General features: G+C 43.4%; 6 protein-coding genes across 11 annotated transcripts in view; 3 read left to right on the top strand and 3 right to left on the bottom strand.

Annotated features, from left to right (window-relative positions):
* KLHL26 (kelch like family member 26) overlaps window positions 1–4,308 on the top strand; it is a 26,815-nt gene extending 22,507 nt beyond the window's left edge. For both annotated transcript variants that reach the window (XM_081338949.1, XM_081338950.1), the window contains exons 4-5: window positions 274–353; window positions 4,127–4,308. In XM_081338949.1, coding sequence (XP_081195075.1) covers window positions 274–353; window positions 4,127–4,221 — 175 coding nt within the window. In that variant the 3' untranslated portion in view covers window positions 4,222–4,308. The remainder of the gene's footprint in view (window positions 1–273; window positions 354–4,126) is intronic.
* Window positions 4,309–12,200: 7,892 nt separating this feature from the next.
* CRTC1 (CREB regulated transcription coactivator 1) lies at window positions 12,201–106,115 on the top strand (the record flags this gene model as incomplete). Of its 2 annotated transcripts, XM_081338974.1 has the most annotated exons (14): window positions 12,201–12,333; window positions 71,304–71,420; window positions 72,201–72,338; window positions 73,274–73,335; window positions 75,430–75,524; window positions 78,868–78,953; window positions 80,247–80,290; window positions 81,754–81,974; window positions 84,411–84,547; window positions 86,310–86,561; window positions 90,366–90,467; window positions 99,759–99,845; window positions 103,862–104,042; window positions 105,904–106,115. In XM_081338974.1, exons 1-14 carry the CDS (start codon window positions 12,202–12,204, stop codon window positions 106,113–106,115), a joined length of 1,866 nt encoding a protein of 621 aa, XP_081195100.1. In that variant the 5' UTR covers window position 12,201. The 2 variants fall into 2 exon arrangements, with proteins under 2 accessions (XP_081195100.1, XP_081195099.1); XM_081338973.1 differs by lacking the exon at window positions 90,366–90,467.
* A 14,868-nt stretch (window positions 106,116–120,983) lies between these two features.
* On the bottom strand, window positions 120,984–159,147 carry COMP (cartilage oligomeric matrix protein; the record flags this gene model as incomplete). The annotated part of the gene is made up of 19 exons (XM_081318769.1): window positions 120,984–121,118; window positions 121,420–121,559; window positions 123,076–123,248; window positions 123,955–124,151; window positions 129,071–129,119; window positions 130,083–130,261; window positions 132,280–132,473; window positions 133,399–133,451; window positions 135,430–135,548; window positions 136,809–136,968; window positions 137,462–137,569; window positions 141,544–141,648; window positions 142,415–142,573; window positions 145,019–145,096; window positions 146,614–146,751; window positions 147,871–148,043; window positions 149,787–149,838; window positions 153,181–153,266; window positions 159,072–159,147. The coding sequence occupies 19 exons, from the start codon at window positions 159,145–159,147 to the stop codon at window positions 121,069–121,071; spliced, it is 2,289 nt and encodes a 762-aa protein (XP_081174895.1). The 3' UTR covers window positions 120,984–121,068.
* A 23,884-nt stretch (window positions 159,148–183,031) lies between these two features.
* On the top strand, window positions 183,032–227,861 carry UPF1 (UPF1 RNA helicase and ATPase). 4 transcript variants are annotated; one of them, XR_014028685.1, is made up of 25 exons: window positions 183,032–183,675; window positions 193,033–193,175; window positions 194,095–194,184; window positions 197,760–197,927; window positions 198,081–198,261; window positions 198,956–199,117; window positions 201,370–201,454; window positions 201,583–201,681; window positions 202,072–202,180; window positions 202,278–202,437; window positions 202,540–202,658; window positions 203,715–203,879; window positions 204,233–204,347; window positions 204,631–204,774; window positions 205,208–205,421; window positions 206,489–206,606; window positions 207,373–207,529; window positions 208,308–208,450; window positions 211,474–211,648; window positions 220,761–220,842; window positions 221,222–221,434; window positions 222,898–223,115; window positions 223,899–224,018; window positions 225,355–225,803; window positions 225,929–227,861. XR_014028685.1 is itself a non-coding variant. In XM_081346117.1 (24 exons), the coding sequence occupies exons 1-23, from the start codon at window positions 183,406–183,408 to the stop codon at window positions 224,013–224,015; spliced, it is 3,447 nt and encodes a 1,148-aa protein (XP_081202243.1). In that variant the 5' UTR covers window positions 183,032–183,405; the 3' UTR covers window positions 224,016–224,018; window positions 225,355–227,861. The 4 variants fall into 4 exon arrangements, 3 of the variants coding, with proteins under 3 accessions (XP_081202243.1, XP_081202244.1, XP_081202245.1); XM_081346117.1 differs by having other exon boundaries at window positions 225,355–227,861; XM_081346118.1 differs by having other exon boundaries at window positions 183,033–183,675; window positions 221,222–221,398; window positions 225,355–227,861.
* A 1,272-nt stretch (window positions 227,862–229,133) lies between these two features.
* On the bottom strand, window positions 229,134–238,756 carry GDF1 (growth differentiation factor 1; the record flags this gene model as incomplete). Its single annotated transcript, XM_081318889.1, has 3 exons — window positions 229,134–230,148; window positions 233,169–233,423; window positions 238,621–238,756. The coding sequence occupies 3 exons, from the start codon at window positions 238,754–238,756 to the stop codon at window positions 229,340–229,342; spliced, it is 1,200 nt and encodes a 399-aa protein (XP_081175015.1). The 3' UTR covers window positions 229,134–229,339.
* Window positions 238,757–241,704: 2,948 nt separating this feature from the next.
* CERS1 (ceramide synthase 1) lies at window positions 241,705–287,709 on the bottom strand (the record flags this gene model as incomplete). The annotated part of the gene is made up of 7 exons (XM_081346145.1): window positions 241,705–242,517; window positions 247,924–248,057; window positions 251,890–252,037; window positions 253,993–254,154; window positions 258,020–258,200; window positions 259,992–260,151; window positions 287,488–287,709. The coding sequence occupies 7 exons, from the start codon at window positions 287,707–287,709 to the stop codon at window positions 242,475–242,477; spliced, it is 1,050 nt and encodes a 349-aa protein (XP_081202271.1). The 3' UTR covers window positions 241,705–242,474.
* Window positions 287,710–288,358: the final 649 nt, after the last annotated feature.

The following is a 288,358-nucleotide window of genomic DNA, read 5'->3' on the forward strand; positions in this document are numbered from 1 at the left end:
ATAACGGAGGGGTTCACTGTATCTCAGAGTGTCATCATCTGGAGGTGTAGAGCAACTGGACAGTTTGGAAAAAAAAGTCAAGAAAATTAAGATCATCCTGAACTTCCCAGAAGCAATAAGAAGAGCAATTGAGGGAAGAAGAAGAGGGCTCTAGGAACCAACAATCCGTGATCTTGTAACAGGAGTATTTGCCTGAAAAGCAGCTTTGAACAACTATAAAAAACATACCTGTTCTGTTGTTGAAAACTCGATAAGACATGTTTTCCTCTGCAGAGATTTAGGAAAGTGCCAAGAAGACTTCACAGAAGCTTGGAATCTCTGGAGAGGAGGCCAAACCAGGATTATTAGCACAGGTAAATACGACTTCCATAAACTGACAGTGTAGATATTCCTTGACTTACAACAATTCATTTAGCAACAGTTCAAAGTTACAAGGGCAGTGAAAAAAGTGACTTATGACCGTTTTTCACACTTATGACCGTTGCAGCATCCCTGTGATCACATGATCAAAATTCAGACGCTTGGCAACTGGTTCATATTTATGACGGTTGCAGTGTCCTGGGGTCATGTCATTAACTTGTCTAACCTGACCTGCAAAGTCAGTGGGGAAGCCAGATTCATTTAACAACTCTGTTAGTAACTTAACAACTGCAGTGATTCGCTTAACAACTGTGGCAGCAAAGGTCGTAAAATGGGACAAAAATCACTTAACAAATGTTTCACTTAGCGACAGAAATGTTGGGCTGAATTGTGGTCGTAGGTTGAGGACTACCTGTACCTGTTATTGTTTATCGTAATCATTTTTGGGGGAACATATGTGGAGAATCATACTTCAATAGGGATATGTTCCTGGCCAGCACACTGCCTTGACACTTGAACGCTTTGTTGAATCAAGAATGTTTATTGTTGGTCAGGATGGGCAAGTACAGTATGAACAATCACTTGATGGAATGGTTATATTTATCATTCCTCTTAATTGCTGGTTATGGAAAACCTCTTTTATATATCTGCAGCTGCTTGGAAAATGAGATGAGCAGAACAGATTGACATTCTGCAGGATGAACTCTGATGATAGGAGATGTTACGTGCTGAATGGGCATTTATATTAATCTGCCAATTCAGCACTCACATCTGCTGTGAGTCCTGAACTGGCAGATTACTTCGAGTACAGGTGGCGCTCGACTTACAACTATTTGTTTACCGACTGTTCGAAGTAACAACGGCACTGAAAAAGGTGACTTTCGACCGTTTTCCATGCATGACCGTTATAGCAGCCCCATGGTCATGTGATCAGAATTCAGATGCTTGACAACTGGCATCTATGTCAGTCGCAGTGTCCTGGGGGTCATGTGTTCACCTTTTGTGACCTTCTGAAAAGCAAAGTCAAGGGAGAAGTCAGATTCACTTAACAACCATGTTAGTAACTTAACAACTGCAGTGATTCACTTAGCAACCGCCTTGCTTAGCCACATAAATTCTGGTCACAATTGTTGCCGTAAATCGATGGTAATGTCTGCAAGAGAGAACCCTGAGGGAGGAGGGTTTAGCCCAGCTAAAACAATCAATAACAATATAAAAAATCCCCATTAAAACCCCAACATATCCCCCATCAGGCCAGGCCGGCTTGTTCAAATAGATGGGTCTTCAGACCGCGTCGGAAGGAGCGAAGGTCAGGTCAGAGGGTGTTTGATGGGGGATGTTTGGTCTAGAAGTAGCTGAGGTAAAATTTCCTGATGCAGTTCTCCATTTTCTGAGTATCTACGGAGATTCTCAGTTATCCAGGTCATGGTTGTCCCAAAGGTACTTTTTCAAGAAGTAACTGGGCTTCCTTTGTTTTTCCTTGGAAGACGTTTCGCTCCTCATCCAAGAAGCTTCTTGAGCTCTGACTGAGTGGTAAGGAATGGAAAGATTTATATTGCTTATCGGGCACAGATTAACCTCCAAATGGCCCCAACGACTCTCAGAAAGAGTGGTAATGACCAGTTTGTTTATTTATTTATTTATTTATTTATTTATTTATTTATTTATTTATTTATTTATTTATTTATTTATTTATTTATATTTGTATACCGCCCTTTTCCCGAAGGACTCAGGGTGGTGAACAGGGCACATATAAAAAATACAAAATACAAAAATTAAAAAAGAATTAAATAGTAGCCCCGCTAAAACAATCAATAACAATATAAAAAATCCCCATTAAAACCCCAACATATCCCCCATCAGGCCAGGCCGGCTTGTTCAAATAGATGGGTCTTCAGACCGCGTCGGAAGGAGCGAAGGTCGGGTGCCATCCGGAGCTCGACCGGCAGTTGATTCCATAAAGCCGGAGCGCCCACAGAGAAGGCCCTCCCCCTGGGGACCACCAGCCGACATTCTCTGACCGGAGGCACCCTGAGGAGGCCCTGTCTGTGGGAACGCACAGGGCGGAGGGAAGTTGACGCCAGCAGCAGGTGGTCCCCGAGGTACTCTGGACCCATGCCATGTAGGGCCTTAAAAACCATTACCAGTTGACTGCAAGGAATATAAATCCTTCCATTCCCCACCATTCAGTCAGAACTGAAGAAGCTTGGATGAGAAGCGAAACGTCTTCAAGGAAAAACGGAGACGGCATTGGTCGCGCTGGTGAATGATCTCTGGAGGGCTAGGGACAGGGGTTGCTCCTCTGTCCTGGTCCTATTAGATCTCTCAGCGGCTTTCGATACCATCGACCATGGTATCCTGCTGCGGCGTCTCAGGGGGTTGGGAGTGGGAGGCACCGTTCTACGGTGGTTCTCCTCCTACCTCCAGGGCCGCTCGCAGTCGGTGTTGACAGGAGGGCAGAGATCCGCCCCGAGGTCTCTCATTTGTGGAGTTCCTCAGGGGTCGGTTCTCTCGCCTCTCCTGTTCAACATCTACATGAAGCCGCTGGGCGAGATCATTCGTGGTTTTGGGGTGGGGTATCACCAGTACGCTGATGATACCCAACTTTTTCTTTCCACCCCGAACCAACCCAGTGATGCCCTCTCCGTGATGTCCCGGTGCCTGGAGGCGGTTCAGGTCTGGATGGGGAGAAACAGGCTTCGTCTCAATCCCGCCAAGACAGAGTGGCTGTGCATATCGGCGTCTCGGGTTAACCAAGTTATTCCACCTCTAACGATGGGGGGCTGAGGTGTTACCCCCCGTTGATAGGGCTCGCAACTTGGGCGTCCTCCTGGATTCACGGCTCAATTTTGAAGATCACATAGGAGCCGTGACCAGGGGGGCTTTTGCACAGGTTCGCCTGGTGCGCCAGTTGCGTCCCTATCTGGACCGAGACGCCCTACGCACAGTCACTCATGCGCTTGTGACCTCCCGTTTGGACTACTGTAACGCTCTCTACATGGGGCTGCCCTTGAAGACCACTCGGAGGCTTCAACTGGTGCAGAATGCGGCCGCGCGAGTTGTAATGGGGGTTTCCCGATACTCCCATGTAACACCTCTACTCCGCGAGCTGCATTGGCTTCCGGTTGCCCTCCGGGTGAAATTCAAGGTGCTGGTTATCACCTATAAAGCCCTACATGGCCTGGGTCCGGGTTATTTGAGGGAACACCTGCTGCCGGCATCAAACGCCCTTCGCCCAGTGCGCTCCCACAGGGAGGGTCTGCTCAGGGTTCCGCCGGTGAGAGATTGCCGGCGGGTGACACCCAGGGATAGGGCCTTCTCAGTGGGAGCGCCTGCCCTCTGGAACCAGCTGCCGGTGGAGCTGAGGACTGCCCCCGACCTCCGATCATTCCGCCAGGGCCTGAAGACCTGGCTCTTTGAGCTCCCGGGCCCAGGCTGAGGAGAAAATTTTAACTGGGGTTTTTAAGTGTACAGGGTGAATTTAATATTTTTAACTGGTTTTTAACTTTTGTATGTTTTGATTTTTAATTCCCTGTAAACCGCCCTGAGTCCTCAGGGAAAGGGCGGTATACAAATGTGATAAAAATAAATAAATAAATAAATAAATAAATAAATAAAAACAAAGGAAGTCCAGTTGCCTCTTGAAAAAGCACCTTTGGGACATCCCGTGAGTAATTGTAATGCCTGTGCTGGCCATTCTGGCAGAAGACTGCTGCTAACACAATTGAAACTCATTTCTTCCTTTGCTTTTTCTGTATTTAAATAGCCACGTATGCTTCAGCGGCAGCCTGGAACAACAAACGAGAACTTTGCATTAAATACATAAAACCAATGAATTGCAGCTTTTCAGAAGAAGCTTGAATGTGTATGCTTAGGAGTTTCACATCTTGCTGATCAGGTTTGTTTTTGTGTTATGGAACATGAACTTTGGAGCATTTTCCAAGTGTGGAATAAAAACATAACTTTCATATATAGACTTCTTGAATTATTTCAGTGCACAGTGTACAAGCTGTTTGCTTGATTCTGTTTTGCCCTGGGAAAAGAACCAGGAAAACACCGAGATACAGTCTTTATATGCAATAAAGTACATTTGCCTAGAAAAAAATTCTCTGTCTAAAATAGGGGTCTTCAAACTTGGCCCTTTTATGCCTGGCTGAGGAATTCTGGGAGTTGAAGTCCACAAGTCATAAAAGGGCCAAGGTTGAAGACCCGTGGTCTAAAACTTCAATCTTAATAGACACTTGAAGTGGAATAATGCAGATGGTCCTCAGTTTAACAACAGGTTGCTTAGTGACTGTTCAAAGTTACGGTGGACCTCCTGGGGCTACTTACGAACCAATTTGAACTTATGATGGCTGCCGCCTCCTCCGCCTTCCCTACAGTCACATGATTGCACTTTGGGCACTTAGCAACCAGCTCATGTTTAGAGTCATCCATAGTCACATGACCACAATTTATGTGGTCTTGTGTCCATGGTCACATGACTACATGGCCACAAGAGATTGGGCAACCATTTGAAATGGTACAGGGTTTCCTGCCTGAGTAGGGAGTTGGAGACTAGAAGATCTCCACGGTCTCTCCCAACTCTGTTATTATTATGTTATTACAACATATTTTGCTGGAAAATGGCATTTACTTCCTGTTTCCGGCCAAAAAAAAATTTCCATTGTGAACAATGGGATTCGCTACCAACTGTCACATTTGCTTGATGACAGTGGCTTTCACTTAATGACCATGGTCAGGAGTAGGCTGACCAGCCTGGCTGAAGAATTCTGGGAGTTGAAATCCACTAGTCATAAAAGAGTCAAGGTTGCCTACCCCTGACCATGGTGATTCACTTAACTACCACAGAAATGGTCATAAAATCAGGTACCCATTTAACAACTGGCATAACTTTTAAGTCTGGGTTCAGTTACAATTGTAAGTTGAGGAGTACCTGTTGTTTGCAAGTGTGAAAGACAACATGCGGCTGAGAAGGGAAATATTGTGATGCATCTGAAAGAGAATTTTAAAATCTCATTAACAAAAAAAGTCAGTATTTTCTAAGGAAGCAAAGATGGATGCTTCAGGATATCCCTTTACGCATGAACTGAGAAGCATGGCCAGATGTTAATTGTTCCCTTTTACTTGGTTTAGCAATACAATTTCTTTGAAATTTAGAATAAAGTTCTGGTGGTACATAATTATTTTTAAAAAAATCATCTGTGTAATATTTTTTTTTATATTTTTTTTATTGCATTTATATCCCGCCCTTCTCCGAAGACTCAGGGCGGCTTACAAGCTTAGCAGTAGCCTTCATTCTATGTATATGCCTGCTTATTAGGGTTTTCACACACACCCCAGCGGCATTATTACAAAGTCAGCTTAATTGCCCCCAACAATCTGGGTCCTCATTTTACCTACCTCTGAAGGATGGAAGGCTGAGTCAACCTTGAGCCTGGTGGGATGCGAACCTGCACTAATTGCAGGCAGCTGGTGTTACTTAAGGAGGCATTAATAATAGCATTCTTGATAGAATTTATTAATAGCATTAATAGCATTCTTGATAGAATTTATTGGTTGAATTTATACCATCAATAACTGAACCTGGTTACTGTATTAACCTATTTTCTGGGTTTTTGAATGACTAAATGGGCTAGCTGTATTATTATTATTATTATTATTATTATTATTTATTAAATTTTTATACCGCCCTTCTCCCAAAGGACTCAGGGCGGTGTACAGGGCAATAAATATCAAAATGTAAATACAAAAGTTAAAAAAGAGTTAAAAAGAATTAAATAATCATGCCCAATATAATACAATAATAAAAGTGTGTTAAAACTAAATCCAACTCACTAAGCCAGTAAGAAAACTAATCAAGGTTAAAACTAACCAAGCCTGGCATGTTTCCAGGTTACTGTAATCAATTGCGCTTTGATCTAGAATTTAAGCAATTTTTAAAAAAAGATCCATAAAAACAACCAACACAATTCACCAATCAAAATACAAACCTAGTCCCAACTCCCAACTCACAACATGATTAGCTCCCATAAAATAGAATCTGTTCACAGCCTTGGGGAAGGATTTAACTGGAAAACTGTTCCACCATGTGCAAATGCAATTGCAGTGATTATGGAACAAGGTTCAGCATTTTGGTAAGCTTGTAGACATTCTAGATCTAGAAGGAGAGCATGGGTACTCAACGGTAGCAAAAAGATCAAGAGGAACTTGGGAACATCTGATAAAATGAAGGGCACTTCACAAAAATGTAATCCAGGGGTATCCAACCTTGGCAACCTTAAGAATTGTAGACTTAAGCTTCCAGAATTCCCCAGCCAGCAGTGCTACCTGTAGCTAATTTAAGTGGCTTGTTTTTAGACCTAGCCAGCAACAACAAGAACAACAAAATCTACTGATTTGTTTCTGGCTGCGTTAGAGATACTAGATTTTTGACACAGTAAAGTTTCAGTCTTGATCTGCAATAGTGGTAGGCCTAGTTCGTCTTTTAAAATGTCAAGTGGACCATCACAGATTGGTGCCGTCAGAAGGGGCAAACCTGAAAATGGTGGGTTGAGTTTTAGTTCTTAAAAGAGAGGGGTGGAGTGTTTAACCTCCCAGAATCTTTGTGTTCGCATTCCAACCCTGATCATGTTTAGCACTCAAATCTCAGGATGCTTGATGGAGAGACAGATAGGGCCTGAGGTTGCCTGTTGCCTACACAGATTGCAGATAGACAGCTGAGTGGACCACGAAGGTAGCAATGTTTTTGTTCAGAAGGGTCACTCTTAAAGTTTGGGTGGAAATGAAAGATGGACAGAGTAAAAGTCAGGAAGGATCTGGTACAGTAGTATGTTTTGATTTGTTAGTCTGATAAGACAATACCAAATGGCCTTCTGATTTATGACTGACGATGGCTGTCCTCTTACAGATGGGCAGGGCAGCAATACAGGGAGCAGAGTGACCTCACCCAGATGAGTAGAACTTGGGCTGAGCAATCTTTGATATCTACTCCAGACTTTTCCCAGGTCTTAATGTCAAGACTGCTCTGTCCCTTGCACAATCTTTTTGAAGATAAGGAGAACATTTGCTCTCCTCCCATCATCTGGCATTTCACTAGCTCTTCAGGATTTTCCAGACAGTTTAGTCAGACCGTAAATTCTTCCAGCATCAATTCTTCGGTTGGTCGTTGTCCTAAATGCAGTTCAACTGCTCCTGGCGATTTAAGCACATTTGAAATAAAGAGGAATCTCGTTTTCAAGCTTACATCCTTCTCCTGTATTCTTCCCTTCACAATTTATGGGTGGAATGCATCCCCCACCCCCTGGAAAAGACTAGGCAAAGTAAGAATTGAATTGCTCAGCCTTTTCTTCTTAGCTCACAGCATTTTTCTTCACTGAACCGCTGATATACGGATTATTTTAATTTTGATTGCATCCAAAGAAACCCATTGTTCTTGGCATCCTTTGCTAATCAACTCCACAGCTTTCACTTTTTTATTGCCAACTACAAGCCTAGTCTATCTGCTTATATTCTTCTGTCTCTATAAACCAGGGGTCTTCAAACTTGGCCCTTTAATGTCTTGTGGACTTCAACTCCCAGAATTCCTCAGCCAGGAAGTCTACAAGTCATAAAAGGGCCAAGTTTGAAGACCAAGTTTGAAGACCAAGTTTGAAGGCCAAGTTTGAAGGCCAAGTTTGAAGACCCCTGCTATAAACCAACTCCTTTTGCTTTTCCTATATGCCTCCTTTCCCCTTTTGGGGTTTAAAAACCCTTTTCAGGTTTTAGTAAGCTTTTGGGGTAACTACCCTGGCTTCTTTGGTGTCTTCCATTTCCCCCCCCCCTCCTTATTACAGTTGTTTGTTCAGGTAGTCCTCGACTTACAACAGTTCATTTAATGACCATGAAGTCACAACGGCACTGATGGCCGTTTTTCACACTTAGGACTGTTGCAGCATGCCCACACATGATCAAAATTTTGGACACTTGGCAACTGGCTTATATTTATGATCTCATATTTATGACAGTTGCAGTATCTCGGGATCATGTGATCACTTTTTGCAAACTTCTGACCAGCAAAGTCACTGGAACTCATGGTCTCCAGATTTGTAGCCTGTTGCTTTAACCACTGCACCAAACTGGCTCTCATACTTTATTTAGCTCTCTTTAAAATAAGAATTTCATTTTCTTCCAGCCCTTTTCGTATTTCCTTTATTAAATGCTTTGTATTGGTTTCAAGTCAAGAATAGCTGATTCGCTTGGCCTCTTCCAATACCTGCTGAAAGAGAAAGCTGTCAACAAGACACGTCAGGAATTTCCTGGAATGACCATGCTCAAGGACATTTGTATCCTAACAGATGTTGGGCTAATTGATGTTTCCCATTTCGATGGCTTCATGCCTCTTGGGAAAGGCCTGCCATTTGTTTTGGGAAGGCATCATCCAAATTTTCTCTGTAATTGATTGGGTGATAGTAAGCCTCATGGACCATATTGTTTTCATTTAATCCTCCACTCATCCAGATGCTCTCTGCAACATTGCCAGGTTTATCCATTTGTCGTTCTCAGCAGGAAAGGATATTTTTAACCTACAGTACAGATCCTCCCCACTTTCTTTTGCTTCTGTCTTTAGAAGAAGTGGCATCCATAGTTTGCTGTATTCCGGTCATGGTGCCATCTCACCAGACCTCTCATTCCTGTTCAGTCATATTTCTCCTCTTAAGCTCATTGTGTTTACATTTCATGCTCCGAGCATTAGATAGTAAAGGCCATGAACTTTTTGAGCCAATGTTCTTTTTTATTTTAATTTGAGTGGTTTCAGAGGCCTCGTTTCAGCAACATTCCCATTTTCTACAGAGCACAAGTCTTTACCTGAGGTGTTACTGCAAAGATTTCAGCTTTATCCCTCTCTCTTTGAAGTCTTCCTTGGTAGATATCTCCTTTAGGCTATGTGCATAGGCCAGTGGTTCTCAACCTGTGGTCCATGGGCCCCTCGGGGGCTGCGATGTCGTCACCGGGGGTCCGCAAAGAAAACTTGAAGAAATATTATGATTTAAGTCTTGAGTTATGTTTTGGTGATTCACTTAATAACTGTGGCAAGAAAGGTCATAAAATGGGGCAAAATTCACTTAATGACAGCACCAAGAAGAGTGCCTAGCCAACAATTTCCCACATGCCTTTTCTAACTGTTGAAAAAGCTATGTTAGTAGAATTGCATTCCAAGGACAAAACTTGTTCCTCCAACACAAAATGCATTCCTTTCCCCATAGATGGTGTGTATGTGTGTGTACAAAGACACCAGTGCTAATCTCTGCAGGAAAATGGCAGTCTTCTCTGCCTCTTATATAACGAAGTGGCTGAGTCACTCTGGGTGTCATATCACAGATATGTGAGACCTTGTACACAACTTGTATATTGCTGTCTGGTTTTGATGACATTCTATCCCACTTTTAAGCCAAGATTGCTACTCAATAGGAGCTTAAAACCCAGCTTCACAACAAAAATGTGACGCATAACTGAGGAAGAACAAACTCAGTGCTGTGATAATAATGCTTCTGCCCTACAAACATAAAAGATGATTTTGAAGCCCTTCCTTTCATCACTCCTCCATAACAACCTCTTCTCAACTCTATTCTCACTTACAAGGTTAATTAAATCTATGTCATCAATTTAAATCAGCCCTGGATTAAAGTAAATCAGTGAGGATTTTGTTCTGTCTCCAATGCCTTCAATTTGGCCCAGGCTTGTGAGCAATCTTCGCCTAGAAAGGGTTGCCAAGAACACTATAATTTCTTCCCTTTGTCTTGTTTTAAACTTTCAGTGAATCCTAACTAAGAATTGTAGCTGGTCAGAAATAGGATGAGTCTAACAGAGTGGATGTCCTGAATCATAGTTAATCACCCCTTACTGTGCAGGAGAACTCAGTTTTCTATCATTTGTTTCCGTGGTTTTCTGGGCAAATATTTCCTCCATTGCTAGACACTAAAACTCAGAAGTATCCTTTTTCTAATCCAGAAGGATTGATAGACCTAGAACAGAGATCCCAACTTTTTGGGCATCAGGGACCAGTTCCGTGGAGAGAGGTTTTTCCGTGGACCGGAGGGTGCGTGGTTTTGTGTGCTGCCTGCATCTCGTGGATAGGGTTTTGCTTGTTTGTGCGGACCGGTTGCTGGTATGCTGTGGCCCGGTACTGATCCATGGACCGGGGGTTGGGGACACCTGACCTAGAACTAAGAAGAAATTTCCTGACAGAACAACCAGTGAAACAACCTGCCTCTAGAAGTTGAGAATGCTCCAACACTGGAAATTTTAAAGAAAAGATTGGACAACCATAGGGTTTCCCGCCTGAGCAGGGGGTTGGACTAGAAGGCCTCGAAGGTCCCTTTCTTCTATTCTATTCAGCATATAAATGCTGATCAGTGTTACAGTGTACAAGTACTATGTTATTAGCATCACATATGAACTAAACTCTGGATACTAATGCTTACAGTAGTCCTAATTACTATCATTGGCTATTTATTTCTGAATAATTTATTTACAATTTAAATTATTCAAGGTTTCCAAGAGATCAGAATGACTAAAATGGAGAGTTGAATGAACCAGATGTATATATGAATTTATTTTCACATTTTTGAACTGTCAATATCCCTCCCAGAATGCACTTCAGCTCCCAGAATTCCCTAGCTAGCATTGGATTCTGGGATCCCATCTTAATTCCCTGAATTCTGGGAGTTAAGTCCTCAGAACTTAATGTTCCCAAAATTGAGAAACACAGGGTTATTTGATAGCTTTGAAAAGAGAGTGAAATCCATGGAAACAGCCTCTATAACTGCTTAGCCAGGTGGCCACAGAGGCCTGGGCTGATATGAAAGGAGAGCCTTTGAAAAATCATGAAAGTATACACTATCCTGCTATAATTCTGAATCCATTCCTTAACTAGAGTTTAATATTGGTTAGTGGTTTGTCCTTAACTTGGTGCAAACTAAGGTTGTTGGGTGATCTAATGTTTCCCAACCTTAAGAACTTGAAGCTGTGTGGATTTCAACTCCCAGAATTCCCCAACCAGCATAGATAATGAATGACTTGGGAATTCTGGGAGTTGGAAGTCCACACATTTTCAGGCTGCCAAGGTTTAGAAACACTGAACTAAGGCTAAGCTGCAGAAGATGATGCAAATGGAGAAAGTATTCAGAAAAAAATCTAGGCACCAATTTAAAGCTATTGGATAAATGCAGCTACTGAGGAATGTGAAAGGGATTTTTTTTTTAAAAAAAGAATAAAGTTCCCTTAATAAGGAAGGACAGTAGAGAGAACAGACGTCTGCCTTTGCTCTTTAAACGAGCAATAGTGGACAGACGCTTTGAGCATGCGTGACACAGCCCGCTTACTTGCCCGCTAAGTGTGAAAGTGGGGGGGGGGCTGAGAAGAACCCCCGCGCAAGCGTAGAAAGAACTACTCGGCCCATAGAGATAGGGGGGAAAAAAGTCCATTGTGCGCCTGCTTCAAGGAGTTGCGCGTGCGCCAAAGTTCCTCGCCTCCAGGTTGGCTTCGCAAGTCGCGACTCTGAAACTCTTTCCACCTCCCTTTCCCTAGTCTGCCTGTTCTTACGGCTGCGCAGTTCGGGCCGTTCGGCTGGCTCTTGCTCGGACGGCGCATGCGCAGAAGCGCGCTCCTAGCCTTTCAGGCGCTCGCTTCGGCCTCGTCTCTCTCTCTCTCTCTCTCTCTCTCTCTCTCTCTCTCTCTCTCCTGGTGCGCCTGCGCAGTTGGCGCCGTCTGGTTGGCGGTGGTGTCTGGAGCCCGCTGGGAGAGGGGGGGGGGAGTCGGGGGGGGGAGAAAGAGGAGGAGGAGGGATGCGGACGGGGGAAGATGGCGGCGGCGTCGTCGAACAACCCGCGGAAATTCAGCGAGAAGATCGCGCTGCACAACCAGAAGCAGGCCGAGGAGACGGCGGCCTTCGAGGAGGTCATGAAAGACCTCAGCCTGACGCGTGCCCACCGGGTGAGGAGGAGACCCGACGGAGGAGGGGAAGGATGGAGAGCAGGAGGGACCGATGGACTGACGCGCTGTCCCGAGTCCCCTCAGAAATGGAGGGGGGGGGGGTTTGCCTCGAAATTCGCCCCTCTTCTCACTGCGCGGCTTAGGCAGGGGGCCGCTTTTAAAAAGTCCCATTTCGGAAGGGGAGTCGAGCGGCACGCTCTTTTTTTTCCCCCTTTTCCCCGAGAAAAGGGGAGGTCTTCGAAAACCGCCCCCTCAATTTGGGGTGAGGGAAGGGGATTAAAATTGGGGGATTAAAAACGCCGGATTGGCATCCTTTTCCCCCCCCCTCGCCTCACCGAGTGGGTGTGGGGGAGAGAGAACGGATGGGGCCAGCCCGTCATTTCAAGCTTGAGGAGTGGGGGCAGTTGAGGGGCTGGGGGAGCAGACGCCCCCCCCGATCAGGGACGGAGCTGGGAATCGAAAGCAAAAATCTGTTGAGGAAGAAGGGAGAAGTTAAGCCCCCCGGTTAAAAAAATAAAATAAAATCCCGTTAAACGTTGTGATCGTTCCCCTTTACGCTGTAATGGCTTTATGCTGTTTGCCAGGGGCCTTAGTATTTGGGATCAGAAAAGCAGGATGTAGAAATGCTGGATGCATTCTCTCCCCTGGAAAAAGAAATTGGAATGAAAGGCCCTTCCGTGCTTTGGGTGAGAGAGATGGAGTGCAAAGACGGATAAACTAAAGAAAGGAGGTCAAAGGGGGATTTATTTATTTATTTATTTAGTTATATTTATATACCGCCCTATTCCCTGAGGACTCAGGGCGGTTTACAGGGAATTAAAAATCCAAAATACAAAAATTAAGAACCAAATTAAAAAATATTAAATTAACACACACACCCCTCTTCTTTTGGTACAAGGAAGGGAATTATGCCTTCCCAACCTATCATGGAGTTATTGAAAGAGGGGGAAAGGATAGATAGATAGATAGATAGATAGATAGATAGATAGATAGATAGATAGATAGATAGATAGATAGATAGATAGATAGATGATAGATAGATAGATAGATAGATAGATAGATAACAAGCTTGGAAGAAGAGTGGGTCAGAAGAAGGGATTTTAATTCCTTTCTACTTCAGGTGAGGGGTATTGGGTTAATAAAATGTAAGAATAGGGGTGGGGGAGCATGGAAGTGGAGTTAACCTCTCCAAATCAGAAGGGAATCATAACACTTTTGTCTGTCTTTTATTAAATGTTAGGGGAATAAGAGGGAATGAGTGAATTTTGATAAAAAGATCATAATGACTACTCTTTCCTCAAAGGATGGGCAAATTTGTATTTTTAATATCTAACCACGTAGCAGGACTGTATTATTATTAACCTTTACATCGTTCCTATTACCTACTCCTATTGGTATTTTATGACTATCACTTTGTTGGTTGTATCTTACGATTTATGATTGCATCTCATGATTTATCACTTTGTTGCTTGTATGTATGCTGAGAGCTTATGCCCTGGAGACAAATTCCTTGTGTGTCCAATCACACTGGGCCAATAAAGAATATTCTATATAATGGCAAATATGGGCAAGAGGCTAGCAGCGCCTATATTTTTAGGCAGATATTCCCCTGCTCAATGTATAGCTAAAAATAATGATTTATAAATATTCCTTATAAGTATATAAGGAAGTTGTAGAGTAAATCCCCTCCATATGTATGGGAAGGAAATAATAACTCTCTTCCCAATTTATGGACAGGGAATTGAAGAGTCTTGCGTATATTGGGAGGAGTGTTTAATTAAAATATTCAAGATGTGTGGTAATTACACCTCATCTTGTTATGTTTATAATGAGTGAGGCTCCCATTCTTTTATTTGTATATAAGAAAGGACAGTATTGAGGGATGAGCAGTATTGTGTATTTGGAAAAGGGGAGAAAATTAATTAGCCTTTAATTTTTGCATAAGGGAATCAATTCATTCTCCCTGTGTGTGTTTAGGAGCAAATTAAGAAAAGGGGTTAACAATCTTTTCCTTCATAAAAGAGGAGTGTGAAAATGAGGGAAATGCAAAATTAGAAAATGCTTACATCTAATTTACATGGTTGTGTGTGAATTGTTGAAAGGGTGACTTCTACCCATCTTTGCTTTTAGGTGGTGTATATTTTCCTGTAGGATATTGTGAGGACATTGTATAAAAATGCTCTCTTTCTATTTGCTTAAGCAATTGCTTAATGTTAGATGAGCAGGGAGAATTACAAAGAATTAGGTACAATCTATAGTCTGGGATACAGTATTCATTCATTTAAGGAAACAGCTATCCAGTCTTTAAGAATCTGTTACCTGGTTTTGTAGAGTGGGTCAGTGTGATCAGGTATCACAATATACTTAATGAAGTATGGATTATCAAGATACTGCTATTTTATCAGGGAGAATCATTCTTTTCTATTTTAGAATGCAATTAATGCTCTCCTGCTTGGGTGGAGTATCTGGATTTGAACAAACAGGGAAAAATATCTTTCCTTTGTATTCTGTCTGTTTCTGGGTGGAAATATATGAGATCAAGGATATTTAATATCCACTTGCTCTTACTGAAAAAGAAAACATTGGAGAAAATAATTTTATTTCCCATCCTTGCAGTGTTGTGTAATTGTAAATATTAAAGAGTTCAACATCGTGCTTATATAATTTTAGTGCATAATAGCTATGTGAGAAAGAGCACTTTAAACAGTTGATTCCTAGGAATTGGTTTGGGTATTAGCTTGTGTAGATTGTTTTGTAACTAGGAGTTTGCAATGTGTGTTGTAGCTATGTTAGTAATAAAATGTTACTAGAACTTTGAATTGTAGTACGCAGCTCTTTTCTGAAGTCACTATTCTTTCAGTGAGAAAGATTGGCTTTGTATTGAAATTAAGTTATTAACTAAAGGGGAATATTACATTTTCTGAATGAAATATCAATAGAATGATCAGCTATCTTCTTCTAAGAAATGACTTTAAGAATGGGAGAATGGCTATTGCAATGCAATTAGACGATTACAAATGTCATAAATAGAAATATTAGAGTGGAGTAAAATGAACATCCCTCCTTAAAAATGCTGATTGTCATCTAAAAAATTCTATATGGCCTATTGACTTGGGAGACTGCCTCTTTCCCATAGGGATGTGCCCAACCATTTTGTTCTTGCATACTCCATAACCAGTTTTGTCTATTGGGACTCCAGAATCACACATTCTTTACAGTACCTTTGCATTCTCCCAGACATCTGAATGGCCTCCAGAAGAGAAGAACTGGTTCCTCACACAGCCAGGGAGAGTGAAGTACACCTTTTCACTCCATCTGGTCTGTCCTTTTATATTTTACTGATTTTTTTTGGTAATGTCTTTATTTCTTTGTTGTAAGCTGCCCAGAGTCATTGAGATTTGGGTGGCAGATAAGTTTAATTAATGCTTATTTTACAAATGCAACTTTATTTATTCAATTTCTGAGTGGCTTGCAATTCTAAAACTATAAAAGAGTTAAAACAATTAAAAACAATAAAAATGTCCAAATAATAAATACAGCAGCCAAGGTGGTTTAGCCAACTAACAGTAAAGGCAAGGAACGGGGCCCCTGGTTCAGGAACAAGTTTTTAAAACCTTATAAAAGAAAATCCCAAGGGACGCAGTGGCTCAGTGGGTTAGGACGCTGAGCTTGTCGATCAGAAGGTCTGCAGTTTGGCGGGTCGAATCCCGAGTGCTGCATAATAGAGTGAGCACCTGTTACTCGTCCCAGCTTCTGCCAACCTAGCAGTTCGAAAGCACGTAAAAATGCAAGTAGAAAAATAGGGACCAGTACGGTGAGAAGGTAACAGCGTTCCGTGCGCCTTTGGCGTCATGACCACAGAGACGTCCTCGGACAAGCGCTGGCTCTTCGGCTTTGAAATGGAGATGAGCACCAGCCCCTAGAGTTGGAAACGACTAGCACGCATGTGCGGGGGAACCTTTACCTTTACTAAAAGAAAATCCCACAGGGTTGGGGTCATTATAATCTTCAACGGAAGAATATTTCACAAAGCAGAGGCTACAGTGGAGAAGGCCAGTCTTGTTCTTTCCAGTTAACACCCTTTGAGTGATGGGATTTGCAGCATGTCTACAAAGAGTTAACAATGGAAATAATTTAACTGATGACTTTGTTTAAGAAAATGGATGGGATGAACATAACAGGATTTTTACTTTTGCTATTTATCGAGTGTAGCCTCCTATCCTATGAGAAGGTCACCAGCACTGCAGCAGTTTTTGAAATAATACAAAAAAAGGTGCTTCAAGGTATATAGGAGGTGTGAACATAACATCTGTCTGGAACACTTTAAAGTAGCAATATCTTTTCCTGGGCTTGTGCTGTTGTCTTCTGCAGCTGCCATGTGACCTCAGGAAAGACAGATCGGCTAAGAATTGTGAGTCCATGCTTCTAAACATCTTTTTGGAATTAAATTGAAGGCTCTGCATGGCTCCACTCATCAGTACGTCCTGTTTGGCATAGAAAAATCTATTGCCACCAGTGTTTCTTTTTAATGGTTATTGTGGTTATTTTTTTATTACATGTCAACTGAGGGGGAACATATATTGATAATAAATTAATACTTATGGTCTAGTTTTTGATGGAGCCACATTGTGTGTTTACACTGAAGATTCATGCTGGTAAGGGCCATTCTGCAAGTTCTTCCCACATATTAAAGATTACAGCCGGCATAAAAATTCTTTCACAGTTGAGGTAAAAATACTTAGTTTTTTTCTGTAGTAGAAGTGGGATGATCAGCTTGTAAATGCCAGGATATTTGGGTTCCTAGTTAGTATAAAGACATCTAATTTATTAGGGGCAACTCAGAAAAAGGCACTAAGAATGAGGTAATTTGGAATGTGGTATAAATTACATTACAAATTGGAACAGAAGAACAAACTGAGTTGAAACACACTTTTCTCTGTTGAAAATGTGTGTTTTCCTGTTTGTGGATCTGTTAATGTTGTAGTAACTTGGTGCAGCCTGAAGTCTTTATACAGAAGATAATAACTTCCTTTATATATAAAGTTCTTTTCACATTTTGGTTAAATTCTTGCTGGCCAGATGTGTTAATACCGATATTTCAGTACAAATGCTATCTTGTATTATTATGGAAATGTATCATGTCAGAATATAAGGGTTAGAAAAGCTCTGGGCTAGAAATAAGGCAACAGTGATTTAAAATATCCACCTGATTATGAAGCTCGCTGGGTGATTTTGGGCCAGGTCTAATTTACCTTACAGGATTGAAATAAGATTTTTTTAAAATTTGGGATAAAACTATTTATGTTACTTTAGATTTCTGAAGAAAGATCAGGATATTCATTTGAACAATCAAGTAAGACCCGTGATAGGGAATTCCAGTTATGTCCCATAGCATCTGATGACAGATGAATAAATATCTAGCTACACAGGGTGAGCTATATGAACCAGTCTGGACTCTTCATTTCTTGTTACCTTTACACTGGTGTTCATTGTTGCAGAAGAACAGATGTAGTTGATATGGAGAATTAAACAGGATGTGCTGTGGGGTGTGGAGACATTTATTGGGCTAAATTAATGGTAGTGGTTTACAGAGGGCTGATGAAAGTGATGTAGCTCTGTGCCTCTGCTGTTTAAACCGCCCTTTCCTATGAGTTCTTAATGTCATTGACAACATTGTTAAATCAGTGTGCTACTTAGTATTATTGCATTTGGCAAATCAGTAAGACTTGTGAGGGTTTCTCATGCCTCCACCCCAATTCTTAAGCAAACCTTTCTGATTGTTCAATTGTATATTGAACAAATTCAGATATGGAATTGTAGATCCATGGCAAATGCAGTGCAGATACTCTACTGTAATAGTCTTGTAATATCTTAATTGTCATCCAGTGTTTGAAAATACATTTTCCTCCAGCTTTTCCTAGTCCCTTGTGGTTATTGCAAAAAAAAAAAAAGTAGCTACGAATTACACAGTGATTATTAAAGCTGTGAGTCTGGCTTTATACTCATACAGGAATGGTTTTACGTGGTTTTCTGAAAACCAAATTTATTTCTTACATTTTATGGAGCCTTATTTTTTCACTATCATTCCTTTCTCTGCATTATCTTGTGCTTCATGTCCATTAGTGTGTTTGTGTGCTTTTTCTGAGGATCTAAGATAGCCAAGTAATAAACAAATGATTACATTTTATCATTTGTTTTCCAGTGGACATTATAAATGGATCTGCCAGGGTTCAGCTGCTTGCTAATATTATTAATGGTACTTTTTGGTAGCTCATTATTGGCAGTAGCTTAATTGATCTGCTAACTTGGTTTTTGTTCTGGAAGATCTTCAGAAGAATTTATCCCTTCCATGACCGATCAACTCCATGCTTCCTTCAATAAAATTCCTTATCCTCTGTCTTATGATTGAAGCATCCTAATATGCAATTATTTTTATTAGAATGGAAAAGGTGGTGGTGGGAGAAACAATACCTTTTCAAACTCTACTGTTGCTGCAGTGCTATGTTCCTTTTTATCGTATCCCTTGAGTGGCACCTAAGGGGATGCAAATCCGTCTCATTCTTTCAGAGGGTCTGAAATTTTGGTTGGGAATCATTTGGGCAACTGATTCATATGTTTTCACGACAGAAAAACAATGTACACTGCATAGAACTTTATTTGTCATTTTATGCAATATTTTAAAAATGTCTGCTCGAAGCAATTGGAACCAATTCTTTCTATTATTACCATATTTCTTTATTATTGCAAAAAAAATTATAGCTCAATTGTAGATCTCTGGTAAGTGTGCAACAATAAAAAATAATATATAGGAAATAATAAAACCATATACAATAAAACTATATTGTGGTTCATCAATACAGCTTATGCGCCAAAATCCTATTTAGAAAGAAAGGTTTAGCATCATCATAAATGCCAAAAGGAGAAGGAGCCAGGCATACTTTGGGGGTAGAAAATCCCTGTTTCAACACTTCTCATGAATTGAGATTTCTCCAGATTTTTTTTTAATTTAAAATTGGTCCTTCTTCCATCCATCTTTATAAAAATTAAACAGCATGTCCCAAATAGCCAACTAAGCACAAAGGAACAGTCCAGTATCCATTTGCATATTTTTCCATGCATTCCACCAGTTATGAATCTGAGCCAACAGAGAGTAGGCTATTCATGTTTATTTATTTATTTATTTATTAATGGGATTTAGATCCCGCCCTATCTCCCGAAGGACTCAGGGCGGCTAACAACAAAACATATAATAAGTACAGAAATTAAGATAAAAATAAAATTAAAATCATCTGTGCAATAAATTAAAATTAAAAATTAAAAATTGTAAATATAATTAAAATGCCTGTCAGTCCAGGTCACCAAGAGTCAAAACACAAGGAAGTTTTTACGGTTGATTTCAAACATTTAGCATTTTGCAATAAGGATGCACCAGCAATGGCATTCTGCATTTTATTTATTTATTTATTTATTGATGGGATTTATATCCCGCCCTATCTCCTGAAGGACTCAGGGCGGCTAACAACAAAACATATAATAAGTACAGAAATCAAGATAAAAATGAAATTGAGAACATCAGTGCAATAAATTAAAATTAGAGAATTTAAAAAATGAATTAAAAATACTAAATATAAATTAATTAAAATGCCTGTCAGTCTAGGTCAGCCTGGTGGAACAGGTGTGTTTTGAGGCCGCGGCGAAAGGATTGGAGGTTTTGGGCCATCCGAAGCTCAGGGGGGAGCCGATTCCCTAGGGTTGGCGCTCCCACAGAGAAGGCCCTCCCCCTGGGGGTCGCCAGCTGACGGTACCCTGAGGAGGCCTTCTCTGTGTGAGCGTACTGGACGATGGGAATTTTGTTGAATCCTGTCAAATAATCGATGAATTTAAAAAATATGACATATTTTTAAAATATCAGTAGTTCAAAAATTACATGAACAAATAACGGTTGTGTTCATGGGCACAGGTGTAGCAATTATATTGTACAAAATTAAAGAGTTGTTTTTTTTAAAAAAATGGTGAATGCTGCCTAAATAGGTGTGAAATACTGTGCTAACAAAAAAACCCCTCTTCAAATTGTGACATTAGGGAAAAAGTAGTTTTTTTCTTTCCCTTTTTCCTTAGTTCTGGTTAGGGTGGAATGCATAGTTTATCCAATTGTCAGAGACACTCTTTGAGGTAGTTTTTTAGACTAATAAGTGTCTCAAGCCTGCTTCATGTGCTTCTTAATTAAGGATTCAGTTTTGGTCCACATTGGATTAGCCTTACTCCTTATTGCTGACTGGATTTTGAATCTAGCCATTGAGTGATCATTTGGTGAATTTGATTGGGCTATGGTGCCATACAGTCAGTCAAATGGGTTACCTGCTGATGGGATTGATGGCAAACCTAGACAACTGTTGTGTCAGAAACAGGAGCTCTTATTCTCCTTGCACTGGGAGTTTTGTTGCTTGTCAGCTCTGCACAGTAAGGCTTTTGCCTGGCTTTAACTTCAAGCGTGTTTAAATAAAATATTGCTAGTTAGAACAGAAGGTGCTTTAGGACATTTATCCCCATTCATGTCCTGCCAACTAATTGTTTCTTCATGACTGAACAGAGAGCACAACCACTCACGTGGTTACTTTGCCAATTGTAGTGTATCCTCTCATCTTCCTGGTAGGAAAAAAAAATATATTGTAAACAGTCAGCAGAGCTTCACAAAGAGAGTGACAAAAAAAAGCCAGTGAAAGAAAGAAAACATGTTTTGCAGGGGGAAAAGTGTTCAGAATATACATCATATGCGCACTTGGTTCATCTTGGCATGGATCCAGAGGGTTTCATGGACACGATTTTGATTTTCTCTACTCAGTAATATTCAAGACAATCGGTCTGTGGAAGCGTCTCCAGCTTAGTGCTAAGTACAAGTTTGCATGCCTGAACCTCAGTCTCCAAATGATTAGGTGACAAATTATGAGAAAGACTTTTACTTTAACACTTGAATTGCTAATTCTAATGGGGTTTTGAACCTAAAATGAACTTGGCAAAAGAGGGATTCCTGCGTTATTTGTGTCTTTAGTGTGGGTGGCTTAAGAAGTTAAAAGTTGCTTGATACTGAGCACCCAGATAATATATGTCACTTTCTAGCTGCATTAGTGTCAAGCTTTTTAGCTCACAGCCCAATCTACTCACAGGGGTTGTCAGGGGAAGAAAATAGGCAGGAGCGTTATGTGTGCTGCTTTGAGTTGTACAAAGTAAGAGCGGGTTATTTATCACCTGTTCACAACAATGTGAAATCACAGCTGCCAGTTATTTACTGGTGCTGGCCTTCATATGCAGCAGGTTCTTCCCAGTAACCTAGGACCGTGGTGGCATGCAGAGCCCTCTCTGTGGGCACACGAGCCATTGCCCCAGTCCTAGGCTTTCAGCTGGGTTTTATAAAACCTTTTCGCTTTAGGCCTCCGCCGCCGTGTGCAAAAAAAAAAAAAGGTTAATTTCAACTCGCTGGAAAAAAAAAAGATCTCGCAAAGTTGGAATTGATTGATTGAACTTTTTAGTCCCACCCAGTCTGCCGTTACCACTGCAGCCACGCCCACCCAATTGGCCACACCCACCCGGCACCCGTTGATACATAAGTGGGTTTTGGGTTGCGGTTTGGGCACTTGGTCTCTAAAAGGTTCACCATCACTGACCTAGGAAAAGGGTCCTCAACCCCGGTCCGTGGCCTGGTACCGGGCCACGGCATGCTAGCAACCGGTCCACACAAACAAGCAAAACCCCATCCGTGGGATGCAGGCAGCACTCAAAACCACACATTCTCTGCTCTGTGGAAAAACCTTTCTCCATGGAACTGGTCCCTGGTGCCCAAAAGGTTGGTGACCTCTGACCTAGGATGTCCTAATGTATCGAAGTAGTGTATGTGCAGATTCAAGCAGTGTGTCACTAAGAGATGGAAATTATCTCAGTGTGCAGATTTTCTAAGTGCTAGTCAAGATTGTTTGGTATGGCACCCGGTGTGCCAATAACCACTGGGGCCACCGTGGCAGGTTCATGACCTATAAAGCCCTACATGGCATGGGTCCGGATTACCTACGGGAGCACCTGCTGCTGGCGTCGACTTCCCTTCGTCCAGTACGCTCCCAAAGAGATGGCCTGCTCAGGGTGCCACCGGTCAGAGAATGTCGACTGGCGACCCCCAGGGGGAGGGCGTTCTCTGTGGGCGCGCCGGATCTGTGGAACCGCTTACCGGTGGAGCTCCGGATGGCTCCCGACCTTCGCTCCTTCCGCCGTGATCTGAAAACTTATTTATTCGAACAAGCCGGCCTGGTCTGATGGGTTTAGGGGTTTTTAATATTGATTTTAATTATCTATTGCATCGGGCATAATTATTTAATTTTCTTTTAACTTTCGTACCTTGTATTTTATTTTATTTTATTTTATTTTATTTTAATTCCATTTATTTTAATTCCATTTTATTTTATTTTATTTTAATTCCATTTATATCCCGCCCTTCTCCGAAGACTCAGGGCGGCTTACAAGCTTAGCAGTAGATATTTATTGCCCTGTACACTGCGGAAATTCGGGAGAAGGGCGGTATATAAATCAAATAAATATAAATATGTCGTAATCTTTCGATTTTGATTTTCAGATCTTCCTACTTTGTGATCTTTTTCAACTCTTTGTTTTCTACTAAGCCCTGCTGTCTTCTGTTCAATCACAGTTAAACATGGTGTGTCATGAGTTAAGTCTGTATCAGTTTGTGTTCGGAAATACCACAACATTTTAACCTGCTCATTTTCAACTACTTTTTCACCTCTATAGTCCCATCAATGTTTTATTACCAGAACATGATACTTTTTACAGACGTTTCAGCGAATCATTTTGGCAACTATGTTATGTTGTTTATAATCAGCTTGTGCTACCTTCTTGCGTGATCTGATCATATACCGTAATCTAGTGTTTCTCCTGCCTTTTTCCATAATCTGCACTTTGGATCATTTCATGTTTTTTCAGTTCTGGCCTAGATTGCATCAGTTTAATTTGGTTGCTCTTGCACAACCAAAATCAAGCCTTCAGTTTCTTTTTTTTTAATGTTTAATGTTCCTGTTATAAGTCATTGCCAGGTTTTATTTTTATCTAGTTTCCCCTCAATTTTTTTTGTAGAAATTGACCATCTTTTCCTTGCCAGCATTCTGTTTGCATTTTTATTACATTATTTCGATATCCACTGTTTGTTGCCTGCACATTCAGTAAGTTCCAATTTTAACTTGCATCAATGCTTGTTCTTGGCTGTCTTTTGCATAATCAACTGATGCACGCTTTTCTTGACATTTTGACCTGAAGAAGACCTCCTCCTCCATTTCTGTTGGGCAGGTATAATCAATATCACCGCAGAGATATAATTTGTAGTTAATTTGATTACCTTCCTTTTTTTCAGTCCAGGCAGTCTAATTCAGCTTGTGTCCAGTTAATAATTCCAGCTGTGTGTTGTATCACAGGTATGGCACAGGTATTGATGGTTTTTTGTGGTGTTTCCACCATTCAGTGATTTTTTAACACCTTTCTCACTTGTATATATTATTTACTGATCGCATTTTTTACCTGTCCATGCGTGAGGTTATCCAACTGTAAAGTGTTCAGATACTTGTAGGCTTGATCCTGATGGCTCCTGATGGTTTGGCCATTCAGTATTTAAATTCCATTACTATTCGTAATGCTCCTAAATCCTGCTACTACTGTAGCACATTACTCTGGGCCAAATTCCATTGCTATATCTATGCTAAAAAATTCTAAGGTTTTTGTCAATGACTGGATTTGAGTTTCTGGTTTTCCATAAAGCTTCAGATCACCCATATAAAGCAGATGTGAGATTTAATGGTATTTTTTGCTGTTTGATAACCAAGGTTTGTTTTCGTCAGAATCATTGAAAGTGAGATCACAGCAAAGACAAATAATAAGGGTGGTCATGAGTCACCCTGGAAGATGCCTCTCCTAAGGTTCACAAAATCATATTTTTTTCATCTACAACCAACAAGTTTGTCTTCCACTGATTCATTATTTTTTTCTATTAACATTGTAAATTTTTGTTTTATTGACATTGCAAAGTTTGTCTTCCACTGATTCATTATGTTTTTCTATTAACATTGTAAAGTTTTTACTGACACTATTTTGTTTCCATACATTTTATGATCCAGTTGTGTGTAATGAATCAAATATCTTTTTATAATCAATCCGTACCTTATGTATGTTTTTCACCTTTTGCAATTGTTTTAAGACCATTTTATCAATTAATGGTTTATCTTTTGTACCTATGGTTTTCATTAATTTCCTTTCTGTTCTACTGGGAGAATGTTATTTTTTTCTAAATAATCTTGGATGTTATCTGTTATTATGCCAATAAGTAATTAAAATCGTGTAGGCAAGTATGTTATTGGCTGGTAGTTTCCTGGTGTTGTCCCTTTCCTTATCTTTTGGAATCAGATAATTTTTATCGGTTATTAGCCAGTCGCTGATATCTCCTTTATGCAATAGTTCATCGAGCTATAACTGTATGTAAGCTAATCAGATATTTGAGCCAAAAGCCATGTGATGGGTTATTTCCAGGCGATGTCCAGTTTTGAATCCTTTTCACTTGATTTTTAACCATTTTTGTTATTCTTCCATTTGACTTTTACTAAATTCATGTTGATTTTTTTTATCCATCCAGCATTTTTATTGCAGCTTTTTTTGAGTCTCCCATAAATCTTTCCCAAAGTGTACTGTTCCCTTTTTGTTTTGTTTTCCATTTTCAGAATTTTTATTGCCATTTATACTTTGGTAAAATCATCTCTAGTCTCATTGAAATAGCTGATTTTGCTTAGATTGGATGATTTGTGCTTCATAATGTTAAATTTTCCCTGCTATTGTCGTTATTTGCTGTTGTGTGATTTCCAAAGTTGCTTCAAATTTTCTGCTGCTAAGCCAATATTTTTTTATTAGGCTTGATCTTTGCATTCTTCAATTTTTTTTGCTTTTTCGTGTTCTTTAAATTACATCTGATCTTAATACCTTAATCTTGAGCCCCAATCTGATCTTCCACTTTGCAATTGAACGTGATTTTAATTTTGAATTTCTAATGTCATTATCCAGTTCTTCTGTAACCACCACCACCACTGCTGTACTAAGGCAAGCTGATTGTTCTGTTTGATAGACATTATTTTAACTACTGCATATGCCTTATTCACATCCTTCATAAGGTGGCAGGTCTTTTTTTAATCCTGTGTTCAAGATTGGCTCTCTTTGTCTTTCTATTGGTAATTCTGCATGTGTCATAGTTTTTTCTTTTACTTTTTCTTGTTGGGGAGTAGTTCATGCGTGGTTTCAAGTGCTGGCCTGTACTGCTCTGTCGTTATTGCTTCTTCTAACTAAGTTATCCGTTTTTTAGTTCATATCAGCTTTTCCCTTTATACTTGCAATTGTTATAATCTGAGTTTCTTCTACTTGTCTAGTATTATTTTGGGGTCTTCTATTTTTCACAATTTTTCTGAATCTCTTCCAGTTCTGCGTTCCTGAATATTTTGTTTCTGGTAATGAATCTCCTTTTGTCTGCTTAATAGTTGTTTAGTGATATTTGATTCTGGATGAATTCTTTTCCAATATTCAAACATTTGCTTTTAAGTATCTCCACGTGCTTTGTTGGTTCCAATTTATAATAGCAGGCAATAGTGGTGTAATTTTCAAACAGAGTACACTTTTGTCTTGTCTGTGCTTGTTGTTGTTGTTTCGGTAATCCTGCAAGGCAAGGCCTTGGTTGCCCAGCCATAGCTCTTGAGTCTTGTTGCACATTTGTCGACAGATGCTCGGGAACTTATCTGACACAGGTGATCCAGTATGGGATTCTCTTTCTTTTTTAAATGGATTGATGGATACGCTTAGTTTGGCTCTTCCGCTAAGACTTATCTGGCATGGGTGACTTTAATACACTGCTGCCAGGATGGCTCTCAGTCTCATCGGAGCATTAATTGTTATTGGTTTGGTTTGTTGCACAATCAGCCAAATGTTTGGACTAGATTGGCATTTTTATCCACCTATCGAATCCTTCCCCAGGATCTGGAGTAGGCAGGTGTTGTTTGATGGTGTTAAAGGTATTGTCGCAGAGTGCTAGCTGTTCCAAGTAAAGCTGCAAATTGACTGATGATAATTTTGTCAATGGCAATGATGGTGCTTAAGTTGCGCTCCAGACTTTTTGGGATTGCATCCAAGGCACCTTTTTACTTTGGGGACTATCTTTGCTTTCTTTTGCCAGAGTTGTTCTACTTCTATTTGCAGATCTTTGTGTTTTGTGGATTTTCTCCTGTTCTTTCTCTTCTCTTCTGCTATCTCCAGGGATTGCCCTGTCCACTATCCAGACTTCCTTGCCTTTCCTAGTGACAACTGTTAGGTCCAGAATGTTATGTGGCAGATGCTTGTCTGTTTCAATTCTAAAGTCCTACGCTAGCACTTTAGCTGCTTCATTTTCTATGACTTTGTCTATTTTGTGGTCCCACAAGCAAATGGTATTTTTTTTGCAGATATTCCAATGTACTATTGTTGCTTCGTTGTTGTTTTGTTGTAGTTTGTAATCATTCTTACTTACATTTTCCGTTTGCACCATTGTGTAGTCACAGCTACCAGTTCTTTAGCTGGGTTTTGTCCTTCATATGCATCAAGTTGTTCCCAAAATCCTACGCTATCATTGTGGATCCAAGCAGTACTGCCTTTTGTAATTGACAGATAGAATTTTTTTTGTCAATTTCTGTATTTTCTAAGTGCATTTTTGGTATGGCTCCCAGTGTACCAATAACCATTGGACCACCCTTGCTGGTTTATGCCATAATCCTTCAATTTTGATTTTCAGATCTTTTACTTTATGATCTTCTCCAAAACCTTTGTATTCTAGTGTATTGGACACTGATATTGCCACATCAGTTATCCTTAGTTTCTTCTTTTCAAACATAGTTAAAACTGGTGTGTTATGAGACAAGGCTTAAGCAGTTCATATTCAGAAATTCCACAATATTTCTAACCTGAGCAGTTTTGACTACTTTTTCAATTCTTATTTTCTGACCAATTTTTAATTACTGGCACATGATGACTTTTACAGATGTCCCTGTGAATCATTTTGTTAGCTGTGCTACAGTTGTTTGTTTATAATTAGTTTGTGCTATCTTCTTGCTCAAGCTGATTTACTGTTCTTCTGCCTCTTTTCACAATCTGCACTTTGAATCATTTGACGATTTCTCAGTTCTGGTCTTGATTGCATTAGTTCAAATAGCTTGCTCTTTCACAGCCAGAATCAAGTCTTCAGGTGTTTTTTTTTTAATGTTCTGGTTGTGAGAAATTGCCAGGTTTTATCTTTATCCATTTCCCCCCCCCCCTCAAACCTTTTGCAGAAATTGACCATGTAATGCTTTTCCTTGCCAGCACTCTCTGTTTGTGCTTTTATTACATTAGTTCAATATTCACTTTTTGATTCCTGCAACATTTCGTAGGTTCCAATTTTTAACTGGCATCAGTGCTTGTTCTTGTCTGTCTTTTTATATAATCAGATAATGCACGCTTTTCTTCTTCGATAGTTTGTTTGACCTGAAGTAAACTTCTGCTTCCATTTCTGCAGGGCAAAATTTTCAATATCATTAGAGGGATGTAAAGCATAGTGAATAGTAAAAGGTTTCCTTGTGTTTTTTTTTTATTCCAAACTATCCAGTCCAGCTTGTGGTCTTAAGTCGAGGATTACCTGTAATGGATGAATCTTGGCTTTTGGACCGATGGATGGGTATGCTGGTAGTTCCGCCCTTGGATGTCTTTAAGCTAATTTTCTTTTCATGCTTTTTAAAAAAAATAAAACTGATGTGAAGTTAGAATCTATTGACATCAGTTGTGGTTTCTCCATTTTTTTTTACCTCTCCCGCTTTTTTTTGGCAACCAGAGGCTTTGCCATTCCATTTCTGAGATGGTGCATCAGTTTGCTCTCGTATTGCCTGTGTATATTTGATCTTTTCTCCCTCCCTGCAGCATTTTTCTTCATTAAGCATTGTTTACCCTCATGCTTTTACTCTCCAGCACTCATTATTACAGCGCAAGGCTGTGGGGCTGCCGTTTCGCTACACCCTTCTTCATTTTCGATCTTGAATGCCTGTTTTCTTTCGTTGTCGTTGCTGCCCCCTCCCACGCTTGCTGCCAAGATTTTGGAGGCAATCTTGTGTCGGTGGGTGGTGATATCTTTTTATTTGGTCTTTTTATTATGATTTGATTAGAAATGCAGAGCTTTATTTCAGATCCTCTTTCCCTGAAAACAGTTTCACTGTGAAGAACAGATAAGCCCTTGAATGAGGGGGTGGAGAGGAGGTGGATGAGTGTTATGTTAGCAGGGAGTATTCTGACATTCTGCTGTATTACTCAGTGTGGGAGGCAGATGGCTGATGATCAGGACCGTGCAGTAGTAAGGATACTTTGAAAGAAGGGGGATTTGCTTTTGTGGTACACATCTCTAAGTAACGGGAATCCATCTTGTCACAGGGCGGGTATTAAGAGGGAAATACTGCTTTGAAGTGTACATAGGAGAATATTTTATCAGGAGGAAGAAGTGGCTACTCCTAAAAAAATTGGATTGTAGAATGAAGGTAATATATACTCTGCTCAGTTTTGGAGTGTCCCCCCCAATAATTTTATTAAAGATTATATTATAAAAGAAGGAATAGGGGTGACATGATAGCAGTGTTCCTATATTTAAGGGCCTGCCACAAAGAAGAAGGGGTCAACCTATTCTCCAGAGCACCTGAAGGCAGGACAAGAAGCAACAGATGGAAACTAATCAAGGAGAGAAGCAACCTAGAACTAAGGAGAAATTTCCTGACAGAACAATTAAGCAGTGGAACAACCTGCCTTCAGTTGTGGATGCTTCAGTAGTGGAGGTTTTTAAGAAGAGATTGGACAACCATTTGTCTGAAATGATATAAGATTTCCTGTTTGAGCAGGGGGTTGGGCTAGAAAACCTTTGAGGTGCCTTCCAGTTCTTATTCTGATATTATACAAATAAAACCAATATTATCTACACCAGGGCTTTTCAACCTTTTCACCCATTGTACCACTTTTAGGATATGGCAATATCCGTGTACCACCAGTCGCCTAGCAAGGTGTCAAAAACTTGATAACCAAAAAAGGGGAAAAAGTGACGAAGCACCGGTAGTCCTCGACTTACAACAGTTCGCTTAGTGACTGTTCGAAGTTACAATGGCACTGAAAAAAGTGGCTCCCCCAAACCACAGCCGAGCAAGACACCCCGCACCCCTAGAACGCTTCTGATATATTCTCGCACCCCTTACAAAAGTTTGAAATAACGGCAACAAATTAAGGCACATACACTATAATTTTGAAAAGCCAAGTTTTTGCACCCCCTGGAATATCATCTTGCACCCCTGTTTAGGAACCCCTGTAGTAGAGGAACATATTATAGGAAAAGGAAGTTAAATTTAAAAAGCACAGAAAAGAAAGGAAATCTCCCCCCTTCATCCTGGACAAGTGTAATCAGCATTAACAACTTACGACTCACTCTTAAAATAAAACCAAACACCTCTTCATCCCCTACTTCATCCCAGTCTTTTAAAGCTCATCTCTTCATATTAATCAGCAAAAGTCCATTCAGGATTATCAAAACTAACATAACTATACAGGCCGTTTCAATCCTTCTGTTTGATATTTATATTTACAGCTTCATTTCTTTATATCCCCCCTCCATTTCTTCTCTTCAAATGAATGTTTTTTTAAAACATCACCATCCAGAGCCAATTAAAAAAAACATTAAACATTTATCAAAAAAATAGTAACTCATTATTTTAACTTGGATCAAATTTAAAAAAAACATTAAACATTTATCAAAAAAATAGTAACTCATTATTTTAACTTGGATCAAATTTAAGTTCCTCAAAGAAAGTTCTAAAATTTGCTTTTTCATACTCTCTTTTCTCAAAGTTTTTAACATGTTTATCAATCCCTTGTAATTTAGCAATCCCAGTAAATCCCTTTATTAATGCAACTTAAAAAAAATCACTCTTCTGATTTATTATTTTTATGCCTTCTTTCATTACTAGATCATCATATAGTTTCATTTGCAAATCCATAACTTCCATCTCTTTCTTGTAAGCTACCGTTTTTTTTAATCCACCTGCAAGTCGATTTCAGTTTTATTCAATGGGGCTTGTTCCTTTTCACCTTCAGGTATAAAGGTAAACGATTTTAAAACTTCCTTTCGCTATTCATCAAAAATCTCTCTTTAAGATAGCCATCTGGTGTCCTATGATGTCCAGCCTTCAAAGTAATCAGTTATTTTGAAATATAAACAAAGGCATTTTTCCATGAGAAAGGTTTTTTCAGTTGGCTTCAGACTTTAATCCTAAAGGTCATTTGGGCCCATAATTTGTTTGAAACTTTCTAAAGCCAACATTAATCATCTTTTTGCTGCATATTGTGCAATAGTTGTTTTGTAACAAATCTTTAAGCTTGTAGTTGATTTTTTTAAAGGTTTGGACTCACCCAATGATTTTAATACAACTTGCCAATCTGAAGGTTCTTAGTCTTTTTATTAAAAAAACAGCAAAAAAGAAACAGAAGTCCAAAATCATTAAGCCTTGGTCAAACCTAAAGATCATGCAGGCGACATTAGTGGATATAAATATCATGAAATCCTACAATCCCAACCAATTACAAGCCAACTGTAAAAATGCAATTCCTACCACATGCTCACAGAAAAATAGCTATGAGGAGTACGAATGGGTAATTTTACAATGTCTCCTTACTCCAGAAAGATTTCGGCAGTCCGAATCCTGCACTTGAGTACCATTTTCAGCCAGAACGTGTATTTTAAAGCAGAATTCCCCAGCTTTTCCAACTTTGTGGACCGGTGGGTTGGGGGAGAAGGGACAGTTCCGCATGAGCGGTGAGCAAACATGCACATGTGTGTATTTATTTATTTATTTATTTATTTATTTATTTATTTATTTAATAATATTTCTATACCGCCCTTCTCCCGCAGGACTCAGGGCGGTGAACAGGGCAAGAATAAAAATACAAATTACAAAAGTTAAAACTAAATTAAATAAATGCCCACATACTAAAATAGATATTTAAAACCTAATAAATAGCAATAGCAAACCCACCCCCCGATCCCCTCATCAGGCCAGGCCAGCTTGTTCAAAAAAGTATGTTTTTAGCTCGCGGCGAAAGGAGCGAAGGTCGGGCGCCGTCCGGAGCTCAACCGGGAGCTGATTCCATAGCTCCGGGGCGCCCACAGAGAAGGATCTCCCCCTGGGGGCCACCAGTCGACATTCTCTGACCGGAGGCACCCTGAGGAGGCCCTCTCTGTGGGAACGCACAGGGCGGAGGGAAGTCGATGCCGGCAGCAGGTGTTCCCTCAGGTACTCCGGACCCCTGCCATGTAGGGCTTTGAATACCATTACTAGTACCTTGAATCTCACCCGGAAGGCAACTGGTAACCAATGCAGCTCACGGAGCAGAGGTGTAACGTGGGAGTATCGGGAGACTCCCAACACAACTCTCGCGGCTGCATTCTGTACCAGTTGGAGCTTCCGGGTGGTCCTCAAGGCAGCTCCATTTGTGCAAGCAGCAGACACCCGCACCCACCACTGGTGTAAATGGAGCATGCACACTTGCCTGCCGCTTGCTCAGTTGGAGATGCACCCATGTGTGCTTTCCTGCCACTCCCGCAGCCCGGTTGCGAATGGCTCAAGACACAGTAGTGGGCTGTGGCCCATGGGTTGAGAATCCCTTTTAGAGGAACATCAGTTCACCATCATGGCTGACTGTAAGCTGACCACTCTGCTGAGTTTTGGTTTGGTTGGGTTTTCAATAATTTTTATTAAGGATTACATTAAACAAGAATCAAATAAAAACCTAATGCAGAAAGAAATACATTAAAATAGACTTAGGCGTACATGCCTTTCTCTGCTCAATATTGAACACAAATACAGATGCAAATCTAGACAGCATACTAAAAAGCAGAGACATCACCCTGGCAACAAAAGTGCGTATAGTCAAGGCCATGGTCTTCCCAGTTGCAATGTATGGCTGTGAAAGTTGGACCATAAGAAAGGCCGAGCGCCAAAGAATTGAGGCCTTTGAACTATGGTGCTGGAGAAGACTCCTGCGAGTCCCTTGGACTGCAAGGCGATCAAACCGGTCAGTCCTAGAGGAGATCAACCCTAACTGCTCTTTAGAAGGCCAAATCCTGAAGTTGAAACTCAAATCCTTTGGCCACCTAATGAGAAGGAAGGACTCACTGGAGAAGAGCCTAATGCTGGGAAAGGTCGAGGGCAAGAGAAGAAGGGGACGACAGAGGACGAGGTGGCTGGATGGAGTCACTGAAGCAGTAGGCATGAGTCTAAATGGACTCCAGAAGATGGTAGAGGACAGGAAGGCCTGGAGAAACGTTGTCCATGGTGTCGCGAGGGGTCGGACACGACTTCGCAACTAACAACACGTAGATGCATCATTCTTTGCTGTCTGTTTGTTACAGCAAAATGGAAGGTTAATATTGCTACTATTATTAGTAAAGTCAGTTTTTAAGTTCTAAATATTTTGAAATACATTCTTACAATCCCAAATGGAGGACTACTGTGTAATAGGTAATACAAGGAAGAGACAGGTAATCCTTGACTTAGGATCATTTGTTTAACAATGGTTCAAAGTTATAATGACCTCAGAAAAAGTGACTTACAACCCATCCTCAAAATTATGACCATTGCTGCGCCATCCACAGGATCATGTGACCACAATTCAAGTACTTGCCAGCTGGCTCCCATTTATGATGGTTGGAAGTGTTTTGTGGTCAGGTGGTTGCAATTTGCAGCCTTCCCAGATGGCTTCCGACAAGCAAAGTAAATTGGGGAAACCTTATTTCCTTAACAACCCCATGATTTGTTTAATCACTGCAGTAAAACTGGCCATAAAATCGAGTCCAGTCATGTGATGATTTGCTTAAAGACCACATTGCTTAGCAACCGGTATTCTAATCCCACTAGTGGTCATGAATCAAGGACTATCTAGAAAATACTGGAGAAGTTGCTCCTTCTCTGGTTGGTCTCCGGCTTGTCATAAAGCTTTTACTGGGAAGCAAGAGAAGCTGCCTCCCTGGGAGCTTTATGACAGCAGACGTTTCTATCGGCTCTGTGAATCTGGAATGATTGATTATTGTCACGGATTCATCTTCCAGACAAAGGGAGAGGTAAAGTTAATCTGGTGATAATACTGTCCAACTCTCTGGAGATAAGACCGAGGGTTTTTACTAAGACAAGGCCTTCTCTCTCCCTCCATCCCAAAAACTTCTACACCTGTGTTTCAACCTTTTGTTTCTTGGCCAGAAAAGTCTGGTTAGATTCTTTTTTTAGGAATCTCAATAAATAAATAAATTTAAATTATTCAACACATTCCCTTTGTTTTTATCAAACCTGAGACCTAACGGACAACAAGTAACAAAACAAGCAAAATAATTTCTAGTAGGGAATATAGGTGGTCCTCGACTTACGATTGGTCGTGTAACAACTGTTTAAAGTTACAACATCCTTGTGTCTGTAAAGCATTTCCGACCTTCACAAAATGTCACATACCCTCACGGCCACCAGGTTGCGATCTGGGCACTTGACCATCCATTTCCACTTACAACCGCGTGATTTGCCATTTGCAGTCTTTCCTGCCGGCTTCCCCAGAAAGTCAGTGCTTTCCACTCAGATTTCGGCAGTCCATACTCCTTACTTACAGAGAAATTTGGGAAATTAATGGAAGAAAGGCTTATCAGTTTTAGACTGTGAATGCCACTGTCAGGATTACCCTGGTTATCCTTGCAAATTGATGAATATTCAAATAATTTAAACTGTGCCAGGTTTACTATTGGCACTGCCTTCTCTGCCTTATATTTCTCTTCATGTTTTCTTTTTTACTTGTTGAGGGAATTGCTTTAAGTTATTCTATATCAGGTCTTGGTTGAAAAGAGAAAACAAGGTTAAGTACATACAGGTAGGAACTTGTGAACTGGCTAGTTCTGTTTTCCTTCCTTGCTAGTTTTACTCCTTTCATCTTCCCGCTGATTGGCTTAGCACCTTTCCCCAAACAAAATCTAATTTCTATGACTAATAGAGCAAAGTAGGGTCTGATTATTAGCCAGATTAGATCAGATGAAAATAAAGTGCCTATGCTTGATAAATAGTATTTGAGTGTTAAAAATATTTGAAAAATGACCAAATAGATTTTAGCAAATTTCTGTTACTAAACGAGACAGTTGTTAAGTGAGTTGTGCTCTACTTTACGACCTTTTTGCCACAGTTGTTAAGCAAAACACTCCAGTTGTTAAGTGAATCATGCGGTTGTTAACAAATCTGGCTTCCCTCCATTGACTTTGCTTGCTGGAAGCCAGGTGAGAAGGTTACAAATTGTGATCACATGATCCCAGGATAGTGCAACTGTCAAAAATACATGCCAGTTGCCAAGTGCCTGAATTTTGATCACATGACTGTGGCGATGCTGCAATGGTCATAAATGTGAAAACTGGTCATAAGTCCTTTTTTTCAATGTTGTAACTTTGATGGTCACTAAATGAATGGTTGTAAGCCAAGGATTATCTGCAGTCAGTTGTTAAACAATCTGAGTCAAAATCAGAGCTTGGTAAATTACCTAAATGGCTGAATTAATAAATAAACAAATCAAAGTTTCTTTTCTAACTTGCTTAACAAACTCAGCTTTCCTTTACACTTAACAGCAAACCAGGAATTTGCAAAAAGGAAAGTTTCCGATTTATTCATCTAGTTAAATGGGAAAGGGGGATTGTTTCTATGTGGCAATTTGTGCAGGTTCATTCCTGCATATAATACTAAATAATGGTTTATTTTTGTGAATTGGGCCACAATGGTGTTTTTTTGAAAAATTGATTGATTAAATGATTAAATGAAGGATTAAATGCATTTATAGCAGGTGAACTCTACTGATGTTCCTATGCTGTATTAAATGTTCTGATGAAAAGATGGGGAACCTGTAATTTTCCTAATTCCTGTTTAGCTATCTGGGAACAAATTAAATAACCAGAAGACACATAATTCAAATGACCTAAGCAACTAAACTCTGGGCAGCAAGGTGAAGGGATAAGGTTATAAGTGATGTTTTCTTCCATCTTTCCCAATCTAGGAACAAGAAGGGAAAATACAATCCTGATAGTGAACAATTAACTAACAAGATGGTCTTGTAAAAACAACAGTTTTAATTCCTTAACTGTTACTAGTACTTATAAGAGAGAACTCATAAGAAAGGAAGGGCTGCATGCAACACAGGCAGAGAAAAAGGTATAGGCCACAGGTCTGCAACCCGCGGCTCTTTCAGTCCTCTGCCATGTGCAGTCCAAAAAAAAAGAAAAAAAGAAAGGTGGGACTAAAAAAGTTCAACCAATCAATTCAAATATGCAGGGTAGGTGCATATCTCGCCTTGGCTCCACTCTTCAGTCAAACCCTGTTCTGCGCATGTACGCGCATGTGCACACATTTTTTGCGGCTCCCAGTTTTTCCTTTTGGGAGGGAACCGGTTCCGAGTGGCTTTTTCACTGTTTCAGGTTGCTGACCCCTGGTATAGGCAGTCCTCAACTTATGAAAACCATTGAGCCCAAAATTTCTGTTGTTATGTGAGCATTGCCCCATTTTATGATCGTTCTTGTCACAGTTGTTGAGTGAGTCACTGCAATTGTTAAATCAGTAACGGTTGTTAAGTGAATCTGGCTTTTCCACTGACTTTGCTTGTCAGAAGATCACAAAACACTACACTGCCGTGGTCATAAACACATGCCAGTTCTCAAGCGCTCCTAATTTTGATCACATGACCATGCAGATGCCGCAAAAGTCGTAAGTGTGAAAAAACGGTCACGAGTCACTTTTTTCAGTCCGTTATAAACTTCAAACCGTTACTAAACAAACTGTTGTAGCAATAGCACTTAGACTTATATACCTCTTCATAGTCCTCTCAGTCCTCTCTCTAAGTCGTTTACAGAGTCAGCCTCTTGCCCCCCAACCATCTGGGTCCTCATTTTATCGACCTCGGAAGGATGGAAGGCGGACGGACTCAACCTTGAGCCGGTCAGGATCGAACTGCTGGCAGTCGGCAGAGTTAGCCTGCAATACTGCATTCTAACCACTGCATCACCACGGCCCTTGAGGACTGCCTGTATTATCCTGCAGTCCTTTTGAAGGGCGTTTTAAACTAAACTGGAAAGGGCAAGAAGATGGGCTGTGACAAAGCCTCTGGGCCTATCTAAATCCCTGGTGCGATTCAGAGAATCCGTTTCATCCACCCTCAGCTCATGGATCAAGGCAGAAGAGGTATCCTTCCCACCCTTTTAATTCCCTCAGCTTTGCCAAGCTTTTTTTTTCCCCCTACTCCATTATCTTTCTGCATCACAGTCCAAATTAGGTGTGTTTCTGCTTGCTGATCGTTGCTTTGAGGGAACAATCAATCTTTATTTGGTCCAGAATTGATTGGTTCTTCTGGCAGACCTTGGTGCTTGCAGTAACTGTCTCCCCATCCATAATTTGAAGGTTTCCGTTTCGCTCATTCGTTGTCCAGCTTTCTTAGCCACTCATTACCATTGTGAAAGATCAGGGCTTTAACTATTCTGATCTTTGTTGTCATAGAAATAGCCTTCTCGTTTGTGATGTTGCGTAAGGTTTTCGATGTTTTCTACCTCAGATTAATCTCTGCTTTGCTTAATGGCCCTCTTCATCTCTTTTGAGTCCAAGAAAATAGAACCACCCGCACCTTCACTTTTTTATCCACTTTTTAATATGCTGATATTCTTTCTAGCTGTCGTCTTAATGTTTAACCTTAACCCAGATTTTCTACTTTCCATTTTTTTTGTTTTTTATGAAATCGTCCGAGTTTTCTCTACGTTTTTCCCAATAAACAGGTATCATTTATTTATCTCAGCTTCTAAGTGTTTTCAGACTCCTGTTTGAGGTCATTTTTTCCCAATCCCGATATTCCTATGTTTGCCATGTGAGTTAAAAAGGTACGGGGGGGCCATATAGTTTAGTTTATTATATTTGTATACCGCCCTTCTCCCGAAGGACTCAGGGCGGTGAACAGGGCACATATAAAATACAAAGTACAAAAGTTAAAAGAGAATTAAATACAAAGCCCGAGCTAAAACAATAAATAATAGTATAAAAAACCGCAATAAAAACCCCAACACATCCCCCATCAGGCCAGGCCTAGAGGAGATCAACCCTGACTGCTCTTTAGAAGGCCAGATCCTGAAGTTGAAACTCAAATCCTTTGGCCACCTAATGAGAAGGAAGGACTCACTGGAGAAGAGCCTAATGCTGGGAAAGGTTGAGGGCAAGAGAAGAAGGGGACGACAGAGGATGAGGTGGCTGGATGGAGTCGCTGAAGCAGTAGGCGTGAGCTTAAATGGACTCCAGAAGATGGTAGAGGACAGGAAGGCCTGGAGGAACGTCGTCCATAGGGTCGCGATGGGTCGCTCACGACGTCGCAGCTAACAACAACACAGGTTTCTGACCATAGTTCCTGTTTGCCAAAATCCTCTGGAACTTTGATGCTGCTCCCTTCATCTATGGGTTTCATAAATAGCACAGCACTTAAAGTGGAAACCTACAGTATGTCGTTTGATGCTTCCACAGCTTGGTGAGGCATTGAATGACTTGTCTGGAATCATTGGCCTATGTTTTGCTAATCTTCTGTACTAGAATCTCATGGAAACTGTTAAGTTCTTTACTGAATGCAAGGTGCACTGCATTCTCACAGTCAGCCTCTTAGAAAGATCAGATTGATTTGACATGATTTATCTTTGACAAGGCTCCATTCTTTAGTTCTCAAAGTGGCCTGTTCCAATCTTATCTAGGTCCACTAGTTCCTGAACATTTCATTTGGTATGGCTTGTTTCTACTTCGACAGATTTTTTTTCCCCTGGTCCATATTTCTCACATTCAGTGTTCCAATTGTACGTGTCCTTATATAAAAGGCAACTTCTTTTCCAACAATGGCACTATGATTGATGATAATTACTTGTGGGTATGATCAAGATCTATTTGTGAAAGCTCAGTATCATCTGTCATCCTCTGTCAGTTAACCCACGACAACACCGCCAATGTAGTTGATTTCATTTATTTATTTATTTGCCACCCATCTCTCCAGATTTGATTTTGTAGAGTTCCTTCTCGTAGGTACTTTGGCTTCTCTCATGTCTACAGAGCTCAGCTGCCGCGTTTGTGAATTGCGTTAACTTCACCTTCTTTCCTTCTTAGTTATTTTACCAGCAAGCACACCATTCCAGGAGCTTTTCCTCCCATCAGTATTATTCTTGTTCATTTAGCCTTGGCTGGTTTATATACCGTATTTTCCGGCGTATAAGACGACCCCCCCCCAACTTTTGAGATGATTTTCATGGGTTAAAAAGTCGTCTTATACGCCGTAAAATACGGTAGTTTACGTTTGTCTTCATGCTGGTTTGGGTCAGAATGTTAACTTTAGCTTCTTCGTTGTCATTCACCAGCATTTTGTGCAATTGTTATAATTACAAGATTTAAAAAAAGACATTTTCTAAAATCAATAGAAGTAAGTAAAATAGTTCACTATAATACTGTAAATATGGAAAATAAATACCAAATAATCTATATATTATAATTAATAGGATTATAAAACTACTTTGTGAATAGAAACTAAAACGCCAACGTACTAAATACTAAACCACTACGTGAGCATATATTATATTATTATATACATATTACTATATCTGCATATAGTAATTGGATATAAATCTTATTAAGACAGAGATTGGTAAAATACAACAAAGGACTAGAACTTAAAGAAAGTTAAAAACCATTTTAAAAGGTGGAAAAATGGAATTATATTGTGGTAGAGTTCTAAAAGTGGTTTTCTGTGTAAAACAATAGATGCTGAAAAAAAATTGCAGTTCTCTTAGAGATGTTACAGTTCCTGTCCTACAGTAAGAAACAAATTAAATAGTTCCCAGAACTAGTGAGACAACAATTAGTAAGCAGAGTTATAAGGGTTGGGTGCAAGTTACTATACAAAGGACGTATAAGAAGTAAACGGGCTAGAATTTCCTCCAGTCACATAAGCAGGTTCACCGGGCAAAAGGGACATTGTGCCTACCATCCAAAATTTTGTAGCGCAAAACCTAAAAATTGGGATGAGAAGACAGCTCTGCAGGTCATACCGAATAGATAATTTGCTGGTGTGAAAAGGTTCCTATTTATATATTGGTGGTGTTAGTGACCTAATTTGCCCTGTCCTACCTGGAAAACTTTGAAAAATACATTGCCTGATTGTGGCTTTCACTCTTAGTAATCTCATTACCAGGAGAGCTGTGCTTGAGCAGCCAAACTGGCATCACTTAACTCTGGATTCTCACTTTCCAGGAAGGGCAGAACTTGTCAAGAAGAATTGTGGCAACCTTCATCCTTAGGACTTAACAGGGTCAAATCCTCCCGTGTATTTGAGAAAAACTGTTGTCTCAGTCCACTTCATAGGATCTGCATGGCTGGAGTGGAGTTCTGTGAATCCAAGCGAATTTATCCAGCAAGTGCCAAGCAGCTGTCCTAAACAATTCCTAATGATATTGATCCTACATGTAGGGTTTCACACTCACCTATCTGCCTGGCAGTGCCCTAATAGCCTCCCAGGTCTGCTAGACCAGGGGTCTTCAAACTTGGCAACTTGAAGACTTGTGGACTTCAACTCCCAGAATTCCTCAGCCGGCCCTGGCTGGCTGAGGAATTCTGGGAGTTGAAGTCCACAAGTCTTCAAGTTGCCAAGTTTGAAGACCTCTGTCCTAGACCACCATCATTACTGCCTTGCCCCTCTCCTGGAAGAGTCTGGGCCAGCTAGCTGCGGGACAAGAGTTACACTAATATCGAAGAAATAGTCAAATAGAATCATTAAAGAAAAAATGCCAAAGGAAGGGCAAAATCAAATGGGAATGACAAAAATTAAATAAAAAATTAAATTATTTTTTAAAAAGCGGTTGAATTGTCCCACAGCAAGCTGTCCCGTGGCGAGTTGGCCATGGTGAGTTGTCCCACGGCAAGTTAGCCATGACAAGTTAGTCGTGGCGAATTGGTTGTGGTGAGTTGTCCCATTCCACTCCTGTAATTGTATCTGGCACAATACTTGGAAGTCCAAATGGCCACTCCCTCTGTGCCCAGCTGGGTCTCAAGTAATGCATGCCAGCCCAGCCCTCTTCATCTTTTAAGTTATGGATATGGTGAGCCTTGTTTTGAGACTGATCAAAATGATCCATAATAACCTGTTTTAAAGTCCGTTTAAATAAGACCTTATTTGGACTACTGTCTCCAGTTTTAGTCACCACAATACAGAAGATGTTGAGACTCTAGAAAGAGCGCAGAGAAGAGCAACAAAGATGATTAGGGGACTGGAGGCTAAAACATATAAGGAACAGTTGCTGGAATTGGGTATGTCTAGTTCAGGGGTCAGCAACCTGAAACAGTGAAAGAGCCACTTGGAACCGGTTCCCTCACAAAAGGAAAAACTGGGAGCCACAAAAATTGTGTGCGCATGCGCGTACATGCACACATGCGCAGAAAAGGGTTTGACTGAAGAGTGGAGCCAAGGCGAGATATGCACCTACCCTGCATATTTGAATTGATTGGTTGAACTTTTTTAGTCCCATTTTTTTTTTGGACTGCACATGGCAGAGGACTGGGAGCCGCAGGAGACGGCTGAAAGAACCGCATGCGGCTCCAGAGCCGCGGGTTTCAGACCTGTGATCTAGTCTAACGAAGAGAAAGATTAAGGGATGGTAGAACAGTCTTCCAGTATTTGAGGGGCTGTCACAGAGAAGAGGGGTCAACCTATTTTCTGAAGCAGGACAAGAAGTAATGGATGGAAACTTGCCAAGGAGCGATTCAACCTAGAACTAAGGAGAAATTTCCTAACAATGAGAACAATTAATCAGTGAAATGGCTTGCCACCAGAGGTTGTGGGTGCTCTGTCACTGGAGGTTTTTAAAAAGAGATTGGATGGCCATTTGTCTTGAATGGTGTAATAGAGTCTCCTGCTTGAGCAAGGGGTTGGACTAGAAGACCTCCAGGGTCCCTTCCAACTCTGTTTTTCTGTATTCTTCCCAGTGTTGACATTAGCTAACTGGTTTACAGTTTCCCAAAGCCAGCTTTTCTTTTCTTGTTGAAAAAGGGGGAGGGAGCATATAATCATCCTCCAGCCTTGCACCCCAGAGATTATCCAACATGAAGTAAATGGAATAATATCAACAAACTCCTTTGGGCTGTTTCCAGGCAGACCTTTTATTGTGCAGCATTCATTACGGTAATTTCATAGGACTTCCAGATGACATTTTTATCCTGTTTTCTTAATTAGGACAATCTATTTAGGTTGAACGGCATAGAACAGAAGAACAGACCTCTGAGTGTGTAGACGATTGTTTGTGCTTTGTGTTCCTAAATTACAGAGCTATTGGCATAAGTGACGATAATTCCCCTCTCCTGTCTATCACTTATCTGAGTTTCTGTAGGTATGTCATACACTTGCACATATACCTTTGCATTTTTATTTTTTATCTTGATTCTTCAGAATTCTACAATTGCGCCACATTTTTCTTTATACTTTCACCTTTTTGTTAGGTGTAAATAATAATAGGTAATATACCTGCAAATTAGCAGAATTCCTTTTTAAAAAAATAATACGCTTATAAGATCACTTCAGTTCCATGGAGGTTAATGTGGAAATCAGTCGCCATTATTCTGACGGAAAATAATCTAAGCTATTGCTCCTTAAGGCAATTCATTAATCTACCTTAGCTAGCCTTGTGATTCTGTTATTAAAGCTTTCATTTCAAATGGCAGCTTCTTTTCAATCTTATAAACATACAGGATAACTGAACTATGATAAATGATCTCAGCAAAGGATGCTTAATATTTGAGTTCTTTTGAATTCTTGTGTATGGTTTTAAAAAGGGTCTGTTCATGCCTCAGAAGGTGGCAGTATTTGTTTGGCTGACTTATCTAGGTTCAGGAGCAAAGTAGAAATGGATCTAGTTAATATTTCCATGGGAGATTACCAAAAAATTCCAGGAATTTAGGCTAGATCTTCTGGAAAGTGAAGTGAATCGTGCCCTATTAAATAGCGCTAATAGCAGCGCTGCAGCAGAATCTTTTAAAATCTTACAGGATGACACAGTTAGCTACGGGGATGGAAAATAAAGCAGAAAATAAAACTGGAAAAGATCAAACTATATTTTGATACCCCAAAAAAGCACAATGAAAAGAACGTTCAGCTACCAAAGTACTGCACTTACCTTGCATGGCAGTAAGACAGTGCTCCAGATTCAGCATTCCAGACTTTTTCCATTTTACATGGAACGAGAACAAGACATACAAGCCGGATTCAGAAAGGCAGGAGTGCCTGAGATTACATTGCTAACATTGGTAGATCATAGAAAAGGCAGGGGAGCTAGTCTAAATCAGAGTTCCCCAACCTTTTTGGCTTTGCGGACTAGCGGAAGAGGGGATAGTTCCACACAAGCGACAGGCAAACGCACACAGCTCCATTTGCACAAATGGAGCGCACGCACACACTTGCCCGCTGCTTGCACGAGTGGGGATGCCCCTTATAACAACAACAACAACAACAACAACAACAATAATAATAATAATAATAATAAGTTGGAAGGGACCTTGGAGGTCATCTAGTCCAACCCCCTTCTCAGGCAGAAAACCCTATACCATTTCAGACAAACGGCTGTCCAGTCTCTTCTTAAAATCTTCCAGTGTTGGAGCATTCACCACTTCTGGAGGCAGGTTGTTCCACTGGTTAGTTGTTCTAACTGTCAGGAAGTTTCTCCTTAGTTCTAGGTTGCTTCTCTCCTTGACTAGTTTCCATCCATTGCTTCTTGTCCTGCTTTCAGGTGCTTTGGAGAATAGCTTGGCTCCCTCTTCTTTGGGGCAGCCCCTGAGATATTGGAACACTGCTATCATGTCACCCCTCACCCTTCTCTTCATTAAACTACACATACCCAATTCCAGCAACCCTTCCCTATATGTTTTATCCTCCAGTCCCCCAATCATCTTTGTTGCTCTTCTCTGTACCCTTTCTAGAGTCTCGACATCTTTTTTAAATCGTGGTGACCAAAACTGGATGCAGTATGTTAGGCATATGGTGTTAGCCTACAATGTTGGGTTGAAAATATATTAACCATAATGCTATGTCTTTAAGAAGTTAATTGGCCAATGGGTGTGTAAGTGTTCTCATGGCCATAAGAGGAAGCTAGGAACGTAGCTTCTCTCTCTCTCTGAATTCACTGATCTCTACTGTTACTGTTTTTGCTCTGCTGTTGGTTTACTACTGTTGTAACCTGAACTGTGTATTGACCTCTGGACCGGTAAGAAGACTTTGTAGTTTTGGATTACTCCTTGGACTGTTGCTATTGTGTATGACTTGGACTGTTTATTTTTGACTGTGCATTTTTGTTTTTACACCACCTCAAAGTAAAATACTTTTTGCTTTTAGAACTCAGTGTATTTCTGTGTGTGACTTTTACTGCTCTCAGTGCCCTTCCTTGTCTGTGCAACTCTTTGGTAGCACAAGGAGACCTCTGCACAACAAATTCCTTAACACAGTATTCCAGGTGTGGCCTTACCAAAGCATTGTAAAGTGGTATTAGTACTTCACTTGATCTTGATTCTATCCCTCTGTTAACGCAGCCTATCACTGTGTTGGCTTTTTTGGCAGCTGCAGCACACTGCTGGCTCATATTTAAGTGATTGTCCACTAGGACTCCGAGATCCCTCTCACAGTTACTGCAATCGAGCAAGGAACCACCTATACTATACCTGTGCATTTGATTTTTCCTGCCTAAATGTAGAACCTCTTTTCACCATTGAATTTCATTTTGTTAGATAGTGCCCAGTGTTCGAGTCTTGTTCTGTACCAGCCTGCTACCGGCCTTGCAGAAAGGCAACCCCTGTACAAACGGCAGAGGCTGGAAAACGTCTGAGGCTGGAAAACGTCTGCCAAGTTTAATACACAAACAAACAACAGAACATGAAACAAGATACCGGAACTTTGATCCTCAAACGGAGCGGTTGCTTTCAGCAACCAGCCCTTCCCCAAACACTCCCTTTATTAGAGTTCAGGGCGTGGCCTCCCTGTGCCTCCTTCCGAGAAGTCCCACAGCCTTTCTCTGCTTGCTCCTGCTTGACTGCCTCCTGCGTCGGGCGTCCTTGAACAGGGCCAGCTGTGGGTCATCATCATCCGCACTGTCGGGCTCGCGCAGCTGAGTCTCCACCAAGTAAGAGGGCCCTGGCTGGGGGCTCTGCGAAGCCTCCAAGCCATCATCAGCAAGTTCGTCTTCAACACCCTCCTCCTCCCCCTCGTCTGAGTCATCCGAGTCATCCGACCCGGCTGCCGGACCCACAGGCTGACCCTGAATCACAACAAGTCTGTCCAGATCCTTGAGCTCCGTTCCGAAAGGCTTAAGACCCAGTAGTGGGCTGCGACCTGGCGGTTGGGGACCCCTGCTCTAAATGAGTAGTTAAGGTGCTGGATAAGTTGCAGAGAGAGCCACGTTCAAGCCCACAGAGTGACTTTGAGCCAACTTTTCTCTTAGCTCGAGAGCTAATGTTAAGTTGTTAAACAAGAAATAGGAAATGCAGCTTCTAGTCCAGCCAGAACTATACAATCAGCAGAATGTTTCCAGAGTGATACAGGAGTCTGCCAAGATTATTATATATTGCCATCTTATTTACGCAAGCCATGAAAAAACGTTGGCCCTGGGCCTAGGAGAAATAGAAGTTGGAATTAAAATCTCTTGAGAGATTCAGCATAATCTGTCTCTCTGCTTGCTGGAAGCAAGAAAGATTTAGGGAATCACTTGTTGAAAGAAGAGGTTGCAAAAGCTGGTGGGCTGCTCAATTTTATTTTATTTTTTTTAAACAAATCTCTTAACATGTCAACAGCATGTGCATTCCTAGTACAAGTAGCTGGGCAGGAAGTTGAAATAATAACAAACCTTTGTATTCCCGGCTTTCCAAATTCGCAGTGAGTTTTGCCCTATTTTACGACCTTTCCTGCCACCATTGTTCCTTTTTTAAACATTTTATTAAGATGTAAAGTAAAATACAAAGCAAATAGTGGGACACAATGGGGAGGGGAAAAAAGGGAGAAGAAAGTGAGGGAAAGGGAGTTAAAAGGAAAAAAAAGAGATTGACTTCTGACTTTCGCTGTTGCAGTAGAATAGAGTATTAACGTCGAGCCTCGACTTTTTACTTTTTCACAATAGTAAAAACTAGCCATTTCTGTAACAACAAATCAATCTAATCAGGGAAACCCAAAATCAAAGTTTCATTTCTTTGCCACCACTGTTAAGTGAATCACTGCAGTTGTTAACTTAGCCACATGGTTGTTAAGTGAATCTGGCTTCCCCATTGACTTTGCTTGTCAGAAAGTTGCAAAAGGGGATCACGTGATCCCAGGACACTGCCACCGTCATAAATATGAGTCGGTTACCAAACGTCTGAATTTTGATCACTTGACCACAGGGATGCTCCAATGTTCATAAGTGTGAAAAACAGTTGTCAGTCACTTTTTTCAGTCCCGTTGTAACTTTGAAGCGTCACTAAATGAACTGTTCTAAGTCAAAGGACTACTTGTACTAGTGTCTCTCAGCCTTGACAACTTTTAAGACCTGTGGACTTCAACTCCCAGAATTTGAAGTCCACAGGTCTTAAAAGTTGACAAGCTTGAGAAACACTGCTATGTACAATGTTAACACACAAGACATCACACTGACAACAAAAGTACATCCTGCCACTGAGGGTTTTCCACCCACATTTTCATCCTCCATGCTTTAGGTAGCCTGCTTAGGTCTTTCCTTGACATTTTGATTTTTTGCACCCTGGACCCTATCTTCGTATTTCTGTTTTGTAAGGGATGGAAATGAAAGGCAAGGTGAATCTCTGCCAGGAGGAAGCTCCGTATAGCTACAATTTGTCTGTAATGTTGGGTGAAGATCAAAGGGTATTTAAACTGTAGGAAAGAAATTTAAGTAATGTGCAGTTACGATAGAGGTTGCAAAACCTTGTGTATGTTGGCTGGCGGAACCAAAGTTTGCTGGAGTCCACATTACGCTCTTTGCTAATTCACTTCTGGCGTAGAAAGTAGCTGATCAAGTGGGCACTCTGGCTGCTTCTTGATATAATTTGTTGGTGCAAATGTGTGACTTTGTATTTCTCACATGCGGTCCACCTCCCCTTGCCAGTAAATTCTTATAAATGATCTATAAGCCAAATGTGAACAAGAGACTTCATTTCTGCTATTTTTGTTACTGTGCAACCATTTGGGTTTTTTTTTAATGGGATAGTGGTGAAAAGGTCTATTTTAAAGAGCTAACATTCTCGCCATGATGGCTAGGAAGAGGCAATATATTTTGCTAGTAACTAAAAGAGTCACTGCTCCAGACCCCAATGCTGCTGTTAATTCTGGTGAAATGGCATTCCTTAATATGTTTTTTTTACACTGCTCAAAAGAGGACAGCTGGTTGAGGTCACTATACCAGCGTCATTAGAGGCCAAGGATTGCCACCATTTCTATATTGTAAATGAACTTCAGCAGAGAGGAAGACACAACTAGCTAGATCTTGGTTTCTTTCTTGGAATTCAGATCTAGAAATTATGTGGTGGTGGGAGGGAAGGTGGCGTTAGTAATGTGTCTCTGTCTTTTTATCAGCCCCACGTTCAGTCTTTCCAAATGTATACCAGTTGGGCCTCAACATACAGCCATGCAAAGTTACAACGGCATTAAAAAAAGTGAGTTACGGTTGGTCTGCTCACTTACAACTATTGCAGCATCCTTACAGTCACGTGATCGAAATTTGGGTGCTTGATAACTGGCATCTATTTACATTGGCTTCAACATCCTGGGGATGAGAGATCTCCATCTGCAACCTTCCCAGCCAGCTTCCAGCAATCAAAGTCAAAAGGGAAAACTGGATTTCCTTGACAAACGCGGGATTAACAACTGCAGTGGTTCACTTAACAACTGTGGCAAAAAGGTGGTAAAATTGGGCGTGTGAACTCATTAACAACCATCTTGCTTAGCAACGGAAATTCTGATCTCAATTGTGGTTATTATTTGAGCATTGGCTGTACTCAAGGCAGTTTGTTCCTTTACTCATTGCAAGCAGCAGTAACAGGTAACAGGCCATCAAGTTCGGGAATGCTAATTTGTTCCCAGCCAGTCAAGACAATTGAGAAAGTCATAACCTAAAGTTCTGATAGTGACTACAGGTAGTCCTCAACTTACAATCATTCATTTAGTGACTGTTCTACTGGTCCTTGCTTGCATTTACAACCAATGCAGCAGCTTCACAGTTCCATGATTTAAAATGGTTGCTTGTTAACTGGCATGTATTTATGATGGGTGCAGCATCCAGGATCGTGTGAATGCCATTTGTGAGCTTCCCAGCTGCAAGCAAAGAGGGGAGAAGTCAGATTCACTTAACCATGTGATTCACTTAACAACCTAACAGCTACAGTGATATAATCATAATAATAAAGTTGGAAGGGACCTTGGAGGTCATCTAGTCCAACCCCATGCTCAGGCAGGAAACCCTATATCATTTCAGACAAATGGCTGTCCAGTCTCTTCTTAAAGACTTCCAGTGTTGGAGCATTCACAGCTTCTGGAGGCAGGTAGTTCCACTGGTTAATTGTTCTGTCAGGAAGTTTCTCCTTAGTTCTAGGTTGCTTCTCTCCTTGATTAGTTTCCATCCGTTGCTTCTTGTCCTGCCTTCAGGCGCTTTGGAGAACAGCTTGACTCCCTCTTCTTTGGGGCAGCCCCTGAGATGTTGGAACACTGCTATCATGTCACCCCTCACCCTTCTCTTCATTAAACCAGACATACCCAATTCCAGCAGCCGTTCCTTATACTTAGCCATTCCTTATACTTAGCAGCCACGGCAAAAAAGGTTCTACAATTGGATGTGGCCTTGCTTAGCTTAGCAACAGAAATTCTGGTCCCAATTGTGGTCATAAATTGAGGACTATCTATATAGGTTTCAAATTGCTTCCAGATTTTTCCTTGGGATTCATTTGTTACGGTGCCCAATATGTGTCACGTAAACTAAAGTTGCAGGCAGGTTTCAAAAAGGAAGGATAAGTCCTACTGACCAAGTTCCTGTTTTGTCTGCAAAGATACCCAGACTTACCTTCTTTTATTGCAGCCTATTTGCAGCCAGTCTAAGCAGAGAAAGGACTACCTAGAAAGCAGTTAATAGCTTGACAGAACACATGGCTTTGCATGCAGAAGTTAGTTTCTGGCATCCTTGGTTAAGATTGCCTCTGCCCTTGAGGATTTAGAAAACTCTTTACCATTCAGACTAAAAATGCTACACAATTCATGAGGTGAATACGTACACTCAAGTTTGGTTTTTGGCATCTCTCATGTGACAAGTCTCGAATAGCAGTAGCACTTAGACTTACATACCGTTTCATAGTGCTTTACAGCCCTCTCTAAGAATTGAACTGCTGGCAGTCAGCAGAGTTAGCCTGCAGTACTGCATTCTAAAAACTGCCTCACCAAGGCTCTTTATAATAAGACTTTTGCGTCTGAGATGTGAAGAATAGCTGTCAGTCAAGAGAAGACAGGACTGGGCCAATGATGTCAGGGAGCGAATTTGATAGATAGACTCATAAAAAACAAACAGATATTGGGCTGTATGTGTGTGTGTGTGTGTGAGAGAGAGAGAGCTTTTGCCTTTTTCCTGTTCTACATGGTAAGAGCTAGGGTGGCGCAGTGGTTAGAATGTAGTATGGCAAGCTAATTCTGCCGACTGCCAGCAGTTCAATTCTCACTGGCTCAAGGTTGACTCAGCCTTCCATCCTTCCAAGGTTAATAAAATTGCCCCATATTGTTGGGGGAAATATGCTAACTCTGTAACCCGCTGAGAGAGGGCTGTAAAGCAGCATATAAGTAAAGCGGCATATCAGTCTTAAGTGCTACTGCTATAGGAATTCATGGGGAGTGGCCCAGTGTCAATAGCATCTTATTTTTTATGTGCTCTCTGCCACACAATAATGGAATGATAGTCTGTGCATTCCTTCACCCCAACATTATTTACAGGTGCTGCAGAACTACTATACTCTGAAGCAGTATGCTGGCTGGGGCATTCTGGGAGTTGAAGTCCACACACCTTACATCTGCCAAGGTGGAGAAACTCTGCTCTAAAAGAACATAAATATCCCTTGTTTGCTCATATCAGAACTATGCTCAGTTACATAAGTGCATATTCTGCCGCTAAAAATAAAAATGGGAGCAGAAAAGCTATTTTAATCTTGCTCAGCAGTGGGCATGTCTCCTTTTTTTGTGTTGGATTTTCATTTTGAGTAATTTTGTTTGCTGAATAGATAATTTAGTTAAAAGGGTAGGTGAGTTGACTCTGAGTAACAGAGCATAATGGTTGCAAATTGAGCTATGAATTATTAAATCTTCAGCTTGAACATCTCCTCTGCTAGATATTTCCTTGGTGACTTTACGCAAATCACAAACATTAGTTATTCCACTTGTAATAAGGGGATAATAATACAAGAAATTATGAAAATTACACCTTACATAGATGGAATGGCTTGAACACTCAGAAGTGTTATTTTCTATATAAAATTTACCCAATGAGACATATGGGGGGAAAAACTATATATCTCAGTTATTTCCATTCCTAGGTTTTTTAAAATAAGTTTTGAATCATAACTTGCTATTCAAAAACTAAAAAAAACCAAGCAGCTCCTACTTTAAACATTTGTAATTTAATAAAATATAAGCTTGTGCATCTACTGTATGTCATAAATTATCACTGAATAATATTTTGAAGCCAGATGGCTAACTTCTTGTCCTCCACACTACAACTAATAACAGTACCAATTGAGATGCTGGAAATTGAGCAAAAAGTGAAGCTTAGGTTCCAGACATTTTCTGCCCAGTGGAAATGATCTAGGATGTTATGCAAGGGAAATAGTGATCAGTAGAAATAGCAGATGATCAGATACTTTGTAACAAACAAGCTATTTTTTCCCCTAATCAGAGAAACAGAATGACCAACGATGGGCAAAAAAAAGCAGTGGGAGCAGAAGGAACTTCTGACTTCCTGTCAACTTCCTCGTGGGAATCTGGCAGGGAGCATTGGAAATCTCTTCCTTCTCCTCCTCCTTTCCTTTCCTTTGTAAGTGGCTGCCAATGGGTGGGGGAGGGAGCAAGGGATTGTGAGACTGACTGGGAAACTGTCACAGAAGTTTGACAGTGAATCACATGACTGCAGACTGCACACGAAGAAGAAGATGTTTCGCTTCTCATCCAAGAAGCTTCATCGGTTCTGGAAGGATGGTGGGGGCTATTGAAGGAATAATTCTGACAGGATTGGGGGGGGGGGTTGGAAGGATCATATTTCTTTGCAGTCCTCGGGTGGTTAGCATTCTCCCTGAGAGCTCTTGAGGCCACTTTGGGGGGGGGGTTATCTATGCCCTCAGGGTCCCCTGAATCAGAGTGCAAATGGGGGTGGCATCTTTCTTGGAACTGCTGGAAGGACTGCATTGTAGGCAGCAGATAGGTGGTATCTTATCCCTCCCCCTCTGTCAATATAAATGGCCTATTTTACCCCTCTTTCAAATCAGTGGCCCTCTCGATCTAGAACAGACATGTCAAACACAAGGCCCGGGGGCCAGATCCGGCCCGCGAAGTGGTTTCATACGGCCCGCAAAGCCATCCTGGAAACAGTGAGGGAACGGCCCCCACTGCCTTGGCCCTGGCCCAGAGACCCTCCTTCTGCCGGAGACCCTCAGATCTGTCCCACTCCTGCCCAGGCCCCCATAGGCACCCTTGATGCGAACGATGTAGAGCTGGCCACGCCCACCCAGTAGGCCATACGCACTCTAGCCACACCCACCCAGTAGGCCACGCCCACCCTGGCCATACCCACCCGGCCCCCTGAGGGCAACCACAGTGCTGATGCGGCCCTCAATGAAATTGAGTTTGACACCCCTGATCTAGAATGTAGCAACCATTCTTCCGTCGTCCCCGCCATCTTGCCAGAACCGATGAAACCTCTTGGATGAGAAGCGAAACATCCTCTTCTTCAAGGAAAAAAAAACCCCAATCCGCTTGCCTTTTGAAAAAAGCATCTTTGAGACATCTAATAAAGATATTTCCTAGAAACTGGGTGGGGGGGGGCAGGGGTGGGTGGGGGGGGCAGGCCATGCAATTTCCAGCTAGCCCTCCCCTCCCCCTCATTTCTCCAATTGGGCGTTTGAGTTCCCCCTCCCCCCGTTGTTCTAAACAAATGTTAAGCTATCCGGAGGCTCAATATGCCCATTTTTCTTTTCCAGAATAATAATAATAATAAAAATCGGGGGGGGGGGGGGATTGCGTAACTCTAGTTAAAGAAAAATATTACCGTAAGCCAGACTTCTTTCTCCAAATCAAGGAGCACCAGATGTCCAGCCCTAGCAAAAAGGGGCAGCCTTTTGCAGCTCTGCTTGCAAGCTTTCCAGAGGCATCTGTTCTGCTTTGGAAAGCAGAATGTTTGAGTGGGTGGACCTTGGTCTGATACAAGGCAATTTTTCTTGTCTGCCCACGAGGCCCTCTTTAATGCCTTATCCTCAGGAGATCAGACATGCAGGGCGGGTCGTCCATGCAAAGGGACAGAGCCTTCTGTTTGTTTTGGGATGGGAAGTGCACCACAACTCCCCCCCCCCCCCCGTTAGGTTTAGGAATTCATGCTGGCAGGATGGACTGTCGGCCGAGAATCTGCTCCTCCTGTATTGATCTCTCTTTATTTTTAAACCCGGCTGCATTAATAATAGAAAAGCAGTTTGAACATTTCTCAGTTTTTGCTTCAAATGGGGTAGGAGGAGATATTTCACGTGCGATTCTTGGTGAAGTAGCTTGCGTGCAGCGACTTCTGTAACTTTGTTTTTTTTAAAAAAATACTGTGTTTCATAATCAAAGGACCTCTGTGTAAAGTGAGACGTCTGCACGGCACAGGTAGTCCTCGACTTAACAACCCTAATGAGGAACAAGATTCTGTTGCTTAAGCAAGGAGGATGTTAAGTGAGCCGTGCCTGATTTTTATGAACTTCCCCCCCCCCCCCCCACAGTTATTAAGCAAACCACTGCAGCTCTTAAGTGAATCATTGTCATTAAGCAAATCCGGCTTCTCCCATTCATTTTTACTTTTCTGAAGCCAGCTGGGAAGGTCACAAATAGTTTAAGGGTCTCCAACTTGAGCAGGGGATTGGACTAGAACAGGGGTAGACAGCCTTGGCCCTTTTATGACTCGTGGACTTTAACTCCCAGAATTCCTCAGCCAGCTCTGCTGGGTCAGGAATTCTGGGAGTTGAAGTCCACGAGTCATAAAAGAGCCAAGGTGCCTACCCTTGGACTAGAAGATCTCTAAAGTCCCTTCCAGAGCTTATTCTGTATTCTTTAAATCCTGATCTGCGGACCGGCACCAGTCTGCGGCATGGCAGAAACCGGGCCATGCAAACAAATGAAGCCCCATCTGCGGGATGCAAGCAGCATTTGAAACCACGCCCCCTGTGGTCCACGGAAAAACCTCTCTCCATGGAACCGATCCCTGGTGCCCAGAAGGTTGGGGCCCGCTGCTCTACATGGCAATCACATCACCCCGGGATGCTGCAAGTATCATATATGCTTGTTGCCAAGCGCCCGAATTTTGATCAGGTGTAAGATCATCACAGTAGGATGCTGCAATGGTCGTAGGTGTGAGGACCGGTTGCGCTTTTTTCTCAGTGCCGTTTCACTCACTAAATGAATGGTTGTAAGTTGAGGACTACCCTATACCTAAATGAAATACATTTCCCACTCACCTGATGGGACAAAGCATTTGCCAACCTGGCAATCATCTGCTGGTCACAACAAGAGTCACCAAAGACACCCCCTAGGATGGATGTTTGTTGCAAGAAGAAAAATAGGAATTAATGTAAAGTCAAGTCCATCTAATTTTTTGTAAGCTCAGAGAAGAATTTGGCTTTCTATTTCCTACCCCAAAATGGTGCTTCCCGGTTTTCCCATTACATTTGGCTGATTATGGGATTGATTTGCTCAAATTCTGTCGATAGGTAGTTACTGGACAAGGCAGTGTTCTCAGAGTGATTAACAAAAACAAAACTCATAAACGGGTGGGAAAATTTGGAGTGGAAGAAAGAAAAATTGGGAAACAAAGAAAATAATGCATCCATCTGAGATAATGACTGCAGAAGAAAAAGATAGATTGGAGAAAGAATGTGACCTTTCGAAAACATTTATCCACGTAGATTTTCTCAGGAAAATGGGAAAGGAAGGAATAACTTAGTGGAATTGAAAGGTGGGAAGAGCAGCAGCTGTTACAGTGCTACATAATAGGGCTTTAACTAGATCTGGTATTTTCCACATGTGTCCATTTAGAACAGGGGTGTCAAACTCAATTTCATGGAGGGCCGCATCAGCATTGCGGTTGCCCTCAAGGGGCCGGGTGGGTATGGCCTGTGTGGGTGTGGTCTACTGGGTGGGTGGGCGTGGCTAGAGTGCATATGGCCTACTGGGTGGGTGTGGCCAGCTCTACATCATTCGCATCAAGGGTGCCTATGGGGGCCTGGGCAGGAGTGGGACAGATCTGGGGGTCTCTGGGCCAGGGCTAAGGCAGTGGGGGCCGTTCCCTTACTGTTTCCAGGATGGCTTCGTGGGCCGCATGAAACCACTTCGCGGGCCGGATCTGGCCCCCGGGCCTTGTGTTTGACATGTCTGATTTAGAAGCAGCATCTTTTGAGTTCAAGAGGACTGACTAATATGGCTTGCACATTAATGTCTGCATCATGAGCAGGGCTTTTTTTGTCATAGAACGCTCAGAACGGAGTTCCGGCACCTTTTTTGGATGGAACCTTGTAGGGTAGACAAGGCGGGTTGTATGACATGTGTGAGTTCCGGCACCTTTTTCTTTTACAAAAAAAGCACTGATCATGAGTAAGGTAACTAAATGAGAAGTATAGCTTAAAAACCAATGGAGATTTCTCTGGGTAAAATACTACACCTGAATCCATAAGCTGTAGAGAAGTTAGTTGTCTCCCCAAAGCTTTCGCTATACATGTGGTCCTCAACTTACTACCACAATTGAGCCCAAATTTTATCTTGCTATGTGAGACAGTGGTTAAGTGAGTTTTGCCCCATTTTGCAGCCTTTCTTGCCACAGTTGTTAACTGAACCGCTACAGTGGTTACGTTAGTCACCTGGTTGTTAAGTGAATCTGGCTTCCCCGTTGCCTTTCTTCTCAGAAAGTCGTCGCCGAGGGTGATCACATGACCCCGGCACAGTGCAGCCGTCACTGAGTCAGTTGCCAAGTGTCTGAATTTTGATCACATGGCTGTGGGGCGATGCTGCAACAGTTGTAAGTGCGAAAAACAGTCATAAGTCACCTTTTTCAGTACCGTTGTAACTTTGAACGATCGCTAAGTGAATTGTTGTAAATTGAGGACTACCTACAGTAGTGGCTAAAATTGTGGAAACCTTTTGGGAAAAGTGTATTTTTGAGGTTTGATGGCTAATAACACCACTTTTTTTATTGGAGTAGTACCATAAAATTATATAACAATGGAAAGAGAATTTAATCAAGAATGTAATGTAACATGGTTTGTTCAGTTATCTGTGCTGTATTCTATGAAAAGTGATAGCCAAATAACCAGAAAAAAGGAAGCACAACTTGCTTAGGTTGGTATCAGGTAGCTTTCCTTCATCTGATTGTAGCCAATCAGCATGAGTGTGTAGAGAGCCAATCAGGTGTCATCTTGTTTTGGCAATGAGCCAATCAGATCACAGTAGGATTCACTTATTGGTGTCATGTACTGAAGCTGAGAGGAGGACAATTTGTCGGTGTGTCGTGTGATCGTTATCAAGTCGCTTGGGGTTTTTTGTGTTCTTTCATTTAGCGAGCTTGCAAAAACATAATAAAATTAAAGTAATGGTGCAAAGAGTTGACCGGTCCCCCAGAAAGCGATGTAAAATAGCATTATTAAGTGAAGAAGTCTACAGTTATAAAGAAATTAGAAGAAAAAATGGTGGAAACTTAACCAAAGGTGGCCTTTCTACTGTACACTTTTTCCAAAAGGTCTCCACAATTTTGGCCACTACTGTATATTATACTAGTTTCAATTTTTGGTTCTCTGAAGATGTGCGGGGGGGGGGGGCATGAGATCTTTCCTATTATCTAATACTTAAGGGCTTGTTAATTGCAGGCGCCAAGAATGTAAGCTGAGGTCTTTGGTATGCAAATTGGATCCATCTTATCATCCTGCCACTTCAGTGAAGTTGCGTATTAAACATTATACCCTCACAGCTGGTGAACTGTGTTGACCAGAACTTTTTTTAAAAAAACATTTTTTAGTAATCTGGCAAACGCATTGAATTACGTATTTTCTTCTACTTCTGCTAAATTCTATACTCTGCAGTACCCTATGGATAATACATGTCTGCTCACAAGCTCTCTTCTTTGGGTGAAGTGTACCTGTCAGCAACCATTCCCATAAGCAAGGTTCTGTGTTTTTTTTTTAATTTTATTTATATACCGCCCTTCTCCCGAAGGACTCAGGGCGGTGAACAGGGCAAACATATAAAAATACAAAGATACAAAAGTTCAAAAGAATTAAACACAATGCCCAGCTAAAACAATAAATAGATATATTAAAAACCACAGTAAAATCCCAACCCATCCCCCATCAGGCCAGGCCGGCTTGTTCGAATAAGTGCGTCTTCAGATCGCGTCGGAAGGAGCGAAGGTCGGGCGCCATCCGGAGCTCGACCGGCAACTGATTCCACAAATCTGGCGCGCCCACAGAGAAGGACCTCCCCCTGGGGACCACCAGACGACATTCTCTGACCGGTGGCACCCTGAGGAGGCCCTCTCTGTGGGAGCGCACAGGGCGGAGGGAAGTTGATGCCGGCAGCAGGTGATCCCTGAGGTACTCCGGACCCATGCCATGTAGGGCAGGGGTGTCAAACTCAATTTCATGGAGGGCCGCATCAGCATTGCGGTTGCCCTCAAGGGGCCGGGTGGGTATGGCCTGTGTGGGCGTGGCCTACTGGGTGGGCGTGGCTAAAGTGCATATGGCCTACTGGGTGGGCATGGCCAGCTCTACATCGTTGGCATCAAGGGTGCCTATGGGGGCCTGGGCAGGAGTGGGACAGATCTGAGGGTCTCTGGCGGAAGGAGGGTCTCTGGGCCAGGGCCAAGGCAGTGGGGGCCGTTCCCTCACTGTTTCCAGGATGGTTTCGTGGGCCGCATGAAACCACTTCGCGGGCCGGATCTGGCCCCCGGGCCTTGTGTTTGACATGTCTGATGTAGGGCCTTGAACACCATTACCAGTACCAGTACCTTTACCCTTTTTTCAGAGCCCTTGTCGGTTTGATTGCTTCCCTGTCTACACACTTCCTCAAATGTGTCTAGAGGTGGATCTGCCCGGCCCTGAGAGGCCATGAGCATGCGAAGAGATTAATCTCCTCCCTTCGTTAGCCATTGCTGATTATCACATTTTCTCAGCTGTTATGTATTTTTAATTTCTATATTTCTTGCTGCAATTGTTTCTCCCCCCCCCTCTTAATGCTGTTTGTTCTTCAGAATCCCTTGTTGAGAAGGGTAAGCTATACATATTTATTTGGAGGAAGATTTATTTGGAAGAGGGATTGAAATGATCGATTGATTGATTGAATAAATAGCTAAATCTAGGTATGGTCTGATCAACACAGGAATACATTTCCTTTGACTCTGATGTTGTACTTGTTATACACTGGTAGTCCTCGACTTACAGCCATCTATTTAGTGACCGTTCGAAGTTACAGCGGCAGTGAAAAAGGTGAGTTATGGGCATCTTTCATATTTAATCACCACGGTCACATGATCAAAACTCAGGTGCCTGGCAACTTGTTCAAGTTTATGACAGTTGCAGTGTCCTGGGGTCATGGGGATGACCTTTTGCGACCTTCTGACAAACAAAGTCAATGAGGAAGCCAGATTCACTTGCCAACTTCCTAACTTAACAACTGCAGTGATTCAACTGTGGCAAGAAAGATTGCAACATGGGCCAAAACTCACTTTACATCTGTCTCGCTTAGCAACAAATTTTGAGCTCGTACGTTGAGGACTATCTGTATAGTGTAGGATGGCGTTTGGTTTGCTCTTAGCTGTTTCCCACTGTTGGCTTCTGTTCAACCTGCGATCCACAAGACACCCGTTATTGGAGTGGCATTTCTCTCTTTCGAAATGTACATTTGTTGGGAACAGTTTTTCAATTTTTCCATTTCCATTTACTATCATATTCAAGGTCTGCCTGTTTTTCCCCCTTCCTTTTACTACTGAAATAACTAAAAAAAAGGCATTTTCATTGCTCTTAGTTTTTCTTTTGAGCTCAAGTTGGATGTATTTATGTTTTTATTCTAGAATGTGGTGCACTGACAAATCAATTAAAAATCTAAGCTTTTAAAAAAATGTCCTTATGGCTTTTTTTCTGAAAATATTAAGTATTTGCAATTAGACATTCCTGGCGATTACATCCATCTACTGTATATGTTGTTTTTGACTATAAGCTAAGTAGCAGCAGTGAAAATACAGATAGATACTCCTTGATTTACAACCTTCATGGAGCTTGCCTATTATGGTAGTAAGTTGTGTAAGAGCTCATCGCTTGACAGAGCCGATTTTACAATACTGTATGTTTTGGAAGGTTTGCGAAGCAAATCACCGTGGTCATTAAACGAATATTCAGTTGTCTAAGCAAATGCTGCAGTTGTCCAGTATATCCATCGTTCGCTGTGGAGTGGTTTTGCCGAAAACCAAAAGTAAATGCTGGTTTTCGGCAAAAACATTATAAATTGCAACCATACAATTACAGGGCACTGCAAATGGCCATAAATGCAGGCCGTTGCCAGGGTACCCAAAATGTAGCCATGTGACACTGGCAGAGTACCTTTTGGGTGGGGGTCCATTGTAACTTGGAAGTTCGCTAAGTGACTGCAATAGAGACTGGCAACTGTGTGGCTAAGCAGCAGAGTCATTATGCGTGACATTCCCTGACATTACTTATGTCAGTTCCAACTGCAGTTGTTAAGTGCAGGTGAATAAACACATTGCCGTGTGACCATGACATGCGACTTCCACCGGCTTTCCAAGTTGACTTTGCTTGTCAGTAACTGGCTGCAAAAAAAAAAAAATGCAACTGGCGAATGATGGCAGGACACTGTGACGGCTGCAACTTCACCGTCATAACTTTGAGCAGAGCTCAGTGAGGAAAGACTTACCTGTGTTGTATAGCTCGGGGTGGAAACGTTGGGATCCTGCTGTTCACTGAGCTTGATTTTCTTCCTGCAAAACCATCTCAAAGGTGCTTTTTCAAGAGACAGCTTCGGTTTTCCTTGAAGACATTTCGCTTCTCCTCCAAGAAGCTTCTTCAGTTCTGACTGAACGGTGGAGAATGGAAGGATTTCCACTCAGCAGTGCCAAGAAGGTTCCACACCCATTTGCACTATTCAGGTGACCCCAGGGGCACAGATAAACCTCCAAGTGGCCTCAACGACTCCCAGAGAGAGTGCTAATGGCATGGGTCCGGGTTATTTACGGGAGCACCTTTTGCCGGCGTTAACTTCCCATCGCCCTGTGCGCTCCCACAGAGAGGGCCTCCTCAGGGTGCCGTCGGTCAGGGAATGTCGATTGGCGGCCCCCAGGGGGAGAGCATTCTCTGTGAGTGCGCCTGCCCTCTGGAATCAGCTTCCGGTTGAGCTCCGGATGGCTCCCGACCTTCGCTTGTTTCGCCGCGACCTGAAGACTTGGCTATTTGAACCTGCCGGCCTGGACTGAGGGACTGGGATTTTAGATTTTAAATTTTAAAAACTTTAAATTTTAGTATGTGTTTATTGTTTAGGGCTATTTGATTGAATCTCATTTTAATTTTTATACATTATGTGTTGTTTATAGTGTTTTAATTGCCCTGTACACCGGCCCGAGTCCTTTCGGAGAGGGGCGGTATATAAATCCAATTAAATAAATAAATAAATAAATAAATAAATAAATAATGCCCAGATGTCTGCAAAGGAATATAAACCTTTCCATTCTCCACCGTTCAGTCAGGACTGAAGAAGCTTCTTGAATAAGAAGCGAAACGTCTTCAAGGAAAAAGAAAGAAAATCCTGTTGCCTCTTGAAAAAGCACCTTTGGGACAACCGTGACCTGGATGACTTGAGCACCTCCGTAGACATTCCTGCAAAAAAAATAATTGCCAGACTAGGGAACATTGCCAATGCTTTGGCACAAGAAAGTGGAGATAGCTGGGTTTTTATGTGTGACAGACTGTCCCCACCTGTCTGGATGAGGGTTGTTTTAATTTTTGTGCCTATTTCCAGTTGGCCTACCTGGCTTGATAGGTTGCGTTGTTTCATCCTGGATGGTTCCTGCCTGTTGTGTTTGTTCTTGCTTATCTATTGCTGGGTGTGCAATAAGGAGGAAATCCTCTTGCTTTGCTTCTATTCTTAGTCTTTGTTTGCTTTTTGCAATAATTTATAGACCAGGTTTATGTTATTATTATATTATATATATTATTGGCTGATCTACCAAAATACCGGGCTTCTAGGAATTGGATTTGGGTTAATCAAAAATGGTTCCCATTTCTTGGTTGAATTTACCTGTGTTTGTGAAACTGAAGAATTTTCATTATTATAAGCCAACTGATATTCCTGGATATGTATTCTGTTAACCTTTTGAATGTTCAGATATAGTAGTGACTTTCTTGCATAAATTATAAACAGTTCTTCTTTTATCTTTGTGTTGAATCTTGGGGGAGGGGAGGGCAGTTTTTTCTCCCACCGTTTTATTAATTTCATTTATTGATTTCATTCTACAAGAGTCAATTTTTGAACAATATACATAAAACAAAAACGAACCCCTCGCCACTCCAAAAGGAAAAAAAACAACAACAGTACATAGAAACAACAGTACATACATAAAAACATAGAAAAAGACAAAAATCCTATAATTATAAATATATTCTATGTTTACTTGATTTTATACATCTTCAAAAAAAGTAAACTAAATTTTCAGTATTCACCAAGCTTTCCAATTTTTGTTTGTCCAGAGAGAAAAATATTGTGAAATTTTTCTGATTGACAGGATATATAATTTTGTTAAAAAATAGTTAGATAACACATTTTTAAAACCCAGTCTTTTATATCTGAAGTCAAAGTACTTTTTCACCTCCGGAGGATTATTCTTTTTGTTATTCCTGGAATACAAAAAAAATTGTTCACAGCATTTTAAGTTCCAAGTCATACAATAAGCATGCTCTTAAAAAGCAAAGTTGGATCTTTGAGTTTCTTGGCTTAAGATGCTTTAGAGGGATTTTCACGTTTTCTGGGCTGCTATTATTGTGGGCTGAGATTTGGTTGGCCTTGACCACGTTAGCCTGGCTATTCCCTCGGGTATTTTAGGCCAGGAGATTAGGTAAGCTCATTGTGTAATATAGGTTGGTGTGCCTTAATAGTGTGTCTTGTGGCTGTGATTTTGCCTTGTCTCTCTATTGTGTATTGTAATTCTGGTTTTATTCCTACGTATACACGCCTGAGGCCATCTCTCTTTGGAATTGGGCAGCGATATAAATCCATTAAGTAAGTAAATACGCCTAGTTATTTGATGGTTTCTGAGTTATTTTTCGTGTACGGGAGAATTATTCTTTTCGTATCCTTCAGACCTTGTATTCCACTCATCCATTTTATTTCACAAGGTTTCACCAATACCTACTCAAGTCATATTTGCCTTCTTTGCATTTAAACGTTTTAATTCATCCCGTTTTCCTGCAGACACTTTGCATTTGCCCAGGCATATTGGGATTTTGGGGATATATGAATTGACCCACTCCTTTCTTTATTGAAATAACCCTACATATCCTCTCGGTGAAATCCCAGTACTTGGCATGACACTATTTTCCGGCACGCTGTTCTGCCTTTCCTATAAGACTTGGTTTGGATCAGGTTAGCAAGATGCCTTCCAAACCCTTTCTTGCCAATTCTTATGAGGTGTAGCCCATCTCTTGTTAGGAATTCCTCATCTTGAAAACACATACCGCCAACTAAACCAGGGATGTGCAACTTTGGCAACTTTTAAGACCTGTGAACCTTTGCTGGCTGGGGAATTCTGAGAGTTGAAGTCCACAAGTCTTAAAGCTGCCAGGGTTGGACATCCCTGATCTAAACTGTTTTTTTATTGGCATACGTTGATTAGCCAGTTGTTCCCCTCTGGTAATTTGTTGTGGACCCTGGCTGGCAGGATCCAGAAGAGTCTCTTCTGCCTTGGCTCCCACTGTTTGCAACATCATGCCCCTGAGGTGAGATCTGTACCCATCCTTTGGACCTTCCGTTAGGTCAGGGGTCTTCAAACTTGGCCCCTTTAGGACTTGTGGACTTCAACTCCCAGAATTCATCAGCCAGGCACGCGTGCCTGGCTGAGGTTTTCTGGCAGCTGAAGTCCACAAGTCATAAAAGGGCCGAAGTTTGAAGACCCCTGCGCTAGGTCCTGAAGACCTGACTCTTATCAACTGGCCCGGGGCCCCAATGGAGGGGTGTCATTCTGGAGGTGACTAATGCATTAGATCAGGGATTTTCAACCAGTGGTACAGGTACCACCTGTGGTACATTGGCACCTGGCAGGTGGTACGCGGCCATCCTACAAAAGTGGTAGCAGGGGAGGGGAATGAGCTGAACTGGTGGCAGCACCGCATAAGCCTGAGCGAGAGACGGCTGGAGCTGCAGGGCTGTCAGGGCTCAGCAGAAGCGCCAGGATCAGCGTCAGGCTCCTGCTGGAGCTCGGCGCTGATCCCAGCACATCTGCTGAGCCCAGAAGAAGAGCCCATCAGCTGGAATGTTGCAGCATCTCCAGGGTCTCGTAATTTACATTCAGATGCTCGGCAACTGATTCATATTTATGACGGTCACAGTGTCCCAGGGTCATGTGAAGTCACCAAAACCTTCTGCAACCACCCAGCAGAGGGGGGGAATAAAAACCAAACACCCCCCCACCCCACCCCCGCTTCCAATTCTCAACAGAAATGCTCATAACAATTGAAACCTCGGACAGGAGGAAGAGCGCCGCTGGGCAGGCAGGTGTCTTGCTTGGCTGTGGCTTGAGGGGCACTTTTTTCAGTGCCATTGTAACTTTGAACAGTCACCAAGTGAACTGTTGTAAGTCGAGGACTACCTGTACTTCATCACTTTTTCCCTTTTTTTTTTTTGGTCATCAAGTTTTTGACACCTTGCTAGGCGACTGGTGGTACTCGGATGTTGCCATATCCTAAAAAGTGGTACAGTGGGTGAAAAGGTTGAAAAGCCCTGGACTAGATAAAACCTCACCTTCTCCCTGTGCGCATCTTGCTCCCTTTCTCCTCATCTCGGTCAATTTTAATTCAAATTTAATATCCCTGTTTATTGTTTAATGTTTCATTTTAGCATTTTGATTGATTGATTGTAGGCTGCCTGGAGTCTCCTTGGCAAGAAGGGCAGCATATAAGTTTAATAAATAATTTCTCTCTCCTCTCTCTCTCTCTCTCTCTCTCTCTCCCTCCCTCCCTCCCTCCCTCCCTCCTCCTGGGCCAAATCCCTCAAGAGGAAAGAATGAAAAATATACCCTCCATATTCCCTTCTCCCTTGCAAAATGTCTTCAGGTTATGTCCGACGGTATCATTTGTTCTAGCAGGGATCGGTAGAAAAGGATATTTGTCAGTGGGCTTCAGAGTGATGAGGGTTTTTTCCCCCCCTTCAGGTAATGAATGTTGCATTTTAGTTGATAGACGGTCCATCTGTAAATTGGTGCTTCATTTCCTTTCTTTCATTAGAGAGATTCCAATCATCACTATGACTCCATCATTTTCTCCCCTTTAGAACAAAGGCAAGAATCTTGTTAAATGGCTTCCTCGGTCCCAGAGGCCTTTGATAGCAGCTTTTCATCCAGGAATCTAGAAATGTGATCAACAATGAGTCCCTGGAATAGATTCTGAATCTCCAGAATATAAGAACTATTGTTGAGAGACTTGGGCCATTCCCTTCCTTCATCCTCTCTACTTGCTGTCTTCCATCTTCTGGAGGGCTTCTTGAAGCACTTCTTATGTATTATTCAAGAATTTCAGACTCTGAACAGCTTACATTCCCTACTCCACAAAGAAGGCTAATAATATGCATAACAACAACGTCAATTTACACTTAACCGCTAAGAAACAATACCAGAATACATTAAAATAAAACTCCAAATGTTAAGGAGGGACAAAATTCATCACACATCTAACTCTAGGGCCACTTGAAAAGTCAGGTTTTAATAGTCTTTCTAAAGCCCAGCAGAGTTGGAGCTGTACAGATCGCAGAGGGAATACTGTTGAGCCTCTTAAACTTTACTATAATCTAAAGTTTTTATGTGTGAGCTTCTCTTTCCACTCTTTATAGTTTCTTCGTTATCCCTGAGATTTTTCCTTACTTGCTGGAATTGTGACCTAAATCTAAAAATGGTGTTTGAACTTATCTTATCCATTTGCAAATGAAATAGGATGCATAACTCAAAAATGGTCTTCTTTAGGTCACAAAGGTGCTTTTTCCAAAAGGCAGCTGGATTTTCTTGTTTTTCCTTGAAGGCGATGACAAGGGAAACAGCTGCAAGGAAAACAAAAGTCCAGTTGCCTCCAGGTACATGGATCAAATTTGTCACACATCTTTGGGCATTTTCAAGCCTATTATGAGCTTGGGGGAGGGTTCCATCCATTGAGGGGTAATATATACATATACACATACACAGGGCTTTTTTCCTCATAGAACGCTCAGAACGGAGTTCCGGCACCTTTTTTGGATGGAACCTTGTAGCGTAGGCAAGGCGGGTTGTATGACATGTGTGAGTTCCGGCACCTTTTACACACACACACACACACACACACACACACACGCACGCATATATCTCAGAAGGGTATGGCTGACTGATGAAAACTAATAAGTTTGAAATGCATATTAGTCTCCCTTAATTCTTTGTTAGCAATTTAAAAAATTTTTTACACAAATATGAGCTGTCACCGGTGTGACTAATGCCTGTCGATGGCCTTCAGGATAGGCTGACACAGGAGATAAAAGATTTGTCCCATGTTTGGGGCCTAGCAAGGTAATCTAAGAGTTAACAAGCATTTGTCATATATATATATATATATATATAATTTAGATTACCTTGCTAGGCCCCAAACATGGGGCAAATCTTTATTTCCTGTTTTCAGCCTATCTTGAAGGCCATCGAACAGGCTGTAGTCACTGCTGGTTTCCAGCAAAAAAAAAACATTGCCAATTGCGGTCATGTGACTGCAAGATGCTGCAAATGGCCATAACTGCAGACTGATTGCCGAGTACCCAAAATGCAGTCCCGTGACCACGGGAGGAGTGGGTGGATGTTGGAAAATTGAATCCTGGTCATAAGAAGTTTTGGAGGGGAATCCGTTGTAACGTTGAACAGTTGCTAAGCAACTGGATGGAAGTCAAGGACTAACTGTGACCCAGAGTCTCTTAAGAAAGGAAATGTATGAAAATGCATTTCAAGAGGTGCCATGAGGAATATTCTACACATCTGGAAACAAAATTGCTCAGGTTCATTCCAAGTTGGACTCTGGATAGGCAGATCCGAGCTAAAGTTGGCTAAAGCAGCGGCCTTTATTGTACGGCGCTTGAGCCTGTGGACAAGGCAAGCAAGTGGACAAGGTTCTTGAGATTATTAGCCCTGTCACAGGCATATAACATCCATGTCCTTCCTGGTTGATGAAGACTGTCAGGAAGGTGCATCGTGAATGGGTTCTGCAGTGAAAAATTCACCCTTGTGTGAATTTCCATCCTTTTCACCTGTAATGAAAGGATAGAGGTGATATATTCTCTTCTCAAGAAGCCACCTCTGCTGAACACCTAAATCTCGCAGTTCTATCTATTATGTATGTCTATCGGTCCATAGAGTATGGCTGTAGTAGTATTATTTATTCCTTTTATTGTCTTCTTTGCTTTGCCCCTTTATTGGTATTATCCCCCAGTGAGGCACTACCTTGACGTGTTTATGGGACTTGTGTGTCCTGAGGAAGATGGGAGCTGTGCCAAACATAAATTACAGGTAGTCCTTGACTTATGACCCCAACTGAGCCCAAAATGGCTTTTGCTAAGCAAGCCCCATTTTACAACCTTTCTTGCCACGGTTCTTAATTAAATCACTGCAGTTGTTAAGTCAGTAAAACTGGTTGTTAAGTGGATCTCGCTTCCCCACTGACTTTACTTGTGAGAAGGTCGCAAAAGGTGATCACGTGACCCCGGGGACACTACAATTGTCATAAATATGAGTCAGTTGTCAAGTGGCTGAATTTTGATCACGTGACCATGGGGATGCTGCAACAGTCGTGTCAAAAATGACCATAGGTCACTTTTTTCAGTGCTGCTGTAACTTTGAATGGTCACTAAATGAACTGTTGTAAGTCAAGGACTGCCTGTACATACATTTATACCACCTCAGTTGTTAACAAGGACCAGGCTAGATGTTGTTAGTATTATTTTCTCTGTTGCCTTGCAAGTACAGTGAGTGCTTTTGTACCGGAGACAAATTCCTTGTGTGTCTAATCACACTTGGCCAAATAAATAAAATACTCCAAGTCGGTGTCATCTCTTGGGACTGGGTTAGCGTAGCGCTATTTGCCTTGGTCCTACTTGATGTATGGAAGGTCACCAATCATGGGATCCACCTGCAAGAGTTGGGAAGGAGGTTTACTGTGCCTCTGCTTGGATCTCTTTGCACTGTTGGACTTTCGGGACTCAACGGCTTTCCCCACTCCTGATCAAAAGCTGCACGGTGCCATTTTGTGAGAAGCTCCCTGGCTACATGAAGTGAGGTAGCCTCAGTGTGCAGATGATATGCGGTTATTGGATCTTAGCCCCTGATCAGCAGGTAACGATATTGTTCAGTTGCAGGTAGTCCTCAACTTACAACATTTTGTGACTGTTCAAAGTTATAACGTCACTGAAGAAAGTAACTGACCATTTTTCACAGTTCCAATCTTTGTAGCATCCCGGGGATCATGTGACCAAAAATTCAGGGGCTTGGCGACTGGTTCATTCTTTTGACCGTTGCTGTGTCACCGAGGGGGTCACGTGATCCCCTTTTGCGGCCTTCTGACAAGCGAAGTCAATGGGGAAGCCAGATTCAGTTAATAACGGAAGTTACTAATTTATCAGCTCCAGTGATTCGCTTAATAACTGCGGAAAGAAAGGTCGTAAAATGGGGCAAAACTCACTTAACCTGTCTCAGTTAGCAACAGAAAGTTTGGGCTCAATTGCAGTTGTAAGTTGAAGACTCCCTGTATTCCGGTGCACGAAGGCTGTTAAGAGTCTGTTGGTAGGCTGTGTAATCTTTGTGTTGTTTCATTAACATGGGTTCTTAATATTTTTGTGGTGATTATTTTCTCACTTTGTTGTTCTAAATTTATTTGTTATTTTCTGCTGTCTAAAAGTTGCTATGGCGATTGAGGTGGCTTATAAATCAAGTAAATAACTCAGTTCTTAGATGGTCTAATCGATAGAATCTACACTAGGTATTCAACTTGTGATTTTTGTTATCACTTTGTTTTTGTTTGTTTGTATGCTATCCAGAGTCTTTGGGGATTTGAGTGGATTACAGGGATTGCTAATAATTAAACAACCAAGCAAGCTTCCTTTACTTTGCTGGATCAAAGAGTCATCTAATCCAGGGCTCTTCAAACTTGGCCCTTTTATGACTTGTGGACTTCAACTCGCGTGCCTGGCTGAGGAATTCTGGGAGTTGAAGCCCACAAGTCATAAAAGGGCCTAGTTTGAAGAGCCCTGATCTAATCCCATCCTTGCATGAATTTTAAATGTTTTTTTTTAAAATAAGATTGCAATTATCTTAGGTTCACAGCAGTAACATCAGGCAAGGCTGGATTTTGGTAGGGCGAGACCTACTAAAACACCCAAATCTCTGCAGTCAAGGCTACTGCTAAGCTTGTAAGCCGCCCTGAGTCTTCGGAGAAGGGCGGGATATAAATGGAATTAAAATAAAATAAATAAAAATAAGGTTGGGTGAAGTTAGAGATTTCCATCGGGAGGCGAATGCTAAAACCAGGACCATGGATAGCTCCACGCCAGCCTCTGGCCTTGAAATTCTCTTTTCCTACATCAGTAGGAGAGAACATCTCCACTAAAACCAATGGAAGCTTTAATTAGACAGCCATACCAGTAGCATAATGAGCTCCGTTCTCTCTTGGGGGAGTTACGTGGATCGTTAAAAGACTTTCTCTTGACTCTGCATTCTCAGATTTCTGTTAAGACCAAAGAGATGGAGGTTCTGTTAGGGGTTGTTTCTCTAGGCAGAACTGCAAGGTTTAGTTTCCTGACCAGGAAGATGCAGAATAAGGGGTGGATTATATTCTCCTCTCAGCCACCACCTGCGTCCCGTGCATCGTGAATGGTCTGATGGTTCATGGGAAGAAAAATGCTGCCTTTCAAAGCAGGTGTTCTACCTGTCAGCAGCTTTTTTTTTTTTTAGAAAGGGAGATTTTATATATTTTCATGCACGATGAAGTGGTAATTAAAACGACGGCCTTAAAATGCAGATGATTTTGCTGCATCCCTTACACCAAGTTAGGGGATGCAAAGTTGAGGCGTATAGGTTTGAAATGCTTTTATTTTATTTTATTGACCCTGTGCGATAATAACGTTACTGGAATGAGGGCGCAGGCTAGGTCCCTGTCTACCTATAGGAGAAATGTATTTTCAGGTATTTGGTTTTTCTCTATAACTAGTGAGAACTGTGTGTGTCTGTGTGTGCGTAAAAGAAAGTGGTGTCAGTTGTATAACCGATAACTTGTTACAATAAAATAGTTGTTAAAAGCTTTGAGGAAGGGGGTCCTTCCTGCCTTATAATGCTGCCAAACCAGACAATACGTTATGACAGGCTGCTGTTGATCGTCCTCTGTAGAAAGTGGTAATGACAGGGCAAGGAAGATGTATTTTTCTCATGTGACGCAGAAAATCCAGGCACTGCTGTGCCTGCTTCATCAGAGTTTCACTGTTGAGTGACCAAGCTAGCCTACTCGTTAGCTGCACACCCAGAAACTTGATGCTGCTCACCACCTCCACAGGTGAATCATTAATACACAGAGCTGTGTGGTTGTGCCTGCCTTTTCCGAAATTGACAATGATCGCTTTTAGTTTTTCCTATGTTTAAAACGAGGCTGCTGTTACACAGTTCACCAAACCCTCTATTTCCTTGCGGTAAGCACCCTCACTGTCGTCTTCAACAAGACCCACTACCGCTGTATCATCTGGATACTTCACCATAGGGTTGCTGACAAACATAACATAAAACAGTCGTGGATCAGTCGGGTGAAAAACAGCCGACGTAGGAGAACGTGTGCTCAAGAAAATGGTGTTAGAAATATTAGTCCCAGCTCGCACATACTGGGGCCTGTCAATAAGAAAATCGAGAATCCAGTTGCACAAAGGAGTATTAAAGCCTAAAAGGCCGAATTTGTCTACTAGATGCTGAAGAATGATTGTAGTAAATACCGAACTGAAGTCGACAAACAAGCATTCGCACAAGTGTTTCTTAGCTCCAAGTGCGCCAAACTCAGATGAACAGAAGAGACGAACAGAACAGAAGAAATAGCATCCTCTGTAGAGAGATTTGGAGAGTAAGCAAACTGATAACGTCCTTTATCAGCTTCTCAAAGCTTTTTATAATGATGGATGTAAGTGCAACTGGATGGTAATCATAGAGACCCGTAATTGTAGACTTTTTTTTGGCACTGGCAAAATAATGGCCATCTAAAAACACAATGGGACCACTGCCAGCTGCAGTGAAAGATTGAAAATATCTGTAAGAACACAAGCCAACTTGTCTGCACGTTCCCTAAGAGCATGCCCAGGGCTGTTATCTGGGCCTGCTGCTTTCTGAATGTTAACCTTGCTTTGCTGAATGTCAACCTGCTGTTTTCTGAATATTAAAGAAAAGAAAGTCATGGAATTATTTGAAATCAAAGCTAGTGGAATTATTCGAAATCAAAGCAACGTTGTTTCCCCATCTTCCTCCTGCTCCTCCTGTTCTAAAGTCTCATTAAAAGCAAATTTATCTCGGCTTTTAAGAAGCACTGCAATAGATCTATGGGATCTTTAAATTCAGGTTGAATTTTGAGAAAAATCTTTGAAAGACCTTTCTCAATAGCATAATCCTAAACACCCCTTTAAGAAAAAAAAAACACCCCACATTGTTTGGGTGAAGAATTGCATAGTAAGAGTGAGATAAGAGGTTGTTTTTTTCCTACAAGACAAGAGAAGCTCAGCAAGCACAGCTGTGTGTATTACAAGAGGCAGTTTTTGCTTATTACCAGCTGGGTGCTGTGAAGGAGGAAAGTTTCTTTTCTCGAGGCTTCTGAGATACGATGCACTATGTCAGGGGTGTCAAACTCAATTTCACTGAGGGCCGCATCAGCATTGCGGTTGCCCTCAAGGGGCCGGGTGGGTGTGGCCTACTGGGTGGGCGTGGCTAGAGTGCGTATGGCCTACTGGGTGGGCATGGCCAGCTCTACATCGTTCGCATCAAGGGTGCCTATGGGGGCCTGGGCAGGAGTGGGACAGATCTGAGGGTCTCTGGCAGGAGGAGGCTCTCTGGGCCAGGGCCAAGGCAGTGGGGGCCGTTCCCTCACTGTTTCCAGGATGGCTTCGCGGGCCGCATGAAACCACTTTGTGGGCCGGATCCGGCCCCCAGGCCTTGTGTTTGACATGTCTGCACTATGTGCGTGTTTTCTAGCCTTAAAGAGATGTGTTGTTCTCCTATGAGGTTCTAGAGGTATGAATATGACTCTCCACGGATCTGTAGGATGACGGTACTTTCTCGACTTCTGAGCAGAGTGGGCAACTACGGTAACTTTACAATCTGTGGACTTCAACTCTCAGAATTCCCGAACCAGTCCTGCTTTGTCAGGAATTCTGGGAGTTGAAGTCCACAGTTGCCATAGTTGCCTACCCCAACTTTTGGGACTCACCCACTGCCTTCACCCCCCAAAATAATTATTAATTTTATTATTAATTTTATTTGTATACCGCCCTTCTCCCAAAGGACTCAGGGCGGTGAACAGGGCAATACATGTTAAAAAGACAGAATACAAAAATTAAAAAAGATTAAACAAGTGCCCAGAACTCTTAAATAGGTTAAAACACATTTAAAAGTAATAAAAACCCAACCCCATCCCATCAGGCAAATAATGTTGCAATCCCTCCACAGCCAGTCAGCAGGACTTCCAAAAAAAATATATTCAATTGGTTTATTCTGGGTTTAAAAGAAAATGCATTCTACATTTCTGGCACATGCCTAATGCAAAGCCTGTGTGTTGCAGTATATATTTGAATTACTGCAGACAACGTTGTTCAGCTCTGAGTCAGTGGTAAGATTGAGCTTTGTCACCCGCTTTCCAACTTTAAACATCTCTTTGGTTTGCTTGTTTGTATAAAGAATTTACACGACTGCCCGACTTGAACAGCATGAGTCTGGGCAGCTTAGCGGAAACAACCAGGGTAAAAATGGCAATCGGCAATAAACATTAATAAACCGCCTTATTCCAAGTCTGTTCATTAGTGCCTGTAGCCTTCACCTGTCCGTCTTAACAGCTGTATCTCTAGCAGCCTGGGACTGGACCTGATCCTTGTTCAATCTGCACATTCATTATGCTCAGCACTAAATTCGGACCGTCTCCATCTACTGAAAATTTCACGGGAAGCTTTCAGTTATCTCTTCCTAACCAGCACGAGAAACACTCCTTTTCTCACACTTAACCTCTCCATCTTTTGTTTTCTAGTTACAGCTACAGAAAACCCAGTATTTGCAGTTGGGGCAGAGCCGTGGCCAGTACTATGGAGGATCCTTGCCAAATGTCAATCAGATTGGCAGCAGTGCGATGGACATGTCCTTCCAGGTGAATTTTACCAGCTGTGCTCAGAAGAACGATGGGAACAGTAGAAACCAGTTAAACGTGTCCGTATAAATCACAGGTAGTCCTTGACTTATGACCACAATGAGCCCAAAATTTCTGTTGCCCCAATGAGACAGTCGCTAAGTCAGTTTTGCTTCATTTTAACCACCTTTTCTGCCACAGATGTTAACTGAATCACTCCAGTTGTTAAGTGAGTAACACTTAACAACTTCCCCATTGACTTTGCTCGTCAGAAAGTTGCAAAAAGCGATCACATGATCCTGGGACACTGCAACCGTTGTAAGCATGAGTCAGTTGCCAAGCATCTGAATTTTGATTACATGACCCCGGGGATGCTGCAATGGCGATACTTTACAAGTATGAACAACTGTTACAAGTCATTTTTTTCAGTGTCATTGTAACTTCAAACCATCATAAGTGAACTGTTGTAAGTTGGGGACTACCTGTATGTGTGCCTGAATATTAAATCTTTTAGAGCAGGGGTCTTCAAACATGGCTCTTTGATGACTTGTGGACTTCAACTCCCAGAATTCCTCAGCCAGGCACACGTGCCTGGCTGAGGCATTCTGGGAGTTGAAGTCCACAAGTCATCAAAGGGCCAAGTTTGAAGACCCCTGCTTTAGAAGTTTCACACTCTTTTTACCATGCCAATTTCCCTAGAGATGAGATAGTCACATGACTTATCTCCCTCCAGCAGACTGATCCTATGGTGGAACATCCAGTAGATTGCGTTTTCATCTCTTCCTCTTGTCTTTTCTTTAGACTCCCTTTCAGCCATCTGGGCTGGACACCAGTAGGACAAATCGACACCATGGATTGGTAGACAGGGTATATCGTGACAGGAATCGCCTTGGCTCACCACATCGGCGCCCTCTCTCTGTGGATAAGCATGGAAGACAGATATCCTTTGATTTGATAAATAGCATGAGTAGGATGGGGTAAGCGGGAATATTCTTAGATCTGTCGATGATTTTTTATTAGATGAGCAAGGGTGGAACCATAGCGATGGCAAAACACTTTTTCTTCTCCTCTTTAAAATAGAGTGATTAAATTAAGTTGGGGAGGACAGAGTACAGATTTCCGTTATTTCAAAACAATTCCTAGGCTAATCGGCATGAATTTCAAGGCACTTTGTTCTTTAATCAGTGTTTTGTGCTTTTTAGTGGACATATAAATAGAGTCTATTGGCTTTGCTCTAGCTCAGTGGTGGCGAACCTTTTGGAGACCAAGTGCCCAAACTGCAACCCAAAATCCACTTATGTATCGTCGGGTGCCGGGTGGGCGTGGCCCATTGGGTGGGTGTGGTCAGTTGGGTGGGCGTGGCCCATTGGGTGGGCGTGACTGTGGTGGTAATGGCAGAGTGGGTGGGACTAAAAAGTTCAATCAAACAATTCCAGCTTTGCGAGATCTTTTTTTTCCGCGAGAAGTTGAAATTGATTGAACCTTTTTTTTTTGCACACGGCAGCGAAGGCCTAAAGCAAAAAGGTTTTATAAAACCCAGCTGACGGTGCGCAAGCCCACAGAGTGGGCTCTGCGTGCCACCTGTGGCACGTGTGCCATAGGTTCGCCACCACGGCTCTAGCTGATTTCACAGTGTTGTCCCATGCTTACTTTGGTTTGGTTCTATATCATTGTTTTATGTGATCCTGAGTGGTTGGGAACACTAAAAGAATACAGCAGGCCTGGAAAAATAATGGCATCATACTAACAACAAGTCATTATTTCTTTCCAAAAGAAGAGAACAAATAGGGCAAAAAGTGTGGGGGGTTTTGAAAAAGATTTATTGAGGGAAAGAAACATCTAAAAAATATTTCTCCCTTAATTGTCTAATTTACGTGGATAGCTGTCCATATGGTACTGTCTATCTGTCTCCTCCTTCAGATACAAGCTGGAGAAGGTATGTATGCAATAATTTTGAAATACAGAAGTCTAATTTTTCAATTTACACATCAATCTCTAAAAGCATATTTTTGCCCGGTAAAGACTATATATCATAAAGACTATATATTGTATCATCCAAGAAATATTTATTTACCTATCTAATTTATTCAGCCAACCAGGGGTCACTCACTGAGATGGGCGACATGTAATTTGGATTAAAAAAAATAATTATTTGACAAAACAATTATAATTATTAGTTTAACTGATTAGGTATGTGTCTGCATGTTTAATTGTATGCTCTTTATAGTAAAAACATTAAAAGCTAGTGGACTGCCAATCCTGGACCATATCTTATTTGATTAAATTTACCAACAGTTTAAATAAGGCACTGCATTAAATAAGAACCCAGGTTAGGACTGGTAATGGTTTACGACCACAGTTGACTGACCACCATAATTAAATCCGGGGTTGGAATGTGGGCAGTCGTTGTTCCTGAAGTGTATCTGTAATGGTTCTATCTACTATTCTAAACTTAAGTGCCTTCATGAAAATTGGTATCTTTCTCCTCACTACTTCTACTCCAAGGCAGGCAACAATTAGTATAAATACCTCACATAGTCAAAACAACATTAACAAAACAAATTAGAAACCATAGCGGCAGAATGAAATAATTGTAAAAGCTTAGGAAATCAATCTCTCTCTGAACATTTTGTTTCCCTAATATATAATCTGGGAAAAATGTTCCAAAGCATTCCAGACGGTCCTTGGTGCTCACTGAGTTTGCTTGTTTTCTTGCAGATGTTTCATTGCTTAACTAGGTCACATGTTCAGTGCTAGAAGGGAGTGGGGTTTGCTGTCTGTGTATATACTAGTGGCCACATGTTTCATATACTAGCGGTCACATGTTGGCCACAGGTTGAATGATCCTGCAGGACATCTAATTCTGTCCAGTATTCCAAGCAAATTATACACGCCAGGATTCATCTTCCATGTCTTCAAAGTAGCCTCTGTTGAATTATCTCCAGCAGGAAAACACTCCAGCTTCAGCAGCACTTCCCTGATTTTTAAACATTTTTAAACATCTTTTTTAAAAAGATGCTTTTAAAAACTTTCTTCCCAGCAAGGTCCCTTACCTAATTCCACCCTCTGAAGCAATGGAGACAAGTCCGCTCTTATCTTTTTCATTGCAGTCCTTCCCATATTTAAAGACAGTCCTTAAACATTTCTAAGATAGACAAAAACAGAAACAGCTTCCAAGTTGCTTATCTGCCTTTTTTCTCGAAGGCAAGGAATGGAACTTCAGAAATAACTCTGAGGGTGATATCAGTGGAAGGGCAGCCTCATATGTGTGTCACTGTGGTCTTTCACATACTCCGATCTCAATGTACATAAATTCTAAAAGAAAGGAGCAACATTTTGAATGTTGAGTGTAAGGAACTGACGGTCTCACCAAACGTTAACTGAGCACTTAGTGGGCAACCATAAATAGAGCGTGCTGTGAGTATGTCAGTTTTAAAGTCTAGCTATTTTGGCTCTGATTTTCAGAGATTGAATTGGTTGTCAACGCTTATGTGCAACCCATAACATTAAATAAAAGTGGCAAGAACCACCACAGAAACATTAAACCAAAGAGTCAGTTATCCTAAGGAGCAAGGCCGCAACGAAGAGGGAGAAAGCTACCATGTTAAAAAAAAACATGATAAATTCACTTAGTGTTGTTCACACATATGCACAAAATAGGGACTTTCACAATAGAAAAGTTAGCAAGGTCGTGTTTTTTTTTAATCACCCGCTTTACATCAGCTGCGATGAGTTTGGAACAGACCTCTGCAGTCAGTTTGAATGGCTTGCTGTGCTCATGAAAGTAAAGGCAATAGTCCTTTTAGGTACTCTTATAGTTGTGCCATTAATGTCATTTGCATCGTGCTTGGTTATTAGTTCAATAAAAAAACTGGCTATAAACTATCCAGCAGAATATCTTATGGGATATGAGGAATACTTAGCAGCTGGGGAGCATAATTTTTGCTTCCCGTGAAAAAAAATGTGTACACTGCAAATGCTTTTTTCTACTTGGCTAGCATCGTAATGGTTTCTTCCCCTTTGTCACTAGGACCAATTCTGATTCTGCCCTGCACCAGAGCACAATGAACCCCACCCAGACAGAGCCTTTCTCAGCTGGGTCACAGGATATGCAGCAAAAAAGAGGTGACTTAAAAAAAAAGCAAGCACAAACCAGGAGTTGTGGGGGAAAAAAGCTGTAAGATTGCCTGTAAACTTCGCTAGAGGCGTGTGTGTGTGTGTGTGTGTGTGTGTGTGTGTGTAGGAATTGGAGAGATGTAGCAAAGATTGTGAACTTTCACATTTGAAAAATGCTGTCCAAACGCTGAAGTTATTTTGGCTGAATGTATATTTGATCCCGAAGAGGAAGAGTCAGAACAGAAATAAACTCGCCGAAAACACTGAAAAGTATGTTAACAGTTATGTTTATACAAACATAGATCAGGGGTCTTCAAACTTGGCCCTTTGATGACTTGTGGACTTCAACTCCCAGAATTCCTCAGCCAGCATGCCTGGCTGAGGAATTCTGGGAGTTGAAGTCCACAAGTCATCAAAGGGCCAAGTTTGAAGACCCCTGACATAGATAATGCATTGTAATGAATTATGGCAAATAATAGTTGGGTTCCTCTCTCAACCCCCCCCCCCCCCAAATTCTTGCATCCAAATAAATCAAATAAATACAATGAATAGAGAAATTCACATTACTGTGTTAGATGGACTAGTAATGTGATCAAGCCCAAAGCAGCTTCCTATACTCCTCTGCTTTTCAGGGATATGCTGAGAGAATCAGCATTCAATAGTACATCTCTGAACTTTCATCTCTTCTCAAGGTTCACATGCAGGTGAAACTCGAAAAATTAGAATATTGTGCAAAAGTTCATTTATTTCAGTAATGCAACTTAAAAGGGGAAACTAATATATGAGATAGACTCAATACATGCAAAGCAAGATAGTTTAAGCTGTGATTTGTCATAATTGTGATGATTATGGCTTACAGCTCATGAAAACCCCAAATCCACAACCTCAGTAAATTAGAATATTGTGAAAAGGTGCAATATTCTAGGCTCAAAGTGTCCCACTCTAATCAGCTAATTAAGCCATAACACCTGCAAAGGGTTCCTGAGCCTTTAAATGGTCTCTCAGTCTGGTTCAGTAGGAATCACAATCATGGGGAAGACTGCTGACCTGACAGTTGTGCAGAAAACCATCATTGACACCCTCCACAAGGAGGGAAAGCCTCAAAAGGTAATTGCAAAAGAAGTTGGATGTTCCCAAAGTGCTGTATCAAAGCACATTAATAGAAAGTTATGTGGAAGGGAAAAGTATGGAAGAAAAAGATGCACAAGCAGCAGGGATGGCCGCAGCCTGGGGAGGATTGTCAGGAAAAGGCCATTCAAAAGTGTTGGGGACTTTCACAAGGAGTGGACTGAGGCTGGAGTCAGTGCATCAAGAGCCACCACACACAGACGGATCCTGGACATGGGCTTCAAATGTCGTATTCCTCTTGTCAAGCCGCTCCTGAACAACAAACAACGTCAGAAGCGTCTTACCTGAGCTAAAGAAAAACAGACCTGGTCTGTTGCTCAGTGGTCCAAAGTCCTCTTTTCTGATGACAGCAACTTTTGCATCTCATTTGGAAACCAAGGACCCAGAGTCTGGAGGAAGAATGGAGAGGCACACACTGCCAGATGCTTGAAGTCCAGTGTGAAGTTTCCACAGTCTGTGTTGATTTGGGGAGCCATGTCATCTGCTGGTGTTGGTCCACTGTGCTTCATTAAGTCCAGGGTCAACGCAGCCGTCTACCAGGAGATTTTGGAGCACTTCATGCTTCCTTCCGCAGATGAGCTTTATGGGGATGCTGACTTCATTTTCCAGCAGGACTCGGCACCTGCCCACACTGCCAAAAGCACCAAAACCTGGTTCAATGACCGTGGGATTACTGTGCTTGATTGGCCAGTAAACTCGCCTGACCTGAACCCCATAGAGAATCTATGGGGCATTTCCAAGAGAAAGATGGGAGACATGACACCGAACAATGCAGAAGAGCTGAAGGCCGCTATTGAAGCATCCTGGTCTTCCATAACACCTCAGCAGTGCCACAGGCTGATAGCTTCCATGCCACGCCGCATTGAGGCAGTAATTGCTGCAAAAGGGGCCCAAACCAAGTACTGAGTACATATGCATGCTTATACTTTTCAGAGGTCCGATATTGTTCTATGTACACTCCTTGTTTTATTGATTGCATGTAATATTCTAATTTTCTGAGATTGTGGATTTGGGGTTTTCATGAGCTGTAGGCCATAATCATCACAATTATGACAAATCACGGCTTGAACTATCTTGCTTTGCATGTATTGAGTCTATCTCATATATTAGTTTCCCCTTTTAAGTTGCATTACTGAAATAAATGAACTTTTGCACGATATTCTAATTTTTCGAGTTTCACCTGTAATGATGTACGTAACCTAGTGTCCATCATATCTGAACTTCACACCAAGCTAGTATAAAGTTTTATTTGGTCTACTCCTTGTTTCTTGTTATCAGGTAGCAGCTCTCCTGGACTTCTTGATCTATGGATCGATCGATCGATCGATATATCTATATATCTATATCGATCGATCAATAGATAGATAGATAGAGATAGATAGAGATAAATATAGAGATAGAGATAGATAGATAGATAGATAGATAGATAGATAGATAGATAGATAGATAGATATAGATATATAGGTAGATATTTAGATATATCTATATCTATAGATAGATAGATATACATATACATATAGATATAGATATAGATACAGATATGTATTTTAAATTGAAGATGCCGGTAGTTTTGTCACTGAGATATGAACTTCCCTTAAGAAGCTTTGAAAAATGCTTTCTGCAGAATGTAACTCTACTTGAATAATAGCTCTTTTTACTTTCCTAATAAGAGTGAATTGATCTTCATCTTCTTTCCTTCCCACTGTAGCCCTGCACAGCTGTCCACTCGGTTCACATGAGCTTTAAAGAGTGGAGGGGTTGTAGACACGCACACCAGCCTTCTCCTAGTTTTGCCCTCACTGTCCTTCTAAAACGATTTCTACTTACATTTGCTTGAATGTAAGGAAAGCGTTTCCTAATAAAAGCAGAGGCCTCAACTACGTTGAAGCGTCTTTTTTGTTGTTGTTCAAATCATGGGGGAATCCCTTTCGTCCCCTCCCTTCAATATCTGGGGATCAGAAACTGAGGAGGGTGATGTGGGGGACCCAGACTGCCTTCACTTTTAGCACACACAAGAATTCTGATGTTTAGGTTTAGGTTTTAGGTTTTATTAAATTTTTATACCGCCCTTCTCCCGAAGGACTCAGGGCGGTGAACAGGGCATAGAGCTCCTTGAGAACAAAGGAGATGGGATATCCCTGTGAAGGATCCCCTCTACTCCTCTTTCCCAGGAAGGCAGATTTTCAGAGCACACTTGGCTGATATATTCTTTCTCACACTGTAGTCTTATTACTGACGGTTCCAGGCATGGAGGAAGATGCACCAGAGACCGAGAAGAATCTTTCAAAACAAGGATGGGATACTAAGAAGGTACTGGCACTAATTCTGTTCAAAGTAGAGGCTCTGGTGCATGAACTACTAATACCATTGCAACTGTCAGAGATAGCGGAGCTTTCTTCTAAGAATACAGCGGATATATAAAAGTGAAAGGGGCCGTTTCAGACTCCTAAAGTGAATGGTATGTTCGGTGTATAAACCAGGGCTGAAATACTCTGTGAACACTTTTTTTATTTTAATTTTCAAGCAATCAGAAATTGAATTTCGTGTTACTAATTGCAGCATATTCCAACTCTTTGGCTTTCTGTCATTTTTAGGGTTTTTTTAAAGGGAGATGAAATCCCCCACTTTCCCCCCACATATATATACGTTAAAGGTAAAGGTTCCCCCGCACATGCGTGCTAGTCGTTTCCAACTCTACAGGCCGGTGCTCATCTCCGTTTCAAAGCTGAAGAGCCAGCGCTTGTCCGAGGATGTCTCCGTGGTCAGACGCCAAAGGCGCACGGAACGCTGTTACCTTCCCACCGTAGTGGTCCCTATTTTTCTACTTGCATTTTTACGTGCTTTCGAACTGCTAGGTTGGCAGAAGCTGGGACGAGTAACAGGCGCTCACTCTGCTATGCGGCACTCGGGATTCGACCCGCCAAACTGCCGACCTTCTGATCGACAAGCTCAGCGTCCTAAGTGGGAGGGGTGGAGTTAAAAGACTGGATTAGCTTGGAATTCCTGCAGGGGAAGAAGTGACAGAGAGCTTACCCCACTCTCCACCCTTCCAAATCCTTGGAGTGCTTAATCTGGTTGTTCTCAAAATAGCGAAGTCAGTCTGGTGAGATTCTTGTAAAGAGGTGAGCAGCAATAAAGAAACTCCTCTGATCAGCTGATGGGGTTCCTTGCACCTGAAAGAGTTGGCTGTTAGTTGGAGAAGATGGACTAGGACAGGGGTTCCCAACTTTTTCTATACCCCGCACCCTTAGAACGCTTCTGATATGTTCTCACACCCCTTACAAAAGTTCAAAATAACGGCAACGAATTATGCACATACACTATAATTTTGAAAAGCCAAGTTTTCACACCCCCTGGAATATCGTCTCGCACCCCCAGTTGGGAACCCCTGGACTAGGAGAATCTCCCATTCTTCCATGGAGACATTTTTTCCCCCTCAGTAAATAAATACAGGTGTAGTACAGGTGTCTGGGTTGATCCAGGTGGGACAGAGCTTCAGGTAGCAAGCTTGACATCTCTTCTTTGATATAATGACCTTCTTGTTTGTTTGTTTTTTGCAGCTGAGTGTCTCATGCTGACCTACTGTGCTCTGTTCTTTTTCAGACAGGATCCTCAAGGCCTAAATCTTGTGAAGTTCCAGGAATCAAGTATGTTTAAAGGGAAAGGGCATTTTTGGTTTCTGGGCAAATATGAAGCTAGCATCATCATTTTGTGAAAACAAATCTACGTTCTTTTGTGTGTATGTGTTCTTAGTAGATGGAATAACTGAAAAGTCCCATGTAATGGTTTGCAATAATTTTAGTAGTTGCTGTTCAATAAGGAGCATCAAGAATACTCTTGATCATTCCTCTTGGATATTTGATCATCCCTCTTGGATATTTTGGCTTAGCACATTTTCTGAAATACCTGAATTAACAAACCATGTTTTTTGATGTTATGGCAAGTCATGGTCCCTGTTAAATATAGTTAAGGATTGTAATTGCATCAAGCAATTCACACTTAACATAATTCTCTATGATCCAAGTCACACATTTGTGGCTTGTTGTAATAGAGACATTAGAGGTGTGCGCAAAATAGGAATTTTGCTTTATTTCAAACCTGAAACAAATGATTGTGGCCCAGAAGTTCAGCTGAATAGAAACACAGAACATTTTACTAGATGTGAGTTTTGGCTAAAAAAAAAAAGGCCCCAAGAGACTTTTTATGGCGCAAATATGATCTGAGTTTTAAGGTGTACTCAGCAGATCTTATTCGTAGAAACCCTCCCATTTTCTGTAATAGGCACTTAGCTTGATTAGTTGTTTTTTTTTAGAAATCTTTAAAAATGATTAACATTTTCTAGAAAATTATTTTTAAATACCTATCTATTTTTAGACTCCCACTGTGCTAGATAGCTAACTTCTGTTAAGATGGTGGTTGTTTGTAAGCGCTGCCTTGAAGAGAAACCTTACTTTTTGCAAGAAAGGAGAATGCAGTAGATAAAATTGTCATGATGCAGATTCCAGGCAGGAAGCATCACCCTGCCTCAATCCCTCTTCCCAAGGAAGCAGAACTCCTTGGGAACAGCTTCATTCCAAAAGGAACTTTTATTAGGAGAAGTTGACAGCAGGCACAGAAGGCAGGATCTGAGGGTTTCCCGGGCGAATCAATAGGTTAAAGGAACAACTGGCAAACCCTACCCCAATAGTCCATCCGGTCAGTTCAAACGGGCCAATCTCCAGGTGTGAACCCGATGTGGGAACGGGGTTGATAAGACGCCATTCCCAAGGTTTGTTAGGCTGTTAGGTCTTCACGCCTGTTCTTCCGCAGCTAGATGGCCGGAGACACATTCTGTTCTTGCCCCCAGGCTGGCATTAAGGGAAATAGATCAAAGAGCAGGCAGATAGAGGAAAGCGACATTGTAGCAGCTATAGCAAGCAGAGAAGATACATTGTATATTGTAACACCCATCCTCCCCCCCTCCCGCCAGGAGTATGGCAGACCCCACAGGAAGACAATAAAGCACGCCCCACCCAATAACTGTTTACTTCTGTGAATTCCAATAAGTCAGAAGGTCTTGACCCGCAATTAACAAAATATTTTTTCCCCTCTGTCTCCGTCATAAATGCAGCATCTTTCCATCGGCTGACCAAGAAAACACTACTGCGCTTATCCCTGCGGCTCACAACACAGGGGGATCACTGCCGGACCTGACAAATATCCATTTCCCTTCTCCACTCCCAACCCCGCTAGACCCAGAAGAGTCCACTTTCCCATCCTTGAGCAGTTCCAACAGCACCGGGAACCTCTCTGCCAATCTGACGCACATGGGGATCAGCACAGCCAATCAGGGTAAGGCGTTTGCAGGCACAGTCAGATGCCTTCTGGAACGGCATCTTCTTGCAGTCTTGTCCAGGAGGTTTATTTTCAGCCAGGACTGTGTTCTTTGGTCTGGCGTTTGGAGGCCGATAGAAATAGTCCTCGACTTAACAGCCGTTCGTGTAGCGACGACTGTAGTGAAAAAAAAGTGGCTTAGGACTGGTCCTCCTACTTAACAGCCATCGCAGCAGCCTCGCAATCATGTGACCAAAATTTAGGCACACGGCAACCGGCACGTATTTACAATGGCTGCAGAATCCTGGGATCGTGCAGTCGCCATTTGCAACTTTTCCCAGCAGGTGTTTGACAAGCAAAGCGAAAGGGGGGGAGGGGAGAGCCAGATTTGCTCAACGATCATGTGATTCATTTAACTGCGGTGATTCGCTTAACAATGGTAACAAAAAGGTTGTAAAATCAGGCAGGACTCATTTAACGACCATTTGCATAGCAACAGATCCCAATTGTGATTGTAAGTTGAGGACTACCTGCATAGTGTTGGGGACAATTCACTTTAGAATTTATTTATATACATACCTGATGCTATATACCAGAGGTCCCCAACCTTTTAGACACCAAGGATCAGTTCTGTGGAAAGACGTTTGTCAGCTGACCGGAGGGGGCACAGTTTTGTGTGCTGCCAGCATCCTGCACATGAGGCTTTGCTTGTTTGTGCGGACCAATTGCTGGCATGCCGCGGCCCGGTACTGGTCCACAGACCAAGGGTTGGGGACCCCTGCTATATACTACATCCATTCCCAGCCTGAAATCCTCCAGATTTTAATTTAATTTAATTTATTATCATTTCTATACCGCCCTTCTCCCGAAGGACTCAGGGCGGTGTACAGGGCAAGAATAAAACACAGAAATTTACAAAAATTAAAAGATAATTAAATGCATGCCCGATTAAAATACAATTGGTACATAGTAAAAACCCCAATAAGAATGATAAAAAACCCCACCAATCCCCCCTCAGGCCAGGCCGGCTTGCTCGAACAAGTATGTTTTCAGATCGCGGCGAAAGGAGCGCAGATCGGGCGCCGTCCGGAGCTCAACCGGTAACTGGTTCCATAGCTCCGGGGCGCCCACAGAGAAGGATCTCCCCCTGGGGGCCACCAGACGGCATTCTCTGACCGGTGGCACCCTGAGGAGGCCCTCTCTGTGGGAACGCACAGGGCGCAGGGAGCTTGATGCCGGCAGCAGATGTTCCCTGAGGTACTCCGGCCCCATGCCATGGAGGGCTTTGAACACCATTACTAGCACCTTGAATCTCACCCGGAAGACAACTGGCAACCAATGCAGCTCACGGAGCAGAGGTGTCACGTGGGAGTATCGGGAAACTCCCAACACTACTCTCGCGGCTGCATTCTGTACCAGTTGGAGCCTCCGGGTGGTCCTCAAGGGAAGCCCCATGTAGAGGGCGTTGCAGTAGTCTAGACGAGAGGTCACGAGATTTGTTCAACTGGGGTTTCTTATTCAGCATGCTGCCTGATAATCACTGATATTTTGATGCATAGCTGCTCTGGAGGGTATCAGTTTGGGGAAGAGTGATTAGGTAGAGAGATTTTATTGATGCATTAAATATATATGCTGCCCATTTCACTAATCAAATGACTCTGAGATGGGAGAAGGAGCAAAACTCAGGTCCTCCTTCCTTTGAAACATTCGATTTGATTTGATCCCAATGATATTTTTGAAAGATATTTTTCAGCCTGTTTTGTGAGCTCCTGGAGAAACGATGCGATAGAAATATTAATAATATTCTGATTCAACCACGTAAGAATAGAGGTAGTCCTCATGGTCTGACCTCTTAAAAACAGCGTTATTTAAAAAAAATCAGGCCATTTTTTTTTCTAGAGCGGGGGGGGGGGCAAAATGGATGCCTGCAGTTGCTTACAAGGTTTCCATTTCACCCCATTAACACAATTCCCCAAAAAAGACTTTTAGAATACCACTACAGGTAGTTCCCGGCTTACGACCACAATTGAGTTCAAAATTTCTGTTGCTAAGCAAGGCAGCTGCTAAATGAATTTTGCTCCATTTATAACCTCTCTTGCCACCGTTGCTGAGAGAATCGCTGCGGTTATTAAGTCAGCAACACGGCGGTTAAGCGAATCTGGCTTCCCCATTGACTTGGCTTGTCAGAAGGTCGCAAAAAAGCGATCACATGACCCCGGGACACTGAGACCGTCATCCACATGAGCCAGTTGCCGAACGTCTAAATTTTGATCACAGAACCCTGGAGTGGTCGTAAGTTATGAAAAACGGTCATAAGTCACTTTTTTCAGTGCCGTCAAACGGTCCCTAAACGAAGTGTTGTAAGTCGAGAACTACCTGTAGTTTTGGAAATCTTGTCTGGAAAAATCCCTCTGGCATCTTACGGCTCCCGCTAATTTTGTCTGTTGGTGACAGGAATGACAACCACGTCAGCCTCTTCCCAGCAGCACCGGCAACCAACCGTCAGCCCCCTCTCACTGAACACAGACTCAAGGAGAAGCCAGTCCCAGCAAGTGTCTCCTACGCTTTCGCCTCTTTCGCCGATTACTCAGGTACAGGAGGGAATTCTCCGAAGGGGGTCTTGAAAGCCACGGCATAACAACATTATAGACCCATGGTGGCGAACCTATGGCACGGGTGCCACAAGTGGCATGCAGAGCCCTCTCTGTGGGCACACGTGCCGTCGCCCCAGTCCTAGGCCTTCAGCTGGGTTTTATAAAACCTTTTCGCTTTAGGCGTCTGTCGCCATGTACACCCCCCCCCCAAAAAAAAAAAAGGTTCAATTAATCAACTTCTCGTGGGGGGAAAAAAAAGTGCTCGCAAAGTTGGAATTGATTGAACTTTTTAGCCCCACCCAATCTGCTACCACTGCAGCCACACCCACCCAATTGGCCACACCCACCCAAAGGGCCACGCCCACCCGGCACCCGATGATACATAAGTGGGTTTTGGGTTGCAGTTTGGGCACTCGGTCTCTAAAAGGTTCGCCATCACTGTCATAGACCCAATCAGTGATGAATGATCCAAACTGGAAGCCTTTTCCAGTGTAGCAACTCTGGTAGCAAATGTTCTTTCCGTCACAATTTCCCCTTGAATTGTAGACTTAGTGGTTTATGGGAAGGATAAATTGGTGATAATTCCATGTTGGTCCCTGTTTGAAGTTGGATGGAATGCCAAACCACGATGGGCAACCTGTTGCCCTCCAGATTTTGGGTTTCATTAACTAACGTGAACGTTGCCTTCCAAAATGTCAGCATCTGGTTGTTAATGACCCATTTTAAGTGTACCTTCGGGGGGGGGGGGAATCAAATCTATTTCCAGGCAATCAGACAAATTAATGTGCCCAGTGCATTGATTTAGATAAGAGTTTGCTCTGGCCCAGTTCTCAATTCAGGCTAAGCCCCAGCAAGATTTATTTGGCTTAACATATCAACTGAACTCAGCTATATAGTCACTGAGGCAAGATGGGTGGCAAACAAATATAATAATACATTTGTAAGTCCTATTTAGAGCTTAGCGTGCCCTGTAAATCCCAGACTTGGCCTGTAAATCATGGCTTGCAGCTCACGTTGGGTTAGCTTAGGAAATTGTGGTTAATGCATAATTAGTAAACTATTGATAGAAGAGAATGTTTGTAGCTGAAGGTTGAACTATGGGGTCCTTGGTGCTCTTGGAGCTTGGTTGTTTTCTTGCAGGCATTTCATTAGCCAACTAGGTAAGACCAGCAATGCACTGATGCTGTTGCCTAGTTGGATAATGAAATGTCTGCAAGAAAGGAGCTAAGCTCAGAGAGCCCCAAGGCCCCCTCAATTAAACTATGGCTAAAAAAAGCATAAATAAAGGGACGTGGTGGCTCAGTGGGTTAGGACGCTGAGCTTGTCAATCAGAAGGTCGGCAGTTTGGCGGGTCGAATCCCGAGTGTCGCGTAACAGAGTGAGCGCCTGTTACTCGTCCCAGCTTCTGCCAACCTAGCAGTTCGAAAGCACGTAAAAATGCAAGTAGAAAAATAGGGACCACTCCGGTGGGAAGGTAACAGCGTTCCGTGCGCCTTTGGCGTCTAGTCATGCCGGCCACATGACCACGGAGACGTCCTCGGACAAGTGCTGGCTCTTCGGCTTTGAAACGGAGATGAGCACCGGCCCCTAGAGTTGGAAACGACTAGCACGCATGTGCGGGGGAACCTTTACCTTTACCTTAAATAAAGCATTGAACAGTGTTGTGTGCATAATAGAGTCAAGTGTCTCCTTCTGAAGCCTTCACGCCAAGAAATCTGATTCCACTGCAGTGATGTCCTTCTGTCCTTTTCTTCTTAAGGCTGTGGCGTTGGACGCGCTTTCCATGGAACAGCAGCTTCCCCCCTACCCGTTCTTCACCCAGACAAGTGCGCAGCAGCAGCAGCAGACCCAGGTGGCCAGTGCTTTACCATCCAATGCTTCTCTGATGCAGACCTCCGGCTTGCAGCGAGGCGTTCAGCTCCCCCCACTCTCAGTCTCTATCCCTTCCACAATCCCTCAGTCTCCTCCGGGCAGCCAAACCCAGACTTCCATGGGGATAGACATCAATTCGGTAAGCTTGATGGGAAAGAGTGGAGGCCTCCATCTTCCTAGACTTCTCAGACAATTAGCACAGGAAATAAGAAGAGGCTTGGTCAGGAAGCTGCCTGCCTCCCGAAAAGGGTCTGGTTTGGGTACGTTGAGGTTGCAGCTGGAAACCACAGAGAAATATGGTGGCTGGTTTGCCATTTCTCCCCCATAACCTCTGGAAAATGTAGTCCTCCAGATGTCATAGAGACTTCTGTGAAGGGACTGGATTAGAAATCGGAGAGAAACGCAGTTCTCAAAAGCCTTGGATGGGGACTGGATTTTGGAACAGGTTTGAGATATAGTTTCTACCTGGAGGGAAAATCAACAGCTCCCACAAGTTGAACTTGGTGACTTCGCAGATACATCCATATTAAGTTGTTCTTGGCAGCAGCATAGAAACAGGTTTGTCTGGGCCATTGTCCAGAATGGTTACCCCCCCCCCCAGTCATCCATTGTATAAACTCAGTTACAATGGCGGTGAGAGCACTGTTGGAAATGCTAAAGGATCAGGTCAGAGATAGATCATCCCGGAGGAAATCTACATGCATGGTTGCTAAGAGTTGACAGCAACTTGACTGCATGTAATGAAGATAATTATGAGCTAAAGCCTTGGTCTCCTGCCCAAGGAGGTCAACCAGGTCCTGCCATCTGTGAGTGAGGGAAGGGGTCTATTCCTTCAACCCAGTCTAACAACTATGGAGTGCTTTGACATTTTTCCTTTTTTTTAAAAAAAAAATGCTTCCCTGAGTAAAATAGAAAATGTATCCTGAAAAATGCCACCTCCCCTGCAATCTCACCCGCAACTCCCTCAGCTGGGCTTCATGGAGGCCTAATTAATAAAGAGCCACAATCTTATGAGATCATGGTCCTGTTTTATCATTAGTTTTTGATGCCATCCCCTAACCCCGTGGTGGCGAACCTATGGCACGCGTGCCACAGGTGGCACACAGAGCCCTCTCTGTGGGCATGTGCGCTGTCAGCCCAGTCCTAGGCCTTCAGCTGGGTTTTATAAAACCTTTTCGTTTTAGGCTGCCGCCGCCGTGTGCAAAAAAAAAGGGTTCAATCTATCAGTCAATTTCAACTTCTTACGGGGAAAAAAAGATCTTGCAAAGTTGGAATTGATTGATTGAACTTTTTAGTCCCACCCAGTCTACTGATACCACCGCAGCCATGCCCACCCAATTGGCCACACCCACCCAGCACCTGATGATACATAAGTGGGTTTTGGGTTGCAGTTTGGGCACTCGGTCTCTAAAAGGTTCGCCATCACTGCCCTAACCTGTGGCTGGTCATGGCAGTTCCCCTAAAAAAGCTCAAGCTCTAGAGTCCCCCCCCTCACCCATTAATCCTTTCCATACCTCTCCTTTTGCTAGCAGGCAGTCTGCCAGCCTAGGTTCAGAAAGCCTTAGAGCCAGGTGAGATCAGCGTCCAGCCATAATGAAGTTTTCTCTTGGGATTGAACCATCTAAATCCAGTGTTTCTCAATGTTAGTCACTTGAAGATGTATGGACTTCAAACTTCCAGAATTCCCGAACCAGCATGCTGGCTGTGGATTTCTGGGAGTTGAAGTCCAAGAATCTTCGAGCGTCCATGTTTGAGATACATTGATCTAGCTAGCTGGAAGCTTCAGTGTCTATTAAAACTCCAAGCTGAACACACAGAGTTGCTTAATGCATTTGCTCTTTGTTTCCAACCCCCAAAGAAGCTTTCTTTTGATTTTGGCACTCATAGGTAACCCATTTTTTGTAACCGGGATGGATGATTGCATCCTTCTTCCCCATTTTATGCCGACTTTCCCCCTCTTCTGTTTCCAAGGAGTTTGTAAATTTCCATTTTGGGTTAATTGTAGCTTCATAGCTAAACCTTGAACCACATTTAACGGTTTGAAATGACCCCTTGAGCCATGTCCTTTGGTGGAATTGTTTTTCCCCAGGAAAAAAACATGCCTCACATTAATCACATCTGTTCAGCTTGATTGTGTCCTAACCTGCAAAATCATTAAGATCAAAAATCATAGCTGGCTGGGGAATTCTGGGAGCTGATGTCCACAAGTCTTAAAAGTTGCCACAGCTGGACACCCCTGACTTAAAGTGTGGCTTTCCCCCCAGAATAAATTGCCCCTGCACTAAGCAATGGATTTCATGATATTTAGACACAACCACTAGCCAAGGTACCAATGACTTCAGGGTTCTCTGTGTGTGACAAAATGCTGCCTCCCTGTTTTTTCTGCCTTCCATATTTCTAGCATTAGGGATGTCTGGTGGCTTTTTTTTTTAGAAAGACTGTATTCCTGTGACACTGGCCGTTCTAAATACTTTGCCATTTTGAACTGCTGTGCCTGTTCTGCATCTCACACGCGGGGTGCGGAGAGGCTGGCTTTCTACACACTTTTATGAATCCTTCACAATTCTCCACTAGTGTCCCAAGCAATGACCTTTGCAGTGAGGCTTGCTTCCTTGTGTTAAAGCTGAATCTGTCCACCAAGCTAAAGCAAGCCATCCTTCAGATGAATTTTAATACACCTATGGTAGCACTGAAGTGTTTTGGTCCCCGTCCTTTGGAGAAGGAGTCTGTTCACCTAATAATCTTTGCAAATTCAAACAGAGGCGCGAGAACGCAGGTGAGTTCCATAACCGTTTCCACGGGCTCCTCTGAAAAACAAAAGAAATTGTGCAGGTCAATGTGTTCCGCCTTATTTGCTGCACAGATATGAAAGAAACACAAGAGCTGAAGGGGTTTCCCCCCCCCTCCAAGCTGGGATTTTGGAGTATTGTGGTGACTCAGTTCCCCTGTTTCTAGCGGAAGAGAAACGCTGCAAAATAGGCAACCTGGAATCATCCTGGGTTATAACAGAAACCCTTTTTTAGTCTGTGGAGATTCTCAGTCATCCGGGTCGCTGTTTGTCTCAAAGAGGCTTTTCCCAAAAGGCAACTGGGCTGTTTTTCCTCGAGGAGGAAGAAGCAGGCATTTTGCTTCTCATCCAAGAAGCTTCATCGGTTCTGGAAGGAGGGTGGAGGTGTTAGAAGGATTATTTCTGAGAGGAAGGGTGTGTGTGCGTGTGTGTTGGTGTTGGGAGCCTTCACTCAGCCTTCCATCCTTCCGAGGTAGGTAAAATGAGGACCCAGATTGTTGGGGGCAATAAGCTGACTTTGTAATAATGCCGCTTGGGGTGTGTGTGTGAAAGCCCTAAGAAGCAGGCATATACATAGAATGAAGGCTACTGCTAAGCTTGTAAGCTGCCCTGAGTCTTCGGAGAAGGGCGGGATATAAATGGAATTAAAATAAATAATAAATAAATATTTCTTTGCAGTCATCTGGTTGTTAAGCACTCTCTCCGAGACCTCTTGAGGCCACTTCAGGCTTTTTTTTTTTCTTGCGCCTGTATCAGCGTGCAAATGGGGGTGGAATCTTTCTCGGAACTGCCGGAAGGACTGCGCCGCAGACATTGGGCTGCGCGGTAGACACGGTAGCCTGCCTTGTAGATGCTTCTTGGATGAGAAGCGAAATGTCTTCCTTCTTCCTCAAGGAAAAAAATAGTCCGGTCGCCTTTTGAAAAAAGAAAAAAAAAAGCAAGCACCTTTGAGAGAAGCCGTTTTTAGGTTCATGACTTCTCCGAGCATTGTTGAACAGGACTGTGTGCTGCTGAATTCGTCCAGGAACTATTCTTGCCTCCTGTTCTTTTCTCATTTTCCTCCCTCCCCTCCCCACCTGTACATGAAAGAAACCTGTGTTTTCTCTCCCTCTCCTCCTCTTCCCCACAGTCTCTTAACATTGTGTCCTTCTGTAGGGCTCACTCCAGCAGTACCGCAGCAATGCTGGCTCCCCAGCCAACCAGTCTCCCACTTCTCCTGTCTCCAATCAAGCTTTCTCTCCTGGCAGCTCCCCTCAAGTAAGGGACTGTATGCTTCTAAGGCCTTTGGATTCCTTGCTTCTCATATATTTCCTCTCCTCTTCTTTAATTTTCTTTTTTATCCAGCTTTTTTGAATGCTTTCAACTCCGTCCGCTTGGGCGGGATGTGGTCAGCTGACGGGGCATCCTTTGGGGAATTCCTTCTTGTTAAAAATCTGATGCCACCTGACCTGACCTGTTCTTCCCATACTAATACCCGCCTCGTCGTGTTAATTATCTTTCAAATGTTGCCTTTCTCAAAAAAAAAAGGTTACGATGCCATTCTTGGGCTCCAAAAGCACGCTGAAACGTGTCACCGTGCAGAATTAAACCGTTTTTAATGCATTTTATTTATGTCTTTTTTTGGGGGGGGGACTGCCCAACTCTAGTGAACTCTGGGCGGCATACAAAATATGAAATGCATATTGGAGGAGGATAAATGGGAACGTATGGATTCATGTGGGGGGTTTGTTTTTGTGCTTTTCGAATCTTTAAAATGTTTACAGAGCAAACGCGTAAGAGAAGTGTGCCACTGTGTATAAGAAAAGTCTTCTTGTTGAATTTTGACTATTTTCTCTAGTACGTGTATGTGATGAATATTTGTTTCTTTTGTGAACAGCAAAGTACAAGAACATCTTTAATTTGGATAGCTTTTTTTTTAAAGGAGTACATTTGTAGAAGAAATTAGAATGGTGTTTCTCAACATAGACAGCTTTACGTTGTGTAGATTTCAAGTCCCAGGCAGCCACGCTGGCTAGGGAATTCTGGGAAATGAAACCCACACATCTTCAGTCAGCCAACCTTGATTAAAAAAAAGTAAGTTAGATTATCAGTAGCTATTAGCATAGTAGTCGGGACGAGAGAGGTGGTCTACTTTGGAATATACCAGGGAGCACGTAAATACCTGGAACAACAGAGATTTATGGAAAGCTAGAATAAAACAGGATCCACTGGATATCAGATTGTAGAGATCGGATTGGAAGAGATCTCTGGTCTTTATTCCTGGTTTATGAGCTTCTTGATCGATCCTGTTAGAAACATCAGTCCTGATGGTCTTCTGATTGAAAAAAGAAATCGACCGAAAGTAATACATTTAAGAAATAAAAGTACAAGATTCTTAACTTAGAAAACAAAAATGCACTGCTATGGGATGGAAATTATTAGGTAAGTCCTCGACTTACGAGCGCAATTGAGACCAGAATCTCCATTGTTAAGCAAGGTGGTTGTTAAAGGTTGTAAATAATGCTTACAGGACCCCAGGATGTTGCGCCTGTTGTGAATACATGTCAGACACCAAGCGACCCAATTTTAATCGTGTGATTATTTGGATGCTGTGTCAGTTGCAAATGTGAGGACTGTTTCTATGTTGCACTTTTCACTGCCGTCGTAACTTTGAACGGTCACCTAATTAATGGTTCACAGCTGAAGACTTACCTGTAGTATTTATGAGAATTATTTTGGAATAATAGTGGATCGCAAGCCGACTTATGAGTGAGCAATGGGATGGGGCTGCAAATAAGGCAAAAATTCCATGGGAGCATAATTTCCAAATCATTGGAAGTAATCATTCTTTTCATTCTGTTCTGACCCAGTTCAGAAAAGAGTAATTAGAATGACTGGGTAACTAGAAATTAAGGTTTAAATTAAATGCCGCACAGGAAAGGTTGCCTCTTCTCATTGCAGAGTGCAAGACTCGGAATAGTAAATTTTAAGTTACCAGGAGGAAGGTTCTTCTTTATTTATTATCCCTCCTTTAAAATATTTTTTTATAAGCCACTCAAGAGGGTGAACATATTTAATACCCCTTCTTCCTTTTCCTATTTTCCCCACAGCAACTGAATGTTACAGGGGAAAAAATCCTCATAATAAGAACAGTTTAATAATGGGACAAATTACACAAGAGACATAGTGGCTCGTTTTTTTATTGTCTATCTTCAGAAGGTTGGACTCAGTAACCTAATTAATCCCTTCCAAGTTTATGATTTTCTTTCTGCCCACTTGGGATTTCATCAATACCCATGGCAGTTTGTGTGGCAAAGTTAAAAGAAATTGGCAGAGAGAGAGAGAGAGAGGGAGGGAGGGAGGGAGGGAGGGAGGGAAGGAGGGAGGGAGGGAGAGAGAGAGAGAGAGAGAGAGAGAGAGAGAGACTGGATAGAGCCGTCTGTCTGTCTGTCTGTCTATCTATCTAATCTATAGCTATAGCTATATCATATTATAATAAATAAATAAATAAATAAATTTGGAAGGGACCTTGGAGGTCATCTAGTCCAACCCCCTGCTCAGGCAGGAAACCCTACACCATTTCAGGCAAATGGCTGTCCAGTCTCTTCTTAAAAGCTTCCAGTGTTGGAGCATTCACCACTTCTGGAGGCAGGTTGTTCCACTGGTTAATTGTTCTGTCAGGAAGTTTCTCCTTAGTTCTCGGTTGCTTCTCTCCTTGATTAGTTTCCATCCATATATATCAAGACACACACACACACACACACACACACACACACACACACACACACACACACACACACACACACACACACATACATATATATATATATATATATATATATATATATATATATATATATATATATATATATATATATTTTCTGAGGTTTTTGCGGGTGTTTGTATGTGGATCTTTGGTCATTCGGGTTTTTCCCCGAGTAGAACTAAAGGTGTAGGAGCAACGTTTCGACGGAATCCCAGCCTGATGATGAGATGGGATTCCGTCGAAACGTTGCTCCTACACCTTTAGTTCTACGCGGGGAAAAACCCGAATGACCAAAGATCCATATATATATATATATATATATATATATATATATATATATGTATGTATGTATGTATGTATGTATGTATGTGTGTATATTTGGGTCGACAGGGTGCATCAGAAAAAAAAATACTCAAGACATATCTCCTCCCCTAGTCTTTCCCCTCCCTGAGCCTGTGGCCTAGAGGTTAAAACAATTGCCTAACGTGCAAGCAGCCCAGGTTCGAATCTCAGAAGGGTGTGGCTGGCTGATGAAAGCAAAGCAGCTTGAAATAGCTATACCAGTCTCCCTTTAATTCTTTGTTAGCAATCCAAATTTATATCTATCTATCTATCAAGGGACGCGGTGGCTCAGTGGGTTAGGACGCTGAGCCTGCCGATCAGAAGGTCGGCAGTTTGGCGGGTCGAATCCCAAGTGCCGCGTAGCAGAGTGAGCGCCTGTTACTCGTCCCAGCTTCTGCCAACCTAGCAGTTTGAAAGCACGTAAGAAAATGCAAGTAGAAAAATAGGGACCACTCTGGTGGGAAGGTAACAGCGTTCCGTGCGCCTTTGGCGTCTAGTCATGCCGGCCACATGACCACGGAGACATCCTCGGACAAGCGCTGGCTCTTCGGCTTTGAAACGGAGATGAGCACCGGCCCCTAGAGTCGGAAATGACTAGCACGCATGTGCGGGGGAAACTTTACCTTTTATCTATCTATCTATCTATCTATCTATCTATCTATCTATCTATCTATCTATCTATCTATCTATCTATCTATCTATCTATCTATCTATCTATCTCACTAGCTAGGGTGTGTGTGTGTGTGTGTGTGTGTGTGTGTGTGTGTGTGTGTGTGTTTAGGAACCCTTTACAGTTGCATAGGCCTGCTGATGCTAGGTTCGGTTGAAGGATTGGGCTGCATTAAAAGTCAGTTTCATTCGCTTTTCTTGACAAAGCAGAGGTGAAAGGTGTTGTAGTGTGCACCTCTTGTTTTTTTTACAGCCGGGTTCAGCCAGTTTGTATTAAGGGGCAAGGGAGGAAACTGTTGACAGAGCAAAGCCTTCTCTGGTTTGCCCAGTACTCTCTTTGCAAAGGCAGCAAAGGGACTAATCTTGGATCCTGAAGTGCTGAACCAGTAAAAAAACTTCCCAGTTTTAATATCTTTGGAGCAGCTTTTGCTGCCAGTAGTTATTAAAACTGCATTTATGGTTCCATGGGGGAAAATTTCTATAAATTCTACATCCATTCTTGCTGATCTCCTGAGCTGCTGGAAAGCATTTATTACAGGGTTTTGCATCATTGCTCAGTCATAAAATGGCATATTTTCCAATAGCTGGGAGGGGAGCAAGACCCTAGCTGGTGAAATTATAACCGAGCAGATTCTCATAATATTCTATTTCCCGACAAGGCGGAGTAGCTAGACGTTTTTGCTGGGATAGCAGTCTAGGAATCTTCGTGCGTGATTTCCAGTGTGCTGTTAACTCAGCGTTTGCATTCCTAAGGTTATGCAGCTTCTATAAGGAAGTTCTGAGAGGCATAAGGTGCCTCTGAAGCATTTTTAGATTTGGATTCAAAACTGCACTTCCCTTTCGCTGAACAAATGGCCATTCCAGAGTATAGTACAGGGGTAGGCAACCTCGGCTCTTTTATGACTCATGGACTTCAACTCCCAGAATTCCTGAGCCAGCTTGGCTGGCTCAGGAATTCTGGGAGTTGAAGTCCATGAGTCATAAAAGAGCCGAGGTTGCCTACCCCTGGTATAGTATAACCCACAGTACGGGTAAATTAAATTTCATTTATCAGTTTCTCTGATTTTTAGCAGATCATGGGACTGCATTTTGTTCCTGCCCTTTTCTGCAGTATTTCATAGTCTACTCCCTATTTCATTTTCAGATACAGTGGTACCTCGGTGCTCATCTTTAATATGTTCCAGGAGGCCCGATGAGTACCGAAAATGATAACTACCAAACAGTTTTTCCCCCATAAGGAATACAGGTAGTCCTTGACTTACAACAGTTCATTTAATGACTGTTCAGAGTTACAACGGCAGTGAAAAAAGGGACTTATGATCAGTTTTCACACTTACGACCATTGTAGCATCCCCGTGGTCTTGTCATTTAAAATTCAGGCGCTTGGCAATTGACTCGTATTTATGACGGTTGCACACGTGATCCCGAGATCACGTGATCACCTTTTGCGACCTTCTGACAAGCAAAGTCGACGGGCAAACCAGATTTGCTTAACAACAGTTTGATTAATTTAACAGCTACAGAGATTCACTTCACAACTGTGGCAAGAAAGGTCATAAAATGGGGCAAACTCACTTAACAAATGTTTCACTTAGCAACAGAAATTTTGAGCTCAATTGTCATCGTAAGCTGAAGGCTACCTGTAATGTTGTGAGTCACAAGGCAGTTGACAACGACAAGTTCTAGCCTATGTGTTGAATACCAAACAAACCATGAATACCGTCAAACTACGTTGAGTACCAAATTTGATGAGTTTCAAAGCAGTTGAGTACCAAGGTACCACTCTACCAAAAGTTGACAGTTCATGTAGTACAGGAGTCCCCAACCCCCGGTCCGTGGACCAGTACCAGGCTGGGCATGCCAGTTGGTCCGCACAAACAAGGAAAGCCCCATCCGTGGGATGCAGGCAGCACACAAAACCACACACCCTCCTGTCCGTGGAAAAACCTCTCTCTACGGAACCAGTCCCTGGTACCCAAAAGGTTGGGGACCTCTAATGTAGTATATTAACGACAGCTCTTTTGATTAAATCTGGATTGGACATGCCATTTCTTTTTTATTGTATAGGGCTCTGGTAAGGTCAGTGGATGGTGTCAAAACCATTGTAGATTTTTTTTCCCTTTAGAAATCAATTGTCCTTTAACATAAATTTGTCCAAATAAATTAAGTCCCAGTAACTCCCAGTTTTTTAAGTGCTGGTATTGTTACGTTTTAACCTCCTTTTGTAAATTACTTTGTAAGTGGATTGTTGGTTTGATCCCCGAGCTTGGCAATTTGGCTGCAAACGTTTTGTCTCCGTTCGGGGTGGGGGGGGGACATCTTAAACGTGTTTTGAATTGTACAATTCAAATTCAATTGAATTGTGCAATTCAGTTCAGCACAATTCAAAGCGCACTGAAGTTGTCCCCCTGAATGGAGATGAAACGTTTGCAGCCAAATCGCCAAGCTCGAGGATCAAACCAACAGCCCAATTACCATCCTGAGCTACTAATATTCAAACACATTTCACTTTGTAACTGCTCTTGTTGTGATATTGTATTCTTATTCTAAGTTTCCTTACCAGACTTCATCCTTCCAATGCAAGAATAAAATAAAAATACAGATAGCCCTTAGGACCAATTGTTGAACAACCATTTGAAGTTACAGTGGCTCTGAAAATAGTGACTTACAGCCAGTTCTCACACTTAACAACCACTGCGGCATACCTCCTAGTCACGTGATCAAAATTTAGGGGCTTGTCATCCTGTAAGGTATTTATGGCAGTTGCAGCTTCCAGAGTCATGCCTTCACCATTTGCAACTTTCCCAGGGGCTTCCAATTCATTGGGAAGTCAGATTTGCTTAATGACCATGTGCTTCGCTTAATGGCTGCAGCAGAAAAAAGGTCATAAAATTGGGCAAGACTCACTTAATGACTGCTTAATGACAAGTGTTCTGGTCCCAATAGTAGTAAGCTGAGGAGTGCCTTCCTCAACTTACATTCCGTAAGTTCAGCGAACTATGCAAAGGTTTGTGGGATTGAAGGGGTGGTGGTGGAAAAACCTCGGGAAAGCCAGAAGTTTGCATTATCGCTGTTCTGACACCAGATCCAGTGTTGGGAATGCAGTTTCAAGCATCTGAAACTTGGGATATTGAAGGCTTGTCAGATTTTTGTACAATGGCAAGAGCAAATATACAGATTGTCCTCAACTTACAATCACAATTAAGGCCAGAGTTTCTGTAGCTAATAAGTAAGGCACATATTAAATGAGTTGTGCTCTTTTAATGACCTTTTTTTTGCCATGGTTGTTAAGCACATCGCTGTGGTTAACTGAATCAGTTAACCGTATTAACTTTTGCTTGTTAGAAGCCGGCCAGAGAGGTCACAAATAGCAGTCACGTGACACACACACACACCCCGGGTGCCGCAACCATCCTAAACGCAGGCAGGTTGGCAAATGCCCGGATTTCGATCAGGTGACCCTGAGGATGCTGCAGTGGTTGTAAACGTGAGAACTGGTTGTAAGTCACTTTTTCCAGTGCCGCTGTAACTTCAAACGGCTCTACGTCGAGGGCTACCTGTATTAGCATTGAAAAACAAGCAAATAGACGCAGCCCTCGACTTACGAACACGATTGAGCCCAAGCTTTCCGTGGCTAAGTGAAACATTTGTTAAGTGAATTTTGCCCCATTTTACGACCTTTCTGGCCCCCGTTGTTAAGTGAATCCATGGAGTCATTCAGAAGTGCATCTGGCTTCCTTCCCCGTTGGCCTTGCTTGTCAGAAGGTCGCAGAAGGGGATCACACGACCACCACCCCCACACACCCCCTGGACACAGCAACGGTCATAAATGTGAACCCGTTGTCAAGCGTCTGGATTTTGATCACGTGACCCTGGGGATGCTGCAACGTTCTTAAGTGTGAAAAATGTTCAGAAGTCACTTATTTTCAGTGCTCTCGCTATGGTCACTAAACGAATCGTTGCAGCTTGTGGACTACCTGTACATTGTATTGTGATCTCCAGAATTCATTATCCCCATAATGTCATTAAGGAATGGCAGGCGCCCTGTTGCAACCGCCACTCTCTCCTGGCAGGGCCTGCATTTGGCTCCAGAGGGCGCGTCATAATGTGCCTTGCTAGGCAATGCAGACACGGATAATTGCAGCTCTAGCAATTTTTACCTTTAAATTTTGGATATTGCGGTAGTATGAACTGGCTGAGGTCGTCTAGTGGACATTGGTGACACTCGTGCTTTTGAAACATCAGTTTGTTTTCTTTTAGCGTTCTGGCACATACAGGTGGTCCTCAACTTACAAAAGTACTTACCATCCAGTTTCAAAGTTACGGCTGATGCAGCACCCCGACAGCATTCATCCTTACAACCAAGCACAAGGATGCTGCAGTGCATGCCCCCCCCAAGCTGGTTCCCCACAGGCCTTGGACCTGCTTTTCTCCCAGATCCCACACCTTCCTCCCCATTCTCCATCGTGGATCACGCACTTACCTTTCAAAGATCTCCGCAGTGTTGTGATTCAGGGTCAGCCTGTGGGTTCGGCAGTTGGGTCGGACGACTCAGAGGAGGAGGAGGAGGGGGGTGTTGAAGAGCTTGCTGAGGGGATTGGACAGTTTGATGAGAGCCCCCAGCCAGGCCCCTCTCACCTGGTCACGACGCAGACCCAGCTGTGTGAGCCTGACAGCGTGGATGAAGATGACCCACAGCTGGCCCTGTTCAAGGACGCCCGACGCAGGAGGCAGTCAATCAGGAGTAAACAGAGGAAGGCAATGGGGCTCCTCGGAAGGAGGCAGAGAGAAGCCACGCCCTGAACTGTATTTAAGGGGGAATGCGTGGGAGGGCTGGTTTGCTGAAGGTAACCGCTTGAAAAGCTCCTGTTTCTTGGTTTGCGTCTTGTTCTATTTGTTTTTGTAGCAATAAATTTGGCAGGCGTAATTCCAGCCTCTTGCCTTCTTGTAAAAGGGGTTGTCCCTGCCTTTTCTGCAGGGCTGGTAGCAGGCTGGTACAGAACACGCAACTCCAAAGCTCATGTTAGGGGAGAAGAGCAGGTCGCTCTGTTTATAGGACTTGGCGAAGCCACAGTTCATTGCAGCCATTTTGAAAATGGTGCCTGCTTCCGGGACACAGCTATGTGGCCCAGAGAGACCAAGGGATGGAGCAGCCTGCTCCTCCACCTCTAACTTAGCTCCAGAGCTTTGCAGATTTTTCAGGAAGGGACCTTGAAGCTCCATTGCCAGAAAGGAAAGGTTGGGAAATGGCCAGGAATTGTCCAAGGTGGCTGGAGCTTTGAAAGGTGTAGGTCAACAATTTCTGGAGGGCCATCTATGATCTACCCATCAGAATGCCGTCAACGTGTAATTGTCCCCTTCAGCAACTGCTACTTTTGTAATGTCACAAGGTTACGTTTCTCTGTCCCAAGTGCTTAAAATCTGTGTGCAGAAATGTTTCTGAATGGTAGCGTTCTTTTCCTACTCTTACGTTTTTCTTCTGCAGTCATTATCTAGCATGGATAGAGCTGTAAATGTATTGGTTTTTTTCTTTATTTCCCATTTTTACCTCTCCCGCTCCAAATTATCACTGCCTTTTATACGTTTCTGGATAATCACTCTGAGACGCTGCCTTGCCAGTCATTTCCTATCTGTAGAATTTGAGCAAATCAATCCCATAATCCACAAAATGTAATGGTAAAACCTGGAAGCACCATTTTGGAGTGGCAAAGAGAAAGCCAAATTCCTCCCTGAACTTATAAAAAAATGAGATGAGCTTGACTTTACATTAATTCCTGTTTTTCTTCTTGCAGCAAACATCCATCCTGGGGAGTGTCTTTGGTGACTCTTGTTACGACCAGCAGATGACTGCCAGGCAAGCAAATGCTTTATCCCATCAGGTGAGTGGGAAATGGACTTCATTTATGTACAGGTAGTCCTCGACTTAACAACCATTCATTCAGCGACCATTCAAAATTACAAGAAGTCTTTGCACTTAACCACCCTTGCAGCATCCCCATGGTCATGTGATCAAAATTCAGACCCTTGGCAACTGGCTCATAGTTACGACTTTTGCAGTGTCCTGGGATCAAGCGATCTCCGTTTGTGACCTTCCCAGTTAGCTCCTGACAAGCAAAGTCAGTGTGGGAAGACTTGCTTAGCAACTTGAAATTCTGGTCCCGTTTGTAGTCATAAATTGAGGGCTATTTGGAATGGAATTAAGTGACCAGGGCCTAGTCTTGAGCAGAAATGTACCAACAACCTCAGCAGATAAATTTGGTCGACAGAGAGCTAATTTCACGGAGTGCCATTCTGACTTTGCCTCCTTCCAAGCAGCTTCATTCCTCTTCTTTCTTTGCTGCATTAAGTTCAATATTGAATTTTCCCAGCAACGAAATCCTGAAAGAGTTGTTTAATTGTGAATTCTGCAACATAATGGGGAAGTTGACTTCTCTTAAGGAGGGGAGATGGGTTACCATTTCACGTTCTCAAGCACACTTTTTTTTTTGAATAACTCTATTTTAATTGGGGAGTGGGATTAAGTGAATCCATTGGCAATTTTGGAAAATAAATGTCACATAAGTTATTTCAGAGATTCACTTATCTCCTAAACTAAAATGAATGGCCCTGTATTTGTTAAGTCGACCTTTTTTTTTTTAAAGATTTCTACAATTCTGAGGTTATCGGTGTCTTTTTGCAGCTGAGCAATAGAAGATACTGACCATTATCTTTTTAATTTAATTTGAAACATTATAGCATATATCACTGGCTAAAACGCATTCGTACCCCTATCTCCATCTTGAATGCCTTTGAAGTGCAAATCTCGTGTTCAAAAACGATTGCACTTTTCTCTTTGTTCTGACTCCCATGCTTTGTGTACCACAAGTGTAGGTAAGCAAAGTATAGATGCAAAAGATAAATAGGATTAAAAATTGACCTTGATTCCTGGGATTACACAGATCCACCCATGCAATTTTTGTGGCAACAATGTGGTGCGACTTTTTTTTTCTTTTCAGTTTCCTAATCTAGCCTACAGCTCTGGAAACCACTTGTGGTTTTTCCTCCGAGTATTGGTGAGGCTTGATCCTGCTTAATTTAAAAATCCAAACAACATCAACCAATGCTGAAAAATAAATAGGATAGAAGAATTTAATGGAATGGAAATTAGGGCAATAGTTCAAGGTCTCCTATCCAACTGTGGGGCATTGCTGCCCTCTAGTGGGAAGGAGCAGGAAGTAAGTTTAGCAGTTAAGCCTGCTAAACTTTTGGGGTGTGGTGCTTGCTTTGGAGTAAGTTCCATTAAGATTGTGGTAATATGTAGCAAAGTGGATATGTTAAGATTTTGACTGTGTTTTGCCAAGTGTCAGGTCAGTGATCAGTGGCCAGGCAATTGATTCTTTTGGATCCAGAGATAAGAGCACAACAAACATACATACATGCATGCATGCATACATACATACATACATATATACATATATACATATATACATACATATATATATGTATGTATATATGTATATATGTATATATGTTGGAATTGATTGATTGAACTTTTTAGTCCCACCCAGTCTGCCGTTACCACTGCAGCCACGCCCACCCAGTGGGCCACACCCACCCAATGGGCCACTCTCACCTGGCACCTGATGATACATAAGTGGGTTTTGGGTTGAAGGTTTATTCCCTTTGTGTGTATTGGAACACAACAAAAAAGGGAGGAAAAAAAGTAAATTGGACATAATGTCAAACAAAACTCCAAAAATGGGCTGGACAAAATTATTGGCACCCTTTCAAAATTGTGGATAAACAAGATTGTTTCAAGCATGTGATGCTCCTTTAAACTCACCTGGGGCAAGTAAGAGATGTGGACAATATAAAAATCACACCTGAAAGCAGATAAAAAGGAGAGAAGTTCACTTAGTCTTTGCAATGTGTGTCTGTGTGTGCCACACTAAGCATGGACAACAGAAAGAGGAGAAGAGAACTGTCTGAGGACTTGAGAACCAAAATTGTGGACAAATATCAACAATCTCAAGGTTACAAGTCCATCTCCAGAGATCTAGATTTGCCTTTGTCCACAGTGCGCAACATTATCAAGAAGTTTGCAACCCATGGCACTGTAGCGAATCTCCCTGGTCTTGGACAGAAGAGAAAAATTGATGAAAGCTTGCAACGCAGGATAGTCCGGATGGTGGATAAGCAGCCCTAAACAAGTTCCAAAGGAATGCAAGCTGTCCTGCAGGCTCAGGGAGCATCAGTGTCAGCGCGAACTATCCGTCGACATTTAAATGAAATGAAACGCTATGGCAGGAGGCCCAGGAGGACCCCACTGCTGACACAGAGACATAAAAAAGCAAGATTACAGTTTGCCAAAATGTACTTGAGTAAGCCAAAATCCTTCTGGGAAAACGTCTTGTGGACAGATGAGACCAAGATAGAGCTTTTTGGTAAAACACATCATTCTACTGTTTACCGAAAACGAAATGGGGCCTACAAAGAAAAGAACACAGTACCTACAGTGAAATGTGGTGGAGGTTCAATGATGTTTTGGGGTTGTTTTGCTGCCTCTGGCACTGGGTGCCTTGAATGTGTGCAAGGCATCATGAAATCTGAGGATTACCAAAGGATTTTGGGTCGCACTGTAGAGCCCAGTGTCAGAAAGCTGGGTTTGCGTCTGAGATCTTGGGTCTTCCAGCAGGACAATGACCCCAAACATATGTCAAAAAGCACCCAGAAATGGATGGCAAGAAAACGCTGGAGAGTTCTGAAGGGGCCAGCAATGAGTCCAGATCTGAATCCCATTGAACACCTGTGGAGAGATCTTAAAATTGCTGTTGGGAAAAGGCGCCCTTCCAATAAGAGAGACCTGGAGCAGTTTGCAAAGGAAGAGTGGTCCAAAATTCCGGGTGAGAGGTGTAAGAAGCTTATTGGTGGTTATAGGAAGCAACTGATTTCAGTTATTTTTTCCAAAGGGTATGCAACCAAATATTAAGGGTGCCAATAATTTTGTCCAGCCCATTTTTGGAGTTTTGTTTGACATTATGTCCAATTTGCTTTTTTTCCTCCCTTTTTTGTTGTGTTCCAATACACACAAAGGGAATAAACCTGTGTATAGCAAAACATGTGTTCCTGCAATACTTTTCTGTGAGAAATACTTGATTTTCTGGAAACATTTCTGGGGTGCCAACAATTTCGGCCATGACTCTCTCTGTGTGTGTGTGTATATAGAATTGAGAGCTCTGCTTTTTCTACTGACACAAATGGTTTTTCATGACTTTTAATTAATTAATTAATTGCTAAGTGATTTAGGTTTAATGGACAAGTGTGTCCCTTGTCCACACACAAAGTCATTTACATGGTTTTTAGGAGTAACGTTAAGCATCATTTACCCAGGAGAAAAGAACCATGGGAATGGTCATAGACTGACCGTGTGGGCGGGTGCTAGATACTCAGCCTGGCTCCTCTTAGCGTATGTTTGCTCCTAGCCTTCTTCAGAACCAAAAGCCAAATCAGGAGGGGAGCTGGCTGCCTTCAGCCCCTGCTTGTAAAAGATCTCCCGTTTCGAAGTGGTGTGGACTTCTACTCCGACTGGAGAATCCTGGGAAATGGAGCCCACAAATCTTAAAAGTTAGCCGAGGCTCTAGAGCCGAGGTGGAGAACCATGGCCGTTTTATGACTTGTGGACTTCAAATTCCCAGAATTCCTGAGCCAGCGCAAGTCATAAAGGGGCCATAGTTCCCCCACCCCTGCAGAGGGCGAATGATGGAGCCAAGTGGGACTTACGTCTGTAGGTGCAATGTATCTCAAAAGTGGGCCGGGGGGGGGGAGGACTAGGGAAGAAATGGTGGCCTTCACATCCTACCTCTGGTGGGCCTTAGAAATAGGCCTTTGATCTGATCTCCAGGATTCCTTCCTTCAGCTCGAGCAGTTCAACATGATTGAAAACGCCATCAGCTCCAATAGTTTGTACAGTCCGTGCTCTACCCTCAACTATTCCCAGGCAGCCATGATGGGGCTGACCGGGAGCCACGGAAGTCTCCAAGACCCACAGCAGCTCAGTTACACCAGCCACGGGAACATCCCCAACATCATCCTGACAGGTAACGAAACACTGTGGTTTTAGCTCTTTGGGAAATGCAGACAGCAGGTGGGCCGCTAAACCTATTAAGTTCAAGGCATAGGCAAACTTTCTTGCACCCGGGGGCGGTGCTTAAGTTATTTATTTATTTGACGAATAGCAATGCTGCAAGAGTCTTCCCCCCCCCCCAGGAATTGCGTTAATGGGTTGTTGATGGGTACTTCAAACCTTGTAGGAAACTTCCAAGCCTTTTGCCCCCTTCCCTAGGAAAACAAAAATGGCCTTTTTTTGTAATCTTTTTTTTTAAAGAGATCAAGTCACTAATTTCATTCCTTAAACTCCATAACAATTAAAAAAAACTGGAAGAGCATTCTGAACTGGAGGTTAAGGGGGCTGCAGAAGGGGTCCTGTTTAATTCTGCGTGTGATCTGTAGGTTATGAATTACCAGCCCTATTTGGAGAAGGAGGCATTTTGCAAGTGAGGGTTGTGGTGAATCTTTTTAAAGATAGATGAAGGGATAATGACCGGAGTGAGAAAAGATAAGACAGAACTGGGTGGGGACAGATAATTAACCTCCTGAAAGATTTATTATAAAGAAGAAGGAACACTTTTGCATTTTGTGTTGGAGGCCAAGGCTAGATCAGTTTTTTTGTGTGTGTTGTTGTTCCGTTTAACACAAGGACAAACTTCGTGATTGCCAGAATAATTTAAAAGTGGGTCCTGTTACCTGGAGCAAAGGCCAGAAAGGAAATTAAAAACTCCCTGAGATCAAAAAAAAAAATTAAGAGATTTGGTGAACTCTCTCTGCTTTTTATTTATTATTTATAAAATGGCTGGACCTTGAATTCAAGGAAAATTGAGCTGTTCAGGGTCAAGCAGAGCCTAGCCCCGTGGTGACGAACCTATGGCACACATGGCACAGGTGGCACGCAGAGCCCTCTCTGTGGGCACGCACGCCGCCGCCCAAGTCCCAGTCCTTCAGCTGGGTTTTATAAAACCTTTTCGCTTTAGGCCTCTGCCACCGTGTGCAAAAAAAACAAAAAAAGGTTCAATCAATCGATTTCAATTTCTCGTGGGGGAAAAAAAGGATCTCGCAAAGTTGGAATTGATTGATTGAACTTTTTAGTCCCACCCAGCCTGCCATTACTACCGCAGCCACGCCCCCCCATGGACCACGCCCAGCCAGCAGGCCACGCACACCTGGCACCCGACGGTACATAACTGGGTTTTGGGTTGCAGTTTGGGTACTCAGTCTCTAAAAGGTTCGCCATCACTGGCCTTTCCACTCCCCGCCCCCCTCCTGCCCCCAATTTAGCACCCATCCTGAATTGTTTGGACTGAACAGGAGATGGGTTGAGGTTGGGGGGGGTCTTCCTTGGTCATCCTGCAGCTCTGACACAAGAGACCCTGGCTCATGGTCATTGGTCATCCACTTGTGACTTGAAATAGGAACCATTGGTTTTTCCTTTTTTTTCTTTTTCTTTACTAGCTTCATTGGGTTAGAACGGGTAGGCAACCATGGCTGTTTTATGACTCGTGGACTTCAACTCCCAGAATTCCTGAGCCCGCCGTGCTGAGGGGAAAGGAAGAGGTTTCCAAGCTGAGCCACAATGGCTCAGGAATTCTGGGAGTTGAAGTCCACGAGTCATGAAGGGGCCATAGTTCCCCCATGCTGGCTGAGGAATTCTGGGAGTTGAAGTCCAAGAGTCATAAAAGAGCCAAGGTTGCCTACCCCTGGGTTAGAACAAATAGCTCAGATTGAAGGGAAAACTGAGCAAACCTGATCAAAATTCTCTCTCTCTCTCTCCTTCGCTCTCTCTTTCTCCCTCTTTTTCTCTCTCTCTCTCTCCCTCTCTCTCTTTCTCTCTCTCTCTCTCTGTAGTGACCGGGGAGTCGCCTCCCAGTCTGTCGAAAGACCTCACCAGCTCTTTGGCCGGGGTGGGGGATGTCGGCTTTGACTCAGATTCCCAGTTCCCTCTGGACGAACTAAAAATCGACCCCTTGACCTTGGATGGGCTTCACATGCTCAACGACCCCGACATGGTCCTTGCGGATCCCGCCACAGAGGACACTTTCCGGATGGACCGGCTGTAGTGGGGGGTGGGGGGGAGAGGGGGGAGGAGAGAGCGGGGAAGGGGGACGCCGCCGCGCAATCCGAAGGAGCGCACCCCAAAATCTCCACGTCCCGGAAGGTCCGTGCCGCTCTGGTGCTCGGAGGGAGAGCGGGCCAAGCCCGTCTCGCATCCCTTGCATCCCAAGTCAGGCTGCCTGGAGAGCCACCGCTCCACTCTTGCGTCCAGTTTAGCAAGCGCTTGTTCTACACTTGCCCGGCAGCTGTCCTGCTCGCCCCTCCTTCTGACTCCCCCCCCCTCAGCCCCCCCCCCGTCCCCCCAGCACCGACTTCAACCTTGGTTCATGCCTTGCTTTGGGAGAACTGTTCCTCTAGAGCAGCGTTTCCCAACCTTAGGAACTTGAAGATGCGTGGACTTCAACTCCCAGAATTCCCCAGCCAGCATAGCTGGCTGGGGAATTCTGGGAGTTGAAGTCCACGCATCTTCAAGTTCCTAAGGTTGGGAAACGCTGCTCTAGAGAGTTGTCTCTTCTACCCCAAGGCCCCCTTTTCTCCCCCTCTCCTCTCGTCACCAAAGTTCCTCTTTCCTTCCTTGGCCCTAAAAGCTTTGGGAAGTGGAGGGGCAGAGAAAAAGTGATATTCCTCCCCTTCCCTCCCTCTCCCACCCCCCCCCCAAAAAAAATCCTCTTTCCAAGGCAGAGGAGCTCTTCGGAAGATAAAGTTGGTGTATTGTTTTGTTTTCCTGTGTACGTAAACTATCCAACCTTTGGCTTCTGTTACAAGAACAGACATCCCGCATGGATCTGAGGGCTTTCCCCCCACACACACACACACCCCTCCTGGGGAGTTAGGGGACTGCTTGATGAATTGGGGGGGGTAGGGGGAGAAGAGAAGGACATGGCTTCTCAAGCTACTTCGTGGATACCACTGCCTTTCCCTGGAAAAGGGCTGGACGTGGGATTGCTGGAGAAGGCCAGCTGTGGCTCTCCGAATAAACTCTGTAAAGCAGCTGCTTGCGTTGGGATGGGGTGGGTGGGTGGGTGCGAGGGGGGGGGAAGAGTGGCTTGCAACTCTCTGCTTGAATCTCCCCGTTCCTTGAGTGTCTCCTGGAGTCCCATCATGGCCTGTTAGCTCATTTGCCTATGTGCATGCAGCAGCTTTCAGAAACTGGCTGTTTGACCGCCACCGCCCCCGTTTGGGAGATTTAGTTGCATGAGCCACATAATTCCTCTCAGCAAACCTGACCGTGTAAAACTGTTTCTTTTTCTTCTTCTTATTATTATTATTATTTTGTTTTGGTTGTCGTTGTTCCTTCAAAGAATTTTCAGGGAGAGGCAAGGCAAGGCAAGCCGAGGGAGGAAAAGAAGGCACAAACGTTTTTTGTTTTTTGTTTTTTCTAATTATACAGGGAAATTCTGCAATTTGTCTGAAGGGATGAGATCTGAGTCGTCTCCTGCAGGTTTTTTTTTGTAATCACTTTTTTTTAAGGCAGCAAACTCTCCCCTTTTCCCCCCCCACCCCCGACCCCCCCGGTTTGGGAAGAAGTCGTTCTTGTTCTGCATATATTTTTTTTTTAAAAAAAACACCCCACCTTTCTCTTCTGCGTGAAATAATCTGCCTCTGACCAAACCAGGGTCTGGTTATCTTTGTACTCCAAATTGATTAGGTGGGAATCCTTTAAAGTGGCTTCACCCATCCAAAGAGACCACGACGTGTTCAGGTTATGGCATTCATCAGACTAACCACCCTGGGATTTATCTGGCTAGCGCAGGGGTAGGCAACCTCGGCTCTTTTATGACTCATGGACTTCAACTCCCAGAATTCCTGAGTTGAAGTCCACGAGTCATAAAAGAGCCGAGGTTGCCTACCCCTGGGCTAGTGGGTGGATTCAGTAAACAGTGGCCCCTAAGCCAAGGGGTCTCCAACCTTAGCAACTTTACAGCTTGTGGACGTCAAGTCCCAGAATTCCTCAGCAAGCACGGCTAGCTGTGGAATTCTGGGATTTGAAGGCCAGAGAGTTGCCAAGGCTGGATACCCCTTGCCATAAACCATAAACCACATAAGCCCTAATTCTGGGCTCTGCCAAGTATCCTGGTGTTGCTGTCTTCGCAGAAGCGTTGTGTAGTAAAGGGAGTGTTTGTTTCAAATGCAGTTGGACAAAAGCGGAGTGAGATAGTCGGCGTACAAATTTAATAAATCATTTACGTGGATGCATTCAGACCAGAGGGGACCCTGCTTTGAAAATTTGTAGCCACATCACCTTGAAAATTTGGAAAAGTTTTCTTTTTTTAAAAAACTCTTGGGGGGGTGTGTCGATAAAATTTTTATTAAACAGCTTCTCCTGATTGAGGATCCGTTTGCTTTTAACATTCATCCCAGTTGGTTCTGGCATGGCCCTATGGCCGAATGCTCCTTCTAACACCGCATGGTTGATGAGATCCTTTAGGTCAGAGGTCCCCAACCCCCAGTCTGTGGACCAGTACCGGGCCGCGGCATGCCAGCAACCGGGCCGCACAAACAAGCAAAGCCCCATCCACGAGATGCAGGCAGCACACAAAACCACACACCCTCCTGTCTGCCGAAAAACCTCTCTCCACGTGCCCCCAAAATTTGGGGACCTCTGCTTTACGTCATTTTTACTCCCTGGGACAAGGTTGTTTGAATGTGCAGCCATTTGTCTGGAATGGTACAGGTAGTCCTCGACTTACAACAGTTTGTTTAGTGACCATTCGAAGTTACAACGGCACCAAAAAAAAAAAGCGACTCGCAACTGCTGCAGCATTCCCACGGTCGCACGATCAAAGTTTGGATGCTGGGCAACTGACTTGTGGTTGCAGTGTCCCAGGGTGATTTTCTTGACAAGCGAGGTCAACGGGGGAAGCCTAAAAGATTCCCTTAACAGCCCTGTTACTAACTTAACGATTGCGGTGATTCATTCAACAGCCCTGGCAAGGAAGTTGGGGGACAAACCTCAACTTAACAACTGTCTCGTTTAACGACAGAAATGTTGGGCTCCGTGGTGGTTGTAAGTCAAGGACTGCCTGCGTAGGGTCTCCTGCCTGAGCAAAGGGTTGGATTAGAAGACACACACAGAGGTTCCTTTCAACTTCTGCCAGTGTGTATTCTCTAGCTTTGAGGAACCCTCTTTTTGGCCAAAGCTGGACGGCTGGTCTGCAGACTGAACACCGCCGCCCCCTCAAATTTGCCCTGAATCTAAGATTTGAGCCTGGTCACCACCACCTCCTGCTTTTTCTCTCACCACCCCCACCCCCAGATAACTAACTCTTAACTGTTCTTTGCTCCCCCTATATTCAGACTCTTTTCCCCCCTCCCCCAGTGAGTTATAGCTGGATCTTTGTGTCTACACAATCACGTGCTGGTAGCAGGGATATCCATTCTGAATACGTGTTCGGTTACGTTTCGTTTTGTGCCATGGTCAGTTTATAATTTTTGCACTAAAAGGATGGATTTTTATTTTTTAGAGGGGAAAAAAAGCGTTGTAGGTTCTTCGTGTAACGTTTTTGCTGTGATGTGTTTTCTTCTCCCCCTCCCTCCGCCCCCCATCGTCTAAAAATTCTGAAAAATGCTCTCTTCATTTCATAACCCGTGTCAGTATTTTAGTTTGAACGCCTCTAATGCGCGTAGTGGTCTGCTTATTTCAAAATTTGTTGCGGCTGTTTCTCAGAGGAAACCCATCAGAAAAGGCGGCGTCCTGCTTTTAAGCACAGGGCCCTAGGTACTACTAACCTACTAACTAAGCAGGCAGTTTGCAATTCTCTAGTTTCCCGCAACACAGTGAACATTGTGTTCGGTCCGATCTCTTGTCTTATTCCATCAGCATGCCAAAATTTCCTCCGAACTTTGACCTGTAATTTTGGGGCAATGGGTAGGCGAAATGCAGAATCCAATTTAGGGAAAGATTCATTGATTCTTGAGCTGGATTTTTTTTTTACATGGAGATATAAATGGTTATTTTCTTTCTCTCATTTTTTAGACTTACACATGTACATAGGAAAACTTGTGTATTGATAAATTGTAAGTAGTTTTACAAAATGGCCTTAATTTACTATTTATGTATATACATAACTGCGTGTGATTGTGCATGTATATGTGTGCATGCACTCACACACATATACATCCACGCAAACAGACAAAACCCTATCTGAATGCAATTTAATTTGAAATCTGAGCTGCGGGGATCACTTGCTTTCCACAAATAGTACTTCAGTTTTCCCTTGTTATAAAAAAAAAGTCGTAGAACAAGGAAGAAATTGAAGACCTAAACAGCAACACAAGCTGTGTTGTGGATCTGATTTTGCTGGTTGAGGTAGTAATTATGGGCCCGATGGTTCTCTCTTTTACGCACCTTACTTTCTGTTGTTTTATAAAATGAAAAACTTCCCTCCCTCCCTTCAACTCTTGAGTAAAATATGTATTAAAGATTAAGGAGTGGGGGAAGAGAAAAGTAATAAATGCACTAGAGCTCCAAGTTACGGGATCTGCAACTTGCCAAAATTGTTGCAGGGTGGGAGGAAGGCAAAGGAATCTTGTCACGTGTAAGGCTTAGAAACCCCAAAGTTGCGTTCTATTTTTTTTTGGATTCCGCTTTGTGTTTTTGTTCTATGGGGGGAAAAAAAGGATTGTCTGGGGAAATAAGCCTTTTTATGGTTGTTGATGTCTGCATGAATGGTGAAGAAGAATCTGTCAAAAAGTGGTGCCTGTCGTCTAGGTAGAGAATTAAGACTTTTAATTTAAAAAACAAACAAACAGATACGTCTTAACTGTGAGCTTGATTCGGAGCCGGATTTGATCCCACATTGGTCATTGTTATGAAGTGGTCCTTCTTTATTTTCATTCCTTAAAATCTGATTTCATTCCCCCTACCCACCCCCACCCCCCAAAAAAGTTAGGAGCAGTATTGACAATTCTCTGCCCCGTTCCTTCATTTTAGCCCTCATAATCAGCACAATAGAAAACCTCAGTCGAGAAAAAATTACTGGGCCAAGATCGCTAAGTAAGTTTTGGGGCCTAAAGATGCTCCTGTTTCTAGTCGGATACTAAAATCCAGACGGAGGAAGCCTGGGGCTCTCTGGATATATTTTTTTTCCTGTCCATTTCCAATAGTCCTGCCAACGTGGTCAGTGGCGAGGGATTATTGTGCGTTTTGCCACCCAAAACATCTGAAAAACAGCAGTTTGTGGCGCCCGCTGAGCTTCGTTGTTTTCCTGCAGACATTTCATTACCCAACTAGTAGCATCATCAGTGCTTGTTCTCAGGCCAACAGGCTTGGCCTGTTGATTAGGCTGTTAGACCCCACTAGTCCACGGGTAGGCAACCTCGGCTCTTTTATGACTCATGGACTTCAACTCCCAGAATTCCTGAGTCAGCTATGCTGACTCAGGAATTCTGGGAGTTGAAGTCCATGAGTCATAAAAGAGCCGAGGTTGCCTACCCCTGCCCTAGTCCATAAACAGAGTGTCAACGCTGCTAACATCGAATGTGATTGCTTGACAAGAGATGAAGAAGTAGCTATTTCATACCTTAAACTTGTGTATTGCTTTAAGACTTGTGTATTGCTTTAGTTTAAAGTTGGGAGGAGGGAAGAGTAGGAATCCACTTTCAAGGCCATTTGTCTCTCTAAAGAAGACAAGGTTTTGGCGGAAGGGAAACGGATTCTTTAAATTAATTGGAGAATATGATTAATGATAACATTAGAAAGGTGGAGAATTGGGTTGTAATATATTGTGCAAGGGGGAGGGGGCGCGGAGATTTCAGATTCCAGCTTCCTTCGAGCAAGCATTTGCCGGTGTCTTAGGCTGAATAAAGGACTTTTAAGGTAAACCATGCCTCAGAGTCACTTGAAAAGCTCATACGTCGGAAACTGGACACAGAGAGCAAAGGCCACTCCTTTCCATCGCTGATGATGTTGCCTACCTGGGTAAGGGAAGGCCTGAAAGAAAGGAACTAAGCTCAGACAGCACTAAGGACCCCACAGTTCAGTTTTGTAGCCGACAATTTGAGCTACGGCTATTCTCTTCTGTGGAAACTGCCAGGTTGTCTGTTATTCAGAACTACGGCTGTGTTTCTTATCCAGCTTCCAGGCTGCCATTCATTAGGTAGACACCAATGCCTACGGACCGGGCTGACATGGATTAATTTGCCCTGCCAGCTGCCCTTTAAGTCCCCTCCTGTCCTAAAGCCACGTCCAGGAATATTATCTCAGAATGAAGGATAAAGACGTCCCTTCTAGGACGTTTTTGGGAGATTTATTTTCTTCATGCTGGAAAATGCATCCTTCAAATAACCTGTCCCCTCCCTGCCTGAGGCTTTTGCTCCTTTTTGATTTCCGTACCGTTTCAAAGGAACGCTTCATTTCTCTCTTAATAAGCTGGTTAGTGGAAGACTAGGTCAGGGGTAGGCAACCTTGGCTCTTTTACGGCCGTTGCTGGCTGGGGAAGTCTGGGAGTTGAAGTCCACACATCTTCAGGTTGCCACGGTTGAGAAAGATGCCCTATGGAGGCAGTCTTCCTCTGAATTCCAGATCAAGGGTAAATCCCAGTTTGCAAGTTGGCTTTCAGAAGACACCTGACGCTGACCCTTGTCTGATTCAGCAGCACGTTTTGGATGAGGGTGTGCAAAGGGGACAGCTTACCTTTTGCTCAAGGCCAAGCTATTGCATGTTCAAAGAAACTGCATCTTGTTATTGTTACTGCTGCATGTTAACAAAACTCTGGGCTTAGTCTCCTTGGAAACATAGTTCTCCACGAGCACAATGTCTCCAGGTATTCCTATTTTGTTTCTGTTTTTTAAGTAGTCCCCTAAGAGATTTATCTATAAATATATATATATATATAAATATATACATATGAAGATAACGTATTTCTGTTTTTCTTTCACGGATGGATGCTTTGCGACCTACCTACTTCATTTCCCTTCTCCATTGGCTGAACCGTTCAAAAATATTCAAAATGAGGCTGCATCTCCCTGACCTTATAAAGCTCTGTGCTTTTAAACAGTGAAGGCGCTTTAATTTTAGGGGGAGGGGGAAACCTCCTTTGTCACTGTGATGACATTGTGAAAGAGCAATTTAAATATTTACGTATGCACACTTTTTTAATGAAAAGGGGAAAAATATTTAAAAAAAAATTTCTGTGTTTTATAGGAATGGCAACGGTGGGTGTGATGCTACAGTTCACACCTACACAAGGGTATCATGATGACATTTAATAGCATATTATGAATCATTTTTATCTTTTTAAAAGCAGAACTTTTATCATTTTTGTGGTTCTTTGTGGCAAGATTTGAAAAGGCAGGAAGGATGATAAACACTAGATCGAGGCACTTATTAATCTGCTTTCATTATTTGCTTTCTTTTCTTTCTTTTTTTCGGTGTGATATGTTTGTATATAAAATAAATGTGAGATTGGCCAGTTTTCACTGTTGAAGAAATAATAAGGGATGGTTATATATTACTTCTTTGGAGATGCATGCACACTCCTAACACAGTCACTGTTTGACAGAGCATTATTCTTTTTTTATTTAAAGCAAAATTTAGCAAGGGTCAATATCCACAAGGGATGTTTGGCAGATGATCTATAAATACTCAAAAACATCTGTGTCCCATGAACACAGAACAGTTTATAACAGTGTTTTTCAGACTTGACAACTTTTAAGATATATGGACACTATTCCAATATCTAAAGGGCTGCTACAAAGAAGAGGGGGCCAGCCCCGTTCTCCAAAGCACCCGAAGGCAGGACAAGAAGCAACGGATGGAAACTAATCAAGGAGAGAAGCAACCTGGAACTAAGGAGAAATTTCCTGACAGTTAGAACAGTCAGTGGAACATCTTGCCTCCAGAAGACGTGGGTGCTCCATCACAGGAGATTTTCAAGAAGAGACTGGACAGCCATTTGTCTGAAATGGTATAGAGTCTCCTGCTTGATTAGGGAGTTGGACTAGAAGACCTCCAAGGTCCCTTCCAATTCTGTAACTCTGTTAACACTACACTCCATTTAAGTTATATGTAGCAAAGAAAGAAATTTGCTGAAAAGTCATTACTATTTTGCCTGAAAAAACATTGAAATCAACCACATCATAATTCTCTGAGGGGGAAAAAAAAGAAAAGAAAAATAATTAAAATGACAATAACCAGCTACGTACTAGAGGATTAACTCCCAGGATTCCTCGTAACTTAAATGACAATAACCAGCTACGTACTAGAGGATTAACTCCCAGGATTCCTCGTAACTTAAATTTGCCAAGTTTGAAAAACACTGGCCTATAATTACACTGGGGGAACAGAACCTTTTGGTCCAGTTCAACCACTGCTTTTTTTTTTTTTTTGTAAAAAAAAAAAAGGTGCCGGAACTCACACAGGTCATACAACCCGCCTTGCCTACCCTACAAGGTTCCATCCATAAAAGGTGCCGGAACTCCATTCTGGGTCTTCTATGACAAAAAGAAGCCTTGAGTTCAACTCGTCACTTTCTTTTGGAAGAGCTTTTGCAAGTCATCAAGGGCTGGAAATACTCTTTTGGTCTGCCTTCATCCTTATTCCCTTCCTGGTATGAGACCCTGTCTTGGGTATCTTTTTTTGAGAAGCCTTTCAGAGATTCCAAGCGCATCATTGTTGCATGAAAATGACGTATATCTATAAATCATAGCTGCCGCCCCCTCCCTCCCCCCCTCCCCCGCGCTTGTCCATAGAAATTTGACAGCAAATTGTTGGATTCACGTGGCATGGTTTTGGGGGGTTGTTTTTTTTTTTTGTATTTAAAAAAATAAATGGCAAAATAGGTGCATTAAGTAAAGTTTAGTGCACTATCCCTGTGTTTATACTAGATGCCTAGCCTGATTGTTATATGAACCTGTTTTCTGGGTGGGCTCAATATATTGAACCGTAAACTAGCCAGGTGGCCCCCAAAGAGAACTAGCCAAAACGCAGTACGTTGTGCGAAAGCATCTGCTAGGTGCATTATGTGCATTATGCAGGTTAAGAAACGACCGGTTTTGTTGAGAAACTAATCCCCCCCAAAAAACTGTCGAGAGCCTTGGCTGGCTGTAACATTCGGAGCAAATAAAATCCCGACTGCCTCCCCTCGGGACCTTTTTCAAAACGTTCTTCCCCTGGCCCAGAAACACGAGTGGGGCTGCTGGAAATGCGTTAACGTCCACATTGCCACCCCTCCCTCCCTCCCCTGCTGGAAGGCACATCTGGCGGAACATTCTTGGCTCTCCATTCCAAGAGGTCATTGGCAAAGTGCCCAGAGAGCCTCCCCAAAGAGTGAGATGGGCAGTATATAAATTTAATAAATAATAAAATAAAACCAAAGCACGGTCCTGAGGGAAGGGAGGCTCTAGGAATCTGGGCAGAGGAATCTGGGCAACCAGACCACTCAATTATAGCATTTAGACTGGAAAAGATTAAGGGAGGACCCCAGAATATTGAGTCCCCGGAACCGCAAGAAGATCAGATGGGCCAATCCTAAAGCAAAGCAAACCCTGGCTGTTCTTTGGACGGACAGAGAGCTGAAACTGAAGCTCAAGTAATTTGGCCCACAGACGAGGAGAGAGGGCTTCTTGGAATGGCGCTGGGAAAGTTTGAAGGCACAAGAAGAAGGCGACAATTGGGCAAGCTCCAGGAGATGGTGGAGGGGGGGGGGGTTGGCGTACTATGGTCCAAGAGGTCGTGAAGAGTCGTAAGCGACTTAGTGTCTGAACAACAACAACAGTAAAGGAATTTTTTAGGATTTTACATAGGGTGGATAGACTTTGTTTTCCGTTATTCCAGGAGACGCTAGAATAAGCAGCTGGAAGCCGAAGGGAGCTGAGCAAACATTCCCACCCATCAAGAGCCATGTGGCAGTGAATCTGGCTATTTCAGAAAAATATGGGCTCTCTGAAAGTATTTAAGCAGATCCTGGACAAGTATCTCTTTGCGGAAGCGGTACTCAAGTCTTGCCGAAATATTAATATTCAGAATAATATATTGGCTGTTGAAATAGATGATTTTTCACCATCACCTCCAGTTCTAGGCTGGCGTTGAAATTTGGCAGGCCGTAAATCAGCTTCCTGTAAATGCAAGGTGACTGGATCCCATCTGTGGGTTACAGGGGTAAAATGTATGATAACAGCAGTTCCGTTGCTGTGTTTGCAGGATCCAGTAGTTTATGCTTCAGCGTATTGTTAGAAACCCAACCACAATCTTAGCAGGTCATCGGCTTAGAAGGATTTGCTTTAGCATAGCGTGTTACAAAACACAATTCTTGTGTTTTGTAACACGCTATGCTAAAGCAAATCCTTCTAAGCCGATGACCTGCTAAGATTGTGGTGTTTTGTTCACCTGGGATTGATTAATTAATTAATTCTTGTGTTTTGTTCACCTGGGATTAGTAGAACCCAGCCTTAATGGAAGTGGGGGGGGGGAACCCCACAACTATTGTGAAGTTGACCACTTTCTGGTTTATCAAAGAAGGCCGGCATAATGACTGCCATAACATCAGGCCTGGTCCTGTGGGTGCTTCAACTTGCAACCATCATGATTTACGATGAAAATTCCAGACTCCATTATGACCATAACTCAAGGACTGTAATTCATGCTGAGGGCCACCTGTAAACAAAGAAAAATTGGCCGAGGGGATGCATTAAAAAAAAAAGCATTAATAAAAATTTCCACGTAGAGCAATAGAAGCAAAACAAACCAGGCATATTTTTATAACCCCGGCCTGCACAAACAGCCAGCCACAGAAAGGAGCCAGCAGAGAAGCAACGAAGTGTCCAGATCAGCATTGATGCCCACGAACAACACAATAGCAGCAAAATTACCTACCCTCTTGGCTTGAGAATTGCTAACAACATCTCCATTCTCTGGCTTTTCACTTTGCTAGCTACTTGGAAAAGAAAGCCCGAGAGAACTTAGGGTGACCATATTTCAGCCCAGTGAAACCTCTGTTTGCTGTTTTCCTGTCCTTTGAATATAAGTAGCTTGAAAGAATTACTTAAGTTAAAAAAAAAATCCAGCCAGTTTTGTGGCCTCCAAACAATGTGGAATAAAATTTCCTGTTTTGTGGAGCTCAGAACGTTTGGCCGCTGGGCTCACTTTGAAGTCAGACATTTTTATCATCTTTTCTTTCGTCGTCGTGCAGGCGCAGACTCTAAAGTAGACTCTAAATGTTGTGTGCATACACAAAGCTTCCACTAACGGAAGGCAGCTTGTCCCAAAGGTCCTTTTTCAAGAGACAACCGGACCTTCCTTTGTTTTTCCTTGGAAGATGTTTCGCTTCTCATCCAAGAAGCAGAACTGAAGAAGCTTCTTGGATGAGCAGCGAAACATCTTCAAGGAAAAACCAAGAAAGTCCGGTTGTCTCTTGAAAAAGGACCCTTGGGACAACTGTGATCTGGATGACTGAGAATCTCTATAGACAGAGGGGAAACTTGGTTTTTTGGAAAGGAGAAGGCAAATGTGATTTAAAAGGTTGGAGATCAAAGGTCAGAACTGCAAAGGGCCTGCCTGGGGCTGCTTTTCCAAGCCATGGCTCTGTCTGGGGGGAAAAAAACCCCAACCCTCATTAAAAAAAAAATGATCTTGTTCTAGTGGATTGTTGAAAAGCATGAGGACTAGTTGCACCACTAGTTGTGTGTCTTCTTATTTGTTCTGATACAGCTGTGTATCCCAGTGTCAATATAGTTTATGAGATTATATTGCAGTTGGGTTTCTGAAAGGTCATGACTAAATTTCTTCAGCTGCTGATAATTGTGGGCAAAAGAACTTGGCAATTCTGCTCATGTAATTCCTTTTCTTTGGGAAGTTTTTTTTTGCTGTGAAAGGAAGGTTATTCATTATTCTGTAGGACATTTGCAGTAAGAGACTGCACAAAAACAAGGGACTTTGGACTAAGGTGTGTGACTTTCAGATATTGTCTCTTGGGTATGATGGACCTGGGCATCGAAGAGAGTGAAAATGAAGACCATGCAGAGGGAACTGGGCCACTGCAGGCCTTCCCAGCACCTCCCGGACAAAAATTGGAGCTGTGAACCAGTGCTTGAAGTGGCCACCCAATCCAAAGGAATTTATTTTGAATTGGGGATGAACCGACAGGCCACGGCAGTTTAGATCAGCGTTTCCCAACCTTAGGAACTTGAAGATGCGTGGACTTCAACTCCCAGAATTCCCCAGCCAGCTATGCTGGCTGGGGAATTCTGGGAGTTGAAGTCCACGCATCTTCAAGTTCCTAAGGTTGGGAAACACTGGTTTAGATCATCAGTATTTATTCTACAGGCTTGGCATTTCTTTCTTGGGGAATGCCGTATTTTCCACCTTAAGTAGTTCCTAACTGCAGGCATAAGCAGTTGCACATTTAACATTATCTGTGTTTATAGTGCAACTTTTAACTGTATTACTGGAAACATCCGGAACATTTGACTAAAGTTAGCAAGTGCAAGTCTAATTAATTCTAGCTAGTAGCATGGTAGCTATTAAGACATGGCTTTCTTTGGGGGAAGAAATTCATGTCTTTTTTTATTCTTTTTCCAAATTTCTTACGGAGTGTCTGAAAGCACGAAAAAAGAAGTTTTATCTCAATTAATATAAATTCAGCTGCCCAGAGCAGCTTCTCTTATTGACAGGCAGCTAAAACAATGTACACACTTCATATTTGGGGGTGATCTGAAGGGGGAAGGGAACAGTCTATATATGTATTATTATTTTTTTGGTATTTGAACTGTGTGACATCCTGTTTACAGGGGTTTTATTTTTTATCCATGAGGACTAGCAGAATGACTTTATCGATATATGCAAATCCTACCATTGAGCTACAGGTTTTTTTGGGGGGGAGGGGGGAGGACATGGGCAGGAGTAAACGAACTCTGGAGCATTGAGGCATAATTTATTGTGGCTTTTTCTCTCTTGGCAAAAAAAAAAAGCCTTGAAGATGGCTTTCTAAGCGTGTGTGTGTATGTGTGTGTGTGTGCGTGTGTGTGTGTTCTTTTTGCAAACTTAAGAACATGACGATGTGAAAAAAAAACAAAATTCTGTGCACATTCTTTTAAAACCTTTTTTTGTTCGTTTGTTTCCCTTTTTTTCCTGTGAAGGCTTTTTTTTGTCTTTGTAACTTTGCATTATTTGTAAATGAAATGTAATAAAGTTCAGCTGTTTTTCTCTCTGGCTGTTCAGCTCTGCTTTTCTGAAGAATATTTATAATCGATGTGTTTTATGTCTCAAATTGAGGCTTTGGTCGTTTTAAAGTGCATTTCCTCCACTGAATGCCCAGCTAGCTTTTTTTTTTTTCCTTTTCCAAACCTCTTCTGAAAGGAGCGGCAGATAATAAATACTACTTAACCTTTGGTAGACAAATGTTATTTTATTAACTGAACAGTCTGTATTTGTACAAACAGCTCTCCGAGTTTCTCCTAAACTAGTGCAGTGTTTCTCAACCTTGGCCCCTTGAAGATGTGTGGACTTCAACTCCCAGAATCCCCCAGCCATGGCCAAGGTTGAGAAATATTGCTCAGGGGTAGGCAACCTTGGCTCTTTTATGATTCATGGACTTCAACTCCCAGAATTCCTGAGCCAGCCATGCTAAGGGGAAAGGGAAAGGTTTCCAAGCTGAGCCATGCTGGCTCAGGAATTCTGCGAGTTGAAGTCCACGAGTCATAAAAGAGCCAAGGTGGCCTAGCCTGCTCTAGTGGAACAAGCCAAGCATCTTGGATTATTGGGTTAAGTGTATCACTTTAGGAAACTGTCTTATCCAAGATCACCTCTAGCCCAGGAACCACTCAATCTAAGTAGCACTTGCTGTCCAGGACTTAAGTCAAGAGTGACTTGCTCATCCCTTGCTATCTGGTCCTCTTAACCAGAGGTGTGACCCAAGGCCTTCTCTGTGCAAACCTGGCATTCTACTACTAAGCTTTGCTCGCTGCCCAAAATGCTTGGACGTTTCGAAGGCCACTTGCGTGGTTTCCAAACCGAACAAGATTCCCATCAAATCCTGGAGTGGTGGCGATGCGGATTCCTGAATCAAACAGAAGCCTCAGCTTGTACAGGTAGTCCTCGACTTACAACCATTTGTTTACTGACCGTTCAGAGTTGCCAGGCACTGAGAAAAGTGACTTACGACCACTTTTCACACTTACAACTGTTCCCACGGTCATGTGATCAGAATTTGGATGCTTTGCAACCAGTTCATATTTATGAGAATTGCAGTGTTCCAGGGTGTGTGTGTGTGTGTATCATGTGATCACCTGCCATCTGACAAGCAGAGTCGATGGGGAAGCCAGATTCACTTCACAGCTGTGATCCTAAGTTAACAAGTGCAGTGACTCAGTTAACAACTGTGGCAAGAAATGTCGTAAAATGGGGCAAAAGTCACGTAACAAATGTCTCGCTTAGCAACAGAAATTTGGTTGTAAATCGAAGACTACCATATGTAATGTTATATATATATAATATATTATATATTTCCTTGGAAGGCTCCATTTGAGAACCGGAGTGAGACTCCCAAGGCACCTTCCCATCTCTTGCAGAGGGCATGGAGCAAAATCCAGGAAACCATGACAGGTCACTGTCCATGTCCCATCTCAGCGTCAGCAGAGGCTGACCCAAGAAGAGGCAAGACAAGGGCAGGAGGCAACCCAGTGGAGGATGCCCAAGAAAGCCCCTTCTCTGATGGTGATGCTTCAGCCTTCCAGGATGTTCCCCTGCTTATGTCCACCCTTGTGGACTTGTTAGCAGCTGCCACAGGGCGCGAACGGCTCTTCTGCACTGTGTCGAGCAATGAGGGCCCTCGGGGTGCATGTGGAAGAAGTTCTCGGGTGAGGTGGAGGCTGGTTCCAGGAAGGAAGGAGGGGTAGTGGGGATGCCATGGGGGCTGGCGGGCACGGTGCTTGCCACGTACTAGGAGACAGTTCACCATGTGCTATATCTTGAAGAGAGCAGAAGCAGTGGACAAGTCTCTTTTCAGCCAGCAGCAGTAGCATTTAGTAGTCGTGTCGGTTCCGGAAAGCCTCGTGGTCTTCAGGAATCGTGTCTGAGAAGAAGGGGAAGAGAGAGCATATGAACCAGAACAGAAGATCAGCAGCTGAATGCAGGTCCAGATGCTCTGATTGGGGGGGGCACTTTATGGGGGCTAGCAGGGGGAACCCCTCAGAGAGAGGGATGCTAAAGGCCTCTGCAGGAAATCCTGAGCAAGGCAGCTCTGGATCGTGGATACTCTCCAGATCCTCCAGCTGAGGACCATGCTTGTTCTAATGATGCTTCAAGACCTCCCTCCAATGGCATCAGAGCGGCCTTGGGGACCACAGGACAGGATTGGATCGAGCCTCACTCACCATTACAACGATACCGCAGGTTGGACCAGATGATGTTTTCCTGGGAGAAGCAGAAGACCCCCAGGCGGCCCCCCCTCATGGTTGTGTCGAGGACAACGCCAGTGTCGGCCACCACCTCAGATCCCTCATAGAACCGAGTCCTGAAGTACAAATCCAAAGAAGGACTTAGCTTATTTCTGGCAGTCACAATGTTTTATCTTGTGTCCCACGGCACCTTGCCTTGAACGCTGTTACGTTCTAGGGCAGAGGTGGGGAACGATGGCCTCTTTATGACTTGTGGACTTCAATTCCCAGAATTCCTGAGCCTGGGAGTTGGAATTCCACAAATCATAAAAAGGGCCATCATTCCCCACCCCTGTTCTAAGGCATCTAACATGGGTCTATTTTAAGAAGTCAAAAGATGGTAGATGCGATGTGCAATAAAGCTTCGCCTATTTTGTGTGCATTGTGAGGCACATAAAAATAAGTGGAACTTCAGTTATGCTATCATTGGCCACCATCCTGTTCTGTTGGACACTATCCTGTAAGACTTCTGGTGTCCAATCTCTAAAACATAACAGCTAAACCTTGGATCAGTTTGTAAGTTTGTCTTGAAACTGGAAAAGGGATAAACTAAGGCTGATTGTCCACTATTTCTGTAAATAATTCTTTTTTTAAAAAAATTCCATTTATACCTCGCCCTTCTCCGAAGACTCAGGGCAGCTTACAAGCTTAGCAGTAGCCTTCATTCTATGTATATGCCTGCTTATTAGGGCTTTTGGGGCCCCCCAAGCGGCATTATTACAAAGTCAGCTTATTGCCCCCAACAATCTGGGTCCTCATTTTACCTACCTGGGAAGGATGGAAGGCTGAGTCAACCTTGAGCCTGGTGGGATGCGAACCTGCACTAATTGCAGGCAGCTGGTGTTACTTAAGGAGGCATTAGCCCACTGCTCCACCAAGGCTCTTATTCAGACCCTTCTGATACAGATAAATATCTTTTAATGAGGGGAAATAGCCTTCTGATCCTCTGAGCACTACTTAAGGCGTTTCCCACCACTTCACCAATGAATTTAGGACATTACATTGCTTCAGCTGACAAAATGGAGTTATAAACACTGGTAGGAAATCTTGACAAGAGTTCAGGTAGTTTTTGAAGAATGGTATATATCTGCATCTTTCAAATGCCTCATACAAACTCTTAAATGTAAGTGCTCTCTTGAAAGTCAGCTTGGAAAGCTTAGAATGATATAAAATCCCCTTTAAAAAAGTAATTAAGGTTGTCCTGCACTTACAACCCACATCATAACAGTTAAAAAAGGGATCAGTACAGACCAAATTTTACGGCTTTTTTTTTTAAATTTTTTTTGCACCAGTTGTTAAAACACAGCAGTCATTAAACAAACCCATTGTTTGCTATGGTGCAGTTTTGCTGAAAACCGGAAGTGCTGGTTTTCAGCAAAACTGTCATAAAAACACAGTAGGTGGCCACAGGATGCTGCAAACAGCCCTCAATGCAGTCTATTTCCAAGTGCCCAAAGTGGAGCGAAGTGCACTGATGATGTTACCTAGTTGGGTCATGAAACGTCTGCAAGAAAACAACCCAGCTCAGAGAGCACCAAGGACCCCACAACTCACTCCTGGGCTACAGAGATTTTTTTGTCAGTATTTCTTTACCGGATGTAGCCCACCTGGGGCCGGTGCTGTAAGAACCAGCGGTAGGAAGTCTTATCTTTCCAGCCGACGTTCCGGGGGTCTTTCCACAACAACTTGACCTGGTCAACTGTGTCCCCCGTGTGCCACAATGAGTTACGTAGGTATTCTCCAGGCCCGGTCTTTGATTTCACTGCCTGCAAGGGAAAAGCAGGAGGAATATTGACCCTCTTTCCCATTCTTGCTACCTGTTGTGATTCAGGGTCAGCCTGTGGGTTCGGCAGTTGGGTCGGACGATTCAGAGGAGGAGGAGGAGGGGGGGTTTTGGAGAGCCTGCAGAGGACAGTTCTGAGGCATCGCAGAGCCCTCAGCCAGGCCCCTCCTATCTGGTTACTACTCAGACCCAGCTGTGTGAGCCTGACAGCGTGGATGAAGATGACCCACAGCTGGCCTTGTTCAAGGACGCCCGAAGCAGGAGGCAGTCGAGCAGGAGTAAACAGGAAGGCAATAGGGCACCTCGGAAGGAGGCAACGAGAAGCCATGCCTTGAAACTGTTTAAAAGGGGAATGTGTGGGAGGGCTGGTTGCTGAAGGCAACCATTTGAGCAGCTTCTGTATTAGTGGTTCGTATTTTGTTTTGCTCAGTTTGCTCTGTTTTGGATCTGTTTTGTGTAAATAAATTTGGCGGGCTTACTTCCAGCCTTTTGCCTTTTGAAAAGGGGTTGTCCCTGACATTTCTGCAGGTCCAGTAGTAGGCTGGAACAAAACACTACCGTGTCAGGTGGAGGAGATGGAACACCCCATCGTTGCTCCTTCAGCCGTGTCCTGACATGCTTTTTCTCCTGCTTCTCTACCCTGGCTGAGTCATGATGAGAAGGGAGCCCAACGGCAGCTCTGCCCCTACCTTGAGTTGGATGCCAGGCTCTGCCACAGCCCGGAAAGGATTGGCCTGCCAGTAGGTTTGTTCCATCTGCTTCCACATCACGACATAGAAGCTGGAGCTATCCTGGTAGCCAAAGATGAACCCCGCGTAGTCGTCATCCGTGACCGTGTTCACATGGAAGGTGCCTTCGAAGTCCACCCCATTGAACGCAGTGTACCCTGAGCCCGGGCGAGGAGAAGACAAAGGCCATCGCATCAATACATTGCATTTTTATGTCTTGCCGTTCACGTCAAAAGACTGAGAATAGCAATACAGGAGAATATCTGTAGCTCAGGGCTGAAATGTGGGGTCCTTGGCGCTCTCTGAGCTTGTTTTGTTTCCCTGCAGACGTTTCATTACCCAACTAGGTAGTACCATCAGCATGAGTAAGGAGTGAGGTTTGCTTGCGCTCTCTAAACTAAGAGGAAACCCCACTCCTTACCAGGACTGATGGTGTTACCTAGTGTGGGTAATGAAACGTCTGCAAGAAAATAACCAACCTCAGAGCACACCAAGGACCTGACGCCACGAGTTTGACATGCCTGGCCTAAAGCAAGAATGTAATTGGAGAAAGCGTCTCAGATTTGAGCGCCTCTGGGTTCTCTTGAAGGTAAAGGCAGGGAAGGGAAAGATACACATTCAGATGTCCACAATTTGTTACTGCAACCTTACAATAAAAGTACAGGTAGTCCTCGACTTATCAACGGTTTGTTTACTGATCAAATCAAAATGACAGTGGCATTGAAAAATGCGACGTGACCATTTTTCACAGTTACAACCTTTGCAGCATCCCCATAATCGTGTGATCAAAATTCAGATGCTTGGCAGGCTGGTTCATATGTATTTGCTGTGTCACAAGCTCATGTGATTCAACTTTTGCGACCTCACAAGCAAAGTCAATGGGAAAAACAGCTTCACTTAACAACCAGGCTACTAACTCATCAACTGCAGTGATTCACTTAACAACTGTGGGAAGAAAGGTCATAAAATGGGGCAAGACTCACTTAGCAAATGTTTCACTTAACAAGAGAAGTTAGATTGGGCTCGATTGTGGCCGTAAATCAAGGACTACCTGTACACGTAGTCTTCAATTTACAACCATTTCTTTAGCAACAATTCAAAGTTAACAGTGGCACTGAGAAAGGTGACTCACAACAGGTCCTCGCACTTAGAACCACTGAAGTGTTAATACCACTTTACAACACCTTGGTAAGGCCACACTTGGAATATGGCATCCAGTTTTGGTCGCCACGATACAAAAAAAGATGTTGAGACTCTAGAACAGGGGTAGACAACTTCGGCTCTTTTATGACTCATGGACTTCAACTTCTGGGAATTGAAGTCCATGAGTCATAAAAGCCGAGGTTGCCTACCCCTGCTCTAGAAAGAGTGCAGAGAAGAGCAACAAAGATGATCAGGGGACTGGAGGCTAAAACATAAAAGGAACAGTTGCTAGAACTGGGTATGTCTAGTTTAATGAAGAGAAGAACTAGGGGTGACATGATATTTGAGTGGGGACAACCTATTCTCCAAAGCACCTGAAGGCAGGACAAGAAGCAATGGATGGAAACTAACGAAGGAGAGAAGCAAGCTATAACTAAGGAGGAATTTCCTGACAGAACTATTAATCAGTGGAACGACTTGCCTCCAGATGTTGTGAATGTTACAACATTGCAGGTTTTTAAGAAGAGACTGGGCAGCCATTGGTCTGAAATGGTATAGGTTCGCCTGCTTGAGCAAGGGGTTGGACTAGATAGAAGACCTCCAAGGTCCCTTTCAAGTCTTTATTCTGATGTTACCTACTTTCTTGCCTTTGTTGAAGAAAACTAGGGAGTTTCGATCTTGAGACGTTTTCTCTCTAACTAAATGTTAAGAGACGACTCTCTTTGGCTAGAATAATCCCAGGTACTTTAATCTTTGCTTGCTTTCCCCATGGACAGGCATCAGCAGCAGCCTCTTTGTTCCCATCTGCCTTTTCCCATTCTGCAGTTCGTGTGTACATTTCTTACAAGATGTGCACATGCCTCATTTAAAGTAAACGGAGCTGAGAATAGCCTCCTCAAACACGGTTAATTCTGTTGACGCAGCCTTTTTTTTTATATTCCATTTATATCCCGCCCTTCTCCGAAGACTCAGGGCGGCTTACAAGCTTAGCAGTAGCCTTCATTCTATGTATATGCCTGCTTATTAGGGCTTTCACCCCCCCCCAGCGGCATTATTACAAAGTCAGCTTAATTGCCCCCAACAATCTGGGTCCTCATTTTACCTACCTCGGAAGGATGGAAGGCTGAGTCAACCTTGAGCCTGGTGGGACTCGAACCTGCACTAATTGCAGGCAGCTGGTGTTACTTAAGGAGGCATTAGTAGTCTAGCTCTCCTTGCACAAGCTCCAGAACAGAGTTCACGGTTTTGGGAGGCTATCTGAGGATGCAAAGCTCAGATTGTACGCCGCTTTCCCGCAAGCCACGCACACAATCCTCACCCAGTTGTCATTACGAGTAGTCCTCAGTGTATGACCGATCGCTTAGTGACTATTCAAAATTATGATGGACATCCTCAGGGGTATTTACAACCCAGTTCTGAAGTTCCAACTGCCGTTTGCAGCATCCTGCAGTCACCTCTCCGCGTTTTATGATGGTTTTACCAAAAGTTGGCATTTATTTCCAGTTTTCGGCAAAAACACCCCGTAGCAAATAATTGGTTCACTTAGCAACCACTGCAAAAATTGTCAAATTGGGTTGATCCCATGGGTTGACCCACTTCACAACTGTCACAATTGGTTTACAACCATCACAGGTCAACTGTAATGGGTCCGAAGAAGGAATTGTGTCAAATGGAAGTAAACTGTAATGACGTTTGCTTTGGTCTGAGTCAGGCCAGATGAACTTAAAATTTTGATCTGGCCCCCTTCTACTGGGAACCCGTGCACTGATCTACCACTCTTGGCCCCGAAGGGTTGCAATTCCTTCCTTAGGCCTTCCTTTTAAATGTGAACATTGCAGCCTGAGGACCTCAAGAAGGAGCATCTCTGCATCCGGTATGTTACCCTTGCGTTCTGCTTCCTGGGTTATGTATTTCCTCAGCCTACTTTCAGCCCTTCAAGGGCAGGGGTGGGTAACTATGGCAACTCTACGACCTGTGGACTTCAAATCCCAGAGTTCCTTAAGCATTCTTTTTGCTTAACCTTATACAAAGAATAAGTATTCCAGGGGTCTTCAGACTTGGCCCTTTTTATGATTTGTGGACTTCAATTTCCAGAATTTCTCAGCCAGGCATGCTGGCTGAGGAATTCTGGGAATTGAAGTCCACAAGTCGTAAAAGGGCCAAGTTTGAAGACCCCTGATGTATTCTACAAAGTAGACAAAAATGTTTCTACTAACCCGACCAACCTACAGTTACGCCTGATTTATTATTTATTTAAGTTAAAGACACTAAGGGCTGCAATAAAATTTAATTATTCCTGATGATGGATTTATGCGCAGGCGGTTCTCGATTTACAGCTTGTCATGTGTGGAACCACTGATTGGTTCAAAATTGGGAAAGGAGTCCGGCAAGGCTGTATACTGTCACCCTGCCTATTTAACTTATATGCAGAGCACATCATGAGAAAGGCAGGGCTAGATGAATCAAAAGTTGGAATTAAGATTGCCGGAAGAAATATCAACAACCTAAGATACGCAGATGATACCACTCTAATGGCAGAAAGTGAAGAAGAACTAAAGAGCCTCTTGTTGCGGGTGAAGAAGGAGAGTGCAAAACTTGGGTTGAAACTTAACATTAAGAAAACCAAGATCATGGCATCTGGCCCTCTCAATTCCTGGCAAATAGATGGGGAAGAAATGGAGGTAGTGACAGATTTTATTTTCCTGGGCTCCAAGATCACTGCAGATGGGGACTGTAGCCAAGAAATTAAAAGACGCTTGCTCCTGGGGAGGAAAGCCATGGCAAATCTAGACAGCACACTAAAAAGCAGAGACATCACCCTGTCAACAAAAGTGCGTATAGTCAAGGCTATGGTCTTCCCAGTTGCAATGTATGGCAGTGAAAGTTGGACCATAAGAAAGGCTGAGCGCCAAAGAATTGAGGCCTTTGAACTATGGTGCTGGAGAAGACTCCTGCGAGTCCCTTGGACTGCAAGGCGATCAAACCGGTCAGTCCTAGAGGAGATAAACCCTGACTGCTCTTTAGAAGGCCAGATCCTGAAGCTAAAACTCAAATACTTTGGCCACCTAATGAGAAGGAAGGACTCACTGGAGAAGAGCCTAATGCTGGGAAAGATCGAGGGCAATAGAAGAAGGGGACGACAGAGAATGAGGTGGCTGGATGGAGTCACTGAAGCTGTAGGCGTGAGCTTAAATGGACTCCAGAAGATGGTAGAGGACAGGAAGGCCTGGAGGAACATTGTCCATAGGGTCGCGATGGGTCGGACACGACTTCGCAGCTAACAACAACAACATGTGTGGAAAATCAGGACATCCAAGTAGTTTGAATGAATATAAGGGTTTATTTGCAAGCTTACACTCTACAAGAATCTGAACTACTAACGGTCAAAGCAAATTGGCAGAAGAGTCAATGAAATTCAAGGTAGGCTGGATTTAGCTTTCTTGTGGGCACAAAGGGACTTGAGACTAATGACATGCTTGACCCCTCCCTCTGGCTCAGCCTGGTCATCTCCGACACAACCATTTGTTTAATGAATATTTGAAGTTAAAACTGCCCTGAAAAGAATGGCTTATGACCATTTTTCACACTTGCGATCCTTGCAGCATCCCCGTGGTCATGTGATCAAAATTCCGACGCTTGGCAACTGGCTCATATTTACGACAGTTTCAGTGTCTCAGGGTCATGTGATCACCTTTTGCAACCTTCTGAGAAGCAAAATCAAGAAGGAAGCCAGATTCACTTAACAGCTGTGTTACTGATGTAAGTGATTCGCTTAACAGCTGTGGCAAGAAAGGTCATAAAATGGGGCAAAACTCAATTACTGTCTTGCTTAACCACAGAAACTTTGGGATCAATTGCAGTTGTAAGTCCAGGACTACCTGTATATTTGAGTGTGTGTTGCAAGTGTTTGCTTTCTTTCAGAGCTTAAACTTACCCACAGCCAAACCTGGGTCACTGTTCATGGTCTGCACAATTTCCATGCCCTGCAAAAATAAGAATTTTCTTTTTTTTAATGCTATGGATCAGGAGATTCCAACCACCCATCTGAAATTTTGAAAACAGGTGAGTATTTTCAGGAAATGACAAAAGAGCAAAATGGGATTTTTGCTGATCGACAAAGCGATCATTGGGGAGATGTTACAAAAATATTTTTATTCACCGAATGTTACCTGTAGTTTTTTTTGAACAAGACACACACTGTTAGCCCATCTACTTGTGGCCTTTTTCAAATGCTGGCTGGGGAATTCTGGGAGTTGAAATCCATATATCTTAAAAGTAGCCATGGTTGAGAAAAACAGTTTTAGCTGGATGAGGCTACATTTCTCTTCTGTTCCTCCCCAACTTGATTTACTTGGAGAAGAGTAGAAGAGTTGTAAAAGGAGGCAGTTGTCCCAAAATAGTTGGGAACAGAACTGCCCCGGACCAGACCCTGGCTTTCTCCTTTATGGTTAACTGGATGAAGAACAGACCAGTGTTCTTGCACCCAAGACTTCACCCCAGCAGCCTTGAATCATCTTCACCCAAGAAGGTATGTGATATCCCAGACCAGAGCAGGATATAAAGCTCCTCCAATCAATAGTATTTTCCATCGCAGAAATCTATCCTTTCCCAATCTGAAGCTGTTCCAGACAAATTAGACTTCAGTTCCCAGAATTCCCAGTCATATGGTTGGCAGTAATGCCTTGTCAACCTCTCGGTTGGCTGTGCTGGCTGGAAAGTACACCTGTCAACATCTTGGTACCACTTCTTGTGAGGTCTTCGTTGGAGGGAGATGCCTCCAATATGTGTAAGACTAGAAGAATTAGACTCGCCTTTTATGCAAACATTTGAGAGCAACGCAATCTTTCTTCAGGACCGGAAGAGTTTTCAATCATGCAAAGCATAATGGGGGCCCAAGAACAAGCACATCAAGAAATCACTAAGCAACCTCAAAGCTGATAGCTAACCTGGTTGAGGACAATCCAGTTGGGATCTATCTGGGCATCACCTTCAGGATCCAACACGACGGTTTGAAAGGCCCGGAAGTCAGTCAGCGTCACCTGAGCGTTTTCAGGGCAAACATCAATCTGGTCAATCACCTTGTCGCTATCAAAGTCATTTTGACAAGCATCTCCGACACCATCTCCTGCAGAAGAGGAAGTGGGGAATCAACTTCCTAAAATTGCCCTGGGTTCAAAGGCAGAATTAGGGTCATACGCACCACACACCAGCCTAAAACTGCATCTTTACAGTCATGCAGTGCATTAAGTCCAGATCAAAGTCTTTTTTGGGGGAGATTTGCAATGGCTTGCTTTCAGCTCTCATTACACAAATCTTAGAAATTTCCCTCCTTCCTCAAAATAGAACTGGTGCAAATATATATGCTCCATCTATGTTACATCTCATTTTTCTCTGTGTGTGTGTGAAGACTAGAAGAAATGAAAATTTTATTTTTTTATTTTATTTTAATTCCATTTATATCCCGCCCTTCTCCGAAGACTCAGGGCGGCTTACAAGCTTAGCAGTAGCCTTCATTCTATGTATATGCCTGCTTATTAGGGCTTTCACACACACCCCCAAGCGGCATTATTACAAAGTCAGCTTAATTGCCCCCAACAATCTGGGTCCTCATTTTACCTACCTCGGAAGGATGGAAGGCTGAGTCAACCTTGAGCCTGGTGGGACTCGAACCTGCACTAATTGCAGGCAGCTGGTGTTACTTAAGGAGGCATTAGCCCACTGCTCCACCAAGGCTCTTTCAAAATAGGGAGTTACATGTGCTACCTTGGGGTGCAACAGGAAATAAAGTCCAGTTTGTGGGAAAGTGGCTGTTTTGTGGCTTGGCTGGACCTCATTTGGAGAACAAGGTCCAGTTCTGGCACCGGAATTAAAAAAAAGGGCTGACAAATTTTTCAAAGGAGAGCTCCTAAGATGCTGAAGGAAATAAAGGCCTATGCAGAATGGTTAAAGATTGGTATTTAATCTACAGAAAGAGAGGTAGAATAAAGGTAAAAGGTAAAGGTTCCCCTGCACATGCGTGCTAGTTGTTTCCGACTCTAGGGGCCAGTGCTCATCTCCATTTCAAAGCCGAAGAGCCAGCGCTTGTCCGAGGACGTCTCCGTGGTCATGTGGCCGGCATGACTAGACGCCAAAGGCGCACGGAACGCTGTTACCTTCCCACCGTAGTGGTCCCTATTTTTCTACTTGCATTTTTACGTGCTTTCGAACTGCTAGGTTGGCAGAAGCTGGGACGATTAGCAGGCGCTCACTCTGTTACGCAGTACTCGGGATTCGACCCGCCAAACTGCCGACCTTCTGATCGACAAGCTCAGCGTCCTAACCCACTGAGCCACCGCGTCCCTCTTAGAATAGCAGGCTTCAAATATCTAAAAGGCTGTTGGGAAGAAGAGGGTGTAGACTTACATCTCTATGGCCCCAGAGGGTGGGGTTAAAAGCAGAAGATGACAAGTTTGGGTTAGATGTCAGGAGAAACTTCCTGTTTTTGACCTGACAGCCTGCTACATAAACTGGTGGATTCCTCCTCTCTCATTTCCGACAACTGGTTGACCATCTATCAAACATTTCTCGGGAAATGTTTCTCAACTTAAGCATCCTCTGTTCCTCCCTGCTTCCCTTTCTATTTAGTTTTACCTCTTTCTCTACCTGCTTCTACCTGACAAACATCTTCAGCTATACTTCTTAAGGAAGTCTGCTGACACAAGCTGTTGTTTTTTTAAAAAAAACCTATCCCAGTGTTCCGTGCTTGTGCTTTTACAAAGGTTTCGCAAAGGAACAAAGGTGCTTTTTCAAGAGGCAACTGGCCTTTCTTGATTTTCTTTGAAGACGTTTTGCTTCTCATCCAAGAAGCTTCTTCAGCACTGATTGGATGGTGGGGAGCGGAAGGATTTATATTCCTTGCAGACAGCTGGTAATTTGCATTCTTTCAGAGAGTCCTTGAGGCCACTTGGAGGATTGCTTGTGTCCATCTGAAGAAGCTTCTTGGACGAGAAGCGAAACGTCTTCAAAGAAAAACAAAGAAAGTCCAGTTGCCTCTTGAAAAAGCACCTTTGGGACAACCATGACTTGGATGACTGAGAATCTCCATAGACATTTATCTATCCCTCACAAAGGATGAAAATGAGAGAGAAAGCATGGTGTCCTCACGATTTGTGTCCTGTTGGCCAGGATTGGGGACCAAACGACAGTTGTCAGGCCCTGGGGGTTTGTGATCTGGGATGCCATCATTATCATCATCATCATCACACTCATCGCCAAGCCCATCCTGGTCAGTGTCCAGCTGGGAGCTGTTGGGCACCGAAGGACAATTGTCACGGGAATCCTGATGCCCATCTCCATCTCTGCCAATGAGAGAGAAAAAAAGAAAACTTAAAAGAGTTTGGGTGATGAGTGAAATAAGAAAATTATAGAAAAGGGAGATCTTTATCCAAGCTCACTATCCCTTAAATCAGGGGTGTCAAAGTGCCGGCCCGTGGGCCGGATGCCGTGGGCCGCGCTCACCCCATTGCCGGCAATTTTAAAAAAGTTGTGATAAGTCGCAACACATCACATGATGCAATTGACACGTCACCTGATGCGAGTTTGACCTCCCTGCCCTAAATTGCTCCCAACAACTACTGTTGGCGCACCTGTCTGAATTCATTTCAGACTCCCAAGACTTAAGCCACCTGCCCATCAATGAAGCTGCCAATTGCACCTCGGTATGAGTCACTCTTCTCCAATCAGCTTAGCTTACTGCTTTGCTAGATTTTGACATTAGGAGAACACTAAGTGGTCTCGTTGCCTATGACATAGCAGTGCAATTATTTGCACGGATCCTTTACTCCACCTCTTTGGAGAAAGAGAAGGTCATTATCCTAAAGGTGCTTTTTCAAAAGGCAGCTGGACTTTGTTTTTCCTTGAAGTTGTTTCGCTTCACATCTTGGATGGGAAGCGAAACATCTTCAAGGAAAAACAAAGTCCAGCTGCCTTTTGAAAAAGCACTTTGGGGACCACTACCATGACTGAGAATTTCCATAGACAAAAGGTCCTTATATCAGCTTTCTGTCCTATTTGGTGACCAAAGCTGTCAAGGTCTTCCCAACACAGTGGAACATGTGTTGCCAAAAGAGTCTGTTTGCAGCACCTCTGTGTGACTTAACTACTCTTAGATTTGTCTCCTTCCAGCTAGAAGGGATTTATAGAGCAATTGTTCTTGCAAGGACGCAGACGGAAACTCAAAACCTTGCTGCATGTGAAATGAAGGCAGCTATTCTTCAAACTCACGTGTCCTGGTTGGTGTCACAGGGATCCCCAACAAGATCGTGGTCAGTATCTTTCTAAGTAATGAAAAGTAGAAAACAGTTTTAATTGTTTTTCGATTTCTCTTTCTTTAGAAACCTCCCTAAGATGCTTTTATCAAATGCAGACTTGGAATTCTTGAATGTTTGGAGTAAAACATTTTCCACTTCTATCAACACCTCTGTCTCCAAAAATTTTCCCGTAAAGTCTCAAATTCATAAACCTACCCTCGCTTCTCAAGTTACATTTCTATTGAATTGCTTAAGCTATAGTTGTTTACAAAAAAAATTGAAGCAGGTGGCTTCCCACAATCAAAAGTTAAAGATTTTATCCTGTACTGGATTTTCCAGGCTTACTTACCCAGGAGAATGAAAAAGCCAGGGCACCATCCCAAATTATGACTAATGACATTCCAATTAAAACAGGGAAAGTTTGATTGGAAGGATTTGCAAGGACAAGACAGATCTTGGAATCAGTCTGTTAGCTGGACATTGTGTAATTCCAGAAACTACTACAAAATTCACCTTTCTGCAGCTTTTCTCACAAACTCCGATTTAATTTGGGATGGGCCTCAGCTTAGCAGTAAACCTTTTATCGTACATCAAATGTGTTACCTCTGTTCCAAAAATTTCTTAGGGGAAAAAAGCTGGGAAAAATTGCTGTCTGTTCAAGATCTTGGACAATGATTATTGTGTTCTGTACCAGCCTGCTATCGGCCCTGCAGAAAAGGCAGGGACAACCCCTTTTACAAGAAGGCAAGAGGCTGGAACTAAGCCTACCAAATTTATGGATACAAAAGCAAACAAGACACGAACCATGAAACAGGAGCTATTCATGCGGTTGCCTTCAGCAAACCAGCCCTCCCACGCATTCCCCTTTTATACAGTTCAGGGCGTGGCTTCTCTCTGCCTCCTTCCGAGGTGCCCCATTGCCTTCCTCTGTTTACTCCTGATTGACTGCCTCCTGCATCGGGCGTCCTTGAACAGGGCCAGCTGTGGGTCATCTTCATCCACGCTGTCAGGCTCACACAGCTGTGTCTGCGTCGTGACCAGGTGGGAGGGGCCTGGCTGAGGGCTCTCAGCAAGCTCTCCAACCCCCTCAGCAAGCTCTTCAACACCCCCCTCCTCCTCTGAGTCGTCCGACCCAACTGCCAAACCCACAGGCTGACCCTGAATCACAACATATTGCTCGGTGGTCTTCAAGTTACAACCATTTGTTTAGTGACCACTCAATGTTACAACAAATTTAAAATGTGACAAATGTATCCATGCCACGAGACATATAATTTGGCAAGTGTGATGTTGGGGTGTCCTCCCAAAATTTCCTAGCTTTTTCACAACTGAGATTTAAGAGCAGAGACCCCATTTCACCCTCTGGATCAAGTGGTCACTAAACAAATGGTTGTAAGTCAAAAATCATCTGTATTGGGTGTCCCGAGCAAGAAACAATGATCAAAAAAGTGACTTATGACATGTTGCAGCAACCTCATGGTCACATGATCAAAATTCGGACACTTGGCAACTGGCTCATATTTATGACGGTTGTGGTGTCCCAGGGTCATGTGATCCCCTTTTGTGACTTTCTGACAAGCAAAGTCAATGGGGAAACCAGATTCACTTAACCACCATGTCACTAACTTAACAGCTGCAGTGATTCAGTTAACAACTGTGGGAAGAACGGTCATAAAATGGGGCAAAACTCACTTAACAACTGTCTCACTTAGCAACAGAAATTTGGGGCTCAATTATAATCATTAGTTTAGGACTACCTATAATGGGCTAGATCAGGGGTCTTCAAACTTGGCCCTTTTATGACTTGTGGACTTTAACTCCCAGAATTCCTCAGCCAGGCATGCTGGCTGAGGAATTCTGGGAGTTGAAGTCCACAAGTCATAAAAGGGCCAAGTTTGAAGACCCCTGGTCTAAATGCTGTTGCTATTATCCTTAGCAATTGCAGTCTTTTGGGTCATTAAAAGACTAAATTAGCATACTGCATGAATCCAAGCCAATGTCTCACCTGATCTGGGTTACTGATGAAGGGGCAGCTGTCACAAACATCTCCAACTCCATCCCCATCGGTGTCCTTTTGGTCTGCGTTAGAGATCCTCACACAGTTGTCCATGATATTTTTAATTTCTGGAGAGAAAAGAGTGAAACAGCAACCATAAGAAGCAAAGAATGTGGGGAGTTGCTGGGCAAATGGGGTCTCTACTCCTAAGCCTCAGTTGTGACAAGGCTGGGAAATTTGTGTGTGTGGGGGGGTGTCACCCTAACATCACACTTGCCAGATTATGTGGATCATGGAATGGAGTTGTGATGGGAGCTTCCCGATACTCCCGTGTAACGCCTCTTCTCCGTGAGCTGCATTGGCTTCCGGTTGCCCTCCGGGTGAGATTCAAGGTGCTGGTAATGACCTATAAAGCCCTAAATGGCTTGGGTCCGGACTATCTAAGGGAACACCTGCTGCCGGCATCATCCTCCCATCGTCCTGTGTGCTCCCACAGGGAGGGCCTTCTCAGGGTACCGCTGGTTAATGAATGCCGATGGGTCATTCCCAGGGGAAGGGCGTTCTCTGTGGGTGCGCCTGCCCTGTGGAACCAACTACCTACGGAACGTAGGACTGCCCCCGTCCTTCGCTCATTTCGCTGGGACCTGAAAACTTGGCTCTTCGAGCTGTTTGGCCCAGAGTGAGGGGTTTTTAATTTTAATTGGGTTTTAGATTTACTTTTGGGGCTTGAGTTTAATTAATTGTTTTAATTGATTTTAATTTTTGTATTTTATGGTTTTTAACTGCCCTGTAAACCGCCCTGAGTCCTACGGGAATAGGGCAGTATACAAATTCAATAAATAAATAAATATATTTAAGAAGTTTATTTTAATAAAGAACAAACTAAAAAATATGATACATACTATTTTTAGTTTGCTCTTCATTAAAAGAAACCTCTAGTGATCATTCAAAGTGCTGATGGACCCCCAAAAGCTACTGATGACCTGGTTCTGAAATTCCAATGTTTGTTTTTCCCACCCCCACCCCCATAGTCATATGACCACATTGGGGTGTCCAGTAACCATTCTGCATTTACCAGTCACATGTCAATGATTTATGACATTTATGGGTTTTGGGGGGGAAACGCCCCATAATAAACAATGGGTTTTCTTAATGACTGCAGGGTTCACGTAACAGCTGCCACAAAAAAAAGAACCTAAAATTGGGTCCAGTCACGTGGTGACCCACTTTACAACCATAGTTGCCAGGTTCCATCGTGACCGTAAGTCGAGGACTACCTGCATCTTCAACAAAGCGTGAAATACTGGTTTCACAGACTAGTGATCTTGCTCTGGAGAAAATACATATATTTTAAATCGGCCTGCTTTCTGAGCCCAGCCCAAACTCACGGTCCCCATCCATGTCGTTGTCACACAGATCTCCCCATCCGTCGCCATCACTGTCCCATTGGTCGTTGTTCTTGATATTTCGGCAGTTGTCACAAGCATCCCCAAAGTTGTCTTGGTCTGTGTTTTGCTGGTTCACATTGGGCACAAATACACAGTTGTCCTGCAGGGGGAAGGATTCGTACGTCAAAGAAAGAAATGAGAAAAACAGCGCAGCTTTGCAAAAAAAAAATGGAGCGACCGACAAAGCCTGCTTGTTGAGATATTGGTTTTTCCCTGCAATAAACAGGGAGATGTTTCAAGGAAAGCTGGCAAGCAGGATAAGTTGGAGAAATCTCAAGCTGAAGTAGTGAACATCCTGTTCCCAAACTGCGGATGTTCTCTTTAGGCATCATATAAGCTACAGTGCAGGGGTGTCCAATCATGGCAACTTTAAGACGTGTGGACTTCCACTCCCAGAATTCCCCAGCCAGCATAGCTGGCTAGGGAATTCTTGGAGTGGAAGTCCACACGTCTTAAAGTCACCAAAATTGGATAGTCCTGATATAATGTTTGATTGGATCTCCTTGGAGTTAGAACAAGGATTCTTTGGTCTTAGGAAATACAGGAGGGAAACAGGCTGAAGATCATTGGTCCCTGCCAGGAGGAGTTCTAACCTCTGAGTTGTTTATCCCATCTCCATCAGCATCATTGTCACAGGCATCACCAATCCCATCCCTGTCAGCATCTTCTTGGCCGGAGTTGGGAACCGTCACACAGTTATCCTGAAGGACCAAAAAAGAGGAAACGTCACTTAAAAAAAACACCATTGTATCCCACCTTTATTTTGTTTATAATTAACTCAAGGCTGTGAAGAAACTCAATACTGCTTCTCCCTTTATTTTCCTCACAACAACCCTTTGAGGTGGGTTGGACTGAGAGAGTGAGTGGCTCAAAGTCACCCAGCCAGCTTTCATGCCTAAAGCGGGACTAGAACTCACCATCTCCTGGTGATTGGCCTGAAGTCACCCAGCCGGCTTTCATGCTTAGGGAGGGACTAGAACTCGCCATCTCCTGGTGATTGGCTGAAGTCACCCAACCTGCTTTCATGCTTAGGGAGGGACTAGAACTCACCATCTCCTGGTGATTGGCCCCAAATCACCCAGCCGGTTTTTATGCCTAAAGTGGGACTAGAACTCACAAGTCTCCTGACTTCTGTTGCCTTAACCACTAGGCCAATTTTTTTGGGAGAGATTTCCTCTTAGTCTGACAGTGCCAGCCGTCATGCAAGATACAATTTCCCTGATGCTGACTTTGAACTACTTGGCAAAATAGTTTCTCGGTTATTAGATTTGAACTATGTTGGTCTGTGTGTGCCAAGAAAATTAAGTTATTTATTTTTTGAATTAAAGTATTTATTTTTTTCCTGTGACTTCTGCACCACACCAGTCGGATCTCAGAGGTTTACTGAGTCCAATAATTTGATTTTTTTTTAAAAAAACACACCCCAATTCCCCAAAATACATCAAAGAAATGCAGTTCTATGAGTATCTTCAAGATGTGGTCAAAAGAGTCAAAATGGCAGGCACAACAGTGTAATCAAAGTCCTTTTTTGTGGGGGAGGGAATCGGCTTCCGGTTGAGCTCCGGATGGCTCCCAACCTTCGCTCGTTTCGCCACGACCTGAAGACCTGGCTATTTGAACTTGGACTGGACTGAGGGATTGGGGTTTTACTTTTAAATTTTAAAAAAAATAATTTTAAACTGTGTATTGTTTAGGGCTTTGATTTAATTCTGTTTTAATTTCTATACCTTATGTGTTATTTATAGTGTTTTAATTGCCCTGTACACCGCCCCGAGTCCCTTCGGAGAGGGGCGGTATATAAATCCAATAAATAATAATAATAATAATAATCACAGAGCCTCAATCTCACTGACATGGCCTCCATCCTGACTTTGCTGACAGGGGAATTCTGGGAGTTGAAGTCCACACATCTTAAAGTTGCCAAGTTTGAAAAACACTGATTTATAAAGGTGACTTACAATTCTCGGAGTATTTGGTTTAAGAGAAATGTAGTTAAGGTGAATTCAGCTCAATCGCTGTTATGGATTAATCTTTCCATCGTATTGATTTTAACAAATGTATAGGATATTGAGTGCATTTTTAATTGGCAAAGACATCCTGCAAAATTTTCATTTCCAATTACAAGTATGAATTGAGAAAGGTGGATTTAATTTTCCACACTTTCAGTAATCATGAAGTTTATCCCAGCTTTACTTGCTGGCTGAAATAACAAACTTCACAACTCAGCTCTGTTTTCAACTCAAGGCTTCTGACCCCACTTAAATGCTAATAAATATTGGGATGCCTCGATTGCATGGAAATTATTTGGTCATAGTTATAACTGTAACCTGTTTATTTGTGAACAGTTATATCCCAAGACAATTTCAGTTTTAAAATGGTGTTTACCTCTGTGGGAAAGTGGTAGCAGTAAACTGGGCCTCTTGGAGTTTTATTATTTTGAATTAACTCACTTCCAAAGAAAGGCCTGTGCAGAACTAAAAAAAGGTTGATTTACCTCAGAATATTTTCTTGGAAGTTTATTGAACATTTGTCATTTGGTCTATTTGCTCCAGATGTTATTGCTGCAGTTAGAGGTGTTGGCGGAATTAATTATAGCCAGTAAATTTTTCATATAAAAAGATTAAAGAAACTGAAGACAAGACTACGAGTTATTTACATGATCTCCAGAATGGGGATTTGGACGTTTATCTTGATAAAACAGGCAGAGTGTTGCTTAAGCCATGTGAAATTAATTTCCAGGGGGGGTTACATGAGTTTAGTCACAATAAATCATTCTGTTTTGTGCACACTGAATTCCTGTAAGAATGTTTAAGAAGAACTGAATAAAATTGCTTTGTTGTTGGAAATGGGTCATTAATGTATACAAGTAGTTCTTGACCTACAACCATTCATTTAGTGACCATCAGAATTACAACAGCACTGTAAAAAAGGGACTTACAACAGGTCCTCACACTTACAACCATTGCATCGTTCCCCCAATTCACATGATCAAAATCGGAAGTGCTCGGCAACCAGCCTGAATTTACAATGATTGCAGCATCCTGGGGTCATGTGATCAGCTATTTGCCACTTCCCAGCTGGCATCTAACAAGCAAATGTCAGTGGGGGAAGACCAGATTTGCTTAATTATTATGTGATTTGCTTAACAACTGCAGTGATTCACTTACCGACTATGGCAAAAGAGGTCGTAAAATTGAGCACGGCTAACTTAACAACCGGTTTGGTTGGTTGTGGGAAATTCTGATCACAGAAAAACTTTAGGCTGATGCTTCTATGTCTGTGTTTGTCTCCATAATGTCAGTGTTTCTGTGACTTTTCTCCCCCATCCCAAAATAGCAGAGATGACACTATTGAAATAGCACACGCACTCCTACACTTACTCCCCTGCCTTGGACGGGGCTTCACTGATAGAACATTGAATCCTAAGACTGGAAGAGGCCTTGGAAGTCTTCTAGTCCAGGGGTAGGCAACCCCGGCTCTTTTATGACTCATGGACTTCAACTCCCAGAATTCCTGAGTCAGCTATGCTGACTCAGGAATTCTGGGAGTTGAAGTCCATGAGTCATAAAAGAGCCGGGGTTGCCTACCCATTCTAGTCCAACCAGTGATGGGATTCAACTGTGTGAACAACCGGTTCTCTGTGTGAATGCCGCTTCCATACTGGGCCTGGGCAATAAAAAATTAGCTACTGGTTGTGCCGAACTGGTGCAAACCCTCTGAATCCCACGACTGAGTCCAACCCCGTGTTCAGGTAAGGAGACCTTATAACATCCTGGTCAAATTCAAATATTTTTGAAAACTTCCAGTGATGGAGCACCCACAGTTCTGGCGACAAGCTATTCCATTGATTAATTGCTCTGGCTGTCAGAAAATTTCTTTTTTACTTTTAGCTGGGTCTGTCCTTAACAAGCTTCCACCCACTGCTTCTCGTCCTGCCCTCTGGCTCTTTGGACAATAAATCAATCCTCTCTTCTCTGTGATAACCTCTCCAGTATTGGAAGATAGCTATCATGCCCTGCTGATTCTTCGCTTAGGTAGGTTAGGGCAGTGTTTCTCAACTGGGTCAGCTTGAAGACGGGTGGACTTCAACTCCCAGAATTCCCACAGCCAGTATCTTCAAGTTGCCAAGGTTGAGAGACACTGAGACATATTTGGTTTCCTCCACCATTCATCATATGATTTGGCCTCCAGATCCTTGTTGCACTTCTCTGCACTCTTTCTAGGGCAGACATGTCAAACACAAGTCCCGGGGCCCAGATCCGACCTGCGAAGTGGTTTCATGCGGCCTGCGAAGCCATCCTGGAAACAGTGAGGGAATGGCCCCCACTGCCTTGGCCCTGGCCCAGAGACCCTCCTTCTGCCAGAGACCCTCAGATCTGTCCCACTCCTGCCCAGGCCCCCATAGGCACCCTTGATGCAAACTATGTAGAGCTGGCCACGCCCACCCAGTAGGCCATACGCACTCTAGCCATGCTCACCCAGTAGGCCACACCCACCCGGCTCCCTGAGGGCAACCACAATGCTGATGCGGCCCTCAATGAAATTGAGTTTGACACCCCTGTTCTAGGGTCTTGGCATCTTTTTTTTTTACTCCCACCACAGCAGGAGAAGCAGATGAAACCAGAAGTGCTTCAGCCCATGGGCTGAGGTCCCAAACTCAAAGGAGGTCTCTTACCTTCTGACACTTTTCATCATTGCAACGAAGCTGCTCATCTGGAAACCCATCAATGTCTGTATCTCTTCCACAAATGTAGCCATTTCCAGCCCACCCGACAATGCACTAGAAGCAGAAGGAATCGTGAATGCCCATCCTTGCCACCATCTCCCAAGAGAAAAACAAAAGAAAAAAAAATTGGCTCCGAATTGAGACAGACCCAGATACGGGACATTCCTGCCAGGGAAGGAGAGCCGAATTCAAATCCTCATCACTCTCACCGTCACCTGGGAACAATAACCCGATCAAGTCCTGAATTATCAATAGAAGAGAATATTTGTAGTTCAGGGTTGAACTGTAGAGTCCTTGGTGCTCTCGGAGCTTGGTTGCTTTTGTCCAGAAAACATTGGATTTCATTGCTTAGTAGGTAACATGTAGCACCGGTCATGTTACCTGGTTGGGTAATGAAACATCTGCAAGAAAACGACCAAGCTCAGCAAGCACCAAGGGCTCCACTGTCCTGGATTAGCCTCTACTTCTAACAAGAGTCCAGGAACGTGTTTCACCTTAAATCTGCCTTGGTCAACAGCTTTGTTCTTCCTTTGCTAGCGGCTTCAACGTTCTTCTTTTCCCAAAATAAGTACTGTAACTACGCAGCCCTTTCCCGCTCTACAAATGGAATCTGTCTGGAATTTGACAGCTTCTCCACCCAAAGGCACTCCGTACCAGGCAGGCTGAGTGTTCCTCAGTGTTGAGCCAAAAACAGGTTCTGAGCAGTTCAGCAAACGCAGGGCCTTCCCACCGTTCTCGCAAACGAGAAGCTTCAACATCCGTTTTGCAAATCTTGGGACTGTTTGGGAAGGCGGTGAGCCATGGAAAGCTTCCAACTCACCTTGCAGAGGACAGCCCCATCCCGCTCGACCGTGCACTCTGCTTTCTCATGACAAGGGCTGGGTTGACCGTTGGGGCAACGGCGCTTGGTCTTGGCCCGGCAGCCAGAAATCTGATTCCCTTCAAAGCCACTCTTGCACGCCCCACATTTGTAGGAGCCCTGCAGGAGAAAATGTGGTAAACCTGCTGGGTCGGTATTCGTCTCCTCTTCCCAACAGATGGGTGAAATCAGCTCACTTACTCTTGTGAGACCTGCTCTCCACCTTTTCTATCCTTTACAGAAAGTCCCTTGCAGAAATAACAGAGTTGGAAGGGACCTTGGAGGTCTTCTAGCCTTCTCCCTACTCAAGCAGGAAACCCTATAACCCAGAGGTCTTCAAACTTGGCCCTTTTATGACTTGTGGACTTCAACTCCCAGAATTCCTCAGCCAGGCATGCTTTTATGACTTGTGGACTTCCAACTCCCTCAGCCAGGCATGCTGGCTGAGGCATTCTGGGAGTTGAAGTCCACAAGTCAGAAAAGGGCCAAGTTTGAAGACCCCTGCTATACCATTACAGACAAGTGATTGTCCAATCTCTTCTTAAAAACCTGCAGTGTTGGAGCAGCCACAACTTCTGGAGGCAAGTCGTTCCACTGGTTATTTGTTCTCACTGTCAGGAAATTTCTCCTTAGTTCTAGGTTGCTTCTCCCTCCTCGCATTCTTTCTTGTCTTGTCTTCTGGTGCTTCGGAAAATAGGTTGACACCACCACCACCCTTCCTTGGTGGCAGCCCCTCAAATATTGGAAGACGGCTATCATGTCACCCCTAGTCCTTTTCACTAGACTAGACAAACCCAATTCCTGCAACCGTTTTTTATACGTTTTAGTCTCCAGTCCCCTAATCATCTTTATTGCTCTTCTACGCGCTCTTTCCAGAGTCTTAACATCTTTTTTATAATATGGTGACCATAACTGGCTGCAGTATTCTAAGTGGAGTCTTATACTTAAGACTGCAGGTGTAAATCCTGTTCTCTCTGATGATGTAGTGCAGACATGTCAAACACAAGGCCCGGGGGCCGGATCCGGCCCGTGAAGTGGTTTCATGTGGCCCGCGAAGCCATCCTGGAAACAGTGAGGGAACGGCCCCCACTGCCTTGGCCCTGGCCCAGAGACCCTCCTTCTGCCAGAGACCCTCAGATCTGTCCCACTCCTGCCCAGGCCCCCATAGGCAACCTTGATGCAAACGATGTAGAGCTGGCCACGCCCACCCAGTAGGCCATACGCACTCTAGCCACGCCCACCCAGTAGGCCACGCCCACCCTGGCCATACCCACCTGGCCCCCTGAGGGCAACTGCAATGCTGATGCGGCCCTCAATGAAATTGAGTTTGACACCCCTGATGTAGTGCATGGGTCTTCCAACTTGGCCCTTTTATGACTTGTGGACTTCAACTCCCAGAATTCCTCAGCCAGCGGGCCTGGCTGAGGAATTCTGGGAGTTGAAGTCCACAAGTCATAAAAGGGCCAGGTTGGAAGACCCCTGATGTAGTGACTCCTGTTACGTCTGAAGAGCGCCCATTGCTTTCAAAGGGAGATGCTGCGCACCCAATTGAAAACTCTTTGGCCATTTTGACCAATCAGCACATACAACCACCTAGTAAAGCCCCACCCACTGACCATTTAAAAGACATAATAACCAAAAATCTAGAAAGGGGGGAAACGGCCCAGAGCATATCTTCCCTAGCAGCCAACAGCCAGAGATGCAGGAAACAGCACCAGATGAATAATCAGGAAAGAAATAATGCCCTAATTAAGGAACTACGAAGAAGAAAACTGACACGACAAGCTGCTCATGTATAAATAAGCAGCAAATCCCCTTGCACAGATGATGTTATCTAGCCTGGTAATGTAACGTATGCAAAAATAACAACCATGCTTTGAGAACACCAACAAACCTCTAAAATGCTTTTTTTTCTGCTTTTCTTTTAAATCAGGGGCGATCAACCTTGGCAACTTTAAGACTTTTTGACTTCAACTCCCAGAATTCCCTAGCCAGCCAAGCTGGGGAATTCTGGGAGTTGAAGTCCAAAAGTCTTAAAGTTGCCACGGTTGGTCGCCCCTGATTTAAAGCCTCCAAATGGGCGGTAATGCTCTGAGACTGACAGAATTCCACTGACTCCAGAGCAGCAGAGGCTCAAATGGAACTTCCAAACTCAGATTTCCCACCACCCCCCGCTGGTTTTCATTGAATGCATGTCCAGTTCTGGAAGCCATTCAACGGCTTACGATGGGACACGCATTCTGATGCTCATCCAAACCCAGACACAACAGGAAGTTTAGGCTAGTATGGCTGGCTGGAGGCCAATCCTTCCTCTTCTGAAACATCAGTGCGATGGAAGCAGTGAGCCAGAAGAGTGGCCGGCAGCTGGCGGCTCTTAGATGAGATTCACTAATCTTGGAAAGCTAAGCAACCCATGAAGATCAAATTGCAAGGAGACGGAAAGAGAGAAGAAGGGAGCACCAAGTCGGAGAAGGCTGGTCCAGTTTTTCCCCCCACCCACTCTGGAGGTAATAAAAGTCCAGTTCTGAGAAGGCAGTGAGACAAAGTGGTATAAAGAATAGTTACCAGGGTGTTAATGCAGATGGAGTTTGGGACACAGAGTCTGGCACTTCCTTCCTCGCATTCGTTGACATCGTTACAGACCTGTTTAGAATAGAATAACAGAGTTGGAAGGGGCCTTGGAGGTCATCTAGTCCATCCCCCTGCTCAGGCAGGAAACCCTATACCATTTCAGACAAATGCCTGTCCAGTCTCTTCTTAAAAACGTCCAGTGTTGGAGCATTCACAACTTCTGGAGGCAGGTTGTTCCACTGGTTAGTTGTTCTAACTGTCAGGACGTTTCTCCTTAGTTCCAGGTTGCTTCTCTCCTTGGTTAGTTTCCATCCGTTGCTTCTTGTCCTGCTTTCGGGCGCTTTAGAGAATAGCTTGACTCCCTCTTCTTTGGGGCAGCCCCTGAGATACTAGAACACTGCTATCCTGTCCCCCCTCGTCCTTCTCTTCAATAAACTAGACATACCCAATTCCAGCAACTGTTTGGTAAAGCAAACAGACAGGAATCAGGAGGAAGGATGGGATTCCAACGATGGGAACATTATATGATTTACAGCCATTCATTTACTGACTGTTCAAAGTAACAACAGCACTAAAAAAAGTGACATGACTATTTTTCATACTTATGATTGTTGCAGCATCCCCATGGTCATGGGATCAGAATGATGTCACTTGGCAACTGAATCCTATTTATGATGGTTGTAGTGTCCCGGGAATCATGTGATCCCCTTTTGTGACCTTCTGACAAGCAAAGTCAACGGGGAAGCCAGATTCACTTAACAACCGTGTTACTAATTTAACAACTGCAGTGATTCACTTAGCAACTGTGGCAAGAAAGGAGATAACACAGGGCAAAACCCACTTAACAACTGTCTCCCTTAGCGACATAAATGTTGAGCTCAGTTGCGGTTGTAACTCAAGGACTATTTCTACAGGTCATCCTTGATCTATGACTGGGCACTTAGCAATTGTTCAACGTTAAAATGGACCCCCCCCAAAAAAGTTCTTAGGATCCGAATTTTGAACTTTCGATAGCCAGGCCAACCCCCTCCCCGTGGTCACGTGACCACGTTTAGTGCGCTCGGTAACTAGCTGACCTTGCCTTCGGCAGCATCCCACTGTTACGTGATTGTGATTCATGACATTTTTGCTGGAAATCAGCATTTCTTCCCAATTTCTGGCAAGAAACACCCGTAGCAAACATGTTTAACGATTGCCAGAAAAGATTCTAAGATTACGTCTGTTCGTTTAATGACTCTCATGTTATGACAGACTCCCTAGGGCTCCTTCTGACCCAGATCTGAAGTTTGGACAGTTGGTCACCCCACCCCACCCCACCCCAAGGTCACATAATAGCATTTGGGGCACTCGGCCACTGGCCCACATTTGTGGCCATCTGTAGCATCACGCAGTCACGTGGCCACTTTTTTTGGGGGGGTAGAAACCCTGCAGTCAATGGATTCATTTAATGACCACTGCAAAAATGGTAATAAAATCAGCTGTGTACTGACCCATTTAATGACCAATGTGACTTATGGTCGTAAGTCGAGGATGTCCTGTATGCCCTGCCAATATTAAAAATTCGCCTCGGAGGAGGAAACGCTTGTTACCTGTTTCTTGGCCCTCGCAGAGGCCAAACCGACTCCTTGGAGGCCTGGCCCTCTGTAGCCAGGAGGACAGGACTCGCAGTGGAAACCAGGGGCCGTATTGACGCAGCGGACTCTGGGAAAGCAGGGATTGGTGGTGCACTGCAGAGAGAAGAGGCACCCATTGGGGACCGAGAGGAAAACCGTGGCTTTGCTGCCCACCCATCCAGATGCCCTGTTAGGAGTGGGCATTTCTGAGATGGGTAGAGGCTGCCCCCACCAGTGCCTTGGGCCCCACTGACCTGAAAGAATTATAAAGTAGCTTAAAGCCATCTTGAATCTCTTGGGTCCACAAATGGGGTGGGATGCTACGAAGATAACGTAACCTTTATTCTCTTTTTTTTTCTGTGAGCACACTGGCACACATTAAAAATGAAATTCTGTTGCTGGCTCTCTAAAGAAAGTCTGTGTCCACCCATACACATCCATAACACACATATACACATGCTAGATACATGCATACATACAAATACACACACACAGAGACACACACACATTAATCACTGATTCTCTGGAACAGTGCAGGTGGCTTTCATGCCTAAGGTGGGACTAGAACTCTCCGTCCCCTGGTGATTGGCCCAAAGTCATCCAGCTAGCTTTCATGCCTAAGGCAGGACTAGAACTCTCAGTCCCCTGATGATTGGCCCAAAGTCACCCAGCCAGTTTTCATGCCTAAGGCGGGACTAGAACTCTCCATCCCCTAGTGATTGGCCCAAAGTCACCCAGCCAGCTTTCATGCCTAAGGCTGGACTAGAACTCTCAGTCTCCTGGTGATTGGCCCAAAGTCATCCAGCTAGCTTTCATGCCTAAGGCAGGACTAGAACTCTCAGTCCCCTGATGATTGGCCCAAAGTCACCCAGCCAGTTTTCATGCCTAAGGCGGGACTAGAACTCTCCATCCCCTAGTGATTGGCCCAAAGTCACCCAGCCAGCTTTCATGCCTAAGGCTGGACTAGAACTCTCAGTCCCCTGATGATTGGCCCAAAGTCACCCAGCCAGCTTTCATGTCTAAGGAGGGACTAGAATTCACAATCTCCTGGTTTAAGGGACAGTCAGAAATTTCCTATTTTTCTTCCAGAGGAAAAATCTGGTCTGGATCCAAGAAAGGCTCTTGGAGTCTGACCCTGCAAAACAGCCAGGCCCTGCCCGATCCTCAGCCCTTTCTTCTGGAAGCGCCTAGTTGGCAACAAGGTCCCTGTTCAGAGCAGCAGCCGACCCTGACCTCATTAATGTCGGTGCAGTGAGTCCCGTTGCCTGTGTAACCCAGAGGGCAAGACCCACAACGGAAGCTGGTCAGGGTGGTGGTGCAGGTGACCCCTGGGAAGCATGGATTCGGTGAACAGTGGTTAAAAATGGTCATATTGATTGGAGGGCCCTTCGCTCTGGTGTCCAAGCCTGGGGAGAGAAAGAGAGATTTGACCACCTCCATTAATATCATTGTTGTGTCTGGTTGCACAGTCACCCAGACCTTTCTCTTTCTCTTTCTTCTCCTCCTTCTCCTTCTCCTCCTCCTTCCCTTCCTCCTCCTCCTCCTCTCCTCCCCCCTTTCTTCTTGCATGCCACTGATGTTCTCTTCTGCAATAATTTTTCCCCTTTAAATCAAGGAATTCCCCTTTAAATCAAGGAATTGGCAGTGTGCAGCCCACAGGCCCTTAACAGATGTTTAAAAAATTATAAACACTGTAATGCAGAAACAAAAGTCCCGTGTTCTAACTCTACCATCTAAGCGATCTTGCAAGTCTAAAAGCATTTCTTCCCTCCTTAATTTTTACTCTCCACAAAACTATGTAGGTTCTCCTCTGAGACGTTTCCCAGGTCCCCATTCCTTCCATGGGCTGAGATAACTCTTGTTCGATTGTCTCCTGGCTGTCTCTCTTCCTCTTGTCTCCCAAAGTTATCCTCGCGTCCCGTTGCACATTTATTACATATTTTTTAAAAAGGGGGTCAGGCTTACGTGATTGTGGCTGCCATCTTGGCTTTTCTGACACACACCCCTTCCAGAACCCCAGCAGACAGCCTTTAAAGGCACCCATTCTTAGCAGTAAGAAAGCCTGGAGCTTTTGGTGATTTCACACATTCTTTCATTTTTTCAATCATTTAATCTTACCAGTGAGTGCAAGGCACCTTCTGATACATTCAGTGGCAATTAGTGGGAGACAAACACTGTGATCCTAAGTGGAAATGCCTCAGCCTTTGGCAGGGAGGAAATTGCAAAGGAAGGGGGAAAATTCTCTGCTGCTTTTTAACTGGGTTGCTGTTTCTTCCTCGCTTTCTGCAGATTACAATGAACAGGATCCTCCCTCTGATTAGCAAATATCCTGCTCACTTAGACCCAGCCTGGCTCCAGATGCTGCTTTCGGATGAAATGCCATTTATAGCCTAGCCACAGCACATGTGTCTGTGTTTTTGCACAGCAGCGTGTAAGAACCACTAGTCCTCAATAAGCCAAGCTCCTGCTACACAGATGTGTTTTATATAATTTTGGATCTTTTAATATCATTTTAGATATCATTGGAATATATTTCTTACATGTTTAAGGACAGTACAGGTAGTCCTCATCTTATGAGCACAATTGGGACCAGAATTTCCATTGCTAAGCAAGTTTTTCATGTGTTTATTCATATTTTATTTTATCTATGTCGTGCCTTTATTATTTTTGTACATGACTCAAAGCAGTGAACATATCTAATACTCCTTCCTAACAGAATAACAGAGCTGGAAGGGACCTGGGAGGTCTTCTAGTCCAACCCCTGCTCAGGCAGGAAACCCTATAGTACTATTACAGACAAATAGCTGTCTGCTCTCTTTTTTAAAACTGGAGCATCCACAGTGCTCAATAACATTAATAACATTGATTGTGCTGCCAAACCAAAGTTTAAGAGAGATACCCAAGATCTCACTCAGGAGAAAAACAATTTAAAATGTTTCAATCTGAAACTGGCTTTGCCAGCTTTTAACCGTCTTTTAATATTTCTGGTTCTCAGCCATCTAATTCCTGCGGGAAACATCCAAGTGATGATGGTCAGGACCGAAGGCTTGGCTCAGAGAGCCTTTTTTTTCCTCCTTTCGTTTTTTTTTTTACAAAACTTGAAACGTGAGTGTTAAAACAAACACCAGCCCCTTTTCAACTGGACTCACCACAAGCATCACACTCCATCACCGTGTTCTTCAAAAAGGTGATCTCTTTGACCTGCGGAAAATCATAATCGGAAAAAGTTCATAATCTTTAGTAACAGCAAAACTTGCTAGCACTTAGAATAAGAAAGTTTGTCCAACTCTGTCACGTCACATAATTAGTGTTAATCCTGCTTGATTGTTGTCTAACCTTACTCCAAGACAACCAGAAAACATTTTATCAAGTTACCATCAGAAGAAAACCAACACCCCACCAATGCTGGAAGGGCAAGTTACTGTATATAAGCAGGAAAAAAAAACCTCACACTCCCTCACACTGATGATGTTACCCAGCTGGGTGATGAAATGTCCGTAAACAAACAACGGAGCTCAGAGAGCACCAAAGTCTCCACGGTTGAGCTCTGAACTATAGATATTCTGTTCTATTGCAACCTTGGAGGGTTTTGAACATTTAAGCAGGATTATACCTGGTCAGTTGTTGGACATTTCCCATTTCCCATTTCTAATCCTGCTTAAATATTCAAAAACCCTCCAAAGTTGCACCCAGAAGAAAGCTTGCTTAGACAAGCTAGCATTTCCCATTTCCTCTTGCAAGCTGTGAGGTAAGAAACCTCCAGCTCTAACCCCAACCTGATCATTATTGTTTGTTGTAGCAAACCATCATAAAGACATGCCAGTTGCCAAGCACTCAAATGTTGATCACATGACCATGGGGAATGCTACAACGGTCATAAGTCTGAAAACTGGTCATAAGTGACTTTTTTCAGTGCCCTTATAACTTTAAAAAGCTATTGTAAGTGGTCATAAGTCAAGGCTTGTGGATGGTCTCTTTGCTCAGTCCAGCTGAAAGATTGAGGGACACAGGGGAATGAAGGCAGCTTTGTGAGCATCCGTCTGGTGAAAATGCAGACCGTAAGCTCTCTAGCAAAATAAACCATTTCCATACAATTTGGGGTTTGTTTGTTTGTTTCAGTACCTTAATCAAATCCAGATCCTGTTGGAGAATGGGACAGAACTGAGTTAGCCTCCTTGCCCCGGTCCCGGCAGGGAGCCCGGAGATGACAGAAGTGTCCTTTCGCAGGGCAAAAAAAGGGCCCTTATCTCCCTCCATGCCAAATGCATTTGTTAAAAAAAGTTAATTTTTTTTTAAGACAGGAGATCACAGAACGAGTACGGTTAGAAGGGGAAGGTGGGAATTGCTTCCTTCTGTTGAAAAGGGATTGTGTAATGGAAAAAAGATCAGAAGATGTGGAGAGGCCTGACCCATAGAACCGCCAAGCATTGGACACGACTGAATGAATAACGTCATCATCATCATCATCATCAATGGAAAAAGCAGGATAGGATGGGATGGAACGGGGAACAAGGACTGCCTTGTTGGATCTTGATGAAGGTCCAGCCAGTTCAACATTCAGCTATCTACAGAAATCCTCCCAACCTCAGGTAGACTGTTTCTGCGCTTGGAGGTGCTACCATGCTAGACTTCCGTAAGATGACTCTAAACTCACAGCGTTTCTCAATCTGAACGTCAAGACGTATGGACTTCAATTTCCAGAATTCCTCAGCCAGCGTGCTAGCTGGAGAATTCTGGGAGTTGAAGTCCATGCGTCTTAAAGTTGAATTCCCTCATCTAGTGACGATTCCTATCTGGTGTACCCCACGAGGCTGATGGAAATGGCCTGGGTGCTGGGAATTGCAGTATGTGTGTGTGACTAGACACGCACATCTCCCCAGTAATCCTTTCTCCAGCGCTGCCTCTGGAGTTCTTCCCAACTGCTACCCAGGGCTGTTGCAGAGGCTGATTTTATTTAGGACAAAGCAGGAGTGGAAAGCCAAAAGGGCAGCCACCTCCCCACCTCCACCACCCCCATACCCCCGCCAGCCCTTGTGCTGCTGCCTGGAGTTTGTCCTGGCACGGGGGTCTGCCCGTCTGTTTTTCCAGTTAGCTGGCAGGAGGAGGCTGCAGTCAACAGCAGGAGGAAAAGAGAATGAGGAATGTGGTGTTGCATAAGAAGCAGGCAGACAGAGCAGGACCAGAAAAGGTCAGCGGCGGCCATCTGAGTCCTTCAGGCAAATCAGTGAGTAGGCCCCAAAGGCCGACAGTTGTCAGCCTCGGAATTTTCACAGTCAAAGATAAACTGCTCCTGCCTGTGGAGGTTCCATTTAGTACATACAATTAAGAGACTTTACTTTTTTGTTTTTTGTTTTTTTTTTGTTTAGTCAGCTTCTGGAAGCCCAAGGGAGAGATTGTCTCCACATACCCTCTTTTTCAGGAGCCTTTTGTATCTTCCCAGAGACTAAGCTTTTGATTTTTTTCAGCTTCTAGCTGTCCTGTATCGTAGTTGGGTACTCCATAGCCTTGAGAAAGGGATGCCTCTTTGCACCCTAAACATTTACAGGTAGTCCTTGATTTACGACCACAACTGAGCCCAAAATTTTTGTTGCTCAGCGAGACAGTTGTCAGCTGAATTATGCCCCATTTCTTGCCACGGTTGTTAAATGAATCACTGCAATTGTTAAGTTACTAACTACCTTTATTCTGTGGGAAAATTCAGTGGGGGAGGGGGCTTTTGTTTGCTTTGCATAAGGACGAACAAGTGAAATGGCCGCTCCACGTAAAATCCTTTGCTTGGTTGTTACTATCCCATTTTCTGGGCCTCAGCTATGCAGAGATGTCTGCAGGGTGGGGTCAAAAAAGTCAAGATGGCAGCTCAACCATGCAAGAACCACTACCCCCCTTTTTAATGTCTGCCACAATGCACATATAATAGGGTGGGGCTCCAGTCAAATGGTTGGGGCCACCATCTTGGTGTTTTTTTTTACCCTCTCTAGCTGCATACTTACCTTGAAGCATAAACCTCCCTAAAGGACTAGTATTTATGCAACCCTCTCGGTGCCGAAAGGGTATGAGCCAAAGTTAAACCTTTAGATGAAGATATTTGTGTTTGGGAAACATGCTACACTGGGGTTTAGGGCAGTGCTTCTCAACCTTGGCAACTTTAAGTGGTGTGGACTGCAACTCCCAGAATTCCCCAGCCAGGCTGGGGAATTCTGGAAGTTGCAGTCCACACCGCTTAAAGTTGCCAAGCTTGAGAAAGGTTGGAAATTGGGGCTGTTTTTTTCTTTTTCTTTTAGCAGCATAGTGAATCATGGGGATTCAGCTTATTTCAAGTGTTAAATCATTCCCTCTTTTATGTGATCTCTGCAAACGACTCATTTCAGGCCCCCGCCCCAACCCCACCCACCCCCGTTCAACATTTCCCCCAATTGAACTCCCAGCAAGCAAGTTAATTTCTTAGCTGCTCAGCTGATAAATGCACCAGATTTCTGTTTTGCTTCCGTTGCAAAGAAACATTAAGGTATTGGCAAAGAAAAGACTCGTCTACTTCCTTCTTACCTGTTGTTTTAACAGTTCTCTGATTTCTCTCAGCGCTTTGTTGGTTTCCTTCATCTCTGTTAGCATCTGAGGAGAAAGATCCCCACCTAGAACATATGAGAAACGCTGAGTGAGTTAAAAAAACACACAAAAAAACAGCTTCCCAAGACATCCCGCCTCATATTTTAATATGTGCCATATTTTCTGCACATTTTCATAGCCTGAAGGGTGAAATTATATCTATTGCAACCAATGTGGGCACCAGTTGGGGAAGGCTGAAATTTCTGCACGGGTTCTTTCTGAAAACTCTCAGGACTTGATTCACAGCTGTGACTTTGACTTATGACAATTGGGACCAGAATTTCTATGGCTAATGGTTGCTAAGTGAGTCACATTCAGTTTTGCAACCTTTTCGCCCTGGTTGTTAAGTGAATCACTGCTGTTATTAACTGAATCATACAATCATTAAGCGAATCCAATTTCCCCCAGTGACCTTTCCGAGAAGGTCACAAATGGTGAATCACATGACCCTGGGACACTACAACTGTTGTAAATACACACCAGTTGCCAAGTGCCCAAATTTTTATCACATGGCTATGAAGATGCTGTGACAGTCCTAAGTGCAAGGACTGCTTGTAAGTCACTTTTTTCAGTACTGTTGTAACTTCAAATGGTTGCTAAATGAATGGTTGTAAGTAAAGTAAAGTAAAGTAAAATGTAAAATGTTTAAAAACTCTGCTTCTCACATTTTTTTTCCTCTTTGAGGAGAGGAAAATATCTGAAAGGCCTTGGGTTGGGAAAATACCTCTATTTGCCAGTCATAATAATAATAATTTGCACTCCATCCCACCAACGTAACTTGGCTTCTGGTTTTATGTGATTGAATTATCTGTGATTGAATTTGTAGACCACCTTTCTCTGCAGAGCAAATACTCAATGCAGTTTACAAAATCAACTGAAATATGTAGTTATGGTTAATTAACCAAACTAGAAGTCAGAGATGAGACTGTATTGAACAACTCTATTTAACTGAGTTTATTTATTTAACTCAGATGAAAGCTATAACAATAATCACAACTGTGTTGTTTCCATAATTAATAAATCAGTAAATAATTTGTCTAGCATTTTAGTTCTTGCATCGGTCGAGCAGATAGAATGGGGTGTTAAACTAATAATATTCTTCTGCCATAACCTCTGATAAATTAGTAGACTGCTACTTAATATGGAAGTCCCATTATCTCTCTTGATAAGTGATTTCTAGACCTTTTCTTTCTTTCTTCTCTGTCTAGTTAATCTCTTTCCAAAGCCATTTCAAGCTCTTCCTTGGTCCAAAGTCACCCGGATGGCTTTAATGCCTAAGGCACGGCTAGAACTCACTGTCTCTTGGTTTATATCCTGGTGCCTTAACCACTGGACCAAATTGGTTGTCAACTCACCATTATTTCGGCTCTTCCCTTCTGCCTCTTTTTGGTGCCATGATAGCCTTTTTGAGATGCCCTGCACTCAGTGATCTTGTGTGGTTCCTAGTTGCAATTCAAGGGTTCAGGGTGTGTGAGGGTGGGGGAGGTCTGTATGGACACAACTACTTGCCCTATAAAAGCAATTTCAGCCCCAGTTAGGTTTGGCAGCTTTAATCCTGGTTTGCAAAGAAAATGGCTCAGGAATATCTTTCTCTTACATCTGTATAAACATATAAAGAATGGCTGCTGGAATTGGGTATGTCTAGTTTAATGAAGAGAAGGACGAGGGGGGGCATGATAGCAGTCTTCCAGTATCTCAGGGGCTGCCCCAAAGAAGAGGGAGTCAAGCTATTCTCCAAAGCACCTGAAAGCAGGACAAGAAGCAACGGATGGAAACTAATCAAGGGGAGAAGCAACCTAGAACTAAGAAATTTCCTGACAGTGAGAACAATTAATCAGTGGAACAACTTGCCTCCAGAAGTTGTGGGTGCTCCAACACTGGAGGTTTTTAAGAAGAGATTGGGCAACCATTTGTCTGAAATGGTATAGGGTTTCCTGCCTGACAAGGGGTTTGGACTAGAAGACTTCCCCTTCCAACTCTGTTATTCTAATATTCTAATGCAGGTTCCTTTTAAGAAGAACATCCCCCTGTAAAAGCTGTAAAATTCATCTTTGCCCTTCTGCTCCAAAGCTCCTGTAAAAAGCTGTAACTTTCAGCCTAGAAATGCCCAGTGCCTCTTCCAGGTTACAAGGAGGCTCCATTAAGGCAGGGTCCCCAACCCCTGGTCCGTGGACCAGTACCGGGCCACGGCATGCCAGCAACCGGGCCGTACAAACAAGCAAAGCCCCATCCGCAGGATACAGGCAACACACAAAACCAGGCCCCCTCCTGTCCGTGGAAAAATCTCTGTCCATGGAACCGGTCCCTGATGCCTAAAAGGTTGAGGACCTCTGCATGAAGGTATTTATATCCTGTCATTTCTCTGAAAGCAAAAGGCTGCTATGGACACCGGGCTGCTCATAATTTTATTCCCACAACAACCCTGTGAGGGAGGCTGGGCTGAGAGAGAAGGTGTAGACCCCCCCCCCAAAGCGGGTAATAAAGTGAAAAAACCAGTTGCTGCATTTACATACAGGGCTAAATGGGTTCAGGTTTCCCATTATTCTGTTCCTTTGGTTAAAATAGCAACTTGGAACCGTTTTCCATCCCGCAATGACACCTTTTAACGTCATCAAACAATAACATCTGCCTGTCCCAGGTCCTTGGGAAGGACTCAAAAAATGGATAAAAATGTCAAATCCAGTCCAAACATCTGGCTGACTGTGTGATGAACCACAGCAATAACAGTAAAGAAAAATTAGTGGGAACACAGAGTTGAAAAAGTACTCAGACATGATCAAGTTGAAATATTAAGGGATTTCCAAATACAAACCGATAAAGTCTAATGTCATAACGCACCAGATTTAACTGGGGTCGAAAGGCAGAAAGCGTGGATAATGAATGTGCCATTAGCAGGAAAGAGTAGAATAGAAGATAAAGAATTGGCGAAGATTGCAAAGTATTAAGCTCTGAAAATCGGAATTGAAAGATTATGACATAAACCAGCCATGTTGGTGCCAGTGGTTATCGGCACATTGGGTGCCAAGCCAAAATTTAGAAAATATTTAGAATATATGCACACTGACAAAATTGTCATTGGTAATTACCAAAGCCCACACGGTCTGGATCCTCACATACACTACGCCAATACACTACAACACACTAGTTGTATGGGAAGAAGTGAATGAGTATGAAGGCCAAAGCCGGCTAAAGGACTGGTTGTGGTTTGACACTGCTGTGAAAAGACAATAATACGGTTATTTTGCTTGCGACTGCAGAAAATGGATGAATTCAGGAACATGTGGCATACATGTTATCCAGAGAGACTGTCATCTGGAGAGACACTTGGGGAGTTTTCCTCAGGAATAAATTAGATCTGATGCTAAAAGCCATCCTTAGAAAGAGGATTTCTTTTATAGGATCTTTATTTACACAATATGTTTCATCTGGTTTTGAACTAACCCACTTTGTCTGGGTTTGGGCCTGCATAAGTACTAACGTCTGAAGAAACTCAAGTTAGCAGTAGGTAAAATGGACACTGTAATGGTGCCTCGCTTTTACTAGTCTGCTGTTTCTCAACTTGGGAACTTGAAGAGGTGCATATTTTAATTCCAGCCGCTTCGGGGAGCTGACGTCCACATCTCTTAAAAGTTGCTAAGGCTGAGGAAAACTGTAGATCAGGGGTCTTCAAACTTGGCAACTTTAAGACTTGTGGACTTCAACTCCCAGAATTCTATCTATCCGTCCATCCATCCGTCCGTCCATCCATCCACCTACCTACCTATGTATCTACCTACCTACCTACAACTATATCTGCTTGTCTTAGATCAGGGGTCCTCAACCTTGGCAACTTTAAGACTTGTGGACTTCAACTTTGCTGGCTGAGGAATTCTGGGAGTTGAAGTCCACAAGTCTTAAAGTTGCCGAGTTTGAAGAGCCCTGGTATAGATAGCCTTCACTTAAAACTTACAACAATTCTTATAGCAACTGTTCAAAGTCACAACGGCACTGAAAAAAGTGACTTATGACCAAGTCCTTGCACTTAGGTCCATAGGAGCATCCCCATGGACACATGATCAAAATCTGGGTGCTTGGCAACCAGCATACATTTACAACAGTTGATCGCCATTTGCGACCTTCCCAGCCGGCTTCCGACAAGCAAAGCCAATGGGGGAAGCTGGATTCTCTTAATGACTGCAGGATTCACTTAACAACTGCAGAGATTCGCTTCACAGCCGTGGCAAAAAAGGTCATAAAATGGGGTGTACCTCATATAATGACCATGTTGCTTAGCAATGGAAATTCTGATCCCAGTTATGGCTTTAAGTCAATGACAATTGTTCCAACATCAGTGGAACAACCTGCCTCCAGAAGTTGTGGGTGCTCCATCATTGGAGATTTTTAAGAAGAGACTGGACAGCCATTTGTCTGAAATGGTATAGGGTTTCTTGCCTGAGCAGGGGGTTGGACTAGATGACCTCCAAAGTCCCTTCCAACACAGTTATCATCATATCATCATCATTTCCAAGGTCCCTTCCAACATTATTATTATTGTTGTTGTTATTATTACTATTATTATTACTAATGGCTATTAGATCATTAGTTTGCCTGGTTGCATGAAGACAACAAGGAGCTGAGATTCATTGAGCATCCAACCTTTCCTCTTTTCTCAATTTGCAAGAAACATTACCACCAAATCTTGTAGCAAGGAGTTCCATGCTACATGGAATAAGATAAGGAAGTCAGGATCAATCTTTTTTTCTTTGCTTTCCACTTCTAAATTTCACTCAGTTCTTTTTTCTGCCCAAATCTGGATTAATTTCCTAAATTTTTGTGGGTGGGTGAGTTGTAAAGAGAGACAAAATCACTAGGATATGTAGTTGCATATAACTATTAATGATATTCCCATTGTAGCAAGTAAGTTGTTCATTAGGTATATACAATTAAATATTGTGTGACCATAAAGGGTAACAAAAGTACACGAATGAAACTAAACTTAACTTCAGAACACAACTCTCTGCATGAGGCTTCTGCCAGAGTTTGAAGAGCCAAATCATAAACTTAGATATCAGGGAGAGACGCCACAGCATAATCTTTTAAATATATTTGCTTGCCAGCTTCAAGCATGTCTGCAAAACTCAGTGTCAATAAGACGGCAATAGAATTTAATAAGAAAACAAGCAAATAGGTAGAGGAAAAAAAACACACCAGCGGCCAGAAAGGAAAGATCTATATTCTCAGCCTGGAAATTTGAAGTTGATTTCTAAAATTAAGCTCTGGAAGGGACCTCGGAGGTCTTCTAGTCCAGCTCCTTGCTCAAGGCAGGAGACCTTATGCCATCCTGATCAAATGGTGGTCCAGTCTATTTTTGAAAACCTCCGGTGATGGAGCAAATCACAACCCTCAGAAGCAAGCTATTCCATTGATTAATTATCCTCACTGTCAAAAAATTTCTTCTTAGCTCCAGGTTGGTTCTCTCCAGTGCTGGAACTCACACATGTCATACAACCCGCCTTGCCTATCCTACAAGGTTCCATCCCAAAAAGGTGCCGGAACTCCGTTCTGAGCGTTCTATGAGAAAAAAAGCCACGGTTCTCTCCCTAACAAACTTCTATCCATTATTTCTTCTCCCGTCCTCTGGTGATTTGCAGAATAATTCGATCACTGTTTCTCTGCAGTAGCCCCTAAATTACTGGAAATTATCATGTCCCTCAAACCCTGGACGATTATCATCTTAATCCTTCTTTTTGATACCTAGGAGCTAGGCATACTTAGCAGGGGACTGGACTAGAAGACCTCCAAGATCCCTTCCAGCACTATGATTCTATCTTCTATAATTGAATTCTACTTACCCCTCCCACCAGGCATTTGACCTGATGTACAAGAGACGAAGGCCAGCACGCAAAGAAAAACTCCGATGGTCCTCATTTTCAGAGCCTATGAATCTTAAGGGTGGCCCTGTACCTTTTTAAATCTTCTCTCCACCCCCACCTCCCTTGTGCTTTAAAAAAAAAGATTTGGAATTAGTTAACCTGAATAATTCACCTCTGCTGCCCCCGTCAAACATTTGTGGTTTGCTATTTATGAAGCCGCATTCCGCTCAACTGAAGTTTTCTCCCTTCTGATGCAGGAGACGTCATTCCTGGCTCTTGAGGTTTTTTTTTCTGGGGGTTGGGTGGGGGGAGAAAAAAGAGAGACAGAGAATTTGTTAGGAAAATAAACAGAATGAGAAAAGCATTAGGAAAACGGCCTGCATTGATTATACAGCGCATGTACAGGGAAGAGTGGGGAGAGAAAGATGCATGGCACTGCATTTCAATCCCAGACAGACATCAAGAAAAACTCTTTCTGAATTACTGCAGATACGTATACATATACATATACATATACATATACATATACATATACATATACATATACATATACATATACATATACATATACATATACATGTACATATACATATACATATACATATACATATACATATACATATACACACACACACACATATAAGTTTTTCCTCCATAGCAACTCTCAGGACAATCGTTAGCATTTTCCTTTCCCAAAGAACCTCACTCGCTCTCTGCTCTTCGTCTGCTGTTTTGGGATGGGCTGAACAGAACAGAATAGCAGAGTTGGAAGAGACCCTGGAGGTCTTCTAGTCCAACCCTCTGCTCAGGCTGTGGCTGTGTATCTGTGTTCCCATGTTCTGAGAAAGACAAAAATGTCCCCTTACCCAATTTCTCCAAATGGTGGATATCATATGTAATCAGAATAGAAAAGAATTAGAATTAGAATTAGAATTAGAATTAGAATTAGAATTAGAATTAATTAGAATTAGAATTAGAATTAGAATTAGAATTAGAATTAGAATTAGAATTAGAATTAGAATTAGAATTAGAATTAGAATTAGAATTAGAATTAGAATTAGAATTAGAATTAGAATTAGAATTAGAATTAGAATGGAATAGAATAGAATCTGGAAGAGACCTTGGAGGTCTTCTAGTCCAACCCCCTGCTCAGGCAGGAAACCCTATACCATTTCAGGCAAATGGCTGTCCAGTCTCAAAAACTTCCAGGGTTGGAGCATTCAGAACTTCTGGAGGCAGGTTGTTCCACTGGTTAATTGTTCTAACTGTCAGGAAGTTTCTCCTTAGTTCTAGGTTGCTTCTCTCCTTGATAGGTTTCCATCCGTTGCTGCTTCTCCTGCCTTCAGGCGCTTTGGAGAATAGCTTGACTCTCTCTTCCTTGTAGCAACCCCTGGGATATTGCAACAGTGCTATCATGTCATACTTAGTCTTTGTTTTCATTTCTACCAGTTCAGTGTCAAGAAGCATAGGATGGAGTGGGAAGGAACACCCAAGATCATTCTAGTCCATAGGTGTCAAACGCGCCATGTCACGTGACATATCACAATGTACCGCAACGTTTTTTGCATTGCCGGAGCTGGTCTCTGTATGATGTAACCGGCCTGCGGGCCGGCAGTTTGACACCCCTGATCTAGTCCAACCCTCTGCAAAGTGAAGGAGAACCAACTCAACCACCTAAGAGGTGGCTGCCCAGTCTCTTAAAGACTTCCAGAAATGGAGAACCCACCCTTTTTAAGGGTCTAGGACAGGGGTAGGCAACCCTGGCTCTTTTATGACTCATGGACTTCAACTCCCAGAATTCCTGAGCCAGCATGGCTCAGCTTGGAAACCTCTCCCTTTCCCCTCAGCATGGCTGGCTCAGGAATTCTGGGAGTTGAAGTCCACAAGTCATAAAAGAGCCAAGGTTGCCTGCCCCTGGTTTAGGACAACTCACCACAGCCAACTCGCCACGGGAAAATTCAGTGCAGGATTAGTTCCTTTTATTGTCTATGGAGATGTTCAGCCATCCAGGCATTACAATTACACAGGGAATGTCCCGATGGTGCTTCTTCATGAGACACCTGGACTTTCTTGTTTTCCCTTGAAGACGTTTCGCTTCTCATCCAGGAAGCTTCTTCAGGTCTGACTGAATGATGGGGAATGAAAGGTTTTATATTCCTTCCAGTCATCTGGTCATTAGCACTCTTTCTGAGAGTCGTTGAGGTCACTTAGAGGTTTGTCTGTGTCACCTGAGGGTCACCTGAGTAGTGCAAATGGGTGTGGAGCCTTCTTGGCTGCAGGACCTTTTCTGCCCTGTGTCCCTACTACACGGTTGAAGACAGGCAAAGGCTATTGGGGATGAGTCTGTGTTGTCTGCATCTCAAACTGAAGAACAAACGGTTCCTGTGGTCTACAGTGTTTTACAGAAATCCGTTCATATTCCCGCACCATTCGAAGGATGTTCGTTCCAAAGTGCATATTTAAATATCTGTGGAGATCTCAATGGTTGTCCCAAAGGTGCTTTTTTAGGAGGCGACTGAAACGTTTCCACTATTCAAGTGACCCTTGAGGACACAGAAAAAAACGACTCAACGACTCTCTGAAGCAGGGGTGTCAAACTCACAATGTCACATGATGTGTCGCGACGTATCGTGACTTTTTTGCCATTGCCGGCAATGGGGTGAACGTGGTTCCACTCTGATGCATCCGGCCCGCAGGCCAGCAGTTTGACACCCCTGCTCTAAAGGAATGCAAATGACCAGCAGTCTGCAAGGAGTATAAATCTTTCCATTCCCCACCATCCAAGCAGAGCTGAAGAAGCTTCTTGGATGAGAAGCGAAACCGGCTTCAAAGAAAAACAGGAAAATCCAGTTGCCTCCTGGAAAAAAAAAGCACCCTTGGGACAGTTCCTTTTATTATTCATCAAAGCATTATGAAAGCTGGTAGTCATGGGATTGATTTCCTTTGATAAAGGAGATAACCTAATTTTGACAAAAATGAGGTCGACAAAAATAAAAGGAACGAAATGAATCCTGCAGCGAGTTGTCCCATTCTGCTCCTTAGTGTGATATATGGATCCCACCACGATGAAGTTTTTCCTTAAGTTATATCTGGTTACAAATGATTATAGAGTCACTTGCTTTGTGATAAGAGCAGCAGTATCAATTTGAAAAAATACAAGAAAGAAAAATATTGTTGTGCTTTCCAGGTTCCTGACAATGCTCCTTATTAGTTTAAATTATTAGATCTTGACCTTCCTTCTGAGATCTGTTTAAAATCCTTATGCATGACTGCAAATGGAATTTCTGCCACAAAATCCAGTCAGCTCCCAGTCTTTCTCCAGAATTAGCAGGTGACCATCCTGGATCGCTTCTCTTTGGCGACCGTTTTGGCAAGACTTAACCCCGACATTTTTCTCAATGATTTTACTGTCCTTCAGCTTCCAAGACCTCATGAGATACAAAGTAAGCTGAACAGAATGCTCTGTTTTCACCCACGGATGTAAAAGAAATCAACCACTGATTCATTTTAGCTGAAATGCCTGGAATTTGCCGGTGCCTCTTCTTTAACCCTAAAATTTTAGGGTGCGCCAAAACACAATCATTGATGGATGTTCCATTTAATGGCAGTGCAGAGCTGATATACAGGTAGTCCTGGACTTACGACCACAGTTGAGCCCAAAATTTCTGTGGATAAGCAAGACACTGGTTATGTGAGTTTTGCACCATTTTATGACCTTCCTCACCACAGTTGTTAAGTGAATCACTGCAGCTGTTAAGTTAGTAACACGGTTGTAAACTGTATCCGGCTTCCCCATGGGCTTTGCTGGTCAGAAGGTCGCAAAAGGGGATCATGTGACCCCGGGACACTGCAACTGTCATAAATACAAGTCAGATGCCAAGCGTCTGAATTTTGATAACGTGAACCTGGGGAGGCTGCAACAGTCGCAAGTGTGAAAAAACAGTCATAAATAACTTTTTTCAGTGCCGTTGTAACTTTGAGTGGTCACTAAACAAACGGTTTTAACTCGAGGACTACCTGTAATGGTCTGGTTAAACTTTGGGGCTTGGTCTAGGCCAGGGGTAGGCAACCTTGGCTCTTTTATGACTCGTGGACTTCAACTCCCAGAATTCTTAAGCCAGCATGGCTCAGCTTGGAAACCTCTCCCTTTCCGCTCAGCATGGTTGGCTCAGGAATTCTGGGAGTTGAAGTCCACGAGTCATAAAAGAGCCAAGGTTGCCTATCCCTGCCCCAGCCAGCCAGGAATTCTGGGAGTTGAAGTCCACGAGTCATAAAAGAGCCAAGGTTGCCCACCCCTGGCCTAGAGAGACTTGGGTTCAAGTCTTCCCTTGATCGTGGAGTTCATGGGCTGATTCCAGACCAATCTCCTACCTTATATGGATGTTGTTTTGAGGAAGGAAATAATGAGGGCACCACTTTTGAGATTTCATGGATCCGTACTATAATATGTTATTAGTCTTGTAATAGAGAAGGCAGGCAAGGGATAACAAAATTGTGCTTCCCCCCCCACCTCCAGCCAAATGTCTTGTGGGAACAGTTCCAAAAGTCTGTTTCTCCATATTGTGTATTTTTTTAATTACACTGTTTAAAAACAAGTTTTTACATATTTTTATAAGCTCTTGAGAAGTTTATTATCCTGGAAGTTAGGAAATGAATAATGTGCAATAAATTGCAATAACTCAGTGAGATAATAGGGTATGCTACTGAGTTTTGGATGTGTTTCATTCACAACTGCTATCTAAAAGGGCATCTTCACGAAAACACGGAATCATCAAAGCGGAAGAACCAGAGAGGCCTTTTAACCCAACCCCAAGCCCAGGTGGGAACTTGCAGACCTTCCCAGGTAAATGGCTTTGTTTAATATCTCCAGTAATGGACCCACCCACCCCCACGATACCCCGAGGCAGGTTACACTGCTTCATAGTATTCATAGTCAGAAAGTTCCTCCTTATTTTGAGGTTAAATCCACATCTATGTGGCCCTGGGGCAACACTTTGAGGGTTATAATAATAATAATAATAAAATTGGGAGGGACCTTGGAGGTCATCTAGTCCAACCCCCTGCTCAGGCAAGAAACCCTATGCCATTTCAGACAAATGGCTGTCCAGTCTCTTCTTAAAAACTTCCAGTGTTGGGGCATTCGCAACTTCTGAAGGCAGGTTGTTCCACTGATTAATTGTTCTCACAAATTTCTCTGTCAGGAAATTTCTCCTTATTTCTAGGTTGCTTCTCTCCTTGATTAGTTTCCATCTGCTGTTTCTTGTCCTGCCTTCAGGCACTTTGGAGAATAGCTTGACTCCCTCTTCTTTGTGGCAGCCCCTGAGATATCGGAAGACTGCTATCATGTCCCCCCTAGTCCTTCTCTTTATTAAACGAGACATACCCAATTCCAGCAGCCATTCCAGTCCCCTAATCATCTTTGTTGCTCTTCTCTGCACTCTTTCTAGAGTCTCAACATCTTTTTTACATTGTGGTGATCAAAACTGGATGCCGTATTCCAGGTGTGGCCTTACAAAGGCATTGTAAGAAGAAGACTGTGATCCTATTTTGCCTGCACCTTCTCTTCTTTAGGCCAGAGAGACCCTATTTAAGAAAGTAGGAGATAGTTCTAGTCTTGCCTCAGGCATGAATATTGGCTGGGTGAATTTCAGCCAATCACCTGGAGATTGTGAGGTCTAGTTCCATCCTAGACATGAAAGCCAGCTGGGTGACTTTGGTCCAATCACCTGGAGACTGTGAGTTCTAGTCCTGCCTTAGGCGTGAAAGCTGTTCCAGTCCCCCTCTCTCAGCCCAACTCACCTCATAGGATTTTTGTTGTTGTGAGGAAAAATAGGAGGCGGAAGGAATATTAGGCATGTTCAACGTTAGGAATATTGAGGTATTTATAAAAATAATCAAAACTGGATAGCCCCTCACTATCTTCATTGCTCTTCTCGGCACTCTTAAAATTCCTCAGCACCCCTCTTGCATTGGGGGTGTCCCAAACTGGACACAGTATTCCACGGACAGACTGATCAGTGCAACCAAGAACAGGACCATCCCTTCCCATGACTCAAGCCTACGGTATTGGTGAAGCGTGGAATTGCATTGGCTGTTTTGGCAGCTGCAGCACACTCCTGGCTCACGCTTAATTTGTAGCCCACCGGGACATCTGATCTGAGGTAGAAAGAAGTTGCAAATTTGCGTCTCCATGCAAGAAACTGGAGAGCAAAGTAGCGGTGTTGACCCTGTTCAAGTTTTCCAGAAGCATCTGACTGGCTCCTGATGAAAGAGACACCCAGTTCAGGTCACTGAGGTTCCCCATGTGCCCTGTGTGTGGTCTCCTTTGAGGGATCTGACTTGGCCGCTGTTGAAAACAGGACTTTGCTTAAAGTGGACATTTGGTTGGCTCAGCTCAGCGAGGCATCTCCAAGCTTCTGAAATGGTTACGTTCGCATGCAAAAATAGATGGGAGAATGGGAAATAGTGGGAAAGGTTGAAGATGTGGGTTGTTCTGCAGAGAAGGAAGGAAAATAGGACGGTTGTATAGTCGCCTTGTCTTTTGTAGCATCAGCATGTCAGTTTGAAAAAGGTCTTCCTGGTGCTATAAAATGGTCCAGCTGCCAGCAGGCGCAACCGTTCAAAGAACCTCTGTGTAGCTCTTAAAGGGATGCTTGTTGTGTGTGTTTGGAGAAGGGAAGCCGTGACTATCAAGGTGACAAGAATAGTAGGAATGTAAGACAGGCTGTCTTTACGTGCACCTTTCCAGCTAGATGTCCTGGGAATGCAACTCCCAGAATCCCACTGGGCTGGAGGGCACCTGGTTGGAGAAAACGCTAAAACATTACAGAAAATAATAGAATAGCAGAGTTGGAAGGGACCTTGGAGGTCATCTAGTCCAACCCCCTGCTCAAACAGGAAACCCTATACCATTTCAGAAAAATGATTGTCTAATTTCTTCTTAAAAGCCTCCAGTGTTGGAGCATCCAACCTCTGAGGCATTAACCACCATTTATACAGGGCATCATGAAGAAACTTTAAAAATTGGAAACATGCGGTGCCATGCCAAAAAACAAACAAAAATGAGGCCTGGTGGAAAAAGTGGAATGTTATTTGTTTTTTCTCCAAGTATTAAAGGATTGCTGGAAAGCCCTGTCTCCTTAAATCTTGAAAGTCCGACTTTTTGTAAAAAGGGAGGAAATGTTGTGGCTGCATTCTGTTATAGCCCTTAGCCGGAGACAGGAAGATGCAATATTGCTGCTCGAGTTGCCAAATGCTGACTCCATCTTTGCTCCTGTTCTCTGAGACATATTTTGGAGAGAGAAAAACAAGACCACTCCAGATTAAAGTGTACTGTGCATAAGTTCCAAATTTAATTTGCTGAATATCTGTGGGCCAAGCTGAGGATAAAACTTTGTGGAAACGGTTAAACCTTATCCTCTAAGATGTTCCAAGCTCTTTTCCTTAGAAAATTACTTTGATGATTTAACTCCAGTGGACACCCACAATTTTGAGAATTTTTTTCCAATTCTGAGAATTGCCTTGTATCAGGTTGCTGAAAAATTGGTGACAAAGTTTCCTGTCACTTTGAGGCAGGAAATACATAGTTGTAATGTAAACCCTAAAATGGTTTGAGGTAATTAAAAACACACACAGACAGACATCATCCTCCTATCCAGAGAGTAAAATCTGGACCTGGTGTTATGCATAAAATGGCCCAGTCAATTTTATACCATGCCTACTACATGTCATGTTTACACACACACACACACACACACACACACACACACACAAATGTTAAGGATGGCTTCCAGCCACCAACTGTTCACCTGTGAATGATATGTCTATTTTATTTTTTATCTTACCTTTATTAGTTTTATAAAGAACTTAAGGTGGTGAATATACCTAGAACTCCTTCGTCTTCCTATTTTCCCTACAACAACCCTGTGAGGTCGGTTGTGTGACTGGCCCAAAGTCACCCAGATGGCTTTCGTGGCTAAGGCGGGACTAGAACTCACAATCTCCTGGTGACTGGCCCAAAGTTACCCAGCCAGTTTTCAGGCCTAAGGTAGGACTAGAACTCTCAGTCTTCTGGTGATTGGCCCAAAGTTACCCAGCCAGTTTTCAGGCCTAAGGTGGGACTAGAACTCTCAGTCTCCTGGTAATTGGCCCAAAGTTACCCAGCCACCTTTCAGGCCTAAGGCGGGACTAGAACTCACAGTCTCCTAGTTTCTAGTCTGGTGCCTTAACCACTAGATCGAACTAGCTGTCCATGTGATTTTTTTTTCCAGGCGAGGACCCTGGTTCTGGATTCAAGAAAATGATTATTTATTTATTTGTGTCTTGCTTTTATTGTTTTTATAAATAACTCAAGGTGGCCAAGATATCCAACATACCTTCCTCCTCTTATTTACTCACAACAGCAACCCTCCAGGTGTCCTGCTTGATGCCTTAACCACTAGACAAATTTGGGTCTCTAGTTCATGGCACTACATATACAAAGGAGCTATGATTTAATCATACAGTCAGGGCATTTTTTTATTAATTTGTTTTACCTCCCCAGATACCTTTTCCCAAATTCTGCGTGATATCGAATTTATGCAATGCAGCATAATAGAAGAAGCTTTTGCTACTTGCAACGACACTCTTACCTGCATGCCTACAATTTATTTAACCACAGTTTGCCGAATGTTTCTTGAGAATTCAGATATAACCGTAAGCCATGGCTTGTTTAAAATCAGTTAGCTAAATAGTTTCAGATATTAGACCAGGCTATAAATAACAGTTTATAAATCACAGTTGGCCAGGCACACCCAACACACAAAACTGAAACCAAAGCACCACAGAATGCTTAAGCATTCTTATGTCAAAACCCAACCAGCAATAACAAAATATGATTTTGCATCCAATGTTTTAGATCAGTGTTTCTCAAACCTGACAACTTTCAGATGTGTGGATTCAACTCCCAGAATTTCTGGCTGGCTGGAGAATTCTGGGAGTTGAAGTCCACACATCTGAAAGTTGCCAAGTCTGACAAGACTGGCTGGGGAATTCTGGGGAATTGAAGTCCACACATCTTATGGTTGCCAAGGCTGATAAGGCTGGCTGTGTGTGTGTGGGGGGGGAATTCTGGGAATTGAAGTCCACCTCCCTTAAAGTAGCCAAGTTTGAAAAACATTGTTTTAGACTAAACATTTTAAAAAACTGAATTAGTTTTGCTTCTGTTTACATTGTTGCTTGATCTTGGTGAGCTGCTGTACCACAAGCTGGAAAGTATTTTAAGGACTTTTAAGGTGTCCTGCTCTGCCTTCTTAACTAAAGTTGGGATGGGAAATTTGCCAGACCCACTCGGCAGACCCCAGTGAAGTTCAACTTCGCCTTACGTTCAGACCCTCACAGAACAGATCAGATAATCAGGAAACAGGATGAGTGAAGTTTCAAGTCTAGGTAAAAGGGTGATGGTTCCCCTCCTGCCTCTTAAGAATGAATCTGGAAGTTATTTTCTACTCCTGAGTTTGTGGTATGAGGTTCGGCAGCGAGCAAGCCGGGCCCAGTAGCTGGTGCTTAGCCTCTGGTCATGTTTTTGCCGAGCACACAGCGTCCCTACAGTGTGAGATCACTTACTTCCTTTATTTTCCTTGGAAAAAGGAACGCATCGCTCTCCTGTTGGGTCAGGGAATGTGCTGATCTCTCTCCTGTGCTGCTATTTGAAAACCGACCCTATCCATACAGAAGCTAGAACAAGCAGACCGTTTGGGAGCCAGTGGTGACTCTGTTCTGATCCAAAAAGAGAGCAAAACATGCAGAGTGAAGAAAAAAAAAGTGGGTGGCTAGGGAATCCTGGGAGTTGAAGTCCACCCCTCTTAAAGTTGCCAAGTTTGAAAAACACAGCTGGAAATGATTGTTTTTAATTTTCTACGCTGCCCAGGCTCACGGCCATGAGATAGACAGCCCTATAAATCTCATAAACCAACAGACAAACGAGAAACCCAAACGCCAACCCACATTTAAAGTCAGGATCAGATGGCTGGAAAGAAAGAGCAGGCCGAATCTGTTGGAAAATGGGCAGAAAGGGACCTCTGCCATTGTTGGAGGGGGTGGGGTGGGGGGGAACTTGGCTTCTGGTAAGAGACAAGGGGTCCCAAAGGGCCAAAAGTCTGTTTTGCAACCCGGTCAGACGTCCAGCAGTCTGGGGGGTGGGTGGGAGGGCTGGATGAGGCATCGACCGCAACATAAGTGGGCGATGATGGTGTTTGGATCATTACGTCCGAATTCCTCCCCACCTGTTCCCGCTCAGCCTTTCTTGTTCCTACCATTCCCCCCCCCCTTCTTCTTTTAAACAGCCCTTGAGTGTCAGCAGGACTTGAGCCAGTGTTCTTAAGAAAAAAAGCAATTGTCCTTTTGTTGAAACTGAAGTGAGTCGCAAAGGAAAAAATGTCTAATGTTTTCTGCTAGGCCTCCCCACCAAGTCCTCTGGGTGGACAGCTACGCCTGGAGCAGCCTTGCTGGTGGTAAGAAAGGCACGTCGTGGCAGATCTGTGCTCCGCCGGCTGCAAATTTCATTACAAGAAGCCATTAGGAAAGGGACCTGGAGAGAAGGCAGAGACCCACCCGCCAAAACAATCCAGCTGTGCCGCCAGGAAGTGTCCCAATCGGCTCCGAAAGTCTTCCAAAATGCTACCCAGATTGCGGGCTTCCTGGATGCCCCCGTTTTGACAACGCAAGAGATTTTGGTCCTTGGAGATTGGCAACCACAACGGAGGCCTGCTGTCTTGACTGGAAATCCAAGGTTGCATCCACAGCATCTGCAGTTCAAAAAGAATCACAGAGTCATAGGTTTGGAAGGGACCCTGGAGGTCTTCTAGTCCAACCCGCTGCCCAAGGTAGGAGTCCTGTTATCAGTGGTGGGATTCAGCCACTTCGCACTAGTTCGGCAGTTTTTGGTTGCCCAGGCCCAGAATGGACTTCTGGAAGTGGCATCCACACAGAGAACCGATTGTTCACATATTTGAATCCCACCACTGCCTTATATCATCCCAGACAAATGGTTATCCAATCTTTTCTTGAAAATTTCCAGCCATGGAGCATTTACCACTCCAGGAGGCAAGCTATACCATTGATTGATTGTTCTCACTGTCAGAAAATTTCTCCTTATTTCCAAGTTGGGTCTCCCTCTGACAAGCTTCCATCCATTACTTCTTGTCCTTTCCCCTGGTGTTTTGGAGAATAAATCAAAACCCTCTTCCCTGTGACAGGCCTTCAAGTTTTAGAAGACGGCTATCAGATCTCTCCTAAGCCTTCTTTTCATTAGGTTAAACATACCTAGTTCCCTTCACCGTTCGTCCTATGAATTATCTCCCAGACCACTAATTATCTTTGCTGCTCTTCTTTGCACTCGGCATTTTTGTGTGTGTGTGTGTGTGTGTTGTGGTGACCAGAACCAGATGCAGTACTCCAAGTGTGGCCTCACTAGCACAGTGTAGAATGATATTTATCACTTCTCATGATCTTGATGCTAATTAAAAACAACAACAAGGGCATCGTGTTTTATTTTGATTTGTTTCAATAGGTTGAAAGAACGGCCATTTCCCAATCACTCTGGGCACTTTTGATTATGAAAAAGCTGGTACAATTTTTTTTTAAAAAAGGAAGAAAACAAGGAGAAGTGCATCTGTAAAAAAAAAAAAGAAGGAAGCAAACAAAACCTAACCATTTCTTAAAGGGCTCATACCCCTTCTCCCCCTTTCCAAGACCTGGGAAAATAACCACGTTTTCAGCAGGTGTTGGGAAAATCATGTTTGGAGAGCTACCATCAGAATGAACACCAGGATTGGGGGTTCTCCCACCTGGTGGCAAAAATTGGGGCAAACCAGCATTTTCTTTTATACTTGAATACTGAGAGTGATAATAGTCTTTATTATGACTGCAGCTTCATTCTCATTCCTGAGACCAACTTTGAACGTTAATTGTTGTAGCACTACAATCAAGTTTCCTCCTCCTCCTCCTCCTCCTCCTCCTCCTCCCCTCCTCCTCCTCCTCCTCCTCCTCCTCCTCCTCCTCCTCCTTCTTCTTCTTCTTCTTCTTCTTCTTCTTCTTCTTCTTCTTCTTCTTCTTTTTGTTCTTCTTCTTCTTCCTCCTCCTCCTCCTCCTCCTCCTCCTCCTCCTCCTTCCTGGCTTTTTCTCCTTCTTTCTTTTTGTCTGTTGAAGAATTCTGAGAAGCTTGGAAAGTTGTGTGCTCTTCTCCCTTACTTTGGTTGATCTTTTAAAAAAAGGCATTACTGTACCCAGTAAGGGAATATTTGATCTTAAAACCAAACTATTACCAATAAGGCAGCTTTTCTCAGTCTTAAGAGCTTTAAGATGGGTGGACTTCAATTCCCAGAATTCCCCAGCCAGATAGGAACTGAAGTCCACACATCTTAAGGTTCCCGAGATGTGTAAAAGGGTTAAAGCTTTTTGGATTAAAATTTGGTGGAATATGCAAAAAATATTCAAGAAAAGGATAAAGTTCTGTCCGCAACTGTTTTTATTGGGTATTATCACAGATACTACCGTTGTGGACACTAAGTTGATGTTGAATCTAATTACGGCAGCGAGACTTTTAGTAGCGCAATATTGGAAGAAGGAAGAACTGCCGACTATAGAAGAATGGACTTTAAAAGTTTCCAACTTGGCGGAAATGGCAAAGATCTCAGCGTATTTGAAAGACCAATCGCAACAGAGATACACTGTGGAGTGGAGAAGATAGATTGATTATATCCAGAATAAATATGGGACTAAAAAGTTTCACTTAGCATTTGAATAAGTAGTGGAGTTATATGATGTATAATTAGCTTGTAGTTATTTTATTAAGAGTTAAAGTGCGATAGAATTTAATATTTTATTGTTGTTTGCATATTTTAGATTATGTTTGTTTGTATTTTTATACCCTGTATTTAGCTCTGGGAAGTCGGGGAGGGGGGAGGGGAGGGGAGAGTTGGGGAGGTTTGGGGAGAGGGGAGGGGGAGGGGAGGGGTTTTGTATTCAAAAATGTACTGTAAAACTTTACAATTTTTTAAAAAAAGGTTCCCGAGATGAAACGCTGCAGTAAGGATTCTTGGATTTCTGAGGCTTTCCTGGGCTCTACTGTGGCTGCATTTAGCAACAGGGCCTCACCAAGTCTTTTACGTGTGCCCAGGCAATAATTCAGGCTTTCTATAGACATATTCAGCACCTCATAATCCAGGTTTAACTCTGCAGCACAACAATCATTCTACAGTATCGTTCGGTTTAGACGGATGCTAAGGTTGGGGATCTCTCTGAATTTTGCTAGCTTTTCTGTAGATCATCTCATGTCCGGAGAGTCATCTTATACAAGGCAGGTCTTGTATAACTGTCTGCGGGAATGGGACGGTGCCCAGCTTAATTTTCCATCCCTCCTCACCTCCTGGCTGGGATTTTTTTTTCCTTTCAGGAATTTGCACTGGTTTGCTTTGTTACTATGGAAGAAAATCCGGACTGGGTTAGTGCCAAACCGTTGCATTCCAGCTGATGCAACTGGAATAGCTTTCTATTCCTTTCTAAATAGAATAGCTTTCTATTCCTGTCCAGATCTGGTTAGTGACAATTTTGCGATGTAAGCCATCAAAGTGTGTCAAAACTCTGTTGATGATCTGGGGAAATTCCAGGACGTTAATTGGGGGGAAAAATGCCTCCCCGCCTTCCCCCAGGGCTAATCCAGATGACCAAAGAGGATGGCGCAACTTATGTAGGAGGAAAGATTTAAATATTAATGGATTTAACAGAAGAGACTATTTGTAGCTCAGGGCTGAAGTGAGGGGTCCTCGGTGCTCTCTGAACCGGGTTGTTTGTCTGCAGACATTTTATGTCCTCAACTAGATGCCCATGGAGAGTCATCCAGGCCATGTTTGTCCCAAAGGTGCTTTTTCAAAAGGCAGCTGGATTTTCTTTGTTTTTCCTTGAAGACGTTTTGCTTCTCATCCAAGAAGCGAACTGAACTGAACTGAAGATGCTTCTTGGATGAGAAGTGAAACATCTTGAAGCAAAAACAAAGGAAGACCAGTTGCCTTTTGAAAAAAAAGCACCTTTGGGATTACTCAGCTAGGTAACAACATCAATGCTATAGAAGGGTTAATGGGTTTTTTTGGAAGGGGTGTGTGTCACAAGTTACAGAAGCACTTCAAAATTACATATGATATCCACCATTTGGAGAAGTTCGATAAGGGGACATTTTTGTCTTTCTCAGAACATGGGACACAGATACAGACCTACAAAGATTAGACTGCAAAATTGGGGAAGATTTCTACTTTGGGGTTTTGACAAACTAAGAAACTTTAGCTTCCAACGCATGTTATAGGTAGTCGTCAACTTATAACCATTTGTTTAGTGACTTTTCAAACTTACAGTGGCACGGAAAAAAAAGTGACTCACAACTGGTCCTTGCCATCACAGTGCTAGGCTGCATTCACAGAGGGATAGAATCAAGATCACGTGAAGTGTTCATACCACTTTACAAGGCCTTGGTAAGGCCACACTTGGAGTACTGCATCCAGTTTTGGTCACCACGATGTAAAAAAGATGTTGAGACTCTAAAAAGAGTGTAGAGAAGAATAACAAAGAGGATTAGGGAAAACATACGAAGAACGGTTGCAGGAATTGGGTATGTCTAGTTTAATGAAAAGAAGGGTCAGGGGTGACATGATAGCATTGTTCCAATATCTCAGGGGCTGCCACAAAGAAGGAGACAAGCTATTATCCAAAGCACCTGAAGGCAGAACGAGAAGCAATGGATGGAAACCAATCTAGGGGAGAAGCAACCTAGAACTAAGGAGAAATTCCCTCACAGCAAGAACAATTAACCAGTGGAACAACCTGCCTCCAGAAGCTGTGAGTGCTCCAACACTGGAAGTTTTTAAGAAGAGATTGGACAGTTGTTTATTGGAAATGATATAGGGTTCCAACCTACTCTACTCTACTCTACTAAATAATTTTAAATATCTATTCCTACTCATTAGACAATTACATTATTAATAGTTAAGTCAGCTTATGTAACAATAGGCAAACTGCGAAAGTAAACATATAAATGAACACATGGAGTCAAGATTTTGAGATATCCTACCAACTGGGGCTCTTCACAGTAAAATGCTATTATGAATATAAAAAAAAAGGTTGTTCAAACTCGATAGAAGGCATTACCAACCTTGCTTATCACTTTCTTGCCATTATAAAAGGCACAGAAACCATTTCTGCTGTTTTCCTAAGCCACCAAGCTGTTAGATGTACATGTAGTCCTCAGGTTATGACCACAGTTGGGACCAGCATTTCCATTGCTAAGCGAGGCGATTGTTACATGAGTCATGCCTAATTTTATGACCTTTTTTGGCCACGGTTCTTAAGCAAATCACTTGTTAAGTGAATTATGTGATCATTCAACGAATCCAGCTTTCCCCCACTGACTTTTCTTTTTGGGAAGGTTGCTATGGCAATTATGTGATGCTGTAACTGTCACAAAGTGACAGCCCAAAGTTACCTTATAGGAGAAAGGGTCAACATAGAAATTTAATGAATAAAATAATAATATAAAATAAAACAACTAAAATAAAATAAAAAAATAAATAAAATATAAAATAAAATAAATAAAGTAAAATAAACACAAGATGCCAAGCTCCTAAATTTTGATTATATGACCCCGGGATATGCTGTGATGATTGCAAGTGTGGGGGCACGGGTTGTAAATTATTTTTTCAATGTCATTGTAACTTGTAACTTCGAGCAGTTGCTAAATGAATGGTAAGTTGAGCCATTACAGATAGTTCTCGAGTTACAACTGTAATGGAGCCTGCCTATTATTGTCGTAAGTCGTAACAGTCCTAAAACAAACCTTATTTTACAACATTTTTTGCAGCAGTCATTGACTTGGGCCAATCACCAGGAGACTGTGAGTTCTAGTCCTGGCTTAGCCATGAAAGCCAGTTGGGTGACTTTGGGCCAATCATGAATGAATGAATGAACCTTTATTGTCAAAGTACAACCATGTATACATTGAGATTGGCTGAGCCTCCCTTCGTGCCCCAACCCTCAACTTACAGTGACACAAACCCTCCATCTTATTACACCATGTGAGCTAATTGCACAACACACCGGCCTCGCAAGTCAATCCTGCATAAAGTTTATAAAATTATTTCCCGTTCAAAAGCCTAACAGTCCATGGATAAAAGCTGTTCTTCAGCCTGTTGGTACGGCTCGCTATACTCCTATATCTCCTACCCAATGGTAGGAGAGTAAAGAGATACCATCCAGGGTGTGTATCACCAGGAGACTGAGAGTTCTAGTCCCGCCTTAGGCACGAAAGCCCCTGGGAAACTCTGGGCCAGTCCCTCTTTCTCAGCCCAACCCATCTCACAGGGTTGTTGTGGGAAAAGTAGTAGTAGGAAGATATGCTGGATATGTTTGCCGCGTGGAATTATTTGTAAAAATAATAACAAAGGCAAGATATAAATAAACACAAACAAATATTGTATTCATGGTGTGGTCTGACCATTCAGCACACAGCTAAACTTTCTCTGAACTTGTAAACACCCCCCCAAACATCCCCTTCAGCAGATAAGTTTAGCAAGTTACATTACTGTGTTCTTACTGAACTTCATCCCCCACAACCCCACATGTTAAGTGTGGGGGCAGTGCTGTCATCAAGAAAACCAAATGTTTGGTCAGCCTAGTGGTTAAGGCACCTGGCTAAAAAGCAGGAGACTGTGAGTTCTAGTCCTGCCTTAGGCATGAAAGCTGATTGGGTGACCTGGGCCAATCACTGATTGGCATAGATCTGATGTCCCACCCTCATCTCAAAACTACCCTTTTTCAGAATATACAGTAAACTGAAGGTCAACTTCCAGAACAATCCCGTCCATTTCCTGATAGAGCAGCAAACTTCTTGTCCCAAAAATTAAAATAAGAGGAGGAAGGGATGTAGTATATGTTTGCTACCATGAGTTATTTGTAGAAATAAAGGTAGTCCTCAACTGGTGGAGCAGTGGGCTGATGCCTCCTTAAGTAACACCAGCTGCCTGCAATTAGTGCAGATTCGAGTCCCACCAGGCTCAAGGTTGACTCAGCCTTCCATCCTTCCCAGGTAGGTAAAATGAGGACCCAGATTGTTGGGGGCAATTAAGCTGACTTTGTAATAATGCCGCTTGGGGTGTGTGTGTGAAAACCCTAATAAGCAGGCATATACATAGAATGAAGGCTACTGCTAAGCTTGTAAGCCGCCCTGAGTCTCCGGAGAAGGGCGGGATATAAATGGAATTAAAATAAATAAAAATAAATAAATTGAGACCGACATTTCTCTTGTTAAGTGAGACATTTGTTAAGTGAGCTTTGCCCCATTTCTTGACCTTCCTTGCCACAGTGGTAAGTGAATCACTGTAGTTGTTAAGTTAGTAACATGGTTGCTAAGTTAATCAGGCTCCCCATTGACTTTGTCAGAAGGTCACAGAAGGTCACATGACCTTGGGACACAGCAATGGTCGTAAATACAAACCAGTTGCCAACTCTCTGAATTTTGATTACATGATGATGGGGATGCTGGAAAGGTCACGTTGAAAGAAAAATCTTCATCGGGGTCTAGTCCAAGCTGGGAAGACAAAATGGAGACTGCTTTAGAAAGAAGGTTGTAGTTTATTGAAGAGTAAGAGCCAGACTGAAAGATGGCTCTGGGAAAGCTACAGATATCGGTAGTAGTACATGAAGTAGTAGTACTAGTAGGGAGTGGTGGGTTTTTATACCTTCTTGAGCTTTTGTTTGGAGTTGTTCCTGTGGCATGAACTTTGACCTGAGTCTGAGTGTGCTTTTCTGGTATTCTGATGGTGGTGGCTTAATCCTATTATATCCCAAAGGTCACATCCTGCTTCCCTGGGGCTGGGGCTGATGGCTATGTCCTGTGTTGGATTTTTTGGTGTGAGGGATTGTTGATTCTAGGGATCTTTCACTTTCTAATTCAAGCTTCCTGGCTCCAATCTTTCTGACAAGATTAACACATCTGCATTTCTGCAGACCTGGTTTCTGTTTGGGGCGCAGAGACTTTGGGTGTGTGTGTGTGTGTGTGTGTGTGTGTGTGTGTGTTGATTTCTGCCCTTAAGATCCTTTGGGGAAATATATTCTGCCTTTTTAATATTTCCCAAAATATTCCTTTCTCTGGATTCTTCCCACAGTCATAACTGTGAAACACGGTCATAAGTGACATTTTTCAGTGCTGTTGTAACTTTGAACGGTCATTAAATGAACTGTTATAAGCAGAGGACTACCTGTAATGAAGGTGGGATAAAAAAATTCTAAAAATAATCCCCCCCACCTTTCTATTCTACAAAGTGCCAATTGATGAACACCCCCTCCCCCCGGCAATGATTTATGATGGAATATGTATTAGTAGAGATCTAATTAACATGGCTTCTTCATGGATCCTTCAGGTAAATGGGTTAAACATCTGGAACAGGCACTCCTTTGCTATGTCAGCCCTTCTGTCACAGGGTTTAAAGTTTCCTGCAAAGTAAAATTGCTTTGCTGCCTCCTACCAAAGGGAAGGGGAAGGGGGAGTGATAGAAAAGGTCGGAGGACAGTCAAAAACTTCTCTTATTTTTTTTTGCCCCTTGTTGATTTTGGATGTGGTGCAGTGAGGGGAAAAAGGAAAGTACACAGAGAAGAGAATAAAATGAAGGTCTGTTTATGGTCATTCCAGGCATCTGGGCAGAAAAATTCTGCTTACAATAGTTTCAGTGCGCCCTCTAGTGGAAAAAAGATGAAGGTTGTTGCCTCACCATCCCTGAAAATGTTCACAGGGGGTGGGGACAAAAAAAAGTCAAGATGCAGTCTCCTATTGTGTGGTCACAGCAAACATCTTGACTTTGTTGTCCCATGCTGTGGATACCGCTGAATGCTGAAGTCCATTTTTCACAGGACTTGCAACTGATCCCGCTCCCATTGGGCAAGGAAGACATCAATTAGTCTTGTGAATGACCAACTCCAACTCCCCCCCCCTGTGGCCAACTGGAAGCCTTTCTATCAGGCTACAGCAAAAACATCTGGGAAGCAGCTTGATTGAAAAATCATGTCTGATGCAGCTCTCCAAAGTGTATCTGTTCCAGCTTTTTAGAACAATTACTCATTGTCAGAAATTAAAGAGTGGACTAAAATTGCAGGAAGGGTATTCCCAGATAAATGTTAGGAATGTTTCCTTAATCCTGATGCTGAGACTCCGCAAAGAGTGTAGAAGAGAATAACAAAGATGATTAGGGGACTGGAGGCTAAAACATAGGAAGAACATTTGCATGAATTGGCTATGTCTACTTTTAGGAAAAGAAGGACTAAGTATAACATGAAAGCAGTGTTCCAATATCGGAGGGGCTGCCACAAAGAAGGGGGGGGGGAGTCAAGCTATTCCCCAAAGCACCAGAAGGCAGGATAAGAAGCAACGGATGGAAACTAATCAAGGAGAGAAGCAACCTAGAATTAAGGAGAAATTTCCTGACAGAACAATTAATCAGTGGAACAACCTGCCTCTAAAAAGCTTTGAATGCTCCAACACTGGAGGCTTTTACAGTAAGAAGAAATTGGACTACCATTTTTCTAGAATGGCATGGGGTCTTCTGCTTGATCAGAGGGTTGGACTAGAAGACCTCCAAGGTCCCTTCCAATTCTGTTGTTCTGCTCTGTTCTGTAGCCAATTATTAAGAAAGGTGGTATGGTTCTTTTCGATGGATACAGAATCATGAAAACTGAAGTAATACAAAAAGATATAAATACAGTACATGAAATAAATCAAGACCTTTAGTTAAAACAATGAGTGGAACTAAAACATTTTATTTCTTGTTCTGATTGAAATCATTTTCCCACTGTGGAACTAGACCCATTTGCAAATGGGGGGAAAAGTGGGTTTTGGCATCACACAGCTTCAGCACCTTAGACAGCAACCTCGGCTTGCTGGCTACAAAAGCCTGGAGGGGGGGAATATCCTTTACAAAAATTGAGTCATTAGCACAATGACAAAATTTGGCCTGGGTGGGTAAAAACAATGCACCATCCCCAGCCATTCCTGCTGAATGAAAAACAAAACAAAACTTATGACATCACTTATACCACACATCTACATAGACCACTTGTTGTGATTCAGGGTCAGCCTGTGGGTTCAGCAGTTGGGTCGGACGACTCAGAGGAGGAGGAGGGGGGTGTTGAAGAGCTTGCTGAGGGGATTGGACAGCTTGATGAGAGCCCCCAGCAAGGCCCCTCTCATCTGGTCATGACGCAGACCCAGCTGTGTGAGCCTGACAGCATGGATGAAGATGACCCACAGCTGGCCCTGTTCAAGGACACCCGACGCAGGAGGCAGTCAATCAGGAGTAAACAGAGGAAGGCAATGGGGCACCTCGGAAGGAGGCACAGAGAGGCCACGCCCTGAACTGTATTTAAGGGGAATGTGTGGGAGGGCTGGTTTGCTGAAGACAACCGCTTGGATTGTTCCTGCTTCTTAGCTCGTGTTTTATGGTTGGTGTCTTGTCTTGCTCTTGTTTTATGTGAATAAATTTGGTAGGCTTTATTCCAGCCTCTTGCCGTTTGTAAAGGGGTCGTCCCTGCTTTTGCTGCAGGGCCGGTAGCAGGCTGGTACAGAACACCACTGTTTTTCAAACTGGGCAACTTTATAATGAATACCCAGAATTCCCCAAGCACCAAACAGGTATCCAATATCAGTGCCCAGAGGCTAGCCAGGTTTTGATAGGTAGGACTCAATCCTACCAATTACACTGATGATGTTACCGAGTTTGGTAATGAAATGTCTGCAAGAAAACCACCAGCTCAGAGAGCACTAAGGATCCCACACATCTGGGGATATTCCAACATGGATCTTGAATAAGGTTGTACTTTCCCTTTCAAGGATAGTGCCCAATTTGGGAGTTAATATCCATCCATCAAGTGTACAGAGTGTCAGTATACTCCTATCTTTGTCTAATTTTCTTGGAATCAGTTACAGGTAGGCCTCGACTTACAACCATTTGTTTTAAGAATTCAGAGTTATAACAGGGCTGAAAAAAGTGACACAACCTGTCCTCAAAGTTATGACCATTGCTCCACCAGCACAGTCAAGTGATCACAGTTTGGGCACTTGACAATCTGCTTGCATTTTAATGATTGCAGCGTCTTATGATCATGATTTGCAGCCTTCCCAGACAGCTTCCAACAAGCAAAGCCAATAGGGGAAGTCAGATTTGCTTAATGCCAGTATAATTTGCTTAATGCCTGCAGTAAAAATAAAATTGGATCTGGTCATACAATGACTCACTTATAATGACCACATCACTTAGCAACTGAAATTTATTTATTTATTTATTTATTGATGGGATTTATATCCCGCCCTATCTCCCGAAGGACTCAGGGCGGCTAACAACAAAACATATAATAAGTACAGAAATCAAGATAAAAATAAAATTGAAATCATCTGTGCAATAAATTAAAATTAAAGAATTAAAAATAAATTAAAAATTCTAAATATAAATTAATTAAAATGCCTGTCAGTCCAGGTCAGCCTGGTGGAACAGGAGTGTTTTGAGGCCGCGGCGAAAGGATTGGAGGTTTTGGGCCATCCAAAGCTCGGGGGAGCTGATTCCATAGGGCTGGCACTCCCACAGAGAAGGCCCTCCCCCTGGGGGTCGCCAGCCGACATTGCCTAGCTGACGGTACCCTGAGGAGGCCTTCTCTGTGTGAGCGTACTGGATGATGGGAATTCGTTCCCGGCAGCAGATGGTCCTGCAAGTATCCCGGACCTAAGCCATGTAGGGCTTTAAAGGTAAGTACCAGCACCTTAAATCTCACCCGGAGGGCAACTGGTAGCCAATGCAGCTCACGCAGGAGGGGTGTAATATGGGAGTATCGGGGTGCTCCCATCACAACCCGTGCAGCTGCATTCTGCACCAGCTGAAGCCTCCGGGTGGTCTTCAAGGGCAGCCCCATGTAGAGAGCATTACAGTAATCAATACGGGAGGTGACGAGTGCGTGGGTGACTGTACGTAGGGCATCTCGGTCCAAAAAGGGGCGCAATTGGTATATAAGACGAATCTGTGCAAATGCCCCCCTAGCCACGACTCCAATATGATCTTCAAAACTGAGTCGTAAGTCTAGGAGGACGCCCAGATTACGTGCTCTATCAATGGGAGGTAACATCTCTCCTCCTATAGTTAGAGATGGAATCTCTTGGACTAAACGAGATGACGGTATGTACAGCCACTCAGTCTTGGCCGGGTTAAGTCGAAGCCTGTTTTCTCCCATCCAAATCTGTACCGCTTCCAGGCAACGGGACATCACATCAAGGGCATCACTGGGTTGGTTCGGGGTGGAGATGAATAGCTGGGTATCATCAGCATATTGATGATATTTCACCCTGAAGCTACGGATGATCTCTCCCAGCGGCTTCATATAGATGTTGAACAGGAGGGGCGAGAGCACAGAACCCTGAGGCACTCCACAATTAAGAGGCCTAGGGCTTGACCTCTGCCCTCCTGCCAACACCGTCTGTGAACGGTCCGAGAGGTAGGAGAACCACCGCAGAACGGTGCCTCCCACTCCCTCAAGACGACGCAGTAAGATACCGTGGTCGATGGTATCAAAAGCCGCTGATAGATCTAATAGGACCAGGACAGAGGAATAACCTCTGTCTCGGGCCCGCCAGAGATCATTCACCAGTGCGACCAATGCCGTCTCCGTGCTGTGCCCGGGTCTGAAACCCGATTGGTACGGATCTAGATATTCGGCTTCCTCCAGGTTCAAAGGGAACTGTCGTGCCACCACGCTCTCAACGACCTTCGCAAGGAAGCGAAGGTTGGAGACAAGACGGAAGTTGTTTAAAACAGCTGGGTCCAGTGCCGGTTTCTTGAGGAGGGGCCTTACCACCGCCTCTTTCAAGGCGGCAGGGAAGTACCCCTCACTCAGTGAGGCATTGATAACTGCTAGGAGCCAGCCGGTGCCAACTGTGGTCGTAAATCAAAAACTGCCTTATTAACATTTTCTTTTTACAACAGAGCAGCAGGAGCAACCATCAAACGTGTATTAAACGTTGATAAGCGTTTCTCAACTTTAGCAAACTTTTAACGTGCTGGCTGTGGAATTCTGGGAGTTGCAGTCCACCTATTTCAGGTGGCCAAAGTTGGGAAACGCAGCTATAAGCGTTCAAACTCTTTAGCCAATCACATTTCAGCTCGTGTCGTTTTGGTTTTTTTCTCCTCCCAACCTCGTTTGGTTCTTCAGAGAAGGGGCGTGGCTTCCACGAAGATTTTTCTATCTGATGAAATTTCAGCTTCGCGCCGCCGCGTGATCTAGCGCATGCGCGTTGTCGGGCTTCCGTTTCACTGGCCGTTACGTTGAAAGTCACGGCTTTCCCCCCCCCCCCGTCAATTTGTCGGTCAACTTCTCTGCTAGTTTAACGTGGCGACAAAGCCAGCAGTAGTAAAGTTGTAGTAAATCCATCTGGCGAGATTCCAAAACCGTTCGGCACGTTGGCTTTTCGCCGTGAAAAATACGTTATGATAGACGAGGAGCGGGGACAAAATAAGTGGTGCAGAGTTTATTGGCGTGTCGGGAGGATCTCCCTCTATATCGTCTCATACGCACGCTTCCAGGGTTCGCGCGTCCTCATTAGCTGGTCGCGTGTTTACTCTCCCGCTTTTCTCCCTTTTCCGCGTGGATCGATTTCAACCCGCTTTTCTTCGATTCTCGACTTCTATTCTGATTGGTCTCCTGAGGCACCGCCTCCTTCCTAAGTGGGAGTTCGATTGGAGAGTCGGCTTGTGCGTCAATGCCCGGGGGCGGAGCCACAAAGCGTGTCCCTCCCTTTCTCCCTCCCCCTCGTCCCGCCGCTTCTACCTGCGCGGCCGTCACCTCTCCGAGCCTCCTCCTCCTGCTGCGCTCGACAGCCTTCTCAAGACAGTTGAGTTGGCGCAGGCGCGGAGCGCAAGACGCGTGCGCGCTAAGGGGCTATTCTTTTTTTTTTTTCCCTTCCCTCATCTCGGCTCGCGGCTCTCGGGCGTACGGTCAGCCGCCTCCTCATTGGCTTGTTCCCTTGTTAGAGCGTCTGGCTCGGTCGACGGTTGAGGCCTAAAGTTCTGCGCAGGCGCAGAACGCGACCAAGGCAGTAAGAAGCCTCGCGCTCGTTCTGACGGGCCTGAAGAAAAGAGAAAAAAAAGAAGGAAACCCGCCCGCTCGCGGTTGCCAACACCGCCGCCGCCTCTCCTTCTCCGTGAGGGGAACAGAGAAAGAAGGCCGGGAAAGACCTGGAACGGCCGCCGCCGCCGCCGCCATCATGAGCGTGGAAGCGTACGGGCCCAGCTCGCAGACGCTGACTTTCCTCGACACCGAGGAGGCCGAGCTGCTGGGCGCTGACACGCAAGGCTCCGAGTTCGAGTTCACCGACTTCACCTTGCCCAGCCAGACTCAAACGCCGCCCGGGGGAGGCTCCGCTAGCGGAGCAGGCGTCGCCGGGCCGGGCACCCCGGGACTCCCGGGAGGTGGCGTCGGACCAGGCGCGGGGGGCCCGCCTTCCCTCATCGTGCCGGGGCAGCTGGACGCCCAGGTGAGGCCCGCGAAGAGAGAGCGAACCGTCAGGCTGGGAGGGTGTTTTTTTGTTTGTGGGGGTGGAATGAGTGGGAGGCGAACTTTTTAAGTCCCCGTCTTGTATGTGTGGCACTTGGCGCGGGATGAAAAGGCAGCTTGCAGGTCCCCGAGTGGGAGAGTCGAAAAGGCTTGAGTGCTTCTAATAAACTTGGATTCTGATGATGGATTGTTTAAAAATTGCCCGAAGAAGCCATACAGAGCCTCGTAGGAAAGGCTGTAACCGGAAAGCGTCTGCACGCGAGAGAGATTCCTTGTTAGGTGTGTACATACGTACTTTGTTGCTCAAAGTGGCCTTTTCTAGGAAGGAGACAAGATGATGGGGACGTGGACGAAGCGTCTACTCGTTTATCTTCAGTATGCATGACGGAATTACAGCGTCTGTGCGTGATACGATGTATTATTATTATTATTATTATTATTATTATTATTATTATTATTATTATTATTATTATTATTATTATTGCTGACTTTGTAATAATGCCGCTTGGGGGTGTGTGTGTGAAAGCCCTAATAAGCAGGCATATACATAGAATGAAGGCTACTGCTAAGCTTGTAAGCCGCCCTGAGTCTTCGGAGAAGGGCGGGATATAAATGGAATTAAAATAAAATAAAAATAAATAAAAAATTATTATTATTAATTAGATTTCTATACCGCCCTATTCCCGAAGGACTCATGGCGGTTTACAGGGCAAGGTTAAAAACAGTTAAAACAGTACAAAAATTAAGATAAAATTAAGATTAAAATAGGATTAAATAACAATAGCCCAAATATAAAATTGTGGTGAATTGCTTTCAAACATCGGTAATGTTTATGTTTACCGGTTGTGAGTGTCGTTGGGTAACTATTTTTTTTTTTAATCCCATTTATATCCCGCCCTTCTCCAAAGACTCAGGGCGGCTTACAATCTAAGAAGCACAAATCAAATGTGCTTAGCAGTAGCCTTCATTCCATGTATATGCCTGCTTATTAGGGCTTTCGCCCCCCCCCTCCCAAGTGGCATTATTACAAAGTCAGCTTATTGCCCCCAACAATCTGGGTCCTCATTTTACCTACCTCGGAAGGATGGAAGGCTGAGTCAACCTTGAGCCTGGTGGGATGCGAACCTGCACTAATTGCGGGCAGCTGGTGTTACTATGACTTGACTTCATCAGAAGAAAAGGGCCCAATGGTACCTTGAACCTGTTTGCTGTGCTAGTGACTTTTGAACTTTTTTCAGGCTGCGGAAGTTGCTAAATAATAATAATTTAAAAAAAATCCCCTGATTAAGGGGCAAAGCTTGGTGAGAGAAAATTGACTGTGTTCGGGCTATCTGGAATAGTTTGGTTAGATTCTGGAATTATAATGGCTTTTCAATGAGTCTTTAGTGGCAGCTAAGTTTGATTTGAGGCTGCTGTGTGTTGTTAGTCATTCCTCTTCAAGCTGTGATTAATCTGTACCTTTGTACGCTCGGAAGTAGAATTGTGTGCACCTGTTTGACAGAAGACTGAATTGAGGTTAGTGAGACATTGAATTTGCATACTGGTTTCCAAGAAAGCGATTTGAAAATTCTCCGTTTCTGTGACTTTCTTGCATGGTCTTTTAAAAGTTTTTGTAGAGGTGACTTGGTGAATCATCTTTGAGACCAGAATGTGAGCTGTGTGTGTTACTCTTTAAACTCTTACTGCTTAAAGCAGTAGAAACACAACTGTATGTGTTTGGAAAGTGGAAAAAGAATGTATATGTATTGTGATAAAAGCACTATTATATCATTGTGAGGGAAATAGTATAGAGTGTGCTTATTGCCTGGGGTTGACCAAATTTTTAAAAAGGCAGGAGAAAAATCTAATTTTAGAGGAAGGGCAGTAGAATATCTGCACAGAAGCTCTTCCTAAATCTAGATTAAGGAAAGATTTATCCCTCAGTTAGGGATAAGGTGTTCTATCATAGCAAGTATTGTGGCTAGAACAACATAAGATGGTACTTTAACTTCTGAGTAATTGGGTGAGGCCTAAAGGGGGGGGAAGGTGTATACATGTATAATTAACAGCTTTTCCAAGGAAATGCCACCCTGTTAAAGAGATGATTACTAATCTGCACTTTTGTCTAATACTACTCAGTTTTGCATCTTCGATCAGATTTCCTCTAATGTGAGTCTCTAGGTGGTTTAATCATCTTGTTCTGGAGAAGTCATGTGAAAAATTTTGTGAATGTCTCGAAGGATAGAATTCCATTTAGTACATATGTGAGTTTTCAGAATATGCCATACGTTTGTGGTGCTTTTCTAAGAATTTTCTGTAGTTTCATTGCTGTAATGGACATTGCATTATTTTCTTCACCATATTTTATTCCCAAATAGGAATGAAGTAGGAATGACATTCAAAACATAATATGGTTGCTGCTTAATTCCCCAGAAAAGGGTTTTCTTTCAAATATGTTGGAGACTTCAGAGTCAGGAAGAGTGGAGCACATTACTTTTCCTTACCCTTGATTATTTTCTTTGTCTCTGTTTCATTATTTAAATTTAACCCATAAACCTAAAGGAGTTATATGTGGTTTGTGGAAACACTGTTGCTCTATTAATAAAAAGGGTCTTCAGGTTGGCAATTGGGGAAAGACACTAATGATAGATGTAGTTTTAAAATGTTAGCAACCCAAGATGTGGTGTTGTACTGTTTCCTGTGAAAAGGAAAATCACCTTTAAGTCTTCATTAAAGTTTTCTTGGCAGTCATGCAGAAGTGGCTTGTCATTGCTTTCTTCCAGGATGTTGGTTTTATTTCCGAGGCTTGCCCTAGAGGCCCGAGAGATGCTAACCAAGCCTGACGCTGCTTAGTTTCTGTGTTGCCTCCCACCAAAACAAGAATGTTTGTGAATTGGATGAAGGTATTTTATATATATAAATGGGATATATGTGTGTGTGTGTGTGTATATGTGTATATGTATATATATATATATATATATATATATATACACACACACACACACACTACATACATACACACACCAATCTTTGTTTTAAGGATTTTATTGAATTTTATAGGGTTAGAGATAAAATAGGATCGGATTAGGGTTTAGGGTGGGGTTGGGATCAGGGTTGGGATTAGGACAGGGTTGGGATCAACATTGGGGTTATCCCCCAATAACACTCTTATTCTTTAGCAAACGCGCTTGTCCAGGTACATACAGGTGAAATTCAAAAAATTAGAATATCGTGCAAAAGTTCATTTATTTCAGTAATGCAACTTAAAAAGGGAAACTAATATACGAGATAGACTCATTACATGCAAAGCAAGATAGTTCAAGCTGTGATTTGTCATAATTGTGATGATTATGGCTTACAGCTCATGAAAACCCCAAATCCACAATCTCAGTAAATTAGAATATTGTGAAAAGGTGCAATATTCTAGGCTCAAAGTGTCCCACTCTAATCAGCTCATTAAGCCATAACACCTGCAAAGGGTTCCTGAGCCTTTAAATGGTCTCTCAGTCTGGTTCAGTAGGAATCACAATCATGGGGAAGACTGTTGACCTGACAGTTGTGCAGAAAACCATCATTGACACCCTCCATAAGGAGGGAAAGCCTCAAAAGGTAATTGCAACAGAAGTTGGATGTTCCCAAAGTGCTGTATCAAAGCACGTTAATAGAAAGTTATGTGGAAGGGAAAAGTGTGGGAAGAAAAAGGTGCACAAGCAGCAGGGATGACCGCAGCCTGGAGAGGATTGTCAGGAAAAGGCCATTCAAAAGTGTTGGGGACTTTCGCAAGGAGTGGACTGAGGCTGGAGTCAGTGCATCAAGAGCCACCACACACAGACGGATCCTGGACATGGGCTTCAAATGTCGTATTCCTCTTGTCAAGCTGCTCCTGAACAACAAACAACGTCAGAAGCGTCTTACCTGGGCTAAAGAAAAACAGACCTGCTCTGTTGCTCAGTGGTCCAAAATCCTCTTTTCTGATGAGAGCAACTTTTGCATCTCATTTGGAAACCAAGGACCCAGAGTCTGGAGGAAGAATGGAGAGGCACACACTGCAAGATGCTTGAAGTCCAGTGTGAAGTTTCCACAGTCTGTGTTGATTTGGGGAGCCATGTCATCTGCTGGTGGTGGTCCACTGTGCTTCATTAAGTCCAGGGTCAACGCAGCCGTCTACCAGGAGATTTTGGAGCACTTCATGCTTCCTTCCGTAGATGAGCTTTATGGGGATGCTGACTTCATTTTCCAGCAGGACTTGGCACCTGCCCACACTGCCCAAAGCACCAAAACCTGGTTCAATGACCGTGGGATTACTGTGCTTGATTGGCCAGCAAACTCGCCTGACCTGAACCCCATAGAGAATCTATGGGGCATTGCCAAGAGAAAGATGAGAGACATGAGACCGAACAATGCAGAAGAGCTGAAGGCCGCTATTGAAGCATCCTGGTCTTCCATAACACCTCAGCAGTGCCACAGGCTGGTAGCTTCCATGCCACGCCGCATTGAGGCAGTAATTGCTGCAAAAGGGGCCCAAACCAAGTACTGAGTACATATGCATGCTTATACTTTTCAGAGGTCCGATATTGTTCTATGTACACTCTTTGTTTTATTGATTGCATGTAATCTAATTTTCTGAGATTGTGGATTTGGGGTTTTCATGAGCTGTACGCCATAATTATCACAATTATGACAAATCACGGCTTGAACTATCTTGCTTTGCATGTAATGAGTCTATCTCATATATTAGTTTCCCCTTTTAAGTTGCATCACTGAAATAAATGAACTTTTGCACGATATTCTAATTTTTCGAGTTTCACCTGTATATTCAATTGTCAATAGTTAATATAGTAATAGATAACTGTAGAGAATGTAATAATAATCAAAAACAGTATCAGTTTACATGTCATTCTTCATCCCAATCTTAATATCTCCACCTACATACAGAATAGCTGAATATGGAAATAATGAGATCCCCCTGCCTGGGCTATCAGAACATTTGAAATGTGGAATTTGATGGAACTTTTTGTCCTCGTTTAAGTAATTTTTCAGTCATTCATTCTGGGAAAGAGATTTTCTCAAAAGATCCTTTTGGAAAAAAGATTTCTGTGAAGAATGAGAATTGGGTTATTTCTGCTTTTGACAGCCTTCAGTCTTTTCCTGCATTTTTCAATATGAATATCCCAGAGTAAGCTAGGAATGGTTGGGCTATGAATAATCTGAAATCATTAAAAAAAATTTAGAACCTGGTTACTTTAGGGTGATAAAACATACTGGTGTTTGATTTATCCAGTAACAGCTGTTTCTGTCTGCAAGATTCAGACACTTAAAACTTCTGCTATTTTCTGTACTACATCTGTGTAAGAAACATTGCTTCCACATCTCTTCTGCCTTAACATGGAAAGAATTAAACATATTGTTATATTTGCTGGCTCAGAAAAAATGTGAATGGAAAACCCAACAAGTAAAATACTTCAGCACAAAACTTTCTATTCACCGTATTATGTCTATTCTCTTTTGGTATTCTCCAGAATTGTTCACAACTGGAAAATAGAGTAACTACTTCTGCGGCTTTCTTATACTAAAAGGTTAATATTTATGGTTATTGGTAGGTTGATGTACGTCACTTCACATGCTGAAGCTTTAAGGGATGATTTTGATCAATTGGCTGTGTACTAAAGGCATCTGAGAGATGTAATCCTTTAAAAATCAGATGGGGCAATATTTTTTACAAAAGATATTTTTCTGTGTATGTCTTATTTTAAACTGAAATTATCCTCAATTACATATAATACAAAACTGCAATATGTGTATGAATAAGAAGATATCTTTTGAACTCTAATAACATTGCTCTCCACTCTCCTTACCTAACATAACAGAGAAGGAAAAATAACTTGGTTTTCAAGTTCGCACATTCTTTATTTTAGGTTTACATAGGATTTAAAAAACTCTTTTAAAGATAATTATGGCTTTTTTAAACAGATGGGGGGAAGCAGGAAGTGTTTATAGCCGCCTGTTCATCACTGCGAAGGAAATAGGCAATCTGTGATTCCAAATCCCATTTTTTGTGTCCTGAAGAGCCCAATCTATTCTACTATTTTGATGAGAAATTCAGACAATCTATAATATGAACCTTAAAATAGGCTTAATTATACATCCAAAAAATGAAAGAAAGAATTGTCCTGTCCACCATGTTTGTTAATATACTATCCAAAAATGTTAATTGCAGTCTATGATCACCAAAAAGTGTTCATCAGCTATATACAGCAGCACATTGGGAACCTGCTCACCAAAAAACTAGATTTTAGTTTATTATTTGTATGGAAGGAAAAGAGTGAGCCCCATGTTTGAGCAGGTCTCTTCTTGCCCGTGCATGTAATTATGGTTTACTTATGTAAATTGTAGTTACATATGCTTACATTTGTATTCCTCAAAATGGATTTGTCAGATTGCTGTGTCTTCTGACTAAAGATTGGACAGGTTTGAGACATAATTTTGAACTTATGAGTTACCTAGTAAAGCAGTGAAATATCACCTATTAAAAGGTATATTTCACAATATTTTAATTTTGTTTTGTGCCTGCAGACTTGTAGCTATTGCAATTACTAGAAACAGAGATGTCATTCTGAATCTCTCCTTTGTCTCCATGTATCTGATTATGTGTACTGTATTTATATCTTAGGACTCCCTGAGTTTTATAGTGTTGTCTCTTAAATTTGCCTGCCCAAGGAGCAATGATGGCTTGCTCTATAAACAGTCTTGCTTCTTGAAAACTTCATATGCTGTGGTGTTTAAGGTGCATATTTGTTTAGAAAATAGGTTGATTCTTTCCTAAGTATGTGTTAACTTGCAGCATTAACTTTTCAGGAATTACTGTTCTCTAACTTATTGTAGTTTTATTCATAATGACATGCTTTTCTCCTAACTTAGTTGAAGTAGTCTGAAAAATATTGGTTAAATTTTGAAACTGCCAGATCTACATAATAATGTATTTGTATTTGACAGCCATTTATTATTGCTGATTTTTAAAACATTTTTTCCTGAACTGGGAGAGCTTTGTGAAAACATTGTACAGTTTTCCTTGCCACAGTGTTTTATGCACACGCCAGCTTGTCCAGAATGGTAGTCCATGTTGGTTTAAAAAATTTCAGTAATCACGATGTTTCTTGGGGAAGGTATTAGAAAGTTTAATGGGGGGCGGATTGGAGTTGTATATGTAATAAAATAAAATGATAAAGTTCATGTAATTTGGTACTACTGCTGCAGCATTGGTTCTTACAATGGTACTGTGCGGTGCTGAGGTTTTTGGCTTTTTTTTGAAGAACACATTTAAATGGTTTGCAAGACCATTAAGGAATATATGTAGATTTGATCCTGCCCACCTTAGTGTGACTTCATCTAATTGGCATTTCCAAACAAAATTGGTAACCATCACTTTTTAAAATTAATAATGCTTATATAGCCTATGTGGTACCTAGGCATATTGTAGCCTATAAAGATGATACTAACACTTGTTTAATTTCTTAATGGTAGATAAATATATAGGGAGGGCTTCTGGCATCAAGGATGGCACGTATTGGCTTCACATTCTCTTCCCCCTCCTATAATCCTAGTGGTTGATTGTTTTGATGATTATTCCTTTATTTGCTTGTTGAAATATTGTATTCTCTAAGGCTATAATCCTTTAAAAGATCTGACCCAATCTCTTCTTGAAGGTATAACAAGGTTTTTTAAAATATATAATACTAATGAGATTCCTCCTTTTAGTGATAGCTACTGTTTATTTGACTTCCAAGACCACCCACTCATTGAATCAGAATGACTTATAAGAGCTGAAAGCAGAAATCAAACCTTTCATTTAAGAATAAGGTGAAACATTGGTAGCAGCCACTTAATTTGAGAGCTATTGAAGGAAATCATTATTACGCACAGGGAAAATTTGTAAAATGAGGAACTTCAGCGTTCCTAAATTGGGGCTTTTTCCCAAGGGTTAACCTTCATGTACTGGGGTGGGAATGGGGGGGGGTTTAAAGAATTTGGGAAGAGTAAGTCACTATTGTGAACCCTGTAGCCCTTGCTTTAGTTCTGTTTATGCTGACTAACCAGATAAAACAAATTAAAGACCAAAATAGAGCACATATAAAGAGAGTATACAATGCTTTAGTAGAATTGGACTCTGAAATGGAATTAGTTAAAGATTGTATGGTGAAGTGGGCTCAAAATATTCAAGAACCAATCTTATTGGATACATGGGAGGTAATTTGGGTTAGAAATGTAAAATTTATCCAGGCTCAGAATTTAAGAGAAAATTTCTATAAAATGTTTTATACTGTAGATGGCATTTGGATCCTAAAAAATTGTCTTGCATGTATCCTAATTTACAGCCCAAATGTTGGAGATGTGGTAGCTTGGATGCTACCTATTATCATATATGGTGGACTTGTAGAAATGTTAAAGCTTTTTGGATCAAAATTTGGTGGAATGTTCAAAAGATTTTTAAGATAAAATTTTCTCCACAATTGTTCTTATTGGGTATTATTATAGATTGTGATACTAAAGAAACGAAATTGATGTTGAACTTGATAACAGCTGCAAGGTTATTGATAGGGCTATATTGGAAGAAGGATAGTTTGCCTACTATTGAAGAATGGACGCTTAAAAGTGTCAAATTTAGCAGAAATGGCTAAGATTTCTGCTTACTTGAAGGATCATTCACAAGAAAGATACATTTCGGTTTGGAGAAGATGGATAGATTATATTCAGAATAAATATGGGACTAAAAAGTTTCATTTAGCTTACGAATAGATTTTATATTGTTATTTTTATTAGTAGTTTATTATAGAGAAATTTTTGATTAGTTTAATAATAAGGATGTTATTTGTTTATGTTATTGGTGACTGGGGTAGATCAAAGCAATAGAATTAGGGAAGAATCTGGTATACTCTATTCCTGTGAATAGAGGAGGATAGATGTTTGAAGAGACACTGGGTTGTTTTTTTTTGTTGTTTTTTTGTTTGTTTGTTTTTTAGTGACATAGCTCTTAAAGTGTTTTGTGGATACTTTAGGGAAAGGTCTGATTTGAAACTGCTGACAGAAGAGGAAATGCAACAAAGAGGCAGTAATCAGAAGCAAGCATTACTACTGTACAGAAAACTGTTTTTCTACTCCTGTTTAAAAAAAATAGAGCATTATTTCTTAAAAGGCAATCGTAGTGTTTATTGAACATAATGAATTAAAGATTCTGTATGTGTGCTTGTAAATTGGCATTGATGTATGATGTATACTTTTTTAAAAAAGCCTTAAATTGTATGACTTGCTTTTCTTTTAATAAATCACAGTTGCATATGTGATTATTTTTTTTTAACTCCAGGTAAATGGACCCGATGGCATCCTCCAAAATGGGGCAGTGGATGATAATGTGCCTAAAACCAGCCAACTTCTTGCAGAGCTCAATTTTGAAGAAGATGAGGAAGACACTTACTACACCAAGGACCTTCCTGTACATGCCTGCAGGTGAGGTACTAGAGCCTGGTGTTATGAGAGCAGGGCATCAATTTAATGCACTGGGAAAGCTTTGTCCCTGTGGCTAGTGAATGATTTCCTTTTTCATTTCCCACACCATTTTGCCATTGTAACCTGGAAGTAGTATCTAGTGACTCTCTCCTTAAGCTTCTGGGGTGTATTTATGCCCTCACATAGAATCTTCTGGGATTGAGAATATGATTTTTATCCCTCGATTAAAGGCTTTACAATAGGCTCCTGTTAGGTTATATTAAAATAAATGATCTTGTGTGAGGCCCAGTCCTTTATCAGGCGGGATTGCTGTTGTTATACCATGTTTTATGTAGTTTATATCTGACCCTTTAAAGTGCCTCAGTGCATCAGATCATTTTCTAACACGTTGCTTCTGGCTCTCTAAGAATATTGCACTTTTGCTTCCTGCCTCCAGAGGTTGTGAGTGCTCTAACACTGGTGGTTTTTAAGAAGAGATTGGACAACCATTTGTCTGAAATGGTTTCCTGCTTGAGCAAGAGGTTGGACTAGAAGACCTCCAAGGTCCCTTCCCACTCTGTTATTTTCTGAAGCTCGGAAGATTAAATAGGTTTGGTATTATGCCATACTCTTCAGTGTTTAGCTGAATAAGTGGCATTCTCTAACAATGCATTTTGAATGTCTGAACATACTTTCTAAGTTGCAGCGCTTACGTTCAGTGTAATGATGTTTGACATTGATCACAAAAGGCTATATTGCCAGAAAGGCCGTGTTGTGATACCATAAAGTTCAGAAGGTTAGTAATGCCTCTGCCAGCTTCCAGCTTTCAGTGGTATAGTAGTCTTTGATTCTTAGTCAGTTTGTATTGGTGAGTGTCTTTGATTTCCTCTCCTTGAAGTAAAATTGATTTACAGCAATGGTCCCTCCATGTTTTCCTTAGCTATTGTGGCATCCACGACCCGGCTTGCGTTGTTTATTGTAACACCAGCAAGAAGTGGTTCTGCAATGGACGTGGGAATACTTCTGGCAGGTAAATATTCACATTCACAAATAGAACATAATTCACTTCTGTTAAATGCATGAACATAGAAAGCTTTCAGGTGCTATTAATTCAAATAATTGGTCCACTTTCCCTGTTAGCAACTATCCAAAATCTTGGAGGAGAACTTGAGCCAATTGAGCTAGGTCCCTGTTGGTTATAAGTACTTGTAGTCTATTGTTCAATTATGGGACTTCACAGTTTCTGCAAAGATTCAGTCTTACTGGAAACTGCTTTCTACAATGTGGCTTAAACCTTACCAACATTTTAACAGAGCACTTTTTAGAGCTAAGTCTCCATAAGCTGTTTTCTGTTACTTACACAAAAGTCTTTAGTATTTCATAAAACACAATCCCTTAATGTATTATGAATACAGTATAAGGAAATACAACAATAGCAGTAAGAATCTGTAATGAATACTATTTGACTTAAATAGATGTAGTCCTTGACTTATGACCATTCATTTAGCGACTGTTTGAAGTTAAAGTGGCCATTGAAAAAAGTGACATGACTGCTCCTCGTACTTATAACCACTGTGGTGTCCCGTGGTCACTTGATCAAAATTTGGGCAACTGGCATATAGTTACGAAAGTTGCAGCATCTCGAGTCAGGTTGCCATTTGCGGCTTTCTCAGCAGGCTTCTTGACAAGCAAAACCAATGGGGGGAAGCTGGATTTACTTCACTTAATGACCATAGCAAAATGGCGGTAAAATTGGGCACGACCCACTTAACAATTGTCTCGCTTAGTAATAAAATTCCAGACCCAATTGTGATCAAGGCTACCTGTGCCATCAAACAAGTTAAAATTAGCAACTTAACGGACTATGTGCATCATGTCGTAGTCAAGAAACAACACAAAGTAAATAGGTTTTTGCTGCTGTTAAAAGTTCACAGAGATGGGGACCTACCAATTTGTATTAGAACATGGGAATTGTACTGAAAGGCCCTTTTTTCCCTAACACTTATCAAATTGCTGGCACTAGCACTCTTCAGTAGTAGGGGCCTTGTTCTTAAGAGCAAGACTGTTGATAACAAATGTGGATGGCCTGAGTAAGCTGGGTCCAGGCAGTTAATGATTTTAAAGATCAAAAACTGCACTTTGAATTGGGTCTGAAGATACATCAACAACCAATGCAATTAATACTGTATTAACGTCACATGTTTTAGCTGCTAGTTTTCCACGAAAAGCTGAGCCAATTGCATTATGCACTGGCTCACTCTTCCAAAGGGATTTGCGAGTACATTCTGTTAAATAATCTAACTTGAATGGGGCAAGTGCATAAGCACCCAAGGAAAAGTATTATCTCAGGAAGGTTTCACCTGCCATATTTTATTTATTTTCCTTCTTTATTTTTATAAATAACTCAAGGTGTTGAACACCCACTATACTCCTTCCTGTTCCTGTTTTCCCCACAATAACACCTCTGTGAGGTGGGTTGGTCTGAGAGTTAATGGCCTAAAGTCACTCAGCTGGCTTTCATGGGTAAGGCAGAACATGGAGTATCAGCTGGTTGATATATCTTGCTAGTCAACACTGTCTGCAAGGAAGTCCAGTAAGACCTTCAAATTGTTCCTTGTGTTACCAAGAATGGATGGTTTACCTAACCCCACTATTTATTCACTGCCTTCAGTTAATTTGTAAAAATAATTACCGTATTTTTCGGACCATAAGACACACTTTTTTTCCCCAAAAGTGGGAGGGGGAAACGAGGGTGCGTCTTATGGTCCGAAGGTGATCCGTATGGCCAGCCCCAACCTCTGCAAGTGGAAAGCAAGGGAGATTGCCAGGAGCACGAATCGGTACGTGCTGAGAAACGCCGATCTCATGCTCCTGCAATCTGCCTCACTCGGTTTCAGCTTGCCTTGCTGCAAGAGAAAGCAAGCTGAGACGGAGCGAGGGAGATTGCCAGGAACGCGAATCAGCCGTTCTCACGCTGCTGCAATCTCCCTTGCTCGGTTTCAGCTTGCTCTCTTTTGCAGCAAGGCAAGCTGAAACCGAGCAAGGCAGATTGCAGGAGCGCGAGATCAGCCGATTCGCATTCCTGGCAATCTCCCTCGCTCCGTTTCAGCTTGCTTTCTGCAAGAGAAAGCCGGGCCACAGGGCCGCCTCCGTGGGTACTGCTCTAATGCAGAGAGGGAAGGACAAAGAGGGAAGGAAGGAAGGAAGGAAGGAAGGGAGGGAGGGAGGGACAATGGGAGAGGGAGAGGGAGAAAGAGGGAGAGAGAAGGAGAAAGAAATAGGGAGGGAGAGAAAAAGGGAGAGAGAGGAGAAAGAAAGGGAGAGAAATAGAGGGAAAGAAAGAGGGAGAGGAAAAGAGGGAGAGAAAGAAAGGGAGAGGGAGAGAAAGGGAGAGAGAGAAGGAGAAAGAAAGAGGGAGGGAAATAGAGGGAGAGAGAAAGGGAGAAATAGAGGGAAAGAGAAAATAGGGAGAGAAAGGGAGAGAGAGAGAAGGAGAAAGAAAGGGAAATAGAGGGAGAGAGAGAAAGGGAGAGATAGAGGGAAAGAGAAAAAATAGGGAGAGAAAGAGGGAGATGGAGAGAAAGGGAGAGAGAGAGGAGAGAAAGAAAGAGGGAGGGGGAGAGAGAGAGAAAGAGAAGGAGAGAGAGAAATTAAATTAGTAACATGATTGTTAAGTGAATTTGGTCTCAGAAGGTTGCAAAAGGCGATCACATGACCCTGGAACAATGTGACCATCATAAATATGAATTGATTGCCAAGCATCCGAATATAAATCACATGACCCTGGGGATGCTGCAACAGTCATAAGTGTGAAAAATGGTCATAAGTCACTTTTTCAGTGCCATCGTAACTTTGAACAGTCACTAAGTGAATCATTGTAAGTCAAGGACTACCTGTACTTTATCAATTTTTTTTCCTTTTTTGGGGGGGTTCAAGTTTTTGACACCTTGCTGGGCGACTGGTGGTCCTCGGACATTGCCTTGTCCTAAAAGTGGTACAATGGATGAAAAGGTTGAAAAGCCCTGTTTTAGTATACCGGTACTATTTGGTTCAGATTTTTTTTTCTTGTTTGCCTGCTCTAAAAACTGGGTGCGTCTTATGGTCAGGTGCGTCTTATGGTCCGAAAAATACGGTAAGACAGGATATAAAATAAATGCCCTCTTTACTTGAATTCTAGTGAAAAGAAGAAAATCTAGTGAAAAGAAGGACTAGGGGTGCCATGATAGCAGTCTTCCAATATTTGAGAGGCTGCCACAAAAGGAGAGGGGGGCCAACCTGTTTTCCAAAGTACCAGAAGGCAAGACAAGAAAGAATGAGGAGAGAAGCAACCCAGAACTAAGGAGAAATTTGCTAACCTAACAATCAGTGGAACAGCTTGCCTGCAGAAGTTGTGGGTGCGCCATCGCTGAAGGCTTTTAAGAAAAGACCGGACAGCTGTTTGTCTGAAATGGTATAGGGTCTAGAAGACCTCCAAGGTCCCTTCCAACTCTGTTATTCCGAATTGAACTTCATTTTGTTTTTCCAATATAAATTAAGTTTTCTGTTTGCATTTGAAAGAAAACTTTCGTTTTGCGATCAAGCATGTATTTTTCTGTCTTTTGTTAGCCACATTGTGAACCATCTTGTGAGAGCCAAGTGCAAAGAAGTGACTCTTCATAAGGATGGTCCTTTGGGCGAGACTGTCTTGGAATGTTACAATTGTGGCTGTCGTAATGTGTTTCTTCTTGGTTTCATCCCGGCCAAAGCTGACTCTGTGGTTGTTTTGTTATGCAGGTAAGAGGATTTTTGTTTTGTAGAAAGAAATTACTTGAACAATGATCACGAGAAACTATTAAGTGTGTGTTTTAATGTACTGAGGTGTTTTTTTTACTGAGTAATACTTTTTGTGTTTGACCAATTTGTTTCTCTCATATCCTGATTGTGCAGGCAGCCTTGTGCCAGCCAGAGCAGCTTAAAGGACATCAATTGGGACAGCTCACAGTGGCAGCCTTTGATTCAGGATCGCTGCTTCCTTTCCTGGCTAGTCAAAATTCCTTCAGAACAGGAACAACTGAGGGCCCGGCAGATCACAGCTCAGCAAATTAACAAACTAGAAGAACTCTGGAAGGTATGTTTGAGAGATTCTGTCCATGGAGAGGAAAAAGGAGCTATAAGATATCATCTAAGACAGGGGTCCTCCACCTTGGCAACTTTTAAGACTTGTGGACTTCCACACGTCTTAAAGTTGCCAAGGTTGAGGACCCCTGATCTAAGACAAGCAGGTATAGTTGTAGGTAGGTAGATAGATACATAGATCGGTGGGTGGATGGAGAGAGAGAGAGAGTACTGGGTTCAGAATTCAGCTTCCTAAGTATCCTTGGTTTCTTTCTAAATCAAGTTTCTGGACTGTGAAGATGCTGTTGAAGTTTTGAATACTAAAAGCAGAAAGATGGTTGAATAGGAAGACCAGTTGTTGGGGCTTTGAAGCTTTCTCTAGATTCATGCCTTCATCCTAATCAGCAAAAGATATAATTCTGCAAATTGAGCAGAATTTGCACAATTCTGTACAACTCATACAGTACTCTTTCCCATAGTACATAATTAGGATTTCTGTGTGATTTCAATCCAAGGCGGATATGGCTTATATTTGCAGTATCCTTACATTAAGTACTTTAAATGGGCATGCTTGGTATTTCATTGTTTTGTGACCTAAAGTATGTGATAATCCATATATTCATAGTATTTAGTTACCTCACTTTGGAAGGATTCCCATACACCAGCTGGAAAAGTTGGGTTTAGTGTCCTGTTGTCTGTGGTTGCAGGAGAACCCATCTGCCACTTTGGAGGACCTGGAAAAACCTGGTGTTGATGAAGAGCCACAGCATGTCCTCCTTAGATATGAAGATGCTTATCAATACCAGAACATCTTTGGTCCTCTGGTCAAGCTTGAAGCAGACTATGACAAGAAATTGAAGGAATCTCAGGTAAAATGCCCAAAAGGAGGCAGCCACTTGAAATAGTTTGGATTGGTGACACTGAACTGTATGGACACTTGGGGAGGGGTGGTTTAAGTGAGGGTAAGACTTCTGAAAGACTATAATTCATAAGTGTGGGAGGCATTTGAAATATAGTTGATATGAATATTTTGAAGCATTTTCCCCACTAAGGAATGGTGGAAGCTCCCCGTATTTTCTGCTTTGAACTGTATTCATAGTTCCATTACTCATTGAGGGCTGGAGTTGGTGTTGGGTACTTACTACTGTATTTCTCTGATAAAATTTTTAAGCAGTAAACTAGTTCTTGGGTTGCTAAATTGTGTCCAACTTTTCATGACCCCAATGGACCATAGAATGCCAGGCTTCCCTGTCTCCCAGAATTTGCCCACATTCGTGTTCATTGTATTGATGACACTAACCATCTTATCCTCTGCTGTCCTCTTCTCCTTTTGCCACTATACAGCAGGTTGTTCCAGTTATTTATTGTTCTAACTGTCAGGAAGTTTCTCCTTAGTTCTAGGTTGCTTCTCTCCTTGATTAGTTTCCATCCGTTGCTTCTTGTCCTGCCTTCGGGCGCTTTGGAGAATAGCTTGACTCCGTCTTCTTTGTGGCAGCCCCTGAGATATTGGAAGATGGCTATCATGTCCCCCCTCGTCCTTCTCTTCATTAAACTAGACATACCCAATTCCAGCAGCTGTTCCTTATATGTTTTAGCCTCCAGTCCCCTGATCATCTTTGTTGCTCTTCTCTGCGTTCTTTCTAGAGTCTCAACATCTTTTTTACACCGTGGTGACCAAAACTGGATGCCGTATTCCAAGTGTGGCCTTCCGGAGGCATTGTAAAGTGGTATTAATACTTCACATGATCCTGATTCTATCCCTCTGTTAATGCAGCCTAGCACTGTGTTGGCTTTTTTGGCAGCTGCAGCACACTGCTGGCTCATATTTAAGTGATTGCCCACTAGGACTCCGAGATCCCTCTCACAGTTACTACTATTGAGCAAGGTACCACCTATACTATACCTGTGGATTTGGTTTTTCTTGCCTAAGTGTAGAACCTTACTTTTTTCACCACTGAATTTCATTTTGTTAGATAGCGCCCAATATTCAAGTCTGTCAAGATTCTTCTGTATCTTAAGCCTATCTTCTGGAGTGTCAGCTATTCCTGCCAGCTTGGTGTCATCTGCAAATTTGATGAGTTTCCCATCTATCCCCTCGTCCAAATCATTGATGAAGATTTTGAAGAGCACTGGGCCCAGAACAGAGCCCTGGGGCACCCCACTACACACTTCCCTCCAGGTAGATGCAGTTCCATTGAGGACCACATGCTGAGTATGGCCGGTCAGCCAGCTATGAATCACATTTTTCTATCTTACCAAGTAGTAGGTTGTGGTCTACTTTTATCAAATGCCTTACTGAAGTCCAAGTAAATTATATCCACAGCATTCCTCTCATCCACTAATTTTGTCACCTGGTCAAAGAATGCAATAAGATTTGTCTGGCATGATCTGTTTTTGACAAACCCATGTTGGCTTTTGGAAATGTCAGCTTCTGTAATGCAACCCTATCTGCTTGCACTGGGCATTGTAAATGGTTACATGTTCGTTTCAGCATCATAAATTCATGGGCCTCTATTATACTTTCTACAAATTGTTTTTGTTATAGTTGAGCTGCTTTTGCTAAGTGCTTTGTTGGGACAATTGCTCTGTATTCCTTGAAATTTTTCTGAACTATTTTAATTTCTTTTCTATTCTATCTTAAAGTCTCTGGGTACAGACAGAGTGATCTGCTATATACATGTATTGTTCTTCAGTAGAAAGCAAAAGGCATTGCAGCAAATATAATCTGGCAAAAAAGGTGGGCTATTAATAGATTAGATGAGGGCAGTCTGATAATTCCAAAGCTGCATGTGTATTCAGTGCTAATTTCAAAAAGCATTTGCAAATAATTAAATGAGAAGACAACTATACGGTGAGTAGGAAAAGAACTTCAGTTGTCTATGAATGAGAAGCAGCTCCACTGAATTAATCAGATTAATCATTCCTCTTAATATTGATGCATTTGAAATCTTCCAGCAAGGACTGAATCGAGCAAATTTCTAAAACATCATCAAAGATTACAAACCTGTTTATAGAAGGATTCGCCCACGAGTGCTGGAATAAAATAGGAGCTAAAAGGCCAGAACAGCTTTGATTCTAATTAAAGAATCATAAAATGAAGAATTATCTTTCTTTATTTTAGACTCAAGACAACATTACTGTGAGATGGGATCTTGGTTTGAACAAGAAAAGGATTGCCTACTTCACCTTGCCAAAGACAGATTCAGGTCAGGCTGGAAATTAGCAATATTGATAAGCTTAAAAAGTGAATTGGGTTAATAAAAATCAGTGGGCAGATGAGACTATATACAGTGCTATCTTCAAAAAGTATTCAAATTATTTACTGTGTCCTCAGATATGCGTTTGATGCAAGGCGATGAGATTTGCCTGAGATACAAAGGGGATCTGGCACCACTGTGGAAAGGAATTGGCCATGTGATTAAAGTTCCTGATAGTATCCTTTTTAATTTCACAAGATGGAGGAAGATGCAAAGTGAGAATGCACTAGTTGGCAAATGGATTTATGGCCAGATTTTTATAGTAGAATTATGAATGACGTGTCATTTTCCTGCACTTTCTTAGAACTCTTGATGGTCATACAGGAAATTAAAAACATACTAAAGTAATATTTCAGTTTTGCCTCTGTTAACATTCAATTCAACTCACCTATAATTCTCTGCCTGGTTACCTTTCCAGGCCCTCAATAGGGGTAGTATATTCTAGCAGTATACTGTAAGCCTTCATGTTATTTTGGTTCTATAAGGTTAGGTGTCACTCTGTGTGCAGCAACGAGAGACCCATTTAGAAGATTTTTCTGAAATTGCTGCTTAACAAGCTTTTGTAGATTATGGTGATGAAATCGCAATTGAGTTGAGAAGTAGTGTTGGCGCTCCTGTGGAAGTGACTCACAATTTCCAAGTGGATTTTGTATGGAAATCAACATCCTTTGATAGGTTGGTGCAGTTTTATTTGGGGGGGGGGCAGCTCTTGATTTTGCTTTTTGGGGGGAGAGTGAGTGTCAAAGTGTACACTTGCGCCTCTCTCTTTCAGAATGCAGAGTGCCCTAAAAACATTTGCTGTGGATGAAACATCAGTTTCTGGCTACATCTATCACAAACTTCTAGGTCATGAAGTGGAAGATGTCATTATTAAATGTCAGTTGCCAAAGCGCTTCACAGCACAAGGACTTCCGGACCTCAACCATTCTCAGGTTTGTCCTGTTCCACAGCAAACCCAGAAATTGGAATTAAAGTTTAAGGTGTCGGTTTCATAGCCTGTTTGACTTTACAGCCTTCTTTACTTTTACTGTCAGGTGTATGCAGTGAAGACTGTCTTGCAGCGTCCCTTGAGTCTTATCCAGGGACCCCCTGGCACAGGCAAGACTGTGACATCAGCCACAATTGTGTATCACCTGGCAAGGCAAGGAAATGGGTAAGAGAGAAAAGGACACACTTATCTTACAACCTAGAGGGCAGAAGAGATTTAATTTATGATTAAAGCTCTGTGCTTTGGGATGTGGATGTGATGCTCGTAAAAGGAGATGGGACTTTGAGCATGCAGATGCCATCTCCCGACACCCCGGCAAAACTTGCTAAAGTTTAAATGCTTCTCTCCAGATTCTAGCAACTTTTAAGAGGTCCAGGATGGGCTAAGGCTCATCGCTCAACCATAAATCTGTTATCTTCATTGACTACACTTGTGCTGTCCTTAATAAGAGAGCCAGTTTGGTGTAGCGGTTAAGGTGCTAGCTTAGAAACCAGGAAATTATGAATTCTAGTCCCAGTACAACTTGAATTTTGTACAGCAGACATGTCAAACACAAGGCCCGGGGGCCAGATCCGGCCCGCAAAGTGGTTTCATGTGGCCCGCGAAGCCATCCTGGAAACAGTGAGGGAACGGCCCCCACTGCCTTGGCCCCGGCCCAGAGACCCTCCTTCTGCCAGAGATCCTCAGATCTGTCCCACTCCTTCCCGGGCCCCCATAGGCACCCTTGATGCGAATGATGTAGAGCTGGCCACACCCACCCAGTGGGCCATACACACTCTAGCCACACCCACCCAGTAGGCCACGCCCACCCAGGCCACACCCACTTGGCCCCCTGAGGGCAACTGCAATGCTGATGCGGCCCTCAATGAAATTGAGTTTGACACCCCTGTTGTACAGCATGATTGTTGGCTGGGTGACTGTGGGCCACTCACTCTCTCGGTTCACCTCACAGGGGTGGTTGTTTTGGGGGGAAAATAGGAAGAGGAAGAAGTATTACGTACTTTTGTTGCCTTGTTACTTATAAAGTAACAGAAGGTAGGATAAAAATCTAATATTGGCAGGTCTGGTTTTGTAATCCCTGTTACCCCTTAGTTTGCATTAAAATGATAATTTTGCCAATGCTGTCCTAAATGTAATAAAAAAAATGGTACAGGTTTTGGTTGGATGGAATTGTTTGCTCCCAGTTTTCACCTAATCTTGAGTTCCGTGCTGTTTTCAAAGGCCTGTGCTGGTTTGTGCCCCAAGTAACATTGCTGTGGACCAGTTGACAGAAAAAATACATCAGACGGGGCTGAAGGTGGTGCGCCTGTGTGCAAAGAGCCGCGAGGCCATTGATTCGCCTGTCTCTTTCTTAGCACTGCATAACCAAATCAGGAATATGGATAGGTAAGACGTTAATGAAAAATGGTCTCACCGGTAAATATTTCCTGGCATTTGTTCAGGTGATCATAATTTCATATTTTCCACAACTGTTAAACTTTAGGCATTATGCTACGAGTTCCTTGCTCTAGTTTTGCATTTGTAAAAAGTAATGAATTTCTTTGTATCTGCAGATTAACTTTGAGGCAGAAGTTTACATTTATTGTCCAGTCCTGCCTTTTTTTTCCTTATTAAGTGGTTAATGCCTCAGTGGTTTGTTCTGGTTGCCTTTGAACTGAAAGCAGGATGCATGAAACAAGGATAGTTATAACATTTCCTGCACTTACAGCATCCTAAGTAATGCGTCTTTCGTTTCCCAGCATGCCAGAGCTCCAGAAACTGCAGCAACTGAAAGATGAGACTGGGGAGCTGTCATCAGCGGATGAGAAGCGCTACCGAGCACTTAAACGAACAGCTGAGCGGGAATTGCTGATGGTAATTGTTTCCTTCTACTTAGCCTACCGTCCTTGTTTCTCACAGGGCTAGTGCTCTGTACTCAAGATTGCTCCGAGGCAGGTAGGTGAGCTGTGTCCTTGTTCATCCTCAGCGCTGCAAAAGCAAAGAGTAATCAGATACTCTTGGATAACAAAATCCTGGTGGGCACAGCGTGAAATGCAAGGAAGCCGTATAATAGCCTGGTACACAGAGTCAGGAGAGCAGTTGGTAACAGTGTCATACGGACGACAATCCTGAAATTCTGCGGTTTTATCCCCCTTAGAATGCAGATGTCATTTGCTGCACCTGCGTCGGAGCTGGTGACCCAAGGCTTGCAAAAATGCAGTTTCGTTCCATTTTGATTGATGAAAGCACACAAGCCACTGAGCCGGAGTGCATGGTGCCTGTTGTTCTTGGGGCAAAACAGGTAAGCTGGGGGCTGCTTTCAAAAAAAAAAGTGTTTTTTAAAAAAAGAAAATTTAAATCTTAAAATTATTCAGTTTTTTAAAATGTTATTACATCGATTAGATTGGCCGAAACAGCTGAACGGTTCACTTAGTAGGGCGATTTGCTTAATACTGTAACAGAAAAGCCATAAAATCGACTGTGACTCACTTCGCCAACCGCCTTGCTTAGCAGCAGAAAACTCTGGTCTCAGTTGTGGACATAAGCCGAGGACTACCTGTAAATCAAAGGTGGATGAAAAGGAACTCTGCTCCTCTTCCCAGTTAACCGCTTGGGAACATGGACCATCCGAAGCTGCTTTTGGTCATTGCCTTTTGATTGCCAGCTGATATTCAGCATCGGGCGGGGGAGCAGGTGTGTGCGTTGCATTGACCAGATCTCTCTTGTCTTCTTAGTTGATCCTCGTGGGCGACCATTGCCAGCTGGGCCCCGTCGTAATGTGCAAGAAGGCCGCTAAAGCGGGTCTGTCGCAGTCCCTCTTTGAGCGACTGGTGGTGCTGGGCATTCGGCCCATCCGCCTGCAAGTCCAGTACCGCATGCACCCAGCCCTGAGTGCTTTTCCCTCCAACATCTTTTATGAAGGGTCCCTCCAGAATGGTGTCACTGCAGGTAAATGGGGCTTGGATATATGTGCAGAGGGGATTTAGATTCCGGGGAATTTTGGCGTATCGGGCAGTCCTTAGCGTCCAAGAAGCATCTCTTGTCAGTTGTATTGACCAGCGTTTCTCAGCTGTGCGGGAAATGTTAAGAGGGATGGACACCAGCTGCCTGCAATTAGTGCAGGTTCGCATCCCACCAGGCTCAAGGTTGACTCAGCCTTCCAGCCTTCCGAGGTAGGTAAAATGAGGACCCAGATTGTTGGGGGCAATAAGCTGACTTTGTAATAATGCCACTTGGGAGGGGGGGGGGCGAAAGCCCTAATAAGTAGGCATATACATAGAATGAAGGCTACTGCTAAGCACATTTGATTTGTGCTTCTTAGATTGTAAGCCGCCCTGAGTCTTTGGAGAAGGGCGGGATATAAATGGGATTTAAAAAAAAATAGTTACCCAACGACACTCACAACCGGTAAACATAAACATTACCGATGTTTGAAAGCAATTCACCACAATTTTATATTTGGGCTATTGTTATTTAATCCTATTTTAATCTTAATTTTATCTTAATTTTTGTACTGTTTTAACTGTTTTTAACCTTGCCCTGTAAACCGCCCTGAGTCCTTCGGGAATAGGGCGGTATAGAAATCTAATTAATAATAATTTTTTATTTATTTTTATTTTATTTTAATTCCATTTATATCCCGCCCTTCTCCGAAGACTCAGGGCGGCTTACAAGCTTAGCAGTAGCCTTCATTCTATGTATATGCCTGCTTATTAGGGCTTTCACACACACACACACCCCCAAGCGGCATTATTACAAAGTCAGCAATAATAATAATAATAATAATAATAATAATATTGGCTGGGGAATGCTGGGAGTTGAAGTTCATCCTCTTAAAAGTTTCCCCCAGAGTTGAGAAGCACAGTGATTGACTTTGGGACACGGTTGATTATTGGGGGGGGGGGGGGTTGCTGCCGAGGTGCCTCTTTGAGATTGAAAAACCTCCATTTTAATCAGCTAAAATAGGGTTCACTGAAGACCTTTATACTGACGAATGAGTCTCATCTTTCCTGCAGCAGACCGTGTCAAGAAGGGGTTTGACTTCCAGTGGCCTCAGCCAGATAAGCCCATGTTTTTCTACGTGACCCAAGGGCAAGAAGAAATTGCAAGTTCTGGCACTTCTTATTTGAACAGGTAAAAAAAAGAAAGATCAGTGGCAACCGATACCTGAGAAAGAAGGGGGAGGTTCAGTTGATTTTTTCTGTAGGCCCAGTGAGGCATCTCTCCTTTTAAACTTTATACGGTCCCTTTATCCAAAAACAGGAGAATGTGATTAAATCTGTAAATAAAGATTAACATTATTTGGTCTCGTGGTTAAGGTGCTAGATTAGTCAATCAAAGTTCTAGTTCCGCCTTAGCCATGAAAGCTGGCTGGGTGACTTTGAGCCAATCACTAAGAGACTGTGCGTTCTAGCCGCGCCTTAGCCGTGAAAGCTGGCTGGGTGACTTTGGGCCAATCACCAGGAGACTGTGAGTTCTAGTCCCGCCTTAGCCGTGAAAGCTGATTGGGTGACGTTGGGCCAGTCACCAAGAGACTGTGAGTTCTAGTCCCGCCTTAGCCGTGAAAGCTGATTGGGTGACTTTGGGCCAATCATCAGGAGAATGTGAGTTTTAGTCCCACTTTAGGCATGAAAGTCAATGACTTTGGGCCTATTCCTCTCTCTTATTCCACCTTACGTCACAGGGTGGTTTTGGGGAAAATAGGAGGAAAGCATGTTAGATATGTCCACCACCTTGAGTTACTTATAAAGTGAGGGAAAATGTAATAAGTAAAATCTTGTCCCTTGCTCATTTTAATATTTGGGAAAATGCTTTGCATATTTGAATAAACATACAAACTTTATACGAGCTTAGATAAGAAGAAATTGAGTGTACCCTTCTTTCCTCTCCTGCCTTACAGAACAGAGGCAGCCAATGTGGAGAAAATAACCACGAAGCTACTAAAGGCTGGTGCAAAGCCAGATCAGATTGGTATCATCACACCCTACGAGGGCCAGCGTTCATACTTGGTGCAGTACATGCAGTTTAGTGGGTCTTTGCATACCAAGCTTTATCAGGTATACAGTTGAACCTTTTTTCTTTCTTGATCCTTCATGTTCCCAGGTTTGCAGAAACCCTGTTGGTCTTCGCATCCGTTTCAAAGTATTTCTACTGTATTTACAAATATTTTACTTGAAGTGGCATAGTTAGGAACTTCCAGAAAAAGAAACTTGTCGTAGTTTAACTTCCAACCTAGAGAAGACAGCTACTGAAGTCTGTAATTTTTTATTTGCTTTGGAGAAAGGATTGTGACGTATGGCTTGTAATTTCATCTAGTGCAGGGGTGTCAAACTCAATTTCATTGAGGGCCGCATCAGCATTGCAATTGCCCTCAAGAGGCCAGGTAGGTATGGCCAGGGTGGGCGTGGCTAGAGTGCGTATGGCCTACTGGGTGGGCATGGCCAGCTCTACATCATTCGCATCAAGGCTGCCCATGGGGGCCTGGGCAGGAGTGGGACAGATCTGAGGGTCTCTGGCAGGAGGAGGGTCTCTGGGCCAGGGCCAAGGCAGTGGGGGCCATTCCCTCACTGTTTCCAGGATGGCTTCACGGGCCGCATGAAACCACTTCGCAGGCCGGATCCGGCCCCCGTGTTTGACATGTCTGATCTAGTGAGAGAAAACCTGCCCCTCCCCTCCATTTCGGGTTTGTTTATTGAAATAAAACATTTTGCAATGTGTGGGTGCGCTAACTCCCCCCCCCCCGTCCCCAAAGGACAAAACGGGATTCCGTTGTGTCTTGAAATACTGAAATTTGCTTTAAGAAGTCTTTCTCTCTTCCCTCCCCCCCCCTTACAGGAAGTTGAAATTGCTAGTGTTGATGCTTTCCAAGGTCGAGAAAAGGACTTCATTATCCTCTCCTGTGTTAGAGCCAATGAACATCAAGGTATTGGCTTCCTGAACGACCCCCGGCGTCTCAATGTGGCTCTGACCAGAGCAAGGTATTGGACTTTCCAGAATGATACGGGATAGAACCTCTGCTTTCAGAATCGCCTCATTGCGCATTTGGGGTGGAGTCAGAGCCTTCACTGGCTCAGACAGCTATTAACTGTACTTGTACTGCTGGTTTAAAAAAGCGCTAGGGAATTTTTTTTGTTTTTTGTTTTTTTTTTTTGAAACTTCAAACGTATTATTTATTTCATTTGATAATTCGTTTTAAATACATCGTTTAACTAAGAAATACCGAGGCATTTGCAGAATCAAAGATGAAAAGATAAAGATGTGTGATGTTTCTTTGGTTTTCTCCGATGTTTATGGGCCAATGTATAAGAAAAGCTTGTGATTTTTACTTGCCAAATTTATTTGGCCACCCATCTCGCAATTCAAGGCAGCTCTTGAGTGGCTTACAACAAGATAAAAACACACAAACGTTTGACAATTACAAATATAAAAACTGATTAAAATGACAAAAAAAAATTTAAATGAAGTGTTTGGAGGTGAGAGGTAGGGGTACCTTTTTCTATATGTTAGAAGTCTGGGTTGGGATGGCAGATGTGTATTTTTGTAAGTAAATGGTGCCGTGTTGATTGTTGAGAACCTGAATGATTTGAACCCAGTATCAGATTATATGAAAATTAATGCATCTTAGGCCACAAGATTTGAAAAGTTGTATGCATGACGGTTCTTAGTTTCCCAAGAACTGGACATACCAGTAGTATAGAAGACAACCGTATAAAATAAGTTCATTGTAGCACACATCTTTCCTAAAAATAGGCTGTTGCCCTGAGCTAATTCCATCCTTCTACACTTTGCAAGACGATGCAGCCAGGTAAATAAGTCGTAATGGTTAGTCCTTTTAACAAATACATCTGGTCCTCAACTTAAAATCATTGGTTCAATGACCTTTCAAAGTTTTGATGGTACTGAGTAAGTGGTGGCTATCACTGGTCCTTGGAATTCTAGCCATCCCAGGACATCCTTTGGTCACTTGATAATGATCTGGGTGCTTGGCAGCTGTCTTGCACTTAAGAGCAGTTGCAATGCCCTGTAACCACATGTTCGCCATTTGCAATCTTTCCTGCTGGCTTCCCCGTAAAGTCATTGGGAAAGCCAGCAGGGCAGGTTACCAAGTAAATCTCCCCCAACCGTGTATCCTTCCCCAGCCCCTCCATGCTCACGCTGGCCTTTGCACAGTTCCTTGGGCTTCCTGGTGCACCCTCCTTGACCCTGACCCTCACCTGCCTCTGCCTCATGTGACCCCATACACCCTCCTTGATCCTTGCCACACCTCCCTCACATACTCTCCTCAACCTTCGCTGTGCCTTCTACGCACACTCCCTCCCCCTCCCAGCAGCAGCCACTTAACTTGCCAGGTGGCTTGCTTGTAAACTACATTGGACTTGCAACTTCTTGCCGGCTTCCCCACTGACTTAGGTGTGGGAATCTGGCGGGAAGCTGCCTTGTCTAATGACTGAGGGATTCAGATAACAACGGCAACAGAGGCTGCAGGGATTTCCATTACTAAGCGATGGCGGTCACGCTTTACGACTGCATTCCCTAGCAATGAGAATTCTGGTCCCCGTGACTGTCAAAAAATGAGAACTACTACTATAGAAGTCTTACAAATTTGTAAAGTAGTGTACAACCTTTGCCTCCCTCTGAATTCCTTACACTTAAATGGATAAGGTGCGACCTCAGCATAGTTGCTCCTCTTAGAGGCTGCCAAGCTCCAGGTAGGAATGGCCACAATGTGCTGCTTACTGTGGTTTGTGGACCTCACATTTGGCTGATAACCCTCTTGCTTGCCTGTAACAATTTTAAGCTCCCAGACATCACTTCCTGCTTCCTTGTTTGCTTGCTGTCTTCTCTTCCACCTTTTCTTTGACACACACACACATTTGTAGGCTTAGAGCCTGGGTGGAGTGGGGTTGCGTATGGACATTGGCATGTTCCTAAAAAAATCAGAGTGCGTGGCTGGTTCCAAACTGCTGGAATAGTGGCACGATGCATTTAAGTAAACACTGTAATTTGGGGAATGAACGAACAAGCCCATTTCCCCTAAAGTTTATGGGCTGTAAACTTTGACTGGTCCTTGGGAGAAGGAATAAGCTAAGCCTATCCTTGGGGAACTTTTTTGCCTTGTTGCAGCTGCTTTTCCCAAGCGCAGAAGCAACCTCAGCTGTTTCCCCTAGACGGGAAAAACAGAAAAATAAGTTGAATGGAGTACTTAAGATTTGTGAGTTAAAACAAGATGAAAGACAGGGAGTCCTTGACTTACGATGGCAATTGAACCCCATATTTATGTTGCTAAGCAAGATAAGTGAGTTTTGCTCCATTTTACAACCTTTCTTGTTAAGTAATACACTGCTGTTGTTAAGTTAGTCCCGTGATGGTTAAGTGAACTTGGCTTCCCCATTGATTGTGGCTTGTCAGAAGGTTGCAAAAGGTGATTGCATGACCCCGGGACGCTGCAGCCGTCATAAATATGAGCCAGTTGTCAAGCATCCAGATTTTGATCACGTGTATGGGGATGTTGCAAGTTGTAATTATGAAAAACGGTCGTAAGTTGCTTTTGTGTGTGTGTGTGTGTGTGCCGTTGTAACTTTGAATGGTCGCTAAATGAACGGTTGTAAATCGAGGACAACCTGTAATGTTAATAAATCTGAATAAGTCTCAATTGAATATACAAAGAAAATAGTACGAGAGGCATATAAAAATAACAGAATCAAAGTACATACTAAAACTAGCAGAAACAATACAGCCATTAAATTAAAAACAGCTTGGGTGATATTTCTGGAAGGCCAAGAAAGGACACTAATGTGGACACTGTGAAGGCATTTTCCATTCACCACACATCAAAGGGTTTTCTCTGGAGTCATCAGCTGCCTGACTTCAAAGAAATACCAAGGGCAATTGATTCAAGAGTGCGTCATCCTTGCAGCGATATTAATAACAAGTAGCTTGAAGTAGGAATGAGTTGGTGAGCAAGTAACCCTTCATAGTGTCTTACTGTTGTCTTTTTTAGATACGGGGTCATTATTGTTGGGAATCCAAAGGCCCTCTCCAAGCAACCTCTCTGGAATCACCTCCTGAATTACTACAAGGAGCAAAAGGTCCTGGTGGAGGGACCATTGAACAATCTCCGTGAGAGCCTGATGCAGTTCAGTAAGCCTAGAAAACTGGTCAACACTATCAACCCGGTAAGCTCCATGCAAAGCAGTCTTCTCTTTTGGGGCTTACGCCAAAAAAAAAAAATTAGCAACAGGGGTTTTGGTCCCAGTTGTGTTTGTAAGTCGAGGACTACCCGTTTTATTCTAGAGGCCCTTTACGATAAAGAATAAACTGCCGTAAGAACTGAATTTGGAGAAAGCGACTAAGAGCCTTGGTGGAGCAGTGGGCTAATGCCTCCTTAAGTAACACCAGCTGCCTGCCATTAGTGCAGGTTCGCATCCCACCAGGCTCAAGGTTGACTCAGCCTTCCATCCTTCCCAGGTAGGTAAAATGAGGACCCAGATTGTTGGGGGCAATAAGCTGACTTTGTAATAATGCCGCTTGGGTGTGTGTGTGAAAGCCCTAATAAGCAGGCATATACATAGAATGAAGGCTACTGCTAAGCTTGTAAGCCGCCCTGAGTCTTCGGAGAAGGGCAGGATATAAATGGAATTAAAAATAATAATAATAAGAGTAGGACAATATTATCTCTGTATTTATTTTTCCTGTGTGGTGAATTTATTACAAGAGGTAGGGTTGAAAAAGGTGATAGCTAGAATCAGAGTAGGAGTTCATACGCAGCTGATGGACGATCCCACTGGATTGAAAGTGAGGAATGCATATGAACTCATTATGAAAGTAAACACTGGAAGGTGAACATCTGGAATCAGGTTAAATGTTAAGGCAAAAATAATTTCAACCGGTAGTCTTTCTGATTGTAAAACTGAGAGCAAACAAGTCAAAGTGACGTAGGCTTATTTTTTTTAGGCTTAAGAATATAGGTAGTCCTCATTTACTGACCACTGTTGGGACTGACAACTGTCACTAAGTTGCTTGTCTTAAAATGAAAAGTCATGTGACCGTGCCTGACTTAGGACAGCAGTTCTGGCTGTGGTCATTAAGAGAATCACCTGTGATCATTAAGTACAATGTCCCATGAATACGAATTGTGACTTCTAACTGGCTTCACCTTTGACTTTGGCTGTTGAAGGCAACCTGTGAAGATCACAAATGGCCATCCATTTGTAAATACCGGTATGTCCTGGTTGCCAAGTGACTGAATCGCCATCTTGTAACCACAGGAAAGCTGTGATAGCTGTAACTTTAAGGAGGACCGGTCCTAAGTCTTTTTTCAGCGCTGTTGTGATTTTGAACAGTCACTGAATGAGTGGTCAGAAAGTGAGGGCTACCTGTTTATAAAAGTTGGAAAGTATGCTGGAGAAATAAGGGAAAGGTGATAATAAATAAGATTATTAAAGAGTGATAATATTTCAGTGACAAAAAAATAGAATAAGTAATCCTCCTTCCAGTAATAGCATATAGTTGTGAAAATGGGGGTGGGGATTTCTACATTGTTCTACATTGGGGTTTTTGCTTAGTGACCCAGAGTCGCTAAGAGTGAGTGGGAAGCTGTGCAAATTTTCTAAATAAATAACAATCAAACCCTGAGGGGAAAAAAAGCGGGAAGAGAGAGATCAAGAATACTGAGTCGATAGAATCGCCAGGCGTTAGGCTCAAAGCGAGGGAGTCTCTACCTTTGCTAAAAGTACCATGGACTGCAAGTCACTGAGCCCCAGATCAAATGTGAAGGACGATGCCTCTCTTGTGGTGGTGTCTTTAGACCAGGGGTCTTCAAACCTGGCAACTTTTAAGACTTGTGGAATGAGGAATTCTGGGAAGTTGAAATCCACAAGTCTTAAAAGTTGCCAACTTTGAAGACCCCCTGCCTTAGACCATGCAATTAACGAACAAAACTCACACACACTCCTCCAGTGTCAAGCGACAGGAGAGCAGTCGAACGTAAAACGCAGCCAAAATCCCTCCAGAGCCACGTGCAGATTTGTGTATTTTGAAATGCACCCTGAAGCTCTGTTCCTACAAGATACACGAGGCCGTACAGAGGAGGGGTACAGACAACCTAAGGCTCACCAGCAGTACTGCGCCGACGGCATTTGCTTTTGTACCACCTCACTGGTGCTAGACGTAAGCATGAGCATGTTTCATAATCTTCTGCGTGCCCAAAGCAGGATCTAGGCATGTGACCCGGCAACCCTCCAAAGCTTATCAAGTCTGCTGACCGTTATCCCTCCCTATTAATCCACGTGAGGCGCGCAGTGCTACAAAGAAAAGGTCCTGCTCAGTGCTTTTTTTGTAAAAGGAAAAGGTGCCGGAACTCACACATGTCATACAACCCGCCTTGCCTATCCTACAAGGTTCCATCCCAAAAAGGTCCCGGAACTCCGTTCTGAGCGTTCTATGAGAAAAAAAGCCCTGGTCCTGCTAGAACTCTGAAGATGGACGCTCAAGGCCCGGGCAGCATGGGTTGTCACCTCCTCTTCCCTTCCCAGTCAAACGGAAAGGGAATGTTTGCAAATGAATGACTGGCGCTAGGCAGCTGAGAAAAGAGGGTTTGCCCCAACACTGGCAACTTTTAAGAGGCATGGGCTTCATTTCCCAGAATTCCCCGGTGTTAAAAGATGCCAAATTTGGGGGGAAACCTGCAGTAGACGTTGGGTTACATCGCACAAATCAAAACTGATCACCTTGAAGCCCAGCGAACTTGATTGAGAAGATCTTAAAACTAGCTGGTCTGGCTTGAAGATGAAAGTCTTGAAATAAGGAACTCGGATAAAACTTGTGCAGGTTAGAAAGAAGCTCTTTTAACGAGGCTTACTAAAATTTAGCTTTGAACGATGGAAATTGCTTATGAGTTAGAGAGCTGATAGATTGAATTCCCCCAGTGGAATCTAGCAGTTAAGAAATAGAAAGGCAGAATTGGAATGTGTGTTAAAATAACCGGTCTTGCCCAGAAATCTAAGTAAATAGGGGTAAAGAGAACATCTGGGCTACAACAAGAAGCAAATATAAGCCAGTCTGCTCTTAATATTATTATTATTATTATTTATTAAATTTTTATACCGCCCTTTTCCCGAAGGACTCAGGGCGGTGTACAGGGCAATAAATATCAAAATATAAATACAAAAGTTAAAAAGAGTTAAAAAGAATTAAATAATTATGCCCAATATAATACAATAATAAAACTGTGTTAAAACTAAATCCAACCCCAAACCCATCAGACCAGGCCAGATTGTTCAAATAAATAAGTTTTTAAATCGCGCCGGAAGGAGCGAAGGTCTTACACGCACTATATACTAAGGAGAGGTGCTAGGTAGCGTTCTCCAATTTTTAAAAAGATTAAAAAGTACAGATTTTTTTCAAACAAACATGAATAGCAGTGAGGAAGAGGTCAAGTGGATAAAGGTACTCTGGATCAGATTCTAACTTAATTAGAAGACTTGGCTGAAATAAAAAAATATACGAAGAGTGGGGGAAAAAACACCATTTAATATATATTAAGGATTGTTAAAGCTGCCCATAATCAGTTGCAAGATTTCATGACATGAAACAAGCAGGGAAAAGACTCAGCTTGGGACGGAGACCCTATAAAAGAACATAATTTACACAGTGATGATGATTCCAATGGGTGGGGGAAGGGAAGACACCTGAAAGTGCAAATGTGGTTATGCAAAAAGCTTTGTGAAGGTCTCACAGAGAAGGCTGCTGATGCAGGAAGAATAGAAGGACAGGTTACCAGCAAGATTGCTTACCTGAAAGAGTCAACATTGTTTCAAGTAAGCTAAAAATCAGAATTGGCTGAGATTGCCAAAAGGTGCCAAGGACAACCTAAAGAGATTTTTGAGATATGTTTAAGCTGCTGACAATACTCAACCACTACAAGCAATTACAAAAAGCAAGATCAAGGACTAGAATTGAACATTGGATGGAAAGAAACAGGCCATGTTTGTTTTCTTCGAATAAGTTTAAATTTCCAGGCTTGGGTGATTTGTATTCTAAGGCAGTGTTTCTCAACCTTAGTTAGCTATTTTAAGATATCTGGACTTCAACTCCCAGAATTCTGGCTGGGGAGTTGAGAAACATTGTTCTAGGGCAGGGGTGTCAAACTCAATTTCATTGAGGGCCGCATCAGCATTGCGGTTGCCCTCAGGGGGCTGGGTGGGTATGGCCAGGGTGGGCATGGCCTACTGGGTGGGCATGGCTAGAGTGCGTATGACCTACTGGGTGGGCGTGGCCAGCTCTACATCGTTCGCATCAAGGGTGCCTATGGGGGCCTGGGCAGGAGTGGGACAGATCTGAGGGTCTCTGGCAGAAGGAGGGTCTCTGGGCCAGGGCCAAGGCAGTGGGGGCCGTTCCCTCACTGTTTCCAGGATGGCTTCGCAGGCCACATGAAACCACTTCACAGTCCGGATCTGGCCCCCGGGCCTTGTGTTTGACATGTCTGTTCTAGGGCATTCTAACCCAGTGGGATATTTTAAAATCAAGGAAATTAAAGCCAACATTACCATACAGAAACCCTACTTTTGAAAGAGAAAACTCTCATAATTACTTAAGCAGGGAGTTAAAATTATACTTTTTTTAATCCAAGAAACATTTTACAAGAAATAGAATATATGTACCTCAAGATTAAACTGTGGAGTGTTGGGGAGGTGTAATTTTCTCCTTAGTAATTCCTTGATTAGGAGACTACTATCTTCTTCTTGATCACTCAACGCAGTGTAGCACAACAAACACAAGGTATGAAAAGGATGACACGACAATACATCAAACACCTCAGAAATAACCAACAGACTGTTACAAACAGATGGCATCACCGTAGCATGCAAACCAACAAAAGCCCTTGAAAACATCTTCAGTAAATCAAAAGAAGCAGTAGCCCAAGAAGAAGAAAAAAAAGGGATCATCTGCATCATACATTGTGAGGACTGTAACAATTGCTATCTAAGACAGACCAGCAGAGTGCAGTCAGTAGATTGGGCAAAAATTCCACACAGATTCAACCGTAGTTTCAACTGGGAAATTATGAACATCTTGAATAGCTAAATACAAAAATGCTAGGAAGTTCAGGAAGTTTGGCATTCAGACAAATCATTAGACTTTGTTGTTGTTGTTGTTGTTAGTTGCGAAGTCGTGTCCGACCCATTGCGACCCTATGGACAATGTTCCTCCAGGCTTTCCTGTCCTCTACCATCTTCTGGAGTCCATTTAAGCTCACGCCTACTGCTTCAGTGACTCCATCCAGCCACCTCATTCTCTGTCGTCCCCTTCTTCTATTGCCCTCAATCTTTCCCAGCATTAGGCTCTTCTCCAGTGAGTCCTTCCTCCTCATTAGGTGACCAAAGTATTTGAGTTTTAGCTTCAGGATCTGGCCTTCTAAAGAGCAGTCAGGGTTGATCTCCTCTAGGACTGACCGGTTTGATCGCCTTGCAGTCCAAGGGACTCGCAGGAGTCTTCTCCAGCACCAGAGTTCAAAGGCCTCAATTCTTTTGCGCTCAGCCTTTCTTATGGTCCAACTTTCACTGCCATACATTGCAACTGGGAAGACCATAGCCTTGACTATACGCACTTTTGTTGACAGGGTGATGTCTCTGCTTTTTAGTGTGCTGTCTAGATTTGCCATGGCTTTCCTCCCGAGGAGCAAGCGTCTTTTAATTTCTTGACTACAGTCCCCATCTGCAGTGATCTTGGAGCCCAGGAAAATAAAATCTGTCACTACCTCCATTTCTTCCCCATCTATTTGCCAGGAATTGAGAGGGCCGGATGCCATGATCTTGGTTTTCTTAATGTTTAGTTTCAACCCAACTTTTGCACTCTCCTTCTTCACTCGCAACAAGAGACTCTTCAGTTCCTCTTCACTTTCTGCCATTAGAGTGGTATCATCTGCATATCTTAGGTTGTTGATATTTCTTCCAGCAATCTTAATTCCAACTTTTGATTCATCTAGCCCTGCCTTTCTCATGATGTGCTCTGCATATAAGTTAAATAGGCAAGGCGACAGTATACAGCCTTGCCGGACTCCTTTCCCAATTTTGAACCAATCAGTGGTTCCGTGTCCAGTTCTCACTGTTGCTTCTTGGCCCGCATATAGGTTTCTCAAGAGACAAATAAGATGTTCTGGTACTCCCATCTCTTTAAGAACTTGCCACAGTTTGTTATGATCCACACAATCAAAGGCTTTAGCATAGTCAATGAAGCAGAAGTAGATGTTTTTCTGGAACTCTCTAGCTTTCTCCATGATCCAGCGTATGTTGGCTATTTGATCTCTAGTTCCTCTGCCTCTTCGAAATCCTGCCTGTACTTCTGGTAGTTCTCTATCCACATACTGCTGGAGTCTAGCTTGTAGGATTTTAAGCATAACTTTACTAGCATGAGAAATGAGTGCAATGGTGCGATAGTTTGAACATTCTTTGGCACTGCCTTTCTTTGGAATTGGAATGTAAACTGATCTTTTCCAATCCTGTGGCCACTGTTGAGTTTTCCAAATTTGCTGGCAAATTGAGTGTAGCACTTTTACTGCATCGTCTTTTAAGATTTTGAATAGCTCAGCTGGAATACTGTCACCTCCACTAGCTTTGTTGTTGCTCAGCTTTTCTAAGGCCCACTTCACTTCACATTCTAGGATGTCTGGCTCGAGGTCAGTGACCACCTCATTGTGATTATCAGGGACATTAAGCTCATTCTTGTATAGTTCTTCTGTGTAATTTTGCCATCTCTTCTTAATCTCTTCTGCCTCTGTTAGGTCCCTGCCATTTTGGTCCTTTATCATGCCCATTTTTGCATTGAACGTTCCCTTCATCTCCCCAATTTTCTTGAAAAGATCTCTGGTCCTCCCTATTCTATTGTTTTCTTCTATTTCTTTGCACTGTTCATTTAAGAAGGCATTCTTATCTCTTCTAGCTATTCTCTGGAATTCTGCATTCAATTGGGCGTATCTTTCTTTTTCTCTCTTGCCTTTTGCTTCCCTCCTTTCCTCAGCTATTTGCAAAGCTTCCTCAGACAGCCATTTTGCTTTCTTGCATTTCTTTTTCTTTGGGATGGTTTTGGTTGCTACCTCTTGTACAATGTCGCGAACCTCTGTCCATAGTTCTTCAGGCATCCTGTCTATCAGATCTAATTCCTTAAATCTATTTGTCACCTCTACTGTATATTCAATGGGGATATGATTTAATTCATACCTGATTGGCCTGGTGCTTTTCCCTACTTTCTTCAGTTTAAGCCTAAACTTTGCAACGAGAAGCTCATGGTCTGAGCCACAGTCAGCTCCTGGTCTTGTTTTTACTGACTGTATAGAGCTTCTCCATCTTTGGCTGCAGAGCATATAGTCAATCTGATTTCTGTGTTGACCGTCTGGTGATGTCCATGTGTAGAGCCGTCTCTTGGGTTGTTGGAAAAGAGTGTTTGCTATGACCATCGTATTCTCTTGACAAAATTCTATCAGCCTGTGCCCTGCTTCATTTTGTACTCCAAGGCCAAACTTGCCTGTTATTCCGCTTATCTTTTGGCTTACTACTTTAGCATTCCAATCCCCCATGATGATAAGGACATCATTTTTTGGTGTTAGTTCTATAAGGTGCTGTAGGGCTTCATAGAACCGGTCAATTTCATCCTCTTCAGCACTGGTGGTTGGAGCATAGACTTGGACTACTGTGATATTGAATGGTTTGCCTTGGATTCGAACTGAGATCATTCTGTCATTTTGAGGATTGTATCCCAGTATTGCTTTTCCTACTCTTTTATTGACTATGAAGGCTACTCCATTTCTTCTGAGGGATTCTTGCCCGCAGTAGTATACCTGATGGTCACCTGAATTAAATTCACCCATTCCTGTCCATTTTAGTTCGCTGATACCTAAGATGTCGATGTTCAGTCTTGTCATCTCTTGTTTGACCACGTCCAGCTTGCCTTGATTCATGGATCTTACATTCCAGGTTCCTATGGAGAAAAAATCTTTACAGCATCGGACTTTCCTTTCACCACCAGACATATCCACAGCTGAGCGTCCTTTCGGCTTTGGCCCAGTCGCTTCATTCTTTCTGGCGCTACTAGTACTAGCCCTCTGCTCTTCCCCAGTAGCATATTGGACGCCTTCCGACCTGAGGGGCTCATCTTCCAGCGTCATATCGTTTTGCCTTTTGGTACTGTCCATAGGGTTTTCATGGCAAAGATACTGGAGTGGGTTGCCATTTCCTTCTCCAGTGGATCACGTTTTGTCAGAACTCTCTGCTATGACCTGTCCGTCTTGGGTGGCCCTGCACGGCATAGCTCATAGCTTCATTGAATTACGCAAGCCCCTTCGCCACGACAAGGCAGTAATCCATGAAGGGGAATCATTAGACTACACAGAGATAAATAACATTTACATGCTATTCAAAAGAGACAATTAAAAAAAACAACCAAGAATGAAACAAAAATACCAGAATACATCCTGTCCATCAGGGAATACCCAGATAATCTGGGATTAACACCAGAAAAGCAATCAAGCAAAAAAACTGTACTTTAATGAAGGAACTACCAGGGAGAAAGTCACATCCCCACCAACATTGGCAGGACAAGCTACCGTATGTAAACAGGGAGTGAATTTACTAGCACTGATGATGCCATCTAGTCCAGCGTTTCCCAACCTTAGGAACTTGAAGATGCGTGGACTTCAACTCCCAGAATTCCCCAGCCAGCTATGCTGGCTGGGGAATTCTGGGAGTTGAAGTCCACGCATCTTCAAGTTCCTAAGGTTGGGAAACGCTGATCTAGTCGGCTAATGAAACATTTGCAAAAAAAAAAAAAAACCCAAGCTCAGAGAGCATCAAGGACTCCACATATTCACACAGATGAATTCGGGCTCGGTGGCTTGGAAGAGCACCTTCCATTTCTGTTATACGCTAAGTTGCCGTACAATCAGTACATTGGTTAACAAGTAAACATCTGCCTTAAGCTGATTCAGATCATGAGTCATCTTGCACAAAGCAGCAGGATGCATTTCCCATGTATCTTTACTAGCAAAATTCTAGCCCTTTGCAGAGCTGGGAGGCAAGCTGTATAGGCAAGCAGTACATTGTAAATGTGTTCAGCAGTCCTGTAACGAAAGTTGTGTTTGTTTGTTTGTTTCTCTATTAGGCTTATATGCCGCCCATCTCACCTAGAGGCAAGAAGTTAGTCTTCTGTCAGTAGCTATCCCAGATGTTTGTAACAGAGCAAAAATAGTTCTCATTTCTTCTTCTTCATACATTTTAACTTTGCATTCTGTTTTAGGGAGCCCGGTTTATGACAACGGCTATGTATGATGCCCGTGAAGCTATTATCCCTGGATCAGTTTATGATCGCAGCAGCCAAGGTAAGAGGTTTTAGCACTTTCTGTAATCCAGATAAGTGATACGTTGGCTCCTGAGCAAAAAAAAAAAAAAAAAAAAAAGCTAAATTCCTAAACTAGCCACAGCCTGCCTTACGTTGTTGTGGTTGTTAATTGTTCTGATTTGTTTGGGTTTGTTTTTTTTAGCGAGGTTGCTTGCAAAGAGCAACTCACCTTTGCCAGGGGATTCGGGGGGGGGGGATACATGCCATGGATTTTCCATGTGCCATTCCAAATCAAAACCTCGGAGGCAAACAGTCCCTTATCCCATTTTGCGCCAGGAGAAAAGGACCTGGGTAAAGGAAACATAATCGCAGTAGCTATCTTATCTTAAAACCGCTCAACTTTCTCCCCATGTTCTTAGGCCGGCCATCCAACATGTATTTCCAAACACACGATCAGATCGGGATGATCAGTGCTGGGCCCAGCCACGTCACCACCATGAACATTCCTATCCCCTTCAACTTGGTGATGCCGCCCATGCCTCCACCAGGGTACTTCGGACAGGCCAATGGACCGGCTGCAGGTGGGATGTTTGCAGGTGCAAATCATTTTGCTATGTGGCCACTAAGAAAAGGTGTGCAGGGTGGGAGGGGAATGAGGGGGTGGGGAGGGGGAAAAAAAGGATTGCAATTTGCAGCCTCTGGCAGATGTCATTAAAAAGTAGAATGTCTCTAGGCTGGTGTCTGTTCATCTTCTCCAGTATGCATGTGTATATTGGATCAATTGACTGGATTTTTTTTTAATTCCACTTCAATCTGTGAACACTTGGCAGTATGCGAATCCAAAAATTAAATACGAAACAGAAATATAAGAAAAGACAAAACACCATAAAATGAGGTCTCCAGCCTTGTCAAGTTTAATGGCTGGCTGGGGAACTCTGGGAACCAAAGTTCACAAGTCTTAAAAGTTGCCAACGTTGGATACCCCTTCCATAAATCACTGAAGGGCGTCGCAACTCCCAATTCCCTCCAAGACGTAGTAGAACAATATGACATGTATGAAATAAAATATATCGTCAATGAAAGAGGTTTACTCCAAAATTGCACCATGCTCCATCAGCAGGCCCTTGTAAATGAGGCAGACTCTTAAATTTCTGGGCATGTGACTTGTTCTGATCTTCCTTACTTTCACAGCCAGAAAGCAACTCCTTTTATGTATTTGTCAAACAGCGGATAAGATTATCGTTGACAATTAGCCTTGAAATTGCCGTATTGGGGAGGGAGGTTAACAGTAGCATATTCTACTTAAGATCTTTGTATGTAACTTTGTTAAGGAGGAAAGGTAGATTTCTAGTTGGGAGTTTCTAGCACAAGGATGGGCAATTAATTTTCCCAAACTGAGACTGTTGTGGAGGGCTGAGCCAATAGGCTGATGAAGGTGCATTGGCATGCACACCTACACATAGGTAAATTTAAAAAAAAAAGTTGCCTTCAAAATAAAAGCCATCCACGCGGGATGAACAGGGACAGTCAAAGGGCCAGAGGTGGCCAGGTCTGTTGTAGCATGACTAAGAGTTCCTTCACATTACATGTTTAATAGTTTCACGCGCACAGAATGGGATCTGTCCCAGATGTAGATATCACCTGCCTATTTGCAGGTCCAGTCTTGCCAAACAAAAGTTTTGTGTCTGTCTGTGTGTACAGGTAGCCCTCGACTTACAACAGTTCATTTAGTGACCATTCAGAGTTACAACGGCAGTGAAAAAAAAGTGACTTGGGACTGCTTTTCACACTTAACAACTGTGGCCGCAGCGTCCCCATGGTCACCTGGATCAAAATTCAGGCGCTTGGCAACCCGACTCATACTTAACGACGGTTGCTGCGTCCCTGGATCGTGTGATCACTTTTTTGCAACCGTCTGGCGAGCCGTCGGTGGATTCGCTTAACGGCTGTCTCACTAACGTCACAGCTGCATTGATTCACTTAGCAACCAGGGCAAGAAACCAGGGCAAAATCTCAGCTAGAACCCAGAAACGTTGGGCTCAACTGGGGTCGGACGTCGAGGACTTGCTGTGTTGAGATTTGGTTGCCCTTGCAGGACGTGGGAACCTGAAAGGCAAAGCTGGCCGTGGGGGGCGACAGAAGAACCGGTTTGGGATCCCGGGGGCCGGCCAGTCGAACCTGCCCAACAGCCAGGCCAGCCAGGATGTGGCCTCCCAGCCTTTCTCGCAGGGCCCTCTGACCCAGGGCTACATCTCCATGAGCCAGCCGTCGCAGATGAGCCAGCCCGGCCTCTCCCAGCCAGAACTGTCACAGGTAACACAAAAGTGTGCTTCTCAGTTGCCGCTTGGGGGGAAGGGGATTCTGAGCCGGTTCCTCCGAGACGTAAGCGCTGTTTGGGGAGGTGGCGGCACAAGTCTTGGTTGAAGGCCTTCAGAGAGGTTCCCTCGAAAGGCAAAAAAAACCATCTTTGCTTCCTGTGGCTGTGTGCGAGAAGTGCTCAGACTATTTACCCCCCGTGAATGCTAGCCGTCGTCGTAACCTGACGTCTGAAGAGTACAGGATTGGGAGGACTGCCTCGAATTGTCTTGTGCCGAGTCATTAGGAACCTCCTCTGATCAATCATTCATTTGAGAAATGTATTTACTGTCCGGCACAAGTGAGCTAAAGACTATAAGCCAGCGGTCCTCAACCGTGGCAACTTTTACGACTTGTGGACTTCAACTCCCAGAATTCCTCAGCCAGCTTTGCTGGCTGAGGAATTCTGGGAATTGAAGTCCACAAGTCTTAGAAGTTGCCACGGTTGAGGACCCCTGCTGTAAGGGGTCAGAACTGTGAAATATCCTTCTAGTCATCTGCTAAGCTGGTTCCTAAAACAGTTTTGAATCATCTCTTAGCCGTTTTAATCTTGAATTCTGCCGCTCTTCAGTCGCTTGTTTCCTCATTGTTTCTGTAAAATGGCCACTTGGGAAAAGGAACCTAAGTATGTCTTAGTTTGATCAGTATGTCTCACCTCATGGCTCAATAGATCTTTCTGCGTGGGGGAAAAAAAAATGCTGATTTGGAATTTTGTTTTGTTTTGTTTCTCTCTCTCTTCAGGATAGTTACCTTGGTGATGAGTTTAAATCTCAGATTGATGTGGCCCTGTCGCAGGATTCAACTTACCAGGGCGAACGTGCATATCAACATGGAGTGACGGGGCTGTCACAGTATTAGAGTGTAAGGTGGTTTAAGGGGCGAAAATAACTTGATAGTTTCATCTCTTGCCTTCTCAGCTGCTCTGAATAGTCAAGCAAGTTGGCAGATTGGTATTTTCCTGGATTGTTTTGCTTCTTTTTGCTTATTTAAGATTGCTAACTTAGGTTGTAATACTCAACTAGAGAAGCTAGAAAGAGGCTGAGGGCTATGAGAGAATAGCAAAATAATGGAGGTGGGAGGGACCTTGGAGGTCTTCTAGACCAACCCCCTGCTCAGGCAGGAAACCCTATATCATTTCAGAGAAATGGTTGTCCAATCTCTTCTTAAAAACTTCCAGTGACGGGCAGCACCCACAATGTTTTGAGGGAAGCTGTTCCACCGATTGATTGTTCTGTCAGGAAATTTCTCCTCAGTTGTAGATTGGTCCTCTCTTTGGTTAGTTTCCAATTCGCTTTGAGTTTTAGTCCCAAACTCAGGGGGAAAAAATTCCAAGATCACACAAAATTCCATTCCCCTTTTTTTCTTCAGATGAAATGCAACCCCGAGATTAGGTTCTGCTGAGAAAAACATCTTGCTTTTATAATATTTTTGAGATTTGAAAAAAACAAAAACAAAATGTCTTTCTCTGTCTCCTAAGTCTCCATTTGGGAATCCCCCTTTGAATATGAATGGGTAAATTTATGTCTAATCAAATGAAGCATTTCATATGAGGCATCATTCTGTAGTGAAGCTTCCTGTCACAACATATATTCCATTGGAGCTGGACAGCCAATAAATTGACATAAATAAATAAATATAGACAGTCTTTGAAACATTGAAAACCTTAATAGATGGGCCTGTTGATCAGGCTATCTCAATGGAATTGTCATGGAGAGGCAGTTGCTTTTTCCAAATTAAGTGCAGGCAAGACCCACGTATCAATTGTTTCTATCATTTTGGATGTTTTTTAATTAGGTAAAGTCCTCGCCCAGTTCTTTACAACTGTGAAAACAAAGAAACATTCTACTAACAGCCTAGTTAGTAGATTCACTTCAGCATAGTTTGATTCACATATTTGGGCCTCTTGGAAGAAAAAAATTGAGTAATATGAATGCCAGCATATGAGAAAGTGCTACTTTGGAAGTGGTGGCATTGTCTTCTTGGGTTAAGATTTAACTCTAGTTTTATTAATTCATTTATATTAACAATTTATATGCTGTCCCAACCCATTACGGCTCTGGGCAGCGTTATGCCAGTGACAACACATTGTTATGGATCAGTTATGCTCGTTCATTGGAACTACCTCCCATGAGAAAACTTTTCAGGAATTTAACCCAAACCTTCGGATGTTCATGACATTCTTCTTCTTCTCCTTTAGGTTGAAGGAGAAGAGCTAAGCTGACGTGGAGCTTAGTTCAACAGCAATTTATTCAGGGTAATAAAAATAAAATAAAATGGATACCTGTTTTCCACTGCTAAAACTGAAGCGACTCTGTGAGAGCAACAGGAGAGAGAGAGAGAGGGATAAAAAGAGAGTAACCAACGGAGAGGAGAAAGAAGAGCAAGAGAGCGAAAGAGAAAGAAGAGAGCCCACTGCTAGGTCACTGAGGCAAGGAGACTGACCGGAGAGATGGGAAGAGAAGCACCGGAAGACCCGACTGGCACCTCAACTGGGAGGGAGAACTAACTCGCCCTGGAAGAACTGAGTGGCCAGCGACGTTCCCCGTCCCCTGCCACCAACACACCCACTGGGAAAAGAGAGGAAGGGTCTTAGAAGAATCATTTCGTTCCGTTTGCACTGCAAGCAGGGTTTCACAGTTAGAACAGGTGGGGAGAGGAAAACACCCATCTCAGAGTTGTTCATGTACCAATCTCCGGGTTTTTTTGTTTTGTTTTGTTGGGAAGGAAGGAAGGAAAGAAGACCTGTTGGCTTTTTTTTATTTTTTTTTTAGGAACAAGCGCACCATCCAAGAGAGAAAAAAAAAAACGTCCTGAAGCTTGTGGGGAAGCCAGCTGTGACTGGGTACCCGACTCTGAGATGCGTGGGTTTTGCTGTCCAAAAACCTGGCTTTTGAGCCTCCTGCGGCTTCGCCCACAGTCCGAATGGGCTTCTTAACGGCAAGATGGGATGGTTCTTTTTTTTAAAGAAAAAAGGAATTAATTCAAAGAAGCACTGGATTTTTTTTTTTTTTTTGAAGTTTTGTCTCCGAAATTTAGTAGTGGACCTGGAGGAAAATCCTTGTTTTGAGATGCTTAAAAAACAACAACAACAACCCCATAAAAGATACACACACACACACACATATATATGTATCTATATCTGTATGTTTTAACGCAAGTTAGAATACCGATCTCTTCTGTGTGATTTCAGTCAGTCAAACTCTTCTTCTTGGGGGAGGCGCATCTTTGCAAGGAAGCCGATGCATCCTGCCAGTGCAGTGGAGAAATCAGAATGGCGGTGTCAGTTTTAATTGGTTCCTGCCTGGGCTCTTCTCTGGGCTGTTGGTTTAAGCTGCCTACGCTTTACAAAAGGGAGATGTGTATCTTGTGCCCTTTGGCCCCTGAGAAAGAAGAACGCTGGGATTGACCTTTTTTTTTTTTAAATTAGTTGCTGCCGACATTGGGAAAACTGTAGTGGAAACAGGGGATTATATTGGTTTTGAAGTAAAGCTTCTCTGATGATATATTGAGATAGTTTGGGGAGGAAAAGCAGGCAGATATTTTAAGGGTGGCCACTCTGGGGCAAATCCAATCTTTGGTATGGAGGGTATTTTTCTTGACGTTCTATATAGGGAGCTATGGAATGAGCATCAGAAGTTTAAACGAAGCTGGAGACCAGGTGAAGGTGCAAGACCCTCAGTCAGGCTCCTTTGATTTATCATTTCAAATCCCAACTGGAAAAGGACAATTTATTATTATTATTATTATTATTTTTTAAAAAACCACGAAAAAGTCACCTTGGCTCACCGCAGAAAGCATGCATTTCTGCATTTAAAAATGTGGAGAACGCCTGGCCTGTTAGCCTACAATTGGTTTGATTTTTTTCTCGCCACCAAAGGTGGAATTCCTTTATCCGAGACAAGTTTCACCAATTGCCCAGTTGTGCGATTTTTTTTTTTAAAAAATTACCAATCAAAGGGCTCTAAGCATCCGTTTTAACTTTTTGTACATGTTGAGGAATCCCCTACCCTAGCTTTACATGAATGAACTTTAGAGCCCCTACTTTAAAAAAAAAATAAAAAATTGGACATTTGTAATGTTCATTCCCAATTTTGCCCTACTGCCCTGCCCTCCCCCCCCAAAAAAACAAACCCTCAACACCATTATGCAAGAAAGCCTATTTGGCGCCTTTTGGCATTCCCTGGGCCTTGCTTTATATTGCAGGTTTTGGAAGGGGGGGGACACATGCATTGAAAATCTGCATTTGTTTTTATGAATTGAAAAGGTCTCCAGAGTTTAGACTTCTACCATGTGTATGGGAAAGGCCACCTGCCTGCCTGAAATGTGGAATCTTTATTCCAACTGTTGGAGAACTGCTTGTTAATTTCTTTTCTTCTACCATCCCCTTAGCTGTGTCGCTGTGTAGATTTTTGAGCTAGACTAAACGCTTAAACCTCTTTGTGCAATGTGATCCATTAAGTAAATGTAGCTCCCTGCTCCCACTATCTTCCTTACTCCTTCCCCTTCCCTCCTCACATTTCACTAGGTGGCGATACTTGCCTCTTCGTGATTATTTTTTCCCCTTTTGTAGCGGTTATAAAAATGCTGAGTTTCAATGCAAAACCCCACCAGAACATCAGTGCTAACGCGGTGCTGATTTTTTTTTCTGTCTGTTTTAAAACCTGTTTCTCATCAAATTAATAAAAAAAACGCTTGCATTCTGTGCCTGGGGCCTCGAAATTCTGATGTTGTTAACAAGTATAGCTATAAACCTTTCAGCCAGAACACTTCAATATTATGCACAGAGACATTCATCTTACATTTTTTAAATTGTACTGGCTTTTGCTGATTACCCTCTTAAGAAAGATTTAATAGTGTACTGTATTCCTGCAACCAGCACTCGGGAGCAAATGAACAAGTTTATCTTGCAAATTGTGCTGGAAGCTGGGACAGTATTTCTTTAATCTGTATCAAATGTGGCCACATCTAATCAATTTTTTTTTGTTAACTAGGGACAACTACAGCATATGCCATGCCTCATTTTATATTTTAAAATCCTATCCAGTCTCATTTCCAGCAAGATGCTTGTCCGTGCTATGTTTAGGTAAATGTAAAGGTTCCCCCGCACATGCGTGCTACTCGTTTCCAACTCTAGGGGCCGGTGCTCATCTCCGTTTCAAAGCCGAAGAGCCAGCGCTTGTCCGAGGACGTCTCCGTGGTCATGTGGCCGGCATGACTAGACGCCAAAGGCGCACGGAACGCTGTTACCTTCCCACCGTAGTGGTCCCTATTTTTCTACTTGCATTTTTACATGCTTTCGAACTGCTAGGTTGGCAGAAGCTGGGACGAGTAACAGGCGCTCACTCTGCTACGCGGCACTCGGGATTCGACCCGCCAAACTGCCGACCTTCTGATAGACAAGCTCAGCGTCTTAACCCACTGAGCTATGTTTAGTGGTTTGTAAAAGGTGGTGATTCTGAATCCAAAAACGTACCTCTGCATTTCTTGGTGGCCCTCCACAGCTAGCATTGATATTTCAGACGTATGTTCAGTGTTCCATGCAGAATTAAAATCAGATTATGATGACTGCTAGCTTTAAAAAATGTATGCAGAAGAAGCCCTTGATATGCCGATATCAAATACTAAGGATGTGCCCAACACAGAAAGCTTTGACTTATCAGCTGTATAAGAGCAACTGGTTGGCTAATTTATTAAATTATTGGTCTGGTCTAGCAAATTCTTCCCACATTCTTTTGATAGGCATAGTGCTTGGTGCTTAGTCTTATTTTAGAAATCAAGCAATTTGGTTTGAACAAACAGCACAAGATTCACAACCATTGTTTGTTTATTTAATCACCAAGATCATTGATAAAAGTTTTAAAATCAATCATACAAGGATTTAAAATATATTATTTTTGTAAAAACCCAATTTTGTTCATTTTGGCCCTAGGAATAATTAACAAATTACTTCGCTTACATTTAAAAGTAGATAAAAAGTAAGAAATAGCCTCCCTGTAAATTCTACACAACTCCAGCAATTTTTGACAAAAGCATTTTGCATCCCACTTGAAGACCCCACAACTAGCCACTCATAAGCAAGGAGATCATGAACTACATGACCACAACTGAACTGGTGACTCAAAGATACAGCAGGGAGAGGTTGGTGAAACAGCAATGGACCAAGGAGAATCTGGTGAATCAACTCACCGACAGCCACACTCATCCACCACCATATCCTCATAATGTCTCAGCACCACATTGTCACTGTTGTCATAGTATAGAACGGAGATTGGGGAAAGGCGGACTGGGACACAGCAAGGCTGAGGGGTCCCTTTGGGGTCAAGCGAATGCACGATGGTTTGCAAGATGGCGTGGTTAGTGCTGTTGAGTTCCTCGGTCAGAGGGAAAGGGCATTCGCCGAGGCAGTAGTTGGCCATGTAACCCTGAGGAGCAATGATCCAATTCCCCCAACCGACTTCAGTGAAGCTGATGTACAACCGGCGGGGTTTGCAAATGTTGCTGGCAGAGACTGGCATGTAGTAAGTGCTACGCCTCTTCCTGGGGCTTTTGCACTGCCCAGGAGTGAGGGAAACCACCAACAGTGAAGTGCTGACCATGGAATCAAGACTGGAACATAAGCTGCTCTCGGTCGACGTCGGGAGGCTAATTTCAAGGAACAAGCCCAAATTCATAGATGGAGTCTGCCATTCCTTTGCCACTTTGGTCAGGTTGAAGACAAAGGACTTGTGCAGGTGGACGAAGGATTGCTCCACCAGGAGTTGGCGGCTGTAAGGATGGGTAGACATGCCACGCAAGGTCATCTGGGGAGCCTGATACAGGCTTAACTCAAAGGGATGAACTGAGCTGGAACTCTGGTACTGGTTGTGGCTGAACTGAATCTCCAGCTGGGCCAGCATCAACTGTTCTCCTTCTTCCAGAGCAGAGAAATTAAAATATAGCCGTTTTTGCAGACATATCCAACTCAGGGGCTCTTCTTGGTGGATCAAATGTCCTAGAATGGGTGTAGAAATCAAAAGCACTTTAGGACCATCAGAATGTTACCAGACAGGAAGCATTTGGGCTAAGGGGAAAAGGGAACAACAATGCCATTCACTAAACATTTAGGACCAGAATTTTATTTATTTTTAGCGCCTTAACATTTGTAATCAGTTTTCTACCTATCCCAGCCTACCACAGAGATGCAAAGTCATTCCTGGGAGGAAGAAGAAAAAAAAGAAAAAGGAAGAGATCCATTGTAAATATACAGATAATCCTTGTTTAGTGACTGCCTTGTTTATTTATAAAATTTATAGGCCACCCTTCTTACCTCAAGGTAACGATGGTTTAGCAACCATTTGCAGCTACAATGGTGATGAAAAAGCAACAGGAAGGTCAGAAATGGCAATAATATTGACGGCAGTTGCTTCTTGCTCTTTTTAATGTGCTTAGTTTCATAATTTTACCATGATTTTTTTTATGTTGTTTTTAATTTTGATTGGGAGCTGCCCAAACCTGATTATAAAATGGGGGGTCTATATAAATGTTTTAAATCAGTAAGTCTGAGGAAACTCCTTAGGCCAAGGGGTCTTGAAACTTGGCCCTTTTATGACTTGTGGACTTCAACTCTCAGAATTCCTCAGCCAGGCGTGCCTGGCTGAGGAATTCTGGGAGTTGAAGTCCACAAGTCATAAAATGGCCAAGTTTCAAAACCCCTGCCTCAGGCAGAAATACGTTTGACTGGCATACCCCAAAAGCCCCCACAGCTAAAATAACCTTCAGGTGGGGGGGAAAACAATATATGTAAAATAAAGTTTCAAAATGTTGGAAAATTAAAATACTGCCCAGAATTCATGAGCTTGTGAACCTTCAGTCATAGCATGCACTTCTCCTCTGTGCTACACAAAAACAGACAAACTTCTACAGTTTTTTTCCAGGAGGGAGGCAGCTCATTGGATCTCCAGGGGGTGGGAGTACTAAAGTGTGTGTGGGGGGGGATTCCTGAAAAAGCCCACTTCCAAGATTTAATTTGTGGCAGGCGATCTCACAGCAGGGCTGGCTGGGGAATTCTGGGAGTTGAAGTCCACACCCGTGAAAGCTGCCAAGGTTGAGAAATGCTATCACAGGCACCAGGTATAGTAGCCTTCAACCACCATTGCTTGCCCTGCTACAATTTGTTACCAGCTGCAGCTTGCAAAGGGTTGGACTACAAGACCTCTGGGGTCCCCCTTCCAGTGCTATGATTCTATGTTCTGTGTCAGGGATTTCAAACTTGGCAACTTTTCAGATTTCTGGACTTCAATTCCCAGAATTCTCCAGTCAGCATGGGGAAGTTGCCAAATTTGGAGGCCCCATTCTACGTACATCACAGAACAATAATCCAACTGGGATGTGACTTAACATGTCAGAGACCTTATTACTCTTATTTAATTTCCGCAGATGCTCTAAAGCAGGGGTGGGCAATTATTTTCCCAAGGGGCCACATCCAAAATTGGGACTGTTGTGGAGGGCCGAACTAATATGGCCACCACTACCAGAGATCAGACAGGGACAATCAAAGGGCTGGATGTGGTCTGCTCTAAAGGGCATAAACCAGGGGTTGGCAACCTCGGCTCTTTTATGATTTATGGACTTCAACTCCCAGAATTCCTGAGCCAGCCATGCTGAGGGGAAAGGGAGAAGTTTCCAAGCTGAGCCATGCTGGCTCAGGAATTCTGGGAGTTGAAGTCCACGAGTCATAAAAGAGCCAAGGTTGCCTAGCCCTGCGTCTAGAGGCTTACCACCAAATAAAAGCAACACAATAAAACATTAACATTATAAATATTAATGTTAAAATTGACTTTTAAAAACATGGCAAGGAAAGGAGGGAGCAAGATGCACCCAGGGAGGAGGTGACTGTGGGGATTTTTTTACTCTTTGGGATCCCAAAATGATAACGTTGGGGGAGTAGAGAAATAGTGCCTCTTCCCAGTATGCAATATTTCTCTATATTTTTTTAAAAAATACCTTACTGGTAGGAATCCTATTTGGAAGACTATTTTGAAATGTGGATTAATTCAGTTTAGTTTAATTTTCCATCCCCCTCCCCATTTTCTCCTTCTTGTTAAGTAAAATGGTTCAAAAGATTAGCAATTCGATTGTATTACAAGGCATTATTTTGTCACGTACAGAAATATATTGTTGTGGGGTGTGGGGTTTTTTTGTCCACTTCTTCCCCACCCCCACCCTTTGTTTTCCTCTGTGTTAATTCTTTACACAATCGCCCATTTTCCCACGGCCGCTACATTCAACACCCACACAAGTTGCAATCAAGTACGCATTCGAACGGTAACTTTTCCAAATGCAATCATTTTTTTTCCCGTACCCAGTAATTTTATCGGAAATAACTGCTCCAACCCCAACTCGGGAACAGCTGAGATGCTGCCCCGCTATTTCTAAGGGCGATTGACCCTCATTATTTTGCTGGGCATTGATTTTCCCCCATTTCATTTATTTCACGAGGCATTTTTCTGTAACTGGAAGGCTGAGAGGACGAAGCGCATTGCTCGTCAAAACAAGGAGGAACTAGCCGTCGAGAGAGAGAGAGAGAGAGAGAGAGAGAGAGAGAGAGAGAGAGAGAGAGAGAGAGAGAGAGAGAGAGAGAGAGAAAGAAAACGGGGAGCATGTAAATTTAATAAATAAGGAGCTATCTTTCTCCAAACGCGCGCCTGGGCTGCCTCTAAATAAAACCTCAGAGAGGAAAGACCCAGCGGTTCCAAGTGGTAGTGATCGTACTCGGGGTTAACCCTGGGTCAGTTTCTGGTTGATCCGTGCACGGATTCGGAGTTGAATGAGATTTAAAACAAAACCAAACCAAAAAAAAAAAGATTCCCACGCTCCGGCTTAGGAACGAAGACGCATTGCGCGCGCGCGCCCTCTCCAAACGCTTCAGCTGCTCCTTGGATTAAAAAAAAGCCGGCGGAGAGTCGAGGAGGAGTTTAAAGCGCGCTCACACGTTTCACAAATCGTCCCCGATTCCGGTTGCCCTGATCTTACCTTGGTCGGGGAATAGCCGAATGACGTTCCCGGGGACTTGAAATTCCTCCACCCAACACGGGTTCCGGGACTCCTTGGACGCCTCGCTTCTTTTCTGGAACATCTTCCAAAGCCAAGGCGGCACCGGGGCGGGCGATCTGGGGCTGGGCCTGGCCTTCAGGCCCAGGGATCTCAGGAGCACCGTTTCCTGGGGGTGCAACGCCGCCCCGACCCCCGGGAAAATCCAGAGCAGCACGCCGAGCCCCACGAGGATTCCTAAGCTCAGAGATCCCATGGGAGAAGCGAGGGTCGAGGCGTCTTTCTAGTCCGGAGAGGAAAAGCCCGGGGCGCGCTGGTTGCCTAGGCAGGGAAGGACCTTCCTGGGGACTGGAGGGAAGCCGACCTGAGAAAGGGGAGGGGAAGATCCAGCCTTTTGAGCTTTGGAGGTGGGACACCCACCCCCCACCCACCCCACCCCACCCCACCCCCGTGGTCCAAAGGGCCTCTGGGGAGGAGCAGAAGCGACCCTGAGGCAATAATGGGCAGACCTCCCCCCTCAGCAGGGATGGCTTTCAGGTAAGAGTGGGGAGGAGGCTTCCTCTGATGCCCTCAGGCCACAAGCCACCAACAGATAACTCTTTAGCTACCAACGTCCATGGAGATTCTCAGTCATCCAGGTCATGGTTATCCCAAGGGTGTTTTTTCAGGAGGCAACTGGACTTGGAAGACGTTTCGCTTCTCATCCAAGAAGCTTCTTCAGCTCTGACCGGATGGTCAGTCTTTAGCTATCAATGTAAAACAAAAAAAACGAAACAAACCTTAATCTCTGAAGATGGGGTTTCGAGTTGGAAGGGACCTTGGAGGTCTTCTAGTCCAACCCCCTGCTCACACCGGAAGCCCTATACTATTTCAGACAAATGGTCGTCCAAGCTCTTTCTTAAAAACCTCCAGTGTTGGAGCACCCACAAGTTCTAGTGGAAAGCCATTCCATGAATTGTTCTCACCGTCAGGAAAAATTTCTCTTTAGTTTTAGGTTGATTCTCTCCTTGATTAGGTTGCACCCGTGGCTTCAGAACAAGAAGCAATGGATAGAAACGAATCAGGGAGAGAAACAACCTCAATTAATCCACCATTAACCCATCAATCATAGTACCTATTTAAAAATGCTTTCCGTAGGGTTGGCCCGTGGCTATGTGCTGACACCACACGGGCCCTTTCCTTGGCAAAAAGAGTGTTGGCTGGGACCCTGGTGGTGTCCCAGCCAGTTACAAAAGCAGATGAGGAAAGCATGTAACCAGGATGCAAGGCTTGGATTTAACCTTGGTGTATTACGTCCATGGGGATTCTCAATCATCCAGGTCATGGTTGTCCCAAAGGTGCTTTTTCCAAATGGAAACTGGACTTCCTTGGTTTTTTTTCTTTGAAACTGTTTCACTTCTCATCCAAGAAGCTTCTTCAGTTCAGAAGAGATGCGAAATGTTTTCAAAGGAAAAAAAAAACAACCCAAGAAAACTTGGTTATTTGAGCTTGCCGGCTTGGACTGAGGGATTGGGATCTTTTTAAATTTTAAATTTTTAGAATGTGTTTTACTTGTTAGGGCTATTTAATTTAATTTAATTTAAACTTTGCATGTTGTATATTGTATATTGTGTTTTAATTGCCCTGTACACCACCCCGAGTCTTTCGGGAGAAGGGCGGTATATAAATCCAAACAAACAAACAATAAATAAATAATAAATAAAGTAAGTAAGTAAGTCCAGATGATTGACAATCTCCGTTTAGACATAATACACCAAGGTTAAAGCCAAGCTTTGCATCCTGGTCACATGCTTTCCTAACCAAGAGACCCCAATATACGTTTGGGACTTCTTAATTTTCTTTATGGCTTGGCCAGTTTGTGACCAGTGCATCCTGTGAAGAGTCTGGTCTAATGATTAAGGCACCAGGCTAGAAACTGGGAAGCTGTTAGCCCCACCTTAGGCATGAAAGCCAGCTGGGTGACTTTAAACTAGTCCCTTTCTCAGCCCAAACCACCTCACCTTACAAGCTTATGGGGAAAATAGGAGCAAAGAGTACCAAGTATGTTTTGCCACCTTGGGTTACCTAATAAAAATAAGGTGGGAGAAAAATGAACCTGGGTCCAGTGTCTGATGTGAAAATAAAGCCCTTAAAATGCTGATGAAACCTTTGAAGAACTTTGAAGCTGTTTTTTTTTTGGAAATGCAGAGTGTGCTTGAGGCTGTTGCTTTACTTTGCAAGTTGCTGGCTTCCTGCATTTATCTTTCATTCAGATAATCTTAAAAAGAGATTAGATAGGTTACATTGAGGATCCTGGAGGGATAATAAGATCTTGTGGAAACTTTACACCCTAATAATGCTATGATTGGATTAAGCATTTGCAAATCGCAGTCCATTTAGATATACAGAACATCATCCTGAAGAAGGAAAAATTTACATACGTACAGTTGTGGCAGAAGGGAAGGAGACCAGGGTTAAGAAAAGAGAGTGAAGAAAGGAAAAAACGCTCGGTAAGAAAGCTGCAGGCATATTGCAGAGACTTGTCCAAATCCAGCCATTCTGGAAGGATTTTGTGAAGTCAACTGTTGTGAGAAATGTGCTGCAGTGAACGTTGATTTATTGACTAGCTAGAAGATCATTGCCTTTTCTATACAGGCCTTTCTTCCTCTTTTTCACAACAACAACCACAGTAGTTTCTTTACAACCCTGACCTTGCCTGAAGGGGGAAGTACATCCATTTGCATTAGAAAGGCCGTTTTGCCTTCCATTTAGCTTTTGCTGAACAAGGATTAGAGACATTAACAAATAGAAAGGGTTTAACCCACAGCAGTCCTAATTTTTATATTTCTTTTTTTTTATCATATTGTTAAGCCAAACCTGGCCCTTTTATGACTTGTGGTTTTCAACTCTGGGGATTTCAATTCTGGGAATTGAAGTCAAGTCATAAAAGGCCCAAGTTTGAAGACCCCTGTTATAAGCTGTCCAGAGATGCCCCAGATAACGAAATGGGCGGTATATAAATTAATTAATAATTATTAGTCCTACGGCAGGAAGTGGTAACCTGAGATTGCATCGTAGCTCTCTTGCAATATTGCTTCCAGCTATATTTTTCTTCAAAGGCTTGACATCATGAAAAGTGAAAACTTAACCTCTAAAAATGGATCACCCCAAACTCAAGAGAAAAATAAAGTCTCCCGTTTCATCTGGCCATGTTTATCATTCCTCCCCCCCCCTCCCCCATCTTTCTAAAAAGAAATTAAAACATCCCTCTGCCCCCAGATGTTCGCCCAAACCGGCCAGTGACTTTCAGAAACTTGGCTGGTGTCTAAATCACATGTAGTTTAAGATTTCAAGCAAGGACATATTGCATCTCTTCCTCCATTTTCCCCCCTCACAATTATCCTATGAGGTAAGTTGGAGGGGGAGGGAAGGAGGCAGGTAGCTGAAGTTTCTGCAGCCTCTAGGGTTGAGAACAGATTGCAACGTGCACCTCCCATTTCCTAGTCCAGCATCTTTTCTGATCCACCTCACAGCCTCTGAAAGGAATTCTTGCCCACCTTGATGTCTCCGGAAATGCCATTTTGAGGCCTCCCCCTTTCTGGGGCCATGAATCTTCACATCCCCCTGATGCAACCCGTTCCCATGCAAAAAAAGTGCCCTAGTTATGCACTTCAAAGCCCTTTGCTGCCGTAATCTTGCAGACTGCGAATTTGCTACTCCTCCACCCTTTTTCATCTAATCTATTTTACCTAACCTTTGCAGACATCAAAGTCAGGATTTTTTTTCCATCCTGTGGAAGTCTCACCCCACCCCCCAAAAATCCTGTTAACCTCTGCCCTTGGGGCCCTTGTGTGGTTCTGTCCCCAAAGCATAGTTGCAGCCAGCTGCACCAGTATTTTGGGTTGGTTGAAGGGGCTGTGGAGGGATGCCAGTTTTGTGGGGTTACAGATGTTCCTACCAAGTCACAGAGCTTATGTGATCTATTGGTGAAGTAAGAATGCTTTTTAAAAATCTTGTGTTCAGGCATGAAACTCTTTGGGCCACTTCACAGGGCTGATGTGAAGATAAAGGCAGAGCAGGAAAGAACTTTGTGCCTGAGCAGTGTGATATATCCAAGCATTAGCTGGATTCAGTGGCAAAGGTGCTCCAGTATGGTAGAAATGAGGAGATCCAGGTTGAAGTCCCTCCTCCAACCTCAGGTGTTCATTGGCTGATTTTGGGACAGTCCCTCCTTCTCAGCCAATCAGATGTAGTAGGGCAGAGGATTCAAATCCTTCTCAAGTACAGGTTAAACTCACACATTCAGCACAGTCTACCTCACAAAACTGTTGCGATAAAACACACACACACACACACACACAATCTGCCTTGAGCTCTTTTTTAAAAAATCTAGGATATGAATCGTCTATGGAGATTCTCAAGTCATCGAGGTCATGGTTGTTCCAAAGGTGCTTTTTCCAAAAGACAACTGGACTTCCTTGGGGCGGTTTTTTCCTTTGAAAATGTCTCGCTTCTCGTCCAAGGAGCTTCTTTAGTTAAGAACTTTAAAACTGAAAAAACGTCTTTGGATGAGAAGCAACACCCCCCCCCCCAAAGAAATCCAGTTGCCTTTTGGAAAAAAACAAATTTGGGATAGCATGTGAATTGAATAATTGTATCACTTGCAAATGTTGTCTATGATGGGTGCAGAGATGCAGCTTTGGCTGCACCATGTTGCACTTGTTTTAACCTTTGGAAACATTCCAAAATTTTATTCATCCCCCCCCCCATTTTCCAAGTGTAACACTAACATTCTGCCATTTTAACCTCTTAGCAGCCCTGTAATGGGGAGAAACGGAGAAATTCCATAGCTGTGGATAAACAAATGTTCATCTTTAAGCACAACTCAATGCCTTCATGCTGACAAGAGCATTCTGGTGTGAAAGGGGAAATTCTAAATTCTAAGTATGGCTTAAATCACAGCAGATGGCAGCAATTTCATTGGTTGCAAAAAAAAAACCCCAAATGTAACTATCTAGGTTAAAAACCTAGCTGTTTGAGGGGAAAAAACACCAGAAAAGCAATGGTAAACCACTGCTAAAAAACTTTGTATTTTGGCAAGCGTGATCTTAGAATCTTTCCATTTTAAAAATCATACTGAACTATATACTTGATTCATTTTAACTGCATGTATATTCAGTGGAAGCAAAGTTAATTCTTGGCCTTGCTGCGCCCACGACTTTTTATCTGTCCCCTTCCTACTTGCCTTTGCATTAAATGTGGGTCATAGCCCGTTGTGTATTGGGAGTCCTCGACTTATGACCATAATGGAGCCTGACCATTACAGTTGGAAGTCATGATGACTGTTAACTGAAGCATCCGTGTAATCACCTCAATTACGATCCTTCCGTCTCTATACTCTCCCTGATGAGGTCATTAAATGAATGTGTGGGTCATTAAGTGGAGTATGGGGTACCTTGGGGAGGCCTAGCGCAGGCCTTGCTCTGGGCTTCCTCCATCCCAAAAAACCCCGTGCTCCGCTTCCCTTGATCCTTCCCTTTGGCGGTCATCACAGACCCGTTGGGCCTGCTTCTCATGCCACTGGGCCCCATACCCAATTCAATGTGGCTGCCTCAGAAATGGCAGTCGCTTTCAGGATCACATCATGAGGCCCAGCAACGGAACCGCCTGTCCTCCTTCCTTAAGCCCAGCTCTGGAGATCTTTCAAGTTAAGCAAGGGAGAGGGTGTGGGGCCTAGTAGGATGGGAAGCAGGCCCAAGGCCTGTAGGGATCTGGTGTGGGGGGAATAACGGGTAGGCAGGAAGGTGCTTGTAGCATCCGCTACGGGCAGTTGTAAGAGAAAAGAACTGCGTGAGTGCTGCAGTGGCTGTTAACATGAGATTCAAGGTGCTAGTAATGGCGTTCAAAGCCCTCCATGGCATGGGGCCGGAGTACCTCAGGGAACATCTGCTGCCGGCATCAAGCTCCCTGCGCCCTGTGCGTTCCCACAGAGAGGGCCTCCTCAGGGTGCCACCGGTCAGAGAATGCCGTCTGGTGGCCCCCAGGGGGAGATCCTTCTCTGTGGGCGCCCCGGAGCTATGGAACCAGTTACCGGTTGAGCTCCGGACGGCGCCCGATCTGCGCTCCTTTCGCCGCGATCTGAAGACGTTTTTGTTCGAACAAGCCGGCCTGGCCTGAGGGGGGATTGGTGGGGTTTTTTATCATTTTTATTGGGGTTTTTATTATGTATCAATTGTATTTTAATCGGGCATGCATTTAATTATTTTTTAATTTTTGTAAATTTCTGTGTTTTATTCTTGCCCTGTACACCGCCCTGAGTCCTTCGGGAGAAGGGCGGTATAGAAATGATAATAAATTAAATTAAATTAAATTAAACATTGGGACCAGCTTTTAAGTCACTTTTTTATTGGGGGGGTGTCCATTGTAACTTCGATGGTTGCTAACCGACTGGTTGCAAATCAAGGACTATCTGTATGTCTGCATGTAAATTATATATACCTATTATATATAAATGGTGTATGCAATTTACGAAAAAGTAAAAAAAAAGGAATACGAACTATCTGTCCCTGTTGTTGTTGTTAGCTGCAAAGTCGTGTCCGACCCATCGTGACCCCATGGACGACGTTCCTCCAGGCCTTCCTGTCCTCTACCATCTTCTGGAGTCCATTTGAGCTCACAACTACTGCTTCAGTGACTCCATCCAGCCACCTCATTCTCTGTCGTCCCTTTCTTCTCTTGCACTCAATCTTTCCCAGCATTAGGCTCTTCTCCAGTGAGTCCTTCCTTCTCATTAGGTGGCCAAAGGATTTGAGTTTTAGCTTCAGGATCTGGCCTTCTAAAGAGCAGTCAGGGTTGATCTTCTCTAGGACTGACCGGTTTGATTGACTTGCAGTCCAAGGGACTCGCAGGAGTCTTCTCCAGCACCAGAGTTCAAAGGCCTCAATTCTTTGGCGCTCAGCCTTTCTTATGGTCCAGCTTTCACTGCCATACATTGCAACTGGGAAGACCATTGCCTTGACTATACGCACTTTTGTTGACAGGGTGATGTCTCTGCTTTTTAGTGTGCTGTCTAGATTTGTCATGGCTTTCCTCCCCAGGACCAAGCGTCTTTTAATTTCTTGGCTGCAGTCCCCATCTGCAGAGATCTTGGAGCCCAGGAAAATAAAATCTGTCACTACCTCCATTTCTTCCCCATCTATTTGCCAGGAATTGAGAGGGCCGGATGCCATGATCTTGGTTTTCTTAATGTTAAGTTTCAACATTCTATGACGCTGGAAGATGAGCCCCTCACTCCCTGGCCTATGCTTTTATTTCCAAGAATTCCCTATGGATCTTCTTGAAAGGTAAAATGGCGTAGGTGGTTGCAGTCCTGTCTGGAAATGTTCCTCCAGGAGCAGCCAGAAGAGGGTGGCCAGGGTCAGCCTCACTCGTTTGCCTTCTAGAAAATGGGTGGGATGAGAAAGGCAAATCTCAGCAGCTTTTTTTTAATGAATCGGCAAGGCCATTTTGTGAGGGCTCTATGACAATTCACCACGGCCAACTTGCTGCGGGACAAAAGTTACACTAATATTGAAGAAATGGTGGAATAGAATCATTAAAAGAAAGGATGGAAAAGGAGGGACAGAACGAAATGTGAATGGCAAAAAATTATTTTTTAATTTTTTTAGAAAATAATTAAAGAGAATTGTTAAATTGTTCCGCAGTGAGTTGATTATGGCAAGTTGTCCCATTCCCTTTGTGAGAGCAGCCACAGCATGCTCCAAATAGTATTTCTCAACCTTGGCAACTTTAAGATGTGTGGACTTCATCTCCCAGAATTCCACAGCCAGTATGACTGGCTGTGGAATTCTGGGAGTTGAAGTCCACACATCTTAAAGTTGCTAAGTTTGAGAAACATTGCTCTAAACCTTCTGGATATAGTAGCTCATTATAAAAAAGTAGATTCTATCTAAGACTGGGATGTCCAGGGAGAAAAGTGCCAAAAATTACAAGTGTCCACCATCATGCAATTGAAACCTGTTATATTATGGTTTGGATTTTTAAAAAAAGGTGGTGGTGGTAGAACTTCAATCACATGATTATAGCCGCCCTGAGTTTTGTGACATAATATCTTCCATCACCAGCACACATTTTTCCCTGTTTCTCCATCTTGGCAAGTTTAAAATGTGTGGACTTCAACTCCCAGAATTCCTCAGCCAGCATGGTTAAAAAACACAACCCAATCCAACATTTTAAGTGGCACCAAGGAAAAATCACCCAGGAGTGAGATATCAGCTCTGCCTGCTTGCAGTTTCCTGTTCTCTCACATTCCAAGTTATCTCTCAATTTTGAGAGATAGACTGCCTCTGACAAGAGAGGAACCACTCTGCCTGAAATGAACGGTACTGATAGGGGATTCTGGGAATCGGGGGTTGTCCAATGGAAGGACGGGCAAAACTGTAAGTAGACTGGTGCGTCACCCATCATGTAACTATAAATATTTCTATATTTTTTTTAAAAAAACCCTCTTTTCAAACACAATTCAGAAAACATCACCGTCTTGTGAATCCAAGCCTTATTTTATATACAACCTATCCAATACACAGGTTAGACAAAACACCATCACTGCCATTTTCATCTCCCAACTGTAACCAAGGGCAGGGAAACAAACAAACAAACATGGTTTAGAAAAGGGATGAAAGTGCCGCAGGGCATTGTGGGATACTCCTTTTCAAGCCCTATTTGCAAGGCTGAAAATTCATCGATTCGCACATGTGCTTTTCACTCTTCCACCATCGCTTTGGCCAGCTGGACATTCTGAAGGGATTTCCCCCCCCCCCACTTATTTCCTCTTAACCAATTAGGAATCCTTAACCCATGGGGGGGGAACAGTTCTGCCTTTTAGGGGGCACCACAGAGAAGGCCCTGCTGGGAAGAAGCCACAGAAAACTATGACAGTTCCTCATCCCCTCCACCCTGGTGGGAGCTTTTCATACTACTAGGCACTATTGAGCCACCAGAAGGGGGAAGCAGCTACTCTTGTGTGTGAATGCCATGCTCCAACCTGACGGGGCCAAATGACGCATGGTGGGCCTCCTCCTACTTCCAGCGCCATCACTGTTAATGGAAATTCAGCTTGAATTCCCCAACTCCAAGGGGCTTCAAAAAGAAAATGTGTAAAATGCTCTCCAATTAGCGCTTAGTTGTCAATTCCGGGCGGGAAAGTGTGGCAGCTCTGTAATTCTTCGGTTCACCCCTGAACAGGCTGGAGTTTGAATGAAGGGGTCCTGGCAGCTTCGGCTCTGCGCAAGTGTGGTCCCGCGAGTGCCTCTACAACCGCTTGTCTTTCACAATGCCATTCATCAGATGGTTTCTGCAGAGGAGAAACAAAGGGACAAGTAGTGGGAAACCCCCCCAGCTTTTTCTATTCTGTTGGGCCACCAGACCATTGGCCTTGGGTGTGGCTATGCAGATGAGCGGGCGTGGCCCTGCACTCCCCTAATCCAAGCAGTCCTTGACTTACAACCACAGCTGAAACCAGAAAGTCAGTCACTAAGCAATGCAGTTGTTGAGTCATGCCTGATTTAATACCTTTTTCTGCCATCGTCCTAAAGCCAATTTGGCCTCTCCCACTGAGCTGTTTGTTGGAGGCCCCCTTGGAAAATTGTATGTAGCAATAGCAATAGCACTTAGACTTATATACCGCTTCACAGTGTTTGCAGCCCTCTCTAAGCGGTTTACTGAGTCAGCTTATTGTCTCCCAGCAGTCTTCATTTTACCAATTTCGGAAGGATGGAAGGCCGAAGTCGACTTTGAGCCGGTGATCACATGACTTTGGGATGCTCCAAATGTCGTAAGTACATGCCCATTGCCAAATGCCTGAATTTTGATTACAGGACAACTGGAACACTCTGATGGTCGTAAGTGCAAGGATTGGTCATAAGTCACTTTTTTCAGTGCCATTTTAATTTCAAACAGTTGTTATATGAATGGTCATAAGTCGAGGACTACCTGTTCATGATGGCAGCTGGGACCGGGAACGCTATTGCTAAGTGAGGCAGAGATAAAACACAACCTCATACGACTGTGCTGCTTAGCGATGGCAGTTCCAGCACTTCACGCTGCTGTCCTTAAGCAAATTCCATGCCGTCGTTAAGCGCAACATCCTGTTGCCTGCTACCAGCTTCCCCACTGATTTTGCTTATTGGAAGCTGGCAGTTAAAAGTCTCAAATGGCAATCATGTGACCTCGGGGATGCTATGACTTAAATACATTTGAGGACTGATAGTAAGTCCCATTCATTCAGTGCCACTGTTAAGTCTGTTAAGTGATTGTTAAGCAAGGACTATCTGTAAGGACTTTATTCCCCAAAAGTGCTTCAGGCACAGGACAGAAACTAAAACAGGCTTTATTAAATCTGAGATTTAATTACTAAATTAAATAAGTACTTGGCATATATTTTAAAATGCTCCCCCCCTTCTACCACCTCAGCCTCAATATTTTAGAAAGGCGTTTATTTAATCGAAGCCTTGCAATAAGATGGTTTTAAAGAAACACATTTCAAATTGTAATGAAACCTTGAACTCATGGATTGCTGATGCTACACAGGACATCGTTTTCAATTTCCTTGCAGATGGCATTTAATGAATGATTATGAATAATGGACACCCCTTCCCCACTTATCTGCACAAGTAATCCTCAACTTCCTGACAGTTAGAGCAATTAACCAGTGGAACAACCTGCCTCCAGAAGTTGTGGGTGCCCCCATCACTGGAGGTTTTTAAGAAGACACTGGACCGCCATTTGTCCGAAATCGTATAGGGTTTCCTACCTGAGCAGGGGGTTGGACTAGATGACCTCCAAGATCCCTTCCAACTTTATTATTATTGTTGTTACTACTACTACTACTTTGTAAAAGGTAAAGGTTCCCCCACACATGCATGCTAGTCGTTTCCAACTCTAGGGGCCGGTGCTCATCTCCGTTTCATAGCCGAAGAGCCAGCGCTTGTCCGAGGACATCTCTGTGGTCATGTGGCCGGCATGACTAGACGCCAAAGGCGCACGGAACACTGTTACCTTCCCACCATAGTGGTCCCTATTTTTCTACTTGCATTTTTACGTGCTTTCGAACTGCTAGGTTGGCAGAAGCTGGGACGAGTAACAGGTGCTCACTCTGCTACGCGGCACTCGGGATTCGACCCGCCAAACTGCCGACCTTCTGATCGACAAGCTCAGCGTCCTAACCCACTGAGCCACCGCGTCCCTACTTTACAACCATTCAGTGACCGCTGGAAATTAGAACAGCACTGAAAAGTGACTTACAACTGTTTTTCACACTCACAACTGTTGCAGCATCCCGATGGTCACAGGATCAAAATTCAGATGCTTGGCAACTGGCATTATGACGGCTGCAGTGTCCCTGGGGTCATGTGATCCCCTTTTGCAACCTTCTGACAAGCAAAGTCAATGGGGAAGCCAGATTCACTAAACAACTATGTTACTGACTTAACAACTGCAGTGATTCACTTAACAACTGCGGCAAGAAAGGTTGTTAATGGGGGAAAACCCCAATTTAGCAATGGAAATTTTGGGTTCACTTGTGGTCTTGAGTCGAGGGCAACCTATATATCGTAGCTGTACATGTGTATCCATAAATATAAGTATATAACTGAGTATTTTTTAAAATGGAGATATATATTTATTTCTTACCATTGGTCGGAATGGGTGGATGAAATGTAGCTAATTTGCAATATGTTTAACAGCAGAAGGTTTATTAGTGTTAGTGTTAGTGATGACTTACAAAGCCCTTCATGGCATGGGTCCGGATTACCTACGGCAACACCTGCGGCCGGCGTCAACTTCCCTCCGTCCAGTGCGCTCCCACAGAGAGGGCCTCCTCAGGGTGCCACCGATCAAAGAATGCCGATTGGTTACCCCCAGGGGGAGAGCGTTCTCTGTGGGCGCGCCAGACCTATGGAACCGCTTGCCGGTTGAGCTCCGGATGGCCCCCGACCTTCGCTCCTTCCGGCGCGATCTCAAAACCTTCTTTTTCGAACAAGCTGGCCTGGTCTGACGGGATGGGGTTGGGTTTTTATAAATAGTTTTAATTTTAATATGTATTAATTTATGGGCATAATGGTTTAATGGCTTTTTAATTTTTGTATTCTGTTTTTTTATTATGTATTGCCCTGTTCACCGCCCTGAGTCCTTCGGGAGAAGGGCGGTATACAAATTAAATTATTAAATTAAATTAAAATTAATTAAATTAATCTAGGAACTGGCGCTATTAGGAAAAGCAACTGATTTGTTGATGACACACCGCAACATCCATCAAACGGGTACCAACATAGAACTAAGCACCCACCTAGAGAGGACCAATCAAGAACTAAGGAGAAACTTCCTAACAGTGAGAACAATTAACCAAGTGCAACAGCTTGCCTCCAGACGTCGTGGGCGCTCCATCACTGGAGGCTTTTAAGAGGAGAATGGACAGCCGTCTGTCTGAAATGAAATAGGGTCTCCTGCTCGAGCAGGGGGTTGGACTAGAAGACCTCCAGGGTCCCTTCCAACTCTGTTATTGTTATTCTGGTCCCTTGGATGCAGAACCTCCCGCAGGCAGCAGACGGAGAGATAAGGGAAGGGCACTAGTAACATGAATGGAACAGAAGGGACAGTTCATAATTCATAAGGTCCATGCCTGAAATACATAAGGCCTCAATCCAAGGCATGTGCGGTGTATTTGGATCCTGAGATAGCTGTCGATGTACGTCAATTCTGCCTTTCAGGAAAAGCGTAAAGAGGGCTGAGTCTTTGGCTCCGAGTTACAGGCTTTCCACCACTTGGCATTTCTCCTACATGTGCTTAATCCTCTCTGTTGCCCAATTCTCCATTCCATTCTGCAAGTCTGTCTTTGGCTAGGTCACTCAGAGAGATTTCTGCTCATATTATTTTAGGCTTTCCTGCTTAACCTAACAGACCCAATGACTGGTTTCCCCCAACTGCTTTTATTTACGGCAGAGCGAAATTGAATCTCTGGTTTTTAATTTTGAGGTTGCGTACGGTACTATTAAATTTTACCGTTTTTTTAAATTTATTTTTATTTATTTATTTTAATTCCATTTATATCCTGCCCTTCTGCGAAGACTCAGGGCGGCTTACAAGCTTAGCAGTAGCCTTCATTCTATGTATATGCCTGCTTATTAGGGCTTTCACACACACCCCAAGCGGCATTATTACAAAGTCAGCTTAATTGCCCCCAACAATCTGGGTCCTCATTTTACCTACCTCGGAAGGATGGAAGGCTGAGTCAACCTTGAGCCTGGTGGGATGCGAACCTGCACTAATTGCAGACAGCTGGTGTTACTTAAGGAGGCATTAGCCCACTGCTCCACCAAGGCTCTATAAAATTACTTTCTGAGTAAGAGATGCCGACAGCATTTGCTTCCCTGTTCACCTGCTCCATTATTTGCAGCAACTCTGTCACTAAAAAAACTTCGCAGGCTGTTTCCTATTAAGTGCCTGCCTGAGAAAGACGAAGGGCACTCGAAACTGATTCTATTCTTGGTCCTCCCTCCAAGAAGTTAAAAGCCTCAAATAAGGTTGTGAAGTCCATTGCTCTTAAGTCAGTGTTTCTCAGCCTCAGCAACTTCAAAGCGATGTGGACTTCAATTCCCAGAATTCCCCAGACAGCCTTAAAGTTACAGAGGTTGAAAAACACTATCTTTCTCCCCCTCCCCCCCTCAAAAAAAGGGACCTAAAGTATTGGAGGGAATCTGGGCAGAGCTAGATTCTGTAATTCGCAATGGAAGGGATGCTTTTTATGGAGCTTTATCAGTCTATATAGATTCATTCTTCCTCGCTATTTCTTCTTTCTGTGCAGAAAGAACCGTATTTGCAACTAAGTTTGGAGAACTTTTAGTTGTATTGGACCTGGGGTGTTGCTAAGGGCATTATCTGGAGGAACTGGGAAAGTACTGGCATTCGTTCTCTACATGGGGCTGCCGCGAGAATGCAGCCGCGAGAGTTGTGTTGGGAGTCTCCCGATACTCCCATGTTACACCCCTGCTCCGCGAGCTGCATTGGCTCCCAGTTGTCTTCCGTGTGAGATTCAAGGTGCTGGTAATGACCTACAAAGCCCTTCATGGCATGGGTCCGGAATACCTCAGGGAGCACCTGCGGCCGGCATCAACTTCCCTCCGCCCAGTGCGCTCCCACAGAGAGGGCCTCCTCAGGGTGCCACCGGTCAAAGAATGTCGACTGGTGGCCCCCAGGGGGAGGGCGTTCTCTGTGGGCGCCCCGGATTTATGGAACCGTCTTCCGGTTGAGCTCCGGATGGCACCTGACCTTCGCTCCTTCCGGCGCGACCTAAAGACCTACCTGTTTGAACAAGCCGGCCTGGCCTGATGGGTGATGGGTTTGGGTTTCATTGCTTTTTATGTATTTTAACTTATTGTTATAGTTCTTGGGCATCTTGTTTAATCTCTTTTAATTTTTGTATTCTTGTCTTTTAACATGTATTGCCCTGTTCACCGCCCTGAGTCCTTCGGGAGAAGGGCGGTATACAAATAAAATTATTATTATTATTATTATTATTATTATTATTATTATTATTATTATTATTATTATTATTATTATTATTATTATTACTGATATTAAGGACAGGATTCAAGTCGTAACTTAGCTGTTTCTGTATGCCACTCAGAAGCAACTGACTAGCCGTTGTTAGGAGGAGGAAACCGAGGGAAAAGAACAGAAATCCATCGCTTCTACACATCCTTACCCTTCCTTCCAAGAGTTGTGGAGATGAAGCTCCCTGCCTGTCTTCTTAGAGGTAGCATCAGCGTCATATTCCCGTACATCCTTCACCTCCTGCACTTCTCCCAGCAAAACCTTGGCCACAAAAAGGACGATGTACTGCCGAGAGGAGAAGGGGAGAACCAATCAGCTGGCTGGATCACAGATTTTCCCATCAGGCTTTTTGGCCTCTTACCTGCTTCAACAGCCTGCCGGATTAACTTAGCCTATGGCAGGGGTCAGCAACCTGAAACAGTGAAAGAGCCACTCGGAACCGGTTCCCTCACAAAAGGAAAAACTGGGAGCCGCAAAAAATGTGTGCGCATGTGCGTACATGCGTGCATGCGCAGAACAGGGTTTGACTGAAGAGTGGAGCCAAGGCGAGATATGCACCTACCCTGCATATTTGAATTGATTGGTTGAACTTTTTTAGTCCCACTTTTTTTTTTTTTGGACTGCACATGGCAGAGGACTGGGAGCCGCAGGAGACAGCTGAAAGAGCCGCATGCGGCTCCAGAGCCGCGGGTTGCAGACCTGTGGCCTATGGGGATATCCATTCCCAGATTCAGATCTACATTCAATGGTACGGAGATTCTCTTAGCCTAGCCCAGGGGTAGGCAACCTTGGCTCTTTTATGAGACTCGTGGACTTCAACTCCCAGAATTCCTGAGCCAGCTACGCTGAGGGGAAAGGGAGAGGTTTCCAAGCTGAGCCATGCTGGCTCAGGAATTCTGGGAGTTGAAGTCCACGAGTCTCATAAAAGAGCCAAGGTTGCCTTCCTCTGGCCTAGCTAATTTCACAGGGCTGAAGCGAGGATAATGTGTGATCCGGAGAAAACTGGATCAAAGGCCAGACACATGTCAGGTTTCTTTCTCTGGGAACAGTAGTTCTATGTAAAACCATGTGAATTTAAAACAACTGACCGATGCAATAAAAACAGTATACTACAGGTAGCCCTCAACTTACAACAATTCTTTTAGTGACTAGTCAAAAGTTACAACAGCACTGAAAAAAAAGTGACTTAGGACCATTTTTTTCACACTGACGACCGCTATAACATCCCCATGGTCACCTGAACAAAATTTGGATGCTTGGCCACTTCTTCATATTTATGATGGTTGCAGTGTCCTGGGATTGTGTTGATCCCCTTTTGAGACCTTCTGACAAGCAAAGTCAAAGGGGAAGCCAGATGCACTTAACAACCAGGTTAACTTAACAAGTGCAGTGATTCACTTAACAACTGTGGCGAGGAAGGTCATAAAATGGGGCAAAAACTCACTTAACAACTGTCTCGCTTGGCAACAGAAATGGGCTCAATTGTGGCTGTAGGTCAAGGACTACCTGTAAAAGGCCCATGAAGAGCACAATTATATTTAATAGGACTACACCACGCACACAAAAGCACACACACAAGCTCTCTCTCAGGACCTTGGAAGCACGCCTTCTCTGTGGCAGTGCCTACCCTCTGGAAAAAGGTTCCCGCCAAAATCTGTGTCATTTAGAACAGCCAAAAAGCCATAAGTTCTTCACCCAGGCTATAGAGCAGGGAGGGAAACTTATCTATTTCTTGTTAATTTTATGGTAATTTCTTGGTTCACTTCTGTAAGCCACCCCGAATCACTGAGAGTTGGGTAGCATACAAGTTAATAAATATTTTTTTTATTATTACTGGAGTTCAGCAGATGTGTAGGATCTCGGCCCCAAGAGGGGTAAAATGAATATAGAGTTTGTAGCAGATATTCTCAATAGTGGCCCCAAAGTGCTGGAACAACTGGCTCCTAATGATGCACCTTGTGCTGGACCAGATTGTAGCTAGCTTAGGAATTAAGAACTGTGTTAGAGCATTTAGCATTTAAAGGGTTAACGCTCTTTGCTTAAGAGATGGCTTCTGGGAAATGTAGTCTAGTTGTTAGTTAGTCCTATATCTTAGCTAGTCAGTGGGAAGAGCCTCAACGTTTATTACAGGACATCCTGGCTACTGTGCCAGGGTTTTTTGTCATCTCTGCATGAATCTTAGCCACGAGCTTCATATCAGCATGTAACATTTACACAGGATGGGGAAATCCATTATTCTTTTACCTATGCGATGGGTCCAGATTACAACCTGTATTCCGGAAGAACCTCTGCTGTAACCGTGAGAACCTCTGCTGATTTGAGGATGCCTGAGAATAAAAGTAATTTGCATGATCTATCCACTGAGTTAATTTTTCCCTGTTTCACGTGGAACCCAGCAACGCTCTCTGCATGGGACAGGACACACCTGATTCCTTTGCTAATAACCATCCACACAATGGATAAAATGATTATGTTTAGTTGAATTTTTACATGTTTAGCAGTGACTTTTGTCTGGAAGTCTACTTTGCTGACCTGGATTTATCAATGCAGATAGCTTTGGATGTTACTGCATTTTCTGCTTGTAAATCACTCAGAATCTTTAGAAAGGAGATGTATAAAGCCATGCATATCCCCTCCTTTATTTGAGGAATCAAATTAGTGTGTGTGTGTGTGTGTGTGTGTGTGTGTGTGTGTATATTTATTTTTTCCTACAACAATCCCTCTGAAGTAGGCTGGACTGAGGCCCCAATTATCTCAGGAGCTTCCCTGGCTGAAGGGAGTTCAAACCTGAGTCTTCCCAATCTTAATCGGCACCTTCACCACTACAAGTAGTCCTCAACTTACAACAATTGAGCCATGGTTGTTAAGCAAATCACTATAGTTGTTAAGTGAATCATCCCAGCTAGCTCCCTAGGTGTTGTGATTCAGTGTCAGCCTGTGCTCCCAGCAACTGAGTCCGATGAATCTGAGGAGGAGGAGGAGGGCTTTGGAGAGCCTTCGGTGTCGGAGGGAGGCTCTGATGCACTGCAGGACTCTCAGCCTGGCCCCTCCAGTCGTGTTCCTCATGAGGCTCAGCTGTGTGAGGAGGAGGTGTTGGACTCAGAAGAGTCACAGCTGAATCTGTTCAGAGATGCTAGAAGCAGAAGGCAATCCAGCAGAGCAGAGCAAATCAATGAGGCAACTCAGTGAGAGGAGCAAAAGGGAGTGAGAAGCCATGCCTTGGGACTGATAATAAAAGGGGAAGGTGTGGACGGGGCTGGTTGCTGAAGGCAACCATTTGGAGACATACTAAGGGAATCCTGGTCTGTTCTTGCTAATCTGTTTGACTCTTGTTTGTTAACTCGTTTCATATTTTGAATCATTTATTGAAGGAAATATTCTGTTGCCTTTTTGTTTGAACTATAAATAAATTTGGGTTGGTTTTTTCCAGCCTATTGATTGTTTAAAGGAAGAAGGGGTTGTCCCTGACACACAAACAGGGCTGGTCGTAGGCTGAAACAGAACACTAGGAAACATATAAGGAACGGTTGCTAGAATTGGGTATATCTAGTTTAATGCAGAGAAGGACGAGGGGGGACATGATAGCAGTGTTCCAATATCCCAGGCGCTGCCAGAAAGAAGAGAGCCAAGCTATTCTCCAAAGCACCTGAAGGCAGGAGAAGAAGCAACGGATGGAAAGTAACCAAGGAGAGAAGCAACCTAGAAGTAAGGAGAAACTTCCTGACAGTGAGGACAATTAACCAGTGGAACAACCTGCCTCCAGAAGCTGTGAATGCTCCAACACTGGAAGTTTTTAAGAAGAGAATGGACAGCCGTTTGTCTGAAATGGTATAGGCTTTTCTGCCTGAGCAGGGGGTTGGACTAGATGACCTCCAAGGTCCCTTCCAACAACAACATCAATCACCATCACCACCATCATCATCATACCAAGCATCCTGGAATGTTGCCAACAGTCATACATATGAGAACTGGTCGTAAGTCACTTTTTTTAGTGCCGTTGTAACTTTGAATGGCCATTAAATGAATGGTGATAAGTCAGGGACTACCTGTACTTCACGTTGCTTGGAGCACAGCTGGTAAATGCTGGACCAGCCACTGACAGGAGCCTTTTACTTACCAGGAACCAATAGATATTCATCAGCATGAGGATAAACAGCAGCACGTTGAAGAAGAAGTAAAATGGGATATTGGGGACAGACTGGAGGCTGGTGTGGCAGGTCGCATAAAGCACCTTCAAGGGGAACCAATACAAACGGAACCAGAACCTGGAAAAGGACAGCAAAGTAGCAGAAGCAAATTTAGACCAGGACGGGGACGTCTCTGCACACATGCCTGTTGCTAATTAAAATAAGCAATCTTGCAAGTAAAAGCCTGCCAAGGTGATAGGAGTCCAGGTTTTATTCGGTTAAAAGGCAAGAGGTGGATCAAACCTACATTGCATATGGTGGTTTGCCAAATTTAAGAAGAAAGCTGTAACATTCAGGCAGAGATTTAAACCAGGAGTGTCCAAACCTGAGCAACTTGAAGACTTGTGGACTTCAAGTCTCAGAAATTGCTAGCCAGTCATGCTGGCTAGGGAAATTCTGGGAGTTGAATTTCCACAAGCCTTCAAGTTGCCAAGGTTGGACACCCCTGGTTTAAACGATAAAGAGGTTTTAATTTTGGAACAGGACTTAGGTTTTTCTCTGGCTGCTATTTATTGAGAGGGGTCGTAGCTTGATCCAAGCGGCCAACGAGCTGAACTTGTGGAGTCAAGATTTCCTTACCTGACCTACCTCGAAGGGCTGACATCAATTATAAAAGCCTATTTTCCTTCATCTCCTTACTATAAAGGCAAAGGTAACAATTTCCCTTGCTCAGTGGTGTCCAATCCTAGGGGACGGTGCTCATCTGTTTCTTAGCCAAGAGAGCCAGCGTTGCCCGAAAATGCTTCTGTAGTTATGAAGTGCACTGAATACGGTTAACTTTTCACCGAACTGGTACCTATTTATCTACTTGCGTTTGCATGCTTTCAAACTGTTAGGTGGGCAGGAGCTGGGACCAGAGTGGGTGGCCACCCTGTTGCATGGCGCTCGGATCTTGAGCCTGGGCTGTCGACTTTCCAGCCCACAAGCCCACTTGTCTTAACCGTAAAGCCATCACATCCCCTCCTCGCTGTATACCCCAGCAAATTCCCAGCATTCTCTATTTACTTGGCTTAATTAACGTTCTTGTTTCAGCAACCGCTGTTGCATTGTCACTTCTGTGGCTTTCTGCTCTATTCTTTTTCCCAAACATTCACAGGCAGGTTTGGGCTTTTGAGGGAATTAAAGACTGGTGACAGTTGCAGCTACCAGAAAGCTTTTTCCTTAAGAGCAGTCTATCTTAAAAGGGGCAGAAGATGGGGCCACCATGCTCCACAGAAGAGTCAACAGCCAAATACAGGTAGTCCTTGACTTACAACCATTCATTTAGTGACCGTTCAAAGTTACTATAGCACTGAAAAAAATTGACCGATGACCGTTTTTCACGCTTACAACCATTGCGACATCCCCCTGGTAACAGGGTCAAAATTCAGATGCTTGGCAACTGGCTCGTATTTATGACGGTTGCCGTGTCCCAGAGTCACATTATCATCTGCTGCGACCTTCTGACAAGCAGAAGTCAATGGGGAAGCCAGATTCACTTAACAACCGTGTTACTAAGTTAACAACTGGAGTGATTCACTTCAACAACTATGGCAAGAAAGGGGGTAAATTGGGGTTCAATTGTGGTCGTAAATCAAGGACTACCTGCAATAATTTATTTATTTATTTATTTATTATTGGGACTTATATGCCGCCCTATCTCCTGAAGGACTCAGGGCGGCTAACAACAATAACGTACAATAAATACAGAAGTTAAAATTAAAATTAAAATTAAAGGCCCCTGTAGAATAAATAAAAATAAAAATTAAAATAAATTAAAAATTAGAGTTAAAAATTAAAAACATAATTAAAATCCCTGTCAGTCCAGGTCAGCCAGGTGGAAAAGAGGCCGCGGCGAAAGGACTGGAGATCTGGGGCCATTCGAAGCTCAGGGGGGAGCTAGTTCCATAGGGCTGGCACTCCCACAGAGAAGGCCCTCCCCCTGGGGGACGGTACACTGAGGAGGGTACCACATATTCCACTCCAATTCCAGGCTGGGTCCCTGTAGATCTGAGGATCAGCCCTCAAATGAGGGCTGACAGAACCAGACTCACCAACTAAGGCTGAAGGAGACGCAGCCGGCATTAGAAATGGTGTCGTTTAAACGGTGGTAAACACCACCCCGGTACTTGAAGTAAACATTGAGTTTGGTAAACTCCAGCTGGATGTCACTAAAGTCATGAAGGAAGAGTACAAGAATCCCAACGTTGTGGAATCTGTGAGCAAGAGTAAAGCGTCATTATTATCCACGCAAAAGATCCAAGCATTTCAGTTCAGCTGGCCCTGGATGAGAGAGGCCCGTTGTTTGTTTCTTTTTTTCCTCCAGAGATCCAGATAAAAATCATGTCAGCGCATCTTATTGGACAGGTTTTAAATAGAACAATACAACTGTTGCAGTGTTGGTCATGCTAGAACTGGCCTCGGCAAATGGGAGTTTTGCATTAGAATACAGGCAGTCCTCGACTTACAACTGATTGGGTTTACTCTGCAAAAAACGCCCACTGAATTAATTTAATTTAATTTAATTTAATTTAATTTAATTTAATTTAATTTAATTTAATTAAATAATATTTATATACCGCCCTTCTCCCTGAGGACTCAGGGCGGTTCACAGGGCAGAATAAAATACTAAATACAAACATTAAAAAGAGATTAAATGATTGCCCAAGTTAAAACAATTGGAATACAATTCTAAAACCCCAAGATAAAATTAAGACACCAAAAATAAAAAACCCCACCAATCCCCATCAGGCTAGGCCGGCTTGTACAAACAGAAACGTCTTGAGATCGCGACGAAAGGAGCGAAGATCGGGCGCCATCCGGAGCTCTACCGGTAGCTGATTCCACAGCTCCGGAGCGCCCACAGAGAAGGATCTCCCCCTGGGGGCCACCAATCGACATCCTCTGATCGGTGGCACCCTGAGGAGGCCCTCTCTGTGGGAACGCACAGGGCGCAGGGAGCTTGATGCCGGCAGCAGATGTTCCCTAAGGTACTCCGGCCCCATGCCATGGAGGGCTTTGAACACCGTTACCAGTACCTTGAATCTCACCCGGAAGACAACTGGCAACCAATGCAGCTCACGGAGCAGAGGTGTAACGTGGGAGTATCGGGAGACTCCCAACACAACTCTCGCGGCTGCATTCTGTACCAGTTGGAGCTTCCGGGTGGTCCTCAAGGGCAGCCCCATGTAGAGAGCGTTGCAGTAGTCCAGACGAGAGGACACGAGCGCATGAGTGACCGTGCACAAATCATCCCGGCTAAGATAGGGCCGCAACTGGCGCACCAGGCGAACCTGGGCGAAGGCCCCCCTAGTCACAGCTCCTATATGGTCTTCCAAGGTGAGCCGTGAATCTAGGAGGACTCCCAAGTTGCGAGCCCTATCTACGGGGGGTAATAGTTCACCCCCCATAGCCAGAGGTGGAATGTCCGAATAAACCCGGGATGAAGGTATGCAAAGCCACTCAGTCTTGTCGGGGTTGAGTTGAAGTCTGTTCCTCCCCATCCAGACCCGAACCGCCTCCAGGCAACGGGACATCACGTTGAGGGCATCACTGGGGTGGTTTGGGGTCGAAAGGAAAAGTTGGGTATCATCAGCGTACTGATGATATCCAACTCCAAAGCCACGAATGATCTCACCCAGCGGTTTCATGTAGATGTTGAACAGGAGAGGCGAGAGGACCGACCCCTGAGGAACTCCACAAATGAGAGACCTCGCGGTCGACCTCTGCCCTCCTGCCAACACCGACTGCGAACGTCCCTGGAGATAGGAGGAGAACCACTGTAAGACTGTGCCTCCCACTCCCAGCCCCCTGAGACGCCGCAGCAAGATACCATGGTCGATGGTATCGAAAGCCGCCGAGAGGTCTAATAGGACTAGAACAGAGGAATATCCCCTGTCCCGAGCCCTCCAGAGATCATTCACCAGCGCGACCAATGCCGTCTCCGTGCTGTGCCCGGGCCTGAAACCCGATTGGTACGGGTCTAGATAATCCGCTTCATCCAGGACCAGAGGGAGCTGATGCGCCACCACACTCTCAACAACCTTCGCAAGAAAGCGAAGGTTGGAGACAGGACGAAAGTTGTTCAATACAGCTGGGTCCAAGGCAGGCTTCTTGAGGAGAGGCCTCACCACCGCCTCCTTCAAGACGGCGGGGAAGCTACCCTCACTCAGAGAAGCCGATATAACTGCCTGGAACCAGCTGCGTGTCCTCTCCCGGGCTGCATAGACCAGCCAGGAAGGGCACGGGTCCAATAAACATGTGGTGGTGCTCAGCCTCCCCATGATCCTGTCCACGTCCTCCGGAGTCACAGAATCAAACTCCTCCCAGGTGATATCGACAAGACCGCCCGTGTCCTGATCGTCAGACTCTGCCCAGTCAGAGTCCAGACCGGTCCGAATCCGAGCGATTTTGTCCGACAGATGTTGGTTAAACTCCTTGGCACGACCCTGCAAGGGATCCTCCCTCACCTCCTGATTTAGGAGGGAGCGAGTCACCCTAAACAGGGCGGCTGGGCGATTATCTGCGGACGCGATAAGGGTGGCGAAGTGGTTAGACCTCGCCTCCCTTATCGCAGCGAGATAAGACCTAATGTAGGCTCTTAGTCGCAATCGGTCGGATTCGGATCGGCTGGACCTCCAACCGCTCTCTAGGCCCCGTCTCCGACGCTTCATCTCCCAGAGCTTCCACTAAGGCATCTGCCGAGCTGTGAGCAAGGGAGGCAGGTGGGGACCCCAGCGCCGCCTGGAACCTCTGGGGATCCATTAAGCGTCTGGGGCGGTACCATTTAATTGGTTCCAAACACCCACGGCGGGGGGTGGCAAAACGGAAGACCAGCCGCAGGAGATGATGATCGGTCCATGCCAGGGGCATAATAATTGGAGAGCCCCCACCAAGATCATCTAACCACCGTCCAGATAAGAAAACTAGGTCAAGGGTGTGGCCTCCCTCATGAGTCGGTCCCGAAATTACTTGCGTCAGGTCCATGGCCGTCATGGAAGCCATGAACTCCCGAGCCAACTCAGATGATCCTCCCAGCGATGGTAGATTGAAGTCCCCCAAAACTATAAGTTTCGGGAACTCAACCACCAGCCCAGAGAGGACATCGAGCAGCTCAGGCAGGGCTGCTGCTGCGTGACTAGGCGAAAGGTACACCAGCAGCAAGCCCAACTGCGCACCAGGGCCGCATCTCAAAAAGAGAGACTCACACCCGACTATCTGGGGAACGGTGGCCTCCCGTGGACACAAGGTCTCCCTCATAACAACAGCCACTCCCCCACCCCTACCCTGAGCCCGAGGCCGGTGCAGCACCCGGAAACCTGGTGGGCAAAGATCAACCAGAGGAATGCCGCCCTCTGGGCCCAACCAAGTTTCCGTGATGCAAGCCAGGTCCGCCTGCTCACCCTCGACCAAGTCACGGACGAGAGGAGCCTTGTTGACGACCGACCTGGCATTCAAGTACACCAGCCGGAGCTCAGGAGGCTGCACGTCCTCACTCCCGGGACCTCGGGGCGGAACCAGAGGGTCGGAGTGCCTCACCGCTTGTACAATGAGTTTGCTTAATGACCCTGGTGTCTGCGTAACAACCACACAACATAAGGTCACAAAATTGAAAACACTGTGGGGTAACCTGCTTAATGACAAGCATGCCTTATGACTGTAATTCTGGGCTCAGTTACGTCCCTGGTGCAGTCACACGTGGGCAATTAATTGTCTTGATCTCCTCTGAGCTACAATCTTGTTTAAATAAAGGGGGGGGCTGGAATTATCTCCCCTATACACATAGTCCTTGACTTACAACCATTCGTTTAGTGATCATTCAAAGTTACAACAGTACTGGGGGGAAAAACCGGACCCATGACCATTTTTCCCCACATTTATGACGGTTGCAGCTTCCCCACGATCACGATCAAAATCCAGACATTTAGCAACAGGCTCATATTTTGGAAAAAATTTGGGCCTCACTTGTGGTTGTAAGTCGAGGACTACCTGTACTGTGAACATCCTGTGACATCACCGAAGCTCAGCCAATGACGACAGCTGGCAGCAGAGCAGCCAATGGATGAAAGCCTTGAGAATTACCTGAATATATAGGAGAACACGATGAGTGTCAGGGTAACCACGTGGTGAATGAGCATGACGACTGAATCCTTGCGCCAGGCATCCATGTAAAGGGTGGCATAGATAGAATGGGCATAAAAGCTGCCTTGTATCAGGTAGGTGAGTGCAATATCCAAGGGCACCTCCATTCCCTTTTCCCAATCTGGAACACCGGGCAGAAAAAGAAGAAAAGGTGAACTCCAGACAGCTGCAGCATCCAAAAAGTTCAGAATTACACAACAGAGCAAGGAGCTGAGCTGGTGCGATGGGTGTGAGCAGGCCCGACAGGCTGTCGTTCGACAGCAAAGTCTCCTGTCAGACAATTGCTTTGATCACGACCAAACAAATAGTTTGCGAATGTAGGAACAGATAGTCCTCAACTTACGACTGATTTGCTGAGTGACCATTCGAAGTTAGGACGGACCTACCTTGGGGCTACTTACGACCTGGATTTGAAGTTCTAACTGTTGTCCCTCACTGAAGTCAGATGACCACACTTTGGTTTTGCTAAAAACCAGCACTTGCTTTTGATTTTCGGCAAAACCGTTGCCAATAGTGAACAACGTGGGTCGCTTAATGACCACACCTGTCTAAATGACCATGGCAAAAAAGGTAGCAAAATCACATCACAGTCCCCTGACTGACCCGTTTTACAACTGTGATGATCAGGCTCCATTTACGGTCATAAGTCAGGGTCTACCAGTAGAAGCTTTTGAGCTTGTCAGACCAGCTAATTCATAAAAGCTGAATCCAGCATTGTGGTCAAGAGGTCTGCAATTAAGATCTAGTGACAGGAGAGATGAAAATTACAGGAATTCAGTCATATTTTGGATTCTGGGGAGGAAAAAAAAATCAATGGATGATGTCACTGTCCGAAAACATAAACCCGCAGCTTTTTTTAAAGGAAAAAAACACCCTAATTAAGACAAGAGATCCCTTATTCACCTTAGAAATGTGTTAGATTTCTTTTTTATGACTTCAGGCAAAGCTTTCTTTACTATTACAATAAATAGTTATTTTAATTCATTATGCAAAGAAACTTATAGTAAGTAATAGGTCTAGGGAGTATCAGCTTTTAAAATTGATGTCCACAAATTTATTACAGCATCAAACATACAGCATTGGTACTGAGATTATCTTCAGAAATGTCAATTTTATTAATTTGTTTATCAAACTTCTACATTAAATAAATAAAGAGTTTTTCCTGAACAAAGGACATTTGGTTTCATTCCTTTCAGACTCACAGGCCACTTCCAAACTGTACTACAAATCCCATCCTCAACTAAGCAGCCTCATCTCACTGGAAACCTAACATTTCTAGAAGGCGACTCGTATAAAATCCTATATTAACCCTCCTTTGTCTACTCTTAAGCAAAAGAATGGCATTGCCAACTTTAAAAAAAAACACCTTTGTGAAATATTTATCTAATTTGTATCTCTGCAAATCTTTAGCAGTTTACAGTTAAAAAGAGACGGTTGGTTTTTTTTTTAAAGAAATCAAGCACCTTGCCCAGGCAAAAACGTCACTTTAAAAATGTTTGACCTCCAAAGACTAAATTGCAAACTTTTTTTAAAAAAACAATTATGTTTCTGCTTCAAAATCTTGCTGCAAAGCGTCTAAAATGAAAGAACTCTCCTGAAGCACGTCAGATGAAATACACAAGGTTTCTGAAGCTATCCTTCCAGATTCCTGGGTTACATTATACGGGGAGGCAGCACTAGGCTCATTTACCATGTATATGAACCAACATCACATTCGCTAAATCAAGGATGTCCAACCTTGGAACTTTAAGACGTGTGGACTTCAATTCCCAGAGTTCCCCAGCCAGCATGGCTGGCTGAGGAATTCTGGAAGTTGAAGTCCACACGTCTTAAAGTTCCAAGGTTGGACATCCCTACTCTAAATAAAAGCTTTCCCATCCACCCCCCAATATGGCCACAATGCTTACCATACCATAAAAGACCGAAGGTGGATCATGGAAAAAGGGGTATCCAGCAAAGAAGAGCAAGTAAGTGCCATATAACCAGGAGATGCAATAGAAAGACAGTTTCCAGGCACTTTCAGGCATCTTAGCAGCATCCTTGGGGGGTAAGTGACACCACTCAGCGATGGGCTAAAAGAGAGAACAAGATCAGTGGGACCAGGTGATCTCTGATCTTCAACTCTTCATTTACAACTGGGGGCTCCCATTGGCTCCCACCTGAGAGAGCATTACACCTGTTGATATAGGTAAGTCCTCGAGGTCCGACCACAATTGAGCCCAAAATTTCTGTTGCTAAGCAAGACAGTTGCAAAGAGAGCTTTGCCCCATTTTACAACCTTTCTGGCCATAGTTGTTAAGTGAATCACGGCAAGTGCTAAGTTAGTCATGGGGCTGCCCTTGAGGACCACTCGGAGGCTTCAGCTGGTGCAGAATGCAGCCGCACGAGTTGTGTTGGGGGCCTCCTGATACTCCCATGTTACACCTCTGCTCCGTGAGCTGCATTGGCTTCCAGTTGCCCTCCGGGTGAGATTCAAGGTGCTGGTGATGACCTATAAAGCCCTAAATGGCATGGGTCCGGATTACTTACGGGAGCACCTGCTGCCGGCGTCAAGTTCCCTTCGTCCAGTGCGCTCCCACAGAGAGGGCCTCCTCAGGGTGCCGCCGGTCAGAGAATGTCGACGGGCGACCCCCAGGGAGAGGGCGTTCTCTGTGGGCGCGCCAGACCTTTGGAATCAATTACCGGTTGAGCTCCGGATGGCTCCCGACCTTCGCTCCTTCCGCCGTGATCTAAAAACTTATTTATTTGAACAAGCCGGCCTGGTCTGATGGGTTTGGGGTTTTTAATATTGATTTTAATTAATTTTATTGTATCGGGCACAATATTTAATTTTTCTTAACTTTTGTATCTTGTATTTTTAATATATTTATTGCCCTGTACACCGCCCTGAGTCCTTCGGGAGAAGGGCGGTATATAAATAAAATTAATAATAATAATAATAGTAACACGGTTGTTAAGTGAATCTGGCTTCCCCATTGACTTCTGCTTGTCAGGAGGTTGCAGAAGGGGATCACATAAAACCAGGACACTGCAACCATCATAAATACATGCCGGTTGCCAGGCATCCGAATTCTGATCACATGACCACGCTCGTAAGTGCAAAAAACGGTTATGTGCCACTTTTTTCAGTGACGTAACGTCAAACTGTTACTAAATCAATGGTTGTAAATCAAAGATTTCCTGCATATCATAATAATAGCAAAGTCTACGGAGATTCTCATTCATCCAGGTCACGGTTGTCCCAAAGGGGCTTTTTCAAGAGGCAACTGGATTTTCTTTGAAGATGTTTCACTTCTCCTCCAAGAAACTTCATCCAGGGCTGAAGCTCATCCAGAGTTGAAGAAACCTCTTGGATGAGAAGCGAAACATCTTCAAAGAAAAACAAGAAAGTCCAGTTGCCTCTTGAAAAAGCCCCTTTGGGACAATAGCAGTGGTAATAAAAGGAATTAATTGTTCCGATAGAAAAGAATCTCTAGGTCAGGTTGAACTGTGGAATCCCCGGTGCTCTCACAGCTGTTTGCCTGCAGATGTTTCATTATCTAACTACAGGTAGTCCTCGACTTACAATCACAAGCGAGCCTAAAACGTATGTTGCTAAGTGAGACATTTGCTAAGTGAGTTTTGCCCCATTTTGTGAGCTCTCGTGCCAGAGTTGTTAAGTGAATCGCTGCAGTTAAGTTAGCAACCCGGTTGTTAAGTGAATCTGGCTTCCCCATTGACTTAGCTTGCCAGGTCACAAAAGGCAATCACATGACTACTCCCACCCCCGGGGGGGGGGCACTGCAAACGTCATAAATACCAATCAGTTGCCAAGTGTCTGAATTTGGATCACGTGATCGTGGGGATGCTGCAAGGGTCGTGTCAAAAGTGGTAATAAGTCGCTTTTTCCAGTGCCTTTGTAATTTTGAGCGGTCACTAAATGAACTGTTGTAAGTCGAGGACTACCTGTAAGTAGCACCATCAGCTAACAACCAAGCTCAGAGAGCACCAGGGACTCCAGAGGAATAAATGCCTGTGCTGAATATAAGCAATGCATTCATGCAACAGTTGTTGTTAGCTGCGAAGTCGTGTCCGACCCATCGCGACCCCATGGACAACGTTCCTCCAGGCCTTCCTGTCCTCTACCATCTTCTGGAGTCCATTTAAGCTCACGCCTCCTGCTTCAGTGACTCCATCCAGCCACCTCATCCTCTGTCGTCCCCTTCTTCTCTTGCCCTCAATCTTTCCCAGCATCAGGCTCTTCTCCAGTGAGTCCTTCCTTCCTTCTCATTAGGTGGCCAAAGGATTTGAGTTTCAACATGCAACAGTAGCTCAGTTATATTTAACAGGAAAGAGTTTTCCTTATAAAACAGCCTAAGCTCAGGAGGCAGCACGGAGGCAACTTTGATTCAAAAAGACTCAACAGGGTTGAACCCCAATTCATTCTCGCATGGAAGACACCTGTGGCTTTAGGCTAAACTGGGAAGTAAAAAAAAAAATCAACCAGGAATATAATATAACCACAAAGCACTTTGTACTTCGGCCAAGAAAATGACACGGATGCTCCCATAGAATTACCAGCAATATTTGCCTTCTTTGAAAAAAAAAAACCCTAAATGCTTAAAATCAGCATGTCTTACCTTGCATGCGTGGAATTATTATTATTTTTTGCTAGTGCAAACAGAATCTGTCGATGTCATTTTATGCCTTAATGATACTGCTTGCACTACCGAAAAAGGAAAGGGGAAAAAAATACACAAGCTGAGACACGCTGATTTTATTGCAATTACTGCATTACTTCTATGTTCTCCCAAAAGCTTCTCTTGGAGGTCAGGATCAGAGCAGGCTGCCCCAAACGAAGATTTTTGGACAGTGATCTTACGCCTACAGGAAAGATAGATTAATTAGGATTGCTAGTAGTCCTTGACTTACAACCGTTCACTTAGTGAATATTTGAATTTGCAACACAACTGAAAAAATTGACCTACAACTGGTCCTCACACTTACAACCACTGCAGCCTTCCCATGGCCATGTGATCCAAAGTCAAGTGCTTGGCAACTGGCATGTATTTACGCCGGCTGCAGCAACCCAGAGTCATTTGATCACCATTTGTAACCTTCCCACCCAGCTTCTGACAAGCCAGGTCAATGGAGGAAACCTGGATTTGCTTAACCATGTTAGTTCACTAACAGCTGCAGTGATTTGCTTAACAATCACAGCAAAACAGATTGCGAAATTGGGCAGAATTCATTTAACAGCTACCTTGCTTAGCAGCAGAAATTCTGGTCCCAATTGTGTTGTAACACATGCGTTGTTAAGTGGAAGACTGCCTGTATATAGGAGATCTCCATCTCTGAACTTTTTCTTTTTATGACAATTTCCTTTTTCGGCTTAATATGTCACCCATCTCTCCAACGTACGCCCTTTTCGTATTTTATTTAATCCCGGAACTGGCTTTCCGGCAGCCAACAAGCAGTGTGTTGTCTTCATTGCTAATGCTACTCCGCTGCTTTATAATGTTACGTAAAGAATTAAATTGGAATACCAGCTTGGAATATTAGATAAGTGAGAATATATTAAAAAAAGACATTTGCTGCAGGAAGCCTCTGATGCCTTGAAGCGTCTCTGAAATTGCTGGAGCCAAGTGTCCAGAATACTGGAACTGGACCAAGAGATTCAAAGCAGGCTTTGCCACAAAGGTCACAGCTCAACTAATCGCCCTGAAGTATTTTGGGAGTGAGAGAGCTGCAATTGGTTATTTACTCTGTTTTGACTGCTTTTGTATTTACAACCCTTTGTTTAGTGACCGTTCGAAGTTACAACGGCACTGAAAAAGTGACACATATCCATTTTTCACACTAATGACCACTGCAGCATCCCTAATGATCAAAATTCAGATGCTTGGCAACTGACTCATATTTATGATGATTGCAGTGTCCCGGAGTCACAACAAAAGTCAATGGGGAAGCCAGATTCATTTAACAACCGTCTTAGTAACGTTAACAACTGCAGTGATTTCCCCTAACAACTGTGGCAAGATAGGTTGCGAAATAGGGCAAAATTCACTTAACAACTGCCTCACGTAGCAATATATATTTTGGGCTGAAACTGTGATCATACGTTGAGGACTACCTGGACTATAGGCTATTGTAGAAGAAAGGCCACGACAAGCTGCCGAAATCACACAAAATCTGGCAATCTCAAAAGGTTTGGGTCAATTTTGTTTGCCTCAGGTTGTAAAAACTGCCAATCTTAATAAAACACATTAATAAAACTCATCAAAATGAGAAAAGCCTTAAAGAAACCTCCTTACTCTAGGAGTTGAGTTGGACCTCGGAAAACCTTTAAACAAACTTCTTTAAACAAGTGTTAGTTGCTTATTAGTGTAATGCAGGGGTCTTCAAACTTGGCCCTTTTATTGACTTGTGGACTTCAACTCCCAGAATTCCTCAGCCAGGAATTCTGGAAGTTGAAGTCCACAAGTCATAAAAGGGCCAAGTTTGAAGACCCCTGGTGTAATACAACTGCTGTGTTTAGGGTTAGGATGGGATATGCATCTAGGCACGCTGTCTTGTGTGCACCCCTATCCCAACGTCTTTCTTTTTCTTCGCTTTGTTGTCCCTTTCAATACAAATAATAAATGGATAGATTTAAAAGCCAGGAGCAATGTTGAACTGATTAATTGTATACAGTAGTCCCAATCCTGTTTACAGAATCCAGAGCTTGATAGGAGCTACTGGACTCTCTTTTATGTCAAATATCACCCTTTTTCCAATGCACATTATCTCAGCCTATTAGATGAACAATCACATTCTTTCCCCCAGCCTAAGCAAGACAAGCACTGGGGGGTTTATTTCTCTATCCCCGCTTTGCCCTCCTTTCCAGTTCACCTCATCATCTGGTCCTGCCTTGTTGTAAATTCCTCTCCTGAAGCAAAATGAAAATGTTTACAGGACTGAGAGTGAAACTTGAGGAGCAGGAAATTTAAAAAAAGCAGCCTCTTCCCCGCCTGGCTCCCTCTTGCAAGGCTATATTAAGATCCCAGCTGCTTAAGCACAGGGACGGCTACAACCTGAGCATGGCTGAGGTTCATGGTAATTCTCCACCGGTTCATTCAGGTTTTGCTGGTATGTCCCCAAGTCTGCCACGGATCTGAACCAGAATTGTTCCTGTTGCTACAAGAAGGTAGCTGAACGGTGCTAAATCGACCGCTTTGCTTAAAGAAAAGAACACCGTTAATTTTGTTTCTACTTGGGAACCGCTTTTGGACTTTGTGCTTGAGCTGGGGAAAAAAATAATTGATTTTGGGTTTTGCCGATTACATTGGTTTGTTATAGAAATGGCTAGTATAGATCAGTGATGGCGAACCTTTTAGAGACCAAGTGCCCAAACTGCAACCCAAAACCTACTTCTTTATCGCAAAGTGCCAACACGGCAATTTAATCCGAATACTGAGGTTTTAGTTTAGAAAAAAAAACAACTCATACATTAACATCTTTTGTCTTAAAAGAAAAACACAGTATCAAAGCTTTCAATGATACAAACCATTTTTTACTGAAAGGTAAAAGTTTGCCTTTGGTATGCTTTGGAACAATTAACGGGATTTTCGCTGTTGTACGCATGCTGATAATTTGTCTAACCTTGGCTTATACTTTGTAAGTTTGAGAGCAACACGTGCAGTACTCAGGTCATCTGTTAATCTGTTTCTGGTGTCAGATTTGATATGATTCAAAGCTGAAAACAGCACGCTCGCTCCAGAGGCTTGTTTTAGCTAGGAAGGGGGCTTGAGAAATGGCTTTTTCCTGCAAAAACATAGCCAAAGAGCGAGGCGTGTGCGCCCACAGAGGGCTCAGAGTGCCCCCTCTGGCACGTGTGCCATAGGTTCGCCACCACTGGTATAGATTATTGTATAAAACTAAAAAGTTGAGGTTTTATGTTACTACCTTCTTCTACTGAACCAACAGCAGTTGGAAGCCAATGCTTCTCGTTTTCTTTCCCCCTTTTCCCTACACATTTCTCTCTTCCCCTCTTCCCCCCTTATTTTCATTTTTCTTTGTACTTTGTATTTTATATTTTGATAAACTAATAGGATGTTTGAGAAAGCAAGAACATAGCTGAACGGTCTGTAAGGTAAGGATGGATACATACCAAAGGGAGATATCCAAGTCTTTCTGTAGGAGTTTACTACTCTCGGTTAGACAAAAAGAGTACAGGTAGTCCCTGACTTATGACCAGTCACTTAGCACTCAGTGGATCCCCAAGAAGCTACTTATGACCTGGTTCCAAAGTTACCTTCCCACGCAGTCATGGGAACACATTTGGGTGCTTGGCAATGCCCTGCATTAACAGCCGTTTCCAGCACCCTGTGGTTACATGACTGTGATTTATGAAGCTTTTGTCAGAAACTGTTGTTTACTTCTGGTTTCCAGCAAAAACCAGCCAATAGCAAACTGTGGATTCACTTAATGACCTCCACAAAAAGGAAGTGCTCTAACAAATGCCATATAAGGATGACAATGACAGATGAAAGCAAGGAGACCTCATTTCAGAAGAGCAATAGCACTTAAGACTTATATGCCACTTCACAGTGCTTCACAGCACTCTCTAAGCAGTTAACAGAGTCAGCCTACTGCCTACAACAACCTGGGTCCTCATTTTACGGACTTCGGAAGGATGGAAAGCTGAGTCAACCTTGAGCCAGTCAGGATCGAACTGCTGGCAGTCGGCAGAATTAGCCTGCAATGCTGCATTCTAACCCCTGCACCACCACGGCTCATAACAGAGTTGGAAAGGACCTTGGAGGTCTTCTAGTCCAATCCCCTGCTCAAGCAGGAAACCATATACAGGTAGTCCTCTATTTACAACAGTTCATTTAGTGACCAAACTTACAACAGCACTGGAAAAAGGGACTGATGACCATTTTTCACACTTACGACCACTGTAGCATCCCCATGGTCAAATTTCAGTTTCCTTGGTAACTGGCATGTATTTATCACGGTTGCAGCGTCCCAGGGTCACGTGATTCCCTTTTGCAGCCTTCTGACAAGCGAAGTCAATGGGGAAGGCAGATTCACTTAACAACCGTGTTACTAACTTAACAACTCGGGTGATTCACCTAACAACTGTGGGAAGAAAGGTTGTAAAACTCACGTTAACAACTGCCTCACTCAGCAACAGAAATTTAAGGCTCAATTGTGGACGTAAGTCGAGGACTACTTGTACTATTTCAGACAAATGGTTGTCCAGTCTCTTCTTAAAAGTGCTCGGGTATTGGAGCACTTGCTCAACAATTTTATTGGTGACTTCGCATAAGCAACTCGAAACCTTTTCTTGCACAATTGACTTTGAAGGAGGGGGGCGTGTGTTGGAAAAACTCAGCTAAGGAATTAAGAAGTGGGAAGATTAACACTGTTTTACTAAAGTTAGCAAGTTACAATGAGCCAGTGGTCTTCTGCTGGCAAGAACAAGCGGCGCCAGAGACTTTTCAACGAAGTTCTTTCATAGAGCTACAGAGACTGAAGATCACCACACCTATATTTTATTTTTATTTAGCATTTATTTATATCGTTCCTTTATCTCCCCCCCATAAATGACTCAAGGTGGAGAACATACCTAATGCACCTCTCCCCTCCAATTTTCCCCACAACAACCCTTTAAGGTGAGTTGGGCTGAGAGACATTGACTGGCCTAAGGTCATCCAGACAGCTTTGATTTGATCATTGGCTATCCATTGTTTTACCCGGATAACAAGCTGTAGGAATCTTGTGTCCCTTTGTTTGGAAAATAACACTGTGTTATGCTAGGTAATCAGACTTTTAAATGTGAATGCAGATCCAACTGATTGTAATTCTAACAATGGGACTCTGCATTTCATTTCGAACAGAGAGTTGTGAAGTACCGATTATCAGTGCTTTGGAAAATGGGGGGAACATGGCTTAAGCTATTGTGGCTCAATACACAGATTTTTACAAGCAAAGGTAGAGATATTTAGGGGCTTTCAATGTCCTTGGCATAAGCATTTACAAGGCACATAAAAAAATTAAATTCCCTCCACAGACATCATGGGCATCTTTAGTTAAGCAAGCATCATAGTATTTCTTGACACTGTAGGAGAATTGTGTTAGCGTATAGTGCCCAAAATCCGAAATCTTGTAGCACCTGTTCCAGGTAACAAATTCTATTAAAAGGCTTTGCAGAAATCTTTGCCAAAAATGTGAACAATGCTAACGGACATGTTATCATATTTAGTGGACATGCCAAAAAGCTAAAAAAAAATTGTATAGAAAGACATATTAATGCAAAGGTTTTTAAAAGTTAAAGTCCAACTGAAATCAGAGGCTTTTCTTTTGGTCCTAATGGACAAGCATCTAGAAAAAAAAGTCATGGAATTTTGTTTTTATATATGTTAACTGTAGCAAGACTATTATAGGCTCAAAACTGGAAAGGCTCAGTGCTACCAACAACGGAGGGACGGCTGATGAAGATGGTGGAACTTGCGGAGATGGTTAAACTAACTTCTCTGACTAGGGAAAAAATTATACGTTCTGTATGTTTATGGCTGACTAGGAACCCTTATGGACTTGTTGCCTGAAATGGGGAAAAATGCACTCATGATCTGTGGTTTTGATGATTAGAAAAAAAACCTTAGGGTTGGGATTTGGATTAGAGTTAGGGTAGGGGTAGGCCACCTTGGCTCTTTTATGACTCGTGGACTTCAACTCCCAGAATTCCTGAGCCAGCTGGCTCAGGAATTCTGGGAGTTGAAGTCCACGAGTCATAAAAGAGCCAAGGTTGCTTACCCTTGGGTTAGGGTTAGGATTAGGGTTGGGGTTTTTCCAAATAACATTCTCAATATTTAGCAAACAGCATAATGTCTGGGTTCATGTGTTTAACAAACAATGATAGATAACAGAATTATCATAAACAATATCTTAATTAATCACTCAAAAGCCTTCTTGCTAATATATATTCAAAATTACACATCACATTCCTTTCTCTCTAACTCGTTTTTCTAGCCCAGGGGTAGGCAACCTTGGCTCTTTTATATGACTCATGGACTTCAACTCCCAGAATTCCTGAGCCAGCCATGCTGAGGGAAAAGAGAGGTTTCCAAGCTGAGCCATGCTGGCTCAGGAATTCTGGGAGTTGAAGTCCACGAGTCATAAAAGAGCCAAGGTTGCCTACCCCTGTTCTAGCATTGATAGAAATTATCCCATGTTCTAAAGTACACTGAGTCTTCTTTCTCTTTAACCTTTAAAGTCAATCTATCCATTTCTGCACACTCTAAAATTTTCTTAAATTAGTACTTTTTCAGCTGGTAAGTCTTCATTTTTCCAGTGTTGGGCAAATACAATTCTTGCTGCCATTAGTACGTGTAGTATTAAATATCCCATAATTAGCTCTTATTATTCATAACAAAAATAATTCTCGTTTAAAGTCTATTTGGTTTTTAGTCATTTTCTCCAGCCATAAATGTATTTGAACCCAAAATCTTTTTGCTTTAGGGTATGATGATTGCTATGATTGTTTTTCAAGACTGTTGTAGCATCTCCATGGTCAAGTGATCAAAATTGAAGCACTTGGCAACTGGCATGAATTTATGACGGTTGCATTGTCCTGGGTCATGTGACCAGCATTTGTAACCTTCCCAGCCGGCTTCTGACGAGCAAAATCAATGGAGAAGCCAGATTCACTTAATGACCGCATGATTCCCTTAACCACAGTGTTTTGCTTAACGGTGTCAAAAAAATGTTATAAAATGGAGCAAAGCTTATTTAACAACTACCTTGCTGGGCAACAGAAATTTCTGGGCTCAGTTGTAGTCATAAGTCGAGAACTACCTTTAATCATAAAATAAGAATTAATATTTTAATATTAAATAATTAATATTTAAATATATTTTAATATTTAAATGTGCTTATATTTGCTTCAGAAATCATAAGCTTTTCCTTTTTCATTCTCTCTGCACTATTTATCTTTTTTCTTTTTCTGTACTTATTACGCTCTTTATTATATTATATTATTATATTATATTATATTATATTATATTATATTATATTATATTATATTATATTATATTATATTATATTATCCCCTTCATGGATTACTGCCTTGTCGTGGCGAAGGGGCTTGCGTAATTCAATGAAGCTATGAGCTATGCCGTGCAGGGCCACCCAAGACGGACAGGTCATAGCCGAGAGTTCTGACAAAACGTGATCCACTGGAGAAGGAAATGGCAACCCACTCCAGTATCTTTGCCATGAAAACCCTATGGACAGTACCAAAAGGCAAAACGATATGACGCTGGAAGATGAGCCCCTCAGGTCGGAAGGCGTCCAATATGCTACTGGGGAAGAGCAGAGGGCTAGTACTAGTAGCGCCAGAAAGAATGAAGCGACTGGGCCAAAGCCGAAAGGACGCTCAGCTGTGGATGTGTCTGGTGGTGAAAGGAAAGTCCGATGCTGTAAAGATTTTTTCTCCATAGGAACCTGGAATGTAAGATCCATGAATCAAGGAAAGCTGGACGTGGTCAAACAAGAGATGACAAGACTGAACATCGACATCTTAGGTATCAGCGAACTAAAATGGACAGGAATGGGTGAATTTAATTCAGATGACCACCAGGTATACTACTGCGGGCAAGAATCCCTCAGAAGAAATGGAGTAGCCTTCATAGTCAATAAAAGAGTAGGAAAAGCAATACTGGGATACAATCCTCAAAATGACAGAATGATCTCAGTTCGAATCCAAGGCAAACCATTCAATATCACAGTAGTCCAAGTCTATGCCCCAACCACCAGTGCTGAAGAGGATGAAATTGACCGGTTCTATGAAGCCCTACAGCACCTTATAGAACTAACACCAAAAAATGATGTCCTTATCATCATGGGGGATTGGAATGCTAAAGTAGGAAGCCAAAAGATAACCGGAATAACAGGCAAGTTTGGCCTTGGAGTACAAAATGAAGCAGGGCACAGGCTGATAGAATTTTGTCAAGAGAATACGATGGTCATAGCAAACACTCTTTTCCAACAACCCAAGAGACGGCTCTACACATGGACATCACCAGACGGTCATCACAGAAATCAGATTGACTATATGCTCTGCAGCCAAAGATGGAGAAGCTCTATACAGTCAGTAAAAACAAGACCAGGAGCTGACTGTGGCTCAGACCATGAGCTTCTCCTTGCAAAGTTTAAGCTTAAACTGAAGAAAGTAGGGAAAAGCGCTAGGCCACTCAGGTATGAATTAAATCATATCCCTGTTGAATATACAGTAGAGGTGACAAATAGATTTAAGGAATTAGATCTGATAGACAGAGTGCCTGAAGAACTATGGACAGAGGTTCGCGACATTGTACAACAGGTAGCAACCAAAACCATCCCAAAGAAAAAGAAATGCAAGAAAGCAAAATGGCTGTCTGAGGAAGCTTTGCAAATAGCTGAGGAAAGGAGGGAAGCGAAAGGCAAGGGAGAAAAAGAAAGATACACCCAATTGAATGCAGAATTCCAGAGAATAGCTAGAAGAGATAAGAATGCCTTCTTAAACAAACAGTGCAAAGAAATAGAAGAAAACAATAGAATAGGGAGGACCAGAGATCTTTTCAAGAAAATTGGAGAGATGAAGGGAACGTTTAATGCAAAAATGGGCATGATAAAGGACCAAAATGGCAGGGACCTAACAGAGGCAGAAGAGATTAAGAAGAGGTGGCAAAATTACACAGAAGAACTATACAAGAATGAGCTTAATGTCCCTGATAATCACAATGAGGTGGTCACTGACCTCGAGCCAGACATCCTAGAATGTGAAGTGAAGTGGGCCTTAGAAAAGCTGAGCAACAACAAAGCTAGTGGAGGTGACAGTATTCCAGCTGAGCTATTCAAAATCTTAAAAGACAGTGCAGTAAAAGTGCTACACTCAATTTGCCAGCAAATTTGGAAAACTCAACAGTGGCCACAGGATTGGAAAAGATCAGTTTACATTCCAATTCCAAAGAAAGGCAGTGCCAAAGAATGTTCAAACTATCGCACCATTGCACTCATTTCTCATGCTAGTAAAGTCATGCTTAAAATCCTACAAGCTAGACTTCAGCAGTATGTGGATCGAGAACTACCAGAAGTACAGGCAGGATTTCGAAGAGGCAGAGGAACTAGAGATCAAATTGCCAACATACGCTGGATCATGGAGAAAGCTAGGGAGTTCCAGAAAAACATCTACTTCTGCTTCATTGACTATGCTAAAGCCTTTGATTGTGTGGATCATAACAAACTGTGGCAAGTTCTTAAAGAGATGGGAGTACCAGACCATCTTATTTGTCTCTTGAGAAACCTATATGCGGGTCAAGAAGCAACAGTGAGAACTGGACATGGAACCACTGATTGGTTCAAAATTGGGAAAGGAGTCCGGCAAGGCTGTATACTGTCGCCCTGCCTATTTAACTTATATGCAGAGCACATCATGAGAAAGGCAGGGCTAGATGAATAAAAAGTTGGAATTAAGATTGCCGGAAGAAATATCAACAACCTAAGATACGCAGATGATACCACTCTAATGGCAGAAAGTGAAGAAGAACTAAAGAGCCTCTTGTTGCTGGTGAAGAAGGAGAGTGCAAAACTTGGGTTGAAACTTAACATTAAGAAAACCAAGATCATGGCATCTGGCCCTCTCAATTCCTGGCAAATAGATGGGGAAGAAATGGAGGTAGTGACAGATTTTATTTTCCTGGGCTCCAAGATCACTGCAGATGGGGACTGTAGCCAAGAAATTAAAAGACGCTTGCTCCTGGGGAGGAAAGCCATGACAAATCTAGACAGCACACTAAAAAGCAGAGACATCACCCTGTCAACAAAAGTGCGTATAGTCAAGGCTATGGTCTTCCCAGTTGCAATGTATGGCAGTGAAAGTTGGACCATAAGAAAGGCTGAGCGCCAAAGAATTGAGGCCTTTGAACTATGGTGCTGGAGAAGACTCCTGCGAGTCCCTTGGACTGCAAGGCGATCAAACCGGTCAGTCCTAGAGGAGATCAATCCTGACTGCTCTTTAGAAGGCCAGATCCTGAAGCTAAAACTCAAATACTTTGGCCACCTAATGAGAAGGAAGAACTCACTGGAGAAAAGCCTAATGCTGGGAAAGATCGAGGGCAATAGAAGAAGGGGACGACAGAGAATGAGGTGGCTGGATGGAGTCACTGAAGCAGTAGGCGTGAGCTTAAATGGACTCCAGAAGATGGTAGAGGACAGAAAGGCCTGGAGGAATGTTGTCCATAGGGTCGTGATGGGTCGGACACGACTTCGCAGCTAACAACAACAACATATTATATTATATTATTATATTATTATATTATCATGTATAGAAGAGCTGTGGTGGCACAGTGGTTAGAATGCAGTATTGCAGGCTAGTTCTGTCTGGGTGAGTTTGGCAATTTTGAGCAAGTAAATTGACACCCCGAGCTGCTGAAAAAAGAGAGAGGCTATAAATCTCATAGACAAACTAATTGTTCACTCCATTTTCTGTGCCAAACATGACAAATCTTGCTTATTTTGGCAACACGTCTCTTCAGGAAGGAAGGAAATGTTGAATTTTTATTTTGAATTTTTATTGAATTCTATTGAAATTTTATTATCTTTGTGTATTTCTTATCCTTCCCTTCAACATAACTAATAATAATAATATAAAGTTGGAAGGGACCTTGGAGGTCATCTAGTCCAACCCCCTGCTCAGGCAGGAAACCCTATACCATTTCAGGCAAATGGCTGTCCAGTCTCTTCTTAAAAACCTCCAGTGTTGGAGCATTCACCACCTCTGGAGGCAGGTTGTTCCACTGGTTAATTGTTCTAACTGTCAGGAAGTTTCTCCTTAGTTCTAGGTTGCTTCTCTCCTTGACTAGTTTCCATCCGTTGCTTCTTGTCCTGCTTTCAGGTGCTTTGGAGAACTTTGAGGCAGCCCCTGAGATATTGGAACACTGCTATCATGTCACCCCTCACCCTTCTCTTCATTAAACTACACATACCCAATTCCAGCAACCGTTCCCTATATGTTTTAGCCTCCAGCCCCCTAATCATCTTGGTTGCTCTTCTCTGTACCCTTTCTAGAGTCTCAACATCTTTTTTACATCGTGGTGACCAAAACTGGATGCAGTATTCCAGGTGTGGCCTTACCAAAGCATTGTAAAGCATTGGATTCTGAGCATAGAAGGGTTAAATTTGCAAAGTTAGCATTCTTAAGATGGCAGACAAAGGGTGTTTCCAATTCACAGGAATCTTATCACCCCTTAAATTTCTGCACTTGCTTGCAAGAAAGAAGCCATCAAAACCTGCCTCTCCCACTGCAGTCTGGGTTGCCACGGCAACAGAGGTCTTCCTGTGCTTCCCTACTATGGCAACGGGTGTGGGCTGGCATCCAAGGGGGAACCCACTGCTGTCATTCCAGTTTGAGAAACCCTATCCTATATTTAAAGGGAGTGAGATTTCTGAGGAAGTTGCACCATGTAGGAGTATCTGGGTTTGTGTGTGGATAGAAAGAAATGACATCCTTGGCAGCAAGATGGCTCCCTTTCCCCTGCTGAGAGGCCCACCCTTGTTTCTGCATTTCAGAGGCAAATCAAGGAAGTGTTGGATGTCACACCTAAGTGGACCCAAGTCTTTTGTCTTTGCTCACTCTTTTCTCTCTCAGAAACATTTCTGTACGGCTGGTCAGAGAATGGAGAGTACCCCCCTTCACCACCAGATGGAGTGCCAACCTTGGTCAACAATTTGATGGGACACCACCAAGAGATCTAGAGTTCTGGGCTAAGCTAGGAAATATCTTGGGAGATGGTCAAGGGGAAGAACTTTTGTATTATTGCAGGTGAAACAAAGCAGGTTTCGCCCAACAAATCCCCAGGAAGATTCAACTTGGAGATTCACTTTTTAGCTTAGCAAACAATCTTGTGGACTAGAAACCTCTGCACAGATTCATTACTAATTTGACCTGTAACACACATGCTGTCTAGGTCTCTCAACTTCTTTTCCCATTTCCAGAGCCTTGCCCATTTCTCTCAGGAAACAACTTCCCAAAATGTTCTGCAAGCCATTTTCTGCCTTACTTTGAGTCTTTGCAATGGAAAAGAGAAGGTACAAAACTTGTCCAAGTTGTTGCCAATTGTCACTTCAAGAAGGGAAGGCAAGACAAATTCAGATTGCCATTCTTGCAGTCCATTGCTTTATCAGTGGCAGCCACAGGTTGACCGTATCTGGATACAAACTTTAAGCAGAGTTAGATTTGGTTAATATTTGGATGAAAGACCACCAGGAGACCCCAGAATTGGAGGTTAGACTGGGATTTGGGAAAAATGTCCCAGAGGGCAGTGGCAAACCTTTTCTATACAGGTAGTCCTCAACTGTTCTGAACCAGCCAACTACCGGCCTTGTAATAAGGCAAACCCCTGTTCAAGCAGTAGAGACTGGAGAGCGTCTGAGGTTGCAAAGCGTCTGCCAAGTTTAATTCACAAGCAAAACAACAGAACAAGAAACACAGGAACTTGAATCCTCAAGCGGAAGGGTTGCTTTCAGCAACCAGCCCCTCCCCAAACACTCCTTTTATTTAGAGTTCAGGGCGTGGTCTCCCTGTGCCTCCTCCCGAGGAGACCCGCAGCCTTTTTCTGCTTAGTCCTGCTCGACTGCCTCCTGCGTCGGGCGTCCTTGAACAGGGCCAGCTGTGGGTCATCATCCTCCGCACTATCGGGCTCACGCAGCTGAGAAGAGGGCCCCGGCTGAGGGCTCTGCGAAGCCTCCAAGCCATCATCAGCCGGTTCGTCTTCCACACCCTCCTCCTCCCCCGAGTCATCCGATACATCTGAGCCGGCTGCCGGGCCCACCGGCTGGCCCTGAGTCACAACATCAACTTATTATCACAGTTAAGACCAGAATTTCCATTGCTAATCAAGGCAGTCGTTCAGTTAGTCGTGCCTGATTTTATGACCTTTTTTTGCCAAGGTTGTTAAACAAATCACTGTAGTTGATAAGTGAATCATGCGGTTGTTAAAAATGAATCTGGCTTCTCCCGTTGACTTTGCTTGTCGGAAGCCAGATGGGAAGGTCGCAAATGGCGATTACGTGACCCTGGGACACTGCAATCGTCATAAAGACCCAGCAGACGCCAATCAACCCAATTTTGATCTCATGACCATGGGGACTGTACAATGGCTGTAAGTGTGAGGAGCAGTTGCAAGTCACTTTTTCCAGTGCTATGGTAACTTCCAACAATTGCTAAATGAATGGTTTTGAGTCAAGGACTATCTGAGCAAATTGCAGGGCCCCAATTCCTGCAATCACTAAGAACCAACCTTTAGTAAAGAGAGACTGCAATTTTTAGAGAAGGGGTCCCCAACCCCTAGGCCAGGGGTAGGCAACCTTGGCTCTTTTATGACTCGTGGACTTCAACTCCCAGAATTCCTGAGCCAGCATGGCTCAGCTTGGAAACCTCTCCTTTTCCCCTCAGCGTGGCTGGCTCAGGAATTCTGGGAGTTGAAGTCCACGAGTCACAAAAGAGCCAAGGTTGCCTACCCCTGCCCTAAGCCATGGGCCAGTACTGGTCAGTGGCCTGTTAGGAACCTGGCCACACAGCTAGAGGTGAGCAGCAGGCAAGCAAGCAAAGCTTCATTTGTATTTCCAGCTGCTCCCCAGCACCAGGCCCACCACCTCAGCTACCCCTGGCCTAGTTCTTGCAAAGTCATTTCTGAAGCACGGTTTGGTTTTTCTTAATGCCACCATTTTTTACACGCTGTGCAGGCAGAAAGCCAACTGAAGTAGCCACGAGAAAAAGGTTAACCACAGTGATCACAAAATTGTTGCAAACTCCCCCTTGTTACAATGTGTGACATCAGCTCCTTTCTCTGTTAGAGAGAAAAATTCATGTCTGGCTTAGCCAGTGCCTGAGATCTATTAAGTTTACTAGAAAGGCGAGAGCAAAATGAAAACAGCAATTAGCAAATTACTGAGCACGGTCCTGCTGGGTATTTGCTCCTTGGAAAAAGTGTTCCTAGACTCCCGGCGTTTTGCTCCCATAGACTAACCCAGCTCTCCTCCTACCACACCTGCACTCTTGTTATTTCACTACTAAGAGGATGGAGGGAAACAAAGTGCAAGTAAGCGAAGTGTGGCATCTCCCCCCTTGCCCCTTGCTGTTTCTCAGCATCCTTTATCACTTTGCACAGAAACTGGAAGGTGATCTTCACAAAACCAGCCACAAAGAGGAAAAAAAAGAAAAGGAAAAAAAAGCCAGCAATCTACAGTCCAGGGCTATTCGCAAAAAGGGGTTTTTTTTTAAATAAGAAAAAAGATTACACGTTGGTTTTTACAAGGGGATATGAGGTTCTAGTCCTTAGGTACAGCTGCACTTAAAATATGAGGTCAGAGAATAAGTTATGCGCAATGCTGGAAGAATGAACGGATGCCTTCAGAAGAAGAAGTGATAAAAAAGATACTGGAATGCGCGGAGATGGACAGATTAACTATGAGGCTGAAAGATGAAGAAGAAACAGGAATATTACCAAAGCTGGAATTTATTCTACAAATGGTTAGAGGAGAGAACCAAAGAGTAGGATTTGATTATGTATTAGCGTTTTATGAACCCAGATCACACGCTGTTTGAAAAACTAACGTATGTATGTAGAGAGGAAAAAAAACAATAAAAAGCTTATAAAAATAAAAAAATGAGGTCAGAAAACAAGTACCTTTTCATACCAGTAGAGATTTTTTTATTTAAAAAAATGTGTTACTTGCCATATTTATACATTAAAATAAGTGAGACGATACAGTCTGCTACGCATCCTGCTTATTGGGGTACAATACAGAATGACTTCTTTTAAAGTTCCTTTTCCATACATCTATTTAAAATCATCATTTTTTAAGGCCTTACGTCAGCTTTCAAATCCAGCCTCCATCATGGCTGCTATAACTTGATTCAGTTTTTAACATGAAAAAAGACATAGCCAGAAAACATTGCACATAGAAAATTAGTCCCATAAACTCTCATCCCATCTCGGAGAAAACTAGAGAGGATGTGGTATAAAACCACCTTTGTTTACCACAGACGCTTGTAATAAAGGAAGTACTAAACACACCAAACAACTCCATTTGAAAAGAAAGGCCTAGATATTTTAAAAAATTATTTTAGTAGATGTTTAAAAACACTACCAAGAGAAAGTGCAGGGAAAAAAACCATACAAGTGAATTGCAAGTTGTATAACATTGGATAAAAATGTCAAAGTTTCAAACCCATTATTAAGCCAATATTCAATATTAATCAAAATTCAGAATTAGCCTATAAATGTATTATAAATCTGAATAACTATTAACAAGAGTGTCTATCTAGTTTAAAAATTCTATTCTTATTCAATGGATCAATAAAGAGCAAATGTATTAAAGCCCTGTATTAAGAAAAATAAAACTATAGAAAATGTAGAATTATACACCATGAATAATTCCTCAGTTGAAATAATGCAAACTGCTTTTTGCTTTTATTTTTCTTGAAACACTAGGAACTCAGTAATCTTTTAAATAAACTGTTTGCTTCATTAAATTAGTGAAATAAAATAAAATAAGGTAACAGTGATATTAGTGAAAAAAAATTATACCAAGCAATTATCGTTCAGGATTTTAAATCTTGAGTTTTAGAATTTAAGCTTTTAAAAAAATCATAACATTAGAACTGAACTACCTCAATCCCTTAACATAGTATTGAATCTAAATCAGGGGTAGGCAACCTTGGCTCTTTTATGACTCACTCCCAGAAGCATGGCTGACTCAGGAATTCTGGGAGTTGAAGTCCACGAGTCAAAACAGAACCAAGGTTGCTTACCCCTGATCTAAATCAAATACTATTCCATCCTTGTTTTTACAAAATAAAGACATTTACTTGGTAATGTAAAGCAATTTTCTCTAACATTCCTCCCAAGTAGGTTTCTATTACAGTTGTGCAATTACAGTTCAAATTATTTAGTCCAATAGCTGTCCCTTCTTAAAAAAAGATCATGAAAATATTGGCATCTTTCACATTAATTTGATTTTATGCACATGTACCGATTCTCTCTCTCTCTGGCCAGGACAGGTAACCCTTGACTTGCAACCATCCATTTAGACATCTTTGGGAAGGGTCTATGACAACTTGCCACAGCCAACTTGCTACAGCCAACTCGCTGCAGGACAAGAATTATACTAATATTAAAGAAATAGAGCAGGGGTAGGCAACCTTGGCTCTTTTATGACTCCTGGACTTCAACTCCCAGAATTCCTGAGCCGGCATGGCTCAGCTTGGAAACCTTTCCCTTTCCCCTCAGCATGGCTGGCTCAGAAATTCTGGGAGTTGAAGTCCACAAGTCATAAAAGAGCCAAGGTTGCCTACCCCTCAAACAGAGGAATAAAATCATTAAAGACAGCATGAAAAAGGAGGGGCAGAATGAAATGTGAATGGCAAAAATTAAAATAATTAAATACAATAGTTAAATTGTCCTTCAGCGAGTTGTCCCATGGTGAGTTGTCACATTCCACCTTTTGAAGTTACAACAGCACTGCAAAAAATGGCTTTCGACTGTCATAGCATCCCCGCAATTACATGATTAAGACTGGCGTGCTTGGCAACCAGCACATCTTACAGTGTCCTGAGGTCATGCGATCGCCATTTGTGACCTCCTCAGCCAGCTTCTGACAAGCAATAGGGTAGGGGTAGGCAACCTTGGCTCTTTCATGACTCGTGGACTTCAACTCCCAGAATTCCTGAGCCAGCATGGCTCAGCTTGGAAACTTTCCCTTTACCCTCAGCATGGCTGGCTCAGGAGTTCTGGGAGTTGAATTCCACGAGTCATAAGAGAGCCAAAGTTGCCTACCCCTGCAATAGGGGAAGCTGGATTCATTTAACAACTGCTTAACAAGCATGGCAAAAAGGTCGTAAAATCGGACACAACTCATTTAACAAACACCTCGTTTAGCACCTGAAATTCTGTTCCGAGTCGTAAGTTGAGGACTCCCCGCACTTTCACACCAATGCTCTCATTGGCTTCCTTTTTTCCAGAAGCAGACAGAAGCTTTCAAGATGCTGCTGAACATCTTCTATGACATCAGAGGAGATTAAGCAATAATTCAGCGGCAGAAGCTTCAGTGCCAGCTCTTCTATACTATACCAAAGCGTTTATTTCAAGCATCACTAATCTTATTATACTGAAAGTGACCTATGAGGATTTCAGCTTTCTTTCAAGGCCATATAAGCAGAGATGTGGCCCTGGAAATTTTGCAGGTCCAAATTCTCCACGGAAAGCTTTCCGTTTCAATCTACTTGGGTGGTTTCTTTGAATATGATATCTTATTATTCCTCTGTCTGTTAGCCAACATTTTCAACGTTCCCATTTTTAACCACATAAATAATTTCTTTAAAAGCTTCATCTCGTAAACTAGGCTGGATGGAATTTTGGTTTCCACTTCCAATAATGCAGCCCACGTTCTTGTGCCTGATAATGAATTGAATAGGCCAGTGTTTTTCAAACGCTGTTCCGCGGCACACTAGTGTGCCGCGAGCTGTTGCCTGGTGTGCCGTGGGAAATTTTTTTTTTTTTACCTCCCTCCGGAGAAGATGGCCGTGGCCCGCGGCTGAGCTAGACAGGAGGGTGAGTTCTGGCTGGCTGAGCCCTGAGGAGGCTGTTGCCTGTTGCACGGCCTCGGCTGGGCACCGGGAGTTCCCGGTGCTGTAACAACTTGCAGAGGCCGCGGGAGATGTTGGTGTGCCGGTCCGGGTCCGCCGGGCCTGACCCGCGGCGGCGGCAACGTTTCTGAGGCCGCCGAAGATGAGTCGGGCGGTGGGGAACCTGGACCTAAAGTGGCCGGGCCGTTCCGAGCGACGGGGCGCCTGGGGCCTGCGGCGGAGTGCCTGGGAACGCCTTCTGAGCCCGTTCGGCATTTTTACCGAACGGGCTGAGCTAGACGGGAGGGTGAGTTCTGGCTGGCTGAGCCCTGAGGAGGCTGTTGCCTGTTGCACGGCCTCGGCTGGGCACCGGGAGAGGGAGGGAAAGAAAGTGGGAGAGAGAAAGGCAGGAAAGAAAGGAAGAAAGATAGAAAGAAAGAAAGAGAAAAGAAAGAGAAAGAAAGAAAGAGAAAAGAAAGAAAGAAGGAAAGAAAGAAAGAAAGAGAAAGAAAAATAAATGAAGGAGAAAAATGCAGAAAGAAAAATTAAAAAGAAATGCAAGTAGCTTCCAATTTCCACAACAAGTAGAAAGCAAGAAATTGAGAGAGGGAGGGAAAGAAAGTGGGAGAGAGAAAGGAAGGAAGGAAGATAAAGAAAGAAAAGAGAGGGTGGGAAGAGAGGGAAGGAAGGAAGGAAGAAAGAAAAGAAGAGAAAAAAGAAAATACAGAAAGATAAATTAAAAAGAAATGCAAGCTTTCCTTTTCCTTCACAGCAAAAACAAACAAAAGCCCCAAAATAAAATAAAATAAAGAGGCTAATAATAATAATAATAATAATAATAATAATAATAATAATAATAATAATAATAATAATAATAATAATAATAATAATAATAATAATAATAATAATAATGTTGGAAGGGACCTTGGAGGTCATCTAGTCCAACCCCTTGAGAACACAGGCCATCCTCAACTTACGACCGTTTGTGTAGCGACCGTGGGGAGGCCCAACGGTGCGGAAAACGGTGGAATGCCTCGTGATTTTTTTCATGAAACAAGTGTGCCTTTGCCCAAAAAAGGTTGAAAAACACTGGAATAGGCTAACAGGAATGATATTGGTTTGCAAAAAAAAATATCTGGATTTTTCCTTTGCAAATAAATTTGTGAAACCCTGGCTTGGTAATCAAATACATCTGAATTTAGGATATAATAGCAGCATTCCAATATCTACGGGGCTGCCACAAAGAAGAGAGGGTCAAGCTATTCTCCAAAGCACCTGAAGGCAGGATACGAAGCAACGGATGGAAACTAACCAAGGCGAGAAGCAACCTGGAATTAAGGAGAAACTTCATAACAGTGAGGACAGTTCACCAGTGGAATAACCTGCCTCCAGAAGTTGTGAATTATGGGATTGGTAGCCTGAAAGACAGCAACACGCAGTAACGTTAGACCAGGCTTTTCAACCTTGTCAACTTTAAGATATGTGGACTTCAATTCCCCAAATTCCCCATGCTGGCTACGGAATTCTGGGAAGTGAAGAATAAGTCACTGTATTAAGACTTCCTCCATCCTGGGCCTGCAGCATCAAACAGTGAAAGCTATCATTGTTTCCGGTTTTTCCCCCCTTAACTAGTTTAAGAAAAATCTACCTGTGTTCTCTCACTAATAATTAGTGTCAAGCTCTTTTGCAGACGTTTAAAAGTGAAAGTGATTCTTTCCCAAACCTCACAGAGGTTGGTTTTGTTTTTTTTTTGCACAGGATGCATTGAACAGGGGTCTTCAAACCTGGCCCTTTTATGACTTGTGGACTTCAACTCCCAGAATTCCTCAGCCAGGCACGCTGGCTGAGGAATTCTGGGTATTGGAAGTCCACAAGTCATAAAAGGGCCAAGTGTGAAGAGCCCTGGGTTAGAAGAATTCAAGCTGCTGGACTGTTTCCCCTTTAAGAACCATATAGCCCATGTATTTTAGGGTGGAAATTTTCTCGTTGTCTTCCTAACCTGTGATCCAGCAAAGAGCCAAGACTTTTCACTGGTTAACAAGGTAGCCTGCTGCTGTTTTTTTGCCTGAAGGACTTCCCAAATCTTTATCAGTCCGAGAACCTACTGCTACCGTATAATCAGTAAGAAAGACCCTACATTTACCTTTATGTCATTATTATGGTTCATTGCAGTTAGCCAGATGTGTAGACTGGATTTGGCATTTTTATCCATCTACTGAGTCCTTTCCAAGTACCTGGAATAGGCAGCAGTTGTTCAATGGTAGCACTGATGTCAGTTGTTCCAAAGGAATCTGCCTTTTGCAATTGACTAATGGTCAATATGTCAATGTCCACGGTGTCCAAGTGGTGTTCTGATTATTTTGGGAGTGCACCCAAGGCACCTATTACCATTATTATCATTGAAATGTATTACAGCCACCCACCGTGAAAGTCTCTGAGCAGCTTACAACATCCAAACAGTCAAAACAGTTAAAAGCAAGGAACAAAACAGTGTTGTCCAACTATCTTAAAAAACAAAAACGCAACAGGGGCTTCACAGACATACGAAAACCAGGCCTTGGAACATATTAGACTTCCATAACCCTCCGGGGTCAACACTGACACTAGGTTATATGCTAGCAGGTACCCACCCCTAAAATTGTAAAGGCACAACCTTTTAATTTCTTCCAATTAAATTTAAATTCAATGAAATTATTCCAAAATCATTCTACACACTATTATTCTTTGCATGTTTAATAAGCTGCTACCTTGCAAATTAAAATTCTGTTTCAATGTTTAAGTGGGACTCAAGAGGATCGAACCCAATGTCCTGGACAGAGATCACAGCGAGGATTGGTAGAGGATCAAAGGGATTTAAAACAATCCCCCCCCCCAAAAAAACCAGGAGGACCTCAAACTCCAACTTTTTGATTTTACCCATGGTGACCAGTCATTCTCCAAATTTTATCCAGGTTCGTGAATAAGCCATGATAGAAAGTACTTGGAGCTCTGTTGCAGTGGTGGCTAGGTGATATCTGAGGAACAGAAAGCAAACACTGTTTTTTTCTTTAAAGATGCAGAGAAGTTCATTCTCCCTAGTCCAGGGGTCTTCAAACTTGGCCCTTTTATGACTTGTGGACTTCAACTCCCAGAATTCCTCAGCCAGCGTGCCTGGCTGAGGAATTCTGGAAGTTGAAGTCCACAAGTCATAAAAGGGCCATGTTTGAAGACCCCTGCCCTAGTCCCTTGAATCATTCAGAGACAGAGGCTGAAGCCAAAACAGAGAGAGGTCTGGAGCCACAGCTGCCCAACCCAATAACTTCCTTGAAGATTCAGACTGGAGGGTCTATCCAAGGACAACATCTGGCGGCAGCAATTAGAGCAGGCATGTCAAACCTGCGATGTCACCTGACGTATCACGACTTTCCCCCCATTGCCGGCAATGGGGTGGGCGCGGTTTCAGGACAACGCCTCTGGCCCGTGGGCCGGCAGTTTGACATGCCTGAATTAGAGGCTTGCTTTTCCACCCATGCTCTCACTAAACATCCCAGGCTTAGTTGTGAGCATATAAGAAACTCCATACTTTCTATAGTCTCTGCCCCCCTTCCCCTAAGTAAGGCTTTCCACCTTAAAGAGCCAGCTGTCTTCTCTGCCTGGGCAAAGAGTTGAGTCCCAGTCAGGCAGCATAGAAGGATGGGGGGAGTCTGACTAGCTGCTTCCTCTGCAATTTCTCTCTGTCATGCTTTGTCATCCAAAAAGCATGTTTTGCTTCCCTTAGCCTTCTTCTCCAATTCCCCACATCTGCCCTTCATCAGAACAGTCTTTATGCTCAGCAGGGACTCATCACCTACTCTGTTATGTTTTGGGGAGGCAAAGAACTAGGGATCTGGTACCACCTTTTCCACTGAAGAAATTACTATTAAAGTGAATCAGAAAAGATGTCACCATCAACCATAGTCTGTGTTTGAGTGTGTGTGTGTGTATGAGGGAGGGAGGGAGGGAGGGAGGAATTGGCGACAATGGGGACCACCATTATCACCAATGTAGACTATACTCCTGGGATTTCTTAGCGGTCTCCTGTCCTATCAAATCCAATTCTGGTTAATCTTTTAATTCAACCAAAGTCAACTCTGCCTGCTGGGATAGCTGCTTTTAATTATAATACTCGTTTAATGAGTCCTCCATTTATATTCATAAGGACTGGAAATGGGTTTCTAGGCTGAAGGTCTAGTAGTGGTTAAGGCACCAGGCTAGAAAGCGGGAGTGAGTTCAAGTCCCTGTCTTGGCCATGAAAGCCAGCTGGGTGACCTTTGGCCAGTCACTCTCTCTTAGTCCAACTCACCTCACAGGGTTGTTGTTAGGAGCAAAATAGGAGGAGGAAGATGTGTTGGATGTGTTTGCTTGCTTTAAATTATTTGTAAAAATAATAAAGATGAGAAATAAATAAATTTATATATCTACCGGTATATCTATTTACTATATTACTACTTACAGAATCAAGCATGAAACCGTGGCTTCATGATCAAGTAAATGTGAACTGGGGTACAGGTTGTCCTTGTTTAGTGACCACAACTGGGATCCTCAACTTGGTCACGAAGCAAAGCACGAAAGTGAAGCCACAACTGTTTACAATCTTACTTAAGCTTTTCTTTGCTTTACAGACCTGTGAAGGTTGTGAACGCAAGGATGGTTGCAAGCTTTCTCTTTTATCACTACCGAACAATCACTAAATGAGGACTACCTGAATATCCAGGTCGTCTGATCCAGCACATCTCATCCAGGAGGTAGGTCTTCTGCAATGAAGGATCAGAGTTCAAGTGGTTGTCAAAATACATGACATTAGATTTTTGTTTGGGTGTGTATGTCTTTCAGATAGCTTTTGACGCTTGGCGACTGCCCGGACAAGTCCATGCGGTTTTCCTGAAAAGGTTTTTTGGAAGTGATTTGCCACTGTCTCCTTTCCAGGCCTGAGAGAGAATTGACTGACAGGACTAGAAGTCACTATCTCCTGGTTTCTAGCCTGGTGCCTTAAAATACTACTGGCCTGGATAAAAATCGTAACAGGCTTGAGCAAAACTCTCGAAATTCCGTCAGTCACCATTTCATCTACAGGCCCCAGTTCTGCACACTAGAAGTTTCACAAGGGTATGTTAAATCAGTGTTGCTATTTTCTGACTGTTTTTATTTTTATTTTTTTTAAAGTATATTGAGGGAAATATGGGAAGTATATTGAGGGAAATCCGCTACGGTAGTGGTTTCCCCATGTTGGACAGGGAATTCTGGGAGTTGAAGTCCAGACATCTTAAAGTTGCCAAGATTGGAAAACATTGCTATAAATGATCCCTCCTGACAGATTAAAACCCCAACTCATTTAAACTTACTGACACTGGGGGGAAAATGGCTTATTTCAATCCTGATCGAGAAATGCTAAAAGCCAAAGGTTTTTGGGTGAAGGATACAGCACTTCACACGCATCCAGCATCCAAGACTCTTCTAGAAGACCATGGCAAAAAAAGATCTCTGATTTTTTCTCTGCCCTCTCTCTACCGCTTCCCCAACACAAGGCAACGCAACACGGTGACCAGCTGGGCCCACTCCATGTGTGCAAAGGCATTCTCTCCCTTACACGCGCATACTGGCAGGTTGCTTAATGTTAATTCATTTCTTCTCAAGCCATGCAAAACTGGATTTCGGCCCACCGCTTCCCCTTCCCGCAATTCTGAATATATATAATATATATATATATATATATATATATAATGGGCCATTGTATATAATAATGGGCCATTGAATTGATATTTCTTCCTCGCCAAGGCCCACCGCTTCCCCTTCCCTTGTGTGTGTGTGTGTGTGTATGTGTATGTATGTATGCAGGGCTTTTTTTCTCATAGAACGCTCAGAACGGAGTTCTGGCACCTTTTTTGGATGGAACCTTGTAGGATAGGCAAGGCGGGTTGTATGACATGTGTGAGTTCCGGCACCTTTTTCTTTCACAAAAAAAGCACTGTATGTATGTAGGAAGGAAGGAAGCTAAAGCCACCAGCCTGATGATGACGGATGGGATTCCGTCGAAACGTTGCACCTACACCTTTAGTTCTACGCGGGAGGAAACCCGAATGACCGAAGATCCATATATATATATATATATGGGAAGGGGAAGCGGTGGGCATATATATGGCAAAGCCTAGTCGGTGGCTCGTTGCGCAGCCTCGCACGTACTCCGTCCGCCCCATCTTGAAATGCAGTGACACGGCCAATTTGGATCCCCCCCCCACCTCATTTCGCCCCGTATTCACAGGCATGCAGACATGCACGCCCGCCCGCAAGGCTAATTTCCTCCCCTCCGAGCAAAACAACGCAAGGACCAATGCCCTTCCTACCCGGTCTCTTGTTACACACACGCGCGCGCGCGCGCACACCACACACACACACAACCCCCCCCCGGCTCTCAGTTAATAATCCGTTTTCGTTCGCCCCAAAAGAATTCTCTTAACATGGTGCAGTGACGGATTTCATCCTCCCCCCCCCCAAATTTTTTTTTTGGGAAGGCAGCCTTTTCTTCCCCAAAGTAATTTTCTTCCCCAAAGTAATTCCCTAAATAATGCAATACATAATTCCCCGGGCAATTGCAACAATGGGTCATCTTGGCTCCCTTGCAGTGTCCCCTCCCCACACACACACACACACACACACACACACACAAGGGAATGTAATGAAGCGAGCACTCCGGACATCCTCTCCCCCCCCCCCCGCCATAAAAAATTCCCCTCTTGCCTTCCTCGATCTGGATTCTACTGACCCGAAAGAAGTAGCGAGCGGCTACGCGGCGCGCTAGAGTCCAACCGACGGCGCAAAGGAGAAAAAGCAGCGCCTCCGTCCAGGCCAAGCGGGCGTTCTCGGCCCACGTCCGGCGGGACAGTTCCCAGCCGCAATCTGTGCAGCTCCGCAGCGCTCCGACCAGGCTCCGGTAACTACGCCGCACCAATTGCTCGTAGCTCGGCATAGGCTCGGGCGCCTGCATACTCACACCGGCCGCTCACGGCTCCGCCGCGCAAGCACAAGCGCGAGGCTGCCTCTTTTGCCGCAGCCGCCTATCAGCGCGCGCGCCGGCCCCGCACCAGCTGTTTGCAGCTGGAACAGCGGCAGAGCCGCTGCGCGCAGGCGCGCCGCGCGGCTCTGAAGAGCCAAAAGGCAAAGCCGCCGCCGCCGCTGCCGCCCCGTCGGGCGACCCTCGCCAGCTGCTAGGGGGCGCCCGTTGCGAACGACCCAGCGAGGCTGGCCGTCGAGGAAAGGCGCGGGGGATCGCAGCCACCTGCAGCGCCAGGCTGGTCGCCGTTTCCTCTGAAGATCCTCCTCCTGGATTTAAGGAGACTTGTTCGTGAGCATGCAAGGCGTGCGTGCATGCATCTGGACTGCTCCTTCGGAAGCTGCCGGTTCACTCCAGCGCAATAGGAAAATCCGTGATTGGAGTTAGATTATTTTACTCTGCCTGCTTCTCCCAAGATTTCCCGGCGGCTGCACTGGGAGCTTTCTGGGAACCACTCCGCTATTTTACTCTGCCTGCTTCTCCCAAGATTTCCCGGCGGCTGCACTGGGAGCTTTCTGGGAACCACTCCGCTATTTTACTCTGCCTGCTTCTCCCAAGATTTCCCGGCGGCTGCACTGGGAGC

The sequence above is a fragment of the Vipera berus genome, assembly GCF_964194415.1.
Source record: "Vipera berus genome assembly, chromosome: 1".
NCBI classification, from domain to species: domain Eukaryota; kingdom Metazoa; phylum Chordata; class Lepidosauria; order Squamata; family Viperidae; genus Vipera; species Vipera berus.

Bases quoted from the DNA above. Each gene is read 5' to 3' on its own strand.
- UPF1 (XM_081346117.1), top strand. From the start codon at position 183,406: ATGAGCGTGGAAGCGTACGGGCCCAGCTCGCAGACGCTGACTTTCCTC. The intron at 193,176-194,094 runs GTGAGGTACTAG...TGTTTTCCTTAG, and splicing joins CTTCCTGTACATGCCTGCAG to CTATTGTGGCATCCACGACC. The intron at 221,435-222,897 runs GTGTGCAGGGTG...TTGCCCTTGCAG, and splicing joins TATGTGGCCACTAAGAAAAG to GACGTGGGAACCTGAAAGGC.